The sequence below is a fragment of the Harpegnathos saltator genome, unplaced genomic scaffold (genome assembly GCF_003227715.2).
Source record: "Harpegnathos saltator strain DR-91 unplaced genomic scaffold, Hsal_v8.6 scaffold467, whole genome shotgun sequence".
In the NCBI taxonomy this organism is placed as follows: domain Eukaryota; kingdom Metazoa; phylum Arthropoda; class Insecta; order Hymenoptera; family Formicidae; genus Harpegnathos; species Harpegnathos saltator.
The window spans coordinates 1098230-1386587 of NW_020230280.1; the positions used below are offsets into that span (position 1 = coordinate 1098230).

Sequence of the window (288358 nt, forward strand, 5' to 3'; positions counted from 1 at the left end):
AGAGAAATGTAAGAGAGAAATGTAAAGAAGAGAGAGAGAGAGAGAGAGAGAGAGAGAGAGAGAGAGAGAAGAGAGAGAGAGAGAGAGAAGAAAGATAAAAAGAGGAAATGAGATTTTTAAGTAAAGAAGAGACGTAAGAAAGAGAGATGTAAGAGAGAGATGTAAAGAAGAGAGAAAGAGAAGAAAGATAAAAAGAGGAGATGAGATTTTTAAGTAAAGTCAAATATCATATAATTTATATAACAGAAAATCTTGCTCCGACCATTCTTTTGCTCTGCTTAATCACACGAATTTTTCCGGTACGTCGAACGAACCGCCTGATATTTTTGTCCAAAGTAATTCCCCGCATTTAACGTCGAGCCGGTGAAATTGAGTCGTTATAACTTTCGTGACTTTAATTGCTCGAGTGCACTTAAGCATGTGTACTCATGTTGTTTTTCTTCCTCCTTCTTCTCGATAATTAAGATAGAATTCGATACAAGAATTCGTACAAAAGCGGCATGTTCAAGAGAATAGCGTTCGCTCCGTTGCAGAGAGACAAAAAGGAAAGGACTGTCGATGAGTCTCTTTTCTTAACCGGTAATTTTTACACGAAGACAGCCACGTGTTCGTTGCTTTTATACGTAATCATGCGTTATACATCTTATGGACATCGTGCCATTTCATGGTTTGAAATCATTCAACAGCTGGCCTACAGAATCCATTAATCTTGCTACGTGATCTACCCGATTTCAACCGATCAGTAACGTTGATGTAACTTTAAAACGTTTGTAAAGCTTGCCGGAAAACGACAACGAATCTCGGTAATTTATCACCGCACAATAGATCCTCACATTATAGTCTCACGATCATTTATAAAATGAATTCCTCTGAGAATCAACCTTGCTACGCGATTATGAAAATATTTAATTCCTTCAATTTGAGAATGATAGGCAAATCGCTTGCTATTCAAAATTCTGCCATTAAGTTCAGTTATTTGTTTCAATCTAAATTTATCCAAGAAACATGTTGTAACGATACTCTACTAATTGTATTATCTTTTGAAATAATTTCATGCACACATCTCTCGTGTATCGACTGTTTAAATTTTTAAAGGAGGAAATCCTGGTAAACAGACTTACACGAAAGAATCCTTTTGATATTATTTACATTACAATATGATCAATTGGTGTAACTTTAGATAACATTTCTTCCTAGGGAAACTTATTAATTTGCATAATAAAGCTTTTTCCACCCATAATTAGTTTCTTAACTATCGATCATTATTTTGCTTTAATTTTCATGACTTTCATGTTGCTACATTGCGCGAGAACAATCTTGGCGGAAACTATTTTCAAACGAATTAGAAAGGACAGCGTGAAATAGCACGCACACTAATTAATTACAACGAACTAGTTACATATGGAAACTTATACAAGGATGCGCAAAAATTCGCGTTCCATGCTAATTCGTGCATGTCTACTTAGCATTCGAATGTTAGTAAATATCAACGACGATCTATGCAAAATAGCAAGAAAAGTAACAACTGTAATATATCGACTCCAGCGGAATTAATAATGTCTGAATCTGTGGCTTATATCCACAGGTTATATATACATGTATTCCTTGTTTAATTATCCTTATAGAATTAAATATATAATGTGTTCCTATCAAAAATTTAACATTTCATTGGAACATTAGAGCGAGATATACCCTCTTTACTAAAGTACGTAACACATATTCTCAGAAATTTTTATAATTGCACAACACAGTGTGTAGCTTGTATCATAGTTTCTCATATTTTATATAAAATATTCCTTTAAAACACATGTTTTCCTTACTGGACAACGTTATTCGTAAAAACGAGTCTTCGTGTAAACAAATATCTCCATCTCGTAATAAAATTACGATTATCATTCATTAATTATGATTATCCGACATTAATTAATCTCCTATTAACGAATCAACACGCTTCGCGCTTCCATATCGTTAAATCCTTATTTATATCTTCGTCCGCGACATAATTAATGTTATCGCGTGCAAAACATAAGGAGGTGGACAGCGCGGGGCCAGCCAAGTCATAAACGCGTCTTGTGCGACACGCAATATACGGTCGCGATCGCGTGAGGATTATAGAAAATACGATATATACGTATGAAAAAAAAAAAAAAAAAAGAAAGGAAATCATTCACGGCATTCCTCCGTGGCACGCCAGGACACGCGAGGAAGAACTAACAACGTCTACGCGAAAATGGCTCGTTAGATTCGCGCGATAATTAACACGGCTGGATGAACACGGGAAGCCGGATTGGGATCCCGGTGTAACTTCAGGATAGGGCGCTGCGAAGTGAAAGTGTCCGCAATTTCTTTCGCAATTGGGTCCAACCACGTCGAAGGTGGGAAAGAGAGGGAGCTCCGCGTGCAAAAATTGTGCGGTGGTGCCGCGATCATACCAACGCCGTTTAACCGAGCTAAATCGATTGTCCGCGATTATCTGAGCAGTGTATAACCGAACGTTTAATTGCTCGAACAGTACCGTGAATTTCTCACGTATATGATACGACGAGATAAAGCTCTCAACAAGGACGTAATTACATCGTGATTCGCGGCTAGTAAGGAAAACATTCGTGCCAGGCGAATATAACAGATGAATATTCACTCACTGTGTTTTACTATTGCGCTGCTCCATCATTATATTTTCGTTGTATTCTCGTTGAGTCATCGGCACTTCGTTGTTGCCACTTTACCTAAATGCACATTAAGATCTTAGTTTATAAACGTGAGACTCACTATACATGTTTGATGTATGATATATGCACATATGGCAATTATAATTCTTTATTTATTGGGAAGGCTGACGCGGATACATGTAATACGTATAATGAGTAAAATGTAGCCTCATAAAAAGAGAGGTTGTGTTAACAGAAATATCGACTTACGCAATATATCAAACATGTGTTCACATATACGATAAAAGATCGAATTAGTTATAATCGAAAACAATCAAGCTAACCTGTCTGGATATATCTGAATGTGGTCGAACGAGTAGAAGTCATAGCTACGCTGTTCTTCGGTTTTCTGCGTAGCGCTACACCGCACTTTGATTTTCGACTAGTCACTCGACCTTTCGGAGACTCCCAGATATACAATCTTTCCTTGCTATGTTGTTTACGTTTTCGAAACAATGACCGAGTGAGGCGGACAGTTGGGAGGGCACATCATTTCCCCCACTCTACCACCTAACCTAAGCCCAAGCATCGTCCGATCGTCTCCGTACGAAGGACGAACGAATCGACTTGATGCGTACATTAACCTACAAACATTCGTATCGGAAAAAGATTTACGGTCGGACGTATTTACACGCACGCGCGCATACGCGTACATCACGAGGGTTTCTTTACCATTAGATGAATCTCTCATGTGCATTATTCTTGTCTTGTTCGTCGAGTGTGATCCTACGATGTTAATATACTCGTTCTAGCTGCGAACCTCATTCTCGGAGTGGGGCTTCGAAAAGGAACGTTTGCTTCGTCACACATATGTCTATTACGCGAAGTTGACGCTAATGGCAACAGACAGAGTTGCTCTCTTGCACTGTACTTTGGTGCATTGGCTGCACTTAAAATGACCATTTATACGTATTCAGAATATTGAAGAGAAAAAGAAGAGAGAAATTATAAGAAAGGGAAAAGTCTGTGAAATAACTGAATTCAATTAAGTTACTAATGTAACTAATAGTTGTGTTGGCATATTAAATCCAAAATTGATTAGAAGTCTAACTGTGCGCGCTCTCGTGTCGAGGTGGACGTATGTGGGAACTTAGGGTGAATCGCGAGTTTTCGCGAGGGACGTTAAAAGCCAAGTTCAGCTTGTTTCTAGAACGCAACGTAATCTTCCATTTTGATCAACGGATCAACGGGGATGGACGCACTCTTTCACGACTGAGTGATCTGCGAATAAAGTTTGAATAAAGTCGTCATCAATTTAGGAGCTAACGATACGACAATAGCCTTACAAAGGCTGGTGAGTAAAGTCATTCATATATTTGCGTGATCCATTATGTAATTGCCTGATAAATGATGCATTCATTCGCATTGATTTCGCATCCATACCGCAACCATACCGCTAACGGACATTTTGTATTTTCACTGTGAAATTTCACTTTCGTAAAATTTGTTAAATGGATGTTTGATATGAGATTATCTGTTATTGCGATTGCATTTCAAATTATATCTGGAGTAAGAGATATAATGGTAAAATAATAGACATAATACTTGAATAAATGTGCTTCTCTCTTCCTCTCTCTCTCTCTCTCTCTCTTCCTCTCTCTCTCTCTCTCTCTTCCTCTCTCTCTCTCTCTCTCTCTCTCTCTCTCTCTCTCTCTCTCTCTCCCCCTCTCCTTCCCTCCCTCCCTCCCTCCCTCCCTCCCCCTCTCTCCCTCTCTCCTTCTCTCCCTCTCTTCCCCCCTCTCTCTCTCTTTCTCTGTCCCTCTCTCTTTATCTATTTATCTCCTTCTTTCTTTCCTTCTCCCAAATATTGTACAAATAAATTATAAATTAATTCGTTTAATTAAAATATAATTATAATTTGTGCAATATTAGCACCATTTCTAGAGATAAACAGAAAGTCAAATAAACTTTAGGAAAAAATGTTCGATTCAATGTATATTATACGATTTGCGTTTGTCTAAATTATTTAATATCACGCCATTCTACCGAGTGAAATTCTATAAATAAACAGAGCGTTCTTGAATTATAACTCGTGAACTAACCATGCAGTTCGCTCGTGCAATTTCTATAATAAATTTCGAAAATTTGTAATATCCGGTTATAAAAATAAGGAAATATAACTTTAATTGGTATCGTATCTTACCGAATCATTTAATTAATAAAGTTACACAGATATAACTCATTTCACATTTCACAATTGGTGTAACGCTTTTGTGACTCTGATGTAGTAATAATGCCTTTTACCCAATGTCCAAGCTGTATGATTCGATTGAGCGAACTAGGAAGAGAGAAACAATCGACGCTCAATTAACCTATTCGGCGATTTCTAAAAATAGGAAAGTCGACGTTAAGTCGACAAGAAAAATACTTTCGGGAATGTTGCATGAGGAGAACGGCAAATCGACCATAAATACGCGTAATATAAATTGTCTGCCGTTTTCACATAAGAGCCACTTTATCATCCGCGTCATAATTACAAACAACGATTTAGAGTGGCGCGAAATCGCAAAACGGATCAATTTTATCGCGTCAATCTCGAATCTACCGAAGCGTAAATGTACGTAGCTTCGCTTCTCTAGCTGTTCATATAATTTCTCGTGGACTGTATCGCGATTTTGTTGCATTGTGCGAATATCGCAATGTATCGTACTCGTGCAACTATATCAATGTGTCGAAAGTTATGCCATCACATGCTCGAAGCCATGCCAATATAAAATCCTCACGCGCTTTCAAAGATTCTTCGTCGAGATAATTATTCAAGTATTCAAGTATTGTTCACACATATTATTGTCTTGATTATATCGTTGTATAAAAGTGTCTAAGCACTTGTCTGAATTTACATTGAGATACGATTTGACAATATGGAATTTTTTTTATTTATACTCTATTTTAATGAGAGTTGCTACTTAATTATACTAGACGAGTTGATCTTTGCAATAATTTTTTTAGAAAGCTCCGTGAAAATTATTCTGACATTTTGAGAACGAGAAGACAGCATTCTCACATATGCCGGATTTAATCGCGAATTAAAATACAGAAATTGCACACGCTCAAAGTCGTTAAATTTCGTCGATGCAACGAGTTAAATTTAACGTGCGAAACGAATGGCGCCGGTTTGGAGACCAGATATACTATACGTTAAAAACGATATCGTCTCTGGAAAATAATCCTTTCTCTCGTAAACTTTAATTTCGTACCGAATTTCGGTTGAGTTTAAAATAGACTGATTATTTCTGCGTGCCTACGTGCGTGTCGTCACGTCATCGTTAACTTTTATCCTCTTATCCATCTAGTTTTTTTCTCCTTCTCCTTTATCAGGATTTGCGAAAGTGATCAAAATATGATGAAGCGAGGCAACTTTTTTTCTTTTAATAATTACGGATTTCGAAATTGATAGTCCGTGTAATATTTCCAATCATCTAAATCATTAGCATTAAAGTGATGTAATAAGTTGTCTAAATTTTAAATATTATATATATATATATAATTAAAAACACAAATTCACACAACGATATATTAACATTTGTCATTTCAACCAAGTAAGAATAAAGGGAGACAGATTCTATGTTACTTTATATGAAATTATATTTTACACGTAATGTATGATATCGAAGCAAAATGCAATTTCTTAACTATCGATATGGGAAAATAATCAGCAGAGATAACGCACGAGGTTCAATGGTACCGACATTTCATTATGTAACACAACATCCTCTCTCTGCTTCGACAAAATCGCTTGTTTCGCCTCAATTAAACGTGCATAATCGGCATTACTCGCTTTATTCGAACAATATTAGAATTATCCGCTACAATGTGGCTCTTGCTCGCCAGTGGATCTGATTTCCAACGGCGAGCGGGACTAGTCGATCGGGTTTAGTCGTGAATCACATTTGAGAGTGGTCATTCGACCGGTTAGACGCAACGATCCGTCTGTAGCATGCTCCGTTGGTCCGGTGGCATGGTGAAAGGAGTTTGCGCGGCTTTTAACGCCCGCGCGTTCCAATGAATTTGCCCGCAAACTACTATACGGCTCATAGGCACTCGATAGCCGCGTACACAGGGCTGTGTACTCGCGCATGGCGACGCAAAATGCACGTCCCGAGCTCGCGAAATGCGTCATTAAGCTTTTAATTAACTCTCTTTTAATTAAGTCGGCGCGTTGAGCGCGTCGCGACGTTTTAAGGACTCGAGGTTAAAGCGGCAAATACGGTCACACCTGGCAGCTTTGCGCGCGTTGATATTAAACAAGTCGGCAAAAGGCAAAAGGTATTTCATTTGTATTATTACAAATTGCTGTTTCTCGCGAAAATCTCGACGAATATGCCAATGTTATTAAAATGGGGATAATTCTGTCGCACGAAATCGTTTGTATGCTTATTAATCCGCGAATGAACGCTATCGGCGACAGTGAGTCGTCTTCAACTGCGCGATTTTATCCTTCGCGAAGTCATCGCGTAACGAGAATGGAACTCTGTAGTATTCTACGGCCCTGAGTAGCATTTTATATCGGTTACCATCAGTGAATGCCATTTTCGAAGGACACTCGGTTACAGCCGGTGCCTTGTGGACGTTGTTACGTACGGGACTAGATATCCGTTACCGCGACGTAAACGTCACATCGGCCAAGTCATCGGCTGGAAAGCGCCCGGGGTACAGATCACCGTAGTGATTCCCCAATAGGCTCGTGCGAAACCGGGCTCTGGACTTTCACGGGTACTGATCGGTGCACGTGCTGGGCGCATATAGTTTTCCTTTCTAATACGTTGGTTAACTTTAGAGTTTACGATCCCGGAATTCGGTTTCTCCTACGGGACTTTATCGGATTGCATTCTAGAGAAAGGATGTAATTTTATATTTCTTCTTTCCGAAATTCAGAGATCTATCGCGTTATCAGAGGAGCGTTCGATCAATTGATCAGCGTAGACAAATTTTTAATATTACTATTATTAGAACAATATTTGAACAATATTAAACTATCGGGGAAAAAGCAATTTAATTACCTTCTACGACAGTTATAATTTACGGTTTACGGGAAATAATCACCTATGAAATACTTGTATATTCAAAGAAAGTTTGATTAAAGTCAGTCATAAAAACAAATAATAGCAGTCTCTAGCAAACAAAGAGCAAGATACTAGCCTAGTTTCGCCACTGAGCTAGAAGAAATTATGTTACGGAAGTTATTACACCTAAAAACTGTTCGATCACATGGAAGTCGACTTACTTAACATCGTTTCATCATATGATAAATACTTGAGAAAACAATTCCCGGAAGTTCTCACATTCCTTGCATATTATACACGTTCAGCACACATGTGCAGCACACATAATTGTCTCACAGCGCATTACGTAAATTTTATCTATTATTTACTCATGTTTACATTATCTTCATTATATTGAATGAATTCGCATATGAAATTACCATTATGTGTTATAAAAAGCTCTTTGTTTCTTAAATGAATAAAGTGAATAAAAAGTGAGTAAACTGAACATAGTCATACGTATTATACATATAAAAGATTTTAGGAAATCTATAATTCCTGTAATATAATATTGTGTAAAAACGCGAACATAGATATTGAAAAACAGATATTGAAAAAGATAAATAAAAATGTGTATGTCGTAGGACAAAACTATTCGTTTAGAGATTTGCAGTGAATAATACTTTTCGGCGCCTAAGTTTCTGTAGTACATTTATACGGTTTATCGATCTAAAGTAGCGAGCGCGGACGGTTCCGTAATGTTGCTGATCGATCGGGAGCAACTCCACAGAATTATTTATAGTCCACTTATTTATGTGGAATACGATTGTACTGACTGATAACTTTTATTTTCGCGAACGCGGAGAACGCTGTCGTTGCATGCTAATTCGCGCAACGGTAAATTCGTGGAACGTAATTTTGTATCGTTTAGACGTTACTGCATGTGATACACCTATAGGAAGGAAGGGAAACAATCTGTACACATGTACGTGCTTGTGTTTGTAAGGGAAAAATAATGTTTCCTGTATCAAACGTATGCGCAAACGAAGTGTTTATGCGATTTATGTCTCATATTTTATCATTCATTTCCATCAAGTAATTATCGCCGACCGCCCTATAATCATCATGAATTATTTCTTCATGATTTATTTCCATAAATCCATACGATACGCTTTATTGCACGAGCTCTCTGTGTCTTCGTCGTAAATTATACATCTATCAAGAATAGCTGCGCTAATTAACAAGACGTTTACATTTCGTGACGAACCTATGTGAGTGATTTTATTTTCTCTTATGAAAAATAAAAGATCGAAGCCAGAAGAAGAATTATTTAACGAAAAAGAACAAAAAATATGGTATATAAATCATGCAAGCATTACGTTTACACGTGTATTTCTTACAGGAAAAATCGTCTGTCTCACGATAAAATTTTATTTGTTGTAGATCCATTTGTATATTTTATTACTAAACTTTATTGCGATGTGTTAAATCTTTTTCCTCACAACTTGAAATAGCACGCTAATGTAGAATATAGAATATAACGCCTACCTTCCATATCTTCCAAGCAGAATTTCCTTCGATACCTGTAGCTATGCTATGTCGTTAAAGCCATGTGGAGCGCGATCATTTTTCGTATCTGTCGAATCGCGGTAATGTTAGACTTCTAGGCGGTACTTTAACCAGACGACAGTCTCGTATAATATACGAAGTATAGTTACCTTGGTTTCTCGCAATAATGCCTTACGAACAGCCGTGGTTGAATATCAATCAATCGACGGGCATTTTCCTTTCTAAGAGATCTAGCTGGTGTCTGACATTACATCGTTGCCGTGCGGGTGTTGGCCATGTCTCGTCGATGAACGACTTCATGGCCTGACGATTCTCGAAAGCATTAGCACATTCTCGATCGCCGCGAGCTATCTACATTCCGTTCATCATTGCGTCACATTATTACAATATGCAAAAAAACAAAATTCTTTCATGGTTCCTTATATCTTAGTTATCATGCAAAATGATCGTTAACACCTGACGTTCTTTCGCGTTCTTATAGCGCTCTTTAATATTTTGTAATTTAATATTTTGAACGAGATGACCGTATCGTATCAAAAGTTTCTTTCTTTCAATATATATATATATATTTTTTTTCATAAGACTTTAATTTTGATTTTAATTTCGCCTTCTGATTCTAACTTAATTTTAGCTTCAATTTTCTCGCTGCACAATTTCTGATATCAAGGGAAGCGTTTTCCTTACTGCGGTATTCGATATTGCAACCGTTATGTAGAAATAAATTCTTACGTTAAAAACACGTTTGACTGGTTTCCAGCTGCCTGTACCTTTTTCCATATACCTATCATTAATGACGACTGTGTTTCCTAGCATTTTACAAAGGCCCGTCGCGCTACAAAAAGTTAGGTGTCTCAGTGTTACCTGGCGATTCCCCTGGCGGTCATGAGCTCAGTCGTAACAAGACGTTCCGAGCTCGGAAACCGCGCCATAAAACATTTATGGGAACGTGATCGGCGTAATTTCGATCGGGCGTATGATCTTGTAATTTGTCCCATAAGAGGTGCGCAGACGTAGTTCCTTAGAAAGTGTTCGGAGAGATTCCGAGATTCGCTGTGCCAATTAACCGCGCGAATTTGTATTACTATATCTATTATATTTGTATATCTATCGAAAGAGGACTCGCACACACGGCTATACTTGCACGGACTATGGTCCATGGTATGTTGCTTGACGACAACCAAATGAAAGCATAAATAAGAACGACGACGTGCAGCATCGATTTTTAACACATGAGAAATTCGCAGCACTCTGATCGGTTGAACGTTTACGTCTAGATATAACAGAACGAACGCTCGAGTGTCTTGAGCATAAGATGATGTAACTGATTGTATCTCATGCTTCGCGTAACTGCTATTGAAATCATTTGAATGACTTCCATATCACGACTCTGAGATTACCAGTTCAGCGATCTCGATGAATGCCGCGGCCGCGACTGCTGACGATTTGCATTACGATAAATCATCGTATCGATTCGCTACCGTCTGCATCAGAAGCGCATTCGCGCATTGGCTTTATATAATAATAATAATAATAATACTCGATAATTTAGAATATCCAATTTCGATATATCAGATATCGGTGAGAAAGCACTGATTAAGTTGAAATATTGTTGCGATAGTGAGGGAGCGCGAGGAAGAGGATAAATAAAACTTCATTAATTTATCTTCGTAGTGAATCTAATTTATTTGTTCGATATGATAATCGAACCGGGAACAATTTCACAAGTAAATTTCAGTTTAGAAAGAAATGCGGGCAAGGCCATATCATTAACAGAATGCAGTCAAGTTTATAGTAGATACCTATTAGCGATATTATGTAATATACTGTAATCAACAATAACACGATTGCAGGTAATTTCGAGAGGCTATGCATGCTCGAGTTAAACTATGCATATCGAGTTCTATCGCAAAATTGCATATTAATTAGACATTTTCGTTCACGAAGTTAACTTTTAACTGTGTCAAACAAGATGGATCGTTCCTTTGTTTAAACAGTCGCGGTCGATAATGTATTATAATTGGAAGATTAGAAACCAAAAATAAATCGATATTCTTGTTGTGATCGTTACTACGTTACTACGGAATTGATATTTTACACATCATACACAATATTAGTGAGTTTTTAATAATAATATGATTATGTTTTAACTTATTAAAGTAAAAAATTATTCTAAATTATTTTGCAAATAATATGAAGTATTTGTTGAGTTTCTAGTTTGTAAAGCAAACTGCTGCATACAAATAGATTTCAAAATTGTAAGTTGTTTTGGAAAAAAAAATCTAAATGAAGGATTAGCACTTTTGAATTCCTACTTTATTTCATACTCTTGCCTTTTTTCATCCAACAATCACAAAAGTATATTAAGTTAGATATTACCGATATTCGACTACAAAACCCTCAATTATTCAAACGAAGTATAATTACACATGACGATTGTTTGTTTCTTGTGTGATTGGCAACGGTGTGCGTGCGTCAGGCCAATCTTGGTCGATCGTCTTTTAGGTACTTTGTACTTTCTCGCAGCGGGACTTGTTTCGTTAGCAAAGTGTAATACGCGAAGGAGACTGCAAGTAATTGTGGCAAATCGTTCGTTCTAGCCTTCACCCACTTTCTCTTTCATAGACCGACTTTAAGTTAACAATCGAATCTAAATATGTCGAACTGGACGAGTTCGTGCGTGGTACAATGCGATGATATATCCGTGTTTCATTATTCATAACATATTATTAGAACGTGTTGTATCACGCAACTTTCTCGAACTATCCAAGATTGTTATTAATTAAACATGATGATACACACGTATTTGTCGTACCATCTACACAATTTTTGTTTTGTTCATCCTTCTCAACAAAAATGATCGAGGTCTTAAAATTTACGCCTCTTAGACTCGGTTGTTAACATAGAACATACAAAAATGTCGTTAATATAGAGATAGCATACGACAATTGTCTGTTACTCAAATTATTAAAAATCGATGACTATTAATTGTACAACGTATAAAAACGCGGAACCGTTACCGATATAAAACACGTATAACATAAATAATTCAAAATTATTAATATAACACGAAAATCAGAAAGCTAAATAATTTTTATAAATTGTCATATAGCGTCATATATCAAGCACAACACAATGCGCCGCAGAGTGTTTATGTTCGCCGAAGGTTGCGCGACCTTCAATACATATAAATATATGCCTGGGTATCTGCGTGTTCGGAATCATAACAGTCTTTGATTTAGAAGCAAACACTTCGGACGATCTCGCGTATTATTCCCAATTTTGATAAACAGCGTATTTAAAAATCTACGATATTCGCGCTACATAATTATCATAATACTGTAATCATCTGTGGATCAGGGGAAATATAAAAATTTAAAAAGTAATTACTACAGATATTTTATACATGAATTATATTTCAAATAAGAGATATAACATCTTGAGTTTCCTCTCCTAATATTCTTGATCCATACTCAGTTCATATCAAGGGTAAATATTCAACATTAACGAAGCCGCTTTTGATAAGCTTGACATATATTATGATCGACATATGTTATTGAGGACTTGCGTTTCTAAGTAATATTCTAAAGATTTTATACGTCACCTATTTTTTATTAGAAAGTTATTCATGAAAGTTTTAACAAAAGTAATAAAGTAATAAATTGTCATGTTCTACAAACTTCTTTTATTAAAAACTAACGATTTTATTAAAAGTAACGCATATAACGTTTCGAATGTTACTCAGGCACAAAACCTTGATAACATATACCAAGATCAAATTGATCGGAAATCACTTTTATGAATTACCAAACCGAGCAATACATAACTGTATTATCATAATTATGGGAGACCTTTATTTTGTGTTTCAGATCTGAACCAGAGCTTACAACCGACCACAACATACAGGATATAGTTGGACTGTTCGTAAATGCAGTACCGGAGGGTCAAGCCATTCAGGATCAGCTTCAAGGTAAGATCATACATTCTCTATGTTTAACTCTATGTCAAAATAACGTAAATTATGATCGTGAAAAATAAACTTACTTGTATTTTTATGCAGTTATTTATTGAATTTTAAATCTAACTCGCAAAACTATGTTTTTTTTGTTACAGATTGTGAACGATTCTGACTTCAAAATAGTTTGGTGAGCAATATAAAAAATAGTTTAAAATATTTAAGGTGAAGGGTCATTTACGAAATCTTTAAAAATCAGTGCGATTTACTCTAGAATTTACTGTAGAAATTTTTTGCATATTAAATATTGCATATAAATACAAACCGTTGAACGAAATATAATGGTACAATCATGTTTCTCCTTTTTTGAGAAGCAAAACATCCGTATAGTATATACATATTATTAATGTTTGATTATAGTACTAAATTTAATTCTTGATTATAAATTAATTGATTATAAATTAATGTCAACGTTTGTTGAGATATTAGTGAAACATTCTTCTCTTTAATACATGTGACTTATTATTATTAATGACTTGTACCGCTGTTTCATTTGACGGTTTAATTCCCAGAATATACAATGTAATCGATCTCAGATGTAATCGTTTGAATACTGTCAAATATAATTCGACTCTTGAATTTCTCAAAATATGTTGCAAAATAGTCACGTATTAGAATTTCATTTCCATATATAGAATTTGTGGTAATTTTACCTTGATAAATTCAATCATCTCGATACTTGATCTTTACATATGCATTTACAACGCATTTACGCGCGCGTTTTGCAGATAAGCACAAATTTAGTTTTTAATTTACGGGCATTTCTTAAAAAAAAAATTATATTTATATACGGGCATTTCTCAATATAATAGGTCATGTGATAATTTCATTTATCGTTCTTAATATGCGTCGTGATTACAAAAGAAAGAAAATTTTTGCGATAATATTTATTAATTGTTTCACTTTTCTGTTAATAATGTTTTTATTTAATTCTTAATTTGAAATTTTTTTATATACATCTTCACGTCGCGAATGAAATAAGCCATAATTGACATAGAATAATAAAGAATGAATTCACAATTTTGTATACACTAAACTCGAATATATTTCTACAGTGTTATTAATAGATACGCGTTAAAAAATTTACAAACTTCAAATTGGTTTTAAATATTTGTTAAAAGATTCGTATATTTTTCGTTACCGTCAAATAAATTGATGATATTGAAAAAATATCGTAACAGCAACTATATAACTTTACAATGTATATGTATTGATATTTTTCTTTTATCTCAAAAATAATCTTTTTATGTCAGGTACAACACAAATAAAACGTTACATAAAAAAATCACATCAATTAGATTTAGGATATTTTTTGAAGTATATATTACTGATAAAACAGTTTTGAAAAATAACCATAACCGTATATTCGTCATATTCATTGATCGCCATTGAAATATGAATATCGTATCGCTAGCAACGTACGAACACGAGTCTAGTACGAATATCGTGTCGCGAATAAAGTACGGATATCATGTCATAAAGTACGAACGTCACGTTGTGAGTGAATATTTCGTTGCGAGTGATATGCAATTGACATGAGGACGACATTGTTGCAAAGGAACAAGAGACTAGGTTCTGGATGCAGAGCAACGCAGTTTGTTAGACCTGACTACTGGACATTGAGGAACATCACCGAGAGAGTGAGCGTTGACAATCATTCACGTTTCAGTAGTTTTAGAGTAGTGCATGCGTAGTCATAAATCGCACTGACATTTGTGTAACGTATAATTGTTAAGAACAGTTGTACGTTACACGAATTATATAAATTATACAAATTTTTTAAGTTTTTTGTAATATATAATTTTTCCGTTCGTTGAAATTGTAACACGTAAAAAGAAATTGATGTATCATACTGAGGACGAGTAAACTATTATGACAAAACTCGCTAACAAGCCTGTTTTCTAAAATTACCTAATAGAGGACATAATAGTACGTATAATTTATATCTATATATAATTTTATTAAAAATTAAATCTGTGATTAAACACAACATGAATCGAAAATAGTTGAACGTATCTCTGATATTTTTCTAATATTAAGATGCAATATTATGCTCTGTGTTAAATTTCGCGAGGAATATTCTCACAATAATAATTGGAATTAATTAGTTATTAATTCTTGTTTAACTCTTTCATCATATCCTCAGTTGAGTTAGAAATATCGATAATGATTAAAATTACAGTTAAAAGTAAATTCAAGATAGAATTACTAAATTAACTTAGTTGGGCAATTGAGAGCTTCTTGGTGTTACAATTTCAATAAACGCAATCGTGCATTTCCTCATTGATTGAATTATATAATTTATTACCACATTGTATTATATTTATATATATTATTCCTTTAATTTGATTTCGAAGATTTATAAATGTTTGACATTTTCTTTTTCTATCTTTATAAATGACGCATAATAAAATGTCCGCGAAATGTCAATTAATGCTTTGGAGCAACTCGGTTATCGAATTCACAACAGCTAACTCAACTTGGATACCTAATTGGCGGAGAAAGTCCCGTCAAACAGCGTACGCTGTAATTAAACGAGCGTTTAATCGCAGTGCGCACATTTCTGAGAGATATATTCTATAGATCGTCTCTTGGGACCATTGCGAATAACCATAATGACAACGAACTCGGCATATTTGACGCGATGAAGAAGTACATATATACGTTCTTCATATCGCATGTTACGTCTCGATTTTGCTTTCCACTTTGTGGCTCGATAAACTGAGATTTAATAGAAGGAAAATCGATTAAGAACGTTTAAAAAGGGAAAATTATAATATTAAAAAAGGTTTTGAATTTTTCATCAAGATGCTGGAATTTTAATATTCTGTAGGGAATATACTCTCGTTTTAAATACGTCATGAATTTTATATTTGTGTTATCATTAAATTCTCTTTCTTTTTGTATTTATAACACAATAATTTAATTTTAATTATATCGGATATTAATCTTTATTGACTTATTATATTAAACCATTAATTCCTGCAGAAATGTTTTCATACATATTCTATATTTATGGATTCGATTATATATATATATATATATATATATATAACTTTTATTTGTTCCGTATTTCGAATTATGTGTTTTTACTCCAAATTTACTGACTCGGATTATCATTAATAATTTGAGTTTATAAAACAAATATATAATTCTAAGTTTAATATAAGTCTATATAATATAGACATACGATCGTATGCAGTCATATATTATTTTTTTTCATATCGTGATGTTGCGTACGCATGACATATTTAAAACGAAATTTATCATCAATACAGGCTATATCAGTATTTTATTGAAGAAGCTTGTAAGTGAGATTACGCGATGAAAGGTATGCCGTAACTCACTTTCGAACGTGTCTCGCTTTAATTTGAAACATATATCACATACGCGGATAACAAATACGATACGTAATTCATTATTACCACACGTGACAATATGTCTTTGATAAATACGACAACGCGATATAATATTCAATTATTTCGATTAACTAATTATTCTTCCATCGGAATGTCGTATCGTACATTATTACAACAATCCATATCTGTTCTTATTTTTAAAATAATATAATTTATTATACAAAGTCAAAAATCTCTCTCGGATGATTATGTCCCTGATTTGAAATATTAGAATAAACGAAGAAAATGTTTTTCTGTACAATTTACAAATTATATCCGGAAATTTATATGTAACGATGACCGAGTGAATCATAAGTTGAGCATTTGCTTAATCGTGTTTACTGTCGTGTAAGAGAACTAGTCGTAAGAGCTGTTGGACAGGAACTTTAAAACAGGTCCAATGTTGCTAACGGCGCAGCACGCACGAGTTATATATTTTTAATGGAATATCGCGCGTTATTTTGCGAAAAATACTAACTCGTTCTGGAAAAGATTATGATCTCCCGCCCAAACTTTCTCGCATAATTCAAGCTGTGCAGAAAAGCCACGTGGTTTCTTAGATAACAGTATAAATCAGAGTATTTAATTTATCTTTCGGCCGGCTCATACGCTCGATTCTTGTCAATGTATCGAAAATGCGAACATTTATAATAATTTATCTCACTTTCACAAGAAAACAACGACAGTGCGGCTCAAATTTTGATAAATGCACGACATTTGCACGCTTTCTTACGCTATACCGCTTTTCCCTTGCTAACCCGTATTGAAATCGTTTACTTTTCGCCGATACACGTACTGGGTTATTTATACAGGCGTATCGATCGTGCTTTTCTCAAATAAATATAGGTTATTTATTTTACCTTTGTGTTTATATACGTACATTATATATACATATTTTTTATATATACACATTATACATATCAATTATATTCATACATGTATATCTCTGTACTCTCTCTCTCTCTCTCTCTCTCTCTCTTATTGTTATTATTATTAGTATTATTTCAAACATTCTAATAATGGAAAAAGACGAAGACAAATTGTGAATATGACATTATGTAGAATAAAATAAGTACGTAATGAGTGCTCAGTTCGGCTCATATATGTCGGTTTGTACAAGATTTATAGTAGCTGCAAATTCTGGTCAACACCGATTTCGCGATTTACATTCGATTAACGGGATTAACGTTTGATTTACGCGTTGAGCGCGATATTCGCCACCGCAGGATTGTTATACGCACGGTTATTATACGCTGACCGTTTTGGAGTGACGTAATTCACTCACTAAAAGTTCAGCGTGTTTATTGTCAATAAAAATAAAAAAGGAACAGGCATATTTCGTAATAGCGGCGCGCTACTGCACACTACCGAAGCAAATAATATGCCATTTTCTGTCTATCGGCTTCTGACTTTCAATAACGAGATCTCGAGTCATTATTGTTATTTAATCGCCCAAGTAATACATGATCTTAAATGCGAAGGAAATTTTGTAGACATCGGTTGATCGAGCCGAAGTAGTGAAAGGAGAACTTTTCTTTCGTATAAATTATTACGAAATTATCACGAACGTGTGTATTACGTAGTGATATGTAGTTTACCAAAATATCTCAGATAATCGGTGCGGAAGTAGAAATCACGGTTCACCTCGGAACATAAACTCGCAGATTTTCGATTTTTGTTATTTTGTCAACAAAAGTCAACGCTTGCTACAGCTGCACGATATTTCACGTACAGATTTTAATCAGTACGCGAGGCTATTACGTTGTTCAATTTAACTTTGTCTCTGTGGTGATGAGCCTAGAAGCGTGCGTGAAAATGCAGTTTGTAGGAGAAATATCTTTTTTCTAGGTTGTTTTATTTTGAAATTTTGAAGATAGAATGCAACTTGCACATATGATGTAATAAATGTCGCAATTTGCGTTTTTATATTGAAATCTACACAGATCTTTTTGGTATTAAAAAGATCTTAGCATATTGAACTACTAATGATAAACGTTATATTAAATTGTTTTCAAAATTTTTGTATTATTAAAACCACAGATCTTTCACGTACATATTAAATGGGATATGGGAACATTAAAAAATATTTAGATCGATAGTGAACACAGATTGATCAACTTATTAATATTTTAACTTAATGCAGTTAGTAATGAGATCGCGTACTTTCTCGATATGTAAGCATATGCAGTTAAGGCGTTCCTCCTATTTCTTCCGTAAACTACATTTTCATGGCGTCAAGTTGATTACGCGTTGGAACTAAATAATCTCCGTGTTCGTATAATCTCTTTTCCGTCTCTTCTCGAAGCGCATTGGGGGTCATCGGGACACGAAGTTGCGACACTTCAGGTTTCATTGACTCCGACTCCGAAATAATTGTTCTCTGCGCTAGAAAGAAATTTCTGTGTATAATAAGCGGGATTATCGGGCCGACTGTTTTCGTGCGAAACAGATTAGTGCGCGACGTGAGAATCGCGGTATAATTTCGCGACTGAGACATTTCAGATACCCGATTTGGCAAGAATTCGCACAGCGTGGTTGCACGCGCCGCGACGTTTATTACTGTAGTTAGTATTACGTGGTTCAATCTCAGGACGGAAATGCCACTGGTCGGACAGCTGGTAAACGTTCTGAATACCTGTGGTTTTTCTAATTTGCTTCAGCCGCGTGAATCTATTTCCACTTATCACTATATTATTCCCTTTCCCTTTCCCGTTGCACGCGTCTCGTTACACTTCAGAGGATCATGGATAAAAATGTCTTCTTTTCTTTTATAAAAATGACACTTGTATATATTTCAAATAACATGTAAAGTCAAGGCACAAAGAATTGCTTATAATGATTAATTTTCAAGTGGAAATTTGTTAACGTAGTAGAAGCAATCCAGGGAGTGTTGGAATCACCGAACGGTAGTCTCGCGCTGGCAATACACCGCAGTTTGTCGATTTTAATCTCTCTTTTTTAGTAGGAAAACACAGGATCTGTCATAGCGACGCGATCGACCGCACGAAGAAAGCGCCTTGCGCACTTGGACGTAGTGCGCTACTTTGCGCACGGGGCGATATCGCCCAGGCGCGCGGCGTTCACGTGCGTAAAAGAGCACGCGGTATCTGCACACACGAGATACTTAATAATTCATCGCGTACGATTTATGTAATTACCGAGCCCCTCGATACTTTCACGCGTAAACTTACGAAACGAAATCCCGGTGATACCTGTGCGATGAGAAAATTATAACTTTCCACGCGAACGTAATCAGCGATTAGGGATAATTGCGCCGGAGCTTTGCCCGCGTGCTCGTTTCGCCACGACGATGAAATTTGCATCGCCGCCACTTTATTCGCGCCGGGCGCTGTTCCGATTTATCAAGGTGTTCCGAAGGCGATTCCATTTTCACTGCTTCTCGCGCTGATCGAAAGAGTCTGGAAGCCTTCGGCGGTCTTCGTCTTAGATGATGAAAGCCTCTGGCCATCCACCAACGATACCACGGATGATCGTAAACGTCCAATTTTCCGCTCGGCCGTAGTTTAGTAGTTTGCAGAAGCGTGCGTTGGGGTGATGAGGAAGAAACGCACACTCGCGCGGGTCTTGCCAATTGCAAGGCAAATCCCGGCCTTGGAGTGCCCATCTTCATTACCAGCCTAGCTCGTCTTAGTCGTCGCCGCCCGTCATGACTTCCATAAACTCTGAAAGCGCGCAAAACGCGGTGAGCGTTGGTATAATCAGGCGGCGCCTCATGTTTCGCGCGCGGCTGCGAACTTGGCGAACCACCTTAGGCGAGAGACTTATTGAATGTTCGATCGACTTTGCTATTAGTGCTAGGCTACGTTGAGAGCACAACGCCGACATTGACGTGCGTGAAACAAATTTCCTTGGCTCGAGGCTTCGTAACTCGAACGGATTTTAAATGAACTACTTGGTTTCTCCGAGAAGTATCGTGTGTGTTATCTGACGTTGCAAATTGCACTTGTTAGGTAAATTCTCGGCGAGATTTCTCGAATATATTATCTTGAGTGTCACGCAGATTTCCCGCACGTGCTGTGTCCCTTGCAATTAGTGGCCGTCAAATTTGAAATGTTTCTTGGACACAAGTTGTTATGTAGTGTAAACATGATTTTAGATCAACACTGTTGGTGGATACAAAATACTTTCACTGCACTCTCTATTATAGTAAGACAGGACAAGACATACGTTCTACATATGATTAATCTATGATAAATTATTGTACTTAATTTTCAAAAGATCAGGTTTGAAAGACAAATTTTCAAGCGTTAGTTTAAATATTAGTGTATTAGTTTATCGGTTATTACGTGTGACTGGCATGCAGATTTTCGCATGCCAGGATTGGATAGATAGTGCGGTGTTGAAAATGTAGGAGACTTAATGAAAAGAAGTACCGTCAAAGTCGAGGGTCCCTGAACCATCGGCGTCGATTTCCTCGATCATTAGGTCAAGCTCCTCCGGCGAAAGTTTGTCATCGAGTTCGTGAAGAATGTCGCGAAACACGTCGGTGGTTATATAGCCGTTGCCCTCTTTGTCATACAATCGGAATGCCTCGCGTAATTCCTGCTGCATTGCTTCCGTGTCCTCTTCCACTAAGAATCTAGCGGCCAAGGTGCAAAACTCTTCGAACTCGAGTTCTCCAGAGCCTGTCGACGGTAAAGATATGCGCGTAAAAATGTCAAGTATGCAATAGCAAATAAAGCATAGTTGAACAAACATTCGATAAGTCTCTCGCTTAAAGTGTTGAGAGAACGTCGTCGCGAGGTCGGTAGCTTTTCACTCACCATCTTCATCTACTTCCTTGATGATTTCGTGCAACGTATTTTCACTGAGTTCGTAACCCAACATGGTCAATATCGTGCCCACCATATCAGTACCGATGCAGCCCTTTTTCTCGTGATCGAAAGCATCGAAAGCTTTCTTTAGAACTATTCAGAGGAACGGTAGTTTGATATTTCGGATATTTTTACCTTGATATACTTTTTCAAATTATCTTTTAAGGATTTTAAAGATATATCGTATCTCTTTTTTTTAAGATAATACTAATAAAAATATATCGTGTACCTTTCAAAAATATACTTACGGGCTATTTGGTCCTTGGTTAGGTCATCCTGCAATCGTGAGAGAAATACGAATGATTACTTGACGATAATTATCTAAAATATCAATATCGACTCACTTTTGCTATAAAGATTACATTTTCAAATAATGAAGGAAATTGAGATAAATTTCTGTACAAGAAATATATACAGTAACATAAGAAACATAAAAAATTACTAATATTTTTTATTTTGATCACATTATTTGATTAAATGAACTTGAATCGTGCGTCTTTTTACTGTAACTTGCATACAAGAATGTCATCATTTGGAAAATTTTATTCTTGCGTTTGTAAAAAGTTATAAGACTTGCCATGTTGCGATGTTAACTGTACGCGCTTCCCACGGTACGTTAGCGTCGACGGTTTATCCGGGTATGCACCAGATTCTGGCCGTGGACTTCTGTTTTAAGTGGTCATAACGATGATCTCCTGGCACGTGATTGACCAGGTAATACCTACATCCCGAGTCTAGTGGTTTTCAAATTCATCGAGGACGCTCGCCCCACCCCGGTTCCATGAACGCGCTTCAATTGTACGTACGAATCTAGCGTACCTAATTTCGAAAATCACCCATGCCTTTAATAGTCGCGCGTTCGATTTGTCGATAAGCGTCCGAAAACTCTCGGCGTTCCCGCATTTGCGGAATTTAATGAGAGCGCGTTACGCACAATCAATCTTAGTCGCGATAATTAACCGTGATACGAGTCGTTTAACATTCTGATGATGCAGCTGCATCGATTCGCTTAAAGCTTATTTCATCTTTAATTTCGAAAAACGTCAATTATACGATGACATAGTCTCGCGTCTTTCGGCAAGAGGCCGTTGATGAAACGCCTTATATTATTACGTCTGATGTGCCCGCGCCGTCGTAATAATCGAGACCTCACAGGCGGTTTATTGTGAAATTTTGCAATCTTTCGGAACGTCTTGAAATTTATGAGCGACACGATAAGTGGCGCGAGTTGCGTGGATGCAACAATAGACGGACAAAGTTGGCTCATGGCCGGAGACGGCATGGCTAAGACTAACCGAAGACGGTTCTATGCAGCAACCGTGCGCGTCTTTATTCTTAGACTCCTAATTATAAGCTCATAAAGCCCGGTGGCTGTTATTATATTTAGGCGATTTTATCGTCCATTCCGGAATACTACCGTTTGCTGACACGCGCATTGTCCCCTCGAGTTCCCTCGAGGCACGTGCTGCTTCATTCCGACGAAAGTTCACAATAGATTATGGCTGCTATTACAGAATCGGGCGTATAACGTTGCGTCTGGTGCGTGCGAAGCACGTGTACTGCCATTGCCAACACGCGCGCGTTGTATTTTCAGGTCTGACTTGCACCGATGACAGCTATAGACTATAATTAATTATAGGCTCTCTCTGCGATACAGTAAGGAATTACAAAGGGTTGTACAAGCACCGCGATTTTATATTTTTATAAATATAAAGACAAAGTTCGTAAAAAGGATGATTATGCTTTCACATGAAAATATTCCTGATTTTTACAAACAATTCGGCACACCAAGGAAGTTTTATGGATCATAAAATATTTTATTAATGTACAAATATTTCCGATAGACTTCAGTTTTAATATTATTTTTTATTGAAGTTTATTGTTCACAGGAACAATTACGATTCAAATCAAATAGGAAATAACACAAGGGTTCATTTTTTACTGAATATTATCACTACTCATCTGAATTCACTTCTTTATATGATGATTTTATATTTGATTATTTTGAGTTTTTATTATTTTATATATTTTTTTATATAATCGTTCTATTAAATTTTATCACATTTCGTTTTGTAGTTTCTTAGGTTTGTACATCGCGTATGTAGTTATACGTCACATAGGCAAAGTATATTATAAAATATTTCGACGTTTGATGAATTACATTTTGCACTTGACAATATGATGCCAAAATTCTGACACAAAGGACACTGTGCAATCTTGGCAAGCTAATGGATCTATAAATTCCGCGATATACCAATAACTGTCGCTATTATATTGCAAACATTATCTCAAAGATTCCAAAGTTCCTCTTTTTTAATTTATATATATTATATTCAACAAAAATACTCGCGAATACACTCCGTATATATATTGTCTTGCTAAAAAATTCTCGAATCCACTTTTTAAATTAAATTTAAATTTACATTTAAATTACCAACCGAAAACTTTCGATCCCTATTTCCGCATTTCGCCATAAAATTTACATTTTACAACTATTTCTTTTCTCTTTTTGTACAAACGAATTGTATATGACTCCGTCAGCGTCGCATATAACCTCGAGCAAGAGATTTCGGTTTGTTTGCATAGGCACACTCGTTGTGTTCGACACAACGTGGGCGATAGACGAGACATCCACCTCGTGCCAAAGTCGTAATTTATCCTGTCATGACCTCCATGAATTCTGAAATGTAAACGCCGCGTTCGTCAGGTATGCATAAACTAAGACGAAGTGGATTAGCACCTGTGCGCTACACACGATCTCTCACCTTCGAAATCGAGCGTGCCAGATCCGTCAGTATCCACTTCCTCTATAATCATATCAAGCTCCTCTGGAGATAGCGCGTCGTCCAACTCGTGAAGAATGTCTCTGAACACATCGGTAGTAATGTAGCCATTACCTTCCTTATCGTACAATCGGAATGCCTCTCGTAGCTCTTGTTGCACCGCCTCGGTATCGGTGTCTTCCTCGAGAAAACGCGACGCTAACTTACAGAACTCCTCGAACTTTAATTCGCCGGTACCTAAAAGCGATTGTAAATTTTCGATGAAACTCTTCCGGCTACGTATCTTCGGATTTCTTTGGCAAAATTGGTAAAATCTGTTTGCAATAAAGAACTATGCTACATTTTCAGATCATACTTTGAGTAAAACATGAACTCGAGGATTTTAATTTCATTTCCGCAACAAATATATTATCAGACATTGTTTTCAGTACAATAACTAAATAATAAAGATCGGAATGTAGCTGACGAATGTAATCGTAGTTTTCTTCTCGGTTCGTTTCCTTGTATATGTGTGCATTAATAATATCTTATATTTACCCCATGTGTCGATCTCTGAAATAATGTCTGCAAGTTCGGTCGGTGAAACTTCATGACCAAGCATACCCAAAATTGTACCGACCATATCTGTACTGATACATCCCTTCTTGTCGTGATCGAAAGCATCGAATGCCATTTGCAAATCTATTTATGAAAATTAATTCTTAAGTTCTACGTACTGCGTTCCTAAATACGACTCAATAAACTAATAATTGATTTAAAAGAAAAGTCGTATATTATTCGATATTTATTCGAAGGACGAGGACATGAAAATTTATATTAATTTAACACAAAAAATTTATTTACGGGATATCTGATCTCTGCTAAGCTGAATTTCCTCCTGCAATCGAACAAACACCATTAATCATTGATACATCATTAATACATCTCTTATTTCTCAACATCCCGCGAACGTAACGCTTCATTTGAATGAAAAATTAATACTTATTTTTTATTTAATTTATATTCTGATTATCAATAGTATATTTTAAAAAACACACACAAATCACTGTGGGAAACTTTCGTGCTTATTATTTCGCGATTAATTCACATGATCTCGAAATATTCGCTACGACGTACATTTACGCGATAATTACCATATTGTTAAATTTTCTCGCTTTCCTAATACAAACAAGTCAATCACAAAGTACAACGGACGATTAACAGATCCCTTTCGTATAACCAACTCAGTGCACCGATGAAAAAACCGTACTGAGCTTTAGTGAACTAATTAGCAGCGCGATACCACAGCAACACACCTACGTTCGGTGTCAATAGATCACCACCACCACATACACACACACACACACACACACACATAATCATGTGTCGAATCAAAGTTGCTATAAAAAGATTTTTATTTAGGACGCTCTTTCACGGCTGTTTATTTGCGAAAGAATTAACACGCCGACGCAGTTGAGTGTGAATACGCGGGTTTTTAATTAAAATAACGAATGTTTCGAAAATTTAATATTGTGCAACATTGTTGGTTGTTGTGAATACGTAAATACCGTTGTCATTTGTATGAAAAGCTCGTAATCGCGCATTTCTTAATTAGGAGCGTTATAATATCGAATGATCGTACAGTCGTCGATCTCTATATAGTTCTGTAGTTTAATTCTTAGGTTTTTAAATGACACCGGATTAATATTTCCGTAATGGTTGATACACATAGCTAATTTGTTGTTTTACTTGCATACAAAAGTAATACAACTCTGTAACACATACTTTCTATTATTTTTATATGATGTGTATCGTCGCATCGGTTTCGTTCGCTTATAGCGAAACTATTCACGAACATGAAAGCAGTTATACATAGCTGCACATCTAGCGCAGGTTAGATATAGCGGTTTAGTATTGGCATTGCATCCTTTTAGAGGATTGCAGTGGATTGCCGAGCGGCCGCTGCGCAAAAAAAATCGTCTGGCAACTATCTTTAACCTCGATATATGTATGTTAATCCTCACTGGCCAATCAGATAAAGCTTCGACGTTAAATCGAACTACTGACCTAACAGCTAAAAATAATCTTGGGTAGAGGGAATCGCTTCATTACCATAATAACCGACTCGTTGCAGATTACTAAGTTTAGGATGGTTGAAATCGCGATTTCCTGTCGATCGCTTCGATTTTATCGTGTGTCTGTTTATATCTTTATGTCTTCCCCGAAAACTTTTCAAAAAATTCCCTCTCAGTTTTCTTCCGTCCCCATTTGTTCCGTTTAATCTATTTACATGGAGAGAGTGTGATTCTCAAATGTCGTTATATCATAATTATGCGATATTACCAGAGGCAAAATGGCGATTACATTATTTTAGTGATTGAATTGTGATTATATCATGATTGAATTTTTTGAGTAAACTTCTTCCAAGTGTTGAACACTATAAATTTTCCCGATAATTATATATAAAAGCGAAACTATATCCAAACGAAACCTTGTTTGTGCTTTTGTGCGAATTGCGCGGCTCTTACAATATTGAGATTTATATAAAGTAATATCTTGAATGTGTTTTTATTATCGCTTTATATCAGTAATATTCTCTTTTTCTCTCGGCGTTCTTTTGAATAGCACATAATACCCCCCATTACCGTAATCCACTGTACTTGTTCCCGGAACCTGACATTGACTTATGTGACTTTGGGCTGTTAGCCAGATTTAACCAAGTCCAAAGCGAAACGAGATTTCTGACACATCCATTATCTAACGTCATGCGGAGCACGTTTGAAATGGAAATATACAGAGCTCCAAGCAATTAGAGGAGCGTCTTGAATAAAGGTCTACATCATTTAAATATCTAGAGTATTGAATACTTCTCTCAGTAACTATCTGCGATATTGGAGAAAAGTATTCACATTTCTGCAACTTTTTAATTTTATATTTTTTACCTTATATTATAGCTTTTTAGTCTTATATTTAATTCGAGTAACCGAATTGTTTATTCCGTGTGACACTATATATATTTATTCTTACCTATTAATTATTTTAAACCATAACAAAAGAAGATATTTAAGCATAGTAAAGTGTAAATCTATGGGCAGATCCATAACTTTATAATTTTTATTTTTTTACAACTTGATTCGTTTTTCGATATATTTTCTTACAACTACGTCGAATTAAATTTTCCGAGACAAAATTTGAGACGAATCTGTACTAAATAAAAAGAAGGGTCCACACATCCTCTCGTTACACCGTGCACGAATCGGATTCATCCTCATCCTTATCCTCTACTATCGATAACGGTTGTGCGGTATTAGGATGCGGGTGCGGCGGTAACGGGGGCGGTTCGGTTTCTCGATTTACATATCTGAATTTTTTAAGTCGCCACGAGTTGAGCTGCGACAAAGTCGGCTCGATGCCGGAAATGTAACTCATGTCATCACTCGACGCCGAACTCCTTGAATTCTTGCGAGGCAAGTCTCGTGTCGGTGGCAGGAGTACGGTGTATCCGCTCTCTTTCAAGTTCTGCGAGATCGTGGGTATCGTGTTCCTATTCGCGGATTCGACAGTGTCGCTTGAAAGCCCCCTCGGAAGTACCATAACGTTCGGAGTTCCGCGCTTTACTATCACGATTCGTTTGCTTCCTCGCAGCATCACTGGGTATCGTCGCACTATAATGAACATTAGTATTGCACTCAGAAAACACACTGTTAACAGCGATATCACAAATACACTAATAATCACGTCCATGTCAATATTATCATCAGCGGATAAGCCGTCCTCAGACCTAATTGATATGCTCATACCCAAACAGTTGAGCGGCGAGAAACTCAAGTTGTCCAACGAACATATCGTGTAGCTCTTTCGCGGCTCAATCGGCAGGATGTAGTGACCATTGACTCGTGCGCACTGTACCGAGTTGTTTAAGCTGGAGGTGTTCAATCGCACCTTGTTGTCGAACCATATAAAAAATATATCGTTTGAATCCGAGACGTTAAGCAAAGTGGACCCGTTCACGAGCTCCGTCACGGAGAAATTGTGGAGTCGTAATGATATTTCGATATTGTTGGACGAAAACATCCGAGGCGAATAATTTGCAGAATACAGATGATTGAAAATAGTTTCGCAGTTGACACTCATAGTGGGTCCAGGTGTTGTCGTTGATGTTACGCTGCTATGCGTCGTGTCGTCGACACTCGTCTCTTTTGTCGTCCGTTGATTGCAAAAATCCGCATCCGTGAAGGTTTTTCCGCGGTTTGCTTCGGGCGAACTGCAGATCGGGATATTTTGCACTACCCCTGGATGACGTATTATCATGTCTTGCATCCACTTGAGATTGCAATCACAGTTCCACGGGTTATTGTGAATTGACAGGATTAAACTATTTTTATGCGAAATTACTGAGTCGAACAAGCCTTTGGGCAGGGTAGAAATGTTGTTGTCATTTATAAATATCTGTCTTATAGAGTCCATCCATTCGAATGTATTCGCATCGACAGTCTCTATATTCGAATATTGTAAATAAAGATTTTCTAGCCTGATAATGCCAGCGAAGAGTCGCGAGTCAATAATTGTGATATGATTGTATCGTAATGCTAATTCTTTTACATTATAATATCTAGTGCTCCCTCCCGTGATATTCCGGAGAACTTCCGCATCGCTGATAGCTTGTTCGAATTCGAGATTTTCCAAATTTACCGCGGTGTCTTGGAGTAAAAATTGCTCAGCCTCTTTTATCTCGTTGTTGTTGATGGAGAGATATTCCAGTCTTTTAAGTGGACGGAATGTAGCCCTCCTTAAAGTAGATATGTTATTATCGTGTAGTTGAAGTTTTATCATTCGTTCAAATATCGGTGAGGAAAATGCTTCATCGCTTAACATGGTCAGAAAGCAATTAATAAGTTCCAATCTCGCGACCTCTACGTCCATATTTAACCACTTATCCTGAAGCTTGTTATCAGAAAATCTCGAATTTTTGAGTTTCAAGTTTTTGATGATTCTCAAGCCGCAACTAGTCTACCAAACAATTAATGCTAAAATTAAAAGTTTGATTTTATATGTTCCTACTTAACCCTTTCACTTCTGAATATTTTTTAAGTGGGCAGTAAAAGTCAGCTTTCAGTAATAATTTTTCTTAAAAAGTTACGTATTTGTATATTTATTTATTTATGGAAATTATAACTTACCGAATAATTTTTTGAATATCTTTTAATCTTAATTAATATAAAATTAACAATAAATTCTATATTTTTCGGGAACATATGTTGCCACAGTAGTGAAAGGATTATATTATATTGCACTGTCGATACTTTTTTGCACACAGTATGAAATTATAATTATAATGGTACCTTGAAATGATTTTCGACAAAAGCACTAATCACTTTTCCTGGATCGTATCCTGGTATAGAAGAACAGCTTACGCTATCGCATGTTCCCTCAATGCGACAGTACTCCTCACCATTGTTATATGTCGGTAGATTCGTTAATAACGTTTCTTCTTCTCCTTGTCGAGTGTTGCTCAAAATACTCGTGGTATTGCCAATCGATCCCTCTGTCGTTTCTTCCTCGTTGTTTTTAGCAGCGAAGTAGCTGCTTGCAGCGAATAGCAATAAGACCGCTATAAGCACCCGACATGCACAGGGACTGCGTTCAATTATATCCACTTTGGAACAATGTGTAAGTATTGGAAATAGAACAAATAAATGTCAATTTTAAACCCCATGAATCGAATGTTTCCCGATGTTTATCTGATAAGAGAGAAAAACTAGACAAATCTGATGTCGCGCATACACACAAAGGAAATTACTTAAAAGAAATAAATCTTTGATTTATATAATTTTGAGCACGAGACGGTCCAAATTAAATATATACACTTATGCGGTGGATATAGAAAAAATTTTATTTTAAATATACTCTAAAAAACATATGGAGTGCACTTATCGTTAATGAAGTCCAACAACGCCAATGTTCACGAAGTAAAAAAGAAACACCAGATTTAATCGGATACTTTATTAGTATATAGATTTGCCCGTGTCTTTTAATTTGGTAATTTTTATTAGTTTGACTCACACACGCCTTTGACCAAGGTACTGAAATTTGGAACAGCAGAATATATCGAAAACCGCAAGTACTTCCAACAGCACATAAATCTCTTTACCAACATCCAAATCATCTCTGATATTGTTGGTCGCGTGCCAGACTTACTACGCGATACAGTGCGATTGACAGAACGTGGAACATTTCGCTGAATCTAGAATCGTGGTCTGGCTGCAGTCGACATTGATTAACGTTATCGTGTTCGCTTATCGATGCACATATCTCGTATTGATTGCCATGGAAGAATTTCGATATATTATCCCACCCACGCATCTTTTCTAATTCGATAGCAATGTGCCGATAGACCGCTAACTTGGATATCTTATCTTGTTGAAATTACAAGGTGGCTTATTGAAAATAGCAGCGAAAGATATATATATACATATACATATATATATATATATATTGATGTATATATTGATATATATATATATATGTATTGAAATATTTATTGAAACATTTGTTGATTCGTTCGAAATTCTGCGCATTAATTTGAAGAAATAAGAGACATGAAATAACAAATGGAGGATGCTTTTGCTTATGTGAATTTTATTCATTTGAAAGTTTCACATATACACGTTAATTATTAACGACATAATAAACAATGACATATAGACATTAGAATCTGAGTAAACGACCGAGTTGCGGGCCGATACGAGAAAAATGTTTCATAATACGTACATATCACGTAATAATTATCATAATATGATCATATACATGTAACATTATGTATAGACATATACAGACGAAGTTTGTGTAGGTGTGTCGCGTAATAACCATATATATATATTTATATATATATATTTATATTTATATTTATAACATCGATGTAACATTAGGCGTGATTTAGTCTCGCGTGTGCGTGTATTTGTTCGTGTATAACATATCTCGCGTTTAAAAGTATTTAGTGGGTGTGTGTGTGTGTGTCTGTATGTATATATTGAATCAATAACTAATTTTCATCTCCTAATTTTACACGAACTTTAGTCTTTTTATATAATATACATAATAGTCACGATTCTTCGTTACATAAAGAGAAGACAATGAAGAAAGGGGATAGAACATTTCATACTAGATCAACGTCTCGTGTTCGGCTCTTGCTGTGTGTAGGCGTATGTAATGCGTGCTCATGTGTTCGTACGCGTGTGCGTGGGTGCGTGTTAACACAGAATTACGAGGTTCCTCGAGTCGTGCGAAGAAGCGACATATGGGCGAGCACCGAGATTATAAAGTTACATCCTTCGATCGGGAGTTAAGCTCCGTTTGTCGTCCCTCAGACGCGCGGCTGCCATCTGCGCGGTCTGCGATCTGGGACCATCGTTCGCTCACGTGTCCCGCTGGACACGCACGAGTGTATCAGGGATGCGTACGCGTTCGCGTTCAGGGTATCGCGCGCTATTATACGAAGTAATTACGACGCCGGGTACGCCCGTCGGGTGCGCCGGCAACGATCCGACCACATTGTAAGACGCTGTACAAAAATATCCGCTTATAATAATTAGTAATAATAAATAGCGCGCCCGACGAGCTTAACGCCGGCTTTCAGCGATATGTCTTGATATGGTTCTGTGGGCCCGACGTTCGCCGATCCCCAACCCTTTCGCTGCAACGCGGCTGTGTTTAGCTGATCGGCGCTCGATGGAGCTGCCATCGTTCGGCGCCGTGTTCGCCCTCGCGACGGAGGTCGCTCGTGTATCGATCCTTTACGTACGTGATTCGACGAGTCGCGAGTTTGAATTCTCCAACGGATTCGGCGTCAGGTTCTGTGCGCGTCCGTTGTACGATCAGATGCTTCGGGTAATCGAGAGAGACGCGCGGCATCTTATCAGCGCGCCGGCGCCGCTGCGATGCTCCGCAACGAAAGGATTAGAATCGCGCAAACTGTGCGTTCCCGTTCCTCTGCTCTTGTCGTTCTAAAAACCGCCTAAAGATACGTTCTAACGCCCGAGCCAAAAGTTCTTTGGCGAATAAAGTTCCCCGCGCGCATGCGAGCTGTTGGATCGACGCGAATGCCCGCGTCGTCGGGAACAATGCCGAGAAATAATTCGCTGGAACAACGCTGGAACTTAGGGGAAGCTGGTCTTGGCTAGGAGTTTCCTTCGCGATATTATTTGCATAACATTTCGGATGCGTTCTTACGCTGCTTCGCCACGGTAGCAAAGACATATGCCGAACTTCTGACTCAGGTGATTATGCTAGTTCGCTAGTTTTACTTTCAAGTCTATTAACTTCTTTTCTTGCAACTTACTGCCGTTCACACACTTCCGTTCCCCCATTCAACGGAATAATCACAATCGTACGTTGTACTTGAAGTGAGCATACGCTTGTGAATTATTTTTTTGCACTCAAGCACAAGAAAGGACAATAAGATTTAATTGAAATTGAATATACAGAGATATGCCTCGTACGAATCCTAAGCTAAATGTAGGGCCTGCAGAGGATCGCATTCGGCGTATCTTTGATTTCCTCTCAACTTATCGATACGCGCTTACTGAAATTACTAAATTGTTCTGTTACAATCAACGATAAACCATACGTATCAAAGTACAATCAAGACATGAAAGCCGCATATTCTAGATCTAGGAGAAATCAATCAGAAAGCAATCTAAAGAACGGCGGTATATGCTCGGCAGTTTAGTATTGTTAACGACGTAACTTCTTAGAAAAAAACATTCAATGCGTATATGTATATATATATATATATGTATATAAGATATAGGTATATAATATATATCTTTTATGATCGTAATAATGCATAATAATATATATATATATATATTATATTATGCAACGTACATATATGTATATATATATATATATATATATGTATGTATATGTTAACAAATAAATTCTCTTAAATCTCATACGTTCACGATATGTATACGATCTTTAGTCGTTATAGCTTCGTCAAGCCTTAATTGGACTTAATTAATCAGTTTATCTTACAAGTAGATTTGGGCGTATAAATGATATGTGTATGTGTGTACGTGATACCGCCGCGCACCGTTGCTCGCACATTTGAAGGAGAATGTCTCCGCTCGCGAATCAAACAACCTACTCTATCGATTCTATGATATCTCCTGATGATTTTTTCTTTCAATATGCGCAATTTACAATCTACGAAATATGCCGCTAAAACAACAGAGGGGTTACTTTGCATTGAATATAATTTCTTCTCCCAAGCGTCCTACCGTTTAACGCTACACAGAACTTATTTTCACTCGTTCACAAATTCTCCGTGATGGGTCGTCGACGAAACAGGGTACCGAGTTACAAATTAAGACGAAACCAAGCGCGACAACGAAAGGACTAAAACATCCTCGACGAAATCGATAGCTTCGAGATCCTCTTCCGAAGAGTCAAGCTCGGCGCGCCATACAACGCGTACCGGTTGATATGCCACCACGCGGCATGTCTTACGATAATGCCTTAGGCTTAATTCTACATTATCCTTATTATACGTATCGAATAGCAAAACACATGTTACTTTCCACGTTAGCACTGTGATCAGCACTACGTCCCGTGAACGCCTCTTCTACGATCGATCTCTCGCGCTGCAGGCTCTCAACCTCCGCTGAGAAGCGCGTCTCTTCGCCCGATGCATCGTCGCTGACGCGTTCGCTGACAGTGCATCGAAGCGAAGCGCGCGCAACCTATTTTATTTTCGCACGTCGCGATCTTCCGGATGTGTGAACGCGAATCATTATTCATCGTGTGTTGAGAACGGAGGAAATAATATATATATATATATATATATATACCATATATCATGAGCGCGGGAGAAATTATGCATCCCCGGACCGCTCGCGTCTCGTGCATCGCGATTGTGACGGACACGTGCGTTGCATACGCTTCCTCTCGTGAGACGACGATGTAATTTGAGTTCACGCACGTGAACGTCGGCGACGAAGTAGCCCGCGAGTAAAGCTCGTAGAGCGGCTGCAACGAGACGTCCGAACAGCCGCGTTTGTGCTCCTACCGGCTTTAACAAGTGTCGGTTTCCTGTCGAGAGTATATTACGTGTCATCAGCAGTCGTTATCTCATTTCGTGCGATCGCGCCTTTGCAAATCTAGTTAAGTATTGTGGCGATCTCAAGATGTTAGCGAGTACTGCGCAGAGACAGTCCGGCAGAAAAGCCCACGAGAGGCTTCTCTCACGAGTGTCACCAACGAACGTGTCATTCACTTTTCATGTTCTTCCTGTACATGTGGTTCCTGACTTAACTGTCTCTCGTAGGTTTCTCCAGAGAAATTTTTTGCAGATATTACATATTTAATAATTCAACAGAGAAAGTCACATAATGCCGGTCTCCACGGTCGATAAAATTGCCGATTTTGCGACAAGTGCGCAGGATAATATACAACGAGATTGAAAAATCTCAGAAGATCGCGACGTGCGAGAGCGGGGCGGGAGAGGAGGCGCGAGCATCTCGGAATATCTGCCGACGATCTGCAGCATCCGTGTTCAACAGGAACGTATTGATATGTATATGACGAGCGAGCCGAAATCGCCCAGTGGCGGCTGACTTCCGGTCGCTCAAATCCGCTAATGAGTATACTACGTCTTGCGCCGAGAGCTTAACAGATAACCACGAAATAATTGGCAACGATGTTGATATGTAACGTTCCGGTGAAGAAAACTCGCGCGCTTTTCGCGCGAACGAGCACTCTTCGGTCCACCGGTCGATCGTGCGATCGACGCTCGATCCTGGTGGATTCTCTCAGACTCTATACTATCGAACTGCGCGAGTGAGCGACATTTTATTGCTGAATAACGATTGCATACGTACGATTGGGGATATGTTTGCTCTATTGCTGTTCTCGGTTAGATGGAAGTGGCTCCGATGAAAAACAGTTCACCGTATGGTCGGTCGCGATTATCATCGTCTCCGATTCGATCGTAGAGCATCTGAGAGTCCCATTAATAACAGTGATTTCATCAGCAGTAAATCCGCCGTCGCAGCAAGCGTGTGTGTGTGTGTGTGTGTGTGTGTGTGTGTGTGTGTGTGTGTGTGTGTGTGTGTGTGTGTGTGTGTGTGTGTATGTGTGTGTGCGCGCGCCACCTACACTCGTCGCTCGTCATTGCGCTTAGCGGCCGGCCGTGCTCTACGTCTGTGATTATCATTTCGACACGCGGCACAATAGAAAGGATCGCTTATGGTACGCTTTGTCGCGAGGCGACTTACCACGGTGATTAACTTTGTTCACTGACATGACTCATTATACTCGCGCGACTCGCATGTTCCACGGGCTCGATCGAAAATGCGGCGAATAAACCTATGTGTATCTATCTAGCTGTGCGGACGTTGAACCTTTTTAAGCGCATTTCGCCGCGGAAAGTAAGTGAATTCGCGTCGCTGAGTGTCGAGTGTGATTTCGCAAGACAGAGAGCGCGTCGTCTCAGAGAGATTCGGGATTGTTGTCGATTCGATTAAAATCCAAATATCACGGTGAACTGTCCGGCCAATAAAAGGCCAATAAAATACGCGATCGGGTGCGCGCGGGTGCTGCTGAAGATTAATCGAATCGAGTGATCTTCCGATGATCGAACTGCGTAAAGTAAATAAAGTAAATACCGCGGAAGCTTCCGCGGAAGGATTTAAAGCACTCGGTTGTCAAAAAGTCGATTGTCGCGATTACCACGCGTCACGTCTGATTGTCCATGCGCGGTCGCATCGCATGAACACGCGCGGCGCACGTCTGCACGAGAGAGAAAGCAACCGTCTACTGTACGCTGAAACGTACCTCTACGCGCACGAGACGGAAATCAGTTCCTGTACGTCTCCCGGCAAAAGAAGAAAAATCAAAAAAAGCAACCTCTCTCGAACGGCGGAGGAATCAATCAGTCATTCCTCGCCGTCGCGCCGAACAATAACAATTCGTTCAATGATGACGTTTCGCGCAACGATGCTCGAGGGCTTTTTCATATCAATTGGCGTCGAACGCCAAGATCTCCTACGAGCCTCAAGGCATTCGATCAATCGTGACGAACTGACATCACGATAACGCACCGACTTTTCGTGTCGTAGCTCTCCTCTGTCCTCTGTCTGTGTTTTGACGACAGGCCACGTTGCCGAGTTGCGCCGCGCAAGAGATGATACGCGTGACAGAGCCGCGTCGATCTCCGCAGAAGGAAGTCTGCTTCCACGTGGACGAGCGCGGTCTGTCGTACGTGGAATCGTGACGCGTCTCCGCTATCGCGTCACGATTACCTCGGGAAATAAATAGCGAAAGAAACATAGCGAGGCAATTTGCTTCTTCTCGGACAATCGCGAACTCTCTTTGTCAAAGTGACGAGCGGCGAGATTCGTCAAAGATTGGCCGCGTGGCCTGTCGTGGCGCTCTGTGAAAACGTTGACGCTGAGCGCGCGCATCCTTAAGCGTCTCGTCTCCGCGTTGAAACGAAAAGTCGATGGCGCACTCCTCCAATCGCGAACGTCGCGCTCCTCCCGCGGGATTACGCTAAAACGGCAGCGATGACTATCAGCGGTAGCGTCGCGTCAACGTACACCTTACACGCGACAGACGCCGACGAGATCCTCCCAGCATTCTTGCCCACACAGCCCATCCTCTCGAGCGGGATATTCTGCACGGAGTACTCGCGGTGTTCCGTGGCCATCATGCAGACCGTCCGCTTCTTCGACATCATTTCGTCGTCCTTGTCGCGCAGATTCCCGAGCCACACGGAGTACCACCGTAGCTCGCAGTTGCAAATCAGAGGGTTATCTGCGCGCATAGGGAAACGGAACGATAAGGAAATCAAATGAACGCCAAACGCGGCCAAACGGAAATTCGCGTAGGTCCGCTCTCGTTGGAACGTCGGCGCGCTCAGCGGCCAGTTAACGAACGCTTTCATTAGGCAACGATTATTTCATTCGGTCATTAGTTCCGCTATTTAACAGGAAGGACTTTTACGCGCTGAAGGAAATATATACGTATCAGCGACTTCTCTGCGATATATTTTGTTCGGCGTGAGCTTCGGCAGCGGGAATCTAACGGTGCGATCCGGATAGAGAAAATTAAGGGGATTATATATCGCGCGTTGTGTATGCGGAGAAAGTTACGTTAGTGTTGGCGTTAGGAGGCAGGGAGGAGATACGTTACCCGTTATATCGATATGGCGTAGAGTGTCGACGATGTTCTCTGTGACTTCTTCCGAGATGTGTGTGAGTTTATTGTTTTGCAAACTCAAGGTTTCTAGCGAATTGAGGTTCTCGAATACCAGGGGTGGGAGCACTTTAATCCTGAAAAAGTAGAGTAATTATGTTTACATTAATGCGCGATTCATCGATCGTTGCTGCCGAATGCTAGGAGGTGCGCCCCCATAGGTGCGCAAGACCGATCGATTTGTTTCAACGATTTCTCTACGGACGAAAGTCGCGCGGCGTTCACGAAGAAAGATGTATTACAGATTTTTCTGTAGATTGAGGAATGTGATGGAATCTCCGTAGCCCGTGAAAGCGTCCTCCGGAAGTATAGTGATGTTGTTCGATCGCAAGTCCAGGTGTCGTAAGCGATGCAAGCGTCGCAGAGCGTCGCTCGGTACCGAATGCAAATTATTATCTCCCAGTCGCAAATACTGCAGATTATCTGAAACGAGCGAGCGGGACAATTACGAGGAGGAACTCGCTGGAAATAATGCAGATAATTCGGGCGCATAAGGCGAATCGCACGCGACGCTATTAGAATTCCCTCGTTAAAATCTCTTGGTTATTAGTTCCTCGTGATATAAGTTGATCGATTCCGTCGCTTGACGGCACGAATAACGTAATTGATGAACATTCGTGCAAGGAATACGCATATCAAAAAGAGTGACGACAATCTAGATCACAGCAGACAGCTTCGTTACGTGAAGAACATTGATAATAACGCTCATAAGTTGCGACACACTCAGATGAGCTTCTCCAGGACGATTGTAGGCAGCCGTGATCGAATCAAGTTGCTCGCAAGAGCGGGAACCAATCGGGACAAAATTTACACAAGCGTGGGTCGGTCGAGTGCTCGATTCGAAAGCTTCAAGTGGAATCTTTAAGCACCGCGAGATAATATTTACGTGTAAACTGGGAAGCTTCGAGGGCCGATGGAAGATTTATTTAATTATCGTGACAATATATAAAGAACTTTCCGGAGTAATGACGGTTTCTTATTATTTACAATCAAATGTATAATTAATTTCGAGCCAATAATTCGCGGGAAAAATATAAAAGGGACGTTATTTTTGAAAGATAAAACATTTTATTGTTGTTTTATTAAAATAAAAAAAATATGGATGTTTAATTAACGTTTGTGTTTACAATAGCGTTCCCATGGCCTTATTTTATTGAAATTAACGACCTTTTATCAAATCGTCGACAGCACCGAAGCCGTTTGTTCACCCGAAAAACAATGCTTTGTCAAAATACCGTCTAGATAATTGTATTCATGTTCGCAACGGACGCAACGGAACACAGAGGGTAGTAAAGTGTCGTTCGTTCGTTTGTACCCGTACCCAAAGGAGCCGATTGCATCACCGGCAGGCAGTCGTGGCACGCGGTAAATTTAAATGCTAAGTAGCTGCGGTGCTCGCAACGATAAATAAAGCAGAACGTGATCTGCAAAAACCGCAAGAATTTCATGGTAAATTGAACACAAGGCCGTACGATTTCCGCGGCTGCGTCAAACCCGAGACACTTTGATGCACCGGAATACTTTGCCGACGTTGCGAAGAAGCTCGCGAATTATTACTTGGAAGATACATGTAAAGTATTATCAGTGAAATTTCTCGTGAGAGATCGCGTTGGACGTGTCTTCGAGTGTCCCATTTTCGGGAAGATGCCGAACAGGGGAAAAGAGAGAAAAGTAATATTGAAATAATTCAAGTGCAACTTCAGGGTAATTTGTGTATCCGTAGTCGACAGTTTTCAACAGCTGTATCTAATTGTGATTACACTCACCCTCAAGACCTATAAACGCATTGGGATCCACGTGGGTAATTTGATTTCCGTCGAGTTCCAAAGAGTTTAATTGCGTCAAGTGGGAGAATACACGCGCTGGGACCTCACGGAGGTGATTGTGCGCCAATCCTAATGAATCGAGTGCTTTCAATCCTGAAAGGGTGAAACGTTTTATCGATGAGCCCATTCCATCTAACTCTACGGAACGTCCGTTACGTACGCGTCCGTTAAAAGCATTTGTTATTTACATGTAGAGCGAGTAGATGTGTATGGGATTAAAGAATGTAGATTCGGTCGAAATCACACAATGATTCTGTAGGTAGGTAGGTAGGTAGGTAAACATCGAACAAGTCCAAATAATTTTGAATGCTTGAGTCAAGTGATATTAACGCAGCTTTTTTAAAAAGTGTATTTCAAGTACACGTAGCAGGATAGATTTTTGAGCCTCACCTGCGAAATCTCCTTCTTGTATGCTCGATATATGATTCTCTTGCATTTCTAATTTCTTCAGCAAATCTAACGAAGATAATGCCTGAGTTGGAATCCTCGTGAGCTCGTTTCCGCCTAAATTGAGTCTCTTGAGTTTCCGGCTAATATTAAAAAGAAAACAAAAGCGCGATGGTGAGGAGCATCCTTAGAATTAGATTAAAACATCGGGAGGTCTGCTTTAAGTTCAACACGTTGAGACTTTGAGGCAATCAAGAATGTTAACGGACCCCGCCAGGTCACGAGATGCAATTTATCAAACGAACTATTAGCCGTGCAAATGAACAAACTTTGCGAGCCTCGAGTCCTTGTGGTCGCGCAAAAATCGAACGTTTCAACTCCGTCCCGAATTTTCTCTTTGATCTTTAGCCGGTGGGAGCGACTTACTTGTCGAGTCCTTGGAACGCATCTGCCTCTATGTTAGTGATCTTGTTCTCGTAAAGAGTGAGAATTTCGAGTGTGTCGAGACCTTCGAAAGCCTTGCCGTGGATGGCTGTGATTTTATTACGATTCAAATTCAAAATCAGAAGATGGTGGAGGTCTCGTAATGCGAAGGATGGGACGGAAGTCAGTGAATTTTGGGAGAGATCCAGCTGTGTCAATTCCGTTCCTGCAAGGAAGTGAATTATTCAATTCTAGCGGTTGTTATGCTTACATCCGCGATCGTGTATACATGACTTTCAGTAAGTTCAGCCGACTGACATTGTTCGAGGAGATTTCTCGAATTTCATTGAGTAACTTCGAATATGTATCCTACATTGACGAAATTACATCCTGTGATGTCGTCGTGTCTGTTCCGGCAGCTGACGCTACTCTTAAGCATAAATTTGCGTATTAAGTATGCGTTTCTTGTGTCCTGGTAGAATTTAGATTATCGTGACGCGCCGTGTCGATTAATCTCTGTGAAGCATGCAGCTACGTGAATATTATCTTACACAACGGTAACGAAAGTCGCAGTATCTTATTGAAGTGAGCGAGAATGAACGTAATTTCGAAATTCAACAAAGCTGTTTCGCATCGCGTGACGACGTTTACCGCATCAGTTAATGGCACGGTGCTTCGAATCCGTCTTGCTGCTTTGCTTACAATCAGCCAAGCCGCCGTAAAACGCGACGGGAGCTCCAAGCTCCAAGTAGGAAAATAACATTTTCCATGTGTAATGTCCTTTCGACGCTGCGAGTTAATGCGACCGAGCGATGTCTCGTCGAGATGGCTCGTAGAGCTGCATTCTCATTAAGGTTTTCTCCAGTGCGGGGCAACCACGCGACGCGTTTATCTCCACGTATCTTGAATACGGCAGGTGTAAAAAGAACGTATTTTCCAGTCCCTTACAGTAATTTATTCCGAATCTGCGTGGCCGCAAAGGCGGCGTCGCGGCTCTAAAGCTCCGGGGCTTCGTAAGAGATTTAAAGCCGGGTTAAATTTGCAGTCGACTTTAACGCGGACCTCGCGTGACAGACTGAGTGCTTCAATGTTGGCTTTAATATAAAAACTGATCCTAAATCTTCCATGAAAATCTTTTGACGCCAGAAGACAGCTGCTGTTCTGCGCCGTAAAAAATGTTACCACGCGGCCGCGCCGCGCATGAGGTGGCAGCGTGAGATGTTTTCTTTTTTCTTCTCTTTTTACCGCGCCGCAGAGGCAACGCGAGCTTTGAAATTATGGGCTTGAATGGGGCGGCGTTGATATGCGCGCGGGTTCAATCACCGGGAGAATCCGCGTTTTTCTATTTGCGCTGCTATTGTAAACTCCGGAGTGTAACTCCATTCGGAATATGCGCGCCGCGCCGCGCCGCGGTCATTGTCAGACTACTTGGAAAACCGCGATTCTTTCGCGTTGGGCGAACAGTCGCTCATTATTACACGCATTAATCTTGCATTCAACAATCTTTCGGCGCAACAATGTGGGCGCTTATGAGCTAATTGGATCAGAGCTGCGAATTTTATTCGCTTGATCAATGAAGCACAAATTAGATGCGAGTTACCGCGCGTTCAGTAAAATTCTCATCTCTTTCTCCCGAAGAAACAGAATATATCTATGAAAAACAGCATACATCGCGTCTCTCGATCCCCCATCTCGATCCTCCAAGTATTATCCATACACTTACCGAGGGAACTAAGAGAGGATTCCTCGAGCACCGCGAGGCTGCTGTTGTGAATAGTGAGGTGGTGTATGTTGAGCCCGAGGAACACGTATCCCTGCAGCTTGGGCAGGTTATTGTGCCTAAGCCTAAGGTAGAATATCACGGCGTTCGACTTTCCCTTGAGCACGGTCATGGCCTTGGAGATATGTGACATGTCAGTGGTCTCGCACACGATATCCAGGCCGGCCTTCTTCACGCTGCAGAAACAGGGCGAGATCTCGGTGGGGGTTGGGCAGAGCTGCGATGTTTGCGCCGAGCTGGTCGCCAGCACTAGGCAGAGCAACCACACCGACCGCCACACAACCAGCAGACCGTGCTCCCTCATTTTTCGTGCGGCTCCACACTTCGTCCCCCGCGACTTCGTCACAACGCTCGACCCTCCCGTACCTTTCGTTCGCCCTCCGCCGTACCGCCTGTCCTCCTGGCGCACACCACTCTCGCTTTCTGTCGGCCGCACGCCTCTCGCGCCGTCTCCGTTCCTGTAGCTGCAGCCTGCTACTTAGCCTCCGCTCTTCTCATATCCATTGTTCGCTCTGCCACGGTGTACCAGTACACCGAGTCTGCAAGCAAACGGCACTCGATAAGTTTCTCTCGCGGGGAGCTGCGGAACGCGCAGTTAGTCGGGTTAGTCGGGAGAACGCGGGACGCGGGTCCGACAGGAATATACCTTAGTGGTGTCGGGTAACTTTTTATTCAACAATAGCTGTGAGAAAATGTAGCGTCTGCCCCATTCCCACTCGGACGCGCTCGTCGCGACATTTTTTTTACATTTTTGCTTGTAACGCCGAAAAATACGCTACGCTACGCGCGCATCTGTTATCGGTTTTATTATAAATCTCATCTTGTTTTACGGCGGAAATTAAAGTACGAAACATATTAAATCACAAGCGATTTATCTCGTGTCGTATAACCTCCTTTTTTAACGAACAATTCGAAACATTCGTTAGTATTCGCAGTTGCCGAAAAATGCCGTCGCTCCATTGTCACGGACAAGATAGGATAATATTCAATTGCCTTCGATTTGTGTTATTGATTCAATAACCACGCAGTTTGCCATTCGCGAAAACGGTGAATGGCGATTTGTTTCGGAATTATTGTTTGCGCGAAATTACAACGTGCTTTAATATGTTTCAGGTAACAGCAGCGTGCGTGCACGGCTGGCTTTTTCGATTGTATCCCGCGGCGCACTAAAAACTTGTAATGTAGAGGTATTCGTGCACTCGCGTAATAGTCGACTTGTCGATAGCACTACGGCATTCGCGCGAAGCTGTTGCTTGCACGTTAATACTGCAGTAACATTAAATTTCAGTACTCATCAGTGCAGTTATGTGTAACGTTACAACGGCCAGCGTTCGTATCTTCGTAAAAACACTTCTAAAATCCGCGCTGCGTGTAAAGAAACCCAAGCGATTACACTCACACTCCACTCGCGTACGAACGTTTGCCAATTAACACTTTATTCGCTGCTCGCGAAATTTGGAGCACAGCTGTAAATGGGTTCCTAGTCGGTAAAACGTTAATACATGCACATCATTTACGAAAATATACGGGGTAATGAGGAAAATATGTCCCCCGATAAATTCGAGATCAATTCCTCGTCAATCGATAATTCAACGCGGCGTTCTCATTGCGGAAAAACATTTCGCGTCATAATTAAAAGACCTAAATATATATATATATATATAAACAGCTAATTATACAAGTACATCACTTTCTGATCGAATCCGTGTGTATATATGTGACCTTCGGGAAAACGAACAGCGCTTTCCAAAACTTGACGGTCTGATATTCGCCAACGGGGAATCGACTCCGGATTGGATCAAAGGTCGCGACCTCGGTGCATCTTCGCGAAGCTGTCGTGCCTTTTACTCGGCAATAGACACGTAGTTCACGACGACGCTGTAGCGCGCACAGTTGCACAACTGCGCTGTCAGCGATGTTAAACCTACCGAGGCATGCGGCGGACATATGATATCTTCTTCTAGCGCGTAAAACACTCAACGGAAGACGTAAAATAGAGTGACGACGTGTGCTCGCGGACGCACTAGGCATCGCTTATGTCACTGCGTGCGCGATAGTCGGATTAATAGCGTGATCATAAACGCGCAACATCGTTTCTTGTTGAATCATCTCGCATGTTGTCGCTCGTTACGCAACGAGTAATCAACAGCAGAACGATAACAAAGTAGAGAAACGCAGTTGCACTCGCAAATTTCTCGTACAGGATTTCTCGTAGAATCCTATAACCGGGTAGGTAATCACCACGTCGCTCGCGTCGCGAGTCAGAGATCCATCGATTTTCACTTCATTCGCACACAATGCACACAAGGCACTATCGGCGGACGACGAGCGCCGTCGTCTCGTCAATTGTATCACGAGAGAGATCTTCGAGGCACAACTGCGAAGTAACGGCGATATCACGCAATGACAAATACGTCATTATCAATTTCCCGCAGCTCTCGCGATCCCATATTTTCTCCAGCGTAAACACCTCTTCTCGTCCGCGCTCCTCTATTCGCCTCACCTACGCACGGCCTACGTTCGGCAAAATCGTCACGACGCGCTTCCGCTTTCACCCACAAAGTAATCATTCACTGCCTGCTCAGTTTGATAGTAATATCCGCGCTCGCGCGCGCGTTGCCTATCCGGCTCAATTGCGCCGCGAGTATCACGCTGGTGATGGTGTCACCGTGTCATCGTCGATGCACCTATCCGGATAACGATATCGATGGATAGGATACCAGTGCGTTAGACTCGTTAGTCCTCCATCCGATCCTCGTCAGTCTGTCCCGGAAGATACGCGAGGACGCGACGGCCGAAGGAGAAACGCTATTCCGCGCGCTCGGTCGCCCCTTCGATTCGCCGCCGGAAGCGCGAAGGCACGGCCCGGAAGTCGATAAATTCGGGAAAACGCGACGGCCGCACGGCCGCACGGAGCGATGGAACCGACGGCGCCGATAGCGGGACTGCTACTAAGATAGTCTCGACTAACGAGATGCGAAGGCGGCACAGTTCGCGCCGTGTTCTGCGACTGCGTTGCCGGTGACCTGGGTGTCCGTCGGCGTCATTATTATTACGCAGCTAATAGACCGCTTCCGGCATTAGAATCATGGGATTCGGGGACGACGCTGGCGGGAACATATCGGCCAGCATCTCATTTCTGCATGCTTCTACAATACGATACTGACTCGCCTGCGACGCGGATCTGTGCGTTTGAAGGGCTCGCGGTTGTCCGAGGAGACGAAGGAAATAGAGCAATCTGTTGGACTAAAGCGGGAGGGGGTGAGACGGGAGAGGAAGGGACTTTCTATCTTGACTCGCAAGTTTTCCCGCATCGCGCCCGTCATGTCTCGTTAATGCTTTTTCCTTCACCTCTTCGTGGCACACGTTGGCGCACGGCGAGAGATGGTTTAGCGCGACCGTTTTGAATTTCCAAGCGGAAATTTTCTCAAAGTGCCGACATTGAAGATTAAAATGCAGAAAGGTACGCATACGTAACAGTCGCTTCTTTATGTTCTTTCCGTATTTTGACGGCAAGGCAACGAGTCATCCTCAAGATTACTTTGAGTGAATAATGATGTTAATTCCGTTAGTAACATTCAGGATAGTAACGTTCAGGACATAATAAATACCGAAGCAACATAGCTGCTCGAAGGAGGATAACGCGAATTAATTTGTATCTATACGAGATGTTGCTTACGAATTCTTTATGCTTGTGCTAATTTATGCTTGACCTATTTTACGTATAAAGATCAACTTGAAGTGCTATTTTTTATTTATTTAACGACAGCGACTGGCTACGACTGGCTACACAATTCATACTCGTGTGGAGTATGAAATTTGAATACTTATATTTGAACGAAATGAATGATTTAATGTATTTGACCCGACAGACTATATACTCAATGTAATAATACATCTTTCACGCATATTATTTTAACAGAGGAACACATCACTTCGCGTACAAAACTCTGATGATAAAATTATGACGCGATATAATTCGCATGGACGTTTCCAAATTAACGATAAAATTGAAATCCATTGCTTCCTTCAAATATGTATTCACAAATTTTCCATGTATTTCTCAAAATATTATGTACTTTCAAAATTAATAATAACAGTGAGAATAAGATTATCGCTTGATATCCGTTTTCTATAAACTATCCATTTTTAATCAATGATCTGCGTTAAGTTACGACACAATTTCGAAACAAACAGTCTGTCTTAAAAATTAGAAAGAAGGGAAAGAGCAGAGAGAGAGAGAGAGAGAGAGAGAGAGAGAGAGAGAGAGAGAGAGAGAGAGAGATAAGAATGCATTATTATGCATTCCACACGTAGGCCTCACTCTCTAGAAACTAAGACGCCGGATATCGTCCGACCGCTAATTGAGTTCGGTAGCGAGTTGCGTTCGCGGAGAGGAAGATTCAATTGAGAAAGTATTAAGAGCTTTCAGCTTCCGCAACGCTGATTTCTTCCGCGAGTAAAGCCCCTACACGATACCCCTCGCGAATTTCGCTTCTGCCTAACGCAATGAGCGTAAAATTTCAAAAGTTAACGCGCTCCGCCGGCCGAAATTGAATCTAGATATCTTTAATTCATACAGTGCGGCGTCATCGCCTTCGTCGGAACGAAAGTTTGCCGGTGTATTTTCGTCTCGCTCGAGATGACGGGGAAATTAGCGTGGTGACAAAATGACAAATCCTCTTCTCTTCTTCTTTCGCGTTTTTTACCGACAATTAATTATTATCGCCTAGATACACGGACGAAACGCTCTTTCAATGGCTATCTTGCGCGAATTACGCATGCAGCCGCGATAAATTTTCGACGATAATGCGGACGCGAGAATGATAATTAACGGGTCGAATGTTTCGACGGAGTATGCGAGTGTTTTTCGTTAAACGCACGATGTCACCCGAATCGATTTGTCTTTGCTCGCTCAACAATGGGTCCAGTTTTGTGCGCGCGCGATGCTTGACGTAGAATAAATTGTACAATTTTGCGAGAGGGACGAGAAAGTGTGAGGGAGGGAGAAGAACACTCTATTAAATTGAGTGACGTCGACACTTCGATAACGCGGTTCGACTACGCTCTACAGCAGCTACACTTTTCTTCATTTTCCGCGTCGGTGCGTTCGAGCGAGCGACTGACTTTCATTCCGTGAGGACTGAAGGAAAGAGAGAGGCGCTGCGCGAAATTCAATTTCGAGTTGGGGAAACGCGTGTGTGTACGTCATGCCGAAAAAGAGGGCACTCGATCTTGCGTATCGATGCTCTTCGATACAGTGCTACGATAGCAAGGCTTTAATAATAAAATTCATGCTTCACTGATAGAACACAAAGTGTCCTCGTGATGCGGTTCATGCGCGGATCACGCACTTACAATTTCATCACATCGTCGAATTATCTAATCGCAATAGTTGACCTATGTCTGTGTTATTTTGTCGGCGATTCACAGCGGATGCCCCGCTTTCGGCTTAACTGCAGTAACCGGATTTGCGTTCTAAACCCTCGGGTGTTTTTAACGGATTACGGAGCTCGTGAGTATCAAACGTGTAATGCGCGCGACGTGTCCGAAAATCTTTCTACTGCACTAATGCAGAAATGAATAAAAATGAGCTACAGCTTTGCGATTCAAATCAGATTTGTTGCTCTTATCCGGATTTCCCACTTTTTCCCTCTTGCCATTTCCCATTTCCAAATGGATCCCAAATATATCTGCGCGCGCACACACACACACATACACGTTACGAACATAGCGCGGCTGAAAACAAAGGATCTATTAAGTTGCACATGATTACGCAGCGTTTCTCCGCGGCTTCGAGCCAACTTTACGTACGTCACGTTTCACGATTATATTTGCGATTTCGTCACATTATCTCGCAGCGATCCGTGACTCGCGTGATTACGAGAGCGCTGTCGGTTGAGGCAGCGACGATTCGGAGCACTCGCGTCGAGTTCTCGGCTTCAGAAATCCTTAGCATGCTTCAGCGTTAAATATATATCACGAGCTTATTACGCTTTATTAGCATACGTTACGCTTGATTAGCATGTGTCGTTGGATGCACCCACGCGTTCGCGTAGCAGCGAATTGATAACGGACGACGTCGCGTGGCGACTTTAATATGCATCATAATCGATGAGATCGAGAGTCGCGCGTTCGGAATATCGGGGCGACGCGATGCGCGTCAAAAGCAGAGAGAGAGAGAGAGAGAGAGAGAGAGAGAGAGAGAGAGAGAGAGCGCAGACTGCATTTTATAGTGAATTCCACTTTATAGTAAAGCGCACTGTGGAACTTTAATATAGATGGCTAATAAAAGCAGATATTCATAGCTCGCTCGGGCACAATGCAAGCTCTTCCCTTTAGATTGAAGTGATCGGGACGCTCAGGAATTATTGACTTGATTTGGACATGGTAATGTTAAAACGGTGTCGAAGAGCCGAAATCGATGAATAAAGTGATGGAACTATTCGGCCTTTAATAATTGCCGTCGTTTAAACATCTCTATCTATTATAGGCGATACGCTCGAATTCGCAGAGTTCGTCTCGCATCGGCAGTAATGGAAAATCGATTTGATAATTACGAAACTGGACCAAATACGCATTTATGCGTTTTGAATAATTGGCGCGCCGGCGCAGTCGGACGGAATAGCACGTCATTAGGACATTAATCACGACTGGGTAATAATCTCAAATGATTTCATCTCCAAGGAGAGCTGTTTCGCGCTTAGCGAGTGGATCCGAACGTCAGAACGCCAGACCTGATTGGATATTTGCATAAATCTTTTATGCATGCCGCGTAGGCTTTAAGTCGCGACACCGCGCGGGGGAAGCGCGTCGCGCACTCGCGCGAGTGTTTCTTGCTCGCGAAGTCATTCCCAGGATTGCCCGTTACGTCCGTTGCGTCCCGGTCATGAAACACGAAGGACAGCTGTGCGTGCGGTACTCCCCGCGGGAGTATTTCCTTAAACGACGGAAATCGTGGAAAGTTCGATGCGCTGCTGCCTGTGGTTGTGTGCGATCTGTACAAACGAGGTTTCGTTCACAATTGAGTCTGGCCGTCGCTCGTCCCTCGCGGCAGAATAGAAAGAAACCTCGATAAGCCCGACCACGTTAGCCGTGTGTGCAATTGATAAAAAAGACGCTCGTGAACGACGTTAAGCCAACAAAGCGAAGTCGGCGAAGCCGTTAAATCGTCGGCTTTTCGTGCACACTGCGCGCCGTCCGGGCTGGAATTACCTGAACGACCCGAAAAAAGGTCGCCCTCTTCCCCATCTAAGAAGATTACACGAGGGATTATGATCCGTACGGAACTTCCCGTCGCTGAATACACACGGGAAATACGTTATTCACACAGCCCTGCGCTGCCCTGCGCATGGGTCTCGTCTCGCTGTTTCGGTCGTTTCTAGCCCTAATTAACCCGATTTATCATGAGATTAACGGGCCCCCGAAGATTACGGGTCCGCGAGATTCGCGCGCGCGCGCGCGCGCGCATCCGGCCGAGCTTGCGATGCATTTCAATCTCGCGCGCCCGCTCCCCCTGCGAGGCTGATCGAAGCTCGCGATCTGTGAAACAATCGTTGCGCCATCTCGTGCATCCCGAAGAGTCGCGGAACGTGGGTATGTGGGTGCGTTTATAGGAAGCGATGAGATAGCGCGAGCGTTGCTTTTCCTCCGATTTCCCCCGGAACGCCGGGTATTAATGTGCACGCGCTCGCGTGCGGCGGATATCGGAAAAATATCAACTCTAGCCGCACCGACGCATCCTTCGCTCTCTACGCTCCGGTGGATACGTTTCCATCAGTTGCATTTTCGTGCAATAGCATGTGCTCCGCAATAACGGCGAAAGATTGGACCGATTGATATCCGGCCGATATTCTCATGGCGTTGTGCAGGAATTAGGTTGATAAAGAGAAACGGAAGCGGCGCAGCTGCATCTCGTGATTAACGTACAATCCGGAAGCCGTTAGCCGCCGCGGCAGAATCGGACGTTTCCGTGAGGTCGAATGCACCGGCGGCGGCGGCGCGCATCTCCCGCGGAACGCGGAAATGCGAATGCCGAATGCACTTCTCGCTTCGCGGCGTCCGAATGCGGCACCATGCGAGGCTGAACTCTCTCCCCCCTCCCCATCCCTTCTCTTCCCCTCCATGCACGGCAACGATCCGCGAGTAGCAGAATCGCTGCGCACGTGATCCACTTTTAATACCACTTGCCCGACTGATATTCACTGACTGATATTCATCTTTCAACCTCGCGACAACATGGACGAGACGTGACAAGCTCTCTAAACAAATATTTGGTCCCGGAGTGAAAAAGTAACGGGTTTACACTGCGTTGCGTCAACTTCGACAATTCTAATGAAATTTTATGTAATACAAACGTTACATGCGCCGCCGGCAGCGTTTTATACCTCCATCTCGTAAATCCCGAGGTCGTGTATCTCCAAATGTTTTGAAAGCAAAGAAAAATATTATACGGATATTCTCTGGGTGTGTGGGAAAATGAACTAATTTATGATATTCGATAATATTTCCGGAGAGAGAAAGAGAGAGGGAATCGTGACCTTTCTTGTGTATCACTTTCCGTGTGATAAAAGAATAGTGCAAATGGAAAAGGGAAAAGAGAGAAAAAAGGGAGAAAAGGAAGAAGAAAGTAACATAATAGATTAATTTAACAATTTTTGCAGCGATGCGAGAGAAGAAATGCTTTCGATCTAGCGTACTTTGTTACCCGGCTAACGCCGGGACGAAAATAGCATCTCTTTAACATAATAAAATAGAGTCCCTTTAACATAAAATCGTCATGTCATGAATGTTTAATAAATTCGTACTGACGTCGCGACGTGCATTTTAACATAAAAATACGTAGCGACGCTCCGTCAACAACCTGACAAATGGTCGATGGACGTCTGGAGGCAGGAAGGAAGAACACGGCGCACGAGAACCCGCGACAAATCGTCTCCGACGAAGAAGGCGTTCTTTCTTTGGCGACGTACCTGCTATAATAGCTGGATAAGTTCTAAGGCGGGTCGACAGACATGGAATACGTCCGTGTCAGGTTGTTCGCCCGCGGCAAATAGATCTGGCATAATGAAGTACTCCCAGTTTCGACTAATGGTGTACCATTAGTCGAGACGCGGGTGGCGTTCGTAAGAGGATTTCGCATTCAAATACTAAAATAAAAAAGAGAAAGAGGAATGATCACGCGATGTTCCTCGTTTGTTCGCAGCTTGATCGTGTGAACCGTCGAATGACTCGCCATGTTTCCGAATATCCAATCTGTCGTCTGCACAAAGACGCCGTGATTTGTCGATGTTATTTTCGTCTTGAAGTTTGGATGTTTTGCGTCTTTGAAACGTACATATAATTTAATTCACGTACTTGTAATTAATCATCTTTTCATCCCCTTTCTCGTTTCCGTTACTAACGTGTATCAATAATCAAGTTTAACTCTTGATTTTTCAACAAGACTCATTAGGCCCAATTTCAGTTGTGACTTTCTTTTTCAAGCAATCCTATTTGCAAACACCGATTTCTTGTGGATCTTTCAAAAGGCAGCAAAGAGAAAATGTGCTTGTTTCTTTTGACAGGGAAATTTAATACTTTAATATCATGATAATACAAACCGAGAGTTAAATGATTATATTTTGTCGACTTTTTTCCCTCCCTCTCTTTTTTCATCTAAATGTTTATCTATCTATCTCTATCTCTTTTTTTCAAATATTCATTGACTCTGCCAGCACCTGTGCCGTGTAGCGTCGATTATTGCGGCACGTTTTGATCGACATTCTGTACTTTTCATTCTTATTCATAGTATGTCCCCCTGGTTAATCATTGGATTTCGACTTTTTCGACAGAATAAAATTAACAAGAAAACGCGTACGCGCCGTTTTCCAATTATCACTGTTCTACAAAATATGTATTTTCTGTTTGGCCGCTTCATCGTTGACCCATTTCACTTACTCGTATTTCGTTCCGTTTCCATAGCGGGCTTTGTGAACTATCAGAAAGAAATTGCGTCGAATACGTTAGCTTTGGCAAAGTTACGAATCAGTGTAACTCTATTTTCCGCAAAAGCTGCGAAGAACACAAACGTTTTTCAAAGAGAAGCAGAGGCGACTCTTTTTATTTTCGAACGGATATGACACCCGCTTCTATATAACGTAGCGATATGCGCACGCACTTGTTCTTTAATAAATCACTACGTTACGCTTCAATTTTCCAATACAAATAGCTGGGCACCGGATCGTTAACGCGTAAAATAAAAAGACTTTATCGGAAATAACATTATCAGATACACGAAAATTCGGTCAACATTTGCCGACATATTGCCGCGTGTACACGATATTTCCATTCCATTATGAAAACAGCGCAACTGCGCATCATTCCGCCGCGAAAAACTAATTTTTGCGTAAATCGTACGCGGCCGCAGACGGCTTCCGGCTTTTCCACATTGGGCCGTAAAACGGAAAAAGAAAAAAAAAGAAAAAGATTGATTCGTCGGTATGCGCGATATGCAAATTCGCGCACGTACGAATAATTAGTCTTCCTCTCTCCTGCGAGGGACGGCCTTTTTTTCCTCATGTGCCCACCGGCGCGTTTGCCATCCGACGGCATTTCACACGTCAATCGTTGCGGACATTCGAGATTGAGCCATCGCGTCGTGCGATCGCGAGACACGTAGGCAAATGTGAAACATGCCGTGCAACGGCGAGTGTTGCACCGAGAGGAGAGGAGAGGAGAGAGACAGAGAGAGAGAGAGAGAGAGAGAGAAAGAGTGGGTATGCATATTTGCCGTATATATGTGCGTCGCAACACGGGCGAATGCGTCGAGTAAGGATGCGTCGCGACGTTGGGGGTTGGTTCCACAGCCTGCAGAGTACGGCATTCGTTAGCGTCGATATAACGGCTGAGTGATCTAATGAACCATGCGTGCGCCCAACAGCGGACTCCTAATTAGACCTGGTTCGTGTGCCATGGCATTGTCCTGTCGCGCGTATTAATAAACGGCACAATGGCACACATCCGTCACGGCTGCGTTAATACGGCCTCTGTTAATAATTTCGATAATTGTAAATGTGATTTTTAGACGTGACAATTGAGCATTAATAAAGGAGAAATCGTTAATGAGGGGACGCGTTAATAATGGGTGAGATTCGTGTGATTTTAGGTGGAAAATCGATGAGCAGAGTCAAATGTTATTTGTTGGTTTGGTAATTGCACGATATATTCAACAGATGCAATGCGCGTCGAACGATCGGATCGGAATGATTCTGTGAAACATTTCGTAGGGTAAATATTTTCTGGTAATTATTGTATGTGCTATGTTAAAAGCACGCATGCGGTAATTATTTGTGCACATATACGAGTGATTTCATTTCGTCATGAAACCAAGTCCCCAACTCTTGTCGCTGATTTTTCTCTCCCCAGTCTCGTTCTGATAAATTTGTTAGAGCACTGCAAAATTCCGCGGTGAAGTTATCTTGTGATTTTAAAGTCGAATAAAATGGTTGCGCGAGACAGCTTGTATAATATAAATTAAATTTAATACAAATTATATATATATATTACACTAGTTCCGCGGATAGCGGAAATCATGGCGAACTCTATACATAACTGTGATATACAGATATACATACATACCTATGATAAAGTTTAATGAATAAATTATGCATACTAAGACGTTATCAACGTTAAATTATAATAATAACATAAAACCGGGCATAATTGAAGCCGCGAAAACTGAATTTGTACGTTTTATCATACTCTGTAACAAGCTAAATTTAAATTTGGTAAATTCAGTATTCGGCATGTTACAAAGAAGAATGATGTTGCATTTTGTACATTTATATCTCGAAGAGTTTTACATTTTACTAAAATTTTTCAAAGGTGGATCTCTGGAAATAGGTCGCTTGGAAAATACGAAAAATGAAACTAAAATTAGTTATATATAATTTTCTTCAAAATTATCCGAAGATACAAAATACACGTACGTTATTATATTAACGTAATTTTTAGCATAGTATAGTTCAAAGTTGACCTATTAGTGAATGTTAAAAATAGAGGTTGTTTATCTTTTACTATGTGTAGGAAATGTGCGAAAAGGATAATATATATAGAATGAGTGTGAGAGAGAGAGAGAGAGAGAGAGAGAGAGAGAGAGAGAGAGAGAGAGAGAGCAAATATAATACATTTTAATTATAAATATAACTGTAATATTTTCATGAAAGAAACTTTTTGTGGCACAGGATATTAAATAGGGCACTTTAATATTATCGCTTGTTCTACAAGAAATATGATGAAAGAATTTATATAAATAACGCGGCACATCATTAGACTCGGTCGCATTGAGATCAGGCTCTCTTCATCCTACTACATCCTACTCACTTCGTCCTTGACAAAGTGATCCCTTGTTCGTCTCTCGGCAGGTATAATAAACCTTAGGATCCGATTACCGCGCATTATTAGTTCGCGCATTACGCGTCCGGAATCGATACTCTCCGTGAATCTTCTCACCGCGCCATCGCGGCGCCATCTCTTCGATCGACGAAATCGCGATGAAATTAAAACGTTTATTTAAAGTTTTGCCCTACGTCGCGGTACGCGGTAAAAATTCCGGAAGTAGGGTGAAGGAGCGTGGTGAAAAAGGGTGCGCACGGCGCGCGAGGTGGAAGAGAGAGAGAGAGTGTGAGAGAGAGAGAGAGAGAGGGGGAGGGGGAGAGGCAGTGAGAGACAGAGCGACAGAATACAAGAAGATAACAGAGAAAGGGAGGCAGGGAAGACTCGTCGAGGCCATGAGAAAGCCCAAGCTGAATCGTGCATTAAGTGATCCATCCGTGGCGAACTGAGGTCGGCTACGACGACCCTCTCTCCATCCACTGAGGGTAATTTTATATTCTCCCCTTGGCCTCGTACCCCCCTATAGTCTGCCGCGATGTTACTTCACCTGTTGGTTACTCGACGTTTCGCTTGGCCTCCCAACGTATACGTAATATTGATCGGCCAGCGCGCGCGCGGTGAGAGGCGAGAGGTGGGTTCCGGCTGTCCTGCAAGACTTCAGCCGAGTATAACGTGACCGGGGCATATAATCATGATCGCGCTGACTAGTATTCGAGGAAGAGAGCGCCGAGAGCGAGACCCTGTAAGGAGACGACCTATATCCTTAGATTGGCCAATTATGTGCCTCGGAACAGGCTGCTGCAATCCGTATTAACGACACCAAGAATATAGGATTAGAGTACCTGGACTCTCTTTACGACACATCGCCAAATAATGGAGGAACTATGCGCTAAACTGGCGTACCGCAATGGACGGAAAGGGTGTGTGTGTGTGTGTGTGTGTGTGTGTATGTGTGCGCGTGTTTATCACCTGTACACGCCATTTGTACCCCATGTATCGTTTCAAGTTAAACGCTGGATATTGGAATTAATCCGGGTCGTTGAAGGATACACACACATCGAACGCGCCCTTATTCATTCGCGAATGAATAGGGGCGCGTTCGACGTGTGCGGTTTCCGGGAGGGTATTTTTAGCCTTTTAGTCTCCGTGAAAGTATTAAGATCGCGGCTGATCTAATCGCGCGTTTTCGTGTCTTGTGCTCTCTTACGTTCGCGATCCGTAGATTAAAGAAACGAGACAGCCATCGTAAACTTCAAGCCGCGATGCTTCTCGTGCTTAATTATCCACGCCGGAATTGAATTCGCGGCCTATTTAATTCGCCCACGCGGACTTCGAGCTGCTGCTTCCGCCCGTGTCACGCGATGCGCTTGAACCGCGGCGAAAGAAACGTCAAGACGTAACGCGAGCAATCAGTTCTGACCGGCCATGACGGCGAAGATAAGGAAGCATTCAGCAACAAGCGAGCTGAATTTCCGCGACAACGGTCCTCGTCATTCGCGAAAACTCAGACGCTCCGGATTATCGTCGAGTAAATAAATAAAAACGCGACGAATGTTTATATTGTTGAATTGAATATTTTTCCCTCTCGAGATGTAAATCACAAGTATAATAATACGTCGCGTTTATGCGCTAAAAACGTGCGCAATCGAGAAAAAACAAATAAATAACGACAATCTAATTAAAATTTTCTCCTATTGTGCGTACGTGACAAATGTAAAACTAACAATTACACTCTGCGTCGCAATACGCATGCAATATGTACGTAGACTATTGCAGCTACGTCTCTGATGGTTTCTCTTTAGACGTGACATTGACTCGTGTGTGTACAAACGATTCTTCAGTTATTAGTTTTTAATCACGGTCTTTATTATTCCTGTGAGTACGTGCGATTTTTACGATTTTTCTTTGCGCCTCAAAACTTTATAAATGAATTTTTCATGAAATCTTTTCATGTCCTGAATCTCTATAATAGTTTTCATAACTTGATGAGCTCGCGTGTTGTAACCAACACTTTTGACGATTTAATTTATTGGCTCGATGTGATAAATTTGATTGTTCTTAATGTAACTTGAATGTAACGTAGAACACACACTTGAATGTAACGTAGTACATCCACTGTTATTGCACGTAAAACAGCAAGATGGCTGCTTAAATCAAGAAAATGCCTTATAATCTTCATCATATGGAATAAACGCACGAGTAATTTGATTTGAATCTTCCGTGAAGAAGGAAAGAGGCCTAGAACGACTGTATTGGCAGTATATTATCGTTGTAAATTACACATCGGATTAATCACGATCGAGTCGATATTATCAGAGTCGAGGTTAAATGTCGCGTTTGAAATAATCTCATTCTGGCGGAGATGCATCGCATACCGAAAGCACCGAGAGCATCGCGAAATATCGTTACGAGGCTTAACCTCGTTGACCATCCCAGTGATATACGCGAACGTTTACGATCTCATCGAAGCCACGAACATCGTCGTTGCGCGGTAAAACGCCAGATATTTTTCCAGAAATTTTGGAAAAGTCACGCGCGCACACAAAACAAAAAACGCACAGCGAGGCGGTTTCTATTTTCCACGATTCTATGGCCGTGTTAACCTTGGCCCGGGTAATTCACGAAATCTCAATACGAGCTGCTTTATTATCAACATCACAGAGTTGCGCAAAGTGCCGTCTACTCGGCTTTATCACGTCGGCTACATCGCGCGGGCAAAAAGTGATCTCAAGTCGCATCCGCAGCACAACGTTATGAAACTCCGAAGATGAAAGTGCGTTTTATAATGCCGCGTTATGTCCTTCCGCTGTTTTAATGTCTTCCTCTTCGTTGTTCTTGTCCACGTATTATTGCAGTTCTAACCCTCCAGACAATTCTCGCCATGCATCAAAACGTTAAACCCTACATGTTTCCCCCGCTGCAACGGAGGAATATCCTCGCAATGAGAAAATTCTTCTAGTTTGAAACTTCCTATCTATTATATGATATCAGTCAGCTCGCGCATTCGCACTTTTTACTTGGAGGTATTGATTCCACGATGTAAAATGTCATATTTATTCGATGAAAAAAATTTCTTCTCATCAAGACACTATCTCTAAATGTACATATATTACACGTAATTCGTAATATATAAAACCATTTTCGACACGGATAGCATTGATTTGCGAAAGTAATTGAATTGTTGAAAATAAATCCATTGGCATTCCCCATGGTTTAGCCAACCACTGGTAAAACCACGAAAAAGGGAAAACAATTTGATCGAAGAGGCGCTCGGGAAACAAATGGTACTCGCTAAAACGTAACACGAATATAAAGGAGGCTGCAATCGAATTTCGGAGAACTATAGCACGGTCCTGTCCTGTTGGGAAAGAATAGGTCGAAGAATAACGTAAAATTTGTGGTCGAAGAACAAGACAATTTGGGAACAAGGCAAAATTTTGGGCCGATATTTGTAAAAAAAGGAATCAGTCTTAGTTATTTCGAGTCGAGCTCGTGTTATAAACCGATTAAAAGTAATTCTTTTCTCTCAATTAGGTGGAAACTCACTTTACATTATTTTTTTTCTTTCTTTTTGTTATCATAACTAAAGCCTTTCTCCCCGGACGAGATTTTGGAGAATGGAGAAAAATTTCTCTCTTTTCAGCCGCGTGTTTGGCATTTAAAAAAACTTTCTTTCTCTCCGTATAACAATACTCATCCCGTTCTCTGCGAAACGATTCGTCGTCCCGGAATATGCAGCGTTACACGCACGTATATGCAGGATATATCTATTATTAGAATACTCGTATAGCGATACACCGACGTGTCCTCCGAGTAAGCTGACCCGTGGATTCGATTAACCGAATGGAGAAACTCGCGCGCAGCGGAAATTCCGCGCAAATCAGAAATGCTGAATTACAACGCTCCGTATGCTAGCTGCAGGAATGTTAGAGACAATAGAAATATGTTTATGATTTATTTTACTTCGTAAAAAGAGAAGAAACAACAGTGCTGCACAACGATGCTGCACTCCGCTCATCAAGCTGATTAATTTAATCAGCGCTTATATCAGTCTCGTTCGCTCACATGTGCGAGCGATATGCATAATCGCAAAAATGAAGAAAGCCGTAATTATCGACTCGCTAAAGTTTCCACGCTCGATACTCCACGCTTCCAACTCCGGTCCCACCTCTAAACGTCACTCGCCACGCGCATTGCGCGATATCGTTCGTGGCATACGTGGCTTATGTGAGAGACTCGACCGAGTGCAATTATATACGTACATCGACACGCGCGCTATTCAGAAATGATGGCATTTCAAGCAACAGGGCGAATGTGCATCGCGCGTCGTGTGCTCAGCAGTTCCGTAACTACAGGGAGCCGAGTATCAGATGGTAATCCGGGTTAAATTCTAGTCTAAGTCTCAGGTTAAGCTTCTGGTCATCCTAGATTTGCCGCGAGAGTTAGTGACTTTGATCTCGGCACTCATATTTCATCGTAAGAACCGGTGGCCCACGTGGTGGAAGGTTTCCGACGTTCGGAAAATCCACCGGGAAAGATCTCTGCGGGCGGGCTCTGTCGCGGAATTACAATGTTCTGTCCTCCCTTTCCTTTGTCCTCCCAGGATAACTCGCGGCCTCGTCTCCTCGAGCTGAACCGTTCGTTACGCCATTCGTTAATCACGCGCAATGCGCGAAGAATTGAATCTGCCGGTCTCTAATCAGATTTCCATTAGATTTTGCCCGAGGAAGATCCATCACGATTTCGTCGTGCCGCACATCTTGATTACGGTAATTGCGTAATTTTTCAGAGATGTATATCTGCTCATCTTTCCTGAGAATACGTTAATTGAACGAATCGATAATCGAAGCGTGGAACGGTTCGTCATTAAATTACATACGCGAGGTGTCTCGTTACCGCGGTATGGCAGCTCGTGAAATAGTAAAAGCGCGAGCGCATGTACGTGCAAGAATGAGCAAAGTTTGCGATTCCCCGGCGTAATTAACGCGATAACGCTTTGCAAAAATACTCCCCGCGAGAAGGTATCGCGCGGCTCCCCGTAACGGGGAGGGTCGTAATCGTACAGTTATGATTTTAAACATACGCGTTGTATTACAACTGATGCGCCCGTTGTACCGTCCGGACCGTCGTTAAAAAAGACTAACGTGCGCGCGCGCTTCTCTGTCCGGCTGTAAATAATAATTAACGTCGCGGAACTCACCGCGAAATGTTAACTGGGATTAGCGACGGTCGTTTCTCTCGGGCGAGCAAAAGTAAAGTATTCCAATGCGTCGTCCAATTATAGCGCCCCTCTGCGTACCAGCCGGATTCCCAATTGATATTACAAATACATATCACTTCGCGTACCAAATAATTGTACGCGAAGCTGGACTGTGTAATTAATTATTGGCTAAGCAAAGTTTTCGTCGATATGGTAATTGGTGCGCTGCATATTGAATATCGTAAATCGTGTCGCGCGCGCGCGCGGGAATACTCGGCGCAATCGTTGCCGAGTATTCCCGTGCGATTTGAAAAATTACCATCGCCGATGGAAGAAGCAGAGATTACGAGCGAAGCTCCATCTTTTAGCTTCGATTTTGCCGTCATCGGCATGTAATAAATACTCTAATAGACACGCGCATGGAGAGAAGTCTAATTGAATTAACAATCGGCCAATAAACGAGCCAAGCGCATTTGGCTTGAAGGAAACGGAACGTGCCCGGCTCTTGTGGATTAGTGGATGCGATTCACCAGAGCCAGACGTTCTGTTTCCTTCGCGACTAAAACACATTTGACTCGTCCTCTGTCACGTTAATTCGAGCGAACTTTTTCCTCGACGTACTCTTGTAAAGTGACTTCTCTGTTCGCAGAGAGATCGCAATGAGTAGCTGAGATATTTTGCGTACCATTCAATCATCGTTCAAAATCGCGCACGACATCGTCTCCAATACGTAACTGTGTTTTCCAATCGGTGTGAATGCACGGATTGATAAACGTCAATCACGCGGTGTTCTCTTAACTTGCGCGACGCGTGCGGCGGCGATCTGAAAATAGCGGCGAATCACTTCGGTTAATGGCAAGTTCGCTCCGCCACATCACGCGGCTAATCTTATTAGACAGGTAAAATATTTACAGAGCCCTCCATCTCTGCGTGCACTCTACCGTCCAAAGAGACGACAGTATACAGTCTACAATAATGGCGCCGGAATTGCCGAGCATTCATTAGCCGACGCGTCTGGCTGCCAAAGCCGGTTCGCCGATCGCAAACTAATTGCAAGAGTAAACTGCCGCCGCGTTTGCGGTTGCCGCGCAAGAGAACTCCGCTATCGCGGAATAGACGATAAGATTGATCATTGATACGAGAAGGCTGCTCGAATCCTTCGGTACTACTACGTACCTCCGCAAAGAGAATCGAATTACTCGATTGCCAAGCACTATTAGGAGCGAGAGCTCATAGCGATCAGTGCGAGACTGCAACTTTGCGCGATGTTACGTGATGTAAGAAAGCGATTCTGAGAGAGAGAGAGAGAGAGAGAGAGAGAGAGGGGGGGGGAGGGAAGAGAGAAAAAAGAGAGGGAGGGAGGGAGGGAAAGCGCGGCCTTTGTTTGCGGAGAAAATTCCTCTCTCTCGCGCGTACGTGGCCGGATACGGGGAATCTCATGAATATCCGAGCTAACGAACCACTTTTTCAAGCGTTAAACGATACTTATCCGATCGGCGGGTGCTTAGCCCGATACGGCAAAGTGATATTAAGCGCTTAACGACGACGCAACCGTGAAGGAGGATGATGGTATCGCTCCCGTCGAGAATGCTTATGTATTATATATATAAAACGTTACCATCCGCGCTGTCGTAATATCTCTCGCGGTTCGAACTTTAATAACGTCGTTAGCAGAAATCATTCCGTTCGAGCGTAAACGTGTATCGCGCTAATGCAGTAATTTTCGTTTATATTCCTGTCGCGCAGAGCTATTGTTTGCGCCGCGCGATTACTACGAGCGCAGTGGCAAAGCGTCGGCTCCGGTAATATCCGCATAATCGACACGCCGCGCACATACATGTATGTATGGATCATACGGTGTGGTTAATAGCTCCATCGTGGGCTTGCAATTTACGAGGCAGCCTGATGAAATTTGTTACGCTGCGCATAAGCAGCTGCTGACTTTTTAATTACGCGGCAAGGCAAGACCCCGGGTTTTACGGGGGGGGGGAAGGGGGGTGTGGGCGAGCTAACACTGTCGACGAACAAAAAGCAGAAAGATCCACGCGCTTTTCATTAAATTTGCGAGAAACCGTGCTCAAAGTTTGTTTCCGTGTATAGGCTGCTTGAACTACTGACTCGACGACACAGATCCGAGCGCGGGTATCTCGGGGAGCGTGAAAACGCCTCGGCGGGAGAATTTCCCGCCGTCGTGCGAGCAAAATTCATCGTTTTCTTCAATGGCCTCGTTATCTCGCGACTCCCCTGTTCTATGCGTTCGTCGCGCTAATGAGGGCGGCAGAATTAATACTACTTTCCGCCGGTGCGTGCCAGCGCCAATGATTACGCCACACTCGGTCGGTCGGAGTGACTTCGACGCGATAGCTGCGCTGCCGAAATTTCTAATCGCGCTAGTTAAGGGTTAATGCAGTTAATAACCGGCACGAGAGGAGCGCGGCTCCTTTCGTTGTTGCGCGGCGAAATTGCACCGCGTTGCTCCGCGACGGCAAGTTATAATTTCAATTGCGCCCCGTCGTACACATCGAGCACGCTCTCGAGTATTTATCTTCGGCGAGCTTTCCAAGCCATAACGATTTCCGATAGCGAACGCGGCGCATAGGTGTGACACGAATGTTGTTCAAGTTTTGTTCGTCGCGCCGGCCGTTGTAGCCCGCGCTCGGGTGAAATGTGACTGGAATTACACTTGGCAATTTTTACGGCAACTCCGGCGATTCTATCTCCGCCGTCGGGCGAGAAAATCTCTTTAGTAATGCGCGCGTTACGACAAGAATAGCGGTTTCGAAATATTCTGCTTCGCGACACATGCGATATTTCCTTTCCGCTCGTGTCGGCTCGATGAGAGAGAGAGAGAGAGTATTCCTTTAACGAAAGCAGATGGAACGAGAAAAAAAACAGTTTTTTAATTATCCTAATGCGTCCGCTTACACGTGCGAGCGTAATTTAGTAATTTTGTTGAATATTAAACATCATGGTAATTAGCGTTTGAGTTCCCCCGTTAAATTCGTACGGACGACGTGAACTTTTATACGCTCGCAGCGCTGAAACTCATTACTTGCGACGACCTTTCGTTCTCAATCGCAGATAAATCAGGCATCCCGCACTTGTGTTTCTCGCGCGATCAAAATTCTCGTACGCGAAAAAATATTCACTAACCGTCTCTGCTGCGGACGGAAGACATTCGAAAGGCCGCGCTGTTCCCATAATACCAGCGGTTAAAAGGAACTGTATTAATTGTTTCGATAACATCCCGTATAATTGACATATTGACTCGCGCGTCCTTTAGAAAGCGATAGTTTCAATTATTGCGACCAACGATCCGCCTGACCCGCCGAATGTCGAGTACGCTGCACATAGAAATGACTGAATTAATCGGACGGTATCTATCGCTATAGCCGGCACATTAAATCGTTCGCGGTGTAGCTCAGAAACGGCGGATTATCCTAATTACCTCATCCGGCATTGATTTTCGCGCGAGGTAGCGATGTATATATGTGCGCGCGCGCGCGCGCGCGTGTCGCAACGCCGGAATTAATTTCAACCGCGAAATATCCAGTGATTTTTGCAATTCGAGAACTCCCACGCCGATTTAGTGATGATGGATGTTCGTGAAAGAGATAGAAACAAGCCCGACACAGCTACCGAGGTTAGACCAGCAGCAGCCGCCGGTGGCGGCTGCTCGTACGCTCCCCGCATTAATTAGAAATCGATACGCCGTTATGTTTTTTCTTCATCGCACGCGACGAGCCGGGAATAAATAATGCGCGTACGTGAAACGTGTACGGCAACTTTCGGAACGGCTGTCCGTTAACGGCTGGATGAACGTTCATCGAAAAATGAGTTTTATAATGTCTCTTCGCGTCGTATTTCGCCATTTTTCCGTAAAGCCTGCAAAGACTTTCGTAAACGGCGTCCCAAGCGTAAGCGGCGGTACGTTCTCACGAGATAAAAATGGCGGACGTGTGCAGCGCGACAAATATTTACGCGGGAAAGCGAACGTAAACAAATGTGATTGTGTCAGAAATAACTTTTTGTTCTGCCGTCACCCGCGAAAAGACACTGTTTTACGTGCAAATCGATCAATTCGATTCAACTGTAGCGTACGACGTAGACCAACAGTGAAAATAGATGCAGAAATAATCGTCTTAATATACGGCTTGGAAATAAATTGAAATGATATATTTATTTTCAACTCTTTTTAATTCTCCATTAATCGCGACATATCCAGCAGACGGACGTTCAGGCAGCTGCAGCGTATCGTCGTTGCTACGTGACTTCAAACTTTTTTATCCACCCTATGATGCTCGTTAAATTGTTCCTCACTGTCTTTTTATGTACTTCAGCGTCTGGTATATTAGCCAGGTGCTAATGAGAGACGAATTTTTTCAAGAAGCGGAGGAAAATAATGGAAAAATTAGCATATCCGCGAGATACATCGCGACCATTCATGAATGAAAAATTGTGCGACTAAGGGAGGATTAACGATGAGCTCTCCGTGCTCGCTAAAATCCTTTCGTTGTTCCGATGTTAGAGGACGGTGTGCAATAAACTCGCAGGCTGCTTCCTCATGGCTGCTGACGCGTATCACGCGGCGTCACGTAGCATCAACATCAGCATCACGTAACGCCATGAGACGGCTGTATGGTGACTGCCATCTAACGCAGCAAAGCCGACGTAGTTAGGGAGCAATACGTGTCGCGCGGTATAGCAGCGCAATTAAGGGAGGAACGATTGCGCTCTCGTAATGGCAGCGATCTGTACGCGCAGTGTCCTCCTGGAAATTTAATCGCAGTTAAATCGTATTTTAAGGGGCACTCGCGCTCGCGCGAGAAAGTTTCGAGGGTTTCTCAAGGGGCGCGACTCGAAAAATCTCCGAGTTACGACCCGACTCGAGGGATATAACGTCGCGTCGCGAAAGCCGTATTGATCGCACGCGAGCGTTACAATGCCGATGTGATGGGCGTCTTCGAAATTCAAGGGAAATTACACGCCGTAACGCCGTTGGTATGCATTAAGGTTAATGGTTAGTGCGGACTTCGCACGCGAGCTGAAATCACGCCGATTCTCACGTACCATTTCAACGGCATTATTTGTCGAACATCAAGTGCATGTGTTTTGGTGAAAGTGTTTTTAATACAAATTTTATGGGAGCCATTGGAGTTCATTGGAGCCATTAAACTTTAAAGCACGCTTGTTATCTCGGCTGTTCAGTTTCGAATCGAACCTCTTTTCAGGTATTCGATTCGGGAACGAATCGACAAAAATACAAGATATCATTGTCTGTGTAAAAATACGTAAATGTTTATAATCAAACGGCCCTATTATGATCAAGCGAAGTTCTATTGTGAAAGATCTGACTCGTCAGCGGCTGACTCGGTATCGACGCGGTGTAATGGTAGATCGACATGTGTGTGCGTGTACGTTGCTGACATGACAATGATAAATCTGAATCTCATCCGGTGCCGAATATATGCAAACTGCAGCAGGAGAGCGTACAAAATTTGTTTCTCGGGCTAACAGAGGAACGTCTGTTCTAAATGATGAATTATTAGGAAGCGCTGGGGCGCAAAAAAGAAAATTAATATACGCGGCGCGCGACGTTATTCGACGCGCGCGAGGTAACGTTCCGGGGCGTTACAGGCGAGGTCGATGGAACTTCGCGAAGCGGCGAACAAAAGCCCGTTGAATAGCAACGCGGCGAGCCCGGTTGAATCCCGTAGGAACAACCGAGCCTTGCTCGTTGAAGGCGCAAAATATACTGGGACGAAGCAGCAGCAGCAGCAGCAGCATCAGCCACCGCCGCAGTGTATTCCCGTATTTATGCCCTGCTCCGTCGTCCTTCGACTTATGGTGGTCACGTAGCTAAATCCTCCCGGACGAATGGAATTAACTGCTCGATTATATTCTCGGATATAATTAATCCATTTATGCTTTGCTCACGTGACTCAAAAGCGAAACGCAGAATTTCTCCCGAGAGACTGTAGGAGCTAATTAGCTTGTAGATCACGCAGAGACAATTTTACGTCGAGTGAATCGATGCATCGTTTCCGTGGATATTTTTGCGTATGACGGAAAAGTATGGCGGAGAAGTACTGATCTTGTTTCGAGACTTGTTACACCGGAAGTTACACGTACGGCCACGATTGCCTCTCTCGAGATCTTCGGCTGCGATAAAATTATAATCATCGTGACAAAGCGACGCAAAGCAAAACGCTCGCATTGGAGAACAGCGAGAGGAATAAACGTCCGCATTTGTAGGCAAAATTAAATTCTGCTGTACACCGATCGGCCTCGAATAGCCTCAATATTTAGTCAATCAAGGTTACCAGTAGTATTTTCTGATCATAATAAGATTTCCTTTCATTAACGTAAAGCTGTACTGCTTTATCTTGAATCTTTCCTTCTGCTTTGAATAATCAATAAAAAATAAATCAATGTCGCAAACGGTTAAAAAATACTGATAAGCTAATTGCGTAAAATATGTCGAGGCCATTATGAATTTCAAAGAGCTCTCGCGAGATCGTTCGACAAGATTCCCGAAGAAGAAAACACAATGCATTATATTTCGTAACCTTTCCCGTAGCGCAATCTCCCTTTACGTACACACAAGACACGATTCCTCCAACATAACCAGATCAGCCGTACATCTCGCGAATGTAAGCCAACGTAACGCACCAGTATATATCACAGTATAGAGGCACAGAAATCCCGTTCCTCTATCATATTCGCGCGGAAGCTCACTCGACACTTGTAAAACTGACGCGGCCGGTCAGGTCGAATCTGACTCTCGAATGGCTCACGTGCTCTCGAGGATGTCGCGTACTTTCAGAGCGGCCAAGCCGCTCTCCTTGCATTCAACATCCACACGAAGCGGTATACCGGCTCGGTAAGACCATGTATTCTCTTCGCCCGCTGCCTGTTAAATATTTAAGCAGACATCGCGCGATGTTCAGGAGGTTGTACGTAGCGCGACTGACAAGACCTTTCCCGAGCAACGCAAATTGAGCCCCGAGGGTGTCGTCAAGGTGAAAATTGGAGGGCGCGGGCCAAGATGGTTCTTCATCTCGCTAAGATACATTTAACGCGGCCGACAGTAATTCCTGCGACTTTGTTATTGCAAGCTGGAACAAAATAGCGGCACGACGTTGGGCGAAAGCGATTAGCTACCTCGTTACATCGGTCATCCGCGCTTATTCCGGCCGTGATGACCGACCTGCGACCTGTCTCACCGCGGAAATAAACGCGTTAACCTCCTCTGGCGCGGAGATAACGTATTCCTCGACTGTCGACGGCCTGATTCCTCACGACGAGCCACCTCTCGTTCGTCGGATTCCCGACGTATTCCGGGCACGTGTCGGAGACGTTGCATGTTACGGAAACTCGGTCTTACAAAGGGAATATCGTTGACCGTAATATGCGTTCCTGCGGACACGTGTGCGCCATTAGCTCTCAGGGATGTTGTCGACACGAGAACGCGCTCGGGGGTGTATAACTGGAATTCCAAATATTTAATCTTGCCAATTTGCCGCCTCGCCGATACTTAACGAGTCTCGCATCCTTATCGACTAAATGCCAACCGTCTTCCTCGCGACGAAGAACGACGGGTGGTTCGTGAACGAACGACGACGAGACTGCGCGCACCGCAATCACTGGCCGTAACGTGCCGTATATGATGCGCGCGGGATCTTCTCTTCGTCGATAATGGCGAAGCTCCGCAACCCGAGCTATGTTAAAGCGGCGGTAGCTCGCGGCCCGAATAATCCAACGTGTGTACATGTATATACGTGTATCGTACGCGTGCTACGTGAGAATTTAATAATAAGCCGCGGCATGTTGTTACTTCGATAAGCTGGAAACCACACATTCTATCGCCGAATCATCATTACCGTCTGAATTATTTCAACCGTAATAATTATATTCATTCATTGGTAATAATGATATTCATTCATATATTCCGCGATTACAATTCATACGTCCTTCGGATAATTCAGCGTGAGTGACCGACGCGCGAGTCCGGCCCGACGGTTGCTTCAGGGGGAAAAAGGATCGGGAATTCTCTCTAAGGGACGGCAAACGCAGACAACGAGTTTGCGCACGTGCGACAGACGGACGCGCAGTTTTGTAATGTTTTATGTAAATCGCGGACGGGAGAGAGAGAGAGAGAGAGAGAGGGAGAGAGAGAGGGAGAGGGAGAGAGAGAGAGAGAGAGAGAGAGAGAGAGAGAGAGAGAGAGAGAGAGAGAGAGAAAGAAGGAGAAGTTGAGGCGCACGCGATCACCGCGTCCGGCACGTAGGACCGCCCAGAACTTTTTAATTAACACTACGCGGCGACATTATTTATCGCGGCGGGTCCAGGAGGAACCCCTACGGCTTTATCACGTTATATGCACATACGGGGTTAACGCAAGGCGCATGCGTCCCGGTCAAATGAGAATTCACTTCTGCCTCATTTATCTGAATAATAGAACATGCACAATATGAGTTACTGTCCTGCTCGTGATAATTGCGTCGCAAATACGGTATCTTCCGCGAACTAATAACGCTGTTTGCAATTCGACCACGCCACTCGGTCCGATCGATATTACGTTGATGCGCATCTTTCATTAGTTTTCCATCGCAATTTCGATACACAATCACACGAGGATGAACCACGAGAACCGCGCGAATGCGCGATCGATAGGAGGAAACGAGACTCGACTGCGTCTCGTTCCGTTTTTAACGTCTCGCGAGGCATCTTTCCGCTCGTCCCCTCGCGCCCCTCATTTATCATACATCACGTCCCTGTTCCATTGCTGGATATATCATTTAGACCAGGAATAGTATACACCGAATGTCCTTCCAAGATCTCAGCAAGATCGACGTTAGTGATGATTGAGTGGATCGTTTCATTTAGCAGCCTCGCTAAATTGCCCTGTTTATTAACTAGAGAAAATCCTATTCAGCCGGAATTAATTGTGCTTGAGCGAGAGAAACTCGACAATGCGGAGATCCTCGTCGTTCTTTCCATCCTCGGCCACCGCGAGGCGACCGTGCCGTTTATGTTCGCATTCCTCTACAAATTGCAAGAGCGGGCGAATAAATATCGGCTTACGCGAGCGCGCGCTCGCTAGCTCGCGGACACTGCGAGATTGCTCGTTGTCTGGCCGGCCATGGGATGTATCACGTGCGGTGTTGGGTGCGGGCTGGTTTCATTTTCGGATTAGTTTTAAAGTGTTGCGCATGTGCATAGCGAGCAAGCGAGGCGCGACCGAGGAAGAAAAAGGGGAAAGGAGATAAAGGCGCGAGTCTCTCGGTAAAGCGCGAGAAGGGAGTAAATGACAAAAAAGAAAGAAAAATGGCGAAATCACCGCGACGGTGGCGGCGGCGGCGGCGGCGGCGGCGGCTGTGGAGGAGAAGGAGGAGAAGGAGGAGGAAGCGGAGGTGGCTCGTCGACGAGATACCGTAGGTAACATCGCTCGGCGGATTAAAAAACATTCGTGCTTTTTCATGCGCCGCTATCTGCGCACGACAATATACGATGAAATATGCAGCCCAGCATGGTTCTTTAAAACCCGGCCCGCACTATGTTAAATTATCCAAGCGCGGATCACATTTCCCACCCACGATAACCAGTCACATGCGAGATCGATATGAGTTTTTCAAGCCACCTCGTGTGAACCGTGGAAAATACTTTTTTTATGTATCCGGTTGATCCAACCGGGCGATTTATGGGGGATAGCCGGTGCCTCAGTATTTCAAGAACGCCATTAAACATCGACGTGTGCACTCGCCAACTTGATTGTTTCGTTCGTAACGCGCAGATATTACCGGGAGTCTCCGAGATTCGAGATATATCGCGGTCTGTATTTCCGCCGATTACGGATTCCTCGCTGAATTTCTGTCACCTCGGACAAAAATTATAGCTGTTACAATTTTCCTTTTCATTCACAGGCTGTCTGACGATACATATAAAACCGTCGTGTATGTGTAGATTTGATTAAATTGAATAAGAAATCCTTCACTATTTTACAAAAGAAAAAGGCACATAAAATTCTGAATTAGCAATTAAAGAAAATTTTTGAATGACTACGCACGATTACCGATCGTTAATCAACAGTTCAATTTTACGTGTTTTCTTTGTTTCTGCGAAATGATAAAGGACTCTTTTAGTTCATTCTGACTTAATCTACAAACTCACGACTACAGACGCCGCTATGATAGCTCGTTTACCAGATCACTCATCGATCTTCTTTAATTAATAACTCGACATTTATTTATTTATGGTTGTTCGCAAAATGGTAAAGGACTTTCTTGTCCAGTTTGACCTAATCTTTGACACGTTTTGCATGCGAGTTTTATGTGCATCGTCGCAGACACTCTGCATATAACCGATGAATTTACTTATCGTTTCCTCTATGGGAAAAAGGGGCGAAATCTTTCATCCCATAAAATGCTTTATCAATTTGCCTGATGTTAATTACAACTGGCTTTTACGTTGCAACGGAACATGGCTAAAACAGGAATGTTCGGGATATGTACAAGATATCGGAGTTTCGTAAATCCATATCTGCGTTCGCCCGAAGCGGCAAAGTTGGAACTCGGTAGTGTACCCAGCTACAAAAATAGACATTCAGATGCGCGGTGTACCTAGCACTACGCGATATACCCTCGTGAGCTCTCTGCCGGCGTGGCTCTTTTATTTACCCGCTTCCACGGCCGATATATCGCGATATCGCGAGGAACAAGTTTGGTCGACGGGAAAGCGCTCTCGCGAGAACAGAACTCGATAGAACTCGTGCCGAGGAGGAGCAGCGACGGCAAGAGACACCGTAATCGTTGCCGACGAAGGCCGGCATATCCGTTTTAGACATTAATCTTTCGAACTTTCGCGTTTGAGGGGACGAGATAACCGACATTAGTACTGCGGAAGTATTCTAGTAATGAAGTCGACTGGCCGGGGATTGTACGATTACGCCGTACTGTGTGCGCCTTTGAACGCCGCCGTTATATTCATTTGCTTCCGTGCACGAATATTATTTATCTCCCTTTGTGCTGTTACTTGATCCAATTAAAATATTGCGCTAAATTGAGAAAGATGAAAGTACCTCCACAGTGAAACGTGCGACTCGGAAGAGGGCTACAGGCCTTTTACTTTTCAAGATAGACAGTACGCTTGAGGAACCTCGTCGCACGCGCGCGCGCAGCTCCGCGAGTCTAACATTGTTACAGAATGTCATCATTTTTATTTCGCCGCTCCTCGCCTCCGCTCACTTATTTATTCCCGAGGTTCCTTTTGTGTCGTCGCATCACTCCGCGACAAGCGGAGTGAATTTATATTTTATCCATGCCATGCCATCGCTTCGTCTCCGTGCGGTCCCTCAATCTGCAAAAAATTGCGATTGTCACATCGTTAATCGTAGCCATTGCGAATAAACTTTGGCTTGGTTCGTGACGATAAGTGGCAGACACGTGTTTGACCTTTCGAGACGCGGGGTTCGCGATTCGCGAACAAAATTTCTCCACGCATGTTGCACTATTGTACAGTCGCGTTTAACCGTCGGAAATTCTCGAAGATCGCGCAACAACGCGATAATTTACGTAAGTTACCATCTTGGCTCGATATTAATCCGCCTGTGTATCGGCGGCCCGTGAGCGCGCGGAGGGACGGTAAGACTAGTACTATATCCTAATTAGTCTAAAATTGACTGGCGCATCGTACCCTCAGACATACTCTGTACCTGCACCATAGTAATCTACCATTAATACGCTCGGTTAATGAGCTTTGCCCGGACACATATTGAACAAACATTATCTCAAGATACCTCGTCGTGCCGATATTACTTCGAGGACGCAAACTGTTCGAACGAGAGAAAAACTTATTAAGCGGATGGAAGACAAATAGAATTCAGCCAGGCGCCTCTCTCTCTCTCTCTCTCTCTCTCTCTCTCTCTCTCTCTCTCTCTCTCTCTCTCTCTCTCTCTCTCCCTCTCTCTCTCTCTCTCTCTCTCTCTCTCTCTCTCTCTCTCTCTCTGTCTCTCTCTCTTGCGCGCGCGCGCGCGCAACATCGATCGCGAGTGTACGCTGCACTCGAAATTCAACCGTCTCCCGCCGACATGGCGGCATCTCGACTTCCTTTTTCTCACAGATGTTATCGTTTTCAACGGAACACTCGGACAGATCTCGAGATGTCATCGATACCCGCGAGAATTGTTCGCTTCTTCGCTGCTGCCGGCGGTAAATATAACTTGTCACGAGCTGGGAAATGAAAGAAAGAAAACGGAAGATACTTCGTAGGAAAGCGAGAGTACGCGGCCGAATCGAAGCACAGCTGAGCCGAGCTGATTTATTCGGCGTGCGATACGTTTTATGAATGCGCGTCCGAATTAATCTAAAGGTATAATCATCGCGTTAATCCGGCTCAGTTGCGCCGATACAAAATAGAACGGTGAGAGTTTTCGCTTTAATTAAACGCCAATTAAATTCGCTTTAATTAAACGTCGTTGGGCATTAAATAATCACGTAAGGCTTAATTACAGGTGTAGACCGTCGGGGCAGGCGTCACGCATCCGTACGGCTCCGTACGCGTCAGTCAATTTAATATTCGACGCGATACTCGGTGCGCGGCCGCGAACACGACGCGCGCAACGCCCGAGCGAGAAACACAAATCATGTATTAAAATTTCAATCCAATCAGTCCGTATAAACAAATTCGATGCGCGTAGTTAATTCCTTCCCTATTGTTAATGGAATCGTATGTTCGTTCGATGATGACCGAACGCGCGACGCGCGGTAGATTGATACGCTCCGGGGGAGAAGTGACGGCGACATAAAATCGCGCTTAGCAATTTTGGATGAATAATTCGAGAACTTTGAATCTCTCTGGCTCTGGTGGACGAGTTCTTCGCAGAGGAGAAATCGCTCTGACTGTTCGCGATGTATTGTTCTGCGGGGAACTACGGCGATTTCCCAGCGTGTCCCGGAAGGCTCCACTTCCTGCAACTCGAAGATTCCGCGTGGGCGCACTTTGTGACACGCCTACAGCGTGATTAACGACATGTAACACGTAACGTCAGTCCCAGGGCGCGTAACGCGATCGTTCCTGTAAAACTTGTAAAACTTGTAAAAACGCAGTGCCGGTGTATGCGAGAACGCGGATGACGTGCGCGCGCTTACGCGAACTCAACTCGGACTGGTCGATGGGACACCTCGTGCAGTAAATTAATAAACTTGACTCGACAACGACGACGACGACGACGACGACGACGATCGTGGTTGTTGTCGTTGTGCTATTAATAAAGCGCCGTTAATCAAGGAAAGTGGGGCATATAAACAATGACCGTGATTGACTAAATACGTTCTTCCGTTCCGCCGGGAGAGAAGCAGCTTTTTGCCGAAGAATATCACCGCGCGTCATTTCCGCAGGCGATTTCTGCAGGAGCATGATTGTGAGCACCATCAAATGAATCGGCTATGCAAATGCGCGCCGTACAATGCGGCGTCACGAAAGACCGCGCACCGCGCGCATAGATTCCTTTCAGCAATCCGATCTTCGCGTAGCTCACGGAGCCCGTCGTTCATCCATTAATTTCGCCGCGTACACAGCCACTCTGTCGCGAACCTCCAACTTCGCGGAATGTATTCCCCGTCAGTTCTGGCGTATGCTTGGAAGAGCGAAATCGGAGAGTTGCAACGTACTCTGACAGCCCTGCGCGGACAAACGCAATTGTAGTAAAATTTCCGCGACTGTGATGTGTTCAACAGCGCGACGAATTCACCCTAGTTAATTGTTCCCAGAATTTCATTCATTACATGAATGATAATATCGCCTGATTCGCGCTATCAAAGTTCACGTGTCCGGTGTTCCACGGCAATTCCTCCCAGTTCGATTAGCGTTCGTTAATTAACATGGCGTTTAACATAAAATCACATTACGCGCTTTGAACGACGGAAGATCCGTTATTGATATATATATATATATATATATATATATATATATATATATTCGCAGCGAACGCGAATTTATAAACAGATGACTCATTCGCGCTTTTTGCGCCAATATATGTGCGTGTGTCAGTTGCACGATATTTCTGTGGAATACAATTTATTAAAAATATGAACGGCGCGTTAAAGGACGCATCATAATTGTAAAAGTCATACGAAGAGCAAAAGAATTGTAAGGCGAGTATCGTTCGCGCGAATTCGCTTGAAAATTTCACTATCAAGCCGCGGAAGAAATTCACTTTACCCCATACCTTTACAATATGTGCGACGCTCTGTCGTGCGAAAAGAAAGCTTCTCGGTGTTCGTGCACGAAATTAAAATTTTTGTTTTTTCCTGAGCGGATAAGAGAGAACTCTAGTAATAGAGGCGCATTTACGCTCATAAATCCTTCGCGTAAACAGCGATTGCACCGCGACTTAATACGCATGTATATGCATGCAATAGTGCGCCCGTTGTTCCTTTGACAGATTTTGTTCTTGCCGGTGCTTCTAAAATATGCATGGCGTATTTCGGCCATGATTTTTGCGATTCAACTTCAAGTTCGCGCGTTTGCACCGAATTAAATATGCGTATCCTTTTTTTCTGCTTTGATATATCATATGAGATAACGATTGAAGAGTCAATGCAATTCTAAACTCGGAAACACACCGGTGCGAATAACTTCTTCCGGGAGAGCAGCGCAGAATCGCGAAATTACATTTACATATAAATTAAAATTATCACGAGTGAAGCGAACCTCAAAAAATCTGGTGCGCTGAACGACACGGAGTAATGCAAAGGCAGATGACTCGCAATGGTAAAATAAATTAGACGCTAATAATTTTCTCGTGTTTTTTCGTCTAACACCCATAAATACACACACGCACACACACACACACACCGCCACATGGTAAACCGCCGAAATCGCGTTCCCGCCAAATTTAATTGTGTGTCGTGAAAGTGCCTGTAATATCTCTTTATTAATTCCGCCATGTTTGGTTTCTTTATTGACGCCGGCTCACGCAATATCGGTACGTTGCACACGAAATGTTTATAGAGCGCGCGTTCGAGTTAAAATTTAATGATAGCTCTCACGGCACAGGAAAATTCTATTATCTGGAATTTTTTCCCAAAACAATTTTCCGGCAGTGCTTGCACGCGGATTTTTTTCTTCCCGTACCGTCGCCCGAGTATATTTCGCTCTGCAATTCAGCGTCCCCTGTGCTTCTGAAACACCTCGACTATAAAACTGCGTCCGTCTGCTGAAGAAATGGATGCATGCGAGACGTCATACTAGGTTATCTCGTGAGAATTTCATTTTCTAGTTCGCCGGACCGATACCTTTGCCTTTCTTGTCATCGTAGCGGTTTTGTTTCGCCAATCTTTGAAAACGTATTCTTCACGGTGGCGACAGGCAGGGGAATAGTCATGAGAATAAAAAGCGCGTGCGTGCATAATGAAAGGGGTGTTTTTTCTCCTGCGCTTCGTCGAGTCTGAATTATTACGAGCGGTGAAGGCACATCAATACCGCGTTAGATTAAAACTCGTACTGCGGCCGCGTAGGTACCGCCCTTTTCTCCGCGGTTATTTACCTCAGCGACGTATCTAACGCGTACCGTGTCCGGCATGATCTCTCGTTCTATTTGTGTCCTTGCTCATTATTTCGTGAACTCTCGTTTGTTACGACAAATAAAATTTACGATTCGTAAAAGCCGCGCTCTTTATCACGCCAGTCGCAATTTTTTTTTTTTGTGAAACGCGAGATGCATTACGCCAGTTGCAAACGGGATTCGGTGACCATACACGATAATTGAAAAAAATCGGGACTCGCCAAACGTTTTGGAAACGAGGGAAATTTTCCGCTCGCTAATCACTGTGAAATCACCGAGCAATCAAAACTGCTCGTGTGTGAGCGCTGGATGAAAATCTGTTGTATCAAGTGGAGTTATGCACGCGCGGTCATAACGGTAATCGTATTCGAAAAATTTTGCATTTTGAAAAATACAAATCTCGTTTTTTGACAGATCCGGAACAGAGAGATGTTGAAAATCGAATGGGAATGATATAATCGACGGTTCCAAACGATGAAGACATATTTATATCGTATAAACGATTGGACTGGTAAAATTACGACGATTGGAGCTCTTGCTCGAATATTTGACTCGTATAATCCGTTAGAAAATTAGTTTTTTTGCCTGGCTAAAGTATATATGACGAAATATAGTTTACATTCGTATATAGTCGAATGCGCGACATACAATCGCAACTTACTGCGAACAGATTACTCTTCTCGTGTGTCACTTTTAAGCTTTTAGATGTATGTAAAGCGGACTACGACAATGTGTTTACCTCGTTTGAATTCACGATTGCGTATTACTTTCAGTCAGTGGCGAAATATTTACTCACCAGATTGTTACGGACGTTTCGTTTAATGGAATTCCGCCGATTGAGCTTACATTCTGCGCGATACGTACCTGCAATGAAAAAGATTGCACAAATGGAACGAATATGCAATACAATATACGCATCATTTTGAAGCGTCAATTAAAAATATACCCAGTAAAGAGGAGCGCGCGGAACGAACTCGAGCGCGTGTATACACGAAGATCGAAAATGCTTCTGGAAACAAACAGCCGAAGAAATATTATGAAACAGTTATCTAAGGGATGGAACAATATTTTCATGTGATTATACGCCGAGAAGAAGAAATCCGAGTAATTTATGTTGACGTTTAATTTACCGTGATCGTCGCAGTGTCTACTCGGTCTATTAAAATGTTTATCACTCGTCATGCTAGTCCTCGAAATTACAATTACAAATGTCGAAAGTTGCAATTATCGAATTTGCACCACCGAGACGCACTCATCGTCCGTAGCCTAGAGAACTGTACTTATTGTTGACCGTTCGCCAGAGCATGACCAAGCAGTTGTTGCCAATCTGAGCGTAAATGCAACAGCGCGGAGATTTTGAGATGTTTCGGGGGGCAAATGTTACGTCTAATTTCAATTAAACATTACCGGAACATTACAGCAGCTAATTGCTGCTGAGGTTTGCTCCGACAAACAACTGATGATTATTGACAAGACTCAACGGACACACGGCTCGCACTCACACATTTACAATGTCGTGAGATATAAATCCATTGTACGGCACGACGCCGTACAATGGAGAATGCAGTTTCGCGAAACGGGAAAATTATACGGGACAATGTAATGTGTGTAGCGGATAGTATTACAAAGATATAATCTACCGAATTTAGAGTCGTTCTCGTAACACATAGAACGTTTAATGTTCCATTTACAACCGTGAAAATTGTTTGATATATTAAAAATTGCAAATCTTTTGCATCAGCTCGGCTTTCTATCAAGTTACGGCTAAAAAGCGTATAATGAATTATTTCAATCACTGACGAACCGAATTCATCGGAAAGTCTTTTAGAGAAAAAAATCATGTATCTCAAAATTTTTAGTAAATAAAATTCCTTCAATTGTTTGAATATTGACGCGTTTCATTTTGATTGTATTTCACATTTTCGGAAAGTAACATAAATTCGAGAGAAGACGCGCGAATCGTGTCGTTGGGATTTCTCGAGCATTACGCCCTGAGAGAGAAATGGAAAACTCGTTACAGAAGAATATGCACAATACAACGTAAGCGCGACAATACTCGCGCAAAAGGATAAGAAACACGCGCGAATGTTCCGCTTTAAGCTCATTTCTCCGCAAAGGAATCTGTCGGGCTCTCGAAGAAAGTCTAATTCAAAAGCTGCGCCGTCGTTAGGAACCTCACGATGAATTGAAAATATTTCATATAATGACGAAAAGAGAGAGAGAGAGAGAGAGAGAGAGGGAGAGGGAGAGAGAGAGGGAGAGAGAGAGGGAGAGAGAGGGGGAGAGAGAGAGAGAGAGAGAGAGAGAGAGAGAGAGAGAGCACGCGAGGCACAGGTGGATGTACAAATCTTAATGAGCAGCCGGCAAACACACAGCGGCGTTTATATTAAGAGCGATCTTGGTTTGCCGGCTGTGCTTTCCGAGTACGCTCGGCTTCGCCGTAAACTGCCGTTCGCTTTGAAAGCACCGCGCCTCTGTAATTCGTACACGGATCTTAAATCTGTCGTCAAAAGCGAAGAAACCATCGTTATATCAAACGGGATCGTTAAGCGCGAACGCGCAGATGCCTTATTTCTGCTCGACGTAGCGGCGTCTTACGCCGAATTGTTTCGCACGGGTGGTGTTGCTCGCTCTACAATACAATCTTGCGAGACGGGACGTTCTCGTGTCGCACAAAGAATTTCCATCGGTTGCGCGGTGGTTGTGCGTGTTTCTCCTCCTCTCTCCCTCCGTCTGTCTCCTTTTCTCTCGTGAGAATGAATTTTCTTATGCATTACACATTTTCTCAAGCGCAAACATTGCTTTACTATGTATTTTATACATCCGTATCTTCTCCGTTCATGGATGCAAACTTACTTTGTGATGAATATTATACGTTGTAAACATTTCCACTGTCGTCCGGTGGAGAGAGAAGCAAGCGCTTTGAATAAATTCGTTTAATTTCCAATTTGTCATCCGGGTAAAAGTATTATACATTGGAAACACGTGTGTTTGCGCGTGTTTTGCATTTAAAGTTACGAATATCGCCGTAATTGAAATGCATTTGTTCTCGGTGAGCGATCAAAACAGGCGTATTATTCAGACACGATTTACGCTTTACATCTGCGATTGCGGGTAGCAGAGTGATTAAAAGCAACTGTCATCTCCTATTTGGCATGTTTATATTTTAGCGCCATTCGCACGACAGCGCAGTGAAACCTCGTCAAGTCGGGATTTTTATTCTACATAAGAAAACCTGCGAATTCTTCGTCGAACTTGAGAGATCGATAACACTCGAGGTGTCAAGATCTGGAGATGAAGGAGAAAAAGAGGATAAAACCTGTAAATTCCGTCGCTCCTTCATTATATTTGGAAATTTTACATATACTTATCAAATGTGAACGGTGTTTGTGCAGAGTTAATGCGGAACCAACAATTTCGACCGTCGTTCCGAAAGTGGTGTTCTCGTCACGTTCTGCGCGCTAAACGCCGCGATACTAATTATTCGTGCACCAAGGTACACCGTGCGCGGTAAAAACGCAGAGCCTTTACCCACGTGACCTACTTTCCACGTCGGGAACACCGGGATCAAAGGGAAGAATCTGCGAGAGGGTCTGGAGAACGGTGCGGCTCACCGATTGATTTCACCTTTGAAGTTTCGTGAATAGGCAAATCCGATTCGGTCTCGTGCCACTTCTCCGGCGAAATATAGTTATTATTTTTCTCGGGAGAATTTATGAATAAACAATACGCGTTCTCTCTTTTTCTCGCTCTCCCAAGAGAGAGAGAGGGATCACGGACGCGTGCTCTCGGAGATAAAAGTACTCACGAGTAGCCTGTTACGCCCTTACGCTCTAATTGCCGCGAGCACGTGAATGCTGCATGCGAATACCGCGAGCGAGAGCAAGAAAGCCGAGGCCGCGGCGCGCGATAAATCTCACGAACGGTTACGTTAAATGCAGCCTCCGTGCTGTACCGCGGCGTGTAAAATTATTGCCCGACATTACTCGTTGCGTACAATAGCGGCGCGAATAAAAACGATGGTGGACGTTTCGCAGAACTTCTCGCTGCGAACGCGAGAAAGCCCGACGATGCTTCAATCGACGCGTTTTTATATCCCGCAAATGTAAATACATCGCAAGATTGCTTGCATCACAAAGAGCTCGCAGCCGCATCGTCGACTCGGACCGCGAGCGATTCTTTTTGATATTAATCGCCGACGGCGCGCGATATTCACGTTCGTCTGTAAATACATTACCGCCGCCGCAAACGCGCGCAGGAAGCACACACTCATTACGCGACAGGGCAAACAAACGATTAATGCGCTTCGATGGACACGTAACGGTACAAACACGCGGTGCGTGAAATCACCCCCGCTCGCGCGAGATCTCGAATCCAGAGATCGTCGTCAAAGCCGGTTGCTTCAGGGAGAAGGAAAGCGTACAGGGGAGTTCGATAGCTCAGGATCCTGCCAGTAATCCGTAATAATTAGACCTACATCGGCACGACAGGGCGGGACGAGACGTGGCAGCGCGTCACGAAGCGTTGTACCGAAACGCCGCTATGTACGGCACACCTGTAGCACTATAACCTTTGGCCCCACAGCCACGTTCGTCCTTCGCGCTCTCGAGCTCGGCAGCGCCGTCACGTAGCGATGGAAAAACGTGCCCGCTGAAACAGCGGTCGTATCCGAGGGAGTCAGCTTTACGGAGCTGGGTCAGCCCTGAGTTTCTTCTTCGCTACGTGCGATCCGCCAGCCCGGAGCGGCAGTCGCGCGCGAGTCCGCTCGTTTCGGTCGCGCGCATGTAAAAGCTCATACCCGCGTGATGCATGCTTTTACGATCGACCCTGTTAGGGGCATTACTATGAACCAGATTCCCGACGTCGGTCCGATACTGCCGACCGGCACCGGCCTGACATTATGACCGGTTGGAGATTATTGGCTACCAGCCGGGTCATGACCCGAAGCCAATATTAATAGAGGCGAATTGCTCATCTATTATTCGCAGCACGTCAGCTAAGGCAGCACGGCCCAATTAGTGACAGTGTCAATTTGCGACAATCGCGTCGGTTTTTCTTAGCAAATCGGACAATACGGTTCTGTATTTATTATAGATGTGTGCTTTTACTTTGGATTTTACATATTTTATATATTACCGGTTATGAGTTTCGGGTAAAATCGAAAGCCTTGATTAATGCTGGAATATCGTAATTAGAAGCGGGCTGCTGATGGTGACGTTCCGAACAGTTATTCGCCGACACTTTAGAAGTTGACAGTTAATATCAAATTTTTAGATATCTGCAGTTATTCTTTAACTTCTTCGAAACTAAACTGCCATTAAATATGACATATATGAGAATATAAATAAATTAGAAGCTTTTCACAAATTAAAAGAAATATTACGCGGTTAAAAGCCGAAAAGTCCAAATTCCACAAGAAGATCAATTTGTATATTTAGTTTAACATGTATACCATTAACTTATTAATTTATTTTCACAATGAGGCTCGATCACTAATTGGGGCGTGCAGCTTGATAATACATTTCTTATATGATGCTTATGTGCTGCGCGCTGTTGGAATGCTTATTGCGTAATGTCAAATCCAAGTCTTAAAATCACGCGCACGCAAATCGCACAGAAGTCTTTACACGCAATTCTTTGAGCGCACAGAACTTTTTGTACACTCGACATGGTAAAAATGTGCAGCACACGCTTTCCGCTTCCTTGTCCAAATCTATTCTGACACGTCCATCTGCATCGCATATATCACATGTCGCAATCGTGCAGGTGAACACGCATAATAACAAAAGCATACGCGGCGAATGTAATCGTGCGCGAAGCCGTGAAGAATGGCATTCGTTTCACACTCGTACATTGATTTCTCCTCGAGACACGGACGCTCGAAAGTTTGGAGATCTTTAAAGGCAGCCTGCGGCTTTCCGCTGCCGCTGACGAGCGCGAACGCTCGTGGTTTTCGCGCTCTCCTTCGGAGGCTGCGCGCTCGACTGAAATAAAGGAGCAGCATGCAACATTGTCGACGGGTTTCAGTTCCCGACTGAGAAGTCGCAAGGACGCGAGACAAATTGCATTTGAAAGCTGATGCTACTGCGCTTCCGATGAGAAAGCGATCGTTACATCGTTCGTTTCTCGTCGGACAATTTATTTGTCTCTTGAGAGACTGAACGTAAATCTCCACAAAAGCGTGATTTTAATTCTGATCTGAGAGAATAAAATTAAAAAATGAGGCAAATGGAATCGCAAAGAATATAACATTTTTTATTTTAATGGGAGCGGTCTCTTCCCCTTTCTCTTTCTCTGGCGACTCTCGAGCGAAATGCGCGTCAAAAGCTGAAGCGCAACCGACATGATAACATAACGATAACGAGATTGTTTCTGATCGATTTTGGAGGTAGAACACATACTCGCCATTTGATTCGTCGAAATTTACGAGAATTTCGGAGAAATATCTCGGTGGTTTTTTTGCCTGTCCGGATTGATAAAAGTCTATGAAAAGAACATTTTACTTTTTGGTAAAATATATATCTTGGTTAAAGGTAGTCTTTCATCAACCTTTTGTTAAAGATATGATATTTAAGTTCCTACAATGAAAAGTTAGAGGAGAATTATCTCATCTCCATTATTCTATTTTCATCAGTTATCTTTTATTGAAAAAGTCTGGCGCGTTAAATGTATATCATAGAATACCACTTAATTGCATACCATCAGTTGCGCGTGTATGTGTGTGCACAAGAAAAAAAGAATGTCGGAATAAGCGACGTTGATAATGATGGCCAGCATCGCGGACAGCATACACAAAATGCGCGTTCTGTCTCTGCTTCGCATAAAAATCTTGAATAATTCGATAATTCCAAAGCCTGTTAATGCAAAATGGCTGGCGCGCTCGTGGCTCGGCAGCGCAAGTTATCTCGCGGATTTCAATCGCCGCGAAAAAGTTGCGGAAAACCGCGGAAGCGATTGGTCTTAGCAACTTTATTTAATTTCGCGCTTTAAAAGCCAAGCCGCGCGCGAGAATGCAAGATAAGTTGGCTCCGCCGTCACGGATTACGCGGAGAAAAGTCTTTTCACGGATATCAAGGAAGGATGCGATAAAGTTCCTTCGACGTGACGATGGAGACGGGGGGAACCGTCGCGTCGCTCGCGTCAAGTCCGCATAATTTTCGGCGATACTGTAACTCGCTAGCAGTAATCAAGAAAATTCGTGATACGATTATAAATCTATCGCGGTGAACATGAATGATTTTCGACGGGACGTGGTGACGTCTATTCCTTGGGGATGCATAGCTGCGGCGAGATGACGCGGCTATATATTCTCTAGCGGTTTCGGATCCATCAGAGAATTTCATTCTGAGGTCACTAACACGCGCCGTCTGGTCAGGTGAGGGTATCGGTGCTGGCGGACAGCATATCAAGAAGACCGTGTAATATGACGTGGGTGTGACGAGCTATCGACGCGCTGCGATCACGATATCGATGTACCTTGATATTTCGGGCGAAAACGACGTTAGACGAGTGCGCGCCGACTAACAATCTGGGGCTTGGATCCTTCTCGCTCATGCGACTTTCTCACAAATTGCCCGCGCATCTGCGTTCCTCTTGAAATATATCAAATAGCGACCACGGGAAAAGGTAATTTTACAACGCGTGTCGCTTTTATATTTTGCATGCGTATATATCTAGAGAGAGTATATATCTAGAGATAGATAGATAGAGAGAGAGAGAGAGAGAGAGAGAGAGAGAGAGAGAGAGAGAGGCGTGAAAATAATTAGATTAAACTTGAACATTTCTTATTTTTTTATTTTCACCGACAGTAGAGCTTGGGATTTTTGCACACACAGCTTCTTTCCAGCTTTAGCATCTTCCGTACTTTTCCTTTCTCATTTTTGCTCAAATGTCACTCTAGAAAAAAATGGAGAAACAAATGTGGAACCGCATGTTTCAGTCTCGTATAAATTTTCTCCCTCCGCAGAAAAGAAAGGCGTTTCACCCGTACGGAAAAAAGAGCATTGGGAGGATGATGTTTACTGCGTAATATGTTGAATTGTGCAAATTGCGCGCTACATAAAAACAAATTTTAAATCGCTTTATTTTCTATCGCGATCCATTTTTGTTTTTTTGTTATATTTTTGTTATTTGTTTTTTTTTTTTCGACGTGTCTCATGTGCTTGAATGTTTAATCGTAGTCGGAAAAGGCAGCTACATTACACGGTAACTCACAAGCTACGCGTTACACGAGTATATATGTGCGCGTGAATGTAGTAGTAGATCTTCCGGGTTTCCGCCAGTCGGGAAAATCACACAGGCGACGTGAAGTAATGCGATTTTGGCGAACATCGGGGAGGTACGATGCAGTGGGGATGTAGGTTTTCGCAATTTCGGATCCCCGCGGGAGCCCAAGAATTTATAAGAGACTGTGAGACAGATAAATCGGATTGGAACAAGAACGTGAAAACGTATTGCCTAGTTTTCAACAAATACGTCTCGTCCGTCACGTGAATGGAGCAGCTGTGCTCCGTGAAAATATCTATTTAATGTCGGAAGAAAGGTAACGAGGTTAATGGCGATAGTAATGACGTGTTTTATTTGCGATATTTTCGAAATAAAATTTCATTTGCGCACATAGAACGATCATATACATGCAAGAGATGAATAATGTATAAAATATCAATTGAACGTGAATTAAAGGATGTTAATGATATGAATTTATATTGCGCCATACGTAAATGTCTCTCGCATGGTATAATATTCAGTGTGCTTGTATATTATGTGAAATTTCATTATTATAACATGTCTTTGAAAAAAACGTTTCCATTGTTGCCTGTTTTCCGCAATGGCGGAACTGTCTCGGTCTCGATGGGAGTCGTTTATTTCGAGCACGAGCGGTTATAATCGCGGAAAATTCATGTATTTCAATGATTTTTGAATGTCAAAAGAGAATTAAATTAAATTAAATAGTATAAAGTTATGTATAATGTTAATATTACGATACGGAGAACGTTAAATTTTATGAACATATAATGTAACGCCTGCTTCCGAGCACCGTCTGAGAGTCACGTGACTCCGCGACGGAAAACAATATATATGTTGACGAAGCTGTCGAGTGGCCATAACAGTCTTTAACGTGGCCATAAACGGATGGGGAAATGTCGTGTCGCCGGAAGGTCTCCCGTGATTTCGCGACCAAAAACAATACTCACGTATATACGAAACGGACGGTCATAATAGTCCTTGACGCACTCGTAAGACTTGGACAGAATACGTCGCGCGTGATTCTCGAATCTTCCGTGTCGATCGAAACGTATGTGAAACGCGTCAAGTTGATTCATTCGTGCGATCATCGTGTTAAGATCATCTTGTGCACTAATTATCCATCTGTAGAACTCTGACAGTGATTATTATTTTCTATCTTTATTGGCTTAAAAGAGAAATCCAATATTGAGCTTTCTCTTTTTTTGTCTTAATATGTTCACATTTTGTCATATCGCTCAACCAGCAAATTCTTTTTGTTTCAGATTCAGCGGAAACGATGGCCACGCGATGGACTTCTGGGAGGTGCCGGATTTTCGTCGGTGCATGCAGAACCGGAGGATCCGGTTCGGGCCATGCAGGATCGGCTTGAAGGTAAATACAATATAGATTCCTATATTCTTATTAATACTTGGCGGTTAAAATTTTTGTTAGTTTAAAATAGAAATATACAATATTGAATAACCTTCCCTTTTTTCGTCTTGATATGTTTACATTTTTTTCATATCGTTCAACCAGCAAATTCTTTTTTGTTTCAGATTCAACGGAAACGATGGTCACGCGATGAATTCCTGGAAGGTGCGGGATTTTTTGTGCATGCAGAACCGGAGGATCCGGTTCGGGCCGTGCAGGGTCGGCTCGAAGGTAAACACAGTATAGATTCTTACATTCTAATCAATACTTGGCGGTTAAAAGTTGCGACATAATTGTAATCAAAACTCTTTAATGTAATCAACAATGTTGTATCTTTTTGTTAAAGAATCGAAAGCAGAACGTGGCTGGCCCTGTCTTGCGGTGTTTCGGTGAGTCAAAAGAATGGGTTTTTTCAAAGGTGATGGAGAATTTAAGACAGATATTTATAAAATTCGTTGAAATTGATGCGATTTGCTTGTAGATTTCTACATATTTTATTTTTGCACATATACACTGAGAGAAATATTTTTTCTGAAATTATAATCATATTTTGGACGTCAATATATCTTCTTGTAATATTAACCAAAATTAGCAATAATAGTATGTATGTATATAAAATTATTATTACACACATTACAATAGAGCATTTATTGTTTTCCTGATTATAATTATTTTATTATGCGATTATGGCCACGAATACAGACACTTTTTCTCAGTGCACGTGTGTCACTTTGTAAAACATACTTTCACTATTATGCGCATCAGAATTGCGCTATCATCTACAAAACACGCTATTATTTTTCTCGCATTAATGGTTTAGTAATCGTCGCGAACATAAAGTTTTTAGAGTCTTTGTACGTTCATTCGCGTTATTATTATAGAAAAGTCTCATAAAGACAATTCATTAAAATTTGACAGAAATAAGTTGCGATGATAAATCGGTGACCAATTTGATCTCATGGTTCGCAAGTCGCGAGTGTATATTATCGAAACAACAAGATCTATTTATTTACACCGCCAGTATTTTACCGCGAGTACTTTAAAAGATGAAATTAGTTATACCGCGATAAATGTTTATTTAAACGCGAACTTTTTGTTTTGAGTCTTCAATTAATCGAATTTTCATAATTTCCATTTCAAAGTAAATCAAATTTACTGCAATATTTAGTTTCGATTGTCTACGTTTATATTTACTTCGCGAAATCGTTTTACGCGTGTATCACGATATTTCGATAAAATACAATATATTTACGAAACTACGATAGACTTCGCTAAAGTAGTGCGAGGTAAACCTCCGCGAAGTATTGCGGAGCATATATTTTGCTAGTGTTGGGGAGTAATCTTCCCTAAGCTAGCTTCCTTAAGCCGACTTCTTTGATGGCTATTGCAAAGCCATCGTGCGTGAGATCTTCACGCCACCTTCAATTACGTTGTTCGGACACAGTATTGAGCGATTTCACCGCGATCGGTTTTCAACGTGAATTAGTGATCGGTTTTACGCGAGTCGCTGGACGCGAATATACTTTGAGATTGTAAGTAACGAAATCAACTACTGACCGCGAGTATGTTCACGAAATGGCAGGATCTGGCAGGATATCCTGACTAACATTTATTAAGCGAATTTTTGAAGCAAACCAGTAAATTTCGTCCCGAGATAAATCAAACGTACGTAAACGTCATCGAAATACTCGTGAAATGTCGTTAAAGATATAAATATCAATCGCGTCGCGAGTGCAGTGATATAAAGCGACGACCAATATGGGACCATGGAGGACGATGTGCAGTTTGGAATGCACCGGGGAGTTCGTCGATGGACTTCGCTGGACGTCGCTGGGTTTCATCGTGAACTGGTGAGCGTTGAATCTCAACACTCGCAGAGTGTAATTTCACATAGTGCATGCACAATAGTAAATCGCATCGATTTTCAACGACCAGAGTCTAGGCGGTTCCTATACCATGCCATGTAAAACTCTGAATAGAATTTTGACAATTTTAAAATATCCTGTATATTTTTAGTTATAAGGAATATTATTTTTAATCATATTTTTAATTATAAGAAATATTATGACACCTCATATATTATATGACTACCTATACCTATATACATATCGAATTTACATATATTTAAAAATTAATAGTGCACTTATGTGATATCTAATTGAAATGAAACTCGCGTGTCGTTTAATTTATCGTTCTCTCGGAATGAAAATAAAATTCGCGTGTTTATAATTCATCGTTTTCGAAGCTACGACGGGTAGGTCGGACGTTCCAACGGAACAAATATTATAAAAACGCCCTAGCAATCTCTTCATGCTCAGATAATTACGTACAAAGCAGAAAATACGGTAGAGAGTGAAGTACCTCCTTTTATTTTGACAATCATTATTCGATTTGCCCAAACGCATTTCTTTCATACCGACCAGAAATGTAGTCTTGCCTGAAAAACGGGATTAATTCGTTTCGCACGAAGGAACGTTTTTGTTTGATAGTGCTGCGGTTGCCGTTGATGCTCTGCACACTCCCGGAGGGAGGGGTGAGACGTGTACTCGTTACAGCAACTACACGTCCAGCCGATTAACGTTTACGGTTTAGAACATAGAAGTTGATGCGCGTACGGCAGAATTGACGTCAGCTAAGAAAGAGAAAAGTGCTGTGTGATGCTAAGGAGAGGAAAAGAGAAGAATAATACTGCAATTTAATTCACATCTTCATACGAGAGAATTCTTCGCGTTTTTCTTTGCCGGGAAGAACGGAATAGCGAGGAGAATGAGAGAAGCGCGTTCACGGTAGGAAACATTAGCAAATATTGAAGAGGAATTCGCGTTCTCGTTCACGGAGGAGGAGGTTCACGTAGCCGAGGAGAAAGGCAGCTTTGGGAATCGTTTAAACGATGCGCATATAGGAGAGATATATATATATATATATACGGCACCTCTGGTCCGCATATTTATCAGGCTTGGTGCTTGTAATTACAAGCCGGAGTTCTCGCGAAGAAAACGCGTTACTTGACGACTACCTCTCTTAGCGCGACAGGAACTTCCGCGCTGAAGTTTTAATTGAATATAATTGAATACAATCTGCCAGGGTGGGGGCGGCGTGGTGGGAAAAGCTAAGTTCAAGTCTCAGTTAACAAGCATATTTCATCCGCACGTAAGATGAAGTTACAGAAATTGGCGAGTTCAATTTGCATGTATAGCAAGCCGCAAGGACGAAAATTGGCGCAGCGGCATGCGCGCGCGTTCGCGTCATTTTCGGCCGCGAAACTTACTTGACGTAATTTTCCGGATACGCGTCCTGGCCGCGCGCGCGCGCGTCGCGCGGAAAATATTCGGCTATCATGCGCGTTAGTATACATCTCGCGTAGTTTACGGCGAAATCAAATTCCGCAGGATTCGGGTATTCGAGGATTCGCAAGCTTTTGATGCGTCCGCGACGATCTCGTCAGCCGCGCGAAACACGCGAAATTGGTAAACGAACGTGAAACAGTTCGAGCGTACAGCCTCTCTCCGTGCGCCGGCCGTGTGATATCGGCCGAAAAACTCGTAGGATTTTCGCACGTGTTCCCCGTCCTTTTGCCATAAATCTCTAAATCCTCGAATCACGAAGCGCAATTGGAGGCATATAAACGGGACGCGCTTTTTGACGATGGACGAAGCAACGACACGAAATTATAACAGGTCGTACCGCGAATGGCTCCGCGCGCACGGTCGTGCATTCTGCTCTCTTCCGTGACGTTTAGCGGGTGTTAATAGCGCCGGTGCGTCAGACCGGGTTTTACGAAGCGTGGTTTGTGCGGAGAATCTCGTGGAATCGCCGGTGTACTGTCGAGACCGGAACGCGCGCGCATTGGGACGGCTCCACGCGCAAGAGGAGCCTCGATTAAGTTACTCCTATCGATTAATTCGATCCGTGGATGTAACGCGCAGGTACAGGCCGACTTGCCGTATATCCCCGCGTGCGTATCTCGCGTAAACTCCGCGGCGGACCGATTTGAAATTCGACGTCGCGACTTCTCTCCTAAATCACGCGTCCATTCGAGATTACCTCACGGAATCGAATGTCGAATGAATCCGCGGGCGTTGGTACTCCCGGGACTTATATGCCGCGTATGCACCGGCTTTTCCTTTATCGGCTTTTTTACTCCCCTTCGTGCCGACGATTGCGAATGCACAAAGAGCCCGAATCACCTTTCACCTGATTTATTAAGGTGCACGTTTCATTTCAACGCACTCGCAGCCGCTTTATCCTGCACCTTCCATTCACCGCTCGCTCGTACAATGCCTCGTCGCGTTAATATATTCCTATTCTCGATATTTCTTATATCGCGCTTTCATATATGGACCGTGAAAAGCGCTTTATCCGGGCTATCTTGAGCGACTCTCTGCTCTCGGGGAATTTTAAATGATTTTTAATTAATTTGTGTCGTCGAGACTATCAGAGTCATTACTTTTTAACATTATCATATTTTTCCATGTTGCGCGCGTTATTTTCAGTTGCTCTATTTAAATTCGTTTCTAATTAATGAGAATCTCTTTCCTCTCGCTCTTTTGCCATCCGCGGACAGGTCCTTGAAATTTCTTGCTGCAATATTTCTCCTCTCCGCTCTTTCCTAGCCGTTTAATAACGTTTTCATGACTATTTCAAAATTGTTTCGTTTACGCGTGTGCGTTCTTGTCGAATTTATTCAGCGCGACGTGACCGGCGGAAGTAATCTCTAATTGGAGACTTTTATACTGAAGACCGCGGTGATTGCTAATTGCGCGCACGTTAACTATTATCTGGTATTTAGCCTCTATTGCCGTGCTTAATAGCCGCAGAGCCTCGGACGTGAAATGATGAACGACGGCGAAATATGAAATCATACATCTTCATTCCCCTCCGCGAAAGTCCTCCGGCGGGACGAGACGGGCAGCTTGTGCATTACGTAGTGATAAGAGATTAATGTCCAATGTTACTTTCGTCCCGTAACTCGTTGTTACCTTCAAATCGATGGGAAAACTGCACTTGTCTCTTGGTAGGAACATGTGTGCAAAAAGCGGCACGCTTTTCTACGCAAGTTTTTACCGAGTTGAAATGTTCACGATACAGACCTTACGCTAAACGAGTTATTAAATTACGCGGCAAATTAATTTAGGATCACAGTGGACGTAGAATATAGTCGAAAGTCCTGTTTTGCGCGACGGCGTTCTTAATACAATCATAAAACTTTTTCCCAAGTCTTTTCCTCTTTGACGCCGCGTAGGCGGTAAAGGAATTATTCCACACGGTGATGCTAAGTGGCTCACCCTGTATACACAGGGGCAGTATAGCGATGACTTTCCCGTACTTCATCATACAAACTCGCATCACGGTGAAATATAAGGAGGGCAGGGTCGTCTATTTGCTTACACGTTATATCACTTTAGCGCGGGCCCACGCGGTCGTACTTGTCCGCCGCGAAGCTCGTGTCGGGCGATCCTTAAAAAAACACGAAAGTATTTGAGCTTGTAACGAGAGGAGGAGGAGGTGGTGTACGTATGAGGCCGTACGGGAATGTGTGATGATGATATGAAAAAATTAACAATTCCGCACATCACGCGCGCTGCGCTCTCCGGCGGATATCTTTCTCAACGAGGTACAGCTACGAATTGTAAAATTGAAAGCAATTGCCGGCCTGAAACTTTACCGAAGTAATTAAAGTTCCGTCGTTTCTGCGCGTTCTTTTTCCTCTTGTTTTGTTTTCTTCTCTCTTTTCGTCATTTTTATTCCCCCCCCTCTTTCTCTTTTTCTCTCTCTCTCTCTCTCTCTCTCTCTCTCTCTCTCTTTCTTTTTCTTTCATTTGAAGAAATCTCTTTTCTCGCCCTTTGCGATTTTTTGTCGAGTGCGGGGGCGTGTTTTATTGTTTGTTTGACATAAGTGTTTTTCTCCGTTCGTGTAAAGTCCATTTTTAGACTGTGTATTCGGATACGGCGAGTCTTTGGATACGTTTTATCGTAAGATAAATATCAATGCGTTTTATACGGAAAAAGAAACACGCACGGCCGTAGCAGAAATAATTCTCGCCGCTTCTAATATCGGATGACGATGTTACAATATTGTTTTACTACCCTTATCAAAAAGCTACTTGTCTCTTACTCGAGAGAAAACTCGTCAGTCATTAAGTAAAGCGGAATAAGAAAGTGGATCTACGAGTTTAGTTTCTGATATTCTTTAAGTAAAAGTAAAATAAAAACTATACAAGTCCTTACTTTGATTTGGGAAATATTATTCATGAAAGACATCTTGCGCAGAATATTCAGGGTGCCTCTCGAAGTTTTATGCAAGTATAAAAATATAAAATCTGTGAGATGTGTGTGTGTGTGTGTGTGTGTGTCAATGTGTATGTGTATGCATTTAATGCTTCTCCATCTAGCCTCGCGCATTCTTTATTCGCAATGATTTATCGAAAGTATTAAATTTGCCAGAAAATCGCATTATTAAATAATCGGAATTACCAGTTGGTATTGCTATAAAGAGCGCTTTCCTTCGTTTGAAATGTATTTTACAGAAATCCATAAAAGAGAACGAGAGAGAGAGAGAGAGAGAGAAAGATGTGAGAGTCCAGCGTACTTCCTGCATTAGGTTATAGATGAAACGCGCAAGGGTGGGCCATCTCCGGGGACGTTCAATCATTCTACGCTCTCTAGAGCGTTTCTTCCCTTCAAACTGGAAAATCGTTAATTCGCCTTCGCATCAACACTATCCCAGATGGGCGGGAAATCGGAGAATAAAATGGCACGCTAACACTCGAGAGGATCGATTTTGGCATGAAAGTTAACGTCATTCCGATACCTCTGACGTTCGACAAAAAAAGTCGGTTTAATCAAAAGGTTTAATATGGAATATGATAAAATATGCAGGAATGTCTCGTTTTTCTTGTTACGTATAATGCATATCTCTCGTAAAATGCAACAATAACAATGCTAAAAAATTGCTGATGGTGTTTGTTGCTTTGAGGCAGCGATATATTTTCAAGCGTGGCAAGTTGAGAAAGGAACGTAGGAAGAAGAATTATTTACATACTTTTTTTTATTCACAGAAGTTTCCCAAGCAACGCACGTTATTATTCGAAAATCAGTCTCACAATCAGTCATATCGAGTGGCATTTTATGAAAACTTTTAATCTTTAGTTCATCGCGCGTCTTTGTCTCTCAGAATCAACAAAAATTCTCAGAAAAGTTGAGCCGTTTAAGAGAAACATTGAAATATATCCTCGTTAGGTCAAGTTTTTCTCACAAATGGCACGGGTCGAACGTGTAGAAACTTACTTCTCGTCGTGAAGAAGTTACTACTTTCCAAACGCACGCGCGTATCGAGCGACCGTGAGCAAAGGGAACATACGGGAAATAAACGGAAAGATCGCCCGTGTGATGATTCTCGCAGATCGCGTCGTCTATCCGCCGCCGGCCGCGATGAAAATGATAAAAGAAAAAGACCAGAAAAGAAAGAAAGAGAAACTCCAATTTCATTTCGCCGCACTCTATTCAGAATTAGGCTTCGCGGGCACTTCGCAGTAGGCGGGCGCTGTCTTGGATACTTCTTACCCTCATAACGGGATCGTGCGAGGGGATCTTATCTGCCGTTTTTACAATCCGGGCCAGACTCGAGCGCGTTTTCTGATTTCAACGTGGGATAAGCCCGATACGCGAGTTAGCGAGGCGCGTATAGTCCGGCCCGGGGGTGGTTCGCTATATTCCGCAACCGTGATTTTATCGCCGAACTTTTGCGCCTTCGTTTTCCCCAGGTATGCGCTACCCTTGTCCTATCGATTTTCCGTGACGTAGCCCACATGCCTCGTCTCGCTCCCTCTCGTCCACCCACCCTCTCTCTTTCTCACTCTCCGCTTCGCTCCGCTCTCCTCGTTCTCTTCGTGCTGGCGCTCTGCGAGCCCGTTTCTTCATTCCTTCATTCCGCGCTCAAAGTTCGAAGCGATTGACGATCAGTGGGATATCCAACGCGTCGCCAACGACGGAAACGACTCGGATCGCCAACACCCGAATCGTCTCGGTCTACCACGTACGTCTACCGGAGAATACGCGGCGGGAGGTCACTCACTCTGTTTCTTTCGTCGACGAGTTTCCCGACCACTTTGGTGCGATGCCGCTTTTTTCTTCAACGATGGGAGGGTCCGATCGGGCACTAGTAGCTATTTCCTAGTAATTCTCTAACATCCAGTTTCTTTCCAGCCGTTGGTGCGAAAATGTCCGGGCTTTCTTTCCTTTCTTTACCCGTTCTCGCGATTTCCGTCTCGAAAAACGGATTTATCATCGCTGATACAACCGCAGCGGGGTGCTGCGCGTTCTTCTCCCCGCGGTGAACTGTCCTTCCCGTAGGGAGACCAGCCAGCGCGCATGGCTATCGGTAATCCGAAATCAAAATTCGCGCACGTTGAATGTTCTTTATTTTCGGGAAATATATTGACAATATCGTCATCTTCCGAGAATAAACGTGATATATTTGACGCGCGGCGCAACGGCGATGTAAAAGAGTTTCAAGTGCGAACGATTGATCGCTGGTTGACAGCAGTTATCACAATCTACATCGCTACTGAACGGTTTTCATTTGTTTGCAACGCGGCGCTTCGTGATAATCGAAAGACGACACCAAGTTCCCCGCGCTGGTCTCTTGAAATTTTCAATTATCCCCAGTCGTATCTCGCTGGTTCTTCCAAACTCGACCAAAGCTCTCTCCGTTCGATTCATCCTGTGATACACCTCGGCGAGGATATATCGAGAGCCCTTTAACAACCGCGCCAGAGCATTGCACGAGAATATACGCGGATTACGCGGGGCTCCGCCGCAAATAAATCCCTCATGCTACCAACGGCCTTAAGGTCCGGCGATATCTCAGCTCGCGTGGTCGTTTAACAATTGCGAAGACGCTGCACCCCTCGCTGCTTCACCTGCCCCACCTGTTCATCCCCGCACCACCGGCTCGCGAGGGAGACAATTGCGAAGTTAGACGGAGACACGCGAATATGTTGCTGACGAAAGGCGGCCAGGAATTTCATTAAGGCAGTGGACACAATATATGAGTCCGTGCGGACAGAGTATACGACGCGCGGCTGTAGCTACTTCGCGTTTCACGCTGACTGACGCGGAGGGTTGGGCCGGAAGTGGCGCGGGAGACGCGCGATACGCAGATAATGGACACGTAAATAGATAAATGTACGGAAATACATTATCCATTCCGCGACTTTCCTTCCTGCCTACCGTCGGTAGCGAGGCGGGAAGGAGGGCAGGGGGGTTGGCGCTGTTACCGGCGACAGAGACGGAGAGACAAACGAATGCATAGAACGTGTGCGTGGAACAAAGGGTGGGTGCAGGTAGGCGAGGGGGAAAGAGAGAGAGAGAGAGAGAGAGAGAGAGAGAGAGAGAGAGAGAGAGAGAGAGAGAGAGAGAGAGAGAGAGAGAGAGAGAGAGAGGGAGAGAGGAGAGGTATGATGAGAGGAAGCAACGAATAACGTCGAGCGTGGATAAACAAGCGGCGACGTAATGGATGAAGGAATCAAACGAGAGACAAGAACGTCTAAAAAGCGAGACGCGCGTGCGACAAAGATAATCGCGATGAATGACAAAGTAATCAAAAGGGCGAAATTGCCGCGGCACAAAGCTCACGCGTGCGCGTATATTCATAGTGCGCTCAAAGACGCGCGCGCACAAAGCAACACGGTAACACTATCCGGAGAAACAAAACCGAGCCGACGGGCGTTCGTGTTGCGTAGCGTCGTAATACGCGTGCGACAAAGACGCAGGGCCGCAAACATACGCTGGCGGGGCGATAAAATCGATAGGATAGGGATAGGGATGGACTGAGCGACGGCGGCGGCGGCGGCGGCGACGACGAAATATATACGTCACGTGCGCCTCACGCGTCGTATTCTCGGAGGCATCCGTTAATTCGTCGCACGCGCGCTCAGCACGGAGTTTAATCGACTTTTAAGCGCGTCGGATGAGTTACGCCGTACGTAGTCGCGTCGCGCTGATAAGAAAATCGAGTTAATATGTTGGTTGTATCAATGAGTAACTTTACGTTTACGTTGCTCAGCTGCAAACTGCTCCGCGAGACGTCTGCGAAGCTGCGCGAGATAGGCGCGATTTATTCGTCACAATTGTATCTTTCGTTTCCCGTTCCTCTTTTTTCCTCACATCTTTTTTCCTCGGCTCTTTCCGGAGTCCCCCGGGCGATCTAGGATATCCGCGGTCGTTATCGGCGCTCGTGCGGACGATTTTTCAAACGGAGCAATTGCGAGATTAAAAATTACGACGATACACAGCGGGTGGGATCGTGTGACACCCGACAGAATCGCGCGGCGCACAGAAGAAGCCGGATAAAACGACGCAAAAAAACAGACCACGCAGGACTATCGCGACGAGTGTTTTGAAAGCTTTCCTCTGTATTTTTCGAGGCAGTTGGTAACTGTTAGAGCGCGCGAATTTACTGCTTTCGAGGCTGCATCTAACAAACACCGCGGCGCACGGCGAAAAAACGGACATAGGGGAGGAACATGCGCGCGGTGGGAAAATACGTTAATAAATGACGACAAGGTAAAGAAAATTCTCAGACGTAAAAGCTCAGCAAGCTCGGCGTATACTCACGCCGAGGGGCTGCAGTGGCGAAGTACGCCGAAAGCCGCCGAGTAAGCTAAATAAACAGAATATTGCTAGGGGACACAAATCATGATAAAACCGCGGATATCGCGGATATTGAGATCTGAAATTCCTTCGTTAACATTAACCTCGATCAACGGTGTATCGAATGACTGATATTTCTCCGAAAGTTGCAGCGTTGGAGATAAATGTTCAGCCGCGCGTAGAGTGTGATAAAATGTCGTTGTTTTTCCGTTGATTACAAGAAAAGGTAGATATTTTGTTCGAGATTCAATTGCTCAGGCATTTGATGTTGAGAGCTAATGAATGACCGAGTCTCGGCGGAACGAATGTTTGCCAAGGGGAAATACACACGGAGCCAATAAACATAATATCGTTTTCATGTACCGCGGGTAACAATAAAAATTCGTCGAGACACAGAGCGTAATAATAATACGCACACGTAATAAAAACATTCGCACACGACGACGGGGGAGTGATTGAATGAAAGCGGAATGGAAGAATTAGGCGCCGTCGTTACTGAGCGCGAAAGCGAGTGATTTTTTTTTCCGCCGGAAGTTCGTTCTTTATTGCTTGAAATACCGCGCAACGGTGTAGCCTCGACGGCAGCGGCTCGGAATCTTATTGCTTTCTCGGTAAAGAGCGCCCCGTATTCGAAGGACTCCCACGTTAAAAAAAACAAAGAAGAGAAACGAGCTCCGGTAAAAGAACATTCTATCCGACCGTGGCGCAAGAGGCAACCCCGCGTACATACCTTAACTACCGTAAAACCTAACGATACCGCTTCGCTCGTGGTTGTGTCTTTTGCTTTCAACTTATCGTTAAATACGGATATTCGTGTATTATTCACTGCTCTGCGGTCTACCTTATTCAGCGTCGCTCAATGGCACGTTTTGCCGGCTGGCTAATTAACTTTGCGCGCACATTACGAGAAAACAATCACGTTTCTATGTCGACTGTTCCTCATTGAAAAGTCGTTGGTAATATATTTACTGAAAGTCGACAATAATCTGGAAATCCTATTTTCTGCGTTTTGTCGAGGCGTAACAATGAACAAAGGATAATCGACGTGGACGACATTTCTGGCGCGAGGGTCATTGACTCACTTAAACCCATACATAAACACGGACAAATATTCGCCTAAGATAGACAGATCACTTCCGATAACGAAGACGAGTGCAACAAAGGAAGCGTTCCGTCGTTAATCTTGTCACGGGAAGATACACCGCGGAGAATGGCGGACCAGAGTAACGGGGTGCGACGTAGCCTCGGAAGAAACGCCGCATCGCGGAAACTTTGGCACAAGTTGCGCCTGTCGATCCTTTTCTATCCACCCGTACGTTAAAGTCCCGCTTTGACTTTGCCAAGTAAGTTTGCGGATGTCCTTTTGACTTTAATCTCCCTTGAAATTGGTTCACAATGGGCGACATTTCCTCCGAACGGATCAATACGAGCATCGTGCGATTTCCGTTGCAGGGGGCATCGGCAAGAAATAACCGAAGCCAGAGCGGCCATCCGTTCGGAATTAGGACATGGAGCAGCCGTACGTTTCCTTCGGCGTGGAAATAGCGGCGTGGAAATGTGGGTTAACCGAAAAGAAACAGATGACGGTGCGGGAGAAATATGTCGATGTTGGGGAAATGGCAGGGGCGCGAACGATGCGCCGTCGTCACGAGCAGGTCGGCGCAACAAGCGAAAGAAAAGCAAGCGAGCAAGCACGCTTTCGCGTGAAAGGGATCCTGCGGAACGACTCTGTTTCGGCGCTTTAGAGCCCTCGAAGCTAATATTACGCTCTCGCCGGATCAATAAACAGACCGAAGGAGCAGGAATGGCGGTTCTCCAAAGACAAGGCGAAGAGTGAGAGAGAATGAATGGAGTAGGCGACAAAAACTCTTAAATGAATCTTCTTCCGAGGTTATCCTCGCTTTGCAGCAGCTTCGCACGAGACATAGTGCTCGTATATTCCAACTATGGCCTTCGTTCCCACGTGTTGTTTTTTCCTTGCCTTGTTACCAACGAAGATATATGTAATAAAACAAGAGCTTTCTTCTCTTCCACTCTTTCTCTCCGTCTCTTTCTCTCTCTCTCTCTCTCTCTCTCTCTCTCTCTCTCTCTCTCTCTCTCTCTCTCTCTCTCTCTCTCTCTCTCTCTCTCTCTCTCTCTCTCTCGAGACGCGATATAGGATTTATCTTCTCGCTAGGAGCGAGAAAGTTGATTAGCTTATACGTACATCAGAGTGTATCACATCACAGCTGAGCATATTTCTTCCTGTTCGCGAGTTCTTTCAGTAATTTGAAATAAGTTTTCTCTAACGAGAAGTCGATGTCGAACAATTCGTAGTTCCTTGTCCACGATTGGACGATCGAGGAGATGAAAAACCCTCCGCGCTCTTTGATCTCCAAAGTTGCAAATAGGTAATAAACTCTTCTCTCTTATTTTATGCCAAGTAAACCCCGGCTTAACGAAATGTTATTCGAAAAATAAGTTTAGTTGAATGGATGTTAAAAGATCATTAAAAAGTATCGTGTTACATTCCGTGTTATTCCGTGAATCACGATCGACTTTAAATCGTATGCTGTGTGCATAAAGCAGCACTCGTTCACGTAATTTTCCGCGATGAGTAAGAATTCTATTGAGACAAATACTGTACTTCCTCACATCCTCTTTCCTGATTGCAATGGTCGCGATATATTATGTATACACAATTCCTCGTTCCTCCTCGTTCAAGAAAATTAATTCGCGTATAATGTAGTATTCGAAAGCTTCATTTGCTTAATAATCCTTTTGTTGCAGCAGCAAGGACACAAATAAATCTCTATTATTTCCTTGGAACGATAAAAGAGAGGGAGATAAAAGTAGCAATTTATATGAATCGCGCATAAAAGGTAATTGTAGGAGCATCGCGTGGAAATGGGAGAAGGTAAATTTCTAGATGAAAAAGAGATATGGCGAGACACCACACAGACGCGCGGAAAATGAGATGCGCACCTACATATCGAGAAACGCTGGCACGAAGAGCTATTTCCTTATCTGCGAGGCCGCATTGTGACAGCCGCAACTTCTTTGAGCCGTCGAGATACGAATCGATAGACAAGCCGGGCAAGCATATAAAACGGACGAGTAGAAGCGAGGCTTGGAAACGCGCGCGTGTGCTGTCGAGCAAACCGCCGAAATTAAAGTTCGAGCTGAAAACTTATACATAACTTATGCATAAATAGAAACCCAAAAGGTGATAATTTGGACGTGAGAACGTGAAAATTATCAGAATAAAGTTCAAATGGGATATTTTTAGATAAATAGTCGAACAAACAGTCAGCTGTAACAGCTGGTAGAAGATGTACCTGTGGATGTCTGTGTGGATTCTCGTTAAATACTCTCTGTAATTTTACACGCAAAGTTTATTTAGCGTACGGTTTATTTTCTTTTTTATTTTCACCGTTGTACGAATTGCGCGACCATAAGTTGTTCCGGCACGACTAAGAAAGAACGTCATGAATCTTGTCCTGAGTGCGCATTAAAGGACGAATATCTCAGAAAGTAGAAGACGCGGATTGCTTCTTCAGCTTCCTCGCGGACGTCGACTTCTTCGGTTCACCGTAATCGATCTTGAGCTGTAAACGGTCGTCTTACAAAAAATCACATCCTCGTGCGCGTCAGAACGACGTGCTCGCGCGTCGGCACATTGGATTTCAGATTGATACTCCCACGATTGATTCTCTTTTCCAAAGCATGTTGCACAACAGCGCATTCGCGAATCGGGAAGGATCTCACTGCGAAATTTGATCGATTGTAGTTTGCGAATGAAGAGAGAGAAAAAAGGAGAGGAGAGGGTGGGTAAAATAAATATCGGCGACGTTTCAATGTAAAGGCAAATCGAAATATATAAATGCAAACAGACCGCCGTGACAAGCGTGACATCTACTTCTTTCGCGTCCCAAGAAGCGTCCCCGTGGTTCCCTGGGGCCAAGTTGCAGATGCACACGAATGCGAAACTAGAAGAATAAAACATAAGCGCGCGACCAAAAGAGAATGCGACGGAAAATGTAACACACTACGGACGGATGTTCTCGACATTCTTAGTCTCGCGACTGTCCTCGTCACGCAAACGTTACGTTTAGCGGTATTCGAAAAATTCTCCACACGTATTCGTGCGTGTGCGTGTGCGCGTAGAGACAACGGGAAAAATTCATACGGAATTTTTCGGACAAATTGAGATGTTAAATTTAAATTGCAATCGACCTAAGCGATATCCGCTCGCTGATATGTTACATGTCACGATGATTGATTGGTACATACAAGTTCCAGTATTTTTTGCCGTTCGATATTTCGCACATTCATCCTTTTCAGTTGATGTCATACGCGCTCAGCTGAGGAAGAACTTTCGTGAGAATTTTTACAGCCAGCCAACCGTGAATACTCGTAACAACGCCAGATTTAATCAGGCCAAAGGAAAATTATAATTTCAAAATTGTAGTTTCTAAATAGATCCCCCGCGCGTATGAAACGAGCTTACATTATGCATCGTGCAGCAGAGCTTTAATCTGAGCGCCGCTATAAGTCGAATCACACATTTAGCAGATGTGGCATGGGAAATTACTCCGTGTCGCGGAACCTCTGGAGAATTAAGGTTGTATCGACTGTATTACGATGTCTCACTAGAGAAATCGGGATTCCTTTGGTCTTCACTCCGTTGCTTTTACGAGCTCTTCAACTTTATGCTTAATTGAATATAAAGATTTCACTTGTTTGGACCCACAGTCCTCGTTTCAACCGGTGAAATAACCGATAAACCGAGTAACACACATATACACACACACACACACACACTCTCTCTCTCTCTCTCTCTCTCTCTCTCTTTCTCGCAATTTACTAGACAAAAGAAGACAAAATTACATACACCGCGCCTTTTCTCATTGCGTTTTCATCTAACGACAATTGCCCGTAAGAACGACTTAAGCACTCGCGAGTTTGTTGTTTTACTTCTAGCGCCAAGTCATGATAAACAAGTAATCTCAACAGACGACATTTCGCGCTGCATAATTAAACATCGAGACGCTTTCAGCCATCGGATCGTGCCAAGTCATAGATCCGTGGTTATAAAAGGATGACCTCACGTGACGGAGCGAACGCGCTCCGCCGTTTCCTAAAATTAGTCTGGAATCAATATCCTTCCTCTCCGAAACGCATGCCGGGGCGTGATCACACCGGCGCGAATCGGGTTCGACAATATGTGCGCGGGTTCTTTAAATTTTTCAACACACACCGACGCGGTCTGCGAGCGTGCAAGCTTACATATCCGTGTGATCTCTCTTCCTTTCTTTATCCCCCTCTCTGTCTCTCTCTCTTTTTTCTCTTCCCTTTCTCTCTCTCTCTCTTTCTCTCTCTCTCTCTCTCTCTCTCTCTCTCTCTCTCTCTCTCTCCCCCCCCCTCTCTCTTGTTCACGTGAGTGCGTGGAGTGGATCGCATTAAAAATGTATCGTTTACTTCCGTTATTGTTACTGTTTCGGCCATTAAAGATCATAAAATATTTCCGCACGTATTACTGTCGAAAAAAACGGCGCGCAGGCAGTTCCGTCCGGCAGCGACACGTTGTTTTCGTGCACCGTGACAACGTGGGTGACGGTTCACACGAAGATAAATTGAACGAAAACATTGGAATCTCGATAGTGAGTAACGTCGTCGTCGTCGTCGTCGTCGTCGTCGTCATCATGTACAACCCGGGTGTAACTTTGCAGTTTCGGCCAGGGTCGTCCTCGGAAAGGGAATACGTTTTTTTTCCATCCCGCGATAAAACCGCACAAAGAATCGCCGCGAGAGGAAACACGCACGAAGCGGCGCGCTACCATGTCGTGTACTGTTGCTTTGCATAACATTTGACGAGTCAGCCCACTTCAACCTCGCAATTTACTCGACCAGCGAGCAATAGTCCGGTCACTGGCCGGGATGTGACCTTCCACCCCCGCGAAAAAGCCATCTGATAAAACGCAAGGGAGGTCTGTCGTTGGTTACGCTATATCATCGTGATAAGAAGCGCTCGCTTATTAAAAAATTGCGCCCGGGTAATTTCTTCATTGAAGTAGCGGCTGGGGGTGGCTGAGGGCGGCAGCAGCAGCGGATGCTGCCAGAGGACACCCCTTGCTCGCCCAAGTATCGCCTCTTCACGTCGATTCACGTGTTCTTATTAACGTCGCTGCTCTGGTTAACGCGTCGCGGTCGCTTGTGTAATTTCCCCTCGCATCTGGGTCACGACGTGGACGCACTGTTTATTCCCGAATCGATATACGTTAGGACCGCGGGCAAAGTAGTGGAATCCATTTCGTGGATTTTCTGACAAGAGAGAGCTCGATTCTCCGGCCGCACGGCACGCCACCACGCCGCAACGGCTGTGCGTAACTTGCGTCAATTGCCGCGGCATTTTCTCCGTTTTCTCCGGGTAAGTGCAGGGATTAAATTCTGCGGCGTAAAACGACCAACTTTGGAATAAAGCCGAGCGTGAATTTTCCAAGCTTCGCTTTAGCGAAAGAGGCGAGATGTTAGAATAAAGAATTGCACGAGAGTGGCGCACGGAATACGAAAACCGCACGGGGACAAAGTGGCGAAAGGTCGCGCGAAAAAATGTAGAACGGTCTTTTTTTCCTCTCCCTCCCCCCTCCCTATCTCTCTCTCTCTCTCTCTCTCTCTCTCTCTCTCTCTCTCTCTCTCTCTCTCTCTCTCTCTCTCTCTCTCTCTCTCTCTCTCTTTCAGAAAATTCACGACGCCTTGTTCATTTCACACGGTGGCGACTCGCAGCGCCGTTAAAAGCGCGCGTATCTCGCGCGCAATGATAATAGTCCTAACGAGTTTCAATCCCCAGAGATAGCGCGCGCGTTGTCCGTTAAAAACAATGCATCATACTTTTATTATTACTTTTATGGTGCAACTGGTAATAATATCTCGTGAACACATCCTCAGGCTCGGGAAGCCCCCGAGCTTCCAGCTATCTATCATCCGCCGTCAGAGAGCACGAGGAATCAGGATGATCGAACGCCCCTCGTAGAACCGGCGCGCAGCGAAATCCCTTAATTTATCGACTTGATTTGTAACCATCGCGCGCGCGCACCTTTTGTCATAACGCGCGACGATCGTAACGAGCCGGCATGGGAGACACAAAAAATCAACTCAAATTTGCACTGGCGCGCTAGTGAATGGCTGAACGGCGGCGAATCCGAACAATCGAGCACGTCGACTCGAAGACATGTAGGTGCTAAATCGAAATTCTCTCTCTCCCTTTCTTTCCCTTTCTTTCCCTTTCTCTCTCTCTCTCTCTCTCTCCTTCTCGTCACCGGGATTACCTCCCGCGCTCCGTCGCAGTCGCGAATAGTTAAGTTCGTTATCGCCGTATCCGAAAATTGCAGCTGGCCACTTGAAACTCGAGAAATCGAATATCCGTGCGATAATCCACACGCTGAGTGTGCGAATCCGGTTCCGCGCGTTCGCGACACGACGACAGAAAAGCATTTTGAGAATCCCCGGATGCTAAATATGAATGAGTTTAAAAGAACTTTTAGGTCTTATATTATAAGAATTACACTCATCCTTATTTTCATCTTTTCTTTCCCATACATGCTATTTTGATAACTGAAAGTGGGGCTCCTATAAAAGATCTCTTCTCCTTCGCCCGATCGATCATGAAGACGGTTCTCTTCACTCGCACTATTTCGACCGTTATTAATGTGACGTTATCGCGAAAAATAACTTCGAAGTGGAATTTTTCCAATTGAAAAATATATATAGTTTAATACGACTAGTCAATGTATAATATTACGTTATATTTTTGCCAATCTAGATTTCGCCTTTGTTGTCTTCTAACCTTTCGTATTTATGAAAGTTTGTAAAATTGGCGATACTTTCCTTTTCGAACCGCAGTATCGTGTCTATAAAAGTTTAAGGGATAAACCGTGTTTGGAGTAACTTTTGTGCGCAATTTTAGAACGGCCAAATGTGACTCGAATTACACTCCATCGCGACGAGTCATCTATTCCCAAACTTTTATATTGCGTTTCAAATGTCACGCGTGAAGATGTAACCGCGTCGCAACAGCCACCCCGTGCGTAAAACCATTCTCCAAAATTGGAAACGTATTCCGAGTTTATTCGGGGCTTGGATTAACGGGGAAATTTATTGAACCATTTGAGGCGATCGATGGCCCGCGCCCTGCGCAAGAAACTTTCGAGTTAGTATAAAATAACAAAGAATATACGACCGAGCTATATGTTCGGGAGAAAATCGTAAACATTTTTATTTCAACGGTGAGAGAACATTGTGTTATAAGGCAGCCTAGTAAAAACTGCAGTGAAACAATAAAAGTGGCAGGAAAGTTGCACTTTGAACGGATGCGGATTTCTAGGGGAATGTTTGCAATTAGGTTAAATATTTAATTATCGTATTATTTCATGTTATGAGAATTATAGAATATCAAATTAAGCGTCAATTGAGCAGATAACGAAATACCAGCTTTCGTTAGCTAACTTAGTCCGCATTTGCTTCAGCAAAAATTTAATAAAAGACCTAATTGTGCGTTATCCAGTATCGAGAAACAAATTGTCATATACAGGGTGTCCCATTTTAACTTTCGCATTAAAAAATCTCGAAAACTATGAAAGATATTAAAAAAAAGCTAAAACACGTTTTCCATGATTTCGAGGGGGAAAGAGAATGGCATTATCAATTTTTTATTTGGAGGGCATTTTCAAGGTCAGTTGAAGGTCAACTTAATTTTTTTAAATAGGAAGCCCAATTTTTTATTATATCTTCTTTTTCTACCAATTAATTTTAACCAATTAACTTTTGTCTGAAACATTTTTTTATTTGCCTAATATTTTTTTAAATATTTAAGGAAAACTTGGTAACTTTTTCGACATTTAACTTACGATATCTCGTTAATTATTCGTCGAAAGAAAAAATAGTATTAGACTTTTTTACTTTATTTTACTATCAAGAATATATTATTATAATAATGCCCTAACTTTTGTTAACATATCGATCTTTGGAAATTTCACAATTATTAAATTAACAAAAGCCATTCTCTTTCCCCTTCGAAATCATGGAAAACGTGTTTTAGCTTTTTTTAATATCTTTCATAGTTTTCGAGATTTTTTAATGCGAAAGTTAAAATGGGACGCACTGTTTAATTAAACTCGACAAAATTTCAACTAAGAAAACATCAAGCCCGTAAGCCGATTATTGTCTTAACATTGGGACGCGAGCTGTCGCGAAGGAAAAGATTTAACGAAACGAGGACGAAATACGTTAATGTTACGTTAATAGTACGCGAGAAAGAGAGAAGGAGACAGAAAGAAAGCGATATCGAAGAGCCAATTAGCCACAATACCATCGTTAAAGCAAATGAATAAGATTGCTAATTAGAAATAAATGATTCAGCGTGCATCGCAATGCACCGCAGTACGAATAACGAATCTCAATCGCAGGTGTTCGCCCGAAGTGAAACTGCACCGCCGAATCACATATCTCGCATGATTTATGATTACACGCTGGCTGACCGCTAGAGTTGCTCTTTGATCAAGCACCGCGTCCGCATGTATATCATATATTGAATGTAACTCGCACGGGTCCTTGGCACGAGTGCGCTTGACGTCAAGAGCCTTGCTCGCGAAGATAGTCGGACTCTTACCGGAGGGTGTGATCGATATATCGATCGCGCGATATCGTGGGCGAGTTGAGCTTGTTACGGGCACGTGGACGATCCTTTCCATTGATAAGGACGATTTGCCTGTTTACTACGCAAGTTAATCGTTCGGAGCAAGTCGTAGAATTTCCCTCCTACTTCTACTGAATACTAATTATTGAGAAAAATCAGTGACCCGGCCGAAAATAATTGAGGGAAATTGCAGCCTTGAACTTCCGCCGGTCGATTCGTAACGAACGACGAAATTTTTTCGATAGGTTTAATTGACTCCGTCGCGATAGAGTTCCCTTTCTCTCTCTCTCTCTCTCTCTCTCTCTCTCTTTCTTTTGATAAAAAAAATTTATCATAATTCTACCGTAGATTGTTCCCTCTTTGTAATTTCTGCTTGACACGTGGCCTGACGGCTACTGCAAATTCTAATTTACTCGAGTTTCGTCCGGCGCGTAAACGCGCGTTCACAAGTTACTACGCGATTTCTATATTACTCCGTCTCGCATAATTCAGACGCATTTCTCCGTGCATCGAGAGTAATGACGAAAGTTCTCGTATTATTCCGCTACCATCATAAAAATCTCGCAGAATCTTTATGATGAGAAACGACTTTCGGCTAAATATTTTGAAGATTTGCTATATGATAGTTCTTGATGTGTAGATCAAAAGTGTCAATGGGCCCGAAGTTCTGTGGTAAACAGTTTCCAAGTTACAGTGGTTCAAAGTTGCGGTTTTCATATATGTGTATACACGCATATACTCGGATGTGTGTGTATGTGTATGGGTGCGCGCGTATATAAATCACACATCCAAGTATATGCGTATATATACATCAGTATGTTCTCTTACTATACTACATGATGTACGAAAACCGCAACTTTGAGCCGCTGTAATTCGAAAACTGTTCGTTACAGAACTTCGGGCCCATTGACACTTTTGATCTACACATCAAGAACCATCATGTAGCATATCTTCAAGAAATTTGGCCGAAAACCATATACCATAAGGATTCTGCGGGCTCCTTTATTATTCAGATTTTAATTTACCGACCGGGTGGATTATATGCAAGAGCGTATGTTTAAGGGAAATGTAGGAAGAAATGGTGAAATACCGCGGAGGAGAGAAAGAAAAAGGAGAGGAAAATATTTTATACATCTTCCGTACACATTTTTACGTGTATTATTCTTCGCGCTGTTGAACGCTCGCCATATTCGCTTGTAAAAATCGTGCGCGAATATTCAAGCTAACTGCGGAACATGTGCAACGAATGCACATATGCAGCGCGCACAGTTAATCTACACCGGTAAATAACAATTATAATTTACAATTGATAAGTTTTAATTAATACAAGCGCAAATCCACGCGTTTAAATACATTCATAAATATCGCATCAATGAATATCGATACGGGGATACGAAAATTGATAACACGCGCTGCTCTGTGTTGCCCCTCCTCTCGCCCCATCTTTATATTTATATTTTAAAATATTACTTCTCTCGCGCGCATATATTTATAATGGAATTTGAAACACCGGCGCATGTGTGTGAGCGCACAACGCACTCTCGGGGCGTTGCGACGATGCGCAAAAATCAGCCCTCCGGCTGAAGCGATGCGAAAACGCGACGCTCGAGAGAAGTAGCACTTGAGCGACGCTTATATCACGCGAACATCGCGTTCACACTCGCGATATTACCGGCGATTTCAATATTCGAGCTCTTGCGGCTTCGCGATTTGGAATATTCGCCGCCGCGTATCGCGCAACGTCGTTCGAGACTGCCAGACCACTTGGAGAATTACATCGACTTACTGCCGACATTATCGAACCTGTCGGAGCTTCCTCGGGCATTACGCTCGACCGTACATGCACGTACACATGTGCTCGCCGAAATAAAATTGACGTCGGACAGGGAGGGGAGCTACTATCGCGCGGCGCCGTTATTGACTCTTGCCATTCTCGTTTCCCGGTCTCAGAGTTGCTCGCTATTTTTCGACCACGAGCACGACCGCGTACAAGACGCGAACTCGTTAAACAATAATGCCGCGCGAATATAGGTCGGCCTGGTTGGTCGGTCGATACACCGACGGTGTTTAAACCGACCGCCTTGCATAGATACGAGAAGTAATGTATTCATACGAGTGCGCGAGAGATATTCTGTAGCAACACGCCCCACGTCATCGTCGTTTATTTCGTGCGGCCGCCCGTGCTCGTTGTGCGCGGACGTGCCGAATCTTCATCGCTTTTTCTTCGCGTCGCATTAATCATGCCAGCGTAATTTGGAATGCAGCCGCGAACCTGCATTGTTCAATTCGTTCGTACGCTACAACGAATCGCATTAAACGACGCGACCGTTCCCGCGCCGCGTCGTTATCGCGGGGACATTATTGTTTAGACAATTGATAGATTAATTTGACGGAATTTAGATGCCATCAGCAGGACGACGTCGTCGCTGCGCTTCGCAGCTAGATAAAGCGTCGCACCGCGCACACCTGGTGTTACTTGTATATCCTGACATTATTGGAGCGCTCTAGATCCGTTGGCTGGTCGATTAATCGATAAAAGTGCGCGGGTCCGCGGACATTGCAGTTGCAATTAATTCATGTTGCATTTTGCTATGTCCGCTATATTTAATTTGAGACTACAATATGTATTAATTAATTAATGTTCACTGTTCGTATTTAGCGCGCTCACGTAGGATTGTTCCGAAGGATTTATACATCGTTCGCGTAATTGTGCGTGATAAATTCGGACGTGTGACCAAATGGTGCGGAATTTTAGGAGTCCATCTCCAAAAAGGAGATAATGGAAAAGTTCTTAGTCTTTCGTATAAAAGCTGTGCGTATTAAATATGCGCCGCAAAATTTTCTCCGTTTTATTTTGCGGCAAGTAGTGCCGACATGAAAAATTATTTTTCTATCTTTCTTAACGACCCACATATGCAACGAGGTTTCTTTCAAAGGTATAGTCATATTCCATTTTCGAAAAAATATTACGGGCCACATCATTATCAAGGGATAACTGGGCAAACAGTTGCTAAATTGGAACCAAGCTGTAACGAGCGTCACCGCGCTTTTATGTCGTTTGGACCGCGGCCAAACAAATCGTTATTTCCGCTCTCACCTCGATGTGTAGGATATTTCCGAATTATTCCGCTGACTTCCGGCAGACGAATCAGTTTGACTCTGAAAGCAGCTCAACGATAATGAATTTTGTTACTTTCGGCGTGTACATCAAGCGATTTAATTAAGTTCTATAAAATCACGCTTCTTCGAAATTCCCCGGTTACCGTAATAACGACTTTGTAAGTTTGCCAATTAGTAGGGCGAGAGAGTTCATTTTATAATTGACCTGTTTGCTTTCAATGGCACGACGGTTCCTGTCGTACGCTGAATATTACCGATTATTCTGGAAATTTTTAAGCCCTCGCAGTATGTTCCTCAATATTTTTCTTTTTTATCATTTAAATCTCTAAATTATATATATATATATATACATATTGTATTTTTCAATTATATGGATGGATAATATAAATGGATCTATCAATAAGAGACAAAAATATTTTATTGGAGAAGTCAAAATTATATATGATAGTTCGAATAGATGCAATAAAGAACTACTAAAAGTCAAATGAACAACATTTTGTAATAAATTTAAAATGGAGTTTGCTTCAATTTCTGGTGTCTAATTTGAGATTCTCAGTTCACGAATACAAGACAGAAAAGCTGTCATAATTGTACGTAACTCTTCTATCGCTATTTTTGTATTAAAATTTTGTTCTCGAAGTAAACTTCAGAGTCAACAAAGTGCAGTATTTTAATTTCCTAAAATTTGAGTAAAATATATAGTCTCTAGATACATATTAAATATTACTTTCTTATTTCATCGCAATCTAAGAATCGAGATATTTTTTCAAAAAAAGCGCTCTTTTAGAGAGCTCTTTTAGAGAGAATAAATAAACGCAATTCTTGTTTTAAAAGTATTTTCACATACAGATATAAGCCAGAGAGAGATAGATTTAATGTAGGCAGATATGTAGATTGCTGGCGGCAGCTTCGATGTCTGTGATCTTCATGTATGTTGTCAAAAACATGACTGACTAACCTTAAAAAGTTTGTAGGCGGTTATCGCTTGTAAACAAGTTATTAACAAAACAGTTGAAAGAAATGAGCGTACTGTACCAGAATTTTATTCGTATAAAAGCCAAAATTATAATGATATAGAGTAGGATTGAGTTGGAGTATGTTATACTGTGTGTACTGTACACATATTCTACATGATTGATATAATTTCACATAGCCTAAAACAGGCATTCATACCTGAAGTAGCTTAGTTTATTAAGTAATTTCTCCAAACATTATTCACGTGCCGGGAAGTTTATAGAAGTAAGCCATGGTAAATATATTGAAAAACTCGCCGATGTGGTGTTCTAAAAAATAAACCTTTTTGAACATAAATCCGATCAAATAATGAACATAATGACATGAAATATATTTTCTATACTATATCAAGTGGTACAATAATTTCGGAACGCTGTTTCAGGATATACGAAACTGTATTAATGATAGAACATACGTACGAACAGTACACTTGTGAGCGCGAGAGAGGCGAAAACCTCTTGAAAGTTACTCAGAATCATGGCCTTAACAATGTATGTCGAGGCCGGAGTCGTCGAAGGGAGGACGGTGATGTTATCATTTACATCTTAAGTGGTATGTTCTCCAAACTTCTTTTGTTAATAACTTTTTAATGAACAATGAGCACCGACTTTTGGAGATTAATCATCTCTCTTGATGACATATGGTATTTGTGAAGGTCAGAGATATCAGAGGTGGCACCGGTAATTTTGCATATTTGCACGATTTAATTTAAGCGTTACAAACACAATCTCCCGTGACGACAAAAATTCGTTCCGCGTCAAAATCTGTTTTTGTCGCACGGGGAAATTTTGTTTATTCCCCCGGACAATAGAAGCGTTATTCATCCTCATTCGGTATGCCATTACATCTATGACGATACGGACGAAGCGGACACATGGAGGCATGCCGCTTTGTGCCTGAGGAGGCAAATACATTAATCATCGGTGTCATGGCGCATACATTCTTTCAACGCGCCGGCTACAATTAACACGTAGCTTTACGCTACATTAGCGCTACGTTTATACAGCACGAATACGCTCGCGTAGAGTGAAGCGATATTCGCGATGTTCGATCTGACTTCCTGCGCTCGTGTGTACTATATGTGTGTGTGTGTGCACATCATAATTATCCTCCGCATAATAATTAAGGACTAACAATCCGCAACGTAAATACCACGGCATAGTTGCATCTAATTATTACAAAAGCACTCGTTGTACCTGGTCGGTTAATCGCACTATCTCGATTTCATCCGATATGCATGAGTTCGACTGTGGCAGGGATGACGTAGTTGATTCTTCCGCGATCTGACTTTCGCTTAGCCCTGAAAATTGCCGGCTTGTACAGGTGCCTTGTAACCTTTATGTAAAAATAAGCGACGTACGAAGAAGAATAGCGATACATATAGAATGGCGCGATGTACGTGTGTAATTTACACGATTTTGCGACTAATATCTGTTTAACAGAGAAAAATTCTATTCGGTAGGTTTTAGAAAATTGATCGATGACAACACTTTACCGGCTAACAATGCCGCGGCTTACTAATGCCGCATTTGCGCAGAATTATTATAAAAGGAGTTATTAACTGAGCTCGCTTTCCTCTGTTTTAATGCGCGTTCATCAAATCGCCCACGCGATGTTGCACCAGACGCAACGATTTTTAATTCTAGCCAGACGCAAATATAGCTCTGATTTAAAAAAAAAAAAAGAGAGAAAAACGCTTTACTGAGAGCGAGAATATTGTACAGCGAAGAATTGTCCTGAATTTATACTTGTTTCATTACTGTTTGAACATTTCTTCTCGATGTAAAATTCGAAACTCGACCAAACTCGTCTAATAAAAGAACTAGTCTTTTAATAATTCCTAGAATTTAAATTTTCCCGTCGGATGCCGGCCACGTTCCAAACCGCAGAGAAATACCGGAAGCGTATAGAAACAACAAGTGTAGAATTGTTATGGTCGTCTCGCAGCCACAAACTATTTGAAACGAGTCGTTGGAGACAGATAAAGTAAAATTTTAAGTCTCCTTCCCGTGATCGATACCACATTCTCGGAGGAACAAACACGTTAAAAATAGTCTTACAACTAGTTTCTCAAAAACAAGCTTTATCTGGCGGCCAATTTAGTGAAATTTTGACTATGTCAATTGGCATGCACGCCAAATCGAAGTTGCGACGACCGGGCGACCGAAATATGTAACTCGAGTCGGTAACAATGGTTATTGACATGCGCGAATCGGCATTACGATTTCGATAAATGATACGTAAACGAGCCCGCTTGTGTTCATGTTCATGTTTGACATGACAGGCACCGATTACAGAGGAATGCGTTGAACGCTCCGTTGTGGCTGCGGCGGCATGATTGTTTGGCGAAACGAACAGGCCGCAGGCTGATACGGAATGTTGATTGCGCGTCTCTTCGTGCGAAATAATATAAATTTATTACGCGGCTAGAGTTCGAGCGTGCCGCTGGTGCTATATTTCGAATTGTCATTGACAATGGAATCGACGGTGTCGGCGAATGCTAAGCGAATTAACCAGCAAATTATGAATCATTCCGCGAAGTAATCATTCTGTGGACGTTAATTCCACAGAGTTGCAAAGCGCGCGGGCAGGGACGATTGTTTAAGATCATTTGCCAGAATTTAGCGCGAGAAACTTTCGTGAGAAAAATGTCCACTCGCGCTCGGGTAAACTTGTTGATTGAAGAATCTTTTAACGTGTCTCTCGAAGGAAAAAGGAAAAAAGCAAACAGAAAATTATCCTCTCTTTCATGTTGGAAAATGTGCATAATGTGTCCAGGTTCGTCATTTGATCTCTTTGATCGCTTAAAATCGTTTGGAAGAATTTGATACCTAGAAGGCATCGATTTCCTCATGTTTTAATACGCATATAATATTAAATTTTCCTCTGTATTTGACAACGAAACCAAATTGTTACATCTAGGACGAAGCTGAAAAATTAAGCAAGAGAACAGTGTGGACATATCAATCTCGATAACCGCGAGGAACGGAGAGCGACTTTTCGCACATTCTGAAGCAGATGTTCGAAAATTTATCAGATCTGTTCTCTCCGCATGTTCGCCACTTCTCACTTTGTGTGTCTCTCTCTCTCTCTCTCTCTCTCTCTCTCTCTCTCTCTCTCTCTCCCGTGTAACGCGAAACGACACGGTAGTATACATAGATTTACAAAAGCCTTCATGTCGATCTTTCATGCTGCTCGCCGCACGAGCTGGCGGAATATTCTCGCGTTTGCGCGCTATTACAATAAATCATGTTCGTAAGTCACGCGGAGAAAGGAGAACATCGGGTCGTCTTGATCTCGACGTAGCCCCGTGAAGCTGCGCGCTACGGAATCCGCTCGTCAATAAAATTGCCAGAGCCGAGCCGAGCCGAGATGCGGACCATTAGTTGCCGACGTTGAATTTCACGGGCGCATAAACCGGATAAACGCGAGGCTCCCTTCATTCCCCTTTTTTTTCGCCTGGACAACCTTCCCTCGTCGTTACGCTCAAATTCTTCGTAAATTCGTAAGATCGCTGTAAGGTATAGAGTTTGACGAGAAAGAGGGAGAGAAAGAGAGAGAGAGAGAGAGAGAGAGAGGGAGGGAGGGAGAGAGAGAGAGAGAGAGAGAGAGAGAGAGAGAGAGGGAAGTCTCTTATTATATTCATTTTAATTTTCCTTTTTCTATCCCAACCTGGCCTCGGTCGCGAGAACTGACCCGTTTCAGTGCTGTTGAATTCGCGATCTTCCTTTTATTATCACAAATTGTATTGGATGAGTGCCAAAGTTTTGATGGGTTTCTCAAACAAGTGACTGACCGAGTTTTATGGCAGTACAAATATGTAAATGTATAATATATAGCAAAGATGATAGAGAGCAATGGAAAAATTGTAGAATGAATAAGTGGTTTCCAATCGGTTCATTATTCCATCGCAGAATCCATCTTAATACCAACAATTAGTACCAGTAGTCTCTTCGCGTCGCGATGATACGTATTAAAATTTTGCAAAATTTTTCGAAGGTAGTCAGTGTAAAAGAGCTCGATGCGAAAAATATACAGCGACAAAACTTCAACAGAAGATGCTTTTGTTATACGCAGCTCAGGATAAATTCTCATCGAACTGCTCTCTATTCTCTCTCTCTATTTCTCTATTCGAACTCTATTTACTTTTAGCTGCTTACGGAGTAAGCCATTCACTGCTTCACTCTCACGCTACGCGATCTATCCTATATAAATATCCCTTCCTGTATAAATTTACACCACAAATCTCGTTACAGAAAGTCGTATATTTACGCGGTATTCCTTCTCCCGACAGATCCACGTCGGTCTTGATGGATGCGGAAAGTGTAAAAATGTCGAAATTAGATTAATGGTGACGCGATGGAAAAAAATACTGGGCTTTCTACAGCACTGCGATGTAAAAATTACCGGAGCGGTCGGTGAAAAATTAATAAAACAATTGCTATGCAACTGACGCGTAATAACGGCCAGCTACGGGGCGCAAGGGGCGAATTTTTAACCACGAATACAAATACGACGAGAAAATATTGAAACGCCCGCCACAATATAAACGCTGTGTGTTATTTGTAATTATAATGTGCTCGTGTATACGCATCGCGCGCCCGCGTGCGCGAACATGCGTACGCGAATGGCAGATTGTTAATTCTGTAATGTATTCTGTAATAATACGTCGATTTTCGAGAGTTGCTTAGTTGCGTCTATCGTCTACCAAAAGTGGTCCATCGCAAACGCTCATTTTGCCATTAACTTTCGTTCGTTCGCCGCGAACTGCCGCTACCGGGTAGAACCCGGTGCCTCGTATCCAACATCCAGAATTCCATAAAAATGGAAATTCGTCGCCGAGCGCACTTATGTTAGCGCGGCCAATCGATGCCGCGGAAATCGCCCGCAGCCCGGCGCGAATTTTTCAGCCACCGCGCCGCGCAGACGACGTACAAATTGCCGCTCTCGCCGGCCAATGTATCACGCGGCCGTGCCTTCCTCTCGGTATTCCAACCCATCGCAGCTTTCTATGAAATTTAATTTCGCATCTTGTGCATTTCGTCGGGAGACGCACGATATAAATATGTCATCGCGGCTGAATGGAATTTCCGCGACGAGTTACACCCGAGAGCGCAGGGGTCGTAAATTCTCGCGCGTTTTCGTAATATTCGCGGGGACAGAGTAAATAGGAAGCGAACCTGCAGAATACACTCCGCCCGGACGTGCGCGGAAGAATTCGCGTTGGTTTCTTGATTTACGCGTGAAACCCCGTTATCGACAGCCGTAGACGCAGCGGAGATTTGACCGGAAGGTTAATATCGGAAATTCTGAAACCCGGGTATATATATATGTATCGAGTATTTATTAAAAGGAAAGAAAATAAATGAATAAATAAACGAAAATTGTAACGTCAAGCGATCCTGTTTTGTCGGCGGTGTAACGCGTACTTAAGAGAAGAGGCAACGTAATGAATTCGCCGTACCTCCTATAAATGATTTCAATTTGACTTATCGGAAAATAAGGTACGGAGGAGAAGATAGACTATCCGCGCGAGTGCGCCACCGAATTGAAAGAAAACAATCCGTGAAAACCTCTACCCTTTACTGTGCGCCGCCGCGATAATCTGCTTTAGGAAAACAATTAAAAGAGAAAATACGCCGAGTTTGGATTAAAGCTCGGAAATGTCTTAGTGATTTCTAGTGGCCGTCCGCGGAAGCTTTTTCACTCGCAACTCAGGGTTTGGCAGGGATTTACGCGCCGAAGAGAATCGAATTGTAATCGCTGGAAATAAACGAGGAAAATAACTCACGTCCGAAAGAGCTATCTTAAAAAACAGAGAGAGAGAGAGAGAGAGAGAGAGAGAGAGAGAGAGAGGAAGAGAAAAACGTGTCGTAGATTCCATCCTTAAGTGTCATTTATTTGTTTAACGAATATACGTTTCGAAGGTCATGCCGAGACGAAACAGAAAAGGAAGGGAAAGGGACATAATGTGAAGAGTCGTCTCGTCTCGTCTCGACGCTTATACCGCTTAGCGCAGATAATCTGGCCGAGCAGGCAAATATTTCTTGCCGCGAAACGAGCACGGAGTGCATTTCCGCAAAATGGCATTTTGCAAAGACCCGGAGTCAAGTCCTTTCCTTCGTCTCTGAAAAGCCTCCGCTCGTACGACGACGTTATTAGTTTTACGCGAGCGAATAGCGAAGTGAACTTTTCGTTGCCGCTTGATTTCCCTGTTTCATCTTCTACGCCGTGTGTCGCGCGAAATGTCAAGTCGCGCACTAGTTTCTGTCACCCAAGTGTGTGCGCGTGCGTGTGTATTGTTTGAGCAATTGAGACGTATCATCTCGCCCACTTGGGAAACACGAACGAAAAGGATGGGCAAAAACGTCAGGTTAGCGACACTTATTATTGCGTGTCGTCTCCCACAGGACGCGCGAGCATCGATCCGCGCGCGTTCATGCAAAATTGCCTGGGTCTTCCTATCCCCAGCGTCGCGTTTCGCGGACACCTCGCCGGAGGAATACGACCTTGAATCAATCTTTATAACTAACTGATAAATAATACGAGCGTGTAGAAACTAGAACCAGAGAAAGAGAGAGAGAGAGAGAGAGAGAGAGAGAGAGAGAGAGAGAGAGAGTCCTCGCGCGAAGTAATAAAAAATAATACCATGTCGTAATGTTTCAAATAACAACACCCACAAATACTCTCAAGCGAAACATAAAGCTGCATAAAACGGACCACGCTGTAATTCGCTTTGTAATTCGCGAAACACGCGCGCGGACGTTGTGTTGAACGGACGGAGGTATTGTGTTGAACCGTGCGACACGCGAAAATCACAGCGTGACTTTTCGACGTGGGCGCGCGCGAGCCGCAGGCTGGAATTAGTAAAAACGCGACCATCTAATATTTCCTTGTCAACGACGACGTTGTTCGCAGTTGACGCGACAGCCTCCGCTGCCATCGCGCAAATGACGCGGTTCTTGCGGCTCGCTGAGAGCACTGGATTTAACGTTTAACCGCTGGCGCGACAGAGCACAGCCGTGTTGCGCGAATTCGGCCATTGGCCAGCGCGTACGTTTTTTGCGAGCGAGCAATCGAGTCGGTCGAGCTGCACGACACATGTACATTCCCCGTCCGAGGAACGAGGTGAATTTCGTCGTGGCATAAATCCGAGTGAAAAGGGTTGGACGGACGATCGATCCCCTTCAAGAGAGAGAGAAAGAGAGAAAGCTCACGGTTTTCCATTGTCGGCGGGGTGTCTCGCGCGAACGGGGCGAAATCGCGGCCCGATATCGGCCCTGTGCCTGTGCGCGAATTCAAGCCCCTTCACGCTGCATCTTGTCCCGCGCCGGTCTCAGGTAAACCGATACGCGAGTCGAGGAATTCTCCGCGCGCGTAGAAATAACGGTAGAAGGAAGGACCACCTATTGATTTTCACGACGGCCCGACGCGCCGGCGGTCGTTCGGCCGCGGCCGCCGCATGGACCAACACGGCGAAATTGGAAAATTAAATGTTTGTTTCATACGTAGCGCGGAGGCGTGCCTGCCATCCGGCGGATAAACAAACGAAAAACGCGACGGGTTGCCGAAGCTTCGTTACTGTTGCATCGTTACGTGCGCGTGCGCTCGCGGATCTTTCTGGCAAAAAGTGTTTTAATCCGTGGCGCAGGAATAAGCACGTGATATTACCACAATGGTGTATGGTTAATATTACAAGGCGAGCGAAGGGGGGAGAGGAGGAGGGAGGAGTGCAATGCGAAATTCGCATCGGTAATTTTGTTTCATCCGCCGGTGCGGCCATTAATATGTGATTGGAATTTTATTGAGCTCGCAATTTTCCGGACAAATGCGCATAAGTCGTACTTACTCCGCAAAGTCTCCCGCTTTAATCACCCGGCTTTTTACTTGGTACGCTCGCACGAGCGCAGCGTTGGACAACGATATTTTTACGCGCGCGCGCGCGCGCGTAAAACTCGCACGGAAAACGCGATAAATTTTCATTCAGCTTTTAATGATTTACGCAACTAGCTGCTTTTCCGAAGTTTGCGATGCAAGACCATCACATCGACTCGATTTCGCATCAAATGAAATCACTAGCGAGGTGGAAGCAACTTCCGTCACTTCGACGGAAATTTCCTCCTCCTCCTTCTCCTCCTCCTCCTCCTCCCTCTGCCCCTCTCCCGCAGCTTGATGCAGCTTCGCGCAGAAAATATTGCCCGACTCGGTGGCGAATAATATTTATTATACGTTTTGCGCGCTCACGCTGGCCGAGGGAAGTGCGCGCTGACGTCGTGTTACCGCGTCCAAAGTTTTGATTAGACGGCCGGGACGTTGCCTGTGATCGCGAGGCACGTCCAGTAGTTTCGCCGGAAACGACCGGAACGTTTCGCGAGGACGACGAGAGGATTTCATTTCGGACTCCTTGATTCGTCACTTTAACCGGTCTCGTCCTGTTTCATCCGCGCAAGAGAGCACTTCGGATCAACCGGCCGCGTCATGTTTCGCGCGAGCACCGCGCTCGGCGATATCCCGCTATCTTTTTCTCGCTCTCTCTCTCTCTCTCTCTCTCTCTCTCTCTCTCTCTCTCTCTATGCAGGTCGGTGCTGTTGAAGCAAGTGTCAGGCTCTATTCATCCGGAGATGTGACTTCCGCTTTTTCCCGTTGAAGCAAACTGAAAGGCAGAAGCAAGAAACCGCGCTCGCTCGCGTCTCGCCGTCTGTACAAATGATCTCGCGTCGCGGCTAGATTAGCCTCCATCTCGGCGGCAGCGTGTTCCCAGCTAATGCTGTTGACACAAAGTGTCCGATCGGATGTCCGAGCAAGCTATTGATCCGTCATAAGCGCACTTGGGAGCGCAGGATAATTCATTAGGTCCGGCTTGAATCTGACCGATCGTTCTCGCTGGCGATTACTCGGCGAGAACAAGACGCGCTGGTGTCGATTATTTTCGAGAGATCAGTCGGGATTAAAGCAAGCGTGTACGCGCGACGACGGCATATAATAATACGGACGAGTAATATCCACGAGAGTAACGAGTTCGTCGGTTTCTCTCCGGGTTAGCTGCAGAACGTGGGCAACCGATCGATGCCAGAGCGTAAGAATCATCAAACGCGCGTAAACACGGACGAGCGCGCTCGCGAAACTACGCCCGACCACCCGATGGACAATGGGCGATTCCGCTCGGCGACGCTATCAGCCCGGGTCGCGAAACTTGCCGGCTAAGCTCGTCGAAGGAGAGCGGACCTAACTTCTCTGTGTGTAATACATCGATGGCACGAGCGCTCGCGCGAGCCAGCCGGAATCCGCGATTGCAAGTCGCGCGCAACTCCGTTTGTCGTTCGCTCGCTTCCCGACTGCATCACCGCACGGAGCAACTTTACGACCGGCGGAACGAGCCGCGGAATCGGGCCACGTCGTCTGAACGGCAAAGTAATTCCGCTTTCTGACTTCTGTAGCGAATTCGCCGGCTCAAAGTTCCGCGCGATATATCGGGCCGCGGCCCGGTGGTTATTGCGCCAATTGCGCGCGCGGGTGTAACTCTCGATCCGCCACCGCCGCTGGCAGCAAATGAATTTTTGCCCGTCTGCGAGCTGCAAATTGGGAACGGCGAAGCGACACGTGTAACCGGAAGATCGCCTCGAATGGGAAACTTTGCGACGTGCACACTGGAAATTACGTTCATTTAGAGGGCGTAGGAAGATACGTGGGAGCGAATGTATAGCAGCGCCGTCGGCATTAGGCCGATTAAAGAGTTCGCCGCGATCCCTTCGAGAATTTGCCTTCGCTGTATCCGGCCGGAGACGAGTTACTCCGCGGCTGAATATTCACTGTACTCGTCGTTACCCGACTAGAAATTTATTCCATGGTCCTGATCCCAGGTTAACCTCCATTTGGACATCAGGTCCCAATAAGGTAATGCTCGGGTCCTAGTAAGTCATGTAACGCAGCGTGGATATCAGGACCTTTGTAAGCATTCATAGTCAGGTCCTTATTGAGTTACCTTATGGAATCCTTATTACGTTTTTTTTTTTTTTTTTTTTTTTCAAATGATGGCTCCTGATTACTCGCCACGGCTATATTGGATAATGACATTAGAAATAAGAAATGACACGCTGAGAATTCTTTCATGTCATTTCCAAATAAAAAGATATTTGCATGGAATAATATTTTAGATCGCTTGATCGCATACTTGTAAAATGTTTCGGAAAAGAAACATAAAATGAATATCATAAGATCATAAAGTATCACAAGGTGACAAGACACAAAGTAGTGTTAAAGAGAAAAGTTGCATGTCACGTTAATTTTACAACTATTTATTGACTGCTAAAAACAGGATAGTTTCTATAGCATTTTACAAATATATTCAAGTGATCTGAAGTATTTTTTCAACGCAAGCGTCTTTATATTTGGAAGTGACACCTAAAAATTGTTTTGTTAAAACTTGATAATGCAAATTAGGTACAATAGGCATATTAGGTACAATGAATAAGATCCCGACAAGGACCTGATTATATCATACACTAGGTTGGTACATTAAGGTCCTAATGTGGAGCCAATCATTGTAACCTTATAAAGGTCTTCCTTACTCATTTGTCGTTAGGACATTATAAGGACTGACTTACTTAGGATTACCTTTCATTCATCCTATTAGGTCCTTATCAATGTTAGATGAACCTGATCAAAATTTCTACTCGGATATTTGTGTCCCTCACCCCGCGTGGACGATATTTTTTTTATATATCTCCGTCATAGAAGGTAACCGGGTTACTTTCTGAGAAGAGGATAGAAAGTTGAACGAAACTGTTTCAATATAGGCATTTTACGAGCAGATCGGAACCGCCATGAAAACCGACGCTTTCCTTCGGAAATGACGGGGTACTAAAAGCGAGAAGGCATTGATGAATCGGTGCACGTGTGATCGATACTCTAATGACCCATCATGAAAATAGCTCGTTTGCGCGCAGCCTATTCATTCGGACGCGTTTGTTTCCGACGATCGCGGAAGTTTCAAAGAACCGTCGAACGTGACGATCGGCGGCAAACGTAACGTAACGATGAGCGGATCTATTAGCGAGGAAATAACGCACTCGTTAGTCGATTCGATCGGCAAGCCGTGTAAGAATACTACCGTGTAGCGGATTAACTCATGTGCCACGCACACACACACACACACACGCGCGCGCGCGCGCGCGCGGCTCGAATTACTTTTGGCACGGAACTTCGGAAGGCTGGCTTCGCAGGCACATTTGTCGAAAGCTGACAACGTACCTTGAACGAAAGTAATCCCGAATTCTAGCTTTTAACTAAACTTGTCCCGCTGAACTTGCCCGCGTGCTGAACCGCACGCGTGCGGCAACTTCGCCTAACGAGGTCGTGTCTGCGACGCAATTACACTCGCAAGGAGGCATTCATCCGTCGCCGTATTATAATTACGGTGCGCGCGCGCGCGTCCGCGCCGAACGAACGTTTTCGCGTATCGTATCATGACGCGAGACGCTGAAACAATATCGCAAATTGAAATTTATTAATTTACAAAATGCATTGTCTCGATTATGAAGCGTGCAAAGTGCACGCGATTATAATTGTGAATACAACGGAGCGGCTATCCGGAACGGTAGTATTGCACCGTTGAAGTAGCAATATTTACACCGAGCTTACACACATTAGTTATCATTAACGTGCGCGCGCACATCGACGTGTGTGTTCTGTCTAAAGCTACAGCCGCAATGTTCTCATGTGAGCGGTTCTATCGATTGTAAACATCGACGAACGCGCCACGACGTCGTATTATTTATCATTATGGACCCCCCGCGTCGTGAAAGAAAAAACCAACACTCGCACGTGTTTTGACTGTTTCAACCGCTCGCCCGCGGACGGGGGAATCTCATTTCGGTGCTGCAAGCTGAAAAAAATACGACCCCTGCATCAATATCGTATTTCGCCGAAGGATAGGATCTCGCGTGTTACATCGATACGTGAGTCGAGGAAACTTTGTTCATAAAATCGCGTTTTCTCGTCGAGCCAACCAGCCATCTTGTCAACTGTAATTTTTCAATAACACGAGTCGTACGCGCGTTCACTCTCATTTCTGTAGATGTCGTCAGAGTCTGGAGGTAGGCAGTATCGACCTGACCCTTGATAAGCTGAAGCGCTTATTGCCGACAAGGGACAGGTGTGTATACGAAAATTGGAGCAAACCAAAACTGCTCTATCAAACATTGTGGAGCGAAGCAGAATCCCTCGCAAGGGTGGAAATAGAATTTTTTGTCACGTCTCGTCGTCATCGTCTCGCCCTCCATTTTCTTGCAAGATCTGAGTTAGCCCTACGCCACTAAGCTCAAGTGGATCCTTCTCATAAACTTGTGCGCGTTACGTATACATAATGATTACAGTCTCAATATGCCTTTCTGCTTCTTTCTCTCCCCTCCCCCTCTCTCTCTCTCTTTCTCTCTCTCTCTCTCTCTCTCTCTCTCTCTCTCTCTCTCTCTCTCTCTTTTCCTCGAATGCTTATCGACGCGAAAAGTCCAATGTGTGACGTGATTCGAGTTCAGGATATCAGCAATTCAGAAAGCGCGATACAGAACTCCTAAGTCCTAAGAACTAACCTAAGACGTCCTAAGAAAAACATACGAGCGAAACCGCGTATCAGCGGTATTTTGACGAGAACGGGTTTAGAAGTGCAAAGATTTGTGCTTTTTTTTTGAGAAGTATACAGTGTGACACACAGGAAAATATAATCTGGAAGAATACGTTTATGAGAGTAAAGGCGGATTTTCGAGAAACTGTCGAGAAACAGCAAATAGGATTGCAGACACGTATATATTTTCCGAGAGTACTTTAACGTTGAAACTACAACTCTATTAACAGTTAACAAAAGTTGCGTGCTGCCATCGCGAAGTATTGTGTAAAATGAGAGATGGAAAATTCTGAAATAATTCCTCTTTTTCTCCAAAATGGGGCTCCTGATTACTCGCTCTTCGGGTCTTAATTAGCCCGCTCGAAACTTTAATTATCGGGAATATAAATACTTCGTCACGTGCCGTGGTTAGCGGAACACAATCCGAGAAAGCGCGACTAAGCGTGTCCTAATGGCGTAAATCCGTGAGAGATGCCGCCTGTAATTCTAAAGTTTTGCGCAACTTTCGTAACACGCCAAATTTTTCAGACTCGCCGTTCATTCGTAACCGGAATATATTTCTGTTTTCGCAGTACACTCAGTCCCAACGACTTTCTTCCGTGTTATCGCGACACGCTTATGCATTCGCGCATACGTGCGAACTTGCGGACTACTATACGACTCTTTTAAGTCAAACGTTGTAATGAGCACGCGACTTCCCTTCAAGAACGTCATAAGTGGCGTCTTTCATTTTTTATGACATCCATGGACTCCCCTCTCTTCTGATTGCATGTATCGTCAATCTTTGAGTTTACCTACAAGTGAGAACTGAGCGTTGACGATGCACGTATGAAAGAAACAGAACCGAGAACAGACATATCGAATCGAACAATTTGGCAAAATTGTAGAATAAACATTGTTCTGTTCTCAAGATCGTTGTTTTCTCGCGAATATTGCAAGTAAATCGCTCGATTGTGGCACGTGCGTGATTATTTGATGGTTAAGTCTGCGCATTACAAACCGCGCTCGACAAGGCTCGCTTTCCACATTATTTATTAGAAGAACATCGCATACTCTGCACACGCGGAAACTAGGGCGAAGGAAGGTGAATTAGTCGGCAAATAATGTCGGCAGCAATTATCATGCAGTTTGTTGTAATTGAGATAACGTATAATATCATATTATTATATGTGAGGGTGTGTGTTTGCGTGCGCGTGCGTGTGCGCGTGCGCATGCGTGTGTGTGTGTGTGTGTTGCGCGGGTACGCTTCATGAATGCTTGCGGGGATATCACGAGGTATCGAAATATCTGAAATCTTGTCTATACGTGGATATTTCAAGGATATACCGTATTACATTGCCTCACTGCTGCCAGACTATATGCCGTAATATCCTGACATTTCTGCATGTTTGTGAAAGAAAGCAGAAACGGTGGACGCACATGTGGAGATTGAAAAGCGCCCCATTGTGCATTTCTTTAAGGGAATAACGATGTTACATACTGATGCAAGAAGGAACAACGCTATACGCTTGCGTGAACCGAAAAAAGTCGTGAAACCTCTCTGTTGCACGAATAAAGATCTCGTTTGTTAGTTGAAATCAAATGTAGAAGATAAACAGTTGTGCGAAACGCCGCGATCGCGTGTAAACATATTTAACCGAACAATATTCCATACTGAAAGAATAATATTCATTATTCTCCCTATCTCGTCTCTCTAAAATGTATATCTTTTAAGGCGAATAGGCGTGCAAAGAAAGACGCTGCTTCGAGCAGCGAGCATTGTGAGAATATAAAATTCGTCTCCATCGCGCGCTATTATAATTTGTCCGACCCGCTTTTTCAAAAGTTTGCGGCTCGTGGTGCTGGTTCGTGCGTTGTCAAAATACCGCACGTCGCTCTCTGCAAATTTGGAATATTAAATCGCGACGGAATATCGGCGCTCAACGGCTGATCAATACGATAAAACTTTCGACGCTCCATTTGAATCGACGCACTCGTTTGTAACCATTGCATTGTACCAATTCAGCGATCACGCGGATGCATCATCCGGGGAAAGAGATTTCCGATTCGGTCGAATCGGCCGTCCCTAATGAATTATGCCCGAGGCGGACGAGATTCGCGCGCGCGGCAAATACAAAGTACCAATATCTAGGGCGAAACGGCGAAGTGGTTTGGAAGTGTGGGGCGAAGTTGACAAAGTTAAGATGCTGTTAACGCCAACGATTGATGCGTTCTTAACGAAAACCAGCCGACAAAAGTTTAAATAACTTCGGAAGTCGATGCGTAGGCCAAGTTACGACGAGATTGAAGATAGTTTTATACACGTGGCGCGCGCTAACCGCAGCTCGACGATTCTGTCTCTTTCTCTCTCTCTCTCTCTCTCTCTCTCTCGTCGTGGTAGGGGTCCGATTAAATTAGCAAACAGATTAGTGTATGTGCGCGACGACACGTCGGCTGCGTCGAAGATAAACAGGGAGAGAGAGAGAGAGAGAGAGAGAGAGAGAGAGAGAGAGTTGCAATTTTTACCGTGTATTTATAAGACCGTTATATTTTAAGACGATTGAAGGATCTTGCCGTCTTGGAAGACTTGCGATGGAGTTTTCTGAAAGTTATAAAAAAGCCCGTCAGCAATCAATACCCGATATTGTTGTAGCAGAGGTTGCGTTGCGACCATTGTCAAGTGTAGAAAGGTTAAAGGAGCACGCTCGTCGCACGCTTCGAAGGATAATTTCTCGCGGACTGTAAACGGCTCGTTCAATCCGCTTGTTTTCCAGCCAGGTACGGAAAAGTGCGTTTTATAAATCAACGCGACGTGACGCGACGCGACGCGACGCGACGCGTTAGCCACTTGCCGACGGGATATAAATAATTCATATCTCCTCGGAGAGTGTCTTATTTTAATCCTCTCGTTTTCGAACGTCTGTTGGGAATCCCGCTGGCACTGGAAGTCACTTTTATTTTCCCCGTCCGCCAATCTACAGACCGCGTATCAAAGCCGATCGTGAACATAACGAGGAAGGTTTCCGCGTCGCGCTCAATTTCCGCGCGCGCGGCTGCGATCTCGCGCGTGTAAAATCGCGTCGCTGTTTCACTAATCATGAATATGTGAGCGGGATACATGATTTCCCCTACAAATCGGCGGCATATACCGTTGTACAAGTGGTCGTGCACAAAAGAGGAAGAGAGACGATCTCTGCGTGACGCCGACTCGTAGATAGCTACGTTCGGGCCGAACATGGAAACTACTTCGGATTAATTAAAGCTACAGTCACCGCGCGATATCAGTACGGTATCCGTCCGTCTGTCGTTCCGGGAGACAAAAAGCCCAATCCGTTTCTTCTTCCGTCGACGTGACGCGTTCCGCGCTAATGAATGCCATCTATCCGGAACAGAGCGTCGTGTTTAATCGTCGCTCGACAAGCGCTGCTGTTAACCGGCTCTTAAATTGTCTTTCACCCGGCTGACATTCTCGATGCCGGTGAGATTCACGTACGTGTGCAACCTGCAACTATTTAGCGAAATGGCTTTCCCTTTCCCCGCAACGGCTGAATAATTCACGCACGAAGATTACCGCTTGCACCGGTTGCACCGCCTTACGATCATCTTTCAGCCTGCCAAGATATCGCGGAGATGCAGGGTGCACCGCGCGTAGGAAAAGCAATATCACCCTTCGTCCTTCACGCTGAATTATGCGGAGTCGCCCCGCGGAGTTAGTGCGCAATACGTTCTTCGCGGCGACTCCCCCCGCCCGCAAATTTCCTCGCGCGTGATACGAGCGACATCGCGATACACCCGTCGAATTTCACGAAGAAATCAGCGAGCGTTGCAGCCGAACAAAAGGATCGCCGGCGGTCGTGCCGATCTTTTTCGATCAATCGTCCTTTCGCCGCCTTTTCCCTCCGTGCTTCTTCTCTTATTCCCGTATTTATTTACATCCTCCGAGCGTACTTATAAATAATTTATCTGGCCCGCGATTAATCTCATCTTGATCTACACGCGCAGCTAAACCGCTCGCATTAATCAAGCTTTGACACGTTCACGCGGGCTCATGTAAATTCGCCGGCAGTGTACTTGCTACTTACATGTGTGTATGTTATCTCGCCTCGACGGACATTGCCCTCTAGGTATAATAAAATCTTTCTCCCTACCACCCGGTCTTTCCTTTCCACATCTTCTCCACTTCCTTCCCGGTCCGTATTATGTAGAGTCACGCACACAGGGATGTCATGCTGGCGGTGCAAGTTTTCGGTTACCTTCCGCGCTTAATGGCTCTATAAAGCGCGAATTTTCAGGCGGCGCGGTAAGAAACGGCCGGCCGGCCGACGCGAGACAGTAAACTCCGACATCTCGCGCCGCCGCCATTCGAGGCGCGCACTGAAATATCAGGGTCACGATTTATTCGTCCGCCTGACGATAAAGTAGCCGAGCGAATGGCGGGCTGAAGTTATATTATTGTGCGCGTAGATCGTGCGGATATCGAAGGTGCGCGCTCGGGGGGACCTTCCGTACCTGTGGCGTTTGAAATTATGGAAATGTATGTCCCGGTCTTCGAACGATCACCTTCCTTCTTCCGCCTTCGTTTGACGTCCCTGAAACTTTTAGCGAAGGGGAAACCGACCGCGCGGCACGGCGCAGGCCGGCCGAAATTGCGTGCGAGCGGCCGTCCGTCTTGGCCCTGCTAAAATTTTCAACGGCGCGCGCGAGGTCTCCTCACACAAAAGGAGCTTCCGCGACACATACAAGCCGCGCAACCCTGTTAGACTTTTATCTTTGTGGCCACTTAGAGTGGCCTCTTGTCTGTTCCCCCGTGCTCCTCTCACTGATGTCCTTCGTGGAACGCGTTAAAATTGAATGCGCGCGCGATCAGCCCGGCGCGAAACGGTGCCATAGGCGTGCAACGCAAACGCGAAAAAATGAAATGTTCCCGAGTACAAAAATAATAACACCAGTTCGTTTCTCCTTTGCCGGCGGTTTCGAGCTTTTTGTTCGGAGATTTGACACAACGCGAAAATATTCTTTGAAAATATTCACCCCATGCGCATGCGATATTCCGCACAATGTTAGCCACGCGCGTTATCCGCTTTTTATTGAGATTTTGTTTGTTTTGTTTTTTTTCTTTTGTTTATTTTTTTTTTTTGTTGTTTTTTTATTTTGAGGCAGAGCGTTTTTAAAGCCTACAGCGTGACGGGGGTGAGTTTTCGTGGAGAGCGTATGCAGAACATTCCTCGCAATATGATTAATTATGTATTTCACGTTGATATTTCAACACGCACACACATTGCTCGCGGACGACGCGAGATGCAGAAATATACTTTACTTTAGCCCTGCCCCCATCCCCGACCCCCGTTCTCCAGTGCTTTTTTCTCTGCCCACACTTGCAGCCGGAGAAGATTTCTCTTCAAAATACGGGCGATGACTTGTAAATGGCGCGCATCGAGCGCGACGTTATTATCCGTTCGCACGGAGACGCGGGTGGCTGCAAATCGAGCGAGAGAAAACGTCGATTGTTATTCCTGCGAAGAGCAACATCGTGCGCGCTACGCATCTCGAGGAGCCGGGAATAATCTCGCTGCCGGCGACACGTTGTAATGTGAAATAACCGCGACGCCGCGCCGGCGACAACGGCGAGCGAGCGAAAAACGACGAGCGAAAAGAAGAGAGATCGCCGTATCGACAGCGGGGTTTGCCTTCAAACGAGCGAGCGGCCGGATTAACGAGCGCCGTCGTTGGCTTTGCGGATGCAAAGATAATAACGCGGCGATCAAAACTTTCCGACGGCACGGCGGGCACGATCGATCTGCGGGCCGATCTGAGCGCGCGTTTTAATCAAGGGCGTCGCGCGTTCGCGCGAGAAGAAAGGAATAACAAAAGAAAAGAGGACGAGGGAGAAAAACGGCTGCGTCGCGGTCGCAAGTCGCCACTTATCGCTCCTCGTCGATCCTCGCGGGTGGAGTTACGCGAAACGACGTCGAACTTAGGCTTCGTATTTCCTCGGGTCGGTGAGCGTCGCGCATGGCAAGACTGAAAGTTAGTCAAGCATCTCAAGAGAACGACCTCGCCGCACGTAAGGGAAATCCAAGAGCGGAAAAGCTCATGCGGGAATCGTAGGGGCGCCCGTTCTCATCGGCGATTTCCGGCGAGCCGCGTGAACTCGCGCGCGAGCTCTCGCCGCCTCTCTCAAGTTTTCCGCTCCCGCTGGCACGCGGAGAGAAATGTTTGCTTGAATGGGCCATTCTTCCGGTGAAACACGAACGATTCGAGAATTCCGCTGGAAAACACCAAGATTCGGCTCGAGCTGCCCAGAAATCGCGATAATTTAAATCGCGTTCTGACAACTTCAACCGGAACCTCCGATTCGTTCATATTTCAGCAAAAAGAAATATCGCCTCACTCGACCGAATGAATCTTTCTCTCCGTCGTGCACAATCGTGCACAAATTGGCAGAACGAGTCTTAATCGATCCGAGAAGGTTCTCCGCGAACTGAATAATCTGTAGGCTTTTCCGAATTAGCAGCCTCTTCAACCGCTTTCCGGCTGAAGAGATCGGCCGAAAGTCGGTCGCTTCGAAACGTTAATCAGCTTTCTCCCCGAGCGTTACTTTGGAGTCACCGCAACCGGCGTGAAACGTCGGAAGCGCCTCGAGAGTACATCGCAAGTCCGATTCGACTTTCACATTTTTCGGCTTTTTATTCGAAAACGCTCCGAACACGTCAGTATACGCGGAGCGAGCCGGGCGAGAGGGGCGGAGGGCAGACGAGAAGGAGAGATGCATTTCTCGAGATCCGTCGAAAATTTGCCCAGGAAAATCGAGCTGGTCGGTCTCTTCCATTTTTATTACTCCATAAAATCCATAATTCTCCCGTTGACTCGATTCACCGGATCGAAAATGTCGCGAGAGAGCGCGAGCGTTGTAAATAATTTCCTCGCGACTCTGTGTGTGTGTGTGTATGCTGACGTTGAGAAATAACGTCATGTCGAGACTCCGAAGCCAGGAGTTTCGAGGAGCGGCGAACTCGTGCTTTTTGAGGCAAGCGTTAAGAAAACGCCATGCCGTTTTGAAGCGTAAAGTGGAGGAAATACACCAAGAACCGTGGAGCGAGCAAAGCGACGCGCAAGTAATGTGTTCGCAAACAATGCGAGCCTTTCTCTTTGTGCCGCGGCCGCGGAGGTTGAGAAGTGGCATGCAATGTGTTTTTACCGCAACGTAAACGCACGGGCTTGGCACTGTGGCAGTCTCGGCTTGCACTCTCTTTGCAAGTTTCTACGCAAGGGAAAAAGGAGGAGGAAAGCACGCGTGCGCGCGCGCGCGCGCGCTCAGAGTGTGTTGCGGCGTGACATGACTCCCAATAAGGGATGATACAAGTTGCTATACACGCACGCATGCACACGCACAAACACACACACACACACACACACACACACGTGCGCGCTCGACGGTGCAACGGGATCGCGCAGTTGCGTCGAACGAGATGCAAATCCGGGTGGGCGCGCATCGTAAAATATAATAAATAACGAACGCGCGACACACAAGGCTCGAAATTTCCAGCGGAAAACTTGTCCGCTGCTCGCGGATGCGAGCATCAAACGAACGTCGTCCGCGCGAGCGCGGTTATACGCCTTTCGGGAAATTCGGATTCCCCGATTTTCGGATTCCGTTTTCCTTATCGGCGACGCGCGTCCTGCCTCGGCGGGTTTTCGTGCGTCGCGGGTCCGCAAATTAAATCTGAAATTTCATTTGCAAATGTGCGGAGAGCGGCTGGAATTTGCACGAGCCGCGATACAAGACCAAATATATTACGCCGTAAAACACATAAACGCGGGAATGAGAACAAATGCGCCGCATGAATAAACATAGCAAGCAGATAGGGAGATATGATAAATGAGGATAGACGCGCGTATGCGTGCCGCGTCGCACGCGCGGTTTTCGCATCCTTTCGGAAAGGAATCGATCGCGCTCCACCGACGCCCGCGCGTCGCCCCCATCCCCCCCCTCCCTCGAAGAACGACATAATCGAGTTGCTCCAAGGACTTATGCGCTCTCTCACGCTGTTCGCACGCTTAACCCCACCGCGGCGAGTTATCTTAATAACGCCGGTAAACGAACGCAATAAGGCCCATTTGCATATCGGAAGAAATATACACGGCAGAAAGAGTGATAATACGAGGAAAGGGTGAGGTAACCGTTCGACGAGCCGCGGCTCATTTCGCATTTCCGGCGCGGGAGTTACGAGCTGTCCGAGGCGGCGGCACTGAGGGGCGGCGGGGGCGGCTGCATATCAGACGTGCGTGGTAAATTTGCGGCCGTAAATCCGCCGTCCGGGACGTCCGGTGCGATGCGCATTCGCGGCTCGAGTCGCCGCGCCGCGAGCAGATCTTCGCGTGAAAGCCGCCGGGCGAATTGCGCGGCCGCACGACTCGCGCATTATGACGTGGCGTGGAGCGGCGATCGCGCCGGCCGATAACACGCGATACTGCCGCGCCGAATATGCACTCGCCGCTGCGTGGGAGGAGACGGCGGATATATCTTTACGGTGAGCGAAATCGAGGCTCGCGATTACGGCCGTACGTAGCGAGCGGGTGAATCGCGCACGACGACCCGCGCTAAGCGCTCGGCGTTTCCCGGCGTAAACAGAAAACCAGAAGCGATCGGATTCACTGTCGTCCCAGAGCTCCTCTCCCTCCGTCCCTTTCCCCGCCTCCGGCACACGAGCCACCGCGAACGTCGTGGCACCGCGACGTCGTGAGACGTTGAAAATACGCGCTCGCGCGTATCGCGTTTCGGTAGACGCGAGTCGCGAGGGTCGACTGGCGCGTCTTTCTTTGGTTTCTTTTAACGCTTCGTCTGGCGATTATCGCTCGCGTGCCGCGTTAACTGCGACCGGGTAACCCTAGGTTACGACGGTTCGCGTAAATTGCAATAACATTTCATGTGTTGATTCCGCAGGTCCCTTTCGCATCACTTTGCCTTTATTCTCTCATATGTACGCACACACGCGCGCGCACGCACACACGCACATGCATACACGTGCGCGCGCATAAGCACGCACGCGCATCATTCAAAGTGAAGGAAATTTCCTTGGAGGAAGCTTGCGGAAGCTAGGGAAAAGGTCTCCTCCTCCCGTGACCTTCCGTTTCTCCATTTAATTAGCAAGGCGCCTGGAACGCGTTTGCGCCTCCGAAAGTTTACGTATCCCCCGCACTTGACTTTTATCGCGCTCTATGCTCGAACGCGTGGCACGATAACTGGCAGATTTTTTCGTCGGATAATTCGGCCGTTGAAACGTCAACACGGAGCAACGTGGATTCTCATGTAGAAATGAGAATCGCGCGAATCGACGTTTCATACTTTAAACAATTCTTCCCGGGGTGGAAATTAATATTTACTTTTCACCGGGGAATCACTTGCTCGTTGAACGCTTTACTCTCTCTCTCTCTCTCTCTTCTTTTTATCGATATGCAAACGCTTACTTCGCTCCGGAGGGAGAGTAAATGACTGCTTCCATTAAAAATTATCAACTCGCCGCAAATGTGCTGTGCGCGAATTAACGATAGCGCCGGCACACGGCTCTGTTGTATCGCGCTCAGAGGGCGTATCGACCTTCTCTCCCGGCAACACGCGATGCAATTTTACTGCGTTCCGCAAACGACCTCTCAAATTAATTGACGAAAGGATTCCGGCCCGGCCCGGAGCGAACGCGCGCGCACCGTCAAGTAAGCGCGCACGAAGACGCGCAAAGGAAATTACTCTGATAAAAGAGAGGGAGGAGAGCGGAATGGTGGTACCCGGGAGCGGAGTCGTGTTGTATCATCCCCGTGGGATTACGTAAACAACTCTGAGCCAACACGCGTAGTCGAATTGGACACACACCCTGCTCTTACTCCGTGGCGCATCGCCCGAAATTTCGGACTTCGAGCGCGCACGTATCGTGCACGCTTGTGTGTGTGTGTGTGTGTGTGTGGAGGTGTGCTAGCAAATAAGGTATCCGCAGGGAACACTGCCAAATTTACGGCTCTGTAATTTCGAGTATCGTATCGCGAACGTGTACCATCGTCACGCGGAATGTATCGGAATCCTGGCTGCGCTGATATTAGGAAGAAATACGATCCGTTCGCCATTCATGGCGGATTAATGTCCTTACCGCGGTTCGTTTCGCGATATTCTTGGTATTTTCCGTCCGCGTCCTTCGCCGTGGAAGCGCGAGATCCTGATTCACGTACTCGCCGTGCGCGCGCTTGCTTGCAAATTCCGAGGACCCGACCGTGGATCCGAACCGCTCGTCCAGAGGGTTTCTACGTAGCTAACTATCGGCCATGTCCATTTCAGCGGAGAGAGCGCGTAGCTCGCAATCGAAGAGAACGGAAACGAGAATCTTGTAATAGACGAGAGTTTTTTTCTCACCCGATGGTCCAGCCATTAAAACTCGCGTACGGAAGGTTAAGCCCTCACGGAGGAATGTAAATCGCGTGAGCGTCGTTTCATGCTTTAAACAATGCTTCCCGAGGCGGAAATGAATGTTTACTTTTCATCGGCGAATTATTCGCTCGTGGAGTCTTCTATTTGATAATGCACGAGCATCTACTTCGCCTACTTCAGGGAGAGCAGCAGATCGCCGTTTCCGTTGAAAATTATCAACTCGTCGTAGGCGCGCCGCGCGAATTAACGATCGCGCCGGTTACGGCTGTATCGTATAGAGACTTCGCTCGTAGGATTACGTTGCACCTTCGCGAAGCCCATCCGAGTGGACGACGACGCACTCTCGACGCATGAGTGTCGTCAAAGTTTCTCACTCGATGTCGAAAAGCGACGTACGGAGGAGAAACGCTCGCTCGCTACGATCGTTACATCGAACCGTGCGCGGAATTACAGGCGTGGCGAACTGTTCCGTTCGTTGTTCCGAGCTCGCACGCAAATTCCTCGCAAATGCACTTTTGAACGGGAATTTTCTCTTGAATCCCTATCTGAGGCATGTACGTCTAACTCACGACGCTCGCTTTTCGGGGAGCGATCGAATTAAAATTAAAGTTCTCTTCTTTCTGCCCTCGTGTGTGTGTGCGCGCGCGCGCGCGTTCCTTTCCCGAACAACCTGCACGAAGAAAAATAAAGACGAGAAAGAAAGAGGGAATTCGGGTTGGCTGGTTCAACTCTCTCCCTAAGTTCACGGCTCAAATTGGATGTTCGTCGTCGTTAGTCAACTTCGCAATACGAAATCAGTCTCGGGACTTCATTGTCAAATGTGTACACGCGCTCATCACTCGCGCACAGCTTGATGAAGCCCCTTTATTCAATACGGTGCAGCGGCAATGGCGCGACGTACGGCGACGTGGGGCGAAACCATTTCCATCGTGGGCAAATGGGATTCGGTTCGTATGATGGACGGCAGGGTAACGCCTGGCCGTCATCATCGGCACACCGTCGCCCGTCGCCGGTCACGAAGCGATGGGAATTTCAGGGTAATCGGTGGGATCGGCCCGGGAATAAGTCCCATGACCCCGAACCGAACGCAGCCACTTGTTACGCGCAATGCGATAGAAATTGTTTCCCCGACCGACCGGTCGGCTGGCTGGCTGGCTGGCTGCACCGCCGTACGTTCACACTAATATCGCGGCCGCCGATCGATATCGCGCTTATTCTCCTGCTCAATCGTCCGAGGTAGGTACCCGAAAGACCCAAAAGGAAGTTCCCGTCACGGTGATTGACGGACGAACCTTCAACTCCCCGACGTCGCGCGTATTGATTACCCGCGAATCATTAAGATGCACTCTGCTGTTATTGGACATCAAAGCTCGACGTGCGTCGCCGCTAATTGCTAAACATTTCTACGTGGAATGCGCCACTTCGCGGGGGAAGAGGGAAGAGACTTTACAATTTTGCTCATTTCCGTTTTCACAACCGCAGAGATATCGACGACTCATCGTCGACGACGACGCGGCGGTTGACATACGCGCGTGATCGCGCGGCTGCGAGAGTGAAGATCTTTCTTTGTCCTCTGCAATCAGCTTCGTCGCGGATCCGCAGATCCGAGTGTGCTGTTTTTGCACGCAGAAGTCTCCCTTGCACGTTTCCAGTCGGCCGAGGCCGGAGTCGCGTCATTTGACACGTTGGAGCTTGTTAAACCGATCCAAGACAATGAGAAACGTGCAAAGGAAGCTTCAGTCGATCGCGCGCCTGTGCGCGTAGGAGGATAACACCTTCGTTGAATGCGAAACGCGCGTGCCTAGGAGTATCTCACCGTGATTATTGCGCGGCACTTTGTGCCACCGCGCGGTACGCAAAATATGCAGAGGGGGAGGGAGGGCGTGTGTGCGCGGATCGATGTACACACGGCGCGCAACAGTCGGTTTGAAAAATTCACGGGTGACGACATCGAGCCGGAGAGGAGCAGGGAGGGTAGCCGGGTCCCTGCAGATTACTATATCATAAACTCGGAATGGAATATTTATAAGAGGTTGATTCGAAAATACAGACTCCTCCGGAGGGCACGGGAGTACGACCAATTTCGTTGAAGGAATCGCTGATGCGTGCGTAGGAGGCGCTTTTGTTCCGTGTGTATTAACAAAACATTACACAACTGCATTACCGGGCACGACAATGGTCGGGCAAATGGTATCTCGCGTTTGCGATCGCTCTCGCCATCGTCTGGATTTCTTATCGTCGTCGAACGACGGCCGAGTCGTTGCTTTATGCACAATTTCGTAATCCTCCCCCGCGGGAGGAACGATCCTTCGAATCTGACGGGACTTGTTTCCGCGCGCGGAGAAGATTGCGTGTTTAATGACGCTCCCCTATTACGCGAACGCGCTCTCACGTGCCACTCTCCCGCGAGCCCGATTAACCGAGAGTAATATTCGCGATTCACAATGCTTCGCCGCTAATGATTGCCTCTGTTAACTTGAAAGCCACGTCAGCAGCGTTAACTCGGGCGCATTTCCGAGCGAGTACCGTCGCGCGCCAAGCTCGCGCTACGCGTCGTCGTCTCGCCTCTCCTTCGTCCCCTTTTCTTTCTTTCTCGCGTTCCTTCGGTCACACAGCGGACACATGTTACGCGTTTTACGAGATTACCTATCGATTCCACGACGAAAACGAGGACAGACACGCGACTCGGGCGCGGTTTCGCGGGGCAACAGCGGAGCCGCCGCGTTCGTCGGCCGCTCGACGATTGTCGTAGAAAACTCATTGTCAGCCGCAATCAAACTTCCTGCGTCGTTGTCGCGCCAGACTGTTAGAGCCATGAAACTGTAACGCTCGGGCGTTATTTTGCCCGACGGACGCGCGCTTTGAATAATTGTAACTGCACATCGAAACTTCGTCGTTAGCTGCAACGAGGTATTCTCGTTTCGACGTCGCGAGGGAAATAAAGTTGTTCCGCGCGGCCGCCGACGGGCCGGTTTTGACGCGGCTTGACGACGCGTCACACGAATATTTAAACACCTCTCGTCGAGAGAGAATGGCCAGGACTCACCTGTGAGGCATGTGACGTCGAAATCGCGCGCGCGGATCGACGCGACGTCCCGATGATCGATCGGGGTTCGTCGTTCGTTCGACCGCGCGCGCAATTCTCGAGTCAACTTGGCGCCTTATTAATCGAGTTTACGCGCGATCACAGCGTCGCAATCTCTCGATAGTAGCACGAAACTTAAACACCTGGGACTTGAACGTCGTCGTCGACAACTCACCCGCTCTCGCCCGGAATAGTTTAACAGGTGTCCAACTTCGGCGCGTCGTCGTCGTCGTCGTCGTCGTCGTCGTCGTCGTCGTCGTCGTCGTCGTCGTCTCGCCCACGAGCAAGCGGGCACCTTCGGAGCGAGAGCGCGCAAACGAGGACGCAGCTTCCTCGCAGGAAACCGAGAGGAGGGATTATCCCTCAAACGAGCGCCGCGCGAGTACCGCGCGCTCCAGCTTGCGGCGGATTCGCGCGGCCCGACGCCGCGAAACCATCACCCGCGGTTTCTCACTTCACTTCTCCCCCGCGACAATTTCCCGACGACTCTCCGCGAACGGCGTCCTCTCCCTCACGAAGGTGCTCACTTGTCCACTCTCCGCTGCCCTTTTGTCCCAACTCCCTCGAGGCGGCCGAGGCCTCGTCCCTCGGCTGATCGGATCAATCCTTCGCGACCAACGGAACGGCGGTCGCCGTTGATCTGTTCACTTGGTCCGAGCGCGATTCGCGCTATCGGTTATCACATCGGGCGAGACAGACTCAGACGAACGGACAGACATTGCTGTCACGACGATGACGACGGGCAATCGCGTGTGACGTTGTCGCCGACGATCGTGACGGATCTTTCTCTCACTGACCTGATTCCGCAGGGGGGTCCACCTTCCTAGCTGACGAACGCGCGGGAACCGAGGCTCATGTCAAAGTCAGCGGAACGACGAGCAGCAGACGACCCGACGGAGAACCGCGACTCTCTCTTCTTTTTCTTTTTTTTTCTTCCTCTTTTATCTCTCCCTCTCTCTCTCTCTCTCTCTCTCTCTCTCTCTCTCTCTCTCTCTCTCTCTCTCTCTCTCTCTCTCTCTCTCTCCCCCTCCCTCTCTCTTTCTCCCGAACGAACGAACGATGGAACCTCGCGATCCTCTGGGCTCCTGCCGCGCTCTGTGGCGTCGCGGGACGCGCGTACCTGAAGCGACGCGTATTCAGGGCGAGGGGTGGCTGGCGGGGGCGGCGAGAAGGTACCGACGACGCCGACGCCAACGTCGCGGCGCACCTGCGCGCCTTGATGGTACCGCGCGGCTCGCGAACGCAAAACCCGGGCCCACCTTCAAGCGACCGGGACACCTGAGCTTCTGTCCCAGCAGCCGCCTCCTCCCCTCGCCCCTCCGCCAGCCGCTCCGCCGCCGCCGCCGCCGCCGACCCCGCCGAAGTCTGAGAGCGTTTCTCGGGATACTTCCTCGCGTAGACGACCAAGTCGATGACTGCCACCTGACGATTCTCTTGGCAAGGATCCAGCGCGCACGGGCTCGAGCCGGTCGTCATTCGAGCTGCCGGGCGAGAGAGTTCGAAATCCGGCAGAAATACAGACGATGGAGAAACAAAACGACGGGACGGAACAGGGGTGACGACGTCGGGGGATCGAGACGAGTGCGGCGAACGCCTCTGAAATTCCTCTCCGCGACGGGCACGAGCCCGTGATGGACGCGCTCGCGTACGAATCGATCGGCGATTTTCCACGTCGATGATCCGACGGCACACACCGTCGAGAGGAGGAGGCATATTTTAAAGAGAGAAGGGATGTATTCGAGCGGAATATACTCTCTCGTCGCGCGAGCCCTGAACGAGCGAGATCGCGCGGGCGCGCGCGCGCGCTCTACCTCGCTTCCGGCCTTTTCAACGGCGCTCCGTTGTGCCGCACGACGAAAGAGGCAAAAATGAAAAGGCCACGGGCAAGAATCGTCGCAGCCGAAGCGCGCGAGTAGTACGAGCGTAGCACTTCTGCGGCTGATAAGTTCGAGTGGCTGGCATTCGGTTCGCCACGACGTCGCACACTCGCGGCTGCCGGGGCTTTTCCAATTAGCAATTAGCGTGTCGTCGAAGGCACCAAGCGGGCCAAGGCGATTCAACGGTGTATTGTTTGCACAGACGGCGCTCAGCGTCGTCTCTCCAGCTGAATTTGCTATTTGCCTCGCAGCAGCGCGTTAAACATAGCGTTGAATAACATTATCCGCCGTTAATCCGACGGCATTAATTGCAGCGCGCACTCGAGAGCGGCTTTTCGTGGCGAGAGGCGAGGTCCGTAAATCGCGAGGGATCCCGCTGCCCGCGAAATCGTAAAATCTCGCTGATCTCTTTCGCCGAAATGGCATTTCGCGAGGTGACGTGAGAGGGCAGCGTGCACTTACATGTGCAGCAAAGATATCTCCCCGTCTCCTATTCTATTTTTGTTACCTTCATGTTACCGGGAATTTTGCAGGGACTCGTGCCGCTAAATCGCGCGTGTCGCAAGAATATCGTGACTCGCATGGGCTTCCGTGTGACATTAACCTTTTCCGAACAACGCTCGCGTTGATTACCAGCGAAAAAAAATGTAAAATTTTCACGAGCAGCTTCTGCATAATTTTTTTATTGATATTCCGAGGATCCTGCTAAAACACTACATTTCTCGGACTTTACGCGAATGCGTAAATTAATATGCGGCACTCTCGCGCGCTGTTTGCGCGAGCCACGTCGAAATGCGCGAAATGTTAGGCGGGATGGATCAGCTGGCGGAGTTTTGTAATGTTTTATTAACCGTTGACTGTGGATGCACGAATTAGGCAAGCGTCCGATGTGTAGCACTCGACTTACATTCGATTCCGATAAACTGAAATCGATTGGGTCGCTGAATCATTCATTCAGTTCGTTCCACTTCAGCCCGCCGAGAAACGCGCGTCGATTCGTACACAACAGAACCTATCGCTGCGACAAAAACCACTCTGAAAGTTTACATCGTCGAAAGTACCTGACACTTTAATTTGATTTGCGAACATATCGTAACTCAATTGGTTAAGATTAACCCAACGCAGATATTCGCCCGACAGAACATCTCCGGCGGATGACTGAAATAATTCACGAAGTATACGAGATGATGCACGAAAAGTACGGCCATTATATGAAAAACACTATCATGTCGCGTGTTATCTTTTTGGTGCTGTTTTAAAAAAGAGAACGACTAGAGTCGAGAAGAAAATCCACACTAGGAAAATATTTTCGCTGCACCCTCTTATTCGATATATTGAGATACCGATGAAAACAACGGATCGTGATAGAAGTATTTCGCGAAATATTTTCCCCTTTTGTGTAAATTTGTTCCGAAAAGAGAATACAAATACGTTTTTTATATTCCCTGCACGCACGGTTGTGCATATGTGTGTGCAATGATATTTTGTATAGAGACGAACGAACATTTAACTGTGCGCTGAATGCCGCGTGTATCGAACGGAGAGTAAAGAACATGGAATCGTTATATACATATATATATATATATATATATATATATATATATGGTAGGTGACAGGTCAAACCTGCGTGTCCCTTCTCGACATTATCGGCAGACGTCATACCACTCCCAGAGATAGCTAATTTTCATTTAAAAGCCAATTATAGAAACTGCGTTTGGCTTGCGAGATCGAGCTTTTCTTTATTTGTTAAATTCGTTTAGCCCAGGTTACAAAGGGCCCTCATTTGCATCATTTATCGATTTTTCATCGATAAATTGATAGTGATAATGCATTTACCTTGAATTCTCATTAGGCATCCTGCACGGTTACTTTTACATCCCTATGACTGCAGATATTTCTGCATACAGCTTTCTGTTGTTATTGTGCAACCTAATATTGTTTTTACGTTAATTTTACAAGTTTATTTCCATTTTTACACTATCGACGCATTGATCTGTTATAAACTTTGCGAAATGAAAATTATATTTTCGAATGGCGTGTCACATTTATTGCATCGACACTGAAATATGAAATAACTTATATGTTTACAAGGACATTGAACAACGGAGTAGTTTAATATAATGAAAGATTTCGAGATAAATAGCATGTAATATAATGAGAGAAAAAGAGAACAACAAAGAGAGAGAGAGAGAAAGAGAGAGAGAGAGAGAGAGAGAGAAAGGGAGCGAGGTACTGGATAATGTGTATCGAATTATAAATGATAATACGGCGTATCACACAGGAGGCTGTAGGCATCCTGTATTTTAATGAATCAATCATTGCACAATTTTCGCGCTAACAGGTGCATCGGATAAAATGGTTCACAGCCGACGTTAAATCCGCAAAACCGATTTTATCCGATTTATATACCAGATACGTCGAGGAAAGCACAATAATTTGGGATTTTTTTAATTCTCAGTACTTGTTATTGTAGACGACAGCTGGCGCGCTTTTCATTATTCACTAACTGATCGTACAGCATTATTTATTTTGCGAATATTTTTAAACTTCATCTTATCATCGAAAAAATTTTATTCTACATTGTAGAAAAGTAACTAAAGTATAGAATATTTGCCACTAAAATACGCGCCAAGTATATATTATAAAAAGGAGAGGATTTCCCTCTAATATAAATATAAGAAAATGTTCTAATAAGAGTTAGAATATCCCTCTAATATGGATAAATAGTAGTAGCCCCACAAAAACGTACGTCGAATCCACGTGGAATGCACGTTGTATTCACGTGGCGACACACGCTCGGCTGTTGGATAGACTGTCGACGAGGTTTGAGTGCGCATCAGTACTTCTCAGTCAGAAGCGGTTTGTCGAAACAACATCGACATCGTTTCAACGTTGTTTCGCTATTATTTTGACAAATCATTTCAGTCTAGGTTACGTAATACTCATATACTTTTTCAATAATTCGTACTTACTTTCAAAACGGCAGACTAATTCCGATAAATTATGTTCAAGCAACCACTTTTTCACTTCTTCCATGTTTCAGCACTACATCACTAGATTAGACTTCCTTCGAAACACGTTCAGGACACGTTCAGGACACGATAAGGCAACGCAATAAAAGCTGCGTAGACTATAGTTTACGCATGCGCGAGAGCGAGTGTCGTTCGTCAACCAACTGGCGACGAAATATATATATATATATTTTAGAATATTTTCTTTATTTTAGATGTTATTCTAAATAAAAGACTTTTAGAGGGGAATATTCTGAACTTTTTACAATATTCGATTAGAAGAAAGCTTTAGAGGGAATTTTTCTAAAATTAAGAATACGATTTTTTCGATGTACATATGTATATCAATCGTCGGCGAAATGTATGGTGCGCGAAAACCGTTTTCAGCATCGTCGTGTAAAATTTCAAACGCGATACAGTTTGACCAGCTTAAAATAACAAATGAGGTCAGACAAAAAATTCTACTTAAGTCTCAATAGATATCAATGTCGCACACTTATCGAATCAGTACTGAACCAACACTGAAAATGGCTATGTCTCGTCCGCTATTATAAGTGCTTTCATGGCTGCTACTCGGCCGATGAATAATTTCTTTCCATTGAACGCAACGAAATCAAATCCGGCTTGAAAGATGGAGTTAAACTCCTCCCCTCTGATCCAACTAACATGAAACCAGTCAGCAAAACATAACCCCGAACACGACAGAGGGGAAACATCGACAATCGTCATATTTCTTTATCCGCTCTCTAATATCCCTGGGGTCAGCTTGAAGCTCCGCAGGCTTTCGAGACGTCGCGCGCATAAAAATACTCTCGGCGAGCTTAGGCGGCCTAACGTCGCTGAATACGCGTCAGGCTTAACACCTCTCATCCACAGGATAGCCGCGGCTAACCCGCTAACCGGTGAGACCGTCGGTATCATTAATGATCGGCGTACGCACACGCACGTACGCACGCATCCACGCACGCTTTCGCGTTCGCGACTTCGGTCTAACCGAGCGAGATGAGGGGTCGTCGAGAGAGCGAAGAGGGCGAGCGACAGGCGAACAACGAGCGTCTCCAACTGGGTCAATACTACCGCTCCTGTCCTTCGCTCGCCTTCACCGCGCGACTACCGGCCACCCCGTTTCTTCTTACCGCCTCGTTCTCGCGTATACGAAGCCGAGACGTCTCGCTGCTATCGGATGATAGCGATAATGATAACAGCAACATGCGCGGCAATGTTGCACACTGCTCTCTCTCTCTCTCTCTCTCTCTCTCCTTTTTATTTATCTTCTACGTCGCGCTCTTTTGCGAACCAGCACCGCAAATTTGAACTCGCTGTTAGAAAGTACAGTCTCGCTGTTGCGGAAGTCAGGATATCCTTGTTAAATATTTTAAGTGAAGTCAAGTTACGCTCGTTGGCGCGCACTCGCGATACGCGAGTAAAGTAACTACAGTTCCGGCGAGCATGAAATTGTTTTCTTTGCTTATCTTTAATCTATTTTCGTAAGTGCCCCGCCAAATGAGGTGAAAAAGTTGCAACGAGAGCTGGGATTTATTATTTATGTAGATTTCGCTCGCTCCTGTTAGAGGAACAAGATAAAAAGACACATAAATATGATATTCTGAATTCAACCGACGAAAGTGAATTGGTGACTGCATGTCGTCGTATGTGACTTACTGTAATATTTTACGTTGCTGTCCGTAAAAAGAATCGCATCGTGCGAGCTAAATGTGAAACGTCATGATAAATCCATGCATGCTCTCTGCAATTTGCTTTCGTCGTATGGAATATGCACTATCTGGTGGATGTTCGGTTGAGTTTCTAAATTAGAAAGATGTTCCTAATTTTGGTTCCCTACAAGTCACAAAGGTATTTTCGGTAACGCTGCATCGACGGAGAACTTAAGTTATGTGTATACTCTTTAAAAGTGAATTATGCACTGATTGTCAGTGCTAAGTATACCACTGAAAAATTCAGTAGTATATTTAGCACTGACAATCAGTGCATATCGCTGATTGACAGTGAGTTTCACTGATTCACTTTTAGAGAGTACGTTCGGGAAAAGAGACGAACATCAAGTGAATTAATTTTCCGATCCGACTGAGCAAAGTCTTTGTGTACAGAGAGCAATAATGCACACAAGATTCCTCGTGATATATATTATAGAATACCTCAGGTTCGCCGGAGGAGAACACCCCGGGTGCAGATTCTCCGGCAGATTTTCGCGCGAGTGAATCTCCCGCGTACGCGCGCGTGATTCGGCGCTTCGCGATCGAAATAATCGCGCGAGAACATTAGCTGCGCTAATTATGCGGGGGAAACTCCGCGGCCGCAAGGTCTTCTTGCGTCATCCCAAAATCCCAGTGCCTCGCCAAAGGATCTCGGCGAGACTCCAGCAGTCGGCCGGGAGGAAACCGAGGCTCCTCCATCACGAACAGGATGCACGTAATATTTTCCCGGGGTGTGTAACCCAGCCGCCGTGACGATGAAAAACGGAAGAGTCGAGGTGCGAAGGGGCTGGAAAAAGGGTGAAACGCCGGCGGCGCCTCTCGGATAAAATTCAAGGAAGAGGAAGCGTAAGTGACTAGCCAAGCGAGACTTTCGCGTTATATTCTCTTCGGGTTCTTAGCCACGCGGAGGAAGCCACTCTATCCGGCATCCGGCATTCGGTCGTAACGTTTCGGCGCGTTTTTGAAATTTCTGACCGTTCGCCGTACGACGTACGAGCAATGGATTTCGTTTCGATATCCGTGCCTTGTTAGGTACAGAACGACTCAAAAACTTACAAGCGAGACTGGGAGTTATAGGCGACGTAAAACCGGGAACCTTTCTCGCGAATGAAGCTAAACGCTGCATCGACGGAAAACTTAAGTTATGTGTGTACGTAATGGAGTGTACAGAGTTTCAACGATCAAACTGTGTCAACGTATTCCATGAATAAAAATAATAAAAAATAGGTTGCATATATACATGTGTGGGCACGTAGAAGCTTTGTTAAAAGGTCACAACAGAAAAATGAAACGTACTGCGAATGAATAATACTAAATAATATTAATAGTTGCAATATTGATGGTAGTTATATGAATTATCTGTCATACTTTGAAGTCGTAAACAACTTAGAACAAGTCGTTGAGAAAGTTAGAGAGTCGTTGAAAAAGTATGTGGCCTAGTACAAAAATGTTGTGTTTAGATCTAATTGCAATCGGCGGGTTTATTTAACTTTAACTCATCAACAACATCAATTCTATGTAATATATAGTATATATGTAGTACATGCGGTACAAGTGAATAATTATTTCTTACAAACAATCCTGTGGGCTTATAAAGCAACAGTTACGAGAGGAAATATTTTAAATTTCCATATTTTTAATTTTCCTTATTTTCTGTGCTACTAACTTTTTAATAAAGTTTTTACGAACATGTGTAACGTTTTTTATACGTTTCCGAGTGTATATGTGTCTATGTGTGTGTGTGTGTGTGTGTGTGTGTGTGGAGAAAGAAGGAGAGAGAGAGAGAGAGAGAGAGAGAGAGAGAGAAAGAGAGAGAGAGAGAGAGAGAGAGAGAGAGAGAGAGAGAAATATTTATATATTTTACATTATATTTGTTACATACACACACTCTCACACAGGATATTTTAAAGAACTACAGATAAAATAGAGAAGAGATTTATCTGGTTAACAAAAATCTTATCAATTAAGTAAAAATAAAATCTTAATAAATTAACTCCGTAATCGTTTTTGAGATATTCAGAGCTTCTTCTTCTATAAATATTTTGCAGACATGTTCATTATATGATTATGATAGAAGTTATTCTTTTAGAGAGTTAAAGGTATATCAATAATTTGTACAAGTGACCTGAATATCAGTGTCAATATCGTCTGCATCTTTTGTAGCAATATTTTCTGGATTCGTTCATACTTCTTAGTTTATTTATCGTTCAAAGTTCTCGTCGTAATTTATCCTCTCTTTTTCTTACAACATTTTAGTAACTAGTAACTAGTAACATTTTGAAGTTTCTTTCAATCTCATTGTTAATTGAAATTGTCTTCGAATTGTACACATTGAAATATATAAATAATAGATATGTATATTTTATAAAACATACATAATATGTACGCACAAAGAATATGCTGTCGTAAACGCAACGGACTATATCGTATAAGGAATATCTCGACTTAAATCTATCATAACGTTCGGCTGCTATCGTCATCTGCAACGCAAACAAGACCTCGTGCAAGTTCGCACGCCGCGAAGTTCGTTTGTTGTTTCACGCGGCTACGTCGATTTATTCGTAAGTTACGGGGATCGCTAAAGTCTCGAGACGCTCACTGCCAGCGACAGCTGGCGGTCTCTGTCGGTGTACGCGCGAATAATGGACAGTTCAATGACCACGTGGCGAGCGGGCTCGTGTCGAGGAGTCCTTACAAAGTTACACAGGAGTGGGGGCAAGGCCGCGACCACTTCGGAAAGAGATCGCATTCTCTCACGTATCTTCTAAGAAACGCGTCTGGGAATGTAAACACGCACCCACTCATGACGCCTTATATTCAGTAAGGTGCGGCCGCCGCCATTACTGTATGGGGTGAGTCAGCTGATCGATGTCAAGCCGATCGAAGCACGGCTCGATACAATCGCCGATAACTTCATTTTCAGTGGTCGTAACAACTTCAAACAAAATGCATTGAAAAACTGACACTCGCACGCTTCTGATAAACGTAAATATATGTTTTTTTGCAAAATCATAGAGCAATCAGTAAAGCAAGGTTATCGCGATGGAAAATATTGAATGTCTGAAAAATATGTCGTCCATTTTCATTGATTAGACAATAGTTTAATAATAGCGAATGGTTTTTAGAATAATAAGTAATGAGAACGAATAATTTATGCGGAAGGACAATGAATTATTAATTTTTTCAATTAGATGATGCATTTGTCATCGGTTTTTTCGTAGAAACTTAAAATACAGAGTATTAAAAAGTTGAACCTCGCTTCCGATGATGTTTCCGATTAATTGAAAATTTTTGTCTGCTAAATAGGGATTCATTCATTTTTAATTAAAAGAATAAAATAAAATTTTCAATTCTTCACGGTTTTGTATAAATTTAAAAATTGTAAATTATACATATGTATATAAAATTTTACATACATTTTTCTAATTTCTCATAAATTCTAAATTTTAAGCATCGATCATTTCATATTGTAATTATCCATAGAATTTACAAGGTAGGAAACTGAATATCTTTCACTCAAAAGCAATTAATTTGCTCATTTATTTTTATCGAGTCTATTTTATTTGTTCTTTCTATGTTTTGTTGACCAGTTATAAATATATCTATAGTCCTGAAGAAATTCGTATAATATTTTCATTATAAATATTACATCTGGTAGTTGGTGTTATAAATAAACTTTATCTAACGAGACGCGTGTTATATTTCTTATCGCAATCGCAATTTACAAAAACAGAAATTCAAATATTTTAGTTGTTGCCGCGTACTCTCTCTCTCTTTCTCTGTCTCTCTCTCTCTCTCTCTCTCCCCCTCTCCCTCTCTCTCTTTTTGCTTATGATTCCACTGTACACTATTTTTTTTTATGTAACACGCATCGTGCGTTCTCATCTCGTGTGGTGCGCGACACACATTTTTCTCTTTTTACCGCTATTCTCCGTTTTAACTTTTTAAAAGCATGCTATTTGCATTTAAGTATTTCTCCGGCGGAAAACACACAAATTCTCCTGTTACGTGTCGTTAATGCAGTGCGAGAGGATTTCTTCTTGAGAACGTCGTGTAATCTTTATCACCTTACCGTTGTCACCGCTTCTTTTTTATTGTTAACGGATTATCTAAAGCTTCTATGAGAAATGTGGATAAGCGCTCCACCTTGCGATAAATATTCATGCAAATAAAAAAGGTTTACACTCGCTTGATTATTAATACCGCTTTGTTTCTGTAGTAGACAACTGTAAATTCAGTTTTCATTAGCTTATTTATTTTATTTCGTGGTGGAGAAGATTGCAGTTTGATAAAGCCCAGTTTAATTCTATGCGATAGCGTATATACTTTTCGCTAAATTTTCATACAGATTAAATATTGGTATCGAACGCGCAGCACATCTCTCGTTTCATCTAGTAAAATATAGAAATATACAAGGTGCAAAATGTTAAACGTAACAGGTAAAAATATCGAAAACTATGAATGATATTAAAAAAAGCTAAAACACCTGTTCTGTGATTTCGAAAGGGAAAGAGAATGGCATTATCAGTTTTTTATTTGGAGGACATTTTCAAGGTCAGTTGAAGGATAACTTAATTTTTTTAAATAGAAAGCCCAATTTTTTATTATATCTTCTTTTCCTACCAATTAATTTTAACAACTTTTGTCTGAAACATTTTTTTATTTGCCTAATATTTTTTGAAATATTTAAGGAAAACTTTTTCAACATTTAACTTACGATATCTCGCTAACTATTCGTCGAAAGAAAAAATAGTATTAGACTTTTCTACTTTATTTATTATCAAGAATATAATACTATGATAGTGTCCTAACTTATAATAATACTATAATAGTGTCCTAACTTGTCGACCTTTGGAAATTTCAAAATTATTAAATTAACAAAAGTTAGGGCACTATTACAGTATTATATTCTTGATCGTAAATAAAGTAAAAAAGTTTAGTGCCACTTTTTCTTCTGACAAATAGGTAGCGAGATATCGTGAGTTAAATATTGGAAAAGTTATCAAGTTTTCCTTAAATATTTAATAAAATATTAGGCAAATAAAAAAATTCTCCAGACAAAAGTTGTTAAAATTAATTGGTAAAAAAAGAAGATATAATAAAAAATTGGGCTTTCTATTTAAAAAAAATTATGTTGACCTTCAACTGACCCTGAAAATGCCCTCCAAATAGAAAACTGATAATACCATTCTCTTTACCCTTCGAAATCATGGAACAGGTGTTTTAGTTTTTTTTAATATCTTTCATAGTTTTCGAGATTTTTTACCTGTTATGTTTGAAATTTTGCACCCTGTATAGGAGAAACGTTTCCTGCAACCTGAATTATCGTCTATCGAAAAAAAAATTCATCCTGTGATTTGTGTCTTTAGATATTGTCGTACAGCGATAGCTCCATTTTACGAGGGTAGTCCCAGAAGTACCTGACCTGACGTATTGATAGCGGTTGTCGTTTGAAAAGAATGACTATGGTAGGAAGTACCAACCTTATAAAGCTTAAATTTGAAGTTTGACGACGCTACGTTGTTTAGTATTTGTTTGGCAGCCATCAATAGTGAACGCTCTCAGTGAATTTGTAAACATGGAAAAAATTGGTCATCGTTATGTGATACAATACTTTCATTTGAAAGGCCTCACTCCAACCAATATCAAAACGGAGCTAGATTCTACTCGGGGGGAGTCTGCTCCTTCGTTTACAACAGTAAAATATTAGGTGGCAGAGTTTAAACAAGGCCGTACGAGCTGCCAAGACGAACATCGCAGTGGTCGACGAAATGAGCTGACCACGCCAGAAATGGTGAAGAAAATCCACAAAATGGTATTGGATGACCGTCGACTGAAAGTGCGCGAGTTAGCAGACATGGTAAGCATTTCAAAAAGTGCTGTACATCGCATATTGACTGAAAATTCAGTCATGAGAAAGCTGGGTGCGCAAGATGGGTGCCGCGATTGGAACAAAAACAGCGCTGTGAGGATGTTTCAATCGAGTGTTTGGCGAAGTTTCGCAGCAATAAAGCCGATTCATAACCATGGATGAAACATGGGTCCATCACTTCACACCTGAGACGAAGGAACAGTCAAAACAATGGACCAAGGTGGCTTGATGGCTATTTTGAGGAGCTCGACGATTCCCACTATAAACAGCTGCTATCGAAGCTATTGAACATCGCTGGAAAAAGCGATTTTGAGCTATGAGAAGACTACGTAGAGAAATAAAGATATTTTTTCCCAAATTTTTTGTGTTTTCTTTGTTAGATCAGGTACTTCTGGGACTATCCTCCTAAATTGGAGAAGCGCAGGTTGATTTATTGAATATAAATAAAATGTGTTAATGCGCTAATGTGGTCAAACACGTCACAAAAATGATTTCTTGGAAAAATGACGTCCCGCTCGACGGCAGGCATACGTGAGACAAACATTTTGCAACGTCTCCAAATCGGAATTATATAAATCGATGGAGCTTCCCATAATGAAGCGAATCCATAATAGAGAGGAGTGCCAATTTCCGTCGGGTTCTTCGTGCTTAAATACCAATGATCGATACCAAACGAGCGTTCCAAACGGGTGTTCGAACAACTTCGCACAACTTCGCGGCAATTCGTGGCGCAACACGGATCTTCCGACGAATATCTGGACGTGCTGGAAAATCGAAGGAGACATGATAAAGTACTCGGCTAGTCTCTAAACGTTGAAATTCGAGCGCTTATTGCACCGAGGTGGGTGGGCGGACTCTTGAAAGTTGATGCGACGTAAAACGACGAACAAACTTTTTAAGGCGTCTCGCGTGCGACACGAATATATATAAAGATATCAGATTTGTGCATGAAGTATACACGGCATTTTGCGATACACGGGGCCGCCGCACGCCTACGCGGCGCGTGATGCACGTGAAATTCTTCTAATTCATCTACTCCCTTCGTGATTGCGAAATCACTCCATCTCAGACGGCCGGTCGCTCGCGCGAGCGAGCGGTTGAACGTAAAAACTTCACGTTGGACTACCGCCAGCAGAAATACGAAGAGCGTCTCTCGATTCCGCGTTCGAGGCCCGCTCTCGTTTCGCAAATGCGAGAAAAGGCGCAACACGATGGAGTGTGTGGCGAAGGAAAAATGAATGAATAATTCTCCTCCTGAGGTCCGCCGATTAATCCGCCGAGTGTACCGTCCTAATTTGAATCCCGGTTTCGGCTTTGCAGCGTTGAACTCCTCTGGAAGACGTTCCCGCTGCTGCCGGCTCGCCGCCGAGCGCGCACGTCGGCGTGCGCGTCGGAAACCCGACTCTGATTGTTAAATAATTGCACGCTATTACTCGACCGCTCTGGCGGAAGTAAAATCACGGGGTGGTGAAATTACAGCGGGGTAACGCCGCGATGCATGTCACGCCAGTCGGGCCGGGCGTAAATTTCCAACGAGCGCTGAAACGCCGGAAAGCGAGAGTCCTCGCGCGAGTTCGTCGGAAATTTACCGGCGAGATTATTCAACGCGCGCGACTAACAAATGCGCGCGATCGACTGCTTTATATTTAGCGGCCGGAAAGCGAGCCTTCATTTTCACTGCGTTATTCCTGGCGGGTTCGTAGCGAGGAACGTCTCGGGTCTCGATTACGTCGAAACGCGAATCCGCGATCAGCCCGCGAATAAAGCTCGCGGGAAGCTTCAGCTTCTCCTCGCTGGTAATCTTATCTCGAGTTCACGCGAGCCAAGCAGCGCGGCGCAAATTCCAGCGAAGAGGAAGAGCTCGACTCCTGATGGTGTAAGGAATAGTCGGTCGTGTCGCATTTCCCCTGGACTCGCCGCGAGAACGTTTCCCAATCTTTTCTCTTTAGAGAACGCTGCACCGTAATACACTCAATGGGAGACAGGTATACTTCACTCTTTACATCTTGAACTTTTAATGCAATAAAAGAAAAGTTTGCCGACGTGAGAGTTAAGGAGCCCATTCTCTAAAAACTTGAGCGAGCACCCCGCCGTTAGGGGGATCTTTGTTACCTCTGCAGCTCGACGCGCTCGTGTCATGGAGTCCTCCGACGAGATGACGCGACCGCGCGCGCGACGATAACGACCGGTTGCGAGACGGCGCGTATTAACGTCGCGTCGTCGTCCACCCGGTATTAGCGGAGTAAGTCGCTGATTTCCCGCGGAAAATACTCGGATCGCGTGCCACTTTTCAGTCGGTGTTTCTCCGCCGAAGTATTCTTTCGAGCACATCCCCCGCCGCGTCGGGAATCGGCACGGCTCGGCCGACGACGATGAGACTTGCTGCCCCGACATTGTTCTCCGTTAATAAAAACGGTAGACTGCGAGGAGCCGTCGCGTCGGGGCTACTTTAATAGTGCATACGCCAGATCAATAAGCACGTACAATCGCTCACTGGTCATCGGAGCACTCGGATATACTCTCTGCGCGATTACGTAATTCGTCTTGTAGGTCAAGAGAAACCGTTACGTTATTCATGAGCGCGCGCGCGCGAGTCTTTCCAGCGCGGAAAGCGCGCTCGTCCCGAGCCGCGCACGGGTCGCATATCGTCGGCGTAATGAAATTTCCATCGTCGCTCGGCCGCCGGGTTCGACGACGGCGATCGAGCCGAGTAATTAACCGCTGAGCAATTAACGCAGAGAAATGAATTAACGAACGGAAAGTCAGCACGCGCTTGAAATTTATTCGAATGGATTAAACGACGAGCTGGTGGACGTCTGGGGCGAGCAATATTAAAGCGTAATACAGATATTAAACGTGAACTTTAACCCGCTGCGCTGCACCTACGCGTTGCGGTCGAGTGATATTAAGATATTCGTAAATATCGGCGATTCGTAAATATCAGCGCTAACTGCTGACATTTATTGGTTATTCGACATGCGGCTGGCCGGTTGCAGTTGCACGCGATTCTCCAGCACAAAATGCTGTGCTCGCGGTCAAAGTTCACGAAGCTTGATCTTCGACTTTCGCATGTCGGACGAGCGATCGTTGCTCGGTATAGCGGTAAGCGAGCACCGCTGTTAGAACGACCCCTCGAGGAGCGTGGTACGTGCGTGTGTGTGTGTGTGTGTGTGCGCGCGCGCGTGTGTGCGTGTATGTGTATTGCGAGATGCTTACGCTGAGATAATTTTAAAGAACTCCACGGAAGACACATAACATTTTCACGTAGCGAGGAAAATGTATAACGTCGACGTTTGCGCTCTCCTCATCGATCATCTTTCTTTCTATATTAACTATATTAAATATATCTTTCTACGAATTACATTTCGTACTTTCGAGTTTAAGACGTGAAAATTCGGGACATTGAAAAATCCTTTTACTCGATTTTATCGAAAATTCGTAAAACGATTATCGGATAATACTCTTTGCCAACTTGAGAAACGAGATTTTTTATTTGACGATATGTTCATTGATTGCCAATTTCAGCCACCGCGCGTTTAGCGTAATGCCATGTAAGTGAGACGACAGTTTCCGCTTGAAATTATGCAAATTTAAAGCCAGAACGCGGGAATGGCCCGAAACGTTGAAGCGAGTACGCGAGTACGTTACGATCGTCTGAGAAATAAATCTTCGTTATGCCGAGGAGCCTTTTGAAGCGAGCTTATCTCTTCCTTAAGTCCATTCTTGCTTCCACTCGCGTACTCCTTGCATTCGTGCATACCGGGAAAGAAGGGGCGGGGGGAGGGGGGATTTCAAAAGTCTCGCCGGGAACTTTCGGAGTTACGAAGTGTCATGAGTAGTAAGGTGGCGCTCAGACAAAAGGAAATGCGCGATACGTGAAGGATTTCCTGGCGGCGCGATGTCGAGTATTCGCGCGAGCGTGAAAATTGCGCCGAATAACGCAGGCGCGTCAATTCGTCAATTTGTGCCCGAGGCGTGCGCGGGAAACTACTAGAAGCGTCCGCGGGATTTTTAATTGCAACGCTGCGCGACGCGACGCTTCTATCTCTTCCGCGGCAATTTCACCTCGGCGTGCGGCATCTTTCGCGACGCATCGTGTAGATTTCCCTATCTTTTCTCATTCGCGGCCGTAATTGCCTTTTAATCTGATCGTCTTGAGCAGCAAAAGTTCGTAAATAATTGCCGGAGAAAGGAAGCGTCTCCTAATATACAGCGCTGTTCCGCCGCGGGAGGCGAGAGGGCCTCCTCCTCGGGCTGGAAATAATTGCAATTCCCATGAATTATGCATAAAAGCCCCCATGATAACGTAAATAAACTTTCGCTTATATATAATATCGCACAATGAAGAGATCCGATGAAGGGTGGGTGAGCGAACAACGACACGTCAGCATTGACAAAGGCGGATTGTTCAGCCGTTGTTTCGCGGGCTGACGAGACTCGGCGCATTTCGCGCGTCGCGCTCACAACGTTAACAATCCACCCACGCGACGCGACGCGACGCGACGCAAAAGCGTCGTTATCCGCGGCTTCAAGTGGAACGCATGATCCGGAGAAATCGCGGCCGACTCGCGACTTTGCAGGAACCCCCAGGCACGTGTACACGTGTGTACACGCGAGGGGCACGTCGTGCTGCGCCTACGACAGCATAAAATGGTGAGAAATTACGAGAGGCGTCGCGGACCAGATTCATAACAGTTACTTATGGCGCTCCGCCGCCTGAGTTTACCCGCGGTAATTTTTTAAGTGCACTTTAGCTCCTTACATACTCCTGCATTTTTAAATACCGTGCCGCTCAGAGCGCGGAAAAGGCTTGAATATTTCAAGGCGGTAAGCTTCAGATGCTCGTCCGTCGCGCGCGCTACCGCGCGATACATCCGAATACTCAGACTTGTTCGTTGCCTGGAAGAAAGAGAAAGCATTTATTGCGCCATTACGTTATTCCTCCCGGTCGATTTGCGCCGCGGATGCAAACCGCGGATAAGAAGGAACTTATTTACTCGGGCGCGCACGCGGGAGGTCACGCGCATTCGAGGCTGGAAATATCCCAATTGCGAGGCTTGCGCCGTGTTTTCTTAGGACGAAGGGCTTAAACTGCGCGCTGCCCCGTGCCCCGTTGAATATACCATTTGAAGCAGAGCCGTATATACGCGCGTAAGGGGTGTCGTCATGGCGACGCCTTGCGGGCTCACGCCCTAAAGTAGCGTCACATTGCCAAAGGTTCTTAAGCCTTGCGTTTTACTGCCGGTATCGTCGTGAGAGAGGACGCGGAGCTCGTGTTCAATGAGTAGGTCATCCGAAACCGACGACGAGACACACGACGACAATGCCCTCGTGACGTGACGTCGGACCTGCGCGCCGTTAATTGCTCGACACTACCGTGTTACACAGGGCGCGTCTGGAACGAGCGTCCCCTCCTCCCTCCGTTGCACCGATTTACCGCGGGTAAATCGAGCCGAATTAAAAGGAATTAAATTTACTCGCGGATCAGCGGGGATCAGCGTCGGCTGTATCGTTCCGGCTGATTCCGGGGGGACATTCGCCATTCGCCATTCGCGACACGATCGAATCGAAATGTGTGACGAACATCGGCTGGAACCGCGGGGAAAACTGCCTCGCGAGTGTCGCGAAATTCGGCGATCCGGTGTGCCCTTTTTGAATCCAGCAGGGATTAAAGGCACGCGTCAGAGTCGGATTGATGAGTTTAGAGTTACCGTACGCGAGATGACACGGCTGCATACGTTACGTAGCACGAGATCGCCTGGACCAATGAGCGTCCAGGGGAAAGCTGCGATATTAGTTCACAGGGCGTAACATAACTTTTTCCTAAACGTTCATTGGTCGAAACGGTCTCGCGCCGTGCGCATACAACTATATAATTCTGTGAGGGCCATTACAGCAGTTGCGAAGCAGTCGGACTCCTCCGCTGGCCGCAACCGTTTTATACTTTTGCTCCTTTTTCTCTAATTGTGAGTCGCCGTGCGACTTTTGCTGTTGCTCAAAATTCAACGCTTTCGCGCCGAATGTTCACCCTTGTCACAAATTTGCGTGCTTTAATTCATGCGCGTCGACTGACGTGCTGGGACTCATTAAAGGTGGCTCTCGTACTTTCGCAGTCCCGTGGCTATATTTCATGTACAGCCCGTATTCGTTTTATCTAAGTCTATTTGTGAACTCGCGATAACTCGCATAAAATATGGAACCCGCCCGGCATCGCGGAATTCGGGAGCGACGAGCAATCTGAGGAACGCTTTCGCACAGGCGGCTGAATCATTGATTGCGCGACGCATTGCGTGATACTCCTTCGGCTCGCCGTCCCGACCGCCCGACATCCCCGCGATTTAACGTGTACGCTTGCTGATGAGTCACCTTCATCAAGTTATACAATTTGTAGCGACTGTCCCCATCCCTGACGTTTCTCATGTCGGAGGTCCGCCGGCCGCAACGTGGCTTGCGACATTACGAGGTTTCGAGACGCAGATTTAATTATAAGATAAACGGATATTGCTTCGCGTATTGTTACGCAGCAATTATCACGGACTCGACTCCACTTGTATTGTCGAAACTTAATTTTTTGTATTTTTTCTTTTTTTTTCATTGTTCCTTTTTATGCAATTAGCGAGATAAAACCGAATCGCGTTATCGAGGGGGCCGTAATGAAGAGATCCCCGCGCTTTTTAAAGGACAGATCATTAAAGTTCACGCAACTTTGTGTTCCCGAACGAAAAATCAGATTCATACAGAAGTTGTCTAGTGGATAATACAACTTCTGCGCCCGTAGCACGTTGGCGTCTTCGTCGCGCGCGCGCGCGCGCTTCTTCCTTGTTTCTTTTTTCTTCGAGGTCGTTGCGAGAGTACGATAAACACCTAATCGGCACGAAAAGCACGTTACGAGGAGGGAATTGAAGGCGAGGTGCGACTCGCTATCCTTTCGCAGCGCGAATCTTGTAACGCGATAGCTTGGCCGCGCGCTATCCTTCGTTCGGTTTTCCGATAGCTAAACTTAGCAAGCGGATTATAACGGATATAGAGCACGAAAACCATTCGCGATGGCCACAGGAAAACGGCAACAGGACCAATCATTTTTGCTTGTATTTGTAGCTCGGCTTCTCCAAGACGGAAATAATATCATAAATAAAATTTAATGTAATTATATTACGTAGATTTGAGATGTGAGGCATCGTAAAAGCGAAATGCGACAACTTAAACGAGATATAAATTAAACGTCTCCTCTCTCTTTCTCTCTCTCTCTCTCTCTCTCCCTCTCTCTCTCTCTCTCTCTCTCTCTCCATGTTTGATTTAATACTTGACTTGATGATTTAGTATTTAAATCTTGACAATCTAAATCTTCTTCCGCTCGACAAGTCTCGAGGCACGATATCACTCGGAAATTTTATCTGTCACCGTTACGAGCTGAATAGTTTTTACACGCCATAATTTATCATGCGTACACTTTTCACATACAGCCACTATCGGCTGTATGCTGTAATGACTCGGCGCGATTTGCATAACGCACAATACAATTTATGTCGCAACGGACTGATGGCGCTTTGAATTTTGCGCACGTTTCTTTGCTGAAACCGCAGCCAACGATTATCGCCCGAACGTGAAATTAGCGGTGCCGGTGCGTGTGTTTCACCGGGAGTAATGTTTCACTTTTTAACGAGGTCTTTAAGCACACGGCTGCACCTTACAAATCATATAAACAAAGAGGGAGAAAAAGAAAGAGAGAGAGAGAGAGAGAGAGAGAGAGAGAGAGAGAAAGAGAGAAAGAGAGAGAGAGAGAGAGAGAATTAACAAGTGCGGTTAATAAAGGCACTTAATATTATTTTGTAACGGACAATTTCATTAAGATAAGCTCGCACGTACGCTGATTAACATTCTCCACCTCGTTAACAACACTCCGCGCGCGAATAGAGAGCAACGCGCTTGTATTCGAATGCAAGAGCTTTTCCGTCGCACTCGCCGAGCTGTCACGCGAATTTCGAGTCGTTTTTTCCTTCGAGCTACGAGAGGTAGAAGTGGGTCGTGAAAAGTCATCAATTGAGAAGTCATCAGCCGCCGAACGGACGGTAAATGAACTTGACGCGTGCGAATTGAACTTTGGAATTAGACTGTAAGACATTTCGCATTGATTTAAGCCTCATATCGCTCGCGGGTTCACCGGCCGAAGGCCTTTTGTGCGCGGGGAGGCGATATTGTGATAAAAACGCGAGCGATATATCATTTGATTCGACCCGTTCCATGCGACGCGCGGGCGCAAAAGAGGACGCATTGACGGTGTGTTTATCCGATCGTTCGTAAATAGGGGTGGCCGCCTTGAGATATATACATCACGAGACGCGACACGCGACGTCATCGGACACTGCGAAATGTATATTCATCAACGACCACCGCACCTCATGCTTAGCGGACGAACATTTACATTTACATTCGTCTTTTAATAGAACGGAACGGATTTACAAATTTTCGATGTCAGAACCTCTTTATAGAGCGCAGCTCGAGTCGAAATATGGTAGTCGCTCATTGACCCGTCAAACGCTGTCCAACTCGAAGGACCAATGAGGAGTCTCGAGATTTAATATTGTACAACTTGATTCAGAATGCGAAAGCAGCATTTTTCTCGATAGATTGCGGAAGCTCGCCGCGGAGAGTCTTCGCTAGTTTGCACCCAAATAGCAATAAAAGCAATAGCTGACTGAAAATAAACGAAAAATAATTTGCGGATGGAAGAAAGTTGAAGCTCGTATTTTACCGTCGGAGCAATTAGCTCCGCTTAATTAGGAGGAAAGGTTTCGCTTCTGCTTCATTCTCCGGCCATCGATCCTAGTTAGCGTTAGTTTAAAAAAATGACACGGCTAGTGAGACAACACCCTTTACGCGCAAACTTTTGGGCTTATGCAATTTTTCAAACCTTTCGGAGACTAAATTAAGGGAGAAAATTGCAGGACTTTGAGGAGGTTAATCAGCGGGTAGAAGTTACGCCCCCAGCCCCCTTCCCTCGACATTTGATTATTTTTTCAATATTAAAGTGCCGCGACTCGCAGAACTTCCGATTCCCGTGTTATATCTCGAGAATAATTTAACGTTTATCGATGTTTTAAAAATATCCTTCGAGACGGTTCTCGTTGCTGAGGAAATATGTAGAAGAAACTGTCAAACCTATCGAACTCCTCAAGGCCGTTCTTTCACGTCGGAAGAATTCAGAAAATTTTACATGAAACACGCGAGACATGCCTTTTTCTGACTCTGGAGGATGCACTACATTCTTTTTCGCTTCATCTTGTCTCAGCTTTTGTTCCTGTCTGCCGGCTACGCTAACGTTATTTATCCTGCCGTGCGGGTCGCACGGTCAAGGAGGAGCGTTTCGAGCGTAAGGAAGTCTTAACGACGGCGTGCACCTACGTAAAAGGGAATGTCGCCGGAGGAACGACGGTAATAGGGATGGGCCATGGGGGATGCGCCGGCACAGCCGTAATAATAGTCGCTGTTGCAAAATAAAAGGACGCTTAACGATCGGGTTCAACGAGGCAGACGACACAGAGGCGAGGCGCGAGCACACAGCATCGTCCGCGCGCACTCCTCCGCCTCACTTCCGTCGTCATCTTTAGCTGTCGTAAAACACGCCACGGAACGACGCATTGTTCCGTGAGATGAGGGAAAATCGAGGTTGAGGACATGCGAGAGGCGCGAAATACAGGGCTCGGAATGAGGCGAATCGCGTGGGCGCTCGCTTCGCCAAGCTTTCATATCCGCGACGAAGGCGGTATTCCGCGGCCATCGGTCGAAATACATTTTCATCGTCGCGATAGGGCGGCATGAGAGATATCGTGTCGGGTAATTTGTTCTCGACATTTGTCGAGGCGACGGCAGAGACGACGGAAATTTCCGCGAGCGCGTCGCGCGTTGACGGTGGAAGTCGACGACTAGACTAGACGTTGCGATTCACCGGAAATTAGGAATGCTCTCGTCTAGACGGAAGAGCACGGCAACTGTGTATTCATTTGACGTGATTATTTCGACGTTCCCGTCGTTAGCGCAGAGATATGCGTTTGTTTAGCGACCAGCCTGCCGGGGCGAAATTTCAAAGGAATCACAATCATTCTCTACGTCCTCTACAAAGTACACATATATATATATATATATATATATATATGTATGTATGTATGTGTATATGTATGTATTCATCGCTGCGAATTGAATTATCGTTATATACGTTATATAATATAGGTTCAGGCTTGTTGATCACTGTGCGTAATTCTACGCACGTTCCTATTGGCAATCAAGATATTTGCTACAAATGGCGATGTTAACAGTTATATGCGGTTAATAACAGACGCTCCTAATTTGTGTTTGTTGCTCGCAACTGTCCATAATAATTATGCAACGGAAGAGAGAAGGGGGGGAGAGAGAGAGAGAGAGAGGGAGAGTTAGAGTTAGAGTTAGAGCTAGTTTTATTAACACTCAGAGGTTCGGAACCCCATGGAGATTACATTATTTGTAGTTAGAAGCTTGTGGCTCATATCTGTATACACTATAACTTTTGCTTTGAAAGAAAGCACAAAAATGTACGGATCAATTATGTCATGTTAGCCCAATTAGTTAAGAAAGACTGACTTGAATAAGGAATACCAATGGGATATTCTCGTGCATTTGAATATTACATGGAGAAACAAGATCCGCATAAGAAATAAACCGAAATACGTAAAAATTTAATTACATCACTCGCTAATGCATTAGATATATTGAACGTAAGGCATGATGAAAGTGGTCGCAGACGCTTAATAAAGCAGCTTAAGTACATAAATAGAGTGTTATATGATGCGCATAGATATCGCAGATAATATTAACTATAATCGCAAAAATAATAATTCGAAATAACGAAAATAAATCGCATTGAAAACGCTCACTGATTCTCAATTATGATAAAGCACAGCAGAGAAGAAGAGAGAGAAAGAGAGAGAAAGAAGGAAAGACTAAAGGAGATGAACAATGTGAGAGCGAATGTAATGCGCACGAATATACGGAAATATTTGTATAAACAATGGTATGGAGAAGTGGTATATTTTTCCATTGTGTAAACAATGGGAAAATATACCACTTCTCTCTTGTTGCCTGCAAATATATCAGTAATAAAAACAGTGATAGGCGTTAGTATTTATTGAAGTACATATATCGTTACAATTTAGCCGGAAACATATATATAATTTCGTGAATATGCGAAACATCCAATGCATTAAGTAAATATACACTCGCAAGTAATATACCGCAAATAATGCGTTTCAATCCAAATGAAATCGCTTCGAAAGTAAATAAACTCACTGATTCAAAGGAATTTCGTGACTCTCGAGAACGTACAACATTGCGACTCAAATTTCTACCTCCGCTTCTTTGGAAACGTCTTTGAAAGTTCTCTTACACACTATCTCACTCTGTCACACATTTCTCATAATCCGTGAAACATAGAAACGTTTGTGGCTCTCAAGATACGCCGTAAATGCGTAATGACGCGGTCGATAAGTTTTACGATACGATACGTTATCCCGGAAAATTTTGGTCAGAGAATCTCGGAAAATTTCTGAATAAATCCTGCAATCCGTACACCACGACATCGAGGGTATCGTGTCGCTTTGGAAAAATAGTTTCCTCGAAATGCAGCCGAGGCATTATCGTTCCATGATAAAGTGCGTCGAGTGTTTATCTTCTAAAATGACAACAAATCTACGTCCTCTAAATCTAAACGTACTTTAACATTTAACGAAATTTTGCAATCTCAGTAAGGTTCGATAGAAAATCGTATACGTGCTTCGCGAGACACTTGAAAGTAAATGTGCGTGCGTAAATCCCCAATAACAATCTCACGCAATGTGCAACGTAAAAACGACTCAAGCGGTTCCTCTCGTCGTGCGTCGAACGCGTAAGAACGGAGAATCAAGGATTCGTTTAGATTCCGGGCAAATCTCGCGGCAATGAAAGGGCAGCTTCGTTTCTCCTTCGTAATCGCATTTAATTTCTGTTTACAAAAACAATACTGCTCGGGCTCAGATCTCTCGTTCTTTTTCTTTTTTTTTCCCTTTTTTTGATTCTCTTCGTACATATTATAATACGCCGTATATAAAACGTGCACGTAATATATATATATATATATATATATTTATATTTATATTTATATTTATGCATATAGAAATATAATTCGTGTAACACTTAATTCTTTGTACGAATTCTTCTAGCTGCGAACACCGATTCATAGAGCCATTATTAATCGAGTCACTCGCGCCGACGATCGCCAAACGGTCCGCGGCGGTCGCGCGAGCGTTCACGCGGATATCACCGTGAAACAAGTATAATAGCGTAAAATTTCTGCCAGCACAATCCACGGTTGCGCTGGTACGTCACATAGAGTCACACCTATAAGATACAGTCATGTGGAAAACACGTTTATCACGCTTATCATGCGTTGAACAAGTGTGTTTGCAACGTTACGCGTACGGTCGCAGTGTTGTCCTTTGCTCTCGTGAGACGGCTGTGAAAGAATCTTTTTTTCTCATACGTATGTCACCGCGTGTGTCACTGGACTGAACTCGTCGATTGATAACGGAATGATCGATTCGCGGCCGGCACGTCACGTTTGCGAACGTCACGTTTGCGGTGCGATCGTTCGCGAAACAGTCGTCGTCGGGTCTCTCGCACCGCCGATTTTCAGATACACCGATCGCGACTCTGCCGATGTATCGAGCGCGAAAACGTAATTACACAAATCAATCTTGCCGTTCATTTTTTTTTCTTCTTTCTTACGAATGCATGTTGTTCAACGCAGATCCAACTGGCTTATAATATCGCTCGCTTCTTAACCTTACTATTGGAAGTACTTTGCGTCGCAACAACGGTGGTACTAAAATAGAAACGAACGTCGCGTTAAGCTATCAGCTACTTCTCAGTATTGTACAACGTCAACAATTGTAACACTTCGACAAATAGCGTACGCGATTAAGAGTACCCTACAGGCTAAACAAGGAGGAAATACTGCACAGAATTAGGCCGGTATTTGAAAAAGCGCTCACCTCGTATCGTATGTGTGTCTGTGTGTGTGTGTGTGTGTGTATCTTTATCTTTATTGCTTTTGTATTTCGAGCGAAACGAGAAATCCTCCGAACGAAAAATATACCCTTACGTCGGCAAACGAGAACTTCAGGAACAATCAGATATTTACGCGCGCGAGTGACGAAAATATATAATAAATTAAAAATCATCAGATGAGACTAAAATTTCGACTTTGTACAGTGGTGAATTTTTACAAAGGATACTTTTTGACGTTCGAATCGATCGAATAGAGAGGTCAAGACTCTGCTCCAGAGGATTAAACAGCTTAACATCGCTTACGGAATAAAAGTATCATTCGAATAATTCTAACATACTCTCTAAATGTAACATCGGTTTCATCAAATACTGCTGTTAGACGTGTCCTCCCGGACACCGGAATGCTTGTTGCTCGTGACGTTAGTTGCAAACTTGAACCGCTCTTCCGCACTTTCTGCGCATTGAAGGAAGTACCTTAGCCGTACAAAACGGGGAACGGTAACGAAATCAGCGGCGTTAGCACATCGATTTCTCCCGAGGGGAACTGAATTCTCGGTCGAGTAAACAGCGGCGGAAAACGATATATCGTTCTAACTACACGCGCGTCACATCGTAAACGCGCTTATCATAACGCACGCTCTACAAGTGTGAAACGCGTGGAACGAAAAGGTATCCTCGAAAAGTTGTGTTGTCGAAGAGCAGAATGCAGTGCAAACTGCGCTAAAACTTCGTTAATAGAAATATCTCGCATTTTCTGCTACGGTCCGGCTGATGATCGCGACTGGTCGAAGTCTCGGAGGTTCGCCTCGTCCCGACGAGCGCGCCGAGCCACTTCGACATTCGAACGCGAGTAACAAAAATTAGACTTTTACCACGTCTTACTTGTACTTCGGTGTGTATTGAGTATATTTTAGTAACTGCCAGTACCCATACTTATATTCTACGCGCTATGCTTCTATGTAATACTTCGTAGAGCTGCTGCGAACCTCTCGATGCGCTCTCTGCCGGGGAGACCCTTCGACCGCGTCTGATGCACCTCGCGAGTGCATCGTCGTCGTGTACGCGCGAGAGATCTCGGTGGTCGTCCATCGCGTTAAACCAGTCGGAATCATCAACCAAACGATTTCTCCGTTAAAAATTCATACAATTATCGCGACGTGATCGCGATATAAAAATATACTTCTTTTAAATTGTCCCCATAAATAGGTATCTGAATACTAGCGGTATACTATTATTATTTCTAAAGTACATTCTCCGCCTCTCCCTAAGCACTCCCCCCTCCGCTTATTACACGCTTTTTACTGAGTATCTTATCGGCTTGGTCAACACATACGAATCATTGAATCGCGTTCCTCAAATAATTCTCTCGTCACCCGAAACTCTCCATCTTAAAACTTTAACGGCTGGTGCGGGTTGTTGCGCGTCGACGGGACATTCGAATGACGAAATTTTCAGCGCGATTCGCGAGATGATGATTTACGCTTCGACGCTGTGTGAGAATCTCGACAGATGGTGAAGTGAGAAGACGAACCTGAAAGAGAGGACTTTGAAAGCTCATGTTCTTTTTTCTCAAACGAGGGAATCCTCGAGATTGTTCCGATGTCGGAAGCCCACGATCGGACCCCAGCCATTAAAGGATCAAGAGGAATCTCTGACATTCCAGAAATACGTCAGTAAATAAACGTCATGCTATACGACTTATCGTTAAAGAAACAACTGTGTGTGACGATCGCTGCGAAACTGAGCATACGAGACGAAAGAAACTGAGTTCGGTTCGACACGCGTCCACTTTGACACAAATTACTACTGAACGCCCAGTTGTGTGCGCTGGACTCACTTTATATGTATATATATATATATATATTTATATTTATCTTACTATAAATATTATTTTTAAGATAAACGTAACTCCCCTAACACGAGTTTAAAGTGATCGCTAGCGCCAATCATGTTTGACTGAGGAAACTGTTATTTTTCGTGATTAAACCTGCGCTGCTCTCCGACATCGGTATCACGGCCGACTTCTCGCCCTTCGGTAGTTTCGCGTGCGATTTTATGTTGGGTTGCATACCCTTTAGGATGTTCTGGAATGAAGAAGGTACAACAACAACAAATTAGAAGAGAAAAGGAATTGTGTAATTGCGGTGTCGTTACACACGAAGGCGACGATTTCTTCGTACGCGCGCGCGTGTGATCGATATCGCGCGGACAAGCTCTGGTTTACCTCCTTGATCGATCCCGGTGTGACTATCACGTAATACACTGCATACGCCGGTATCCAGATCATAGATGACAGACTCAGACACACACCCACTATTTCTGCCCACGTCGGATATTCGTAGTTGCTGCCGTATTTGAGCGGCTTGTATTGCACGCATTGAAACACGAAGATGAACTGTAAGAAGAAGAAAAGTAAGCAGGGTGAAGATAATTATGACTGTGGTGTCGCTGCTTGGTGAGAAAATTCTCTGCGAACTCGTTGAAATGATCCGCTTGAACCTTGAATCCTCTCTCACGACAACGGCGGAGATTTGTTGTTACCGAAATGTGGGTGATAATTAGCGCAAACGCGGCACGATACTTACGGCCATGATGACCGGCGCGAGCAGCACCCAGCATATGTACCAGAACTTGTTCAGTCGAATGCCCATCATCTGGTGCACACAGTCGCAGAACTTCTGCGCCCCGAATATCCATGAGATCGCGATCGTCTGGAAGAAGCACACCCACAGAATGGACATCCCGCTCGCGGAGTAGAAGTCCATCAATTGGAAGATGTAGATTCCACCCTGAAAAGCCAGATCCCGATCGCCTTTTGCCCGATGAATTTTTCAACGCGTTTGAATCTCCAACGGAGCGGAATTGCGCATTCATTGTATACGATACGAACGTTCGTGACCATCGGGATTCCCAGGGCGAACATTATCAGGCAGATGGCGATGGTGAACTTGATTCTGTGAGGACGAAGTCGATCCGGCCAGTAGTCGACCATGCCCGTTATGAAAGACTCCACGATGCAGAATTCACTGTCGATGCCGAGTATCTGCGTGAGAGTGAAGTGATATTCGTACAGAATCTTCATACGCTTGAGGTATTACACGAAAAGTTTAGCCACTATCATGTTCTAATTACACTCTAATCGATCTGTCCAAGTGGTCTCTTATTATTAATCGATCTTGGGCATAGAGTAGATTATTATTTCATAAAATCAATGATACGTGCCACAGGCTAAAAGGCAAGGTAGGATTCATGTGAGAAAAAGCCGGACTGGGAAACATCGAACTTGCAAATAGTTCGCAGGATCGCACAAAACGCAAGTGGCATCATCGGATTTTGTTAATTGCATTGACGTGAATTTGTCTGTAAATACTTCCCCTCCCTCTGACCCAGCGAACGAGATAAATATTGAATAGCGTGATAAAATGAGGTGATTCGGTAGATAAGGCCTGACGTGAAGTCTTCGAGCGATTAACCGAAAGCAAGAGAAAACTCCCTTAGACTTATCTTCCGAATCGTCCGACTTTAATATTTATCTTGTTTCATGTGTGAACGCATCTCAACGCCAACGTTTTCTCGGCGGAAGAGCAAAATAGTACGATATCGATTAGATCGTGATGCTTTGAGAGAAGTTTCCCGCCGAGGGCGGGACAACGGGTGTCCGAGCCCTCCCTTGCTTATAGCGACGCGCGTTAACAAACATAGAGACGGCGGCAGCAGCGACCGATGCCGCCGTTGGAATAATAATTTCTTACGAGCAGCATAATGAAGAATATAATGGCCCACAAGGAAGCACCGGGTAGCTTGAGAACGACTTCGGGATACGTAAGGAACACGAGACCAGGCCCGCTCTTGACGACCTCGGACACCTGCGTTTGCTGTTCCTGGGCGATGTGACCCAGTATCGAAAAGGTTACGCAACCGGCCAGAAGACACGTCAGGGTGTTGACTACGCAAGTGATTATTGCGTCTCTGCAAGACAAAACTCCCATTTTGAAAGACTCCAGCAGCGACGACACTGTGTGGAGTGCGTCGTGGTTAAAGAATCGACCGCTACTAAAGCCAAACAATTACCGAGACGTTTTCTCTACTCGCGCAATTCACGATGCGCGCATAATGGGTCAATGAAGGTCCGGGATAACTTAAGTGTTAAGCGGCGACACGTGGCTTACTCGAGTCGTGCGGAGCTCGGGGAAAGCTGCGCACAAGAACCCGCAAACCGCATCGAAAGAAATTAACTTCCGACTTTATCGTCGGAAGCGCACGCTTTCACGCTCCTTATTATCGGTGCTTGCGAAACGTTCCTCGTCGCTAATCGCATGAAAACTATTTTAACGTATATCGATATTTTCGCCGATGGGAAATCGGTTTCCGATCGGCCAAGTGACGCGTTACGGGGGCAACTCCGCCGTGGCGCCGATCCGTACGATCGGATGCGCGTCCCTTACCTGTAGCAATTGTGATGAAACTTGTTATAGGAGCCCAAGGCGGGCAGGGCACCGGTGCCAATACTGTAGGCAAAGAAGATCTGGGTAGCGCCGTCTATCCATGGCCCGGGCGTGAGCAATTCCTTCCATCGCGGCGTCACGTAGTAAAGCAAACCGTCGTAGGAACCCTCCAACGTCACCGCTCTTCCCAAAAGAATGAAAAGCACCACGTACGGGAACAAGGCTGAAAACCAGATGATCTTACCGCTCTGATGAAGACCGCGCCGGATGATAAAGTAAACGAGCAGCCAGCCGACAACCAGGCAGCCCAGAAGCTCGTATTGGATATTGCCGATAGTCTCAATGCCGGATGTAATGCCGAGAACTCGTTGCCTGAAAATTCAGCAATTCGATATTCAAAGTCGTTCCCCGCACGTGGATCTAAATAAAAACACCGACATTAAACGAGTCGGTAGCTCGGATTATCTTCGTGCGTCTCTTTCCAGCCGACTCAAAATTTGATTATTTCGGGACGTTGTGTGTTGCGTGTGAGTGCCCTCTAAGTTTCTCTTAGAGTGGAACTTTCGTTCGAAAAGTATTACAGAATGATAGCCTAGTCACTTAAATTTGAATAACTTTTCATTTATACAGAGTGAATTCTCCACTCGAGTAATAGTCGAGTGAATATTTTCACACGAAATTGAAGATCGAATCTATAATGTGTTCCACCGTGACAGGAACAAATTCACTCTAATGGATTGAAATGTTCGCTCGTGTGAGAATCCACTTTAAGCTTCAGTGAAATATTTACTTTGGTGATTTCTCGAATGGCAGGCTATTTCATTGTCGCCTTTATCGGATTTGTATTATATAATTTATAATACAAATATAATACGATATATTTATATTATATTATATACTCTAATAATATAATAATATGATATTAACATGATATAAGCGAAATTGTCACTTGTTTCGAGTGAAATTTCACTCCAAAAAATTTTGGGAGAGTGGCTTACGTTTTCGTGGATATTTTTTGGATATACTGATGTAGAGAGACACACATTTGCAGTGATAAACTCATATTGAGTATAATATTAGTGCGTGTAAAAAAATTGGTTGTTGGGAACGAAATCGACTGGAACGAAACGCGTGGTGTCGAAGTAGACTCGACACAGGACCTCAAAGGGTTAATATTAGATGTGAAGGACAGTGGTCGACGCGTGAAGAATCTCTATCGTCATTTTGTTATTTAGCTTGATCTATAATAAGATGTTGCGCGCAATTATCGAACTAAATTGGAACGACTGATCGCGCCTCGTCGCGCTGCGATTGGATTGCTCGTATCTCGTATCGTCATCGACACGAAGTGATTAGAATGGCTCTTACTCGAGGCACATCCAATCCAGCGTGTTCATGTTAGCCTGATAAAAATCAACAAATTCGCGATGCACGCGTATAAGCTACGTGCTCCCGCGGGAGTGTTGCTGTCGTCGATATTGTGCGTTACGTAAGTGCATTTATACGCGAGTGAAGTTGCTCTGACCCGATTTAGGAAAATCAATGTCGCGTTTCCCGGTTCTTATCCCCGTCGAATCCCTTGGTACTTTACAATTTGCATCACGAGCGTGATAAAAATCTCAAGGGATACACACGTTGTACATATCGTACGTATATACTGTTTCAATAACGACCAAATTCCTGTGAGTCTGAAAAGTCTCCGAATCTCAAAGGAGACGGGAAGAAAGGGACTAGAGAGCGAGAGGGAGTTGAACTTGAAGCTGTTTGATTCAGCAGTTCTGTACAATGAGCGGTGTACCGTTTTCCGAAAGCGCTCTACTTACTCCCAGTATTCTTCCACCGGTGTAGTGTGGTGGCAGGTATTATTTTCGATGGTAGTTGTGTAGTTTGTTCTTCCGTGTATACTTTTGCTTCCTTCAGTCGCGTCGAAACAATCATCCGTGTTCCACCAATTGTCTGAAATGAGTAACGAGACGTTCTGCGATGAACGTACATTTTACGATCGGGGACGGATGCGATAACAGAAAAAAAGAAAGGAAACGCCTAGCGGTCATATTATAATGATTTCTACGAATGATGATTTTAAAAATGCAGTGAAAACTACTGAGTACTTCTAATCGCTTCATTTTTTTACTTTTTCTATCTTTCTACAAAATATTATAGAAATTTCCAAATATATTTGAAAAATGTCTAGGTGTTTAATAACTTGGTCTCTCAATACACGTGTAAAAGTATATACAGGGTGGGGCAATAACTATTAGGATCTTAAATATCTTCGAATCTATAAGGCCCAGAGGAAGATTTGTGCAACCAAAATTGCACGGTACGAAGGGGGCTATCATATAGCGATAATAACTTTTGTCCAGGTGGAGGCGCTTCGGAGATATCGAGGTCAACTTGCGTTTTTAAATGGGAACTCTAATTTTTTATTACACAGTCTTTTTCTACCAATTAATTTGAACAACTCTTGTCTAAAACATTTTTTTATTTGCCTAATATTTTTTGAGATATTTGAGAGGAAAACTTGATAACTTTTTCAATATTTAACTTACGGTATCTCGCTAACTGTTTGTCGGAAAAAAAAGTGGTACTAGACTTTCTTGCTTTATTTAGTTTCAAGAATATATTGTTGCAATAGCGCCTTGATTTTTGTTAACTTGCTGATTTTTGGAAATTTTAAAATCATCAAATGAAGCGCCTCCACCTGGACAAAAGTTATTATTATCGCTATATGATAGCCCCCTTCGTACCGTGCAATTTTGGTTACACAAATCTTCCTCTGGGTCTTATAGATTCGAAGATATTTAAGGTCCTAATAAAAGTTATTGCCCCATCCTGTATATTAAGAAACATGTCGCTCACCACATCCTCTCCAAGGTACTTCGGGTAAATTCACAAACGTGCTTATGAGGTAGAAAAGTGTCCAAGAGATAATTATGCAATAGTACACGTCGAGGAAGAATACAATGGTCATCGTGGCATATCCTACACCTGAAATAAACGACGATAAATTACGATACACATTATTGTAGAAATAATATATTGCGCAATGACTACTTTATCGTTTGACATATCTACTTTCGTTTTAAGGATACATAATGTCAGGAGTTAGAATACCTTGCAAGAGGGGACACAGTTGTCCCACTAACGACATTCCACCAGCTCCGAGATATTGTCCGATAGCGACTTCTTGAAAAAATATGGGGATTCCGCAGAACAGCATCGCAATACCGTAAGTGATCAAGAAAGCACCTGTCGCAAAATTTCGAGGTGTATAAAAGTATCGATCGTTTACTGCGTGACAATTTAGTTATTTATATTTCGTTATTTAATTTAAGTAGAAAATTCAATCATTCTCCTTATTCCGCAACAGTAATCCGGATATATAAGTAATTGTAGGTTTTTTTTTTTTCGTTTTCTTCTTTTCATTTTTTTCACACGAACGTAAAACAATCTAATTAACGGGGAAACGATAATTAAGTTCGGGGAAACTTACAGGCGCTTAAATCATAACACACACCGTTCTCATTATATTAAGTAATTGCGTGACTTCATAGACTACTATAAAGGGGCAATTACGAACATCGAACGCGCCGCTGAAATCCGACGCTCGCCGCATCTTCGATTTATAGCGGCCGAACTCTAAGCTTCACAGCGGAATTTAATGAAAGGTACAGAACAGGGTTCTACGTTAAAATAAAAACGATCTATTTAAAGTTAGACTCTAAATCTCACACATACACATTTCTGTAATTCTTTCACTGCTTTCGGTTTTCCAAAAATAATTGTTTGACAGAAATTCGAATGAAGAGTAAATAATTTTAGATAGTGCATGAAATAATTGTGAAATCGTTGAGGTAGGGAGGAGTTTTGATCGATCGTTCAATTCGCGCCCGTGCGTCCAAACCGCCAACTTACCGCCGCCGTTTTTGTAACAGAGGTAAGGGAACCGCCAGACATTTCCCAAGCCCACGGACACGCTGATGCAAGAAAACAGGAAGTCGAGTTTGTTATCCCAACCGCCGCGCTCGGCGTCTTCCTCCCGGTTTCCGGCAATCTCGGTCATTTTCCCCTGTGGCGAAGACACTGTCATTTTCGGCACGGAACGGGTCGCCTCGCGTCTCTTCTCCGTCCCCACCGACTTGGCCTTGAACTCTATGAAGGTCTGGTCAGGGTCGACTTGATCCTTCTCCTCGCCCCAGTAATACATTTTTTCCGCCATAGGGTCTGAAACACGCCGAAAGAGGACACGGAGTATAGAAAGGAGCGCGGCGGTCCTTGGATGTAATTGGTAGGACGAAACGTAGTTTCGCGCGACCTTCGCGCGGCAATCGATCTCGCGTGATCGATCATTGTAAAATTGTTCCGCCATGTCACAATGTTTTAAGGTAATCCCGCTGCCACGGAGGATTCACGCGATGTCTCAAGGCAGATAAAGCGACGAAAGATTAATATATCTCTACGGGATACAAATAGATTTTATACCACCACTTCATGCATAGTTTTTCTAAAAATGGACTGTTTAAAAAGATATCATACAGAAATTACATAGGATTACATTTCCGGGCTTTTTTATTTTTCCCACAAATTTTGCAAGGAAATTTAAGTTTCCCCCAAATATGTATTATATCTTTTTATTTTGTTAAACTCCTTTCTAAAAATAAGAATCTCTCCAGGATGTTCGCGAAATTTCACGAAACACCCGTTAGTTCCTTCTAATTCGTCTGTTAGCACTAAATCACCTCCGACGTAAATCAGTTCGATTGAAATAGCAATGGCGAATTTCTGAGAAATCGCTAGTACGAGTACATACTCCAAATGGCAGTATTTCGTTGTGACCTCTATTACATTCATAGAAAAACATGATTCTGCCATTTGATAAATTTCCCCGCCCACGTTCCGATAAGGTCTGGCACGCAATTGCGAGTCGGGCAATTACGAGTGTCGCTTGAAGATTGCTTTTCCAATAATCGGCTTCCCTTCATCCGCCTCTTTGATTTCCGATATGAAAAAGATATCGACCGTATGTATGTGACCGTTAACCTTTAAGCGATGTAACGCGAAATGATGTAATGCATGACGTCGGTATTTCCAGAACACAGACAAAGAGATTTAATTAAATTTTAGATTTTATATATAAGTTTCATAATTTTTTAATAAATCTTTATAATAATTTTTAACTTTTTAAGTTTTATAATGGTCTTCTTCTCGGGAAGAGAAGACTTGCTTTTCTTCTCCGAGCAAATTTTCCTCCGCAAAAGCTCATCAAACATCATTATTATTTCTTTTCATTTTTATTATCATTTCTTTAAACTTTTATTATGAAATGCTCTTTTGTAGAGAATGTTCAGTTGAAATTTCGTCGAAGGTCACGTAGAATTAATAGCGAAATACTATCTCTCTTTTTTTCCCGCGTCGCTGAGCGCCTTTCGACCTTTCACATCGGCTCACACACCCAAGTTGGTAAACTTAACTAGAATCCCCCCTTCGTCCCTTCCCGCACCGTAAGGTGAGCTTACAGTCCAAAAAAAAGAGGCAGCTAATTATTCAAGCCAAGGAGCTTCCCAAATGTCGGGGTGTGTCATTTCGGAAAGAGTGCTCAACGCTTCCCGAGTCTTTATGTCGCCCGGCGAGCCTCTTCGTTGCGCGTTTAGAGCGACGTCAGGGCGACTAGCGTGTCAGCTTTCAGCCGGTAATAAACTGGTAGTAATGCGCGACCGGTTTCTTCTCATTCGTCATATCGCGACCATTCGCGCGTGTTATCCCTCGCCGCGCGACGCGCATTCGTTAGCTCGCGCGCGCGCCCGCTCATTGAAAAGCTCCCCTCCTTGGCGAAACCCTCCGCCACCCTGCCTCTTCCTCCATTGTAGCCGGACCAATTCGGGGCCGAGGCTGAAGAGGGTGCACGTGCTAACTTGTGTATACACGTGAAGCACGTATGCGGGTGCGCGCGCGTGTGCACGTTCGCGTCTGTACGCGCGCATTTGCGCCGCTCGAGCGTGCGCGCGCGCGCTCCACTCCACGCGCTGGATGCTGAACGCAAAATCAATATCAGGTTTACATCGCGTTCACGTACATACACGTGGACCCCGTGAATCCCGTCGTGAAATTCGCGTACGCGACGCAACGAGCCGGGCTAATATAGCTGCCGTTCAATCGACTCGCGATTGCGTCGGAGAACGTGCCCGTGTGTGAGGCAACCGGGTTAATTTAGAGCAGAGAGAGAGAGAGAGAGAGAGAGAGGGAGAGAAAGGGAGGATAGCGTTAAAAGGAAACACACACGCGGTAAAAGAGGAGTAAGCTTGAGGAACTGTAGAGTAGGAGGCGAAAATAATCACGGGAACATGGGCGTATTTTACGACTCCCACAGTCGGCAGAGATATTGAAGCCGACCATTTTAATAGCTATTAACGACCGATAACAACGGTTTCATTTCCGCGATGGGCACTAGTGGAGTTAGGCATTATTTCGTATCGACAGGGGAGTGTAATACTACTCGGTCTTCATATTTTTGGCATTTTACTGTTGAATTCGAGTTATATTCGAATTCGGCCGGTGATTCGGGCTTTTGCGCGACGCGACGCGTTTTCCAACGATGACGGAAGTAACGCTAAACATTGAGAAATGTCAATCGCGCGTATTTTCCCCGTCGGATATGTATTCAGGGACGATGTTTGGCGGATTTATCAGCGGAGACCGTCTCGCGATACCGCGTTATCGCAGCACGATAATTCCACGACGAAGTTTCCGCACAGGACGCGCTGGTACGCGCATCATACGTCTGACTGCGACGAGGGGAATATACTCTCGTCAAATGAATGGCGTAGGTCGTGTAGGAATATAATCTGACGAATTGCCACGGGACATGTACGCATCTATCGTGTGCATCTATCGATTAAGACCGAAAGCGAGAGAACGCGACGGAGCGGTTCGGCACTCGCAGCCACGAATTTCCGCACGGCGGAGACGGCGAGCTGCTTCGAAATTTGCAGCTTCGCGTACACGCGCGTAATCCTCGCGATAACTGAAACGCGTCCGCACCTCCGAGATACATCCGGGGGTGGTGCACGTCTCGGGGCAGGAATACGTAACTCATACCGTCGCCAAATGCACGGATTCATTTTCGGTTCAGAAGCGTCGGATCACCCTCGAAAGACCGCGAGACGAGCGCGAATATTTACGATATTACGTTCGCCCGCGAACGTGCGATTGCTTGAGCAAAATTCCTCTTACCACAGAATCCTCGCAGAATTCCGATGTGTAACAGTCGTGATCGTCTTGAGTCTCGTGTCTCGTATTGCTGATATGGCCAATCTTCTATCACACGTAATTACATCGTTCGACGGAGCGGGCGTTTGTTACGCGACGAAGGATCGTTGACGCCCGACTCTCTCTCTCTCTCTCTCTCTCTCTCTCTCTCTCTCTCTCTCTCTCTCTCTCTCTCTCTCTCTCTCTCTCTCTCTCTCTCTCTCTCTCTCTCTCTCTCTCTCTCTCTCTCTCTTTCTCTCTCTCTCTCTCTCTCTCTCTCTCTCCCCTCTCTCTCCCTCTCTCTCTGTCTGTCTGTCTCTCTCTCTCTGTCTGTCTGTCTCTCTCTCTCTCTCTCTCTCTCTCTCTCTCTCTCTCTCTCTCTGTCTGTCTGTCTCCGCTTCGGCACCAAATCTCGCTCCGTGTATTCTAGCCGGACGGGTTTTTCAGGCTGGAGAATCGATCCCGCGGCGACTCGCGCCGTTCGGCTCCGCTCGTCGAAGGCGACACTCGCGAAGGTGCACTTTCGGCTTGGACCGATGTTTGTTTCGCAAGTTGTGTTTATCGCGAATACCTGCGACCTACCCCACAAGAGATGTAGTTACAGAATAATGTTCCGGTTCAAGATGGGGTATGTTACCCCCGACAGACGCATGCGCCCTTTCGGCCGTTCCACCCCACCAGCCGGCGAAGCTGAGTCCTGGGGGTTGGACGGAGAGGCGCAGGACTTTTTACTCGATAAATAATCAAAGGGAGCGAGAAGGCTGGTGCGTAGCGCGATAACATGGCGCGTTTTATAAAGCGCTCTCTTAAAGACGTTCAATGAGAAACTCGTTTTCTTCTTTTGCTTTACATTCGCCACGTGCGGAATTTGAGCTATACAAATACGAGTTTCCCGAGATACACACCGACGTTATCATACACGCGTGGGTGTATGTATGTATGTGTGTGTGTGTGTGTGTGTGTGCACACACGCTGATGATACGTCATAGGAAAGTCGTGAATTCTCAATCGATCGGCCGCGGCTACTAAAACTTTGTACGTTTATTCGCAAAAAGGTTCGTATAAAGTATACATAACTCTAATAATACAGTCGACATTAAGCGGCACGCGATCTTGGGCTTACGTAACGTTACGTTACGTCTTTACGTAACACGATTGCGTTTATTGTGTGCTCTTCGGGTGTGTGCAGGGCGTTTTTCATCGATGCTCTCGATGGTTATCACAAGATCGGCGTTCGAGCACAATATCGTTTCCTCCGAGAGAAACATGGTCCTCAAAATACATTTTTCTCCAAAGCACTTCCGTCCAAAATTTAGACGTAAACTTGACGTAGAAAATGTCGAGAAGCTACGCAAATTCGAGAGCTTCGCAAATATATGCAAGCCGCGTCGCGGCGCTCGCGCGATTTCAAGGCGAAGGTTCGCTCAGAATTTACACGAGCTCGGCTTTAGAGATAAATTTGCCATGCGTTGAGCATGATTCAATTATCGTGAGATACATTCGGCGAGCATCCTTCGGACGGGTCCCTTCAATGTTCACTCGACTGGTCGCTGGAATTGCTGGGTATTATGGTGTGACAGCCACGCCGATGTCGCGCTTGCTTCGCGGCGATCTTATCGGGATCCTGAAAACGACAATCGGTGTTACGATTATGCACCGCATTTTCGGCCATTCGACAAGGACAGGAGAGGGAGGAGGGAGAGATAGAAATTTCTTTGGAATTCAAAGGGAATTTTCAAGAAATAGCGGCTTCTTCGGAAATAAAACGGTTGCATCAGCGAACGTGACCGGCACTTATTGTTTCGGTCGCAGGACGAACACGACGACACAACGGTATTATTGTTCAGAGCGATTAAAGGAAAAGTAGCGAAAGCTGCAAGTTGTATTTTTCCTACATGGAAGTTACCATGGTACCGTGGTGAGGATCATTTAGAGAAAAGGGGACGGGAATAGGTGTGCCTCGAGCGATGAAAAGAAAGTGTCTCCCTTTCACCGTTACCTGAACGTCGTTTACACCTGCTACTGTGTGAAAGGACTTCATCGATATCTTTCGATGGGCCTCCTTGAACGTGGCGAAATTCGGCTGCGGCAGCCAGTTAGTCTTGTAGGAGGTTGGATGCACATCCGCTGGCGTCGGACAGTTCGTATCGACCGACATTTTCGAGAGAATATCGTCGGGAATCGAGTCGCTTTCGCTGCCCTCCATCGCCATGTTCGCCTCGGTACTTACCATTGTCTCCTGCATTTCGAAGCTGGACATAAGAATTTCAACATCTCTTCTGTCTAAAGGTCCGTTTAATTTCTTATTGTTCAGACTTATTGAACGTTTGAACTATTAGCACCTGAATTTCAGCGCTCTCTGATTAAAAATGTAGTTCAACCGAATTAAATAGGACGTAAATTGAGTTTTAAGAAAAGACACGCCCGATTTAGACACGCCGTGTGTGTTGACTGAAAATTGTTAGAAAAAGCGGAAGATGAAGAGAAAAAGATAAGAATAAAAGGAGAAAATACCTCCCAAACACCAGAGGCAATAGTACATTTTTCCATGGCCATTTCATGCAACCAACAACCGTCGTGAGCGCATCCCACGCTGTAGTCAGAGTCATTTTGATGAGAGTCACCACATGATCTATGTAGATCGCAAATCCTAACGCGGTTAACGTCATCGACATTGCGGTGATCCAACTAATAAATTCCGTTGACATCACCGACGGTTGCACATGAACGGGATAGTACGACGACCAAAGCCGTTGCCACCAGACGCGATTTAGTATCTCCTGGTGTTCAAATTCCTGCAGCAAGTGTGACAGACTCTTCAAGATCTGCAAATGACTGTCTCAAGCTAAATAAAGTAAGCGTCGACTCTTGATGATTTCAAGTCGAGCAAGTTTTGAGAAAATCCTGTGTACCTATAAAAGCGTAAAAGAAAATGTCAAGCACGCTTTGATAATCCGCTAATAACTGTCCGTCTTTGATTAGCGAAACTCTAAACCGATAATCTAAGCCGTTTCACTGAACAAATAGAGTGTCAAGTTGTCGCGTCATAGTCGTCCTAATTCCGCGAGACGCTGAAACGCACTCTTCTCTGGCGATAACTGCACAAGGCTATTTCTTACTTTGCTCAAAGAGATTCTTTCTGTGCGAAAGCGCATTGTTGACTGATCCTCAGTCGACGTCACTCGCGAAAGAAAACGATTGGACTTGCAAGGAACAATTCTACTCACGTAACTCCAATAATGCCAGACGCTGCAGTAGAGCACCCTCTGGAGGATCAGCCACAGCCATAAAAGCGCATTAATCGCGAGCCAGCTGACCAACACCTTGAAGAACGCGCGTGCACGTGAAGGAGCGTTAGGGCGACATATATCGCAGGAATCTCCGTACCTGAAGGCTTCTGTACGCGAAAGAGCCGCCTAAAAGATGCATGAGCCGGCCGTTGGACGGCGGATGCTTCCACAGGATGACTATTGCGGCCGTCAGGATCAGGATAGAGGGGAACGTGTGGATGAAATCCGGTCCGACCGCGATCTTGGCGTACTCGCGGAAGACCTTGTGCCGCAAGAGCAGCAGCTGCTGGGGCACCGAGAACAGGGTCGTTATTTGCCAGTACAGCGCGCTCAGACAGGACATCACTGACGTGCTCGGCCGTCAGCTCGGTCCTTCGAGATTTGCCGACACCGCGGAGGAACGAGTCACAGATTGCAGTCGCACAAGCATCCAGTCACGTCAAGATGCGCGCGGAAGTGAGTGACGTGCGCGCTGAAATGAACCGCGGATGCGGCGTCTTTCGTCTGTTCGACGTGTAAGAAGCGAACGAGAGCATCGCGGATGCGAAGAACGCACCCGAAGAGTGCACCCGAAGCTCAGAGTGCAGGTATTTGCTACGAAACGCTATGATGCAACCATAATTTTAAGCGGGATTTAATTATTAACCTGGAAACTACGGGGTTGCGTCGCGTTTCAACCACGCTCGGGGACCCCCGGAATAATTCACACACCGCTGGGTTATATTGAGTTAATTAAAATTGAGAACGAAGTTAGAAATGTGAAGAAAGATTGATACGCAATCGATTTTTTTTTTCTTTTTTGCGAGGAAGGAAATTACGATAGTGCAAAAATTTACAAGAGAGAGAGAGAGAGAGAGAGAGAGAGAGAGAGAGAGAGAAAGAGATTCTTCGAGAAGGAAAAGGCAATCGCGAGCAAGTTACACATATAAGCGAATATTTATTCATACAAAAGGTCGTAGAAAATTCATTTGCTTGCGATTAGGTATGTGTTTGGAACGCTATTGTTATATACAACTATATACATAATTAATTTACTAATTAATGAAGTAACAGTCTATATAAGAAAATAATCGGGTCCAACGAAGGATCCGCATTTGGGGAAGTCCTGCGGTGCGGCCACCATGTCGCTAGGATCACCGACTTGCAGAATAACATCTAAACCGCGGGTCCAATCAGCCGCGTGTTCATCTCGTAACATCCAATAACCTACGAAACCAAGTGAAAGTAGTAATTTCATCGAATTGCTCCGCAACTAGTGTTCTTATACTCGGATGGCTCGTTTCAACTTGAGGTTTCTCGAAAACCACAGCTTCCGTTGAATAATGTTTCGTATGAAAGGTTTGTAGTCCCGACGGGGGCATAAGATGGTACAATTAGTTTAATTTTAGACAGTTTGATTTTCTATAGTCGCTTGAAGGTCAAAACATGAAGGTTTTCTTTATCTTCTTAAATGGAAATTTTTTTATTCCATAATCGGTAAGTATGAAGATTACTAAGGTGCCACCTCCGATATAATCCGATTGACCTTCGCTTATTGTCATTATGAGTAACCTTTAAAATTTTTAGGTGACGGTTGCCACTTGTAAAACAGAGTTATTAACTAAAAAGGTTCGAAGAATCGATTACTATACTACAAGTTAATTTATGTAAAAGCCAAAATAACAATGATATAAGGTTTTGTGTGGAGTTGGGTTTTTGGGGGTGAGGATGGAAATTCCTTAATAACGTATATGCAGTAGTCGGAGACATCGAAGAGGTGGTACCACTAATCTGCATATTTAACCCATAAAATTCTAACCGAGGCATTTTCGAAGCACTGATTAAAAACTCTTCCACATCGATAACTTCCCGCGAGTTATGAGTCTCCAAAGTTTAAGCACCGTCGGTATTAGCATTATCCAAGATGTAGCACGCAGAGATTACCTGACGTGGTTGTGCATGTGCATGAGTTTGTAACGTCTCAAATGCTTAAGAACATTTAATTTTTATAAGAGAGCTAATGTCTAAAGAAGTCGGGAAGACTGAATGAATCATTGATGCTTGCAGACTGATTTCTAAAGATGTCTTATTAGCAACTCAGATCACGAGTTTGCTAAAGGCGATTGCATCACTGCCTTGAGGTAAAGAAAGTGAGGTAAAATGTTTTTCAGCATTTGAGAAATTACAAATTTATGCTGCGAACACACACACACACACACATGTACATATAGAGAGAATGAAAGAGGATTCAGGCCATTTGATATTACGAGAATAGCAAACCGTAATATTCTTATCTCTGCTGACACACTCCCATATATACATATACATATAAGTGCCGTAAATTCGATCAAACAATTTCCGCGTGGTGCGCCTTGGGTAATACTAATGCCGGTGGTACTTAAACTTTGAAGATTTATAACTCAGAAAGTTATCATTGCACAAGAGTTTGCCATCAATGTCTCAAAAACGCCTTAACCTCGACTACAACAAGATTATCGAATGAAAAATGAGGATTTCTGTCTTAGAAATTTGGGAAGATCTTCGTGTAACCTTCAAACTTTTTATCTAAAATCAAAATAATGTTCCTTATAAAATTACAAAATTTTTGTACGGAACATTCTTCGATGGAAGCTATTAAGGTTTTCGGAAAATCTCAATGTGTTATTTAAAGTAATTTCGTTACCAGATCGATTGTTGCTACTTCCCCTCCCCAGTGCTTTTGACAAATTTATAATCGATTGTTCCTCGACAAATTTATTGGCAGAGAAACGACAAGTTGACCGAGACCTCTAAAATTTTGTTCGCGCGAGACACTTTCGTATCCTTGATAACCCAAAAGCTCGTTAATAATGTAATACTGAAACTTCGACTTTCCTAACGATCGATCCGTTAAGACAAGGATTCTGGCGTAACCTCATCATCTGAATAATTTACGTGAAATTGAATAATTTACCCGGATTATCGGCTTTAAATCGCAGCGCTACTGCTCCAAATTTCGGCACAACGATGGTATCCTTGGCTGGTGCACAGTCGAGATTTCGCGAGAACAGCTGCATTCTCTTGTCCAAATTCCGTATATTTTGCAGTGACATGCTTCGTCCAAATTGCCTGGCGCCCACCACGTAAAAACTGTAGCCGTGCAAATGGTAAACCAAGTCGTCCAGGCCACCTATGACATGACGACAAGATATCACACTATTATTATTATTATCTTATATTATTTTCCATATTATTATCTTATATTATTTTCTTATATTATTATCTTATATTATTTTTCATCATTAAGAAAATACGAAACAAGGCAGTGCACCTGCACGCGTGCAGGTCTAATTGGCTTGAGATGGATCGCTAGATAGAGCAAAAACATAATTTCACGAGAGACATTGCGAGCCGGCGCTTGAGGCGACGGCGACGATTACTTCGTGCGCGATTTAATTGCGAAGCTCTATAAGGAAGACCAATTGTCCGGTCGTTGGGAATCGCGGGCTTTCTTTTAGCTCGCAGTGTCGTCGCGTCGGGTTGCGAGAAATCGCAATGACGTGCCAAATGTCGCTCTAAAAGAAAAAAAGTAGCATGCAACACACATTCCTCGAGCGGGAATGATTTATAGAGGCCGAAGAAGCTTCTCGATCAATAATTCCAGCTTTCGCGGCAAATACGGGATGTAGATCAAGGACATCGGCATCCCTCGGTCAAGCCTATACGCTATATCGCGCGCTAATATCCCCTCTTATCTCGCTCGCTACGGGATTATCCCGAGCACGTGTGCGTCATCGATTAATAGTTACATAATAATTAGTCTAATGAGCCACCTCGTACGACCTTTGCATAGAAGAAAGTGCTCCTTCGCATGACCGACATATTGACATAGTGACCGCGAATCTCCTTTCTCTTTATTATCGTCCCTCGTATCATTCGTTTTACGACCAATAAGCGAAGAAAACTGGACACTCGTGAGATCACATTAAGAAAAAAGAAAGCGGTGAATGTTACCAGAATTATCTCTGACCTCAACTTCTTCTTGTTGTTTCAGTAAAAAAGTAGTAGCTACGATATATTATATATTATATAGTTATTATCGCTAACATTATAGTAATACTTGTTGCAAAAATGTTTCTCCCGATTATAACCCGATTTTACCAATTAATTTGAATCACTTTTGTCTGAAACATTCTTTTATTTGCCTATTTTTTGAGATATATTTAAGGAAAACTTGATAACATTTTCAACATTTAACTTGCGATATCTCGCTAACTATAATTCTCTCACTGCACGATTACACATGGTTACGAGTACCAAACACTTGCTCCTCTGTGCGTGAAAATATGTCGAGAGTTAAGTTCACCCGCGAGAGGATGGAAAGTATACTTCCCGCCCTGTTTCTCACCCTCCTACACTCCGAATGAAGCAAACACGCAATAAAGTGGGCATGGTCTTTGTGTGGAGAAGGAAAGGAAGGTTCGAGGAGAAATGCGAACACGGAGAAAAATGTTTGCTCAAGCGAGCCGACTTTCCGACAAGAGTGAAATGCAAGTGGTTCAAAAATTCCAGCTGAAAGTATCGGATTTCGATTGAGGTTAATCAGAGATCTGGATAATTTGGACTGGATTCTGACAAGTTCCACCAGCACTTCCGTGATGTTCTCGTATCTCAACGGAGAGAGAACCGGTTCGCTCGACCTAATATTTTTCGCCGTGCGCAGTCCGCAAAGATACGAAACGCTCATGTCGCATCGCAGGCTGACGCTTCGATTACTCCCGAGTGAAACTAATTACCCTGATCCAAGAGAATGATCTCCACGGTAGCTCCGAGCGGCACATGACGCACGTGCACGCACTCGCACAGGTCGCTCGCACCGTTGGCGTCGTCGACGGCGCGGCATGGACGTCGCGACAGCGCGCCCTCGTTGCTCCCCCCGCGCTCGTCTTCGTCGCCGTCGTGCTCGCCTCTGGAGCATAGCATCCCCGGGGACACGTCGCTGCCCTGGGTCAACAGCGGCGACGACGGGAACGTGAAAGTGGCGTTGTCCACGTTCAATACCCGCGTTGCCCCGCCATTATCTGGATAGAAAGAATGGCAATTAAGTCGTCGTGTCCGCTGCGCGATTAAGATTTGTCGCTTATCGCTCCCGTTCGCGCGTTACTTTCGCGAGAATGGTCCCCCCTCGACCCGCGCGGGCGAGCATCCGGAGTTTTCTACCGCATGCGTGATGTTTTACAACGACGATCGATCATGACATAAGCTCTACTCACATGACACCGCCGTACTCTCGATATTGCTGCGAGTAGCTGCTGATCACTTCCGAGTGTATTTACTTTGCAAACTTACCGTGAAAAAGTTCATTAGTTTGAAGTCAACACTCGCTTTTGGCGATCATTCGGATTCTCTCGGCATTAATGAATAATAAACGAGAGTCTCCGAGGGAGTCTTCCGCGCTCGAGTCCTTTTGCATCCTCCGCTCTTGTGTTCTTCAGCAAGCCGTCGTCAGACGAAGCTGTTCGGTGAAATTCGTTTCTGTCTTTTGACGGTTTCACGCGCGTTCAATCGTCCGTTCGGCAGAGATCAAGCTTGTCCTCCGCGAGCTGACGTCGACATAAAAGCGCAGCAGTGTCGAGAGGAGTGAAAGCGCCGCGCGCCTCTTCTTAAACGGAATCCGCGCGAGCCGCAGACAACGGAGCAGATTTTTAATAACTCGGATCAACGAATCTTACGCAGAAGTCAATGCCGCAAGCGTGATCTCTACGCGGTGAAACTTAAAAATTCTTATTCAGCGTTCCATCGGACGTTACATGCCTGTCCGTGCTAATTAATGCCGCACGGCTCATAAACTGCGGATCGACTTAATTGTACTTTCACTCCCATCGTACGCGTTCCTCCTCTTCTTGCCTTTTCTTTTCTTTTTTTGCTTCTTTTCGTACCGCCGCTTACTCACCTATTAGTTCGGTCTCCTGGTTAACTCTGTAATTAATCGGCAGGTACATCGTCACGTCCATCCTGGGCTTGGCCAGGACGTGCGGCATCTTGCGTACGTTTTGCACGTCCATGACGCACAGATTCTCACGGCCGCCACACTTGTCCACGGGATTCGTGGTCGCGGCCAACCTGGTCGTCTCCACCTCGTCGATGTCCCGCTGATCGATAGCGTCCGTCGTGTCCGCCGGGACTTCCGTGCTGCCTTTGTAGTTGAGCACCGCCGCGCCGTTTACCGTGCTCGTTCCGCATTCTTTCGCCGTATGAACGTGCATCCAGTACGAGCCGATGCGTTGACTCGCTCTGAGCACGAAGTCTGCCCTTTCACCTTTAACGAACATCAGGAAGCGCTCGTCATTCTGCCGTTATTCGCGACGTAGGCGGACGCAAAACAGGAATCGCGAGACGAGATCTTGTCTTCGCGGCGAGGAAAACGCGGCGTTACGCTCGTCGCTTTGACGCGCGAAACTGCAAATCTCCGGGTTTTTCGCGATAAATCGTCGCTCGAGCAGACAGCGAGACTCAAGAAAGGCAGAAGTTTGCGGGTCACGCTTTTTTTCAGACTCGCCATTCGAAAGCGGAAACAACCAACGAGAAAGCAAGCGTCATCGAATGAAATCTGAGGAAGATTTACAATCAAAAAGACTCGCGATCGATAAAACACGCTGCGAGACGGTGTCTGCTTTTCAATAATATCTCTAACATTAAAACAAGATAAATCTATTTTGTAGCATAAATACTTGTAAATCCTCACGGAGAACACGTTCAACTTTCACGTGAATATCGCGAAGACGTTATCATAAAATTCGAGGAACGTCATGCGTTTTGAATTACCGTGTAGAGATTTGATCGTTGAAACCGAGACAGAGAGAGAGAGAGAGAGAGAGAGAGAGAGAGAGAGAGAGAGAGAGAGAGAGAGAGAGAGAGAGAGAGAGAGAGAGAGAGAGAGAGAGAGAGAGAGAGAGAGAGAGAGAGAGAGAGAGAGAGAGAGAGAGACGGAAGATTTAACGGAATATTAACCTTTGGCCAGCGTTATCGAGGTGACTTGTCGCGGCTCTATGGGATGTCCGTCAAGTGCAATCAGGAGAAGCGAATGGCCGTCGATGAATAACGTCACGGGACACGCACCGGCGCCTCCGGCGTTAGCAACGCGGAATCGGTGACGTCGCCCGGGAACGACCGTGAATGTCGTGAGGGGTACCGAGGGTCCGCCCGGCTGACGACCCTTCCCATTGATCAGAAGAATCGCCGGCTTTGTGTGGCCCTGATTGAACGATACTTCCGGCGAGTGTTGCCACTGGGTCACCAGAACTACGTGATTAAGGTCGTCGATGTCATAAAGGGCGCGATGGGGCTCCCGAAGGTCCGCTTGCTTCACAACAAGCGCGCCGAAGATGCCGTTGCTGACGTCGGCGCCTGAAAAGTTTCGTTGCTGAGAAGTAACTTCTCTGTTTGATAAGAAGTCGCGTGTCGCGTGCGCTCCACCAGGTGGAAGAGCTCACCAATACGCGTCAAATATAGAGGGTGTATTTGAACTCTGTCGAGGTTCTGTGTTGGAAAGTACGTAGACGAGTCCTTGTAAATATATGCCTGCGAAAGCTTGATTTTTGAGATTAAGAATGCTAGTACCACCTTCTTACCTGTCTTTGAAACTAATACCTATCGATTTTAATTAATTAGTAATGCCAATCAATTTTGATAATTTCTGAATATTAACTGAAAAATCACTCGTTGCAACGTTAATATATTTTATTTACCGTTTGTCGTGGGTAAAATTGAAAAGACGTATTTCCCCTTGACAGCTTTCGAGAAGGACAGCTTTGCGGATATTTTTATAACAGTGTTAGTCTAATTACTTACTCGCATAAGAAGACACGATTTAATGAATAAAATATATTTTTCCAAAACTGAGATTGCGACAAAAACTAAGCGTTTGAGGACATATATTTACTAAGACCTTTTTATTTATTTTTTATATAGAATCGGTCTTGTGAGTCGGTGAAAAATTCAGATTAGCCTAACAGATATAAAATAAATTAAATTATTTATTAAATTTAACTATTTGTTATAAATTTGCATACAATGTTGGAACACCATGACGTTGTTTTGGATCTCAGAGCCAAAATACACGCTTTTACCGAAAGTTCGAATCGTCCATGGGTCGATGACGTCTTAATTAATTAGTTTCGTAACAATATATCATTTTAATGAACAGTCTCTTGAACGGGTGATCTTATCTCAGCGAATTCCATCGAACTTCCCACTCGCCTTAGCGATAACGTTTCCCTCACCAGCGAGAATATCCGAAACGATACGAGCGGAAGTTCCAACGTGGGTCGTCGCTCACGCGGTGCCGGACACGTTGAACGATTAACTTAACAAACAATGCCGTCGAGAAATGTGTGAAAGCTACTGCTTTATCGCAGCATTATCGTGGACGCGCTCGCTTGATATTCGACTGTTGTTTCGCGATTAGCGAACTGGAGCGATTTAACGTTTTTATTTGCACACGCATCGCATACGCGCGCGCGCAAGATATAACTGGCATTCTGCTCTAGTTGGTCGCATAGCTGTGTAGCATATAGATGAGTAGCTAATTACGAACCTGCATGCGCGTGCCAGAGATGTGTGCCGGGTACGGAAGCGCGAAATTTGTATTGGAAAGTCGTGTAACTCGGTATTGGGCACTGCGTTACCAACGGCGCGCCGTCCATGTACGGCATCTCCAGCTGTGTTTGCCCACGCCAATGTACCGCCGTGGCCTTACCCGGAAGACGATTAATCACATCCACCACCAGGATGTCGTTTTCACAAACCTGTAAGAGAGTGTAAGCTTGTCTGGCAGCTCGCCCGAGCTCGCTCGAGCTCGCCAATTAGCCCGAGAGGAAGATGCCACCTCCGGACTTGTCACTTCTCGAAGATCTTCGCGCGATTCTTCTGACATGAAAGCATCAAGCCGCGCGAGCGAATATCGCAGTTGAAGTGTCAAAAAACATGCGAACCGAGTACACTCATTAATTATCTTTCACTCCATAATTATTCTACTCTCGAAACTGTACTGTTGAATTTTCAATTGTTCAAGGAAACGAAGAATCATATGCAGAAAGTTCGAGATGCACAGTCCGCCGAAACGTAAAATCGAAAAAGTAGACCGGACAGTTACACGAAGCACTGCAGAGGCTATATTTCTCAGAAAGTTGCTATCCACTTTTCCAAGTTTATATACTTGCGCTGATTCGAAAGTCTCGATACGATAGGCGATAACGTTCGAAAAAGCGCCTCGAGAGATCGCTGTGCCGATTTCGGCACAAAGAACCGTGAAAAGTAACGCTGATCGACGCTTGATTCCACGCGACGGAATAAGCCATCTAGTTTCAAGATCAACGTTTCTGGAGCTTCGGGGAATATTCGCGGGCGAGAAGATCGATCAGAGACCTGACATAACACTCCCTTCGTTTCAAAGTGTTGGCGCGGTTAAACAAGACACACACACACGCGAGAGATCGTATCCGCGAATTCAAGCGGCGCGATTAATTACAGAGGGGTGCATTGTGTGTGTACATTCCTCGATCACACGCCATGCAAGGGTTAATTTTAACACTAGACGGAATGCTCAGGTCTCGTTGCGGTTGAAAGCGGCGGCACGCTGCTGTCTCGACGGCGAAGCCATGTCGAGTCGCACTCGGCTGCGTGAAATTTGTGCAATAATTCTCTGAAATGACATCGGTAGCACGAATAACCACGATCGTTGAAACATTGAGGCATTTATACTTCCCTGTCACTCACGTTTCGAGAATATCTCTCTCTTTTCAATACCGAATACGAAATCTTCCATATTTTGCAAAAATTCGTTTCGTAGATTCGGCTCATAGAATTCTGTATCGTAAAACATGAAAAGACGAAAAATCGTGTAGCTCAATGTTAAATGGTTTCTTCGAAATAACAGATATTTTGAGTTGTATAATAAAAGATCTCGAAGCGTCTTTGTGAATCCCCTCGACGAGGGAAACCGTTGTAACAAAATGTAAAGCGAGCGAAGCAAAGAGAGTCATCAAAAGCGACATCAGACTATCAGAGAAGCCTCACGATGATTTGCCGAATCCGCGGTGACAATTGTAACGCGCTCGCGCTATCGACCAGCGGTGTGTATCGAGGTCATACCTGGATACTAGGTCCTGGCATCTGACGATTGGCCGTAAGGATGCCCCGTCTCTGTCCATCCGCGGCGACGCAGTGATTTGCCAAGCAAGCCGTCTGATTCAACGGGCAATCTCCGCATGATCTGTCGAGAATAGCGTAGAGAAATATTCCGCTATGTGTCGAGGTTTGCGCAATCTCGAGCCTAATTGCTAATTTCCTCGTGTCCCGATTTTCACGAGGATACAAGTGCAAAGAGGAGTCTTTTCATCGTAATTGAAGGAAAGGAATGGGAGAGAGGAATGAAAGTTATACAAAGTATCAATTATAGGTGAGGGCGTCGTACAAACGAAGTGTTCGCACGAAACTTGGGGATTACGTCGAGTAGGCATAAGAATTGCGTCAACAGGCGGAATTATATTACTCGATGAAACATTTGCGCATTTCTTGCGTAACACCATCCGTCTTTCTCAGAATGACTGTGAGAGATACGACGGCATGCTGCTTGGATTTTCTCGATCTTAGGTATTAGATGCCACAGCAGTCGCGCTTCCCATCTTACACAGGCCGGCGCGTGATCAATCGCGAGTCTTCCGCGTTGCACGATTGAGGTTGACGATTATTAGGATTGCGTAACGATTATTGCACCGACAAGCTCGAAATCGAACACTGTGCTCCTCTGACAGTTGCATGATTAACGTAACAGTAAAAATGATACTTCGCTGGTGCAACCGCAAAAACGGGCCATCCGCAACGTAGTAATTTTGCTAGACGCGCACAACGCTGCGTGGAGAAAATATTCGCCAGGCTTCCTTTGCACAATGCAGCTGCAGTTTTATGCACTTTTACTTTTATCTATTATATATTCGCCGCCGGTGCATTCGTCTCTCCGCGCGGACGAATGTAATGTTTGGATAATTTTATTTACTCATTCGTCCTGCCACGTATGAGTGAGTTGCGCAAGAGCTGAAAAGGGAACTGGACACGCAGTCTTTAATTCTTGTTTGATGCATCAAATTATCACGGTGAAAATAAAACACGAAAGCTGAGGAATTTGACCACATGTCCTTAATTTTTGTTTGATATAGTTGAATTTCTATAGCGGAAGCTTTGTTCTCCTTATGCGCACATGTTGGTCTACTTTGTGCGTGCTGTTTATTTTTTATAATGCATATCAAAGGAAATACAATAGCGTAACATTGCAGTTAACAATTGGTTGAAGTACTTGTTACGTAATCGTCATTAAACGCGCTGTGTACATCCGCGCAATATTCACTTGCAATTATATAAAAGTAACATCTACTTCCGAATTCTTCACTTTCCTAACGTTTCTGTTACGTAAACGTTACAATGCCACGCTGCATAACTGTAACGTAATAAAGCGTAATACCCCACTTCACAAGCGCCTTTAAGCGCTGCTCACTTTCAGTATTTTTACATTATTATGCAAAAAGAAGAGACATTTTACAGGCGCAGAGCTACTTTGTTACATGTATAAAAAGTCCAAGATATAGGAAATTATATAGGAAATAATTTTGAAACTCATCAGAGATTCGCAGTCTCCGTGCATGTCGAAGCCGTGAAAATTCACGTACGAGAGACTCGTGTCTCACTCGTAGACTATCATCGCAAACGCGCGCTTAGAAGAACAAAGTTTTGTCTGAATGTTGGTTCAACTTACTTGCTGAGCGACTGGAAGACCTCTAAGGTGAGTTTCACCCGGCAAATCATGGGCCAATCCAAGTGATGACATGGCCTGTCGCAGGAGAGGAATATTTGCTCTGGAAAGAAGAAAACCAGACAGGCTAAAGAGGAAGAAAGGGAGAGAGAGAGAGAGAGAGAGAGAGAGAGAGAGAGAGAGAGAGAGAGAGAGAGAGAGAGAGAGAGAGAGAGAGAGAGAGAGAGAGAGAGAGAGAGAGAGAGAGAGAGAGAGAGAGAGGAGAGAGAGAGAGAGAGAGAGAGAGAGAGAGAGAGAGAGAGAGAGAGAGAGAGAGAGAGAGAGAGAGAGAGAGAGAGAGAGAGAGAGAGAGAGAGAGAGAGAGAGAGAGAGAGAGAGAGGGAAGTGCGAAAGAACCTCTTCTTCGCGACAAGAATCTCGCGCGATGAAAGCGGTTTTCTTGTGCGTATGGCTTAAACGGTGAAAAATATTGCGGTTCAACAAGCGAGAGAGAGATGAAAGTTAGAATCTGTATAGAAAGTACCGTACAGGACAGAAAAGTTAATGCGTGCATTATGACACGCGTATCGATGCCGTACGAATTGTAGTCGAAGTTGCGCGCTTTTATCGTTATCGTGTAGCGACCATTATCGGTCTCGTTAGAAATCCTTAATCCTTCCCGATCAATCTTCGGCGAGCGGCTGCCGCATTATTATCTAATATCGCCGCATCCATGACTAAAATCGCCGCTTGGCGCCCAGGTACTTTCTACCCTGTTATGTGAAACACCTTTTTTCCAACTTCCGCCTTTGTAACGAGGAATAATCAGTGACCGCACCGAGTTGCAACGCGAGTTTCACGCACAGAGAGAACGATTTAGTTGAATCTGAAACAAATGCTTATTTGGAATAGTCGAAATAAATTTTTTGCTTGGTCGAACAAAATTTTGTTTGACGCAACAAAAACATTTCGTTGGAACTAAGCTGCAACAAAATATTTTTGTTGCGTCAAACAAAACTTCGTTCGATCAATCAAAAAATTTATTTGGACCATTCCAAATAAGCATTTGTTTCAGATTCAACTAAATCGTTCTCTCTGTGCGTAAAGCGTAAATCCCAAATTTCTCCCCTTGTTACTCCCCGGCAAATAACAGTTTCAACTTACTGGGCCTGTAATTGTTAATATGCAAAAACGTCGCCGCAGCCGCGATCATAGTTACAACCACGAGACATCGCAAGATGTATGTGGTTGGTGTCGCCGCCGCCGCGTGATGGTGGACGCGCTTGGGAGGATACATCATCTACTGACGTTGTTATGCGACGATAACAAGAGGAGACGGCATTCTAATCCCAGACGGGGGGGGGAGGGCCCTCGAGAATTGATCTAAAGACGCTAGACGAAACTTATGTCAGCAACGAAAAATTCGACAGAACGTACCAAGTCGACCGTGTAAACAAGTCGATGAAAGCTACGAACATACATCTGTTATTTGCGTACGGCGCGCACTGTTTATTGCCGATTCGCGACGCACGACGAGCTTCTGTCAACGACGCGAAGGAAAGCACGTCACGACGACTTTCTGCGCCCGAAGGCCTCGAAGGTTAGACAGTGGGTCGAAGGTGGAATGATGGGGTCAAGGGAGAGAAAGCCGATCCTGAAAGTAAGAAAGCTCGTATAACCGAGACCGAAAGTGCGACAGCTGGCTGTTGATCGTCCCAATTAAAGAGGTCAATTTCGCAACTGCCGCGTCACTCGCCGATCAGTTCTCGCGGGAAACGAGTGGATAATTCGCAAATAATTGGAAATGCAGCGAAACCGCGAGCGATCATCGATCACGAAGTGTGATGGCATCGTCGGACGCTGTTCTTCGCGAGCTGACTTTCGCGGCACGATTGTGCCACATGTAAAATCACATCCGCGCACGTTCGATCACGACTGTAATTGTTAGCTCGCTGAAAAACTGCCCGGTACACATTTTCCCGGCGGTGCGAGTGCAGTAAGTTACGATTATCCTGTGGAAAGTATCGTTAGATTATGGCGCATGGTTGTTACACGATCGAGAGAAAATCAAAAGCACACCGGAAAGAAGGTCAAGGCGGTCGTATGCCTAATCGCATTATTCTCATTTTCCGTTAAACGCGGTGCCAGTATCATTATGTAAAATTTTACATAATCTTTGCGTGATACGTTTTTATAAGCATTATTCACATTTACATCGATTATGATACATATCAATTTAGAGTTAGGTGTCTGAGAATTTTTCCAGCGGAAACCAGTGTTATCATTCAGTGGGAGACATTAAAACCATATCACAAAATTCCACCATGGAATGTTATGCAACGCCGCAATATCGAGCACGCACATGTAGATTATATCTTTAATTACAAAATGGATATCCGTACGTAGTATAGGTATTAGAATCGCACATGAGCTTTGATCAAAGTGCACTACCGAGATATAAGTGTCACGTATATTTGTTTCTCAACTTCCCGCAAATCGAGAGGCACGGTAGTGCCTCGCGCCAATTTTAATATAGACCTGAGAATATAATACGGCAAATAAAATTCACGCAATCGGCAAAAATAAAACACCTGAGAATAATGCGGCAAGTAAAATTCGCGCAATCGACAAAAATAAAATTGAGGAAAACGCCTGAATGATCGAATTGAAACGGTCGTCCTTGCAATCCGTCTTCCAGATTCTACATCCCGTTCTATTTCTTATTTATTTCTACGCATCGGCCAGAGATATTCTCTTTCTGTTGAACGTAAATCTGTATTTGCGTATCGATCGAAAAGTCGTCGCAAGGTGGACCATTGTGTCGCACGCGAGCGGTTATCCATCGAAAAGCAGCATACGCCTCGAAAAACGCGACGAAGAACACAAAAGTGACCGAGAGGAAATAGGGAGATCTCGACGATCGATCGGCGCGATCGCGACGGCGAGGAACGTAAATCGAGAAGAACTGTCGAAAAGGGGATGCAGATTTTTACAGTCACTGCACCACTGCGGACATTTACATGGAGTCGATATAACAAATCCGCGGGCACGGTCACACTCTCCGACGACGACTGATGAGAACAACACCGAGCCCGAAATTCATTGCCAGAAACGGCGTTCTCTCCCGTTCTCTTTCGCGTTTCCTGCGCGCGTCCCTTCTCTCTTTCTCATTACCGAGAACAGAGAGTACGCCTATGACACACAACGTGAGGGGATGAACGGGTTTTTTTTATTAGCGAAACCCGTCTAGGAAGAGAAGAATTGGCTCTCCCGAGAAACACAATGGAAATACAAACGCAGGGATGAACAAGCGAATACAGGTTGGAGCAAAAATATCGGCAAGATAAACTTCACCGTACTCGCCGCATCAGTTCCGAGCTTTTTAAGGACGCAACCGCAAATCATCGGTGCATTCCGAATTACATTTGGCTGTGCAATTTTCCGCTAGTGAGCTCGAAGGATGCAAACCAATTTGCGGCTTGCTCAATGAGACCAAGCGACATTTTGCGAAGCAGAAGCGACGACAAATGAAACAGCACGCCGGCTCTTTCCGTTAGAATATAAATCGCCCGTTCTGCATCATCGACAAAGCAAGTAGGATTGGTTCCGCCCGCTCACACACAGCTGCATGCGAATTCGTCGGAATCACGGCGGATTGTTTAGACGGCAAACTATATACCACACGGTAATCAACGTGATAATGCAATCGGCGATGAAAACAAGGACGACTTCGAGCGCTGAATAGCAAAGCGTTCTCCTTTGCTCTGTCACTCCGATAGGTGATGAAGAGCGAATGAAGTGACCAATAAGAAACGGATATGACAATCTGGAAATCTAAAAATTCCTAATAATAATGATGGCAATGATGATGATGATGATGATAATGATGATGATGATAATGATTATGGTGACGGTAATGATGATAGCGACGACGTGGAGTTAATGAAGATGGACGACGATGATGAGGCTAGCGACGATCGAGAGACGAGATGACGGCTAAGTCTCATAAATCACTGCACCACTGTCGGTCGGCAGTCGTGCGAGACTCTTGCGATGTAGCGGTCGACGCGGACGTCGCCGGCGTCAACGGTACCGTACGCGCACCCCGTGGACAACTGCCGAGGTGTTTCGATTTCGTTTGCCACAGAGCACGATAAGCCATGACGTATCTTCCCTCACCCGAGGACGGGCCGGTATTCTGCGTGCTACCAAGGCTTGGTGACCAAGACTATCGGATAACTTTTTCCGCGTGGCCGTTCGGACGCGATTCAGTTACGCCCCGCGGATTCTGTGTTTCTCACACTCAACGCACGGGACGACCTGTATGTTCGAAATATATGTCAGAGACAGCGTTATGGTGTAACGACAAGAGTGAAAGTTACACCTGGAGGGCCCCCCCCCTCCTCCCCGAGCCCGTAGCGTCCCACCATTCAGCCCCAGCGACTGGACCATGCTCCATCTCAGCCGAGCGTACCGAGACTTTCATCTCCCGACCTTTCTCCTCCTCGCTGGTCCGAATGGAACGCCAATTTCGCTTTCGCTGATGCCCGCCGAATCGACTCTTACTCACGTGACTGGATGGAAACGATAACCGGCGGCCGATCGGCTTGGAAAGCAAGTGCCGTTTCGCTCATGAGGAGAACTCATTCGGTCTGCTACATCACCGCCTCGGCGAGGCTTTCTAGCGAGCAAGATGACGGGCTGTTTAATCGATCTGAATGATACACATCGGAGACTGAGGTTGGGCTTCGATGAGAGTCGATTGTTCGCGCGTCTCACAGATACGGCGGATTGCGCCTCACAACAGTAGCCCGCCGATTATGATCGCTTCATCAGAGCGAGGAGAACGAGGAGAGACACTCGGCTCGTTGAATTCAATTGATTAGGATCGCAGGTAAAACGTACTCGTGGACGCGAGTAGATGCGGCTACCTGAGGTAAGTTGCACGCAGCTCGTGTTACTTCGCTCGACCGATGTGAGCGCGTGGACATTAAGCGAATTGATAATCGCTTTTCAAACGTGACCTCGCGCTTTCACGAGGCAGCAAATCATCGTGTGTGTCACCGCCGAGGTCGCTCTAGTCCGAAATGACGTCAGTCCAAGCACTTATTCTGCGGACGTGTCAAGAGCCACGGCGCGGCGGACGAGTCGCTGTGTGACTTTAAAATCAGCCAAATCAAATATGTAAATCGCTCTTGGCATCTGGCTCTAGAATTCCGATGCGACATATCGGAAGTTTCAATGCCAGCCGATACGCGCGGCATAAACTTCCACGACGTCCAAACAGGATTTCAATATTTTACATATTCGCAGCAATGCAGACAAATCTAAATTATCCGCGAACGCTGTCTCAAGTAATTTTGCAGGGATAACACTTCCGTTCAAGATTTGCACATTTGATTATACAATATATAATATTAAAGCATTATCTTGATGAAGAGAAGAAGTTGGTGCAAAGACTTTCTTATCATCTACATAATTATCATCTACATCTTTGGATTGTCATAATTTTATCTAGATAAAAGCAAACGCTACGGACGAATGATCGAACAACGCTGTGTACAAAGGAGGGAGCAATTAGCATTGATTGCGTTAGGACGCAATTGCTTCCCTATTTCGCGCGCGGTAGAGACGTACGCGCGAATGAAAGGTACGTGTGGACAGGATATTATATAAACAAATTTTTGCATCGCGGAATGATTAATCTCAGGCAGTGCGAGGAGTATCACAGAGAGATAATAGTTACGACAACATGCAAGATGCAGCGATCCGTCGTATTTCTTGTGATCTCGTATCGCGGATTATCCAACGGGCGCTACATTGAGTAACAAAATTGCACTGCTCAAATCCTCATAATAACAACATCACGTTATCCAATCCTCATTAAACGCGGTTCTCATTATCGCGCGGCTAAACAATCGAATTTCGCTTCCTGACTTGGCGCTGCATAACGAACATGTCAAATCGACTCGTCTTACCGCGTGCGAAATTATCTCGAAATTGTCTGTTTTTTTCACCAACTTGCTTCCTACCGTGCGAGTGAAATGTACTTTTGAAATTGCACGCTCCTTATCTGCATGCTGACATTGATCGCCTTTATCGAGACTTTCTCCGCATCTAATCCGCATGTTCATCAAGTTCCGTTCAGAGGAGTTCCAGCGGTAACGTAATTGGCCGATTCGAGAGCCGCTCGATCGTTCCTCGCTATTAGACGTTATCGTTGCTCCAAGTGAAAAGCCAATCGTGCTCGTGCATTCAGCGAGATCGTCAACGAAACAAAAATCATCATCCGGTTGAACAGCTGGAAGATACACTGCTAATCTCTCTAAAGCCTGTTTCATGTTGTCCGCGGAAGCTGTATCACCTCGTTTATTTTTTTGTTCTGATAACATGTAATGTCCGGAACGGGAACCGCTTGAAGCGTTTTGTTCGATATGCTTTTCGTATTCTGCGTCTAATTATTATATATAGTTGGACAAAAAATCATCTTTTTGAACATCAGACGACGAGTATAGCCATTTCCTAGAGTTTTTTAAACGCCGAATAAGAATATCATAACTTAAAAAAATCCACCGCTATCAAATCCACCATTTTGAATTTGTCAATTTTCATTCATATCCACCGATTTAAAAAATCATTAAATTTAAATTAACATAATTGAAAGCAGTTTCGTAAATTGTCAGTTATCTAATTTATGGTTTCTTCGCAATAGACTCCATATTTAATTACAAATATGTTATTAATGATAGCTGACATAAAATTCTAATTAACAATTGAAAGTCCTAACAACACAGGTGTCCTAACATCTCATTTTGATTGCAATACAATTTTTCCAGTACCTCATAACTCGTAATTATAACATGATAAAAAAACGTGAAAGTAGCCTTTTTTGCAATTTTGATTGCAAATTTCTCAAAATTATAACGTGCTGGTACAATTTGAAAACCTAATTTATACATTAGCATCTAAAAATTATAGAAAATGACTAGATTCGTTCTATTTTCTATAGTCGTTTCTATATTCGTTGTTTTTTCTGTCTCTCTCTCTCTCTCTCTCTCTCTCTCTCTCTCTCTCTCTCTCTCTTTTGAACAGTATTATCAGCTATGGACGATCTCACGTGGATTACCAGATAATGAGAAGAAAAGCACGATATTAGAAGCAGAATATTCTTAAAGAGTTAGAAAGGAACCAGATTCATAATGAATGTCGACATTCATATGTGATGAAAGATATGTGTGAGTTGGCAGATATGTTCATTTTATACGATAATAACTTTCCTTCCGATATTTTCAGCTATCTTTCTTGAGTTTGCAGTTTTAAGCAGGATAAACGCAGAAATGCACGTGAGCGCGTCGGCAACTCGAGACCTTGTTTCGTACTTCATTGCACTTCTACGTTGCAATTTGTATCTTCACGGAAATATATTATCCGTTTTCTCTCTTATATTTACAATATATCTGTAATTCCAATCTTTCTACTTAGCGTCGAGGAATTCAGACTTTCCAGGACGATAATTATAATCAAGACTTTTGAGACTCGTTCTGTCCGAATAATTAAGAGCATGCAGTTGATATTCGTTTCGACTAATACTTCACGTCGTACAATAATTGACACTTTCACTTGGTTACTTCAGCGTAACGCAACTTCTTTCGCATTTTTTACACGACGTTAAATACAGTCGCGTATTTCATCATAGTATTCACTGATACGTTTCACTGACTTCATATCTTCCAGGAAGTGTAAGGACCATAAACGAGTTCAGATTATGCTCGTGCAAACGCTCTTTCGATTATCTTAGCTGCCAAACACATTCATAAATATATAATTGTGCGTGTGTATACACACATACTCACGCGTACAGTTATCAACAAGAATGTTGCATGTCCGGTTACTTATTCATTAAACATATGATGCGATAATTTACCTTTGTGTGATTTTCTCGAAATTGAAATTATGAAAATTATTATTATCAATTTTAATTTTTTTTATAATAGTTTAAAGAAAAATCACGTTTTAAGTCAATCGACAAATTATTATTGTTACAATTTCTATACGCGAGAAACGCGCTAAATTTCTTGTTCGCAAGACCTGATTTCAACGAAACGATTAGATTGCTAGTCATTAAGTGTCCATCATTAATTGAAATCGCATAAGAAATCAACAATCAACGCGGTTTACAAGCGTGTTTCATGTCACTAGCAAATTTATCACTTCTCAATATAAGACGTATAAGACCTTGGAATCAAAATAAAACCGTGTCGAAATTTTCCATTACAAATTTGCGGGCGAGTAGACGAAAAACGAATATCCGTATCTGGAACGATGGACAGACACTTCTTCGAAGTCAAAGAAGAGAGAAAGTGAGAGACGCTTTGGACAGGAACATGCCAATAAAAAGACTCGCTTATATTTCGAACAAGGCACATTGTTGAATCGTCATCAATAGGAAATAAGAAATTTTAGTATCTCTTCAAGGCGAAAGTGACATATCCTCGAAAAGCGAAAGTAGTTGTGAGTATATGTCGTTATCTCTTCACTTTTTATACGCTTTCACACCGGACTTTTAAATTTTTAATTCTACATTAATTCTACATATTTTGGCAATATATGGCGATTTATGTGGCTCGGAGAGAAGATATTTCAAATTCCTATTTCGTAACCCTCTTAAATTTCGATTTCGCAATCGATTGGATAAACAGTGTATAATTTTGCAATTCGCACCGTCATGAAGACATAAAACTGATATACAATAGTAAACAATAGCAAACGATAATAACTACACTTCTCTCCCTACACACGTACTTTTCCTCTTCCCCCTAACTTACTTTCTCCCTTGTATAGATGCATATGATTGTATAGATATAGATTGTATAGATGATTGTATATGATAACAAGGAAAAAGATATTATAAAAATCTTTGACACCGTGATGGAGGAAACAATCAATTTCGCTATTGAGTGAAATTATCGCCTCTCTAACGTGAAATCAGATGTTCGAGATATTATGAATGTTAATTGCAAGTGCATGCGTGATACTCTTTCAGTGTACCGTCGCATATTTCTTGTTCTCCCTGCGAGGTCATAGATTTACCACAAGAAGCTGTGTTCGTGTGCGAGCGAAAGCAAGTGTGTTGTTGTTAATAACGATGTGGGTTGCAAATAAAAGTAATGCCGCCGGGACATGCCGGGATGTGCGATTTCTCCGTACGATTGTAAGCGTAGTTTCATTCGACCCCATCTTACCGGATAAAGACACGAGATACATGCTCGATGTGCCAGGATATTACCTATAATCATAAAACGAGAAAGATGCTTAATTGCCAGACTCACCTACTTAATTACCGGCACGATTCGGCAAGGGAACTTGTTATACATTATGAATAATTTATATCATTAAATATACACAGAGAGAACGATTTAGTTGAATTTAACAAATGCTTATTTGGAATAGTCCAAATAAATTTTTTGATTGATCGAACGAAGTTTTGTTTGACGCAACAAAAATATTTCGTTGCAGCTTAGTTCCAACGAAATGTTTTTGTTACGTCAAACAAGATTTGGTTCGATCAATCAAAAGATTTATTTCGACTATTCCAAATAAGCATTTGTTAAATTCAACTAAATCGTTCTCTCTGTGTGTGACATCATCTTTTCATAGGTTTATTTATAATATATGTCCCTGTAATAAAATCATTGAGATTTTATCATCTGAGAAACGAGATGAAAACAACTGCTTTCCACTTGTCGACTCTTTCCAACAGGCAATTCTAAGATTAATAATGATTCATTATGTCCGACAGCGCAACGGTCAGTTTCGTGTAGCACGTCTCGAGAGACAATACTCGCAAGGATATATTTCATCCGGTGAATGTAGCGGTCAGCATCCTTGGTAATGGTTCTTACAATCGGCGGGTGTACGTGTGTAACTGTAAATCTTGGATTTAGGACGTTGACCTTTTTCAGAAAGGTTCGATTTGTATTGCGTGATTTGCTATCCTCCTTCGTGTCTCTTCCGAGAGCGTATCAAATAGTTGTTTCGAAGCGGGGTTTCGAGGAAGAAGCAATACATGAACGTAATTCAAACGATGAAGAACGTTAAAGATAAATCCATACGAATGTTTTACACAAATTGCAATCTTTTTTGTCTCGATCAAGACTCGATCAAGATCAAGAATAAAACTGAATCAAGAATCTTTATGACTAAATAAGGACTTTTGCAACGATTATATTATCGTTGTCGTAAAAGCAATCTGCACTGTAAATTGCACAGGAAACCATTTGACGCGATGTAATCATGTCGGCCGCTATAAATTTATTGAACGATGATTTTAAATGGAATAACTGATGATACGGCATGTCAGAGTATTAGCTGTGCACTCGTTATGTTCTTTCTAGTTTTCCATCTCAGCTTGTATCAGTTTACTCGATCTTCGTACACGAGAGAGAGAGAGAGAGAGAGAGAGAGAGAAAGAGAGAAAAAGAGAGAGAGAGAGACAGAGAGAGAGAGACAGAGAGAGAGAGAGAGAGAGAGAGAGAGAGAGAGAGAGAGAGAGAGAAAGAGAGAGAGAGAGAGAGAGAGAGAGAGAGATATGTCATCTTGAGATCATTTCTATAAGTTTCTTATATAATTCTTATATAATCTCGGTTATCATCTAGATGCCAAACTAAAAAATTCGCCAAACGATTTTTGTACTGTAATGAATATTTAACTGGGATGTCCAAGAACGCGATTCGTGAATATATATTGATGAGAACGAATGAGCATCAGCCATTCCTGGAGAAATCGGCTATCAGTACGTACCCAATTAAATTACTCAACTATTCAGTCCACTAAAATTATAAATAAGATTAGGCGCTAGGTGTCGTATTAAAACAATTTTCTATTCTATATGTAAAATCAACCTTCCTCTCGCTTATCTGGCGAAGTGAATATTTGAAAAAATACACGAAGAGATATTGTACATCGAGAGATTGACTTTTGCTTGTAACTAAAGTATTCGTATTTGCAAGCAAAAAATGGAATAAGCAAAAACAGCATGGATCATTATGCGCACCCGTGCAAAGTGCAAAGTGCACAAGTTATTTACACCTGCCACGACAGGAAAAAACAACCAAGGTAAAAGGAGCCAAAGCAAAGCCGTTCCTATAAGCCGCGACGCATTTTCCTCACGTTTCGCGCGCTCTTCCTTCTAAACACAAACACCACTAGTTGCCTTCTATTGTCAGCTAAGTGCACTTTGCGTCATTTCGATAGCTTTGACACGATCACACGCTTACCTGGTACTGGCGTAAGATAAATAATGGTCGTGACCACAGAACCCAGACCGACGAAGATCCCGAACCTGAAGAGCATCTCCGCGGCCGCTGGTCGACAGATCCTCGTGTTTGAAGTCGAGTTGGACGGAGCACGAGCACGAGGCGCGAGAGCGTGGAAAAGCGAAGCTTCGAGAGTGCAGACTGGCCGGTGTCGTAGCCGCGGACACACTAACACCGCTCAAGCAAGTTCATTGCCAGAGAGAGAGTCGATTCTCGATTAAAAGAAAGATCTTTCAAGTTGCGGAAGTGATGCCGTATGCACAGTCCCGGCTTTGCACGATTGGGATTGTACAGAGTATTTCTCGTAGCGATCATGTTACCCGATGACCCTCGGGAAAATAATGAGACGCACTGCGACCCCAATCATTTCCTTTTTACCTGCTTAGGTTTCCTACGACGCGCTTTCGGCACGACAGATTCCCGCGACGGACGCTTTAATTCGTTGGTCCGTGTTGTGTAGAGAGAGTTCTCACACGTTATAAATTTACATATAATTTCTCTTTACTTCCATATATATTATCCACAGTGTGAAATTGACAGTTTAATGTCTTCTACTCAATAACCAAAGAACATTAAATCAGTGTCTGGAAATATTGATTTCATATATACAATAATTCTTGAACGTTCACATTTAATATTTTTTAAATATTTCAAAAATATTACGAGATATCTTTTTGAATATTGCAGCAATGCAAAAATATCGAAGTATCAAAGTTATCTGTGCAGTGATGTCGGTACAACGTTAAAAACTATATATGAGAAACATACGATATTTTGAATATAGCTGGAATAACGTTTTATCAATTCTTTTTTGCTTATTGGATATAATATAAAAAAATCACATGGTTCTATCTAGAAATTTCAAAATAATCTTGAACTTTTTATGAAAGAAGATAATATTAGATTATTTTTTTACTCTTAAGCCGTAACTTGCATTGAAACGGATAAAATTTTACTTGTATTTTCTCAGACAATTATGAATTATACCAAAATCGCGTTAATGTAGATAACATTTAAATAAGTAAGCAGTCTGTATATATATTTTTCATCTTTTATATATACATTTGTATATCTTGCTAAACTATTATAATTTTTACTATTATAATCTTTACCGACAGAATTACTAAGCGCGTAATAAGTAATTGGTAACTTGGAAACTTTGATTGATATATATTTTAAAATCTAATTATATATATATATATATACTCAGAGAGAGAAAGAGAGAGATAGAGAAAGAGAGAGCGGGTGAAGGAGGGAGAGACGGGAAAGGGAGGGAAAAGAGTGTTTTTTTGACACATGTGAAAGGCATGTAGCGATAGAATATATGCTTTATGACCTTCTCTCTCTCTCTCTCTCTCTCTCTTTCTCTCTCTCTCTCTCTCTCTCTCTCTCTCTCTTTCTTTCTCTCTCTCACTTTCAAACATCTTATGATCTTTTTATTTTAGTTTTTTTCTTCCATCAAGTATCAAATACATTCCATTTTAAGTGCACATAGTGCAACTTAGTGCATATATAAGGAACAGTTGAAACATCATGGCGGCTCACTGTGTATGCCGTGTATTGTAATATAATAGCAGTTATTCAGTCTTTCAGAAAACATTTGAAAACAACATTTTTATCATGAATGACGTTACGAATAATAATTTTAAAGAGATATATCCACAATTAGAACATACATTGAAAAATGCGACTTTCATAGCAATTGATAGCGAATTTTCAGGTATAAAAGATGAAAATATAAAAACTAGGTTAGTTTGTGTTCCTTTGAATAAGCTCAAATAATGCTAGAGATATCAGTGTTGCTTTATAATGTTGGCATTTGTATATTGATAGTTTGTTCGATTCTATCGAGGAACGCTATGATAAAAACAGGAATATTATCCGGCCGTACATAATAGTGCAGTTTGGTATTACTGCATTCCAACGAATACATGATGAAAATCAATATAATGCGGAAATCTTCAACTTTTTTATATTGCCTAAATCTATTCCATCAAAAAATAGACAAGTTCTTTGGGATGTATCATCAATGGAGTTTCTGGCTGAGCATGAGTTTGATTTTAACAAGGTATATTTCTTATAGATTAATACATGTTTTATAAGCATAAAATCATATACGTAGTTTATCTGTGATTATCAAATGGTATAAATATTTCAAATCACTTGTGATGTTTTATTTTGCCAGCAGAAACAAACTAATTATATGTATTATGAAATTGCAGCTTGCTCACCATAGTATTCCATACATTGATGAACAGGAGAAAGAAATTTTGCAGCAACAAATACAACAAAACACATTGATTTACAACATTAAGCAAGTGATATCTTTCACGGAAGAGGATACTTTAAAAAATACGATCAATGAAGTAGCGAAATGGTTGGCTACTAATATCGATGAAACTAATTCGTTTAAGATCAAAACTTCTTCTCCAAATTTACAGTACCTCATGCATAAGGAATTAAGAAAACATTTTCCAAATATTTGGACTCTCTCAGGAAATGAATCGGTTAGTCCCATAGCTTATCATTAGCTGTTCTGTTTCCTAAATTTTCTATTAAGGAAATTCAACTTCAAGTTTTCAATCTTATAACTTTTCAGGTAACTGTAATAAAAGTGGAACCAAATACAAGAGAGATTTTGAGCGAGGAAGAAGATCTCATTCTGGAAAATGCATTGCTGGAATCATATATGGGCTTCTCAAAAGTGTTTAATCTCTTAGTTACATTGAAGAAGCCTATAATAGGACACAATGTCCTGTTAGATTTAATGTTTATGTATCAACAATTTTACAAGCCTCTGCCACGTATGTATAATTATATAGATTTAAGGATATTCTTTTTACTTTAACATACTTATTATTCATAATACACAATGAACAAGTGTAAGTTCATAATAAAGTTATAAATAATATATTTTCCAGGAAAATATATCGATTTCAAGAATAATATACATAAATTATTTCCATTAATTTATGACACAAAATTTTTGAGCTTTGAACTTAGGGAAATTCTTGATCCACAAGGTAATTATTCATGTTTGTGTTTGTATACTATATAACATATTAAATGCCTCTTTGTTTTTTGCTTTTCAGAAAAATGGAAAACTAATTCACTAGGAGGCCTATTTGATTATTTTACAAAGTTTGGTTACTACTCAGACTATGACTTAAAGTATGAAATATATTCTCCTGTACCTAAAATTCGTCTCAATAATGAATTGATTTATTCAGATGGTAGATATTTATCTCTTGTTTATATTATCGTTACGTTGTTGTTTAGTTATGTTGTTATTGAGTATTATTATTAATATTCTAAATATTGAAAAGCTTTGTATATTTTCAGCTGTTAAAGCATCTATGAAATGTCACACTGCAGGTTGGGATTCTTACTTTACGGGTTACATATTTATAAAAATGGCATTTAAATTCACTCAGAAGTACACTAAACCGTATGTTCTAAGTTACATTTATAACTAAAAGATATTTATTTTTATCTTTAGTTAATATGTTTACATGTTATATTTAGTATAATGTCTATGGTTGCAACAATAATGTGAAAAAAATTTTATTTTATAGTGATGGTCCTAAAAGTAAAGAAACGTCGAGGTACGTTACGCATAAAGAATTAATGCACCGTATTCAAAATTTCGCAAATTGTATAAATATCATACGTGGCAGAATGTCATACCTGGTAAGAAGAATACGAGACATCTCGATATTAAATGAAACAAATTACATAATCGAAGGTATGCTCTACGTTTCCTTTTCGTAAAAATAAAAATCTGTATTTTTAAGAAACTCAATGGACACGAACCGCCATCGACTCGTCCGAAGTGGCTTTATGTGAAAACCTTAACAGCCAAACCAATAACCGAAATGGAGGTATTATACTTGATTATTGTTATTAACATCTTAATATGTGGTAGTATCGTAATGTTAAATGTGTTGCATGTATTAAAGCGATATGCGTGTAGTGTGCATGATTTTCAACTGATTTGCATTCAAATTTTTATTTTAGATATATGAAGAAATATTGAAATTCGGTCCCGTTGATGTGAAAAAACTTGCGTCAGACCGTATATTAGTGGCGGTAGGAAATCATGGGAGGTCAGTAATCCAATCGATTCATCGAATCTTTTTTCTCTGTTTATTTGGTCATATCGATATACCGTTTTATACAATATACGTATATACAGCGCAAATTTTGAGGTGAAAATTATCGCAGTTTAATGTTTCTGTTTGTGTCATACGCGAATATGCATTGATAGCGAATATATGCTGAAAGAACAAATACGCTCACGCGCATTTCATACTTTTTAGAGTAAATATTTGACGGATCACTGCAATAACAAAAATAACGACACTAACAAGCTTGATTCTAATCGTGAACTTTCGCAAGCGTATCTTCTTAAGTACGCAAAGAAATGAAAGGGGTGATGTGTTCTAAATAAATAGCAGTTATGAAATATCTAGCTGCACGCGATAAGAGAGACGGCAGTTCTTTGTAACATCGAATTGTCACGTAATATTCCTATTAAGCATATCATAATGACCTGAAAAAACGAAGAATTGCTAAACGTCACGATTATACAAACTTTACATATACGATAAGTAAGCCGCGATATTATATATCGAGAAAGCGATTGCTGCCAAGTGCGTTCGCGTTTCTGAGTCGTCTGTGAGATATTATAAGCACATTTTGTGCATCGATGCAGTGCAGGATGTCACGACGGTGAATATTACAGTTGCGCAAATGCAATTAGGTATCGAGTATGTGGTTGGTAATTTATAGTAGTACGAAACTACTTCGGCGCAAGGTAGCGAAACTATTTTCGACATTCTCCAAGGACAGCCACGTCTATTCACCGATCATGCATCGCACAAATTGTGATGTCGGTTAACATACGTTTTGGTTTGTTACGATTGTGTCGCGTTGTGCGGTCGCGTGCGATCAAATCGTCACCACACGTCGCGCGCGTCGCCGCCTCCCGGCGAATCTCATAACACACGTTCGCTCGTTCGTAGTTTGTTTCCCCGTCCGATCGATCGACTGCGTTTGTCTAATTCAGACGGCCTGAAAACACAAACCGCTGCCCGTCGAATATCGCAATTCAGTGAATCCATTACGGCACGCTTGTTTCTCGAAGACGGCGCGCACCGGCCGCGTCGAGTCAACGTACGCGCGTTAAGTGCCTCGAGTACCGCGGTAATTTCAATACCCCGGGTGTCCGGGGCATAATGCGCCTTGTGCTTTCAGTTCTTTCATACGTCAACATTTTGTAATTTTGTAACGGGACAACATTTTGTGTTCCGTCCAACTTTTCTCGCCCCGTCGTCATCTCAGAACCATCGACACTTCCATCCGTTCGACTCGTTCGCGAGTAATCGGGACTCGTGCAACCAAAGGCTCATCTCCACGTCGTCACGCGGAGACGAGTCTCTTCCCAGATAACGGTAAACAAATCTCGCGAGACGCTGCTGCATTTCCACGACGGAGATCTCCCGCGCATACTCGCACACTCCAGATAATCGAAGAGCACAACTCGCGCCGTCACATTGTACGCGTAAGATTTTCTCCGTCATTGGCATCACTCCCATCTTCGTGTCGCTTTTACCGACGAACTCTTTTGCGGATATATTTACAACGCTTATTAAAAGATCGCCGCAGTCTGCACGCCGGCGTGTGTGTACATTATTATTAACAATCTATTATTACACCCGCCGCGCCGGTGGCAAATGTGTGTCCAACGAAATCTCGTCACTGGCGAAACTGGCTTAACGCGTTATTACGTTTACCTCGCCGAGCGGAACGATCGAGATCGTTCAGTCGGATGTGTCTCCGTCTACACGCGACGCAATGATCAAAAGCGACTTCCTTCGTTCTTTTGCAGCGCCCGGGACATACTGCAGTGGTTCAGGCAAAACAAGGAGCTGCACGTAGTCCCTTACAGCGCGATACGTCACTCACCTTCGGTGCAACTCGCTCTAGTGTACGTATGAAAAACTGGAAAAGGTGTAAGTTGGTATGCGCTGCGAAATGCTCGATGACGACTGCATGATGATCCGGCATGACTCTCCAGTCGGTTCTTCAGCGCGAGTCGCTCGCCGAAATTGAACGCGTGAGAGAAGCATCAGTTCGGGCCTATTGAAAATAACTCGCCGAGTTATTTCCGTTTCGTTATTTGTAAACTAAGCGGCGCTCGAGTTCGGAGGAAAGAGAGATTCGATTGTTGTCTCTTATATTGTCTCGCGGCTCGTCTTCGTCAATTGCACCATTGTTGCACAAGGAGAGAAAGAAAGAGAGGGAGAGAGAGAGTGTCTTGGAACTATCGCCGCTCTTTTCACCTACGAATTCCTCACGACCCACTTAAACTCGACTTTTCCTCGAATAAAAGGCTCGGGTATTATTTTATTATTCTCGCGTAAACGTAGGATGCTTATTTTTGTCCGGTTAAAATTTTAGCTTTAGAGTTCCTCCCCCATCGAAGCGTTTCGAAGCGTAACGAAACGAAATTTCCAATCGTGAACCTTTTGATTTTCGAATTCTTCACTTCACTTTACGAAGACCGAGAAGTGGCGAGGTGCAATTTATCACGCGGTATACTCTTTTCCCTAACACGATTACACGCGAAAGCTCATCCAATCACCGAGATACCCCAGACGTCGGAGATAAAAAAAGAAAACTTAGCGGGTGCAATCGGATATTTGCCGGAGCGAAATCGAGCCGGCGAGATCGATCGAAGAATCCGCGGGTGCAGCGGCGCGCGACACTTCTGGACGGCCACGTGTGCATGTATGTATGTACATGTGCGTATGCGTGTGCGCAATTACTACTGATTTCGAAGCACCTTGCGGTGTCGTAATCGAAGTTTTAATCGGCGGCTGATGCGTCGTGACTGATCCAATCCTTATTAGCGGCCGCCGCCTGGCGCGATTATGTCAAGCGAATTAATGGCGCTGGACCGGCCGAAGGCCGCTTGCGCTTTGCGGAGTCTCTAATTAGTGTCGACATTGCCGTAGATGCACAAGCCGCGAATCGCGTTGCCAATTGTTGCGAAGGCGCATTATGACGGCCGGCCATGCGTCGCGTTACCTAACATTCGGGTGAAAGACTCAAGACTCTCGGTGACGCCGCCGTGCTCCGTCCTCCTCGTTGATTCTAGCCATCTGTCTCTCTCTCTCTCTCCCCCCCTCTCTTTTCCTGGTTATCTTGATTCATACATCGATATATCAATCCGTGCTCGTCTCAAACGCGATGAAAATGCTATAATTAGGATCGCCCATCCATATGTGTCATATATCGCATGCACGTTGCATGCGTGTGTGTGTGTGTGTGTGTGTGTGTGTGTGTGTGTGGCGCGCGCGCGCGCGTGCACTACGCCAGATAAACGAGATTTCACGACTCGGACATATCGGTGACTTACGCGATTTTTCTCAGTCTTTTCACGGTCGTTTTTAGAATCCATTCGATTTTTCCTCATATGAAAATGCTCATGCGACTTCTTTTCTTCCTTCGGATCGGTCTCGGCGCGGTTCTGCAATGCCCTCGACGAGGGAAGGCTCTCGCCTTTGACGTAGTCTTTCTAAAACGGTGCCTCGGTCGTGGATGATGTTCCGTTTAAAGAATACAAATTGCTTCACGTCTCGCGTGATGAGAGATATTGCGAGATGTTGTTTCCGTTTGTCGAGGAATTTGCGAGATATCGACGTTACCAGACAATCCGACCGATACCCGCCCTTTCCTCTTTTCGCGTATCTCTTTTTTCCCTTAACCTTGTGTTTATCTTTTTATTGTTGTTCGTGTGTAGTCGTGCAATTTTGCATCGCGTAATCGGCATCGATCTTTCCACAGAGGCGGAGTACTCCTTTCCAGCGGTCTGTTAGCCTGGATAATGCACCAGAGACTCGAGAAGACATCTTAGAATGTGATTCTTAGATGCGTAATGTAAATATGTTTACAAGCTTAACTATAAATATAAAACATATATGAACATATGTGCTGTAAATGAAGCTTAGGGTGAGTCACAAAGCTGAGAAAGACCATTATTTGCTAATGTAATAATAAAAAAATAATACAAAAAGCTCTCTTAGCCTCCCTGGAAAGTCAGCAAGGTCATCGTGAAAAGGGCGTTTGACGAGGGAGTCCGCGTCGAGATGAACGATCGTCGCTGAGGTCGCGGGAGCCACCCCGCGTGTGCGAGACGTTATTCCCGACAGGGAGGTCACTGGCGCGCCCTGTCAAATGAAGCGAACAGGGCGGCACACGCTAGTCACCGTGTTGTGGAGACGACGACAAGCGTTTTACGTTTCCACCGCGCGGTGCCCGTCTCGCCATTCTGTTTAAATTTAAGATTCAGCTCGCGGGCGAAATCTTCGCGGGAGTTGTTATTATTATGACTCGCGCGCGAGCTCGGCGGCTCTAAGTCGGCCAGACCCGAAGCTCGTTTTCGTAGCCTAGCAGGAAGTGCTTGCTTGCCAAAGAGACGTTCTCCTCTCCGTCGAAAAATCCAATTATCCCCACCTCGCGGGATCGCGAGCCGTTGATCGCCACGCACGTCTATCCGTCATAAATCATCCTTTCCTTCTTGCGTCCCCGGCTCCTCTTCCTCTCGTCGGCCTCTTCTCCCTTTCGTCACGGCTTGTCCATCTCGAATAATCATATACGTCACGCGTGTCACGCTCAAATTCCGCACGTGTCCCCCGTCTGCGTCGGCCCGGCGAAAACGACACTTTTTCTTCCCTTCAACGCGACATGTCGCGATGCGAAAAGGCGGCTGAATATCGTCCATAAATTCGCACCTTGGACTTTAACCATTAGTCCGCTCGTGAGAGCCCGCAGAGAGAGAGAGAGAGAGAACGAGATCGAGATCGAGATCTCGCGCTCTCGATGTTGTCGTGGAATAATACACCCTCACCTTACGGTCTTCTCTTCGGTTTCGCGCTCGGGGGAGAAGACAAAAGCGCAGCCGGCAAGTACGGCGAATCCACGTTGCGCTCCGCTCGCCATGGCTTTACCTTGTACGTTCTCATTTACCGTGCGGCTTCTTCGCGCCGCTGGTCGATGCGACTTTCGGCCGGAGAGCCGCCCCATACTTATCACGCTTCCGAGCGAGAAGAAGAAGAAGCCCGGCGCGTTTCGCGATATCTCGCAAAAGTTTTCTCTGGCCGCTACCCAAGGCCAAAGCACTCGAAATAATGCGGTAGCAATTCGTGTGGGCGTGCGGCCGGCCGGCCGGACAGTCAGCTTGGTCGGTCGCGCTGATGTCCGATGGCAGATGGACTCTGCGAGTTGGATCCCTACCCCCGGCCCGATCCGGCCGCGGAGAGATAAAGTAAAGGTCAGTCGCGTGGGCTCACACCCAGGACTATGGAATTGGGTTAATCAAACTGCGAAGTTTCCGCAGACGTTTACTTCGTCGAAGTAAGTTCGTTCCTCGCGTCGGCCTCGCGATCGCGCTCGTGCGCGCCGCAATCACACTTGAGCCGACTCTCTTCGAGTCGATCTCCATCGACGAACGATGGAATAAGATTGCTCGTCTCGAAGTCGCCGGACACGTCTTCGCGCGGACTCGAGCTCGATTTGCTCTTAGCGGCAGCTCAGCGCAAGATCACTCGCGCTCGTTGCGACACTATTTTATGGTTGATTATATGAACGATGCGCTCGTTCGTTTGTTTCCTCCGTGTAACGAAAAATCCGCGGGCTCTCCTTTCCATCGCTTTCTGATGTTTGATGCTGAGTAACTTGATGGTCAAACGTTGAACGCGGCAAGAGAGTGTACTAATGAGATATTTGGCGTAATTAATGAGTGACGTTTGACTCATCGATGTTTTTGCTCATCAGGCTTTGATACGATTGAGCAATGTAGCAAATCGGGAGGACCGCATCTTGAGATATCAGTCTCCTGTGATCGCACACGCACAGGTGCAATCCTGGCGAGCGGTCAACGCGTGCGAACTACGGAAAGTATAATATCCACATGGGCGGCCAACATTTTTCAAACTTATAGGACGGTACTAGATCGACGAAGCATGCAAACACGTTTGGCAAGTTGCGTGTGCCGCACATACGCGCGCACGCTGACGCGTATCCATCGGGAAGTTAAAGTCCTCCTAAAAGATGTCCGCGATTCTCGACACGGCGAGACGTCCATCATCACTCATCATCGCGAAATACATCTCGCGCGATCCGCGAGATTTATTTCTTTGTCATTGCAATTTTTCCCCGCGTTCCTATACGTCCATCGATCATCTTTTAACAGTCGGATACGGCAATCTGCAGCATCCGCGGACTGTCGTCTTTCTCTCAAGAAGAGATGCTGGAGATTGCGATAAAAAGTGACAAAATAAAAATAAAAATCTACGTGGAATGTAAACGTGCGAGCGCCCCGCCTCGATACGTTTTCCGAATCGTCCTTGATCGAACGTCGAGAAGCTTCTCGCTTCGACATCAACAACGGCGAGATGAGCGATCTTCGTGTTCACCCCCAACGGAATATTCGAATGAAAATTATATATATATTTAATATATTTTGTAATATTCAATGCCGGAAATTCAAAAAGTTCAAGTCGTGCGGCGACTGTCACAAGAGGATCCTCTCTCGTCAAGGCTGTCACATATTTGGAATAAAAGAGGACGGAGCAGAGACACCCCGCGTAAAACGACTCGTCCGACTGTACCAAGGCGCGGAGCGACGACGAATCATCAATTCAAAGTGGGACAAAGCCACGAGTATTAATGGAATTTCCCTGAAAATTGGCCGCCGCCCGACAATGTCGATTCCACCGAGAGCGGCGCGAGTCCGTCCTCTTCAAGTACCAGCCTTCCCCCATCACCCCTCATTCTCGCCGAACTCGCACAAGTGTGCGTCTCTCTCTCTCTCTCTCTCTCTCTCTCTCTCTCTCTTTCTCTCTTCCTTCCCCTCCCCCACCTCTCTCTCTCTCTCTCTCTCTCTTTCTTTTGCTCGTTACTGCTCGTTCGCCGCCCGTAAAATCGTATCTCGTGACTGCCAGAAATATGCTCTGCGAAGCCACCTATTCGTTCGCCTTCACCTATCGGTCCGGTGCCGCTTCCCCAGGACGACGAGGAATCGCCCAGCACCGGTGGAGACGATTGAAAATACTCCGTCGCGGGCTTCTCTCGTCGGCGGATTTCGAAATCCTCGCCTCGCCGATGCGGCATCGCGCCGCCTGGCATGGCTTAGCACCTGTCGCACCGTCGCCGACGACAGTGGAAATAGCCGTTGTACACAGACCGAGGAGGAGCGGAGCCGGTGCGCAAGCACGCCGAGAGGAACGCGAACGAACGCGAACGTGGGCGCGCCGAGAGATATTCTCGCCGATTGCCTTAGCGGTCCGAGAGAAAAAGGAAGCGGAAAACTTTCCTTTCGGATCACTTTCCCCCGCCGCTCTCTCCTCCCGCCGTGTTCCCCGAAGATTAGAGTTTGCGGGGAAGGGGGCAGGGGAGAGAAAAAGCTGCCTGTACTGCGGGATACTGTAGAACGTGGAAAATTCGCCGCGGCGATTTCATCATCGAGTTGTGCCGAGAACGTTTTTCCGATCGTTTTTCGCAATCAATTGCGACTCGGTGGATTTTTTTTTATTTTTTATAGAGGAGCCAGCCATTTACGTCCGCTCTGGCTTATTTTCAAACGGCTCGTTACGTAATCCCGGAATTCGCCCGTGTGTCCGTTAGATTACTGTCTGTTGTTGGTCTCTGGCTTGGGGGAACCAAACAGACGAGCAACAGCGAGAGCTCGAGTTCCCGCCCTGTCAAAGGAGCGACGATGAAAATTCGGCGGGAAAGACATAAGATCGACCCCCGTGTCGGTCGGAGCACACCGACGCTCACATGGACAGTCCCGACAGAAGCTCTCTAGGACTATTTCGGTCCATAAGCTGAACCGCGGAAATAGCCTAGCCTAGCCCCTGGCCTAGAGCGTAGGCTTAACCGGCCGTAATAATGGTTTTCTCAAGGATTCCGCGGCGAAGTGATCACGTTCTGCTCGGGTTAATCGGAGAACGTGATGGGGGGAGGGTCTTCTGTCGACGCGCCGAGGAAGCGAAATGTATTTCGCGGCTGTATTTCGAGGCTGTATTTCGGAAGGTAAAACGGCAGCTTGCGGAACAAAAGTCCGACGCTGAAGGCAAGTCAAGACGAGCGTGCAGCAACGTGCGAAGAGAGAGAATGGCTGAAGTCGCTACATCGCTGGGTATATTTCCAGGAGTGTGGATGTACTTTTGGCGCGTAGATTTCACAAACGTGGAAGGTGCGAAGTGTTCGCCGCACTCGCGTGACAGAGCGTGGAAATGGAAGTTTTGTGTCGGGAAACGCGCGTAAAAACCGATCCATTCCGAAGTAGGAAGTCTCTCCCTTCGGCTCTCCGAACTTCTCTAGCTTGGCACACGGGTCGTTTCTTATTTACAATTGAGTCGTTTCGTCAGCGCCGTTTCGCATTGTTCCCACGTGCTGTTTGTGACGTGTACGATGCATTGCTGCGCTAGCGACGATACACGCGACATCGTGCGTGCCAAAGTCGTAATCGTAACATCTTTATTGCATAGTCGACCAGCGATTACGTCTCCGAGCGGGACTTTGCGCTCGCAAAAATAATCCCTCGTTCGCTGCGCGATTTCGTGAAATTATTAATACACTTCGCGCGAATTCATCCCGTTCGCTTTTCGTCTTATGTACAATAGAAAGCACTCTGCCCGATTGTAGATATCAAAGCTAAAATATCTCACGTGCACCTGTGGACCTTAAATTATCCTCACCGGTTGATTCGCAACGGGACGAAAAGTTGACGCTGCGAAGTAAGATGTCGGCTGTGTTTCTCGATGTTTTTTCCATTCGTACCTGATTTCATCGGTATTGAAAATTACGGATAGGAAAAGTAATAAATCTAAACGCCTAGAACGCCTTTTCGTGAAAACTTTTCCTTTATCTTTGGAAAAGAAAAATTGGCATTTATCTCTCGATATTATTTATCCGACAAGCGAAATACTGACTACAAAAAGAAGTCAAAGTTGACTCTCTCGTCGCATATTTTTATCGTCCTTAGTCTTAGCGCACGAGCAACCGATGTATCCCGATCAGCCTCTGCCTTCACGTCAATTACGAAATTTTTTTCTCACGGTTATGTAATGATGCACCTTTTGCACGCCCTTAAGACTTCCACTTTGCCCTTTCGCGCGGCTTAAGATTATCCTTTGCGCACACATACACACAAAGGTACGGACTTTGCTGTAGTAATGGAGCGCGGCAACGTGTATTGACTGTCGGTCAGATATACTTATAATTAATATCAAAAAGTGCGGTCTCTCTCGCGGACGAATACATCGATTATCCGGAGCAAAGGTCGACAGCCAAATGCTTGCTTACGATTTTACTCGCGTGTACGCGAAAATGTAATACGTAGGAAATGGAGAAAATCGAGAAAGGCGATCGAAAGTTATTATGTCACATGACGAGTATATAATCCCGCAAAGAGTCAAGGTGTGCAAGGCAAAATATATGATAAGATCTGCAAAACCAGTTTCTCCGCATACTCTCAACCTTGGTTTCTATCCGAGCGATCTACTTAGCACCGATATCCGCAATAACGTCGCAACTATGACGTAGCCTTTATCGTAATCGTCGTTATCGGAATCAAGCCCGATAACTCGCGCCGGCACGTTCAGTCGCGCACACTCGCGCCAAGTCCGGCCCCGAACGTATCCTTGCGACTATTTTCGCGGTACGCGTTTCGACATGATAGATGAGACTTTTCTGCGTTTCATCGACGTCGCGCGTCGAGCCGCGTGGGACCTGCCAAAGATTCCCGGCTCGGCGGTGGAGCGCGGCGAATAATTTAGGATCGCGGGCAATACCTGTCGCGCGCTTCTCGCGATTGCTGTCGGCGATTGCGGGCGCCGATAGAGTCTCCCTTCGTACGAAGAAGAATCGCATTGACATTAGCAAATTAACTCTGGACAACGGGCTTTCACGTTTCTCGCGTTTATTTCGGTCAATCCGAAACGCAAGTCATATTAATCCGAGATGCTTCTCATCTTATCAGCATACTCTTCCGTTGGTCGGTTTTATTCTTACATATCTTGAGATTCTGACTCGATGTTCCGCAAAAATTGCTCCTCAAGACGTTACTCATTCTTCCTCTCCCCTCCCCCCTCCCCCGCCTCCTCTTTCTGTTTTACTTATTTCTTTTCTCCTCTTTGATTTTTCCTCTTTTTTTTCTCGTTGCGTTTTTCCCTCGCTGATTTTTCCCCTTTTTTCTCGTTTCATTTTTTCCTCTTTGATTTTTACAGGGGTTTATGGGACAAAGATTCGCCTTGCGACTCTCATAAAACTTCAAGATGTTGTGACTATATGATATTACTTTACTCGGCGCGAATTTATTTATTATATCGCGCTCGTCTTCTCACGCAAAAATTCGGTGAGCGATCGCTAACGCAATCGCTCGCGACGTCATGTATCACGCAGCAGCCGCGACGTTCACTGAGCCGTGACGCTACCTTCGTCAAGGTGGACAGAGACGGATCTTAAAGTGCGCTAGAGTTCCTGAGGATGTCAGCACGCACACCTCGGCATAGCCTTCATTCGTCTTCTATTTTCATTCTCTCTACAAGCAGCTCCCCCCCCTCCCTCTCTCTCTCTCTCTCTCTCTCTCTCTCTTTCTGCCTAAGCGGCGCGTTTAAACGTAAGAGCCGCTAAGTCGCGTCTAGAAACTTCGACGTTTAGACATAATAGCGTGTGCGCCTCTCTTAATCGCTCGAACATTCAATTTTACATGCGCCGTCATTTGTTGTATCTCATTTGTTGCCAGGAGGTGAAGTCAGCGGACTGACCAAGCTGAAGATCTACCACCGTAATTTGTTAAACGCTCCCTCGTTACCGAGACAAGGCTGTCCGTTGTGACGGCTCGCGTACAATTTTGCTGCCGCATAGACAAGATAAATATACATGTCGCGCCCGTTATTTATATTGATGCGGCTTCTCTTTGAGGGGCGAGCCTGCTGCCTACGCGTTATTAGCGCGCGACCCTCATTAGCACTCGCTCCGGCTAAGAAGCGCTAGATTTCGCACGGAAGGTAAGCGCCTCGGTAACGGACTGATCAGATGTCGGATACGAATTAGAAAATTAAAAAATTCACGTGCCTAATTTGCCGCCTAATTGCGCTGGAATTGCAGAAACAGGAAACAGAAATGGTCTACACTTCCACGCGCGCGCGCGCGCGCGCGAGCGTATCGATCTAGCGTAGGGATGCTGATTTTAAATCGATTTAATCGAAGCCTGAAAGATCGATTTCAAATCGATTTTCTGGAACTGAATCGATTCAAGGATCGATCTGTAAATTCTGAAAATCGCCAACACGATTTTTTCAGTTTTTTATTAGTAATATAGTTTTTTTTTCACTTCTTTTAGTTCAGTAACATTCACTCAACGGTTGCACGATGCACATTATGTTGCCTTTAGATCGATGTTCCATGGGCGAGAATTTTCAGTAGTACGAAACGTGCAAACCAATCACAGCCACTCCATATAATAATATACATTGTATACATATGTATATGCATATAATAGTAAACGTGATTTCTTATTTAATAACATTTAAATTCCTTGATTAACGTTTAATCAAAGTAATGAAATCCTTAGCACAAAGATCTAAAGATCTTTTTCTATTTTGTTCTGGCCACACACACATACAGAACACAACCAAAAGAATAGCATATGTTTAATTTCTTTAATTCGTATTAAAATTTAATTTCCTTAATTCATATTAAACTACATGAATTACACGAGATCTACTTTAGAGTGTAGAAATTTGACAGATAATATACTTTAATGAGTGGTTCGCTCTAAATGCATACCGATTCAAATCGATTTTCTGAAATCGATTTTTTATAAACCGATTTTTTTAAAGATCGAACTTTTTCTTCGTGATTCTAATCGATCTTTAAATCGATCTGTTTGAGAAATAATCAGCATTCCTAATCTAGCGGCGTGAGATGAGCAGCGATCTCTAAACGCTGCGGCTTCTTATTTTTAACCTCCTTGTTGTCCACTAGAACCAAACCAAAACAATGCTCGGGGGACGTGCGGCTTTCGACCTTTCGACCTTTGGACCATGTCAGGAGGGAACAGCCGTTTGCACAGACCGACGAGAACACGAGGCTAACACGGTGACGCTGTTAGTCCGAAGTCGCAGGACGCTGCATCTTGTCGGGCGATTACATCGATTATAGCAGATGCCGAAATTCCGATCGAGTCGTTGTCGTCGGCCAAGTGCAACGGCACTACAATGTCTCGGCGGGGAACGAACGGTGGGCACCGCTTGAGTGGGGATCCGATGAGAAAACCGCGATCACAGCATCAGAAAGAACAGTAGGTTCACTCGGTGGCGGTGCTTTTGATCTCAGGTGCTGCAAGACCGCCGTGTTATGGATTATAATTTGAATGGCAATGAATAGTAGCTAAAATAGATTTATTGCTGTTTTTCAATATTTACTGTCAAATCTATAATATACTTATATTATGAAATAATATTAAAATATATAAATAATATAAAATAATAATAATAATAATAAATAATATAAAAATATGAACTATTATAAATATAATATGTTAATGATATTATAATTAATAATGTATAGCATATTACTAATTATAATATAGAAAGATGTACATATATACAGGGTGCTAAATTTCAAACGCAACAGGTAAAAAATCTCGAAAGTTAAATGATATTGAGGTCCGCCTTTTTTTTTTTATTTTGTATTGTTTCGAAGGGAACACATTTTGATTAAAACAAAATTTAACACTTTGCAAATTTAAATTTGCACTTTTGCAGTTTATTATACAACATTTATACCCGCTTCTTTCATTCGTTTTACTGAAACATTGATTTTAATAAAACAACAATATTATATTAAAAATTCGGTCATATGGTTAATCGTTGCTTACACTTACACATTTTGACAGCTATTGGCCGTCGTCATATCGTTGGTTGTGCAGTTCGGTCATGCGCGACAAACGACCGTTCGCACTATTTTGTGCCGAGTGAACCTACTGTTCTTTCTTATACTGTGCCGCGATCGTGCTCGCATGGGACCGGCACACGCGTCTGCCATTGGCAGCGTGATCGCACTGATTTCAATTTGAGCCGACTGATATTGAAGGCGCGAATCGATCGAGAAATTCGCGCGGAATACTCGCATCGCGCTGGCGCTCTTATCTCTGGTATCTCCGCGAGAGGAACTAATTAAGACCGATCTAATTAGATCAAACCGGTCCGAACTTTCGATGATTAACCGTGGAATGCGTCAGTCCTGCAAAAACCATATTTTTGTCTCTGCAAATACTCGCACGTCAATGATTCAATTTCAATTTAGCGGTTTCTACCTGTACGTTTCAATTAACGTTCTCTCGATGGGGGGAAAGTGTAAACGGACCGCGACCGAGTCGCTCTGAGTGCGCATTTATCTTTGAGCAGGATCGCTCCGCGGCCTCCTGGAGCGCGGCCTCTCCATCGAGCGGGAGAAAAGAGGGACAAGCACGGCTATAGCACGCGGGCATTTCCGGCTTGATAAATCACGCGCAGCTACCGAACGTTGTTGATATCGCGCGGCCGCGATGGCAACGACACGACCTGTCCCAGAATTAACGCGGCGAACTCGCTCCGGGCGGTTCAACAGGGAGGAACGGCGTGTCATCGGGGAATCGCCGGTGACAGACAGTATTATGTTATTCCAATGCTCCGCCCCCTCCTCTCTCTCTCCCTCTCTCTCTCTCTCTCTTCCTCACAGAACACGCACAGAACACGCAGCGGTGTGCCAGCAGGTAGGACGAATCGCTGTCTATGTAGACGTCGGACTATATTTGAGACGTTGAGCTACGGTTACTTTACTGGCCCAGTTGGCCGTTGATCGGACCCCCCGCTCCCCCCTGCCACTTGGCCGGCCGCTTATTTTTAGTTAGGTCGCTAGCCGTGTGTGTCGGGCCGCCTAAGAGCGACTGCATCGCAAATTGCACGACCGCAGGCAGAACAGAGCAGAGCAGAGCAGAGCCGAGCAGAGCAGAGCAGAGCAGAGCAGAGCAGAGCAGAGCAGAGCAGAGCAGAGCAGAGCAGAGCAGAGCAGAGCAGAGCAGAGCAGAGCAAGAAGGGGCAGGGCAGGGCAGGTAACGAAGGCGCGGCGGCGGGCGCGCGAAGAGACGCGGACGTAGCTAGCCGGCCGTGTTTATAATTAGCTCAATGTTACTCGTTCAAGATTTTACATAAGTAGGACCGATCTCCGCGCGAGAGGAGAGTTAACCCTGAAAGCGCCGTTGTGCGTCGTCGGACGTATTTGCGGCAGCCGCGAGTACGCCCGGCGATCTCCCCTTCGATCGATCTCCGCGCGAGATTTGGAACTCGGCCTGGACTTGGTCCGGACTTTGCCTGGAACGTCGGTTTCAGGTCTACACTCCGCTTTCGTTTCTACATTTACTTACGGTCACCGTATTCATGAAGCTGTGTTTCCTTCTCTCTCTTTATCGTGGAAGTTTCCTTCCCATTCGTCTAAAGTCGAGCACGAGTCGATCCTCGACTGACTTCTCGACTGGGTTCTTCAGCTTGACGCCCTCCTTGACTGATAAAGACTCGAGCCTCGATGAGATTCATCCCCGATCGCTTCTCGGGCTTCTCGGGCGCGTTTCCTCCTTGTTTTTCACCGTGCGAGCAATTGGCACCGGACGGGTCAGTCACCCGCCGATAGAGGCTCGCTAGAAGCCGCGCTCTCGTTCACCGCTGATCGTTCATTTCGTTGCGAGCGAGCGAGAAATCATCGACGTCATGTACGCGATGATAGCTAGCATCACTATCGACGTCTACGTTCGCGGAGCGAACGTTCTTCATTCGCGCTCTCGTCGCTCTCGTCGCTCTCGGTGCAGACCGTGCGAGCTTGACAGACGCGGCTGACCGTGTCGGAGGCTTCCTACCGGAAGGAATGTCACGTACGTCACGAGGCAAAGACCCGTATAGTGAATCACATATAAATAAGACCGCACTCTCCGAAGCGGAGTCCGAAGCGGACTTTCAATCCGCTCGCCCGTAGGTACACGCTGCGAGACGCTTTTAACTCTCATCTGGATAGACGGACGGCTTTCACGCCGGGCTGCTCCGCAAGTTCGCGCGTATTTTTCAGGGCTCTTGAGACGAAATCAGCGCGACACGGTTTGTCGCCGTCACATCGGAAATGCTTTTGTCCTGTTTGTGAGTTGTGTCGTTTGTTAAAAGTAACTGTTATCTATTTCTCACAATCACGCATGCTCGAGCAAAACGGCGGACGATATCGTTCGATATCAAGATGCGCATCGGCGAATTTTATTCGCTGCTCAGCAAATTGGAGTGTACTATATTATGCTGCAGTGTAGAAATGACAGAGACCAGTCGAAGATCCATGAATCCAACTCGTCGTGAGTGGAAAAGTTTAATACCTCGTCGCAGCGCGGTCGGACACATCGGCGCTTGTTAGACGCGCGGCTCGCAGAAGCGCGTGGAACGAATTACGGAGACGAGGAAAGAGAAAGAGAGGCGAGATGTGTAAAGCATATCGAGCATTTACCACGAGCGAGTACCTCGCTGATTCTCAAACATTCCCACGTCGATATTTCTCGGGGAAAATTTAGCAGGCTACGCCGTCAACGCCGAACTTACATTTCTCAACGCGACATTCAGCGGGAGATCGTATTAATGAAAGAGTACGTTCAAGAGATAGAACGCTTAGCGGATTTCGAGTATTCCGTGTACATTATGGAAATTTACATCCTCGCAGCGTTGACGGCGAGTAAACGCATCGAGCGATAGAGATGAGACAGCGGTGCGACTCGAGAAAGCACGCTGCGAATCCGAGTGTTATAGTTATTTGGACGCGCGTAAGCGTGCAATTGGCTGAAGCTCTCCTTACGATGTTTCTTGTCGTCTTCAGTCGCGTCATTTAATTCGTTCAACGTCATTCGACACGTCGTTTGTACGTAGTTCATGACGTGAAGTTCGAGAAGTGATTCAAGAAGCGTAAGCGTGTAAAGAAAACTTCAGCCAATTACACGCCGATGCGTGTATCAAAATAACACGCTCGGATTTGCGCTGCATTAGCGAGAACAAACAAAGCGAGAGAGGCAAAGCTGAGGTTGTCTGTCAACGTTCAACCGAAGACCGGAGACGAGCTTCAGATTTCCTCCAGTGTCAACGATTCTCAACTCTGTACAATGTTACACGATCGTTTCGGACAAGTTGACAAATTTATCGAGTGTACGAGATTTTGATGTACGAATCTGGAGAAGTAGACGGATATACCGGCGAGATATACTGGCGAATTTTTGCGGCACATTTCAAGTGAAAAATCGCAATACAATTTATCATTGACCCAGTAACTAACTTCGTACACGTCACTTTTCCATCCTCGCTGAACTTACGTAAAGTCTCGCCGATTCCGTCCTTCGCGAACTGTCGCAGCGGTAATTTCCCGAGGCTGATGACGTCGTTAGACGCTGAAGGCGCCTTCAGCGGCAACAGAGCGCTTCTGTTCGGCAATGGGCAGAGAGGAGGGGACACGGTGAGAGCTGCTCTTTGATGATATCTTGTAAATTTCGACAAACGCCGCCTTCCGCCGGCGATGATGTAAAGTCACCGCGGCGACTCTTCCTCTGGGAATCAATTTTTGACGAAATATGGAGGAGGCTCGTTTAGCGTCGGCCGTCGTGCGACACTTTGGAGAAGATCGGCATGCAACCGGCTGCATGTCCGGCGTGCGACGCCACGCTCGGAGGCCTCTGCCTCTGCGGGACGTCGCAGCGCTGCCGATGCCTGTAATTAACGTGAAAGTTACCGCAAAGAGGCAACGTGCATTAATTTGCATCGCGAAGAGATCATGGGTCGGCTTCGGACCTTGTCGACGATAATGATTGATTGAGTATGCACGTCGCATTTTTTCAGCGATAAATTACGCGAAGACCGCCCCCGCCCGTCGATGACGACCCCCGATTCTTATCTGAATCGGTTGGGCGTGCCGCGAAGCAAGTGAAATTTCTCTCTGCGAGCGAGGCGCTCGCGGTGGCGATTACTCGCCCGCGCGTGCCTGAAGTCGAATGTTTGGTCGCGCGCGACTAGTCGCGTTTCATCGGTCCGCCTCGGTATTAAGGATTTATTTTCGGATATATTGCGATAGATGACGATGTTGATCGCCCGTTCCGTCCGTTCCGGGTGGTCTCGTCGCACGGCTGTTTAGCACTTCATTTATTAAAATCGTTATAAATAAATACGATTCTCTTTGTCGGCGGCGACGCGCGCGCCCGCAATGTTTTGCAGTTCTCTATTTAGATTTCGGCTCTGTATTTAGATCCGGGCGATCCGCTCTCTGAAATTCGGTTTAATGTCGAATAAAACTCACCGTAACATATGTTCGCTCCGTAACAACAATTACAAACCTTTTCCTCTTTCTCTCTCTCTCTCTCTCTCTCTCTCTCTCTCTCGCTCTCTCTCTCTCTCTCTCGACGGTGTCGAAGTCCATCGCGGGTGCCATCCGCTCCTTCTTCTTTTCCTCCCGAAATCGCTCGACTTATCGATACGCGGCGTGAGTCATCAATTCGGAATTCATCCCGCGCTGATACTTCCGTCATGATACCGCTCTCTCTCAGAATAGCAGATTGCACTTGCAAGACTTGCGTGTAGCCGGCTTCTCTTCCGGGTTGATGGATCTAAGATCTGCGAGGCACATCGCCGGGGCGAAAGCGAAGGAGCGTCTCTCCGACGTAACGACGCTCCGCTAACATCGCTATAACGCGGCCCGCGTTTTACGTAAGACTTTGAGTTTTGGCTAAGAATAACGGCGCGCTTTGAACCGCCGGTCAGACTGAGCGACGAAGTAACAACGTCTATTTTGGCTTGCTATAATGAGAGAACGCTGATAGCGCGCGGACGTTTCATGGGGGACGACCGTCGCGTCGTCGGACAGCTCGGTCTCTCTCTCTCTCTCTCTCTCTCGAAAATCTCAAAGTCGAGACGGTGCTTCATCGTCGTGTTGCAAATTCAAGGGGAGCTGTCTGTCAGCTCACGGCGGCTCTCGCTCACGACGCTCGCTCTCGTTGTGTAGTCGCGCTGCGCGATGAGCGTATATTTACTTAATCGTAATGGATACTTGCGTCTCGGGACCGGCAAGAGTACAATCTCTCATTCAGGGTGGCTCAGCGTTTCCCTCATGGGACGGTAAAGCGTCTCGCGCTTTACACGTGGTGTAAGCACGTGTAAAAGTTTTAATACCGGGCGAAAAACCGAGCGCTGCACTTCCTTCTGGTTCTCCGCTGTAAAACGTTCTCATTAGCGAGGCGTGATCATCTCGTGGAGGAAAAGTGGCACAGTTTCTCCAAAAGGATGGACAATCGGGATGCAACTGAGACTGAGAGAGTGATTATCGTTATTTGTATTTATTATTGTTTCGTCGTGTAACACATAATGAGCAAATGCAACGGGCCAGTTAGTTTGTGTAGCGAAATTTGATGCCGATGCACTTGGTGGTCGTACACTCGGCGGGGAATATTGGGGAAACAGTAAGCTTTTCCAGAACGCCGTTACCGAAACGTAATCACCGATACCGCACGTCCATTGATGTATTGAAAATAAACGCATTCGACGGGCCGACTTTCGCGATAAAACGTGTACTGCACCGACATGTTTATCCAGCGCGCAGACCGCTCGTGGTTTCATCTTTGAAGTATATTGCGACGAGGAGGTTTTCCTGGAAAACGTCCGTCTTTATGACACGCTTTTTCGCACTTATCTCGGGTGTCCTGAACGATCTATTCTCATCGTCTCGTTTCGCAACGGGAGTCTCGAGAACTTGGCGTGTGAGTCATCGTGCATCTCTTTTCTCATCGCGGGACGATTAATTACGAGTTTCATTATTAATCACTTGGAGTCAAGCGCGCACGCGCACAGATATAACAAAAGCCCCGCGCGTCCTGTTATCAATAATCACATCTTCTCTCGATTAATATACAGCTCCACCCAACATCGCGTCAGAATCGCGACTTCAATCAAGTCCGCGATTTATGAAATGGCTTCTTCTCGCAGGGATGAATTTATTAACACATCATCATAGTTGGAAAAAGGTTAAACTGCAAAATATTCGTCCTTTCGCTGTTTCAAGTACATCATCGAAGCGTCAGTGGAGCGACGAAAGTGTGCAGTTTTTTAAGCTGAGCCGCAGCTGATCGTGGCACAACCAGCGAAGGGTTTCCACCTCGAAATTGGGACACCCTATAGCATACTCTGCCTCGTCACACTACGGCGCATCTCGAACAAATTCGCGCATGCAATCCCGGCACGGTGTGCGCGAGATAACCCGGGGGAGGACTTGGCAAATTCGACAAGGCGTGCGCGCGGCGCGCGCGAGTGATATCTCACGCAGCCACTCGTACATTAAATGCATTTAGAATACTAGAAACGGGCCGTTGACCCGACTCTTTCTCCCGCACCCTCTTTCACGTGCTACGAAGTGCGCTTATACTTGGAACGTTCGTCGCCCGCGCCGCAGGGAGGATCAAACGTTTTCCCTTCGCTCGCGCGCGCTCAACGAGCGTGGTTACTTACAAGTAACACTACCCAACTGTCACTCACCGATTCCAATGAAATTTGGCGTGCACGTAGAACATTGAGAAATATTGAACACGTGTTTTTTTATATCGGCTGACAACGCAGGTTTTAAGGGTGGAAATCACCCCTTGATCCGTGAACATGAAAGCACTATTTCAACCCTTTGTTACATATTACATGTGATTTCCGTCAAACTTGTCTTCCATTGAACTAGCCCAGTAAAGGGGTCTTTAAGGTCGCTGATTACGAATCTGGAGATGGAATTACAAAATTCAAGATGGCGGACCGAAATTGTAAAAAGGTGGCTGATTCAAACCAATTTTGGTATCTGGAGGTTTCGGGGGCTTCTAATTACGAATCTGAAGTTGGAAGTCGAAATATAATTCGTTTGTCGCACTTTATTATTATTATTATTATTATTATTATTATTACTGTAATGTGTTTTACTTGTGAGATTTTTAAGGAGGTTTATTGTAAACTCCCAAGGATATTAATTATATAAATTTTCTGGACGTTAAGATTAACGTTTTGAATTAAAACATTAATAGATCTTTTGCAGTTCAAGTCCAGAATTTAAATAAATAATATGAATAAATATGTAAATAAATAGAATATAAATAAATGAATAAATATAAGGCATAAGAGATCAAGATATCTATATCTTATCAAGATATGTCAGAATATCATTACATATTCCCTGACGATTAATAATCTGGATACTGACGGATAATAATCTTTTGGAAGACCAACTTCCTAATCTGAAACAAACTGACGCGACAGGTCAATTTTGAATACCGATTTATTGTTAAATTCAATAAATGTAATTGCCTGAGGCAATATCCTCCTTCACTGGTACAATTTCGATTTGTCATATTGCGTCATATTTCATATTCCGCCATCTAGAATTTTGTAATTATATCTCCAGATTCGTAATTAGAGGTCCCATAAACCTTCAGATACCAAAATTGGTTTGAATTAGTCATCTTTCAATAATTTCGGTCCGCCATCTTAAATTTTGTAATTTTATCTCCAGATTCGTAATCAGCGACCTTAAAAACCCCTTACTGACTAGTTCAATGGAAGACAGGTTTGACGGAAATCACATGTAATATGTACAAAGAGTTGAAATAGTGCTTTCATGTTCACGGATCAAGGGGTGATTTCCATCTTTAAAACCTGCGTTGTCAGCCGATATAAAAAAACACGTGTTCAATATTTTTCTACGTGCACGCCAAATTTCATTGGAATCGGTGAGCGACTACAGTTGGGTAGTGTTACTTGTCAGACACGGAACCACGAAGTACCGCGATCATCGTCACCGCGAGCCAGTGCGAGCGCGCCTCACTAGATGCGATTTCGAACTTCGCACTGGTACGAGAGAGTGGAAACAGGCAAGAATCGGCTGAAGATCGTCACTTCGGGAAACTTCGGTTTCCCGAACGCACTGCTGATTCTCTATGATTTTCTTGCCGATGACTCGCAAGCTCGGATAATTTCACACGCTGATTGGGACGTCGTGAAAAATGTCGATCGCGTTAACGGGGAAACGGAAGACGAAATGTTCGAGGAGGGCGAATTTCCCAGCGAGGTACAGGGACGCTCCTGCGTTGAATTATCTCCGGGGTTGTACCCGATATCGCATTTGGATATCCGCCAGTCGGCTATTTTCGCTCGTGTAGAAAACGCGCGCCTTGTATAATTCTAATAAGAATAATGCCGCGAGCGCGGTCGCGCCGAAGTTACGTATTTATAGATCGCGTCTAAGCGCGCGATCTCTCTCGCTCGCGGATGCCCGAGGGGGACATTCCATCGTTCTGGCAATTTTTGTCGCGACCTTACGAGGCTATTTATAAAATTCCGGCCGAAACGGGATAATACGGGATCGTCGCAGCGAGGGATTTGGACCGCTGCCGGCGGCTGTCAGGACCTTCCGGGCGCAGAAGCGTACTTGAAAAAATTCACGCCACCCCACTTGTTGATGTCTCCAGGAGAATTCCCCTCCTCCACCGATAATCCGGAAATAATTGACAAATCTGGATCCCACCTAGCGGAAAAACAAATCGACGCGCAATCTCCTCGACAGCGAGGTAAAAGAAACATGAGCGGAGGGCAACATCTGAGGCTGAGCAAGCCCTCGAGACCGTCTCGGGCGCTCAAGCTGTTCTCTCTAAACGCGAGTAAAAATTGACAAAACTGAGTTGCGCAGCAACCCGAAGGAGAAAAAGCGCGCGATTACTCACGCGCTCTACCGCGGTAACTACTCACTTCCCTCGCCCCGCTTGTTCTCTCCCGTCCACTTATTCTAAAGCAAGGTGTTTTACTACCCTTGGGAGAAACAGGCTTGCCACTCATCATCCCCAACAAGCCCTCTTCGCGCGATCTATCCAAGCGCTTGGGACAGCCTCGAATAACCAGCGCGAGGTTCCACCTCGTCCTCATCGACCACGGGGTGTGCTCTGGTGGCGGGTACCAGGCGGGGAAGAATCATTATTCTCCTCCTTCCGGACGAGGTCGTGCTCCCTCGAAATCCAAAATGCGCGGTCTCCGCGAGCGGCGCTTGGCTCGTACCGGCCGCGTCTCCCCTCGTCTTGAACCCGAGCTCTCTGCCTCCCCCTTGGCTCTTCGGATTCGAAGGTTAAACGCAAAAAAACGACGACGACATCTGCGACGGTCGCCGGGACCACTGGCTTCCGGCCAGACTTTGGCTTTCGTCGTCCGGCCACCAGGTAGCGACGCTTACGGACTATTTAAGCGAATTTCGCGGCCGCTCGGCGCTTCGTTTTGTGCGGCAGCGCAGGCGTTGCTCCTTGGCGTTTGAATGTTTGTTTGTTTCGCTTCCCTTTCGCCGTCGCGCACACGACCCTCCACGTCGTAAAGGTCCTCCCCAGTCGAGAGCGGCGCGCACGACGTACGACGACGATGCGCACCGACGAGTAGAAGCTAAGAGCGGAGCGGATCGAGAAACAGGAGACGAGGAAACGCAGCCGAGCCGGCGGTGTGAACACGTTTACCGGGGGCGGTCCATGCCCCCCCGCCTCGCCCCGCATCAGCTCCGAGTGAAAGAGTTGAAGAGTTGAAGAGAACGGACGCGCACCGGTAAGTCCACTCGCGCGGCTATGAGGGGTGCAGTTGGCATAGTGCTCGTGTCGTGTGACACCAAGCGCGGTTCAGTGACGACGCAGCATCCGTCCTTCCGGCCGGGAGATGGGGAGGCGGAAGTGTAGTGACAGACAAGCCCAGAAGGATTAGCCGTGAAGGACTCATTTGTGACGGATGGCACGAGACGAGCGGCCGAGTTGGCGTGAATATAATCGGCCCGCTCGCGAAGAGACGTCGAGATCGCTTCGCCACGTATAAGTGGAGCCTCTCGGCTCGCCGAGCCGCTCTCGCTCTCGCGGGATTTCACACCCCTGGTGTGAATGCTGCCGCCGCGGCCGTGGTCGCAGGTCACCCGGAATCGCGGACACCCGGACGCCGGCACTGCCGGCGTGCCTGTGATTGAAATCAGGGAATCAGCCTCGTCGAGAGATTCAGAGTGCCGAGACTCGGTCGCGCGCGCGGGAATGCTCGACCGAGAGCGAGAGAGGCGTCACTTCCGCGCTCGTCGCCTCTCTGCTCCTGCTCCTGCTCCTGCGCGGTGAATTTCCCGGGGTTTCCGTCGCCATTCGCCATTCGCCATTCGCCGCACGCCGTGCGAAATTCCGCCGAGAACGCGGCCGCGGCGGCAACGAGCGACTGTTGTCGCGTCACGTCGTCGGTGGAGTCGCGATTAGTCCGAAATCCGCCCGCCGCCGAGCGTGAGAGCCGCGTTCCGACGAAAGTGCGAGAGCCGCTAATTGCCGGGCGCGCGAATCAGACGGCGGTCGAGAGGATCGCATCGGCAAAATTGCATCGTGCTGCGCGAGCACGCGCGTTGTCTGTCACGCGCCGAGAAACGCCATTGAATTTCTCATGTCGGACAAGACGGAGGGGAGCGCCCCTGAGATGCTGCCGCAAAATAACCGGCGCACATCGGTGCCGACGAATCCTCGGTACATTCCGTCGTATTAACGTACCCGCAATTTCGCTGTGTTGTGCAATGCGCGCGCGCGCGCGCGCGCGCGGTTGCATAATAAGCGCGCTCTCGCAAGGCTAATCGCGCGACGGATCGCGCCCGCGTGCCTCTCTCGTTTCGCGCGAAATGGGAATATTAATTCGACGCGGCACGTTGGGAGCGTCACGAATAGCTCGGCAATAAAAGCTCCGCGGCCGATGAAGACGCCGTTGAGATCGTCGTCGACGTCCTCGATCGCGCGCGAATTCAACTCGCGACTTCGCACCCCGTCGAAGTGTAGCTCTCTCCGCTTCTCCCCCCCCTCCTCTCTCTCTCTCTCTCTCTCTCTCTCTCTCTCTCGTCGCGTATTACGCGACCTATAATAACTAGAGCCAAGAATTCATTTTAGTTTTTGTAGGTCACCACTACGCGCGTCGACGCGCGCGCCAGCGCGAAGCGATTTTCGCGGACCAAGAAATTATCTCTGAGGCGCGACGTCGCGTAATCCGCGCGATCTTAAACTATAATTAAATCCGGCGCTATAGGACACCAGCCAGCCGCTGATGACGAGCTGAATATACGAGCAGAAAGGACACGTACGATGCAGGAGATCTACGCATTGATGAGAAAGCGCGCTTGAGCGAACGCGCGACTTAATTATCATTAAATCCGCCGCTGAGCGGATTGTAACTTTCGACACTTGAAGAGCTCGTCGGGATTAACGCTCCCCCCGATATACGCAGGCGTGGACAGGTTCCTCCCTGTCCTTTTCTCTTTCGCTTTTATCTTAGCGTCAGTTCTTCGCCGCTGCTCCGATCACTCCTGGCTGTCTGTCATGCGACGCTATTTTTAAAAGATCCCAAAGGCGTGCTGTTGTCTTTGGCGACGAGCGATTCCGTGTCGTGCGAGGAAATGCGTATTAATGCGTGCACCGTCCGAGCGCGGAACGATCAGTAATCGCCCATATGGCGTCACGTCACACACAATGGCATCACACGGAGAGACATTCACGTTACCGCGCTATTAATATTACTGGAAACGGCCCGTCGGACGCCGACGAATCGAGTCAGCAAATGCATCCCGTTGATCCATCAAATAATCGCGACGTCGCACGAGAGAGAGAGAGAGAGAGAGAGCCGTGGGACAATCGCGCCGATTAAATCCGCTCCGGCCGTCGGAACGCTGCCTTCAGAACGCGGACAACTTGACTAATCGCACCCGCTCGTGATCGCAGGGACAAACGAAACGCGACCGCGTGGTAGTTCTCGCGTAAGCGTCGATCTCCGCGCACGAGAAGGAGGAGGAAAAAAGAAGAAACACCGAGAAATCCGAGCGTCGAGACGAGCCGAGAGAGCGAAGGACCATCCATCCCCCCTCCCCCCTCCCCCCGAGGTCGGCGTGGTCCTCGCGCGGAAGGACGCGCGGTGCGGCGGGCGCCTCGCCTCCGCGAGCGGAGAGATCGCGGCAGCCGAGCGTCTCTGCCAAAATAATTAGGAAGTCGTCGTCGAAGACGTGCTAAAAACGTCCGCTCGGGCGAGCGTGCGCGCGCGATTTGGCCGGCTAGTCGCGTCCCGGGCGCTCGAGCGAGCTGGTCGTCCGGACAGAGTCCTCGGGAGTCCGCAGCGGAGTGTGGTACCGCAGTACCGCGCGACCGGTCGCCGAGCCCGTACCGCGCGGCGTGTCCTTCCAGGCCGAACTGATGCGAGCGGTTGCGCTCCGCCGTCGAGAGGAACAGTCAGCCGCGCGCCAGCGTCCGCAGAGGGTTAGTTCTCTTCGCAGGAGTCGAGAGCCCGGAAGCGCAGAGCTCCGTCTCTTCCCGGAGGAGGAGCGGAAACAAGCGGGCCCGTCTCGTTCGCGGTGTAGCGCTTGCGATACTAGTTGGAGGGAATCCGCGACGGCGACGACGTAGTCATGCGCGTTGGTGGCACCCTGTAGTGAGGCACCCGACGAAGCCCTTCGACGCCCTGAAATCGCTCGCGCCGCTCGATTCGCCGACGTACGCCGTGGCGACGTGGTCGTGGTGCTTCCCGATGAAAGTAGCCCAAGTCCCCCGAGATCGTTCTCGTTCGCGGCGACCAATTTCAGCGCCGACGAGAGAAATCGCGCCGGATCGGACGCGATATCGCGCGGGCCGGAAACTCTTCGCTTTGCGCTCACTTCGGGTGCCACTCGGTGTGCCCCGGTCCCCGGGTGTGAATGAATACGCGGCTTCCGCGGGAGTTGGATATGACGTGTGCGATTAACCACTTGTCGGCGTTTTTATTCCACGCGGGATTATTCCACGCGCCAGCCGCGTTTTCTCTCTTTTCCCCCCTTTTTTCTCTTCGCCTCGAGTTTTCCATCTGACGCGGGAACTTGGCGCCCGATGATTGTAGAGCGTGTCGAGAGAGAGGAAGAGAGAGAGAGAGAGAGAGAGAGAGAGAGAGAGAGAGAGGGAGAAAGAGGGGGGAGGGATGAGACACGACGAGCTGTGCTTAATTAAACGCGTTCGTTTCGGCGGGCTCTTCTCCGTTACCGAACGCGTTACCTCGATTTATCGAATTAGCGCAAATAGCTAATGCCCGGCAGTTGCATTTTCTTTTTGGTGTTTTCGTCTGTAGTTTGATTATCTTCCAGCACGCACTCGTGCCTGAAAATTGTCGCTAGAATTGCTTAATTACTCGCATTAATTAATTACTCGCATCTCGTTGGGCTCCTTTCGAGTCAAGCTGACGATTGCAAGGAGATGCCGCGAACATTGTAGATGCACGCACCTAGCGATTTGTTAACAATTAACAGGCGTGTTAATTAACCAGCGTGTACATTGGTTTCCTTGGTTGTGCGAGTCAGTGTTACGGTGCTTTAATTTAAAACTCTAGACCTCAGAGTCGCAGATCGTTGGTCGGAAAGATATATTTAAGGTAAAGGGAAGGATTTTTCGCGCACACACACACACACACACACACACATACACGTACGCCGTATTATCCGCGTGATTAACCGCTCGAATAATACGAAAGTCCAAAGGATACCTAGAAAACATTTAAACGACGTCCGAAATGTCCGGCATCTTTTAGACGCATTTTAGACATCATTCTGGAGGCTTGCCAGCGTGTTAGCAAGATTCTCAAGCGCTCTTCATTCCGAGCTGAGTCTCGCTAGCTCGAATTTGCAAGTTGCCGCGGAAAGTAAACGCCCGATGATTATAGAGACCGGTAGACGGGATATCGCGAGAGTTATGGACGTGTAACCAGCACATGGTCGTACAAACGTCCCGTGGGAGCTACGAATCCCCGGGACGGAGGAATTTCGCGAAGTGTCGGAGCGGCGAGGCACCGCTTCGAGATCGGCCTTATATAATGCGAGTGATTCGCGACGGCCATCGAACGGCAGAGAGAGAGAGAGAGAGAGAGAGAGAGAGAGAGAGAGAGGGAGAGAGACAGATAAGACACGATACGCTTCGCTGCAAGTTTCGAAGATGCCGCGACAAGCTCGAGTCGTTGAAATCGAACGGTAACCTTGGCTCGCGTGTAAGATTCCTATACGGTACCTTTGAACTTGACGCGAATTTTAAGATCGAGCCGCATTGATCTTGAACGTGCGCGACGATCGAGCGAGGCAGCGACAGTGACCCCGCGGGGAGGAGGGGTTCGGAGCTCGACATTAGCGCCGCAGAAGTGCAGTACGATCGCATTTTCGATAGTGAGAAGCTCACCTTCCGCTCGCGTGTCATATGCGGCGTTATTTATACGATACAGCGTGTCATGAATCGTCGGTCACGCTTCTATTTCAATTTATTTATTCAAATGTTATCGATTGACATGCCGCCTTGATCGCGCGCGCGCGCATCAGACGATGATTTTGCAAACGGCAAATGCGCAAACGCGCAGTCAGATGAACATTTCGCTCGGCCAGACAGTGAAACATTTAAACAATCTGTCTGCCTCTCTCGCTCGTCCGCGGCCAGCTAGATGACGTCGCGGTGGCATGCGTAAGAGATTCGAAATAGATAAAAAAAAAATAGCCGGAATTTATTTTCAGAAATTTCGCGCGTGTTATTCCGATTCCCGGCGATGTCCGCTCGTGCGCGCCTTACTGTTGCGAATCGCGAAGAACATCGAGACGCGTCGAAGGGGAAAGGTTGTTCGGCGAAAAGATTAAGACTCGAAGCCGCGTCTTACCATTCTCCCTTCGTCGTCATCGTCCTCGGTCAACACACGAACAGTCGGCGGCGCGACGTCGCGGTTACGTAAGAACAACACGCCGCGCGGAGCCGCCGCCGCCGCCGCCGCCGCCGCCGCCGCCGCTGGTCCTGCCGGCGCGCGATCTTAAAATACGCGCCAAGGAAATAGCCTAGCAGAAGCCTGAAAATAGCCGAAGCGTCACGCTCCGCTCGGCCAATGGCGTCGCTCCACATGCTCGCTAACCGCGCGACGCGCCACGACGCGTGTCAGCGAGGCGCGTGCGGCCGCCGCGCCGAAGGCGGTAAACGCGCGCCGCTCGCGCCGTGTCAGCCCGCGGACGAGCCGTCCGCGGAGCTCGGCGTCTCTTCTCTTCCCCGATCGACTCCCTCGCGCTCGTAACTGACGATTCATCGTCGATTAATCGTTCTCGCTGCAGCGCGACGTCGAGCGCGTCCCTTTGCGCTGCGCGGCGCCGCAGCCGCGCGTTGCCGACGCGTGCCGGCAGGCGGCGCTGGCGGTCGCGCGATGATTCGCCCGTTTGGCCGTGCCAGTCTCGCGGAAGCGGAGGTCAGGTTAGCATTCGCGTTGGTCACACCGTCGTGGAAAATGACGTGCGTCTCGTGCATCCGCGCCTCGTGATAGCTCACGCGCGACTCGCCATAGTAGCAGCAGCAGCAGCAGCAGCGGTAATACCCGTGTCACGGCTCCTTTGTGCTTTCCGTTCGCTCGCGAAGCCAACGAGACGCGAGTCTCGTGTGTACACTCGCACCGTCGGGACGTGGTTCGCCGTGGAGTTCGTCGCGGGAGAAGCACGCGCGCTGCCACCGTCGCCGACGCCACAGTCGTCGCTGCCACCGCCGCCGCGCGGCTAACCTAAATATTCGGCGGCCGTAACGTAATTCTCTCTCTCTCTCTCTCTCTCTCTCTCTCTCTCTCTCTCTGTCTCTGTCTCTGTCTCCCTCTCCTCCTTCTCTCTATCTTCGTCTCTCTTTCTCTCTCTCTCTCTCTCTCTCTCTCTCTCTGTCTCTCGCTCTTCCCTCGTGTCTCACCACTCTCCCTCCCCTGTCTCTCTTTCTCTCCTCCTGTCCTTTTCCTCCTGTCTGTCGGTCTTTTTCTCTCTCTCTCTCTCTCTCTCTCTCCCCATCGTGTACGCGCTCTCGCTCTCCGGTTGACACGTCGTCATCAACGACAGTGGTAGCCGTCGTTGCGTCAACGCAACGAATTCGCTCTGTGCAGTAAAAACGCGAGGATACTGCAGCGGGCGGCGAGTGTATGTCGCGTGGACACGTCGCGCTGCGAGCAGTGAGTCGAAGTCGCGGTGAAGTGCGTGCCGCGCTCCCTCCGTTGTGCCTGTCCACGTCCTCCTCGCAGTCATCTCCGTCGTCGACTCATCGCGCGAAACTACCGTCGGAGCTCGTAATTCCGCATCGCGACGAAACACCGTGGGACGATCCTCCGCCTCGCGAGAGCACTCTTGGTACGTCAGTACGTGTCTCGGCGTCGTACTGAGATTTATTTTATTTCTCTTTTCACTCTGTCTTCCCTTCACTCTCCCTCCTCTCTCTCTCTCTCTCTCTCTCTCTCTCTCTTTCTCTCGTGCAGCATACGTTTCCGTAGTACGCGGTGCGTGTTAAATTTACGTGGCGAGCTCCCAGCGAGTGGCCCGATAGTGAAGTTTCGCCCTCCTGTTATCCTGTTAAGAACCGTTACATCGGAGAGAGATAGCGCTAAAGCCCGGTTAACTAAACTTCTCTTAGCCGACTATGTCGTTGCTGTGGCAGTGTAATTTAGAAAGGGATAGCTAGGGATTACTAAGGGTTAGCTCTCTATCGCAGGTTTAAAGGTCTCGTGAATTAAAACAAATTAAATATTCATCTCTGTGCGTTTATTATTTCGACCTTGTTGAGTGTCCACATACACGCATATACACGCATATTTGAATTTTTATTTATATATTATTATGGAGGTATTTGTAAAAGTGTAGAATATGTGTAGAATAAAAGTGTAGAATTACTTTTTATTCATGTGTACGTGTATGTGTGTTTCACAATGATCTCACAAAATCAATTATAGAAGAGACCAGAGAGTAGATTATACAAGAGGAATTAATTCATGACAAGTTTTTTCTTTACCAACTTGGTGTTTTGGAGGAAAGTGACGTGTGTGTGTGTGTGTGTGTGTGTGTGTGTGTGTATGCATGTATGTATATATATATATATATGTATATATGTGACAATCTTGCACATATTATTATTATACATAAATTCTGATAGTCTCCAATTTATTTATTTAAATGTATAATTTTGGTACAGTGCTTAGGAATTTTGCAATTTTTCCAACAGGATTGCGCTTGTATCGCAGAATTTTCCTTCAGCAATTTGTAATATATCTCTCCTGTGTATTTAACTTCCTGCCTCATTGAATACAATGACTAATATAAATTCAATGAATTTTCAGAAGCAGTTTGTGTGAATGTACGTATACAACCACTGAGAGGATAACATTGGTGAAGCATCTACGAAGCAGTAACCATGGAGGACGGCCATTGTAAAACCGTGGAAGATGTAGTAAATTATTTCGGCGTCGATTCCGACAAAGGATTGTCTCCCGATCAAGTCAAGAGGAACCAGGAAAAATATGGTCTTAACGGTGAGTAAATTTTCCGTCTGCACCCTGATCTCTCGGGGGTCGGTAACAAATTTGCTCGAGCGTTATCAGACGATCCCAGACACCCGATTAGAGTGAATCCCGACTGGAAAGAACGCGTGTTTGCACTACTCGTGGTGCTCCGACACCTTCTTTCCGTTTTCTTCCACATTCATGAAGAGCCGGACCTTTAGGTGATTACTTCGAAGGAGGTATCGACGTAGAGGAGTCACTTTGTGCCGCAAGTGCGATATTCACGTGTCATTACGCGTGGCACGCGCACTTGAACACAATATCTTGAAAATGTCGCGCGCGCGTGCGTCTACTCACGCTGCTGGAGACGAGGAGCGCGGTAAAAGTGGCTTTATCAGGTTGGTAGCTCGCCGTGTACGCCACGCGTGTTACCCGTCCCCACCAGCGCGCTGCCGAGCAGCTCTACCACCGCCAGTCACTTCCTCATACACGTGTTCGAAGTCGCGGTACTCGCGATGACGACTACGTGTGTTTCGCTCGATTCCGACCGTAGGACTCTATCCTCGACGTTACGTCGTGTATTTGCACATATATAAATACCGTACTGACGCGCGTATACGCACACACGCACGCGCGTGCAAGAAATGTTTGATACGCGCAATCTATGTAGGCAACGGAAATAGCAGCGACGTAAATACTGCAATAATAATCATCAATTTCCCCCCGTCATAACCCCGTCGGGGGTGATTAGGTCGGTTCATGACTGTTCTGTTTCGTGGTCAATTAATCCAGCCGATTTTGGGATGCGGCGCGTGATACCCGTCACTCGTTGTTGTCGGCTTCATGTCTCACTTCGTTTCGAAAAGACTGCCGAGGCTGTTAACCTGTGTAATCGCCTCGTGTGTCGGCCGGCGGGTTACAATAATGTGGTGAAGGGCGTTTAAATCATCGACGTCCCAATTTCCGACGTTGACGAGCCACCTGATCGAGCCGACCTCGCCACGTATATGTGTTTCGGGAAACGCGTTCCGAATCGCGCTGTGACGTCAGCGAGTTAATCACGCCCGAGTTTTAGAATAACAATTCCCCGCGATAACGTCGCAACACGTAATTCCTCGTCGATAATCTCGCCACTCGACACTGATTAACGCGTCAATGAGTCGCGACAAATATATATATTGCGATAACAGCTCTATCCCTTTAATCCTCTGACGTGCGAAACAATTTTCGCCTTATCCGTCGTCTATGGGCGATACAATTTGCCGCGATAATTAGACCTTTACGCCATTCTTTCTCGTTTTCTCTCATTCCGCTGCGCCATAACCTGATGAGCGCATCGCAAAGTTTTCGAGAGAGAGAGAGAGAGAGAGAGAGAGAGGAAGGAAAAAAGAGCCGGTATTTCCACACAATTTAAATGCGCGGGAAGAAAATTGTGCGAATTGTGTAGGTAGGTAGGTAGGTAGGTTACGTCGCGTGACAAAGTGCACCGGGTATCATTTCAGTACGTTTTCCTACTCTTTTTCTTCCTTTCGTCTCTCGGCGAAAAACGTCAGTTATCAAAGAGTGCAACTCGCAAAAATGAAAAGAAGAAATTGTAACAGTTAAATATTGCATATGTCGCGGTATAGTTATATCATTCCGATATAGAGTTTTGTTGTTGTTCAACTTTTCACCTATTCCACTTTTCTTTCTCTCTTTCTCTCGCGTACGTCACGATGCAAATCGCAAGCTGCGACTGCGTCGCACCATCGAATTTCTTTCTCTTTATTTTCGTGCAATAAATCTACATATGATCGCGCGGTTGTCCCGCACTTTTTTTTTCCCCTCCTAATCAAATGCACCGCATGTATGCTCCCCACGGTGGAATGAAATTAAGAAGCCCGCGACGTGGAGTTTTGTTGTTCCGCTAAATATCTACGCGCACCGTTACATCGTGTAACGCGGTAATTTTTATCGGTTTAACGGCTTCGATGTTAATCCTATCCGGTAAACCGCCCGAAAGACAGGGACAGAGAGAAAGAAAGAGAGAGAGAGAGAGAGAGAGAGAGGGAGAGAGAAAAGTGAGAAAGAGAGAGAAGGGAAGGGTGAGGGAGAGAAGTGGAAGAGCACGCACGTGTCTCAGGCGTGTTTATTTTCGCAAAACGCGCCGACAGTTAGCGCCGGTCGAAATACCGGACGTTCTCCCCGGTCTCACCTCGAGTAGCTCCGATAATAAATAATCGCCATGACTTACGTTCAACGTGATACGCTTATCCGCCTCGCGGAGAGTTCCGTTTAAAAAGTGCGAAGTTTCTTTCTCTCTACCTCTTCCTCGTAGGCCGAAGCAGTAAAAATGCAATGGAAGACACAAATACAGCGGGAGAGACGAAGCTAAACTAAAAGTGGGACACATTACCGACGTATTCCTATCTAATTTTTATTCTTTCGTGAGAGAGCCGCCTCGTTCGCTTTATCGAGAGAGAGAGAGAAAGAGAGAGAGAGAGAGAGAGGGGGAGAGAGAGAGAGAGAGAGAGAGAGCGTCGCGTCGCTTTTTTTGTTCTCGCAGGAGAGAAATCGAGAAACAACAAAATGAAATACACCTCTCAGATTTCAATTGTGTTTTTGTTTTTAATTCGATCGTCGGTCGCGATACCTGTCGAATCTGTCATATATTTTAAGAGTGACGTTATCCAGCAAGATCCTTGATCCAATTCGGAGTAATTTAGATTAATCGATAAAACAAAGATATTACGTTTTTAAGATGTTTTATTTCCTGCAGCAAGACGGATCTAGCTTGAAAATAAAGCCCGGCTTGCTTGCCTTTTTCTCTTCTTTTCCGACTGATTTCCCGGAAATAATTTGTAATGACGGGTGAAATACGCGCGCGAATGGTTCCGCTGCCGCAACGCGATAACTGCACTGACCGCACTGGTCGCTTCGTCCATTACCATTCGTCCGTAGTTCTGGGCGTCGCGAAGGTGCATTATCGCGTGCACGTGCGCGCGAATTGCGAACAGCCGAGAATTTCGGGGCGCACGCGTGTGTTCGCGGTAAACATTACGCGGGAGATTACGGCACAGCTACAAAATAGGCGAGTGCGCGGCGAAGTATCGTCTTTCGTTTACGAAAATAAAATACAGCGAGCAACAAGTCCGCCGGCGGGTCGAATCTTATAGTTAGACGTTATCTGGCGTGTTCCGCCGCTATTTTGACGCTCCCCGCCGGAGCGCGTCCGCCGCGGCGCGCTTCCACGATCGTTTTAAATAACACGGGGTGTCCCGACGTCACACAACACTTTCTTTCAGCTCATGAATTCTTCTCGCTTGGATTTTTGTCGGAAGCGCGCTTCGTAAACGATCGTAAATCGTCGACGATTCTCTTCGAGCAAAAGTCGTGTCCACTTGAAATCGAGACGCTGGTTTCGATATTCCTTCCTCTCTCTCTCTTTTCCTCTCTGCCTTCTGAAAGCTTGCAATTTATAAAGTGAAAATTGCCGATGGCTCGATTTCTTTAATGTCGAACATCGCCAAGGCAAGAGAAAAACATACAGAGAAAAATTGTGACAATCCGCTGCTGCGGAGAACGTATTTTCCGAGGCACCCGGTATATGCATTGATCATCGGAGGATAGAGTATAATCATGACGTTTATCTTCGCGTGAGTGCGCGTCCTGCACAGATACTGCTTGATAATCAAACGACGACGGTCATTTTCCGACTTGTTGCCAAGCGTTTTCATACGTAGCGATCGGCGCGATTGATCGATCAAACGGCTTTCGTTATCGAGACGTGTGTATCGACAATAAAATTTCCATCCTCTTTTCCCGTTAGTAAATCGAGCCCTGCCTAATAATAGTGATATTAGTGACAATAAAAATCGCGCTCAGATAACGTTTCTATTAGCCGCCGTATTGCTCAGTTCGGGCAAAAAACGCTGTAAAATTTTACGAGCGTTATCATTTTCTCGCTCCTTTTTACTTCGTCGTTTCGCGCTCGTGTAAAATTTACCGTCTTATTTCGTACATGGTCTTTTACTCACACTCGGAAGCTAACATATTTCCGTCCAAGAGTATCGGGACACTTGTAAATTCCGAGACGAAGCTATAGAAGAATGTTAGAACACATTGAGAATTAGAGGAAAAATCGACGTGGTGAGAACACGAGATACACGTATTGCTAGAATATGAAAATCAAATATTCTTATCGAAAAAAGCGACTAAGCGTTGCTCTTGGTTAATCAAAGTACGGATTACAGAACGATATACAGAATTATATGGTGTGACGCATCTGGCACGCTTGGTGAAAAATTTTAAGTGTATTCAAATTTAAAAATTCACTGAACACACGAAACGTCTTCATGTTCAGTCTAATTAACTCTAGCCAGGTGAGGATCTAGAAAAAACAATAGAATAGTATGCAGCACTTTGAGATCCAAGTCGAGCCGGTAATGTGAACGAGCTGCTGTTGCAAGTTTGATGGATAGCGTAACTCAATTGCACGTGGCTGTGCGTTGCATCTGGCAGGGCTTGCATGCAATCGCCTGATGGACGGCGTTAATTGCGTCAAGGGGAACAAAAAACGTAATCTAATATAGGACAAACTCGACTCGCGCAGCAAAGTAGGCTCCTTTCCTCATTGGGGATTTTGACGTGTCGTTTTTGGTTTTTGCGTCAAATATGGACTTTCGAAAGCTGCGGCTTTTAAACGGGAATGCTCTCTCTATAAAGCGAGTATCTCTCGTAAATCGTTATTACGCGTTGCGTGATAAAAATGGTGTTGATCCTTTAATCGGATAGGAAATACGAAAATATGAACCAATGAATAAAAAGAGCAATGAATTCGAAAGAGCGAATTCAGAGAATGAACGTTTGGCGGGGGAAAATTTGGTAAAGCTCTGCAACATTTCTGCAGAAAAGTTCGAAAAGACTTTGCAAAGAAGACCTCGGATTGTGAAGGTGTGAAATTGCAGATCTATCGATCTCGAAGATACGTTTACATAGACGTCAGGCGAGAAATTCTGCCGACGAGATAGCGCTATCTCTCGTGAAGACTTCTGTTTTGACTATGTAATGTGCCGTTGTGATTTTCGTCGGATAAGAATAATAAGCCTAGACGGACTCTGTGCGCGTATTGTGATAATCGAGTGCGGTTGCGTAATTGATGTGCCATATTCGATTTGTGTGTGTGTAGCTGTATTTATAGATGTTAATGGCTCAGCCATCTTCCGATATCGCTCGAAACCTGACGGCATTGTTTAATATGGCCGTAAACGCCACGTGAAAGGCGCGATGCGCGAGAGATTTATCGTTGACGAATGCGTATCGAATTTCGATCGTTAAATATAATCAAGCGTTAATCAGCGCGGTTGTATAAATAAATATTTCGCGCTCGATTATTTATCGAGAGTACGAAGTGAAAAAGTCCTTCGCCGGAACGCGATTCTTCCCGCGGTTGACGTCGATCCTCCTTCGGGGGCGATTTTCACGGAAACGTTAGTCCACGAACGAGCCCGACGAGGAAAGAAATTAGGAGTGCACGATAATGTTGTTATCAAATGATTAGTATACGCACACTGTCGTGTTATCTACCGGAGAAACTGTTCCTTTGTGTGCCGAAGCCAACACTCCGCCGTCTCGAGATAATTACAGTACCGGAGCTGTTCTCCAATTTATCAACCGACAATCTCAATTAATGATTAATATGCCGCCCCATAAGATGCTACCTATAAACCCCAAACAGTCGATCCTTGTACGTCTCGCTCGCGCGTGTCTTCCTTCTCCTCAGAGTCTCCGTTCTTTTTTCTCCTTGTCGATCGCACATAAAAGTGTCTTCGTCAAGATTCGTTGAATTTTTCGAAAAATCGCCCTATCTCCTTTCCTCCTCTCTCTCTCTCTCTCTCTCCCCTTTCTCCCCCCCTCTCTCTCTCTCTCTCTTGTCGTCCGTACGAATGCGTTCGGAAAAATACTAAATCGATATCGCGCGCGCGCGCTATCTCGAGATTTTAATCGCTTCGATGTATTTTTATTCACTCGTCGAAGTATAACGACGGGTTGAGCATAGGTCAGGCTTAATCCCCCTCGTGTCGCGCGGCGGAAACCTGCGCGATCATCGGGATCGGCTCTCCGGAGTGAGAATTATCATTATATCTACGTGCGTGGTCTTCGATCGACATCTCAGATTCGATGACGTCAATCGGCATCGTCACGATTCGTTTCTCGCCGAGGAGAAAAAGCGCGAGTGGCGACGATGAATAGAACAGCGGTGCGCGCCGCGGCGACGAGCGATAATTCGGCGTGCCGTTATCATTGAATGCGCGGCGTATATCACCGTCAAGCTACATTCCGCCGCGCCACCGTTTGAAGGTAAACAACGAATTCGCGTGATTACATAGCTACGGTCGTTCCAGCTCGCCTTTATCAAGAGGCCTTCGTCCCGAAATCGAGCAAGGGAAGCCGAGAGCTCCGAGAGAGCGAACACCGCGGGATAGATCGTACACGCTGCAGCGATAAAATGTCGCGCCTACGTAAATCTGCGTTACACCGGCTGGCTCGGGAGGCATCCCAGTTTCTTGAGACCGCGAGAACTCGGTCGTTACGCGGTCACCCGCGTCTTGTGCAAATACCAAGGGTAAATTTCCGATCGTAAGACGTTATTCAATTGTGGATACACGACGTGCGTTAAGCGATGCTAATGCTCGCTCCTGCTGCGCGCGGCCTGTGTCTCGCAATGTTTATACATATTATTTATCGCTACATATTTTTGTACGCAAGTTTTCCCGTCGTTCGTTAATTCTTCTTACTGATAACTCTGCACGTTCGAGCGGAAATTGCCCTCCGTCCGGTGTGTTTGACACTTTTCAGCACACGACTACTCGGGTGGATCTCCAGCCGGTCGCAAGGTGAAAAATAATCATTCGTCGGAAGTATTGACGATAATCAGGCTGACTTGTTTAAAGGTGTAATTTGCAAACAGAGAGGCAATTGTTTCGTTGTTAGTGTGATAATCGCGTTATTATCGCGAATTAATGGGTTTGACGTATCGTCAGCTGTGCAAACGACGAAGTTTAGTCCTTGCGTCCGACTCGCGTGTGTGAATCGAATTGTCGTCGAGTATAACGCACCGAGCGGTTACACTTTGATGATCCTATGACTTACTTGTTTGCCTTGTATATATTGCGAGCACTTTATTCACATGCATGTCGCAGACACAGAGAGATGTATATAAGCGAGGATGGAGAGAGAGAGAGAGAGAGAGAGAGAGAGAAAGAGAGAGAGAAAAAAGGAAAGAGTTCGTTGCGCGATTTTTATCTTCACGGGTCAAGGATCAATCGCCGATTCAGCTCGTAATTGAAGACAAATTAATCTACAGATATCGTTCACGCGAATATCGTTACTTTAAAATGCAGAGAAAGTAAGAGAGAGGGAGAGGGAAAAGATGAATTAATAGATATAGCAGATTTAAGTGAATACAAATTAATCGATTATTTCGCAAAATGTGGAACATGGGCGATCGTTTTACTTGAATAGCGGAAAAGAATAGTAGCGACGAAAAGACGACGGCGTGTTATCCGACTGTGAGACTCCTGGAATTTTTATCCTGTTTATCCGCTTCCGCGGTAAGGATATTCCCCGCACGTTCGCTTACGCACGGCAATAATTATGCTCTTTTCAACATCCGGACCTTTTGTTTCGACGCGTTGCGTTTGGCGCGAGTCGCGCGGGAGATACCTGACGTGGGCAACTTTCAGCGTAAGCAACCACGTCAGAGTAACCACGTCGTTGGCCGATTCATTATTAATGCGCTGACTGCGAGGAGACGTATTCACCAGCGTCTGCCTTTACTTACGCGAGCGCGCACGAAAGCTCAAGAGTCTCACGGCGAATGTAAAGAATGGCGTTAAATAAAGTCGTTAAACTGGAGTGGAATTCTCGCGGAGGAAAGCTCCATTTTTGCAGCCTCGCCAACTTCGTCAAAAGCGAAAACGCGCGTCGAAAGTGACTTAAAGGGGGAATTACATGCGGAAGGGCGTTTTCAAGGTTATTTTTACGAATTCTTTTAACAGAAACGATAAGATCAATGGACTTGAAAATTTTACAGTGTATTAATATTCAAAGTATATAATAAATTTTATTGAATCACAACAACCGATCCAATTTGTAATTAATATTAAATAAAATAGATAAAAATGCAGTCATCCGTTTGCGAGCTTCATGTTTGCTGTTGACATAATTTCAGGCCTCCTCTCATTACTCTCAAACCAAAAAATGAGAAAGATTTTTTAAAATATACTGTTGCCATTATAGCCCGTACCAAAATGAAGGCAGTGAAGTCAAGTTTGGAAAAATAATGACTGTACAAAAAAAAGTGTCGAAATTGAAATTTTTTTCAACTTGTAATCATCATTAAAAAAAATGAATAAAATAAAATATAACTGTATTCGAGGTAGGGACGAAAACTACATGTCTATTGTATATTGTGTAAAAATTTCAAGTTATTCGGTTCAGTAGTTTTTGCGTAATCGTGTCGACAGTTTAAGAAAATGATGTTTCCAGATAAACGCGTTTAAACTTTTATGTGTACTTTCCATATGTAGTAACAAATTTATTTTATACTCTGAATATTAATGAATACACCGTGAAAATTTCAAGTCCATTGATCCTACCGTTTCTGTTAAAAAAACATTCGTAAAAATAGCCCTGAAAACGGCCTGCTCCGCATGTAATTCCCCTTTAATCTGTCACTCCACTCATTTGACTCGCGGCGCTCATTGGATGTTCTCTCTCCTTTTCTCTCTCGTCTCGTCATGTTCGCTGACAATGTATCGTACGTACGACGGTTTTGCATCTAAATCCGTCGTATGTAAAGTTACGTCTCAACTTCCCTCGTCTTAAGCTTTCCCAACTTTCGAAAATTCTCCCTCTTATCGCGCTGTTCGAATCCACTTTTCTAACTTCAAATCTCACCTCCGAGTTCTAATTTGCGACCGTTTGACACTGATTATGCACACGGACGTTAAACATTTCGGTGAAACGTTATTACGAGAAATGTACGTGCACACGCGGGAAAAGTTACATAATGTGTCTCTTAAAAGCCAATTTTAGATCATATAAGGAATCGTGTCGCCGAGCCTTACTTGAGCTACGTAAATAGCTGCGAGCGGCTGAGGCGGCTGTAAAAATCGCTCGGCGCTTAATAAATCGCTTAATAAATCGCACATGTGTGGTGAAATTGCATTAAGAGTTGACGCGACTGAGTGAGGTTAATTCATTTTAAGGTCGCTCTTTAGAGCCGCGGCGTGCCGTGATATTCAGCGCGCTCGTGAACGCGTCGTATGATCGCTTCGGTGCCGCCATACCGCGCGCGATTACCCATTCAATTAATTTATTCGATCGATGTTCGGACTCCATCGTTCGCGAGCGTTACCGTCCAATTATTGTTGCTCGGCGTGGCGGTGGCGGTGGTGGTACCTTGCTCTCGCTATTATGTCATTCCTCCGCGATGTGATTTCTCGCCTCGCGTGACATGCGCCGTTCCGATCCGTAATAATGTCCTCTTTAGATTCAGAATTCAATTATAGAGTTAATTAACCTTTAACATTTAAACCGACAAATCGCGTCAACATCCCGGGAAGGACGCGGAAGAACGGAGGCGTCTCTCTCCTCATGGCGTCGCAGGCTTGAGATATTTTCGTGGTCTCGTTCGAGAAGGCGCGAGAAATGTAGAGAAATGCGTACGGATGTAAATTTGCAGTTTCCATAGAAGAGCTCCCAGTTCCCCCCCCCCCCCCCCCGGATGTTCCAAATAATGGTAAATTCAATTTATCGTGCGAGCGCGCGCAAGAATTACGCGCGGAATTACGCGCGAGGCGCGAGTGCGTTTTCGCTAATCTCTTCGCGCGTGGGAATAGCTGCGAGAAAAGAGAAACTGTGTTGTGTATTGGCACGCGACAGAGAGTTAACATATTATTACGTTTCGCCGCGAGAGACAAACGCGTCTTAAATAACGAACGATCCGCCGACGAGCCAGTTCCAGCAAGAAGCGGTAAACGCCAATAAAGTTTACTTCGGTCTCTCTCGCCGAGCGTTATCGCCGAGTGCTTCGACCAATCGATACGGAAAGCTGTACAGACAGCAGAAAAGTTCCATTTCTTACGTTTCTAACGAGAGAGACACGATCGCGGGCAGTCTGGAATCTTATTGGCGCGGAAACGCCGAGATAAAGATCGGACCCGATAAAGTCCGATTGTAAGACCCCTTTATATCTTACAAATTATCGCGCATTGTGACGTCTTTGAGATAAACTTTCTCTCTTTCTCTCTCTCTTTCTATGTTTGTTATTTATAATCTACAAAAAGACACGTTCGATCAACGGACTTGGAGCACGTTTCTTCCGATGCATCGCTCTTTCGAAATTTCGCCTCTCGGCGGCCGCAGTCCAACCTTGCGCGAGAAGCTCCACAATTCTTCCTTCTGCTCAACGCTACGTTCAATATTTATTTCAGCTTATTTACGTAACGCCGCGTACGTAAATCGTTCGTAAAGGATATTCTTATTTTCTCGCGCGCACGCGAACGCCGGTTTCCAGCAGGAAAACCGACATGACGTGTCTCTCTCTCTCTCTCTCTCTCTCTCTCTCTCTCTCTCTCTCTCTCTCTCTCTCCGCGGTGGGAGTAACGAGATAATAAATAAGGGTTTCCTCCATTGCGAGAGGTTCCATTTCTCAAGTACGACATCTTCGAGCGACACGTGAACGAGCGTCGTAAACGTGTTAAGAGGCGGTTTATGCCGGTCGCCTATGCCCGAGGTTGATTAAGGATGTCGGCAATCGCGTAAGTACGCGAAACGAATTTCGCGAGACAGAATCGCGAATTTTTCGTTTAATATAAGTAACCGAGTATCGGAGTATCGGCAAACAATGTCGCTTTATCCGCGGGCGCACTCGAGCACCGTTGTAATCGGCAACGGGGAATAATCGCGCGACGACGGCGCGTTAACGGGTTAGCAGCGTTAACGTTACCGCGCTCATGCGCGGCCTGACGTTTCAACTATCACGACCGCGGTCGCAGATTAGTTTCCGCGGGTGACCTTTGAGGCGAGGTGGACGCATCGCGCGCATATTCTACACCGCGGAATTTATCTCCCATCTCCGTGTTTCACTTCCATTTGTCACCTGTGTTACACTCGATATCGGAATTAACCGCCACCATGTGTCACGTGCGTACAGCAGATAGGGATCCAAGGATGAAGCACGTTGCATTCTTCGTATTAGTAAGTGGCGCCTATTTACTCAGCTATTTGCTCCATCGATGCAACTCCATCGCGCGCGCTTGCGCGAGCGAGCGAGCGACGCCGTTAAAGCGTCCCTTCTTTTCTTGCGATTTCGTAGAAAGTTTGTGCTGAATTTGGGTGAACTTCCGAGAATCTCATTCGCCGCACCTGATTGCTATAAATTTACATCGATAGTGTTCAAATAATATCGTATATCGCAGTTAGAGAATATGACATTAGTGTTTCATCTATGCGTTGTAATCACATGCTTATATGATAACAAATAGATATTTGTTTGACTTTTCGATTTTTTATTTAGATGTTTTGATTTTTTATTTAGAAACCGCCGATATATATAACGTTGCTTAATTTTTTTGACATCATAATTCCTTAGTTCCTTCGTCGGTGAAGATCCACCTAATTAATTTTGGATCATTCGGATTACTTTCGCCAAGATTCACGTTAACAGGGCGCGCGCGTGTTTCCGGAGCCTAAAGTCTTACGTTGTCTTCAAAGTTCCACGTACGATAAGCGAATTATTTTCCAAGAGTGAGATATAGTCGGGCATTCTCTTCTTCGAATCGAGCTCGTTCACCGTCGCCCCAAATAGCGCGTTTTCGCGGACGGCTTGCTCGGACCGACTCCCCGGGCTCGCCCACGAAAACGCGCGCGCGTACGGAGGGTTGCGCCGCGCGACTTATTTTCCACTTTGTAATGCACGCGAACCGGCCCGACGTAAGTTCGCGGGCTAAAGTTAGCACGTGCACGGCCGGCGTCGTTCAATGCACGAACGGCGGATTTGTTTGTCGCACGGCGTATCGCCGGCTTTGTGCGGCCGTTCACTGTCGCGTGATAAATTCGCACGGCGGGAAAACTCGCTCTTTCCACACTTTTTCCCGCCTGTCCTCGATCGTGCCCGACGCGAGCCGCATTTGCTTCCGTACGGCGTACGTACGGACGCCGCCGCTTTCTCTCTCTCTCTCTCTCTTTCTCTCTCTCTCTCTCTCTCTCTCTCTCTCTCTCTCTCTCCCCCCTCTCTCCCTCCCTCTCTCTTTCTCTCTCGCCTCTCCTGTTCCGTCCGTGGTGTGCGTAAAATGCGATCGATGCCACTCGCCGCTGGCGAGATCGCGGGGTGCATCTAGGGGCGATACTTCGATACTACCATAATAAGCGCGCCGATACCTTCTTACTGATATTGATTACCCGCCGCTTGAATTTCTCTACCTTTGATCCTGGTCGAGAACGGCAGTGCGGTCCTGAAGCGATTCTGCGAAAAGGATACTTTGGCACCGACAAATCTCCGTGCGAGTCAACGTTAATGTATCGTTCAAGTGTTACTCGAGTGTAATTATTATATCTGCGGGGTGTCTTCTGGGGTCTCTGGAAATGAAAAATTGTGAAGATTAATCGGATCAAACTGAGAAGAAAAGCCCTTTACTATTTTGCAAATAAGTAGGCGAATTTGCAAGTTGTTAATTAAAACAGCTTCTGGATGCGGTCATATCGAATCATTAATAACTTGATAACTATTGCGATTTTTGCAAAATGGTACTTGACTTTTCTTCTCAGTCCGATCTGATTAATCATCGCAATTTTCCGTTTTTAAAAAGATCTGGGACACCCTGTATATATATTAAGATTTCAAATAGATTCGATAATTATACTACGATACATAGCGATAATTCCTTGTTATTTTCGGGAACGAGGCGTTAATTATGTATTATCGGTTTATTATTCTATCCCTCTCTTTTTCTCCTCCCTCCCTCCCTCCCTCTCTCTCTCTCTCTCTCTCTCTTTCTCTCTGACGGCGTACATCCATCGGCACCATCGGCAAATTCTTCCCGCTTTTCCTTCCGACGCTGATATTAATCTGCCGAGCAGCGATATTACGCCGCCGGCGCTTTTCGGTACCGGCGTTTGCGTGCGAAATTAGCGGAGTTTGCCTTGCGCCGCAAATCGACGTGAAATTGAAGCTATTATTCGCGCGACAAACGCTTTCGCGCCTGCCTTTGTGCGACTTGGAGAATTACAGACGGCCTTTCAAAATCTGCTGATGTGCGTTTCACGGGAAGCGACGTGTCCCTCTGTGTTGCACACGTCAATCGTACGCGACGGCCATTCAAGGAAAATCTATGCGGATCCAGTATATGCGAATCAATGACTCCCACGTGTCTCTGTTTTTCCTCACGTGTCATTACGCGCGTATCGCGAGCGAGCGAGCGAGCGAGCGCCGCTCGCATCGGCAGACAGCGCTTTTCCGTCGCGCCCGCGAGAGAGGGAGAGAAAGAGAGAGAGAGAGAGAGAGAGAGAGAGAGAGAGAGAGAGAGAGAGAGAGAGAGAGAACGAGAGAGAACGAGGAGGTGGAGGAAGGGTACCTCTCCGCATCCTCTCTCGATTCTTCTTGCGAGGAAACGTTTATCGTCACGTTTGTTTTTTTCTCTCTCTTTTTTTTTGCTGTACTTTTCTCTAATGGAATTTCGATGCAATTTCGTTTACCGGCGTATTTAATTCTCCGGAAGGTGAAAGCGTCGCGAAAGAGAGAGGCGGAAGAAAGATTTTACGTTCGATGAAATTTTCGTCGTCCAGAAAAAAACTGGCGCTCCGGATAGATCGGCGAATTCGGGAAAGCTGCAGTCGAGGAGGCAAAATCGTGGGAAACGAGCACCATATACGCGTAGCTTCGATCGCTCCAGTCTCGACGGCATTCTTCCGGTTTTATTAGGCAACGAGACGCTCGTTTTACGGGAACGTCCGTGTTTCCGCGTTGAGTACGCCTAAATATTTATACGGCGGGCCTGTTAAAACTCGCGGATGTACACTCGTACGCGCGCACGCATGCCGAATCTCGAGACGCCAGTGAACTCGCATGAGGGGAGGAGTAATCGACCCCGTTGTTTAAACTCCGGATCGGACATAAAATTGGGGAATAAACCGGGGTAAAAATATAAACTCGATCCTTCGGCTGGAGTTACGGCGACGATCCGCCGATGGAGCATCAAATCGAGACACGCGCGATGCATCTGATGTTGCAGGGTCGTAACGTCCGCGATTCCGCCGTGCAACAAACGGTTGCGCAAGCGCTGTCACGGCGTAAAAAAACAACGACGCATTCGCTGAAATACAGGTATATATAATTGCTGATAAGAGCGATTCAATCTCTCTCTTGCGTTGCTCTTCACGATTCGAGGAAATTAATATGTGACCTGATAATTTCTCGTCGGAGATGGCTGGCTGAAATAATACACGGTGACGCGACGTATTTTTGCGTGCACGATGGACGGAAGTATGAAATTCGATAATATCGAGTAGGTTTCTGTAAATTCAATCCGCCCGGCGCGTCCGCGCCGTACGGACCTTTCGGAGATTTAACGCTTCACAGACTGTCACGAGCACGCTCCGCCCGACCGGAGTACACCCATTCTGCACGCCAAATTCATTTTCGCGGTTCCCCTTCAATTTGTCCGTGTCATGGAAATTATGGGACTGGGGATCCCCGGCGTCGCCGTGTAATTTGAAGTAGGACACCTTAAAGCGGACCCGTTAAAACGCGCGCGCGCGCGCGAGGCGGCCGCCTGGCTTTAGACTCGCATTAGACGAATCATTTCCACGCGCAGACTCATGAAACAACTTATCGTTCAACGATTCGCCCACTTTTGTCAAGGTGCCTCGCTAACGACCGTTCGCGAAAGTCGTAAAGTTTTTAGACGCGCTGCACCTGCGATCAGTCGTCGAGGGGATTTTCCTGCGACATTGCTCAAAAGAACGCGACAAGAAACGAGACATTTTACGGACATTTTAATAGCCGCCGCTTATCCCCGCGTCTTCGTTCTCTGATAGACTATGCGAACGCGCGCGCACACTGAGAGAAAAGTATATGATATTTGGAACTATAATGATATAGTAACTAAATTATAGTCCGAAATATCATATTTATAGTAAGTATTACCATAATATCGGTAATAATTACGATATAGATATAGTATAACCAACCATGTAATATTTTTACTAAGAATTATAGCAAGTTAAACCAAAATTATTATATGGGTGCAAATATAAAATGGTAGGTAAGAGTAATTCTTTTATATAGTCAATATTACCAGAATATTTGCTAAATGATGACAGATGTAACTATAATTAAATTATTAATCTCACTATATTAAATCACTAGATTAAATCTCACTATATTTGTGAACAAGAAAATACCATATATGTGGTAAAAATAACTAAACAATTATTTAAAACAATCATTGACTATATATTTGTGTTTATTCTACTATATTTTGCACTCTATTATATAGTATACCACTGAAAAATTCAGTGGTATATTTAGCATATATTTAGCACTGACAATCACTGCATAATCGCTGATTGACAGTGAGTTTCACTGATTCACTTTTAGAGAGCAGGTTTCCACGAACTATAAAAATATAGTTGACGCCAAAATGAACTATAAAATATAGTTTATATAGTTAATTCAATTATATTTTTGGTAATTATTTAGAATAGGGGAGCCATCCCTGATTTCAATAATTTACACATATATTATTATTACTATCTTCCCTTAATAACATGCAACAAATTTTAGTTGTCGGTCGATGCTAATTAAAAAGTTATTAACAAAAAAGTGTAATGAATAATGCCCACGTATTGAAGTACTACGTGTCTTCTGTGGAAATAATTGTACAACACTGTATATAGAGATTTATTTACGTATTATATTCTTCGCTTGGTTTGTTTATTTACCTTTTTTGTACTGGTTATACATCGAAAGAAAAACACACGTCTACATACTGAAGGAAATGGGTTTGCAACCTTAGGCCCCCCTCCCGCACCCTCCCCGTCCGTCCGATAGATGTATTTTACAAAACGAAACTATATACATACATATACATATAATTACCTCTCGATTGAAGTTCGCCCAATCTACTGCAGTGCATGCTAAGATACTAAGCTCTCGTTGCAAAAATAATTGTCTAGGAGAATTTAACATCATGACGTAACATATTAAACGACAAACTACATCCATACTTAAATGTCCATGAGAGAGCCAGGCTCTATGTAAAGCACTAATTTTAAAATTGCAAGCAACTCATTTATATTTACGCTTCTGGATTTTTTTATAATAATGTTTGGCACATTGAAAAAAAAGCTCTCCATCTTTCAACTCCAGAATATTTTGACAACGTGGGCATTTTACTTTCTTACGAATAACATTTTTTGAACATAAATATTTCAACAACTCATTATAATTTGTTAAAATTATTAAAGCAAGAAACTCATAGAATTTCATTTTCCAGCTCGCTATATAAATGTATTACTACTCTTTCGACAGTCTATCTTGTACTAGCTCAGCGCTTGAATTTCCTTCACTATGTAGACATCTTTTTCTTTCGACGTATAACCAGTATAAGAAAGGTAAATAAACAGACAAACAAGCGAAGAATATAATACCTAAGTAAATCTCTATGCACAGTATTGTACAATTATATCCACAGAAGACACGTAGTGCTTCAATACGTGAATATTATTCATTACACTTTTTTGTTAGTAACTTTTTAATCAGCATCGACCGACAACTAAAATTTGTTGCATGTTATTAAAGGAGAATAGTAATAATAATATATATGAAAATTATTGAAATCGGGGGTGGCTCCACTATTCTAAATAATTGCCATATTTTTCTATGCATAGTCCAGTGCATAGTCCATTGTCATTGCGACAGCTTTTCTTCTTTTATCTCGCCGGTGGATCCGTCGCGTTCTAACGCGTTCCTCTCTTTCTCTGTTGCAGAATTGCCAGCCGAGGAGGGTGAGTACCACCGACCTACCGTCGCCGTTGTGACGGCCGTAGCGTGACGTAGAGAGCAGGTAAGGTCTCGCGACAAATTGGCATACGCAGCTGCGCTCTCCTGATCGGTGGGCGCTCGCAAACTGGAAACTCAACTTTTCCCTATTTACCATTCGCTGTGATGCCGCGTCGGCTAAGTATCGTGATTTGCGCGGCGAGTATATCACGAGTTTTTCAATTTACGAGTCGCCGAAACTCCGCGCGAGCGAGCGAGCGAGCGAGCGAGCGTCCCTCGCGGGAGGCGCCGTGCGAGAAAAGCCATCGCTATCAAAGTAGGCCAGCTCGGCTGTTTCTGGAGCTCCATAAGCCGCCGAGCATTAACGTCGCACGCGCTATACGTTATTACGTGCACTCGCGAGCCGACATGTTGCACGTGTGAGTGCGACCCGAGTGCCGCCGCCCGCATGAGAGCTGAAACGCCGATGTTGTTGTCTTCGTGGTTTCGGGCCGCCCTGCCCTGCCGGCGGAATTAGCGGCCTCGATCAATCGCACGACCTGGACGCTGGGGGATACGCGGGGAGAAACACGATACAGAATACGAATTCGAGGCGCGAGACAACGCGATTCTCATTCTTAACTCTTCTTCGCTTACGTTGGAAATTCGGCGCCGCTTGGAAATCCGCTCGAGTTTGCGTCTCCCCGCGCCCCGCGCATTCTTCGTCCGTCTTCTGCTCGGCGTGACAATTTTTTCGTTCAGCGACGAAGCGATGAAGCGGGCTTGATTACAAGGCGAATAATGCGCACGGGGGTGGTCGGCGAGAGCTTTCCCACGCAATAGCAGCGAGTAAGCAACGGGCAACGACCGCAGGGGTGGAGGAGCAAACAGCGCGACGTGTCGTTCGCGTTGTTCAGGCCGTCGCGGAATCCGCAGAGAGGTGCGAAGCCCGTTCGTTCCATTTGCCGTCGGTCTCGAGGCGAGAGACGCCGGTACGTCGCTTTCGACTCGGCCGTAATTGCATCGGCATTACACCGCCGCTGCACTCGAGCCGCGCGGAGGCTCGCGCTATCTTCGCGCTTGTTCGCGCGACGACCTTCGGCGACGAATCGACCCGCCGCGCGCCGGCCGAACGGCCCTCTCGCTGCTGCTCGGCGCTCCGTTATTATCGCCCGTGACGCGGGGCTGTCGTGTGCAGTTGCGGGAAAAAAAGTAGAGGAAGAGAATACACACGGGGAAATACCGGAAGGCGAATCCGCCGAAACGCGGGGCGAGTCCTCTCCCCCCTCCCCCCTTCCCTCCCTCTCTGCCCCTGCCGGCGCGGATGTGCGCCGATCTGCGCGAGCCTTAATTAGATTAAGTCGGGGCGAAATTGGGTTAAGAGTCCGCGAGTTAACGCGGCGGCGAGATCGATCGTCGGTTTGACTGACATGCAATCTATATCGTATTACAGCTGCGTTACCGGTATATATGCATACGACACAGAGCGTGCACGCGCGCGCGAATATTAGATTGGCTCCATTGCGCGTTATTAAAAGGTGGTTGTGACGTGTGAAGCGTGATATTCGAGCAGTCGGTGAAACCGATGACCCTTCTCGCGGGGATGTGTACTTGTATGCGATCTTATCGAACGCAAATGAGATAAGATAGGCCGAGGCGTCATTGAATTAATGCTGATTCGAACGCAGTAGTAATATCCGACGAGATCTCACTCGTGCCTCTCGGCGTGATAACTCGGCTGAAATCGGGTTTTCACCAGAGAGACCGCGCTTTTCTCTCTTTTACCTTCCTATTTTTTTTTCTTTTTTTTTTTTTCATTTATTTATCGAACGCGTAATACGATTCTTCGAGGCTGCAGCGCGAACGCGATTTTCCCCAATGAATCTCGGGACATCGACGCGTCGCGCTCGGCAGAGAAAGAGATTCATTTTCGGATTTATTCACAAACGAACAGAGAAGCGTGGACGCTCTCTCGTAACGACAGGAGATTGCGTTTGCCCGAGCCTGATGATCTCTCCTCCTCTCTGTTCCTCTTGCTTTCTCGTCGTGATTAGCATTATTCAGGAGACTCGACCGCCTGGAATATGGCATCGAGTGTTCTTGGCCGATGGAGCATGCGGAATATTTTCGATAAATCCCGCCGTGTGTTCTTTCGCGAGATGGTATCAGTGAGATAGATAGATAGATAGATAGAGAGATTTTACATACGGGGTGTATCTGACTCTACCGACAAACTCAGGATAGATTCTACATAAAAAACAAGTAGAAAACTTTTAGTAAATATATGTTCTGAAACGTCTAGTTTTTAAAATACAGCTGCCGCTCCGTTTTTAGGAAATATATTTTATATATTAAAAAAGAAAGAATTCTGCCAAAACTGCAAATTCCTCGAATATACAGGCATCTATGATGCTAAGGAGAAATAATACGTTTTTTCTTTTTTTTTTCACAGCGACGAACGGCGACAATATATCAACGTCACAATAAATTATTTCCTGGTTAATAAATTCAGAAATTAAAATTGTTAGGTTATTATTTCCAAAACAGGTAAAACAAGCGTCGTATTAGCATACAAGCGTAGCATTTTTAATTCTGTCATTGTTGTCATCTTCTGAAGGCTTCTGAAGGCGTCTCGATTCAGAAATTCCGATTGAGAATGCCAGGTTGAAGATAAGACCCGAAGTCCTGATAATTTAGACTGAATTCTAATAACTTCGACCGGAATTTCTTCTGTATCGTTCAGATATTTACATATCTGTTTTCTCAGCACAGAACCTGTCCTGTAAGTTTGTCGATAAAGCTCAGATACGGTCTGTATGTCAAAGGCAAGAGACAAGAGCAAACTCGCGACGAAGTATTCTCTCGTCGCGGAAAGGACTAGAAGGAAGGATCCTCCTCGATGCTCCGAATTGTCCTCCCCTTGTCCCCATATTTTATTTCATGCGAACGAAATCGTCGTGCGTGTCAGCGGCGGTCGATAAAGGTTGTATTAATGAGATTCCTGTCACAAATTAATCGCGTGGTCGGTTACAAACACGTAACTGCCTATAACCGCTGTCGCTTTATCTATCCGTCGTATGCATGTATTCGTGCCTATACGTGTACACCCATACTACCAGCGAGCGATTGACAGCGCCTATTGTCATACATTGAATCCGGTAATGAAGCGTGTCACTGTGTGCACGCAGGTACGACGCAGAGAGAGAGAGAGAGAGAGAGAGAGAGAGAGAGAGAGAGGGGGGGGGGGAGAAAGAGAGAACGGGGGAGAGCGAGAGATAAAGACAAGGAAGAGATGAGAGAGAAATGTACCGCCGGGCTATTTTATGACGACGCAGAGCGCTAGATTAATTTCCGCAATATTAATTTCCGAGATGCGGCTGAATGTGAGCCGCGGTGGTATTATGTGCAATTTATGTAACGAAAACACGCGTGTTTGCATATCCGTGTAGTCACCGACGAAACTCGCACGCGATAGCGAAATCACACAGGAAGAAAGGGGCGGTCCTTGAACACGTACGCGAGAGAAAATGGATTATGTATTAATATCGTGTGGAAGTTACATGTATCGTCGCTCTCCTCGTCTCGGCGAAGGAGGAATGGCGCCAAGAGGAAGCTCCTGCGGCGCGGCAAAGGAGAGAGGCGGGAAGAGCAAAGTGGAGAAGAGAAAAGACATAGGAAGAGAGAGAGAGAGAGTGAGAGGGGGGGAGCCGAAAGGGAGCGCCGCAACTTTCGCAATTGCCGGGCAATCGGATTTTCGCTCGTCTCTAGCCGCTCCGCTGTAAATTACAATTAATGAAATCGTCAACCGTGGAGCAATGACGTGACGTCAATCGCGTGCAGGCAAAAGGCGCTCGTCGTCAAGGACGACCAGGGCTTGTGCCCCTGGCTGGCATCCGCCGCTATTTCTTCCTGACCGCATACGTTATATTTTCTTGCGCTCGCTGACGTTGGTCGGTGCGCCTAAACGCGAAAGAGTGCCTACTTGCTCGCGAAAGTGCGCCTTCCTCGTAACACTGAATTAAATCGCGAAAGCGTTCGTGTGCGCGCGTACGTGTATTGTGTACGTATATGTGTGTGCGTATGTGTGTGTATTCGTGTCACGAAACACACGTGTTGCTTTGGATTAAAATAGAACTTACGGCGAATAGAATATTATGCCGTAAACGCCGCTTACTTAATTTCTGCCTTCTAATTCGAGCATAACGCGAACTTCCCCCTGTCCCCGCCCCCCCCTCCCCCCTTTCTCTCGCCGACGACTCTCACGTCGTACTAAATACGTTAAATACTCCGTCAAATAATCCGTCCAATTGTTACGAAAGATAAGAAAATTGCCGGCTCCGGCCACTCGCCACTGTCGCGATGATTTGATGATTTTCGTCGCGACGAAAGAAAATGTGAAATGTACCGTTGCGCGAACGTGCTGTCACGTATAGCTTACGAGACGACGCGTAACAATGAAGCATTGTTTCGAGGTGCAGAGGTATATAGATTGCGCCCCGGTCTATGCATTGTAAATAATAGTTACCTTCGATGTCTGTGCATTGAAAATAGTAAATTGTTTCCTTCGAAGACTGAGGAGAGGGGAGGAAGCGTATAATTTGACGTGATAATCCTGCATCTCTCATAATTCCGCCACGTAAATCTAATGCCAATTTGTCGCTGGGATACTTCTCTCTCGAGTTGCGAGGTAGAATACCGTCGAAATGTTTATCTGCCGAGATAAGCCGAAAGAGCTTATCTCAGCAAATATCCGACTTAATACACCTGATTATAATGTCCGATTCAATTGAATTTCCGCTTGCAGGGAAATCCATCTGGCAACTCGTCCTGGAACAGTTCGATGACCTTCTAGTTAAGATTCTTCTATTAGCCGCTATTATTTCTTTTGTAAGTAGGAGTGAAACGCTGTTGAATGAAAACGCGAGCATGTCCCGTCGCCTAAGATCCGAATTGATTTACATGAAAAATTAGGCTTTATCATCGCACGACTGTCGAGGCCACATCGTCTTGTGCACGCGCACGTATGCGTAACGCAATAACGTGAAGTGACTTGGCGACGCTTTTTTCCTAGTCGAATTTTCCGGTACATGCCGCTCCGCTAAAAGCCCCGTAATTATATGTTTACGGGGGGTTCAAGGGTAAATGAGGCTAAATATACCTGCCACGAGAGGTGAAAAAATAGCATATTGATCTGACGAAGTAGCCATGGTGATCTGATTTTCTTCCAGCGCGTCAGAGAAATGTATAACATTCACTCTCTGGGGTTTGACCTATCAATCGCAGTAGTAAGCAAAAGTTCGTTAATCGGTCGTCGTACGCGTCGTCGCGTATAAACGTGTCAATCGAAGTCGCGTTCATAGCCAGCCGATAGCTCATGTGTCAACTTAAACAAAAAACGAAACTCTGAGGAGAGAAAGGAAGTAACAAAACGGTTGCACTTTTAAAATTGCTTTTTCTTTTTCCAATTTCTCAGTTTACATTTTATACAAAACTCTCTCATATTTATCGCTAGACTCTGGTTAATCTTGAGATCGATTGATCTCAATCGTAGCATGTTCTCGATCATTGCAGATTAAATCAACTTCATTATCCAGGATTCTTTATCGCGTTATATCTCATGAAAAGGCGACGGAATATGTTCCGAAGAAGTTCGTGAAAGTTTCGGTTCGGTCGTTCTTTCCGCTCGCGACTTCTTTTTTTCCGGGGAACAAAGCGGGAGAAAAGAGAGCTGATAAAAAATCTCCCAAGCCTCTTCGCTCTTCCAACTCTCCCATTCGAGCCGCGCTGATCGATTATCTGCCCCTGGCCAGGTATTAGCCTTATTTGAAGAGCACGAGGATGCATTCACGGCCTTCGTCGAGCCCTTCGTCATTCTGCTCATCCTTATCGCCAATGCCGTGGTTGGCGTCTGGCAGGAACGGAACGCCGAGTCCGCGATTGAAGCGCTCAAGGAGTACGAGCCCGAGATGGGTAAGGTCGTGCGAGGGGATAAGTCCGGCGTCCAGAGGATCCGGGCCAAGGAGATCGTGCCCGGTGACGTCGTAGAGGTGTCGGTCGGCGACAAGATCCCGGCTGACATTCGTCTGTCCAAGATCTTCTCGACTACCCTCAGGATCGATCAATCTATCCTGACTGGTGAATCGGTATCCGTGATCAAGCATACCGATCCTGTGCCCGACCCGCGCGCTGTCAATCAGGTTCGTAGAAATATAGAAATAATTTCCGCCGTGTTGTCGTTGCCGTTTCGATTCTTCCAGTCTCAACAGTGTGACATACTTGGAGTCAGAATCGTAGTTGAGAGAATTTTGCTACGGAAGCTTGGAAACTCGAACGATGTGACAACGAAGGAATAATCTTAAAGAGTAGCACAAACGATTTAAGCTCCTTTGGGAAGAGATCTTTCTAAACGCGGACTATTTAGTCTTTCATAATATTATAGTCATTTACATAATATTTAGTCATCAAAGTACACGTTCTCCAAATACAATGAGAGAATCTTCCAGATGCGTGATACGTATTGTTTTAGAATTGCTGAGAAAAATGTTTCTCTACACTTACACTTACATCGCAAACTTTCCAAAGTGTTTCTCTCCAAATAAACCGCTTGGCTGTTCCCTTAGGACAAGAAAAACATCTTGTTCTCTGGCACCAACGTCGCCGCCGGCAAAGCCCGCGGTATCGTCATTGGAACCGGCTTGAACACAGCCATCGGCAAGATCCGTACAGAGATGTCGGAAACCGAGGAGATCAAGACGCCGTTGCAGCAGAAGTTGGACGAGTTCGGCGAGCAACTGTCGAAGGTGATTTCCGTGATCTGTGTCGCCGTGTGGGCCATCAACATCGGCCATTTCAACGACCCGGCCCATGGTGGATCCTGGATCAAGGGTGCCATCTACTACTTCAAGATTGCCGTCGCTCTCGCCGTAGCTGCTATCCCCGAGGGTCTGCCCGCTGTAATTACGACTTGCTTGGCCTTGGGCACCAGACGTATGGCTAAGAAGAACGCCATCGTGCGATCCTTGCCGTCCGTCGAGACTCTGGGTTGCACATCTGTCATCTGCTCCGACAAAACCGGCACTCTGACGACTAATCAGATGTCTGTTAGCCGGTAAGACAACCGACTGTGAAAGAAACTTGGTTGGAATATAATTGTCAATTTCGCTTGTCAAATTCGACGAACGCAGAAATAATTCTCCTTCCCTTCGTTTCCTTCCTTCTCCTTTAGGCATCAATGAGTCTAATCTTAAACGTTGCAACGTTTGCAGAATGTTCATCTTCGACAAGGTCGAGGGCAACGACAGCAGCTTCCACGAGTTCGAGATCACTGGATCGACTTACGAGCCTATCGGTGAGATCTTCCTGAGAGGACAGAAGATCAAGGGACAAGATTATGAGACGCTGCAGGAGATCGGCACTATCTGCATCATGTGCAACGACTCCGCGATTGACTTCAATGAGTTCAAGCAGGCGTTCGAAAAGGTCGGCGAAGCCACGGAGACCGCTCTGATCGTCCTCGCCGAGAAGATCAACCCGTACGCCGTCCCCAAGAGCGGTCTGGACCGCCGTGCCGGTGCTATCGTGGTCAGGCAAGACATGGAGACCAAGTGGAAGAAGGAATTCACTCTGGAGTTCTCTCGCGATCGCAAGTCCATGTCATCGTACTGCGTGCCGCTCAAGCCGTCGAAGCTGGGATCCGGACCGAAACTGTTCGTCAAAGGTGCGCCGGAAGGTGTGCTGGACAGGTGCACACACTGTCGCGTCAATGGCCAGAAGATACCCCTCACGTCGACCCTGAAGAACCGTATCTTGGACTTGACGAGGCAGTACGGAACTGGTAGAGACACGCTGCGTTGCCTCGCGCTCGCCACCGCTGACCATCCAATGAAGCCCGACGACATGGATCTGGACGATTCCACGAAATTCTACACCTACGAGAAGGAGCTCACGTTCATCGGCGTTGTAGGCATGCTTGATCCACCTCGCAAGGAAGTATCCGACTCGATCGCGAGGTGCCGTGCCGCCGGTATCCGCGTAATCGTCATCACCGGTGACAACAAGGCCACCGCTGAGGCTATCTGCCGACGCATTGGAGTGTTCGGTGAGGATGAGGACACCACTGGCAAGTCGTACTCTGGACGTGAATTCGACGACCTCCCGATGTCGGAACAGAAGGCTGCTTGCGCCAGAGCACGTCTCTTCTCCCGTGTAGAACCGGCTCACAAGTCCAAGATTGTAGAGTACTTGCAGAGCATGAATGAGATCTCGGCTATGGTGAGTGTGTCGTCGATATTATTCTAAATCGTGTGGCTGTTTCATTCTCGTGGTCTTTGCTTTCCATCTTGCTTTAATCGTGTTCGGTCGATCTTCTTCTTATCGTCGAATCAATGTTCAATCACTACATGTTTTGCTCTTTATAGACCGGCGACGGTGTGAACGACGCACCCGCGTTGAAGAAAGCCGAAATCGGTATCGCCATGGGCTCCGGCACTGCGGTCGCAAAGTCTGCTTCGGAGATGGTATTGGCGGACGATAACTTCTCCTCTATCGTAGCCGCCGTTGAGGAAGGCCGTGCCATCTACAATAACATGAAACAGTTTATCCGTTATCTTATTTCTTCCAACATTGGCGAAGTCGTCAGGTATTTACGTAACGACATACCGTAACGAGGAGAGACTTACGTCGAGGATTCATCTATATACTGACTCTTTCTATTTTCTACTACAGTATATTCTTGACCGCCGCCCTTGGTCTTCCCGAAGCTTTGATCCCGGTGCAACTTCTGTGGGTCAACCTGGTCACTGATGGTCTTCCAGCCACCGCTCTCGGCTTCAACCCGCCTGACCTGGACATCATGAGCAAGGTGAGATGTCGGTTATTGGAAATAAATATATTAGCAGATATGAAGTGTCTCAACTATCTGTGTGTCTGTCACAGCCTCCCCGCAAAGCTGACGAATCTCTGATCTCTGGGTGGCTATTTTTCCGCTACTTGGCTATCGGTGGATACGTAGGCGCCGCCACTGTCGGCTCGGCTGCTTGGTGGTTCATGTACTGTCAAGACGGACCTCAAATGAATTATTACCAAGTGGTAAGTTTGTTCATCATAATACATTAGGAGCTACTACGAAAAATCTCCGAGGTAATCAGAATCCTGATCTAATCGTTGTCGATTATTCGCACAAAACTCTCGCAGACCCATCACTTAGCATGTATCGGTGGTGGAGACGAGTTCAAAGGTATCAACTGTAAGATTTTTGCGGACCCTCACCCCATGACGATGGCTCTCTCTGTACTGGTCACTATTGAAATGTTAAACGCCATGAACAGGTGAGGAAGAAAGGGTTCTCGGCGTGTACCCGAAAGTTGACCTTCCGCGGTTATGAGCAAATTTGCATTTCTTGCACACAGTTTATCCGAGAATCAGTCGCTCATCTCTATGCCGCCTTGGTCCAACATGTGGCTCATCGCCTCCATGGCCCTTTCTTTCACACTCCACTTCGTCATCCTGTACGTCGATGTTCTTTCGGTAAGTACGCGAACTTTCCGAGTACACCTCTCGTAGTAGTTTAAGCTGCGCGAAAAATTTCGTCGGACCCGAGCACACTTGACCCTTCTTGTTTCAGTCCGTATTCCAAGTGACCCCGCTAACGGGTGAAGAATGGGTTACCGTTATGAAGTTCTCCATTCCAGTGGTACTTCTCGACGAAACCTTGAAGTTCATTGCCAGAAAGATCACAGACGGTGAGAATCCAATTTACACCGTACATTGGATCGTTCTAATGTGGGCTGTGTTCTTTGAACTGTTGTATATCTGTCCCATATAGAACATCCGTGAGATAATATTATTAGTCTAGCAGACGATGTTTTTTTCCTATGGAAAAGCATCCGCGACTAAATACCTTGGACTTGCAATTTGCATTTAACCGAAGCTCTTCCCTCCGTGACGCGGGAAGGCGCGAGATAAGTTATTAACAGAGAGTGCGTTCAAGTGAGATTTTAACCGCAGTTTGACTGTTGTGCATGGTGTTAGTTACGACCGTACGGAAAAGAAAAACAAAACAAATAAGAATACGCCCACCAAGGCCCACCATGCCCGCATCATACACACCGTACCCCCCTCCCCTCCTCCTCCCCCCCCCTCCGACGTCGCTCAACGATCACAAGTTTCGAGTGGCATCGAGTGATCCAAGAGAGACGACTCGTCGTAATCAAAGATTGTGATCGTTAAATTATTTTCTACGAGTGCCTTTTGGATATTGAATTTCCTCTGCAACAAACACGGAACTATTCATATGGGTGTTCTTTCCGGTATAGATATGTTCGGTGACTCCCTTTCCATCACTCTCCTCCCCTATGTACTTATTATTTATACATCTCTTCTCTTCCTCCTCTCAATCTTCTCGCACTCTTTGGTTTAGTTAGCACCCGGTAGTTGTGGCGATTCCATTAGTGTACACTAACGGCAGTAGTATCAACACCTCAACTTACGCATGCCGTCCATCCACACTTCTCGCCGATGACATCGTCTGCGGTTGCCCATCGAGCCTCCGGCTCGACGTCGCGTCTCCTCGTCCCGGCCGCTGCTGTAAACACCATCTTTTATATATTAGTAGTACGCTTAGTATATATATATATATATATATATATAGAGACGTATCGCCATAGACGTGTCGCGTAAACGGGACACCGAGAGAAATCGGGACGAACGCAAGCAGGTCGCACGATTACTGTCAGTCGAACTCGCCGCGGCTGGGAAGAGACGGGCCTCGGGCGCCGCAGAGGATCGTAGTTTTTAACGACGCAAATTTTTATATCCCCGTGCATGTTCGCGACGTACAATTGATGATCCCGATCGATTTGGAAAGTACAAAGTAGTTTTGCTCGTTAACGACGCGCCGGCTCGAGCAATGACCACGGCGCGCAAGTTACGGGCGGACACACACACACACACACACGGCGCCTGCACACACGAGCTCCTGTCGGAATATATACGCGAATTTACACAACGAAGACAATAAGCAACCATCGGCCGAGAAATGTGGGTGGAACCCTCTCTCTCTTTCTGTCTCTATCTCTGTCTCTTTCTCTCGACGGTAGTTTTATACTTGTTTCCCCTCTAATTTTTCTTTCCAGGCTGAGCCTGATGCACGCACGCTGCACGAATTGGCAATAACGTATCGGCTCGCGCGATTAACGTTTCTCTTCGTTCGTGAGAATTCGCTTACACACGTACTTCCGTTGCTTCCAGTGTCGCTTGTTATAAATCGCACGTTAATCGATGGTTCCTCAGTGTCTGGTGAAGTCGAAACTGGGACAGCTGCCTGACAAATTTCAAGAGAACGTACAGGGACTTCGTATTAGGAACCGGATCTCACTTTGTATCCCGCGATAATATACCGTGTCTTCCTTTGTGTGGCGATAAAAACGATGCACGCACGGTGTAGAAATTAACTGCACGTTTTGTAAGACCCACCCTCCCTCTCTCCCCCCTCTTGTGTTGTGTCGTAACCTGTCTTTCTCGAATCGCAATCGTGTTGTATTATCCTGCTGTGTCGACGGCTCGGCGACCTTTGCGCCCCTCTGCGAGGGGTCAAACGTCGTTGATGTTCCGGTCGAGAGCAAACGGCTGCGTTCTGTTGCACGTTTGCGCGCATTGCATTGTTCAGAGCCTGTAACAATCGTATACGGGACAATCGTGTAAGTGTGAAATTTTGTAAATATCTTTATGTAGAAGTTAGTCTTTTCCTCACGGCGAAACGCTCGTCGCGGACTTTGCATTCTCAGCGAAGACGCACCTTTCGGAAATGATTGCCAACGTCACCGGCACAGCAGGGTTCTTTCTTCTCTAATTTGTCCCACTATGTACGCACGCATGCACGCATGCATGCATGCATACGCACGCACGCACGCACGCACGCACACATTCATTCACTCACTCACTCACTCACTCACTCACTCACGCACCCCGTTCCTCATATATTCCTCTCCCCCCCCCCCTCGTTCCTACCCTGCCCAAATACGTGTGTTTTTATGTATTCTCTAAAGATTTATTGCCGTACAAGAGATTTACGTATCACTAATTTCCGGATATGGACTGCAAGAGCTCGTAAGTGTATAAATAAGGCAACCGTCAAGCAGAGGAAAATGGTGACGTCGTAAAGTTTCTCGTGCGCTCGAAACAAACGGGGCAGTTCATGCGTTTTCCAATGCATTTGTTTACGCTACGATCGGAGCAGTGCCCCGAACACGCAGACACTCATTGTCGAGATTGATTGTCCGTTTTTGTATCGACAGCGGTATCGCGTTGTCGTCCTTTTGATCGTGGATTTAATAAAATTGTGACTTTTCTTTTTTCTTTTTTTAATAAAATTTCTCGCCGATAACAGCGATAGTCGTTTTACACGTAGCGTCTACCACATCCTACCCCTGAAAATCTCGTCGTATTCGTTTCCCCGTTGTCGAAACTGTTCGTGTAAAAATTCTACGGAATTAACCTTGATCGCGAAGCTCTCTTCATTTTAATGAGATCCTGCGAATGCGTGGATGAAGCTGGATAAAGGAATTTTCGGTTCACGTCGGAAATTGTGTTTTCGACTCGAGGAGGAAAAGTTTCCGCGATCATCCTACCTCTCTATTTTTCCCTCCCCCTCTCGAACTATCTATCCATTTATCTACCTCTCTTTCTCGATATATTCTCGTCGCATAAATTATTCAACGCTAAAGATTCGCCTCGGTGATACGCGTCAGTGAAAGTTCCAAGGACTCGTTTCCGAATTCCTGTCGGACGAGCAACGTCTGCCCGAAAGTGTTGTTCGGGCGGGCGAGAGGGAACTCGTCCGTCGAGCTTGTTAAACGTGTACGCAGGATCTCGTCCCGGTCGAGGACACTTGTCGATTGAGTGAACACGAGTTCGGCTACTGCCTTAGCTACATGCGCGCCACATGCGCGCGAGACGAATAATCGGTGTCGTCACGAGTACGTGGGCCTTCGATGCATCTGACCTCACGGGTCAGTTGATCCCTCGGAGCGTGTCCTGTTGGTGAAAGGCGTAATCCTCGTGACTGGTGATCAAGGAGAAAAGACCGAAATCGAGCGAGTGTCCCGAAAGAGAGACCATGCTGCTCCAGTTTCGGTCGTTCCTCTTTTTACTCGTGAGCATCACGCGCGGGCTCTCTCTCTCTCTCTTTCTCTCTCTCTCTCTCTCTCTCTCTCTCTCTCTCCTTTCTTTCTTTCTTTCTTTTCTTCTTTCTCTTTCTCTTTCTCTTTCTCTCGCATCACGGTGCAACGTGTTCTCAAACTCCGCTCCTCGGCTACCGGCTCGATCGAAACTCCGCCGAGGAACGATAAAACTTGCAGCAGCCGAGGGGGACAAATTACACGAGCCGTCGTGTCGCGCGAGCGCGAACGTACTTCGGCAAACGGCTGCGCCTTGTCCACCAGCAGTGCACGGTCCGGGGGTTTATCCGGATCTTCGTAGAGATCGCGTCGCGATTCAGCGCGATCGCCACTTCTCGGACACGTGCAAACGCAACAAGACTGACGATGTGTTCCGCGAAGGAGTGGATCGTCCGCTGTTATCGGCGTGCGCGACGCATAATAATAATAAAAAAAAATAATAATAATAATGGTAATAATAATAATAATAATAATTTAATTGCGCCGTAGTCGGCACCTCAGAAGTCGGCCGCGGTCGCGCGGTCACGATATAGTGTAATATAATTAATTAATTAATTCATTAATTAATTAGTAACGGTTAAGGCGTGATACTTTTGGTATGGGCATAACTAAACTTAATCGGACCGAACGAGTTAGCGCTGCCACGCACTAACGAACTTGTGTCTCGAGTAGTGTTCTGTTCCGCAAGTAACGCAATTGGTTTTTCAGCGAGAGATAAGCTACCGGCGCGCGTCTCTCGGCGCCGATACCTGTGCTGTGATCCTCCGTGCTGAGGATACTTGTAATTGTGTCTCATTCGCGCGACGAATTCCGTATCTCGCGACGGCGACGACGGGACTTTGAGATGGACCGAGCTGCGGATCTGATTCTCACGCGCACGATGTAACTTCGATTTTCCTTCGCGAAAGGGTTTCCCGTCGTAAGCAGCAGCGGGAGTTAACCGAACTTCAGCTCCGATTCTCCGTCTCTCTCCTCTCTCTCTCTCTCTCTCTCTCTCTCTCTCTCTCTCTGTCTCCCGCCCCCCCCCCCTACCTATCTATCCATCTACCTAGTTCCATCTCTGTACAGAAGCGGGGAACCGTGGACGAATGGAGAATCAGTCAGAGCTCGGTTAACTTTAATCAGCGTGTTTATAGGGACGCCGCGTCGCAAGGTGCGCGAAAGTAGAGCGGAAACTCGGTCCGTTCTTGCCTGACGATATTTCCTCGGGCAACTTCCTTCTCGAGAGTCCTTGACGTTCGTCCCGACGAGACGCGGGATTCTCGAGCGCGCGGATTGCGGTTTCGATTAATTAACGGGGGCACAGGTATCGCGCGCCGCCGGAGCCGACGCGCCCGTGTGAAGACTCTAATGCAGTTCTGTGACGCTCAATAAACTCGACGAGAATAACGCCGGGGGTCCGGATGCAAGGGGGTGCGAGCGGTGGGTCTCGAAGGAGCTCGGAGGGATCCGACGGGAAAACGAGAAAGGCAAATTCAAGCGCGAAGTTTAAACGAGTCTCGCGCGCGCGCGCGCACACACACACACGTTTATGTGTGCATGTGTGCGTGTTTTTCAGCAGCGGATTCTTCGGGACTCGCAGTAGCTCGGCACCTCTTTGCGTCCGGGTCGCCCGACTCGTTCTGCGTTCGTCCACGATGTATCTGTAAGTACTTGAGTGTGCATTGTATCTTACGTTTGATCGAGAATGACGGAGTAGTGCCATCTCGACGAAGAGAGAATACTGCGTGGCGTCATGCAAATATCGATGTGTTCGCTTGTCAGAAAGTGAAGTTTCTAGCGTGTACGTTGTTTTTCTTAATTTATTTACCATCGTGCTACCTCCCGAGAAATAGAAAAGAGAAACACAAGAAGGTAACGACTCGTTCTCGTTGCAGCTCTTTGCATACCTCACATATCACGTATACAAAACTGATCGGTAACTTTTCTCAGCCAAAACTTTCGGAGCGGAAAGAAAGAGAGAGCATCCCTCCCGGTCGCGGGGAGGGGAAATCCAAGTGAAATCGACTCGCGTGTATCGGATAAACTGCTCTTTCGGTGAACGTTTTCATCGACCCTTGTGTGACGTCGGTACGAGCAAACGCGGTGTCCAGCGACGATGAGAGACTACGATCGCGTCGTTTCCTGCAGGAAGTACCTATCTCTAACGATAATAAAGTAATGTTAATATTAATAACTTATGGAATGCATTACGAGAACATCGAGTGATTTCGGGTAAAAATAAATGATAGTATATATCCGTCGCGCGCGCGCGCGCGCGCGCGCGCGCGGACCGCGGCGCGTGTGACGTCCTCCGCCGCGAATCCGGATGAGAATCCCGAGATTCGCGGAGGCGAGACGGAAGTGAGGAAGCAAAAGAGAGCATAAATAAAGAAAGATGAGGAGATACAAGCAAAGAGTTACAAATTGTATAACGCGAGTCCGACCGTAGCGCCGCCGCGGGTTACGATGCAGTTCTGCACACGATACGATAAGCATAGCTACGTCTCGTCATGTAATTGTCGTCATTTCCTTGTACTTTGACGATCCGTTCCGTTCAGTCGTCTATCATTTCTGTCGTCCTTGTCGTGTATTCGATATACGAGAGCTCGTGCAGAACGATATTATAACAAGTGAGTGAACGTATGCCGGTGGTACGATTTTAGTGCATTACTTGTTATAATAAAAAGAATCATGTGTTACTAATTGCGTGTACTCCGTGTATACTGTCAGTGATCTCGGCCTTATTACTAATTCGAGCGAGTGCGAGTTCCGCTTGGATCTGTCTATATATATATATATATATAGTACATACATATATATATATATATGTGTGTATATACGTATATGTCTGCCGTCGCGTGTGTATGTCGGCGGATCGAACACTTAATACACCGCTGACGTAGTAAGTGTTTGATTCAGTTGGTCTCCTCGCCTAAAAGCATTCTAACTACTTGTCTCTTTCTCTTATTATTATCTGTTGCCTGTCCTACGACGTCCCGAGTGATCGGAGCTGGCTCGAGACGACTTTGGGCCTCGCTGCGCCGGAGCGAATTTATAGTATAGTAATATATATATCTCTCTCAAATCTTGGATCCGTGTTCTCTTCTCTTCGTGAACTCTCCCCATCGAGAGTTCTGTCAAACGCCGGTCATTTGTGTTTTTAACCCTTGCACTCGGAGCCATCTTTTTAAGAAAATGTGTAAACAGGAATCGCGTCATATTAAATAGTGTGTGGCTTTGAGAGCAAGTATCGCTTTCTTCAAGTGTTGACATTAGAGAAGCGTTGATACCACTGTGAATCCCCTGAAAGGAAACATCCGAGTGGTTTGTTAGCCTTACGTTATCATCGGTCCCTCAGACGGGACATTCGAGTGCAAAGGGATAATCGTCCGATGGAAATGTATACGTTTATTTACACTTGAAGAAAACAATCAATTACGGCCTGTTCGCTCGAGACCGGCTCCGATCATCGTATCTTTGACAACTTTTCAACGTGACAAACGTGAGAAAGGTTCATGCAAGAGCTTGTCAGCGGAGGATCACCGTCTGGTACAAGTTTGCCACGTCGCCAAGGTCTCGGAAAATAACCACCCCGTCCCCCGTCCTCCCACATGCCGTCGAGACGCCGTTTCTCGACTTCAGCGAGTCTCCACGGTGTCTTCGTTCGTCATTAAACGTGGCTACTGTGTGTCCTGCCACTCTCTCTTTTCTCTCTCTCTCTCTCTCTCTCTCTCCCCCTGTTCTATTTGAAATCTGTTGTTTGGAGTTTTTTTGCATGCGTTCGCTGGAAAACAGACCGATGTGATAACTGTCGTGTCGATCCGGAATGACCCAAGTCCTAAAAATCGAGGGAGCTGAATTGACCCCCCGCGACACATCGCGCGACCTCGACACCCCCTTTTGCTAACTCCTGCCTGCTGGTGTGCCAAACTGTACAGTCACGGGAAGAGCAGCCTTCGCGGATGACTACGGCACGCACGTCTGGACGACGCAGGTAACATTGAAACTGCCAATTTTAAGACTCACCAGATAGCATTTGATTAACCGTATGTCGTAACACCACACACACACACACGCACACACATATATATACACGCGCACACGTACTCTCATTCCACTACGCAAACTACGCATTCCGAAAGAGAACATTAGTTACTCGACAGCTGTGTCTTCTTACTGACGTTTGAAGAGAAGACTGCAGTTTTTCCCTGCGATAAGTAATGAGTAATAACGCCATAAGTAATAAGTAATCTCTCAATCATGTAACACACATTCTGTCTGGGGAAGTTTGCAAAAGTGTTTGCGAAATTTCCGTGGTCCGCGCATTTCCGTGAAACGGAAGGTTCTCTGCGGGAAGATCCTCCGAGTAATTTTTCATTCGTTCCTTCATTTTGTTTCTTCTTAATTCCTTTTTTACTCACTCTGTAGAGTACAAGTAGCAGTCGCTTCCCTCGCCACTCACTCTGATCGACGAATTAGCGATTGACCGAGTAACAATCCTTCTCAAGGATCTATTTCAGTACACAGTTCGCCCCTAACAATATCCTCGGTGTTGATACTCCGATTTCTCCTTACGAGCCAGCCAGCCAGCCAGCCAGCCAGCACACACACGCGCACACCGCTGTGTTAACCACGCATCGCCAAATCGCTGGCGGCTTGATCGACTAAGCAGCTGCTGCATCCCGCTCCGTAGTGGACCGCGGCGAGGCTTACGAGCTAAGCCAGCGAGAGTGACTCGGCGTGTGGTGAAATAATCGTTGTTACCCTCGTATGATTGCAGTGGCGCCGCCAGTGACCTCGTCGAAATAAAGAACGAGAGAGGGCGAGAATCCCCGAGAGACACCTTAAACCGGCCGCGAGAAATCGAGCATCAACTCAGCACTCACATGACACTCTCGAGCTGCTCGATGGGACCGGACCGCCTTTAATAACCGAACCAAAAACAAACACGAGAACAAAGATCCCAACGCAACCAAATTACCCTCACATACGCACCGTAATAAAGCACGCACCAACCAACCAATCAACCAACCAGCCGTACGTGTCGTCCGTGGTACGGCGGTGATCGGCAGAAAATCCAAAAAAAAAAACAATCGATCTTCCCGGCGCGGAATGACGAAGCAAACAAAAAAAGAAAAAGAGCGAAAATCAGACCAGAAGGATCAGAACGAATGTACGAGTAGTTTTATGGTGTTTAGGGTATTACTATATATCACGCGGTCGCACGCGCGCGCGACTATACACGTCCACCTGTATAACTGATATTGTTATTTATTTATTACACGTTGTACGCGCTCTAGCGGGTTTCTAATGATGTGATGGTTGTGATGATAAACGAATAAGGGTATTTTGATTCTACTCTTGACTTGCTCCGAGGCTGTTACCTTTTTTCACTCTGCTCTCTCGCCTGCCAGCAGGCGACACGACACAACACGTGTCGACGCGCGACACGTGTTTGTACTTCTCATTTTCCCACGCAAAGTGTAACGGCCGTGTAACGCTCGCGCAGTCAATGATTCCGTCGAGATGGAATGGTGATCGGCTAATTCCGCGAGAGTGCCGATCCGCAAGACCGCTTCCCATAGGATCCGTACATTCGTTCGAGCAAACCGCGCAAACCCGGTCAGTTGGCCCGGCTAACCCCGCTGCCCCCGCCGCCTCCCCTCCTCTTCCCCTACTGATTGATCCGACAGTCCGATCGTTTCAGACGGCCCGATGTCGAGGAGAGGATAACGCCGGCGCGCAGGAGCTCTCGCCGGCTGCCGAGAGAGAAAGATAGAGCTGGCCCCAGCTCGCCGCCGCTCGCCGAGAGAACCTTTTTATTTCCGCTTTTAGCTCCGCGCTCGTCACACCGTGTGTCTGTCCGCCGTTGTCGTTAATCGCAACTCTTGTGTGTGTTATGTTGCAGTAAATGAAGTAGTCGTCGACAAGTGGGCCCAGGCTTGATCCCACTCCGCCGTCGCCGCCACCGAGCGCGCAAAGCAAGCTCAACCCGAGAAAGCAAAGACAAACGAATAAAAAAAAGCGTGGAATAACCGCTTGCGCTTTCGCGCAGGCATCGCATTAGAGACGCTATTTAATAACAAGCGAAACGACACACAGCGACAAGCGACAGCAGCAGCAGCAGCAGCAGCAGTAGCAGTAGCAGCAACACAGCCAAGTAGAGCCAAGAGCAACAGTAGCAACGCGCTCGATAGAACGTAGAAAACAGCAAAGAAAAAAAAAAAAACACAAAAGAAATGAAAAGGCAACCCGTCGGCATCAGGGTCCTCTTTAGTCGCTGGCTAAACGCGCTGCAGCACCGCCTCGTCGCTACCACCGCCGCCGCGCCGCTGCTTCCTTCCTCCCTTTTACCTGTTCATCTTCTCCTCTCCCTCCCTCCTCTCCGCAAGATCGCTGCGAGGGCTCGTTCGAATCGCTCGGTCGTCCTCCGCGACGAGAGCGAAGCGAACGAACGGCTTAGAGGTAGCCCGATTGGAAACTCTTGGTTTTTTCTCGGTGTCTGGAGCCGCAATTAACGTTCTTAACTCAACGACTGTGCCTTTTTGGGGCGCCGGTTGCACCAACGTCGGCCGACGCTACGATCGATTCTGCCGGGCTCCGCGCGGCTGCCGAGGCTAGCTTTCGATTTCGATCATAACTTCGCGAGTGGAGCATCTCCTCTCTCTCTCTCTCTCTCTCTCTCTCGAAGCGTTCGCGTTGCGCCGCGAGCGCTCAATCATTCGACTGTGACGTTCAAAACGATCGTGAGAGCGCTCGAGTCGGAAACGTCGGGAGAATTTTTCACCGTCCCGGGGATGCAACGTTCTGTCTCCCTCTCTCTCTCTCTCTCTCTCTCTCTCTCTCTTTTTCGTTTTTCTCCACTCGACACTTCGCATCAGGCAGAACCGTAGCGCGAGAGAGATCAGCCGGGCCGGGCTCGTTGGTGCAACTCAGCCTTACTTTCCTACCCGAGCGGGGAAGAACGATGCGATGTAGCTGATGGCGAGAAAGTAGAGGAGCGCTGCCTTGTAGTTCTTGATTAACCGTACGCGCCGATAACTCTGTAGATAACGGCGCAAGTTAGCGCGCATAACGCAACGCAACAACCCTTCCTCCCTCCTCCTTGCCTCCAGCCTGCCGCCGGTCGATTCGACACGCGTCATTCGCGTCTCCGACGCGAGTATTCCGCGCCGAAGACGAGACGCGACCGGGTCTCGTCTTCGGGGTCCCCGAGCGAGATCCGCACGGAGGCCGAACGTGTTCACGGGTGTAGCGGAGGAACGGCAGCTGATTCCCTCGATGATCTCCTTCGTGCCGAGGAAAAAGACTACGACGAATTCGAGCTAATCCTCCGTTTAGTCCAGTGTCGCGGTGTCTCTCCTCCTCTTCTTCCATCTCTTTCTCTCTCCCTCTCTCTCTCTCTCTCTCTCTCTCTCTCTCTCAGACTCACGCCATCCTGTCCTCGCCATCCTGGCGTCTCGCGTCTCTTCGCTTTACCGACGCGAGATTCTTGCTTGCTTTCTTTCTTTCTTTCTTTCTTTCTTTCTGTCTTTCTTTCCTTCTCTCTTCTCTTCATCTGATATCTTCTTTCCTCCATGTCCCATTTTTGCCTCCGCAACGTGAAGATCTCGCTCGGCGATCGTGTCCCCGACTAGTGTACCGCAGACGAGTAACGATAACGACCACCCCTTTCAATCGGAGCTGAATTGACCGCGTTGCAGCAACTCTCGTTTCTGAACGACACGCATGTACAAATGCCGGTCCCGTTGACTCGCCCGTAAAAATAGAAGACCACCCGATCACTCCGATACGGTTGGTTGACTCTCTTTCGCCCCGCGCTGAAGGTTGTCGCCTTCGAATCTTCCTTGGATCTTCCATCGAGGTGCAAATAGGCCGTCAGAGGAGATACACCCTCCTCTGGAAACGAAAACGCGTGCCCTTTATCAGGAATCCCCCGCCCCCTCGCGCCGCTGAGCTTCCAAGAAGCCGAGCCCCCGATAACGCACACCTGTAAAAATTAGGTACCCAGTCTCTCCCGTCAGCCACACGAAGGACGGAAAGCTCCGTGTACTTCGGACCGTTCGTTTCGACGTGAAAAAAATCATCACTCGTACCTGGAACGCGCTCAATGATGCCACAGTCCGTCCGCGCGCGCTCTCGTTCTCGTTTATCCAGCGGACAGTCGCGAGAGAGAATGACAAGGGGAGAAGACGGAGAAGGGTAGGCGAGCACCAGAGGGAAAGGATCCACGATGCCGTCGGCACACGGGACGAAGGGAAGAATGAAGAAGCCGATCCAGGGGGATGCTCGTCGCCGCGATGACGCGCGATGAAGGAAGGTGTCACGTAGGTCGGAGGTCAGCCGGAGGGTGGACGAAGGCGAGAGAGTGAGAGAGAAAGAGAGAGAGAAGGAATGAATGAGTGAGAGGGAGTGAGAGAGGGGAGGAAGGGAGAATCCACCTAACCGGAGGAACCGTTCAAAGTCAGCGAGAGGAGGAAGGTGGTCGAGTGTCGAGCCTGCGGGGAGAAACGAACGATGACGGTTTCGAGCGAGTGTGTGACGTAACTTTCGCGACTGGAGGCTGCCGTGATGAAGCGTTTCGCGCGAGTTTCACTGTGCCTAGTGGTACCACAGTGTGGCGTGTCCGTGAGCGATCGCAAGTGCATTGTGGTACCACTAAAAACTTCTCTCACACGAGCCACCGACCTGCGTTGGTAGTAGTAGCAGCGGTAACACTTACAATAACGTGTCCCGTCTTTGGCAATAGCATCTCGATGCATACATATCTATACATAAGGACGTTCTTCAAAAGGAGGAGAGAAAAAGGAAAAATTGTTCTCGCGCGCAGGGAGAAGGGGAGTGTGCGTGTGTGTGTGTGTGTGTTGCTGAAGATGGCTCGTGCGATCGCGGAACGAGCGCTCGCCTCCGGACGCGCACGAAACTTACGTCACCGGGGGGGGGAGTCTGATAAACAATGTCCCGCGAGAGTTAAGTTAATTATTGTAAATACACCGTCGCGCACGCGGCGATATCACGGAGGAGAGATTACTATAAATATATATATATATATATATATATATAGGTATATCGCATATACATATATACACATTACATATATTTTCGTGAAGAAGCGCACAGATGGACGCGTCGTCGCTGCGGACGATAATAAATTATTGTTATCGATAAAATAAACTATTATTATTACTATTATCGTCATCGCTCCACTGTATGAGTATCGACCGTTACCACATAAAGAAAGGCACGCGAAGCAGGATACGTCGACGTTTGCCGCGGAAACGCGACCTCGCCGAGCTTCGAGCGAGAAGGATTCGGAAGGATTCGCCGAGACTCGCGGTTGCGTGTCGCTGTCCCCTGCCACTTTTCTTCGCCGTCCTGTTTCGTCGTCTTCTTCTCGTTTCTCCTTGTTTGTTCGCACAATTGCTCGTGATTCTTCGTGATGACATAGAGGTGGAATTAGCCGCCTCGCGGTGAACTGATTGTTAACTCGGAGAGACAGAGAAAGAGAGAAAACGGGGGACACGGCCGCGCCTGTGATCGCTCCGCTGATCCGTCGATGACTCGACTTTGACTTTTACTCCAGCAGGACTCCGACTCCGGGAGTCTTCGTGGCGATGGGATAATTAACAGGCGCCGCTTGAAAGGCACGATTATCGCGAGAAGAGTGTCTCGTTCTCTCTCCCGAGACGGGACTTTCGCGTCTCGCTTTCGTGACTCTTTGTATCACTCGTCGACGGGATTTCGTGGCGATAAGAGAGAGAGAGAGAGAGAGAGAGAGAGAGAGAGAGAGAGAGAGCGGACGTCCGAAATACGGCCGCGGGTATCGCGCTCGCTCGCTGTGTAATCGCGATTCCGTGTAAGCGCGATTCTAATTGAAATCCGTTGAAAAATCGTCGCTCGCGCGCTCTTCAGCTAACTTCCCAGCCAGAATGATATCAGGGATCAAAGCTCCGCTTAAGAATTAAAGCAGAGACAAAACTTTACAACCCACTTGGATCTTGCAAGTTTCGCTCGCTGGAGGAGGAAGCTCCTCCCGTCCCGCTCGTTCTCTCGCAACTTAAAAACTATCGCTCGAGCTCTCGTTACGCGCTTTCGCTCTCGTCACGGGAGAATCTTGCTCGCGCGCGCGCGCGCGCGTGGATATAATTGCGGATATAAAGCGACGTCGTTCGATACTGCGAGCGAGCTGGATTCGTTCGCGATGTAACACGTCGCCATCGATAACAGCGGCATCGCAGAGGGATCAAGAGGGATTCCTCGGGTTTATTCGGAGACGCGCCCTCGCGAAGGCTGGAGAACACGCTGTGTCGCGGAAGTCTTCCTTCGATCGAGTCGCCGAGACAATCGCGCGTCCGCTGCTCTCTCGCTACGTCGGTGTTGTTATCGCGTGTTGACACTTCCAGTGATATACGCCCCCGCGCGCCCCAGGGAATTTTTCCGTTGCTCTCACTACGGTGCCACGCCGTCCTCTCGGTCTCCGCCACTTCTCTCTCGTTATTTTCTTACCGCTGTTTTTCCTCTTCTTCTACTTCTTCTTCGTCGTCTGTGTCGGTTCTCATCACATCGGTCCGTCCGCGTCACGTCTCGCCGGCCATCTCTCGTCTCTCGTCGGTCTCCCCCCTTTCCCCCTCCCCCTCACCCGTACTAATACATAACTAGCGATTAATTAAGAGTTAACGAGCCGCGACGCAGAGTTTAAACAATCGGCGCCGAGACGCGAGATTTCTTACCGACTTACTGGCTGCTAGGATAAGTAAGGACCTCCGAGAGCGACGACCTGCCAGCGGCGAGCGTTCCATCCGCGCGCGCCGCTGGCAAGCGGCCGTCGCCATTAGCCAAGCGCAAACGACACCCTGTATATATATGTGTATCATTATGTACATTATATCTGTTACGTATTATGTACATACGTATATGTATATATATATATATATGTATAAAAAGTAAAAAAAGATGAACAAAACGTACGACAGAAGCACGTCGTGCTCGCAAAGTGTCGCTCCATCGCTCGCGTCATCCCGATCAGCGCGCGCGCCGCGCGCCCATCCTGTAATTAGACTTCATCATTTTTAATGTAACGTGAAAAAACTGTGCCATGTAATATTCGTACTTGTATAAAGGCAATCTCGCCCCGCCCTGACGCTCCAATCGTTCTCGCTCGAATCGTCGTCCACACATACACACACACACACACACGTTTGGAGCATGTGCACTCTGTAAGAACGAATGTCTCATAACTTCTTTTCTTTCTTCCTCGTCAAGAAACGGTGAACAAACCTAGCATATTTTTAATGTATACCGACAGTTCTGTACGAATAAAGGTTTGGAAGTAATCGTGTTTTCTCGCCGTGGTGTGCCTTCGCCCCATCGCGGTCCCTTTTCTCTCTCTCTCTCTCTCTCTCTCTGTCTCTTTTTCTCTTTGATCCCCTTTTTCTCGCGAAAAAGGATCGGATCGACAGGGAGACAGCCCCGTGTCACTCTCTCATCGCCGAGTCTTTATTTGTCAAGGAGCCGAAATTCACGTCGTCGATCTTTTTACAATTCAATCTCGAGACCGGAGTTTCGCTTTCGATTATAAACGGAACGATCGGGACTCTCAAAGTGGCCGCCGCCGTCGTCGTGTTTCGAGTGATCTTTAAGTCAAACACTCGCTTCTTCTCGCTCACCGGGACGCGCGGGAAGCGCGCGATCTCACGGGAGTCTCTCAGGAACAGCGGCTGACTTGAATCGCAATAAAGTCGGCGGCCCATATGCAAATGCACCGTAACACCTGAGGAAACGCAGAAAGCGCGCCGACCTCGCGCGCGCATTCGCGACACGACGGTCGAAGTGTTAAATCACTTAAGAAGTTAGCACGCGTTCGCGCTCGCGGAGTGTGTATTGCATTTAAATGAAATTCGCCGATCGCGTGGAATTCCGTGACTGCGTCATCGCGCGCGCGCGCAGCTCCCCTTCGTCGTCCCGCGTGCTAAAGCATTATTTGTCCTGTACAGTGAACCGGTCGCGGTGTATAATTTTAGAATATGCTGCGCGCGCGCACGGCGCCGCCGCGCTCGTAAATTCCCCCAAGCCGGGGGTAGTAGCCTTCGTCTGCTCCGTTAAAAAGTAAAAACCGAAATGGTACACTTCGCAAATCGTACGCCGCGGGCCGACTGGGAACTTATCGCTGCTTTGCATTGCAAATTTAAATTGTTTTCGCCGACCACGGGATGATGCGGTCTTTGAAGATAAAGCGCAAGATGCACACAACGGTACGCCGGGGAACGCATATTTCCGGGGGAAACGCCGCCGTCGCGCGAGCGGTCGCGGTCTACCTCGCTCCCAGCACGAAGCGTAACGTCCCCCTGTGTCTCTGCAATTTCTCTTTTTTTTTTTCCTCTCCGTCTTTCCTTTTTCTTCTTCAATTCCTGATGAGGCTATGGATCCCGATCTCTGCCCATTCATCGCGCGCGAGCTCTGAAAGTTCCGCGCACTCGGAACTGCCAAGCGCGCCGTCACTTCGTCGGGATTAGGAGGACGTTTAGCAAATTAGATTAGCTCCGACGAAAGCCTTAAGCGTGCTGTACTTCATCACCCTTCAATCCGCCTTTCGAGTTCTTGCGTCGGCTTCTCAGGCAGGCTCCGTCGTTAAATCGAACCGTCATTGTGGCGGAATCGGCGGACTTTGAAGGCAGCGAGCGAATACGGCGCCTCCGAGGGAACGTCGTATTTCACTAACCGCTGCCTTTGATTCTAACGTTTGGATCCTAACGACTGCGCCAATATCCGTAGGTCACGCACCGCGATTCGAGCGCGACGTGGCTGAGAACTTTCCCGGGACATAGGCGGCGAGTAAACGTCATCTAATTAATCGGTAAATGCGTAAGTAATGGAATCGAAAGCTTAACGCAGCAATCAATTTTCCTTCCACACAATTCGTTCATTACTTCTTAGTGACCCTGCAAATGTCGATAGAGGAATTCGGAGATTTGAATAAAAAGGGGTGAAAAGGAGGATAAAGTAGTGCGCGTCCAATGGTATTTTGGATAAATATATAGAAAAGGGTACACCTCACCTACTTCATTTTGAAATGTGTTATAAAGGATGAAATTCTGAGTGACTTTTCCTGATACAGTTATATGGGGGTCGCTTATAATTTCTGAGATATTTGACTTTAAAGTTTTATAATTGTACGTTGAAATATATTTGAAGTAGACAAGCAGTTTTCATTCACTTTAAATATAGGAGATAGTACATACAAGCGGAAGAGGGGCTCCGCCCCTCCCCCGCACCCCCGCCCCAAACAAATCCTAACTTAACTTAACTTATTGCATCTTTATATATTTTTGGACACTGTTGAAAAAAGTTCTCTTAAGATCTATCACCTGGCTCAACTTAACTTGTTATAATATCTGCATATAATTAGGTGTTGTGGCTTTTAAGGAGATCTTTTCAACATCGCCCAACAATATAATATAAAGATGCAATAAGTTAGGTTAGGTTAGGATTTTTTTGGGGAGGAGGTGCGGAGGAGGGACGGAGCCCCTCTCCCGCTTATATGTACTGTTTCCTATATTTCTATGTATACACTATGTTTGGATCGTACTGTAAATAACGTCAGCTTATGATATCTGGAATTTAATTCCAGGATAATCGAAATTCCAAAATTTTAAAATCAAATATCTCGGAAACTATAAGCAACCCCCATATAATTGTATCAGCAAGTCACTCAGAATTTCATCCTTCAAAATATATTTCAAAATGAAAGAAACCGGTGAGGTCTACCCTTTTCTACATATTTACCGTATTTTGTGCATACTAACGAAGATTCGGTGAGACGAAAGTGCAAAAGAATGCACAAATATTCACTCGCGCGACGAGTTTCGCCGCGGGGCGCCTGCTGTACGTGGCTACAGCCCTGCCAAGTTCAATCACTTCGAAAGTCAGGTGTGTTGACAGTCATGATACCTCGGCCGCGCCGAATGTACATAAATACGTTTTTCAATAACGGCCGGCAAGCGTCGTTTGACGGGACGTGCTTTTTTTGCCCGTTTGTGTTTCGATACTCGCGTGTGTCGTCTTTGGCCGCGTCTCATTACATCTCGAGCCGACAAAGGACTCGCATACCGCGCGACGCGAAGCCGCGCTCGATCATCATTCCGTCATTCCCTGCTAACCATCATTCCCGCCAGATCTGAAAACATTCGATCGGCCTCGTGTCGGCATCGCATTAATTAACACGTTCCTCCGGGCGAATCGTGTCTGCGCGAGTGACAATGCAGTGTCAGTGTCAGTGTCAGTGCCAGGAGTGCTGGAAACTACTTGGAACGTCACGAAGGAGCCGGGAGCAAGATCCTGGATCGGAAGCCGAGACGGAGAACGCTGAAATTTGCTCAAAAATTAGGTCGATATTTATTATTATTTATTAAATAATCCTAGCTTCATATGCGTGGATCTCGTGGATTATACGTCAACGAGTACTTTTATTGATTTCATGTAAGAAATGCTGATTCAAGTAGCCGAATGGCGGCCTTTAATTAATTAATTATGCTCTCAATGAAAGATTGCACGCAACTATAAATATCTTAGTATATATAGTATAAATATCTTATAATATCTTATCAGGCTTTAGAATCTAAGATAAATTTCGTCAGCACTGATTTTTACGTCCAATAATGCTTTCGTGAGTGAAATATTGTTTACGTTTGCCAGTTTTTCATTTCTTATTGATCTTTATTGTTGTATCAAGTTCAAGGTTAAATCTGTATTGGAAAACAGCATTATTGGACACATGACTGTTGTAATTGTCTTCACAGCTTCATATCAGTTCTTTTAAAAGCTCCAAAGTCTATTGAGACTTTCAACGCTAAAAAAAGAGAAAGAGAGAAAATAGAAAGGAGAAAGAGAATTAAAAGATCCGCTGTTTCTTGTAATTATTCGTATCTTACTCTTTCTTAAATTATTTAATATTTTATTATTACGCATAATATTTGATATATACACATAGTATGTTTACAATTCGGTAACACGATCAATGTAACACGACTTTTTTGCTTATTAAGATTAAAAATTAAACTTTTCGAAAAAAAATTTTTCGGATGAAATTCTCGCACGCGAATGTTTATTGTTTATTACTACACAGATTTATTTTCTTTACATTAGTTTATTACTATACGGAAGATATAACAATATTTTTAACGCCCTTTTAAAAGTAGTAAAAGTATATTTTCCAAAATATGTCGACACGCGTTCGCGTTAAATGCAGATAAAATATCATGATAATCAAATATTGCAGAATTATTTTTCTGAATATCCCAAAATTCTTACAACGCATCTAGGACCATAGAGGTCCTTCTTCAAGATTCGACATCAAAAAGAACGGTAGTGAATAGCTATTCGCAGCATCGTAGGTCGATAATCTGTAAAATCTTGTACCTTGAAGTTCTACATTGGCCCTTCGAATTCGACGGAATTTGCAGAGCTAACGAATCCAAATTTTGAATCCAAATTTTGACTTGCGAAAATATGGATTCGTGCTTTTCATTTTCATGACTTAAAGTAAACGTCTCAGTAACTTTTAACGTTTAAGCGTAGGTCGTCACAAGAAATACAATATATAATATTAAGAATAGTTTTGATATAAATATTTGCGTTTATTTGAAATCTTAAGATTTCTTTAAGTAGAGAAAAATGATTTAAACCAATATATCTATTATTAATGAAATATTTACATAAGTAATGAAGCGCATTAATATACCAGTGACAGTTGAAATAGATTATGGCCCAATATTCGGATATAATTTGTCCCAGTGTCTGACCGCAATTAGAAAATTAGTATGTGCTAACGGGAAATAATATAAATATAGATGCTATCTCTTAAATTTATTAACTGAACTTATTAATTTATTATTGAATTTATTATTGACTATTATTTTGTCAAACGACAGATGCATACTTATTTAATTAATTTTTATTTTAATACAAAAGTATCAAATTGAGTATATTTTTTCCAATTAATTGTCAAATATTGGAGTTTTTTTCGAATAATTATTACTTTCACTCATTATTGTTGAAATAAATAGTAAATATTTTTTTTTAAGTAGTCGGACACTGGAACGTATCCGGCCATCGGGACATTTACCTTAAGTGCTTCGAAGCTCAAATGCTTTGAATTTTTAATCCTCCAAGCTTTCAGTTTCCAAGGATCAATATATATATATATATATAATTCTCGATATTTGAATTTTAAAAATATCAAGATTACTGCTCTTCCGTGAAACCTGTCTCTTTTTTCTTCTTTTCAAGCCATAATACCCGGGAGTACGCATTTTCTCGGGATGTCAAGAGTATAAAATATTTACACACGCACGTATGTGTGTATACACACACACACACACACACACACACACACACACACACACACACACACACGTACACATACAACCTTAGAATCTCGAAACTTTTAATCTTCTAGGCCTGCTCTTAAAGGCATTCGTGTTACTTGAATCCCCTTGAACTTTAACACGGAAAATCCTTCTTTCCTCTCTTCTTACCTTTGTGGAGATCCGGCGATTCTTATTGATTTCGTTTAATTAAAACCGCGCTCATTATCTCGCTCGCTTCAATGGCGCTTCGAGGAAATGTGCTCTTTCGCAGATCGCCGGCATACAACGCCGGCGCATGCTAAAATCGCGGATTATGCGACGCGAAAATTTGCGCATAAATCTTGGCGTCGGAGTAAAGCGAATGAAAAAGCGGACATCAAAATGACACAGTTGACGGTTCATTGTGGGGTGGCTTGCGCATTGTAAATTCAAATTGTCCTCAGCAATCATGCTGACGATACGAAGAACGCTGAAGACGGAGCGCAAGATACGCGTTATATACATTGCTCATATTCATACTTCTCCGCGAGACGTTGCACCGCAAATACCATCTAGTTGCCTGCATTTGAGATACAACGCGCCGTAGATTGCTCCGTTTCTAGCGTTTCTTGCGGCCTGCGAAAACACGTATTCCATGGTTTCCTTCGCTATAGATTACACTTGCGACTCGGTAATTCCTCGGGACTCTGATCGAAACCGACACATAACTCGAGCATCCAATCGAACTTGGAGTGTAAGCGTCCGCGTAAATAAATAGACGCGAATTAAATCACCTGCTGATCTTCTTAAACGTGTTTCTCCCAACTTCCGGGCAATTAAACGGGGCAATCGGAGCAGACTTTCCTTGGTCTCGGAAATTGAAGTAATTACCGTGTCTTGCGTGCTCGACCGAGTTGCGAAAGTTTCTTTACTTCGCAGACGGTATATTGCGCGTCGTGATTATATAGTCGTAATTCAGTTATCGTTATCGCCCGAAGTCGAACACACACGACTGATTACAAAGAACCGGACAGTCGCTTTCGTCTCATGAATCGCCTCGCGTGTGCAGAATTCAATCCGCTTTTGCGCACCGCGGCAGCTGCTTTCGTCCGCCGGCGTCAGTGCACACTTACTTGTTTTCGGCCGCAGTAGTATATCCCTATGTTTGAGTGGGCGCAGCCGTGTAGGCGATAATCAACGGGTGTTCCATTAAGGAGCTTAGAGCCCGCCGGCAACTCTGAGCTCTGCACTTTTAATCGAATCGATGAAACAAGCGACGCGCGCGCGCGCGCGCGAGATCTTCCGACAAAAAATTGTAGTCGCCACAATCCTTCGAGACTCGGCGCTGAGACTCGTAAGAGTTAATTAAATAATATTTTCGGGCAACTCGTTCGACGAGTCGTAAATCATCCCGTCACGCTCCTACGAGAAACGGGGATTAATGTTTAATTAATCACACGATCGTTGACAGGAAGAAAATAGCGCGCGAACGAACCGTCCTGCGAAACGAGGAGCAACACGTATATACAACGCGGCGCGAGTCACGCGCGTGGGGCAGCGGTGCGAATGTATATAAAAGTGTCTCGTTACGATTCATAAATAATAATAAACGCGCGACGCTTCTCGCCCCCGAGTCGATTCTCCGTGCGCGCCGAGCGTTAATTAACCCGACGGTGTCCGAGAGAGAGAGAGAGAGGTAAAAAGCGGCGAGCGCGCGCCGATTGCGCGCGTTTGAAATCTCCATCTCGGGATATTTTCGCGGGATTATATTTCGCGCTGCGCCGGTTAACCTCGGCCGCGTTACGCACCGCGCAACCCAGATTTCCGCTTTCGCTCCTCCCGCAAAACTGTTGGACGTAGCTTAATTGACTGCGTGACTTTGAGACTGATTCCCGCGATGCTGCGGTGAATAATATTGCCTCGGGTCCCCCTCCCCTCCCCCCGCACGCCGCGCCGCCATGCGCCGCTGGAGCATTAAGTCGAGTTAATCGTGATGTATGACAACGCTGAGTGTGTGGGGAAGTTGTCTCGCCCATACCGAATTACATCCTATATCTTCATATTGCCAGCTTACCTTTAAGTGGTGCGCACATCAACTCGGCGCTGGCGCGCCCCGGTTTGCAACACGCCGCGAGCCCCGCTGTGTTTCGCAAGTCGCGGATCGGTCAGACCGCGCCCCGGGATATCAACGACGAGGTAGGTCGACGTCGTCGGGACGTCAGAAAATTTGGCGGACACGGCAACAATTACGACCATTGAACATGTCGACAACGACGACGACGACGACGACGACGACGACGACATGTTCGCATCGCCGTGGTGATAGTCCTCGTGCAACTTTTTTCATGTCCGCGCGCGGCAGGAAATTTGGGCTTATCGAGGAGGGGAGGGGAGGGGAGGGGAATTTAATTAAACTTGACATTACGTTTCGATATCGTGAATATTACTTTTCCAATGTTACGAGATCTGACATATTTTTTGACGGCATATTCCCGTCGAGAGATATTTGTTTTCGCAAGGCTGATAAACGCATACCTGTGCGACGCGCGCGCGCGCGCGCGCGCGCATGCGCGTGTGTAGGCGTGTGCGGAAAGTTTCATACGGGGATGGCTATTGGAATAGTTTCGTTGTGTTCCCGTATTAATTTGTTTCTCACAGTTTCGTCAAATATTGACAAATTTCGAAATCGGATTATATGTAACGAATGGTCGCGCTGTTGCTATCGATCGCTGTGGACGCCGCTTTAAATTTGAGACACGATCAATACGGATATGCCAGGCCGCATAGTTCTGCGCGCGTAAATCGTTGCGAAACCGCGCGCGTTCGAATTCGGAGGTAGAATCACACGAGACGATAGACATTCGATGTCAAAGCGCTCGCGAGTGTATCTCGCGTGTGTGTTAAACTAATTGAACTCTACCGTAATAACTATGCGCATTAGCTCCACGTCGGAATTGTTGCAAATTGCGAGCGTTTTCACCAGAGTTCGCTACATTCAATCGAATGATCGTCGTTTAAATTTCAGCATGCGCGCTCGCATTCGCAGTCGCGCACCGCACAGGAAACCAAGCGTTATACTTTTACATGTAATAAACATGTTTGTCAGTGATAGACGCGCGTTATCTGAGAATTGTTAATACGCAACGGTAATTAATACGCATCGACTCAATAAACCAGTCGCGAGATGCTTTGATTAATTATTCATTAAAACGCGATCACGCACCGCGCGGAGATCTGGGCGAGCCCTCGCAAAGTTAGGTCACTGTTAAACCGTGCGTGTTGATAAAATCATTAAATTAATTTAATTACATTGCAAAATATGGATTCATCGTACACAATGTAACGCGAGCGATGACCATCTCAACGGTTGTCTCCGGTCGCCCGTAATCCAAGAATCATATCGTCCTATCAATTTCTCTCTCTCTCTCTCTCTCTCTCTCTCTCTCTCTCTTCGGGATTAATTCAAAAATTCGCGGAGCCGCACAACTCGGCGCGGAAAGCAACGGTGTCTCCGCCGGTGGTATCGGCGAATCTCACCTCCATTCATCCGCGGATCCCCCGGCGATTTGCTTCCGCAGGCAGGTGACGGAAAGGGCGAAAATCCGCGGAGCGCAAAGTTGGATCCGATGGCGGCGCGGTGGCTAGCAAAGAGGAGAGACGTACGTGCGATTCGGAGGACAGCGCGAATAATTCATCGAAATCCGGGTGGGATTTAGGGCGAAAGGTGGCGGCGACGAGCCCGAATGCCGAAGGGTCGTCATTCTCGTCGAAGCTTTTCGTCCTCGCTTCCGTGCGCCATTAGTCGATACTCCGGCGGACGTTTCCGACAGCTGGTCGTTTCACCGCCGTGGCGGGGGAAGGGAGAGACCGAGAGGAGGAGAGCGGAGAGATAGAGATCCACCCGGCGCGTCGCGCGGCGCGACATTAATATCGCTTCTTCGCACGATCCTTCATTACGATTATCCTCGACGAGCCCGCGGCTTTGCCTCCGCGGAGCGGAGCGGAGCGGAGCCGAGCGAAGGTCGCATCTCCGCTCCGCCGGCGATTTCTTGCCGCAGCTTCGCGACTCGATACCCCCCTCCCGCCCACCCTCCCACCGTCCCCCCTCCCCGGCCCTTCGTCGCTCGCTCGGGGCGCTTGCAATCGCTCCGGGGATATCGTCCGGGCGAAAAAGCAGTCAAGGCTTTATGACAGTCGCTTTTGTTTTTGCGCATTGCACGTCCCGGACTTATCTGCCCGTCAGGTTAGCCCGTAAATTGCCGCGTATTTATTACGCGGCCACGCGTTCGCTCGCTGTTTTTTTCTTCCCCTTTTTGTTCGAACGGAGAGATGGAAAACGAGCAAAATCCCCGTCGCGTCAGATCGCCGCGGGGATGAAACGATGAAACGCGCATCGTTACTCAGCGATGTAAATAATGTCTCGTTGCGCGACCTCAGTAGGCGGCTCGGGTGAGCCTCAGTTTAGTTTGGCACCCTGATTTGTCCTCTTTCCTCCCCCTCCCGTCGCCTAGAACGAGCTGATAGCGTGTCGGTTAATTTTTATCGCCCGCTAAGTTCTCTCGCACGGCGCCGTGTCATTCGACGCGCGCGGCGCGTTAACGGCGTTAATTAATCATCGGTCGACGGCCATAGACACCGACCGAGCAAATAACTCGGAGCTCCTCCGGAATTAATTAGATTTTGCATGCTAGAGTTAACGTTGAAGGATATCTTAATCCGCCCGTGTTTCCGGTCGAGTCTGCACAGACGGATATTGGAATCATCCATCTGCGTCGACCGGCGCGGCTGATGTGAGTATGATTGAATGATTACACGAGGCATCGCGAGGTTTTAGGCGGAGTCCGCTGTTTGCGGTCGCATCGCAACGAAGTTTCGCCGAAAGCGCCGGCGTTGAGCGCCGAGACTCGCTTCCGCTGACGAGAGGAACATTTTTGCTCGACTCGCGTATCGCGTGACGATCGTGTGTAAAATTCGCGCTCGCGGGTGAAAAAGGAGAACGCGAGGACAAGTTGAACGGTGTGAAATTGTCAGAAGTGCGAGGAATTTGTTTGCGACAATTGAAACACGGATCTACTACTCACTTCCACTTTGCGGTATTGAGTTAAAATTTTAAGTTGGAATTATTTAAAATTATAAGTTGAGCAGTATAAAATTGTTGGGAGAAGCGGGGGGGGGGGAGGAATCTGTTTCGACAATTGAAACACACATTTATTTTGCTTATTTTCGTTTATTGACGATTAACCAAGATTACATTGTACCTTCTGCGCGTAGAAAAGACTCAGATTTTGCGAACCCCAGATTCGCACCTCGATTGCTTCCGTACAGTTCTTTTTCGAATGTTACGTGCACGTATTTTTCGCGGTGTTCTAAATATCGCAGACATTATCAGCGGGTGCACGCAGCGGTGCGATAACTCGACGCGCAATCGACAGTTAACAGCCGACTCATTGTGGCGCACTGACAACGCTTCAAGTAAATCTACCCATCCGCTAGGAGCCCGCTAGGATAACGCGACATTGCGTCGCGGATGTGACAAAATGCAGAGTCGAGTCGGAAACACGACGGCAAAATGCCGATAGATGGAAAATACAAAATGCATCAACGGTTGCTCGAAAATACGAAAAATCATTCATAAATTATTCGTATGTCGCGTCAATTATTCACCAACACGTTGCGTCGCGTCGTTTACAAGATCGGAAAAAGTACTTCCAAGTCCAGCCCGGTGTCTTCCACCGCGATACTTCGGTGTTCGCCGGCTATTTCCTCTTTTCGAAGAAGAACAACTCAGCGTGTGTCAGAAGCGCGCTGAACTTAGTTTTCCAACGAGCCTCGTTTGAAGTCGCTACGACCACCAGAACCAAAGTTACCGACACGACGACGTATCGAGCCGCGCTCGGCCGATCGGCTCGCCGCTATTCCGACTTTCCGACGCACTTGACGCGCGACATTTGTCCTTCAGCGGGATACTTTGTTGTTGGCAGCGCCGCATCCTGCCGCATTCCTAGGTTGCCGCGTGCCGACATTCCCACCATGCTGCCGAAGAGACGCGTGGGTGGGGTGGAGTGCCCCGTCGGGCGACCGCGAACGGCCTTGCCCCCACTCCCGCGTGACGTAACGGGGCCCTCAGCACGTGACACTTCAGCGGTAGGTAAACGTAACGCCGCCAGTCTCTTCGCGTCAGCGTGCGTCTATTTGTCTGTTTTTTTCTTTCTTGCGGCTGCGACTGAGCGTCACGACGACGCTTCAATTTAGCAATTCTTGCGTGATGTATTTCCTCTCGGGGAAGCGAATTCGCGATCGCCTGGAAATTCGACTGAAACGAAGAATGAAAGAGCTCGTTGTGCTAATCGAAGCGTTAATGTGAGCGACCCGCTAGTGCGCGTGAGAGAAAACCCCGGCCCTTTGTAGGACGAGAAGTCGAGTGTCTCGAAAATGATATTCTGTCGTGTGTAGCTGCGCGCAGTCATGCAAAGAGCGTTCTGGAAAACTTGCCGGTTTCGTCTTTTTCTTTGTTTTGAGTCTCGAGATCGAGCTCTCTTTGCCTCGTCGCAATTGATCTGTCTCTTTCGTTGGGACCTGTAATTGGTCTCGGAGATTTTAGATACAGATACAGATTTATGGAAGAAGCGGAAAGTTTGAGGGAAAGCCGAGACTCGTATATTCGTACACGGCTATCTCGCTGCGCGCACGATTCACGATCGCTATTTGGAGACTCTTCGTGATACGCTCGAACTCCAATTTGTTTTCGACCGGTCCACCTGACTTGGCAGAATATCGCCTGACGTCGCGTCGAAGACGAGCGAGCTCGGGAACATGCTTATTGAAATTTTTACTTGTTCGTATCGTGCGCTCGCGCATCTCGTCCGATTCACTCAAATATTTGCATCCGGAGGAATTTCGAAATAGCTACATTGTTTGACGGCTAACACGCGTGCCCGCGCGAATCGGGATATATTGCGTTTAGAATTTGCTCGCGGGATCTCATATAGGTGCAATCCTGTGCTCGGAATTTAGCGATCGAAATGTAATATTAAAAAAGAAATTAATTGGAGGCCGCGGGAGATTGGGACAGGGAAGCGCGAGAGGGGCGACCAATAAAATCGTTAAACAGGAAACGAGCTCCAAATTTACCGCTGGCTCGCCGCGCGCAATTGAGAAATAATTTTCACCGTTTGCACCGAGAGTAATGAAAAATTAATAATTCGGTTATTTTCAATTGCGGTCGCATTTGCGTCCGCTTCCTTCTACGTGATGTACGCGCGCGTGTGTGTGTGTGTGTGGTGTGTGTATGTTCGTGTGTTTTGCGGACGTTAGACGCGGACGTCCAAGTTCCCGGCTAACTCTTCGTCCGCAGTTTCCAATAAAGCTACTCGAAATTTGATCGATGCAGAAAGTTCCGTCGCGACGGACGGCCGGCCGGCGCGAGCGCGCGCGCGCGCGGAATGGAAGTATCAGGAAAAAGGACGGGCGGATTCGCGTCGACGGTGAATCAACGGAAAAGGCGGCGAACATTGATTAATCAATATGGCAAGTGTTCGCGTCACGGCGAAGATCAAAGAGCGCCGGATGCTAATCAGGCAAACTTGCCACTTTCGCGTCTGTCGCGAAGCGCCGCGAGCTTTCGCTCTCCGCTCGCCGCTCTCCGCTCGCCGCTCGCCGCTCGCCTCGGTGTCAGTCTCAGTCGGAATTGAAACATTCTCGCGCTTCGATTAATCCCAAGAGTACGAAGGTACGAGAATTCCTTTCAAGACGTTCGAAATCGTCGTGGAAAAGACGAGACTCGAAGCGACGCGCTGAAATCCGCGTCGAGCCGCACTCGGCCGAGTGCGTAACGAGCGACGTTTCTTGATGAGTAACGATTTAACGCGCCGTTTAAACTCGCGTCCCTTCCAATCTTCTCCTTTTCCTTCCGCTTCTTTTGCGTCCACGTGGAATTTTCACAGACAACGGCGGCGGCGTCGGGACGAATGCCGACGACTCCTCGGCTCTCGCGTTCGTAACACGGCGCGCGAACGTTAGCGTCTCAAATTTTTACCGTGCCATTTTCGCCGACGCTCCTCGCTGCTCCTCGCTCGCCGTGAAAGGCAGACCTGTTTCCCTATCGCCCGCCACTCGCAATTCTAATAATTTGTAATTCCATCCACGGAGCGCTTTTCAGATCGTTTTCGCGGCGCATCCACGCAGATCGCTTCCGCCGCTTCGCTCATCACGGCCCATTGCCTTCCCCCGTAAATATCGTCGTCTTTCGAGTGCTCGCCGTGAAAAGGATCATCAGCGCGTGGCACTGCAGCCGATGCACTCAGCCGCGCAACTAATATCTTTCCGCCGCCGGCCGGTGGAAATTAATTTATTCTCCTCGACGGGGCCGCGTTCGATCGCATTTCGATCGCGCGGCGCGCGCTGCTCTCTCGCTCGCTCGCTCGCTCGCGCGATCACGGCGACATGGTGCTGGCGAAATGCAAATCCGACTAAACGAAAATCTCGGAATACACCTTCCCCTCATAACTTCATCAC

The 288358-nt window shown here is 45.1% G+C and overlaps 10 protein-coding genes across 35 annotated transcripts; 3 read left to right on the forward strand and 7 right to left on the reverse strand.

Annotated features, from left to right (window-relative positions):
* Nucleotides 1-17866: 17866 nt before the first annotated feature.
* On the reverse strand, nucleotides 17867-22223 carry LOC105184998 (troponin C). The gene is made up of 5 exons (XM_011144177.3): nucleotides 22082-22223; nucleotides 21753-21780; nucleotides 21454-21597; nucleotides 21064-21315; nucleotides 17867-20352 (listed from the first exon to the last, which is right to left on the reverse strand). The coding sequence occupies exons 1-5, from the start codon at nucleotides 22082-22084 to the stop codon at nucleotides 20318-20320; spliced, it is 462 nt and encodes a 153-aa protein (XP_011142479.1). The 5' UTR covers nucleotides 22085-22223; the 3' UTR covers nucleotides 17867-20317.
* Nucleotides 22224-24104: 1881 nt separating this feature from the next.
* Nucleotides 24105-25597, reverse strand: LOC105184997 (troponin C). Its single transcript, XM_011144176.2, has 5 exons — nucleotides 25421-25597; nucleotides 25131-25164; nucleotides 24825-24968; nucleotides 24270-24524; nucleotides 24105-24184 (listed from the first exon to the last, which is right to left on the reverse strand). Exons 1-5 carry the CDS (start codon nucleotides 25421-25423, stop codon nucleotides 24159-24161), a joined length of 462 nt encoding a protein of 153 aa, XP_011142478.1. The 5' UTR covers nucleotides 25424-25597; the 3' UTR covers nucleotides 24105-24158.
* A 1909-nt stretch (nucleotides 25598-27506) lies between these two features.
* On the reverse strand, nucleotides 27507-29189 carry LOC105185032 (leucine-rich repeat transmembrane protein FLRT1). Its single transcript, XM_025302034.1, has one exon. The coding sequence runs from the start codon at nucleotides 29187-29189 to the stop codon at nucleotides 27507-27509; it is 1683 nt and encodes a 560-aa protein (XP_025157819.1).
* A 4147-nt stretch (nucleotides 29190-33336) lies between these two features.
* On the reverse strand, nucleotides 33337-136250 carry LOC105184995 (leucine-rich repeat-containing protein let-4). Of its 8 annotated transcripts, XM_019842236.2 has the most exons (9): nucleotides 136090-136250; nucleotides 75876-75943; nucleotides 41883-42478; nucleotides 40163-40385; nucleotides 39740-39879; nucleotides 39290-39442; nucleotides 37766-37946; nucleotides 37461-37600; nucleotides 33337-37082 (listed from the first exon to the last, which is right to left on the reverse strand). In XM_019842236.2, exons 3-9 carry the CDS (start codon nucleotides 42241-42243, stop codon nucleotides 36814-36816), a joined length of 1467 nt encoding a protein of 488 aa, XP_019697795.1. In that variant the 5' UTR covers nucleotides 42244-42478; nucleotides 75876-75943; nucleotides 136090-136250; the 3' UTR covers nucleotides 33337-36813. The 8 variants fall into 8 exon arrangements, with proteins under 8 accessions (XP_019697795.1, XP_011142470.1, XP_025157829.1 ...); XM_011144168.3 differs by lacking the exon at nucleotides 75876-75943; XM_025302044.1 differs by lacking the exons at nucleotides 75876-75943; nucleotides 136090-136250 and adding an exon at nucleotides 135468-136081.
* LOC109504006 (uncharacterized) lies at nucleotides 84013-85205 on the forward strand. Of its 2 annotated transcripts, XM_025302046.1 has the most exons (3): nucleotides 84013-84697; nucleotides 84862-84967; nucleotides 85083-85205. In XM_025302046.1, exons 1-3 carry the CDS (start codon nucleotides 84539-84541, stop codon nucleotides 85127-85129), a joined length of 312 nt encoding a protein of 103 aa, XP_025157831.1. In that variant the 5' UTR covers nucleotides 84013-84538; the 3' UTR covers nucleotides 85130-85205. The 2 variants fall into 2 exon arrangements, with proteins under 2 accessions (XP_025157831.1, XP_019697796.1); XM_019842237.2 differs by having other exon boundaries at nucleotides 84862-85205.
* A 22659-nt stretch (nucleotides 136251-158909) lies between the features above and the next one.
* LOC105184994 (sodium- and chloride-dependent GABA transporter 1) lies at nucleotides 158910-172715 on the reverse strand. Its single transcript, XM_011144167.3, has 11 exons — nucleotides 172520-172715; nucleotides 169205-169513; nucleotides 168404-168538; nucleotides 168149-168277; nucleotides 167110-167242; nucleotides 165287-165658; nucleotides 164594-164810; nucleotides 163732-163884; nucleotides 163427-163630; nucleotides 163066-163236; nucleotides 158910-162925 (listed from the first exon to the last, which is right to left on the reverse strand). The coding sequence occupies exons 2-11, from the start codon at nucleotides 169506-169508 to the stop codon at nucleotides 162788-162790; spliced, it is 1956 nt and encodes a 651-aa protein (XP_011142469.1). The 5' UTR covers nucleotides 169509-169513; nucleotides 172520-172715; the 3' UTR covers nucleotides 158910-162787.
* Nucleotides 172716-173631: 916 nt separating this feature from the next.
* On the reverse strand, nucleotides 173632-176530 carry LOC105185031 (uncharacterized). The gene is made up of 5 exons (XM_025302035.1): nucleotides 175922-176530; nucleotides 175762-175857; nucleotides 174987-175329; nucleotides 174534-174817; nucleotides 173632-174158 (listed from the first exon to the last, which is right to left on the reverse strand). Exons 1-5 carry the CDS (start codon nucleotides 176165-176167, stop codon nucleotides 174063-174065), a joined length of 1065 nt encoding a protein of 354 aa, XP_025157820.1. The 5' UTR covers nucleotides 176168-176530; the 3' UTR covers nucleotides 173632-174062.
* A 231-nt stretch (nucleotides 176531-176761) lies between these two features.
* On the reverse strand, nucleotides 176762-199025 carry LOC105184993 (laccase-2). 10 transcript variants are annotated; one of them, XM_011144162.2, is made up of 11 exons: nucleotides 191587-191678; nucleotides 189048-189221; nucleotides 188732-188950; nucleotides 187592-187691; nucleotides 185935-186055; nucleotides 184379-184589; nucleotides 182794-183189; nucleotides 181736-182101; nucleotides 180579-180863; nucleotides 178757-178972; nucleotides 176762-177030 (listed from the first exon to the last, which is right to left on the reverse strand). In XM_011144162.2, exons 3-11 carry the CDS (start codon nucleotides 188865-188867, stop codon nucleotides 176879-176881), a joined length of 1983 nt encoding a protein of 660 aa, XP_011142464.1. In that variant the 5' UTR covers nucleotides 188868-188950; nucleotides 189048-189221; nucleotides 191587-191678; the 3' UTR covers nucleotides 176762-176878. The 10 variants fall into 10 exon arrangements, with proteins under 10 accessions (XP_011142464.1, XP_025157810.1, XP_025157811.1 ...); XM_025302025.1 differs by having other exon boundaries at nucleotides 188732-188959; XM_025302026.1 differs by lacking the exon at nucleotides 191587-191678 and adding an exon at nucleotides 190588-191217 and having other exon boundaries at nucleotides 188732-188959.
* Nucleotides 192449-215371, forward strand: LOC105184992 (pre-piRNA 3'-exonuclease trimmer). 4 transcript variants are annotated; one of them, XR_849919.3, is made up of 13 exons: nucleotides 200325-200630; nucleotides 200716-200950; nucleotides 201105-201389; nucleotides 201482-201686; nucleotides 201804-201905; nucleotides 201975-202115; nucleotides 202225-202330; nucleotides 202458-202572; nucleotides 202677-202763; nucleotides 202900-202988; nucleotides 204773-204871; nucleotides 213701-213965; nucleotides 214945-215371. XR_849919.3 is itself a non-coding variant. In XM_025302032.1 (12 exons), exons 2-12 carry the CDS (start codon nucleotides 200912-200914, stop codon nucleotides 206801-206803), a joined length of 1338 nt encoding a protein of 445 aa, XP_025157817.1. In that variant the 5' UTR covers nucleotides 192449-192503; nucleotides 200716-200911; the 3' UTR covers nucleotides 206804-206874. The 4 variants fall into 4 exon arrangements, 3 of the variants coding, with proteins under 3 accessions (XP_025157817.1, XP_011142458.1, XP_025157816.1); XM_025302032.1 differs by lacking the exons at nucleotides 200325-200630; nucleotides 213701-213965; nucleotides 214945-215371 and adding exons at nucleotides 192449-192503; nucleotides 206734-206874; XM_011144156.3 differs by lacking the exons at nucleotides 213701-213965; nucleotides 214945-215371 and adding an exon at nucleotides 206734-206874 and having other exon boundaries at nucleotides 200329-200630.
* Nucleotides 215372-225278: 9907 nt separating this feature from the next.
* On the forward strand, nucleotides 225279-274688 carry SERCA (ATPase sarcoplasmic/endoplasmic reticulum Ca2+ transporting SERCA). Of its 6 annotated transcripts, none has more exons than XM_011144150.2 (13): nucleotides 225279-225599; nucleotides 233157-233348; nucleotides 250353-250370; nucleotides 255149-255231; nucleotides 256155-256541; nucleotides 256965-257452; nucleotides 257610-258615; nucleotides 258762-258982; nucleotides 259069-259204; nucleotides 259279-259431; nucleotides 259537-259670; nucleotides 259752-259869; nucleotides 259967-260167. In XM_011144150.2, the coding sequence occupies exons 2-13, from the start codon at nucleotides 233231-233233 to the stop codon at nucleotides 260165-260167; spliced, it is 3063 nt and encodes a 1020-aa protein (XP_011142452.1). In that variant the 5' UTR covers nucleotides 225279-225599; nucleotides 233157-233230. The 6 variants fall into 6 exon arrangements, with proteins under 6 accessions (XP_011142452.1, XP_011142453.1, XP_011142454.1 ...); XM_011144151.3 differs by lacking the exon at nucleotides 225279-225599 and adding an exon at nucleotides 228102-228298; XM_011144152.3 differs by lacking the exon at nucleotides 225279-225599 and adding an exon at nucleotides 231835-232176.
* Nucleotides 274689-288358: the final 13670 nt, after the last annotated feature.

Bases quoted from the DNA above. Each gene is read 5' to 3' on its own strand.
- LOC105184998 (XM_011144177.3), bottom strand. The intron at 21,316-21,453 runs GTGAGTGAAAAG...TACCGTCGACAG, and splicing joins CAAGGAAGTAGATGAAGATG to GCTCTGGAGAACTCGAGTTC. The intron at 20,353-21,063 runs GTACTTCTTTTC...GCGCGCTTTCAG, and splicing joins AGGGACCCTCGACTTTGACG to AGTTTATGGAAGTCATGACG.
- LOC105184997 (XM_011144176.2), bottom strand. The intron at 24,969-25,130 runs GTAAATAAATTT...TTTCATAAATAG, and splicing joins TAGCAGAGATCAGATATCCC to ATTTGCAAATGGCATTCGAT. The intron at 24,185-24,269 runs GTGAGAGATCGT...TTTACATTTCAG, and splicing joins TGGCACGCTCGATTTCGAAG to AATTCATGGAGGTCATGACA.
- LOC105184995 (XM_011144168.3), bottom strand. From the start codon at position 42,243: ATGAGGGAGCACGGTCTGCTGGTTGTGTGGCGGTCGGTGTGGTTGCTC. The intron at 37,947-39,289 runs GTGAGTGTAATC...CGCTCGTTTCAG, and splicing joins TGCGTTTATAGGTCTTGAGG to ATAATCTGCAGTATTTGCGA. The intron at 37,083-37,460 runs GTAACGTATCTC...CTATGCGCGCAG, and splicing joins ACGCCATATCGATATAACGG to ATAACCCTCTGATTTGCAAC.
- LOC105184992 (XM_011144156.3), top strand. From the start codon at position 200,503: ATGAATGACGTTACGAATAATAATTTTAAAGAGATATATCCACAATTA. The intron at 202,573-202,676 runs GTAAGAAGAATA...TGTATTTTTAAG, and splicing joins GTGGCAGAATGTCATACCTG to AAACTCAATGGACACGAACC. The intron at 202,764-202,899 runs GTATTATACTTG...TTTTTATTTTAG, and splicing joins AACCAATAACCGAAATGGAG to ATATATGAAGAAATATTGAA.
- LOC105185031 (XM_025302035.1), bottom strand. From the start codon at position 176,167: ATGTCCTGTCTGAGCGCGCTGTACTGGCAAATAACGACCCTGTTCTCG. The intron at 175,330-175,761 runs GTGAGTAGAATT...CACTTGCTGCAG, and splicing joins TCTGGCATTATTGGAGTTAC to GAATTTGAACACCAGGAGAT. The intron at 174,818-174,986 runs GTCAACACACAC...ACGGACCTTTAG, and splicing joins GCTTTTTCTAACAATTTTCA to ACAGAAGAGATGTTGAAATT.
- LOC105184993 (XM_011144163.3), bottom strand. From the start codon at position 188,867: ATGATGTATCCTCCCAAGCGCGTCCACCATCACGCGGCGGCGGCGACA. The intron at 184,590-185,934 runs GTATGACCTCGA...ACTCTCTTACAG, and splicing joins TGCCAGGACCTAGTATCCAG to GTTTGTGAAAACGACATCCT. The intron at 177,031-178,756 runs GTAAATTATTCA...TTGGTTTCGTAG, and splicing joins ATTTAAAGCCGATAATCCGG to GTTATTGGATGTTACGAGAT.
- LOC105184994 (XM_011144167.3), bottom strand. From the start codon at position 169,508: ATGGCGGAAAAAATGTATTACTGGGGCGAGGAGAAGGATCAAGTCGAC. The intron at 167,243-168,148 runs GTGAGCGACATG...TACTCATTTCAG, and splicing joins AGTACCTTGGAGAGGATGTG to ACAATTGGTGGAACACGGAT. The intron at 163,631-163,731 runs GTTCGTATCGTA...CTGGCTTTTCAG, and splicing joins GAATCCCGATGGTCACGAAC to GGTGGAATCTACATCTTCCA.
- LOC109504006 (XM_019842237.2), top strand. From the start codon at position 84,539: ATGTTCACATTTTGTCATATCGCTCAACCAGCAAATTCTTTTTGTTTC. The intron at 84,698-84,861 runs GTAAATACAATA...TTTTTGTTTCAG, and splicing joins CATGCAGGATCGGCTTGAAG to ATTCAACGGAAACGATGGTC.
- LOC105185032 (XM_025302034.1), bottom strand. From the start codon at position 29,189: ATGGACGTAGAGGTCGCGAGATTGGAACTTATTAATTGCTTTCTGACC.
- SERCA (XM_011144150.2), top strand. From the start codon at position 233,231: ATGGAGGACGGCCATTGTAAAACCGTGGAAGATGTAGTAAATTATTTC. The intron at 258,983-259,068 runs GTATTTACGTAA...TTTCTACTACAG, and splicing joins AACATTGGCGAAGTCGTCAG to TATATTCTTGACCGCCGCCC. The intron at 259,205-259,278 runs GTGAGATGTCGG...TGTCTGTCACAG, and splicing joins ACCTGGACATCATGAGCAAG to CCTCCCCGCAAAGCTGACGA.